The sequence below is a fragment of the Bos indicus x Bos taurus genome, chromosome X (genome assembly GCF_003369695.1).
Source record: "Bos indicus x Bos taurus breed Angus x Brahman F1 hybrid chromosome X, Bos_hybrid_MaternalHap_v2.0, whole genome shotgun sequence".
NCBI lineage: Eukaryota > Metazoa > Chordata > Mammalia > Artiodactyla > Bovidae > Bos > Bos indicus x Bos taurus.
The window spans coordinates 42,745,103-43,033,460 of record NC_040105.1 but is presented as its reverse complement, the minus strand read 5'-3'; the positions used below and the strand labels follow the sequence as shown (position 1 = coordinate 43,033,460).

The window sequence follows — 288,358 nt, the reverse complement described above, 5'->3', positions numbered from 1 at the left end:
CCACAATATTGTCAAGTAATTAGCCTCCAACTAAAGTAAATTAATTAATTTTAAATAAAAAAGAAGTTGCAGGTGAAAGGCTTCAAGGGAGGGAAATACATTTAAATCAACATTGAAATCTCTGTAAACAAAAAGAAAATTTTCCTAAACCCAAGAAAAAATTCACTCACAAGGGTGGTATTTTCCCTATATTGTCTGTCAGTTTTTAACCAACTTCATTCTCTATCCTCTTCTACTTTGTTTACGGTTGAATTCCTTTGTTGATTCATCTTTGCACTTCTTTCCTTTCTCCCAGGCCTTCACTCATGAAATATTTCCCCATAAGAAGGGCACAAGTGATCAGGACCAGTTCTAATCAGCAAGAGGAATCAATGCAAATAACTGGCTAATTGCTTTCATGAAAAGGACAAAATTGCCATATATATTAGTTTACTCAGACTGCCATGGCAAAATACCACAGACCGGTGGTTCAAACAACAAAAATTTACTGCCTCACAGAACTGGAGGCTGGAAGTTCAAGATCAAGCTGTTGGCAGGTTTAATTTCTTCTGAGGTCTCTCTCTTTGGCTTGCAGATGGCCGCCTTCTAGCTGTGTCCCCACACGGTGATCACTTTGTCTGTGCTGTCTGCTTCCTAACCTCCTCTTCTTAAAAGGACACTAGCCATATTAGATTAGCACCTACTCTAATGATCCAACTTTAACTTACTGACCTCTTTAAAGACCTTGTCTCCAGATAGTGTTACAGTCTCAGGTACTGCGGGTTAAGACGTCAACATTCAAATTTGGCAGGTTGAGGGGGTGGGGATGGGGACATAATTCAGCCCATAACACGACACTATGGCAAATCAGTGTCCCTCTGTAGAACAAGGTGAAGAGAAGACTTTACACATATGGGACTTCTCTTTAGCAGCATCACTATCACCTTTGCAGATATCTTCCTTCTCACCTCATCTTGAAATGTAGTATCAGGGAAGGTTAGACTAGGAACCCCAAAGCCTGATCTGGCTTCTAGGCCTGCCTCTGATATACCTCAAGGAGATTCCTTCAGCTCATTGGGTCTTGGTTTCCCTCTCTGAAGTGTTGGTGGAAAGGAAGATATTCAAGATTTTGGCTGTGACTGAAATTTTATGATTTCATTATTATTATTGATGACCATACCCATAAGTAAAGTAAGGAAGGTTGGAAGTTATTTTAGGATGATTCCTGTTGCTCCCAAATCACTCTCTAGATCACTTGCTACATTATTAAATTGTGGTCTTAGAAGTTTCTTCTTGCCAAGTGAAACACAGCAGACACAGAAAAATTTTGCACTATCTCACCTATCTGTGGGGGCTTCCCTGCTGGCTCAGATGGTAAAGAATCTGCCTGCAATGCGGGAGATCTGGCTTCAATCCTGGGGTTGGGAAGATCCCCTGGAAGAGGGCATGGCAACCCACTCCAGTATTCTTGCCTGGAGAATCCCTATGGATAGAGGAACCTGGTGGGCTACAGTCCATGGGGTCACAAAGAATCGGACACAACTGAGCAATTAACTAACTAACTAAACTATATGTGGAACCTGAATTAGTCAAACACATAGAAGCAGAGAGTAGAATGGTGGTTTCTCAGGGCTAGATGAAGAGGAAAATGAGGAGTTTTGACCAAATGGGACAAAGTTTCAGTTACACAAAATAAATTTTGCAGCTCTGTTTTACAACCTAGAGCCTGTGATCAACTACACTGTATTGTATACTTTAAAAATTTCTAAAGTAGATCTTATATTAAGTGCTCTTATGACAAAAGGAAATAAAAACTCAAGGATGTGGGAAGGAACTTTCAGAGGTGATATATAAGTTTATGGCATTAATAGAGATGATGGCTTCACAAGAGTGTGCTTTCCCCAAAAAAACATTAAACTGTATATATTAAATATCTACAGCTTTTGTATATTGGTCATGCCTCAATAAAGTGATTTTTTAAAAAGTGCCTTCTTTAGGTGAAGACCTTGCCCTTGAAGCATCTTGTTTAAAATATTACTTTTACAAGGAACAAATATGTAAATCAGTTCAGTTCAGTTCAGTTGCTCAGTCGTGTCCGACTCTTTGCGACCCCATGAACCGCAGCACGCCAGGCCTCCTTATCCATCACCAACTCCTGGAGTCCACCCAAAGCCATGTCCATTGTGTCAGTGATGCCATCCAACCATCTCATCCTCTGTCGTCCCCTTCTCCTCTGGCTCTCAATCTTTCCGAACATCAGGGTCTTTTCAAATGAGTCAGCTCTCTGCATCAGGTGGCCAAAGTATTGGAGTTTCACCTTCAACATCAGTCCCTCCAATGAACACCTGGGACTGATTTCTTTTGGGCTGGAATGGTTGGATCTCCTTGCAGTCCAAGGGACTCTCAAGAGTCTTCTCCAACACCACAGTTCAAAAGCATCAATTCTTTGGCACTCAGCTTTCTTTAGAGTCCAACTCTCACATCCATACATGACCACTGGAAAAACCATAGCCTTGACTAGACGGACCTTTGTTGGCAAAGTAATGTCTCCGCTTTTTAATATGCTATCTAGGTTGGTCATAACTTTCCTTCCAAGGGAACAAGAGTCTTTTAATTTCATGGCTGCAATCACCATCTGCAGTGATTTTGGAGCCCAAAAAAATAAAGTCTGACACTGTTTCCCCTGTTTCCCCATCTATTTCCCATGAAGTGGTGGAACCAGATGCCATGACCTTCGTTTTCTGAATGTTGAGCTTTAAGCCAACTTTTTCACTCTCCTCTTTCACTTTCATCAAGAGGCTTTTTAGTTCCTTTTCACTTTCTGCCATAAGGGTGGTGTCATCTGCATATTTGAGGTTATTGATATTTCTCCTGGCAATCTTGATTCCAGCTTGTGCTTCTTCCAGCCCAGCATTTCTCATGATGTACTCTGCATATAAGTTAAATAAGCAGGGTGACAATATACAGCCTTGAAGTACTCCTTTTCCTATTTGGAACCATTCTGTTGTTCCATGTCCAGTTCTAATTGTTGCTTCCTGACCTGCATATAGGTTTCTCAAGAGGCAGGTCAGGTGGTCTGGTATTCCCATCTCTTGAAGAATTTTCCACAGTTTATTGTGATCCACACAGTCAAAGGCTTTGGCATAGTCAATAAAGCAGAAATAGATGTTTTTCTGGAACTCTCCTGCTTTTTCCATGATCCAACAGATGTTGGCAATTTGATCTCTGGTTCCTCTGCTTTTTCTAAAACCAGCTTGAACATCTGGAAGTTCACGATTCATGTATTGCTGAAGCCTGGCTTGGAGAATTTTGAGTATTACTTTACTAGCATGTGAGATGAGTGCAATTGTGGGGTAGTTTGAGCAGTCTTTGGCATTGCCTTTCTTTGGGATTGGAATGAAAACTGACCTTTTCCAGTCCTGTGGCCACTGCTGAGTTTTCCAAATTTGCTGGCATATTGAGTGCAGCACTTTCACAGAATCATCTTTCAGGATTTGAAATAGCTCAACTGGAATTCCATCACCTCCACTAGCTTTTTTTGAAGTGATGCTTCCAAAGGCCCATTTGACTTCACATTCCAGGATGTCTGGCTCTAAGTGAGTGATCACACCATGGTGATTATCTGGGTCATGAAGATCTTTTTTGTACAGTTCTTCTGTGTATTCTTGCCACCTCTTCTTAATATCTTCTGCTTCTGTTAGGTACCTACCATTTCTGTCTTTTATTGATCCCATCTTTGCATGAAATGTTCCCTTGGTATCTCTAATTTTCTTGAAGAGATCCCTAGTCTTTCCCATTCTGTTGTTTTCCTCTATTTCTTTGCATTGATCGCTGAGGAAGGCTTTCTTGTCTCTCCTTGCTATTCTTTGGAACTCTGCATTCAAATGGGTGTATCTTTCCTTTTCTCCTTTGCTTTTCGCTTCTCTTCTTTTCACAGCTATTTGTAAGGCCTCCCCAGACAGCCATTTTGCTTTTTTGCATTTCTTTTCCATGGGGATGGTCTTGCTCCCTGTCTCCTGTACAATGTCACAAACCTCTGTCCATAGTTCATCAGGCATCTGTCTATCAGATCTGGTCCCTTAAATCTATTTCTCACTTCCATTGTATAGGCATAAGGGGTTTGATTTAGGGCATACCTGAGTGGTCTAGTGGTTTTCCCCACTTTCTTCAATTTAAGTCTGAATTTGGCAATAAGGAGTTCGTGATCTGAGCCACAGTCCACTCCTGGTCTTGTTTTTGCTGACTGTATAGAGCTTCTCTATCTCTGGCTGCAAAGGACATAATCAATCTGATTTCGGTGTGTCCATGTGTAGAGTCTTCTCTTGTGTTGGTGGAAGAGGGTGTTTGCTATAACAGGTGCATTCTCTTGGCAGAACTCTATTAGCCTTTGCCCTGCTTCATTCTGTACTCCAAGGCCAAATTTGCCTGTTACTCCAGGTGTTTCTTGACTTACCACTTTTGCATTCCAGTCCCCTATAATGAAAAGGACATCTTTTTTGGGTGTTAGCTCTAGAAGGTCTTGTAGGTCTTCATAGAACCATTCAACTTCAGCTTCTTCAGCATTACTGGTTGGGGCATAGATTTGGATTACCGTGATATTGAATGGTTTGCCTTGGAAACAAACAGAGATCATTCTGTCGTTTTTGAGATTGCATCCAAGTACTGCATTTCAGACTCTTTTGTTGACCACGATGGCTACTCCATTTCTTCTAAGGGATTCCTGCCCACACTAGTAGATATAATGGTCATCTGTGTTAAACTCACCAATTCCAGTCCATTTTAGTTTGCTGATTCCTAGAATGTCAATGTCCACTCTTGCCATCTCCTGTTTGACCACTTCCAATTTGCCTTGATTCATGGACATAACATTCCAGGTTCCTATGCAATATTGCTCTTCACAGCATTGAACCTTGCTTCTATCACCAGTCCCATCCACAACTGGGTGTTGTTTTTGCTTTGCCTCCATCCCTTCATGCTTTCCCCACTAATCTCCAGTAGCATATTGGGCACCTACTGACCTGGGGAGTTCATCTTTCAGTGTCCTATCTTTTTGCCTTTTCATACTGTTCATGGGGTTCTCGAGGCAAGAATACTGAAATGGTTTGCCATTCCCTTCTCCAGTGACCACATTCTGTCAGACCTCTCCACCATGACCTGCCATCTTAGGTGGCCCCACGGGCATGGCTTAGGTTCATTGAGTTAGACAAGGCTCTGGTCCATGTGATCAGATTGGCTAGTTGTCTGTGATTGTGGTTTCAGTGTGTCTGCCCTCTGATGCCCTCTCTCAGTGCCTACTGTAATACTTGGGTTTCCCTTACCTTGGACGTAGGGTAGCTCCTCCTGGCCGTTGCCCCTGACTTGGGCATGGGGTAGGTCCTCTCAGCCGCACTGGTGTGCCATATGTAAATAATAGTGTGCAAAAATGCTTCTCCAGATTGGTTTCCTGTTTTTCCATAGAGTGTAACCGATTGCATGATTTTAGTTGTATCCCTACCATCTGTCAGCAAGAAATGTCTATTTAGCCTTACAACATATTACTATTAGTAATTATAATAATAGCTCCAGTTTATTGTATGGCTACAAAGTGATTGGTTTCCGTATCTACTATTTCTAACACTTAGCAGTTCTAGGAAGTAGGTTTTATTATTTCCATTTTGCAGGTAAAAATCTTGACACAACAGGACACACTTCATCTTCAGATAATAAACCACCAAATTACATGGTGGTCTCAGAGGAGCCAATGTCTCATCCAATGAGAGGACTTTATACCTTCAGAGATATGTGCTTTTTCTTTCATTGGCCCAGTCTTGAGTTTCTGCTTTAAGAAATATAAGACAGAAGATTAGGCTTGTCACATCATTAGCTACCATGAGGAAGATGATTCTAAGCCAGGGAGATTTTGCATACTGACTAAGGATGATTCCAGTCACAGTGGAAGCAACTCATCCTCTTGTTAGTCCAATTACATTTGTAAATCCTTTCAGAAATCCATAACATCTGGAAGCGATATCCAAGACATTTATCAACAGTCCAACCACAGAAAAGCTTCGTCTTGCATTGGCAACTATCAGGAAAATCATAGTGCCATGGAAATTGGAATTCAGGTAAAGTAGGCACAGGCTGAAGAGGGCAGGAAGGAGAAGTCCTTGATAGGTGAAGAGTTTTGGATGGTGAATATGCTGAGAATATTCCTGCACTGGAAGATGTCTGCCATATGACCTGCTGTTGAACGAGGATGGACGTGACATATTCCTTCTCAGTTCAGTTCAGTTCAGTCGCTCAGTCATGTCCGACTCTTTGTGACCCCATGAATCACAGCACGCCAGGCCTCCCTGTCCATCACCAACTCCCAGAGTTCACCCAGACTCACGTCCATTGAGTCGGTGATGCCATCCAGCCATCTCATCCTCTGTCATCCTCTTCTTCTGCCCCCAATCCCTCCCAGAATCAGAGTCTTTTCCAATGAGTCAACTCTTCGCATGAGGTGGCCAAAGTACTGGAGTTTCAGCTTCAGCATCATTCCTTCCAAAGAAATCCCAGGGCTGATCTCCTTCAGAATGGACTGGTTGGATCTCCTTGCAGTCCAAGGGACTCTCAAGAGTCTTCTCCAACACCACAGTTCAAAAGCATCAATTCTTCAGTGCTCAGCCTTCTTCACAGTCCAACTCTCACATCCATACATGACCACAGGAAAAACCATAGCCTTGACTAGACGAACCTTTGTTGGCAAAGTAATGTCTCTGCGTTTGAATATGCTATCTAGGTTGGTCATAACTTTCCTTCCAAGGAGTAAGGGTCTTTTAATTTCATGGCTGCAGTCACCATCTGCAGTGATTTTGGAGCCCACACTGATGCTTATATATAAGTGATTCTTTGGGTCCTCATAAAACAGAATGAACCAGGGAAGACTTAAGGCACAGCCAGAAGCACCAAAAGTGTAAAAGACCTTGAGCCATCCCAGGGAGTCACAGGTAAATTCAGTTATATTCAGGACAGTACAGGGTCCTAGCAGAAGTCCTGATAAACTCAAAATGGTAAATTGGCTTTGTTTCAGGTGAGGAGCCCACTTAATCCAGACTAATTGTTGTTTAGTTGCCAAGTCTTGTCCTACTCTGTGACCGCAGGGACTGCAGCACACCAGGCTTCCCTGTCCCTCACCATCTCCCGGAGCTTGCCCAAGTTCATGTCCATTGAATTGGTGATGCCATCCAACCTCTCATCCTCTGTTGCCCTGTTCTCCTCCTACCCTCAATCTTTGCCAGCATCAGGGTTTTTTCCAGACTACTTGTTGAGTTATTAGTGTTATCCCCTCAAAGAGTCCCTTGATTACTCAGCATATAATGACCAAAGCTTCTCCAAATTCAGCCATCAGTGAGTGGAACATGGTAAATATTGAGCTGAGAAATAATTCAGAGCCAGCCATTTTATTTAAGATAAATATCCAGCAGGAATTTTACTGATCATATCAGTGTCAATGCCATGATAACCCAGAGGCAACTAGTCAACCCTATCCAAGTCCAACTGTTGACCACTGAATGACCAACTACTGGTCAGGGAACACCACTATGCAAATAGATAACCAGGTGCCTCCCAGGAAAGTTCCAAATTTTTGTTCCCTTGGTTATGGAATTGCTCTCTTCCTGCTTCTCTGTAATGTTATAATAATATTATTATCCATTTGCATAGTGGTGTTTCAGTTGCTTCTCTTCTTGCTGAAGGATTTGTTTTCTATCCACTGCTCATCTCAGGGCCATGTTATAATATGCTCCCCTGGGAATAGATCCTGTGGCAAACGTGAGTTACTGTACTGACCAATAGTTGGCAACAATCCTTTGGTGGTCAACAGTTGGACTCAGATGGGGCTGACTTGTTGCCTCTGGGTTACCAAGTCGATGGTACTGGGAGGATCACTCCTCAGATGTGTCCACATGCTGAGGGAGCATGTTTCTCATCTCAGTTGTTGTTGAAGCAGCTCATTCACAACCCGGCAGCAGTGAGGTTGTGAGGCAGGTGGAGATGCCCATGCATGATATTCTTATTGACCCATTCCTAAACTTCATGGCCTACAAAGTGGGTCCTTTGGTCTATTGATGTCCTTGGGGTCCTGTATCTCACACACAGCTGTTCAAAAGTGGCTTATTTACCAGCCATCTCCATGCAATCAAATGAGCCATGAGCATGGGGCTGTTACTTTTAAACTAGGAGGAGACTCTGCATTTAACAGAATTGTTGTTTAGTCACTCAGTCGTGTCTGACTCTTTGTGACTCCATGGACCATAGACCCCAAACTCCTCTGTCCATGGGTTTCTCCAGGCAAGAGTACTGGAGTTGGTTGCCATTTCCTTCTCCAGGAGATCTTCCTGACCCAGAGATCTAAACTGCATCTCCTGCATTGCAGGAGGATTCTTTACTGCTGAGCCACTGAGGAAGCCCAGTTAATAGGATACTGTTGATTTAACGGAATGAGACAGACGCTGACGTCTCTCATGGTAGACAGCTGCCACACAGCCTCACACATTAGTGAATGGTCTCCTCAGGGTCACCCCGGCAATTTTCTGTTCCTTGTCCTCATTTCCCAACATCTTGGCACTCACAGGAGTTGCCTCAGCCTAATGGCTGACTCACCAATCTACACCACGCAGGCCTACAAGCCTTATAGTTGCCAGCCTCGAGACTAAAGGAATAGCTTGGACACAATGACAGAGATAGCAATGACTTATTAAACAGGGGAACTTACATGTCTAAAGCTGGGTCTCAAAGCAACACCCCACCATGTGAAGCAGCTGGAGAGCAGGACATGAGAGCACTCATGGCTAAGGGGTTCAATAATGAAAGAAAAAGTGAAAGTGAAGTCGCTCAGTCATTTCCGACTCTTTGTGACTCCATAGACTGTAGCCTGCCAGGCTCCTCCACCCATGGGATTTTCCAGGCAAGTATACTGGAGTGGGGTGCCATTTCCTTCTCCAGGGGATCTTCCCGACCCAGGGATTGAACCCTAGTCCCCTGCACTGCAGGCAGACTTTTTACCGTCTGAGCCACCATAATTAATTTTAACAAATTAAAAAATAAATAGACTCTGTAGCGTGTTTTAAATTCATCTTGAGGACTGGTAATTTTTAGTGTTAACTTTTTGCCGATTATAAAAATAACATATGTTTATCATTGAAAATTCATAAAATGCAGAGAAATATGAGGAAGAAAATGCAGTGGTCTGTATGCTTGTTTTCAGTGATCATAACACATTTGTGAATGTCATTCTGGCCACTAATTCCATGAATTTTAACATGGTAGAGTACTTACTATATATTTGATTTTGTTCCTGTTTTTTTAAACTTGATAACTATATTTTGTCCCTAAATTCTTTGAGAACATTATTAATAATGCAGTACCATTTTATTATTTAGCTATGTCATTTATTTAATCAATATTAGGCTGTTTCCATTATTTTGTAATTTGAATTTTTTCATGTACAGATAAATGTTTGCATTTTGAATTATTATTGCTAAGGATGCTACTGCTAAATCACTTCAGTCATGTCCGACTCTGTGTGACCCCATAGACGGCAGCCCACCAGGCTCCCCCGTCCCTGGGATTCTCCAGGCAAGAACACTGGTGTGGGTTGCCATTTCCTTCTCCAATGAATGAAAGTGAAAAGTGAAATTGAAGTCACTCAGTCATGTCTGACTCTTAGCAACCCCATGGACTGCAGCCTACCAGGCTCCTCCATCCATGGGATTTTCCAGGCAAGAGTACTGGAGTGGGGTGCCATTGCCTTCTCCATTGCTAAGGATAGGTGCCCAGAAACGGAATTATAGAAACAGAAGAGAGGAACACTTTTAAGGCTGCTGATAAATATTGCCAAATTGTGTTCATAAAGAAAACTCTTATTTTATTTCCATTGGTAATACAGATAAACACTCAATTCATTTCCCCTCCCTTGCCAGATTTGGGTTTCATCTTTTCTTAGTCTTCTTTAATATGACAGATTAAACAGATTTAAACTTCTTTAAAAACAGATTCCAATTGTTACTTTTAGTTTGCAGTTATTTGGTAACTACCATTTTCAGTACTTTGTCACAAGCTTACTTGGTAATCATATTTAGAATTTTGAGGGATATATACTAATAACATGGACTCATTTATATTTTGAGATCATATTTATTTTGTGTTAATTTCCATTCTCTTTAACTTACAAAAATTTATTAATGTGTATAAATGTTGAAAATAATTCAACTTTTCTTGTTCGTATTTAATAGTTCTTGACCTGTAGTATTTTCTTTCTATCCATCAGATCTGTGTTTCCAAACATGGTCTTAAATTTAAACTTAGAAATTCTGTGCTTGGAGGGATTAAATAAATACTCATGTCTATTTTTGTATTTACTTCTTGGATTGCTTATATTTGCTTGGTTTAGACTTACAGTCATTCTTTACTCCAACTGAAATTTATTTCAAGTATATTTTGTGGTGAGGATATAAATTGATTTTGTTCCCAAATAGCTAAGTAATTTTCCAACTCGTCTTACTGATTAATTCCTCCTTTTGAACACTGATTTATGGTGCCACCTTTATCACACATTGCATGACTACCTGTCAATGATATACAGATTTATTTATCTGTCAAGGATTCTTGCACCAGCTAAAAAAAAGCTTTTAATAATTGAACCTTCATAAAGCATGTTAAAACTTATTTTGAATTTCTGCTTCAATTCAAAATGGAAATTGTCTTCCAATTGAAAATAAATACATTTAATAAATGGAATAACAGGTGCCTAAAAACAATTTTACTAGAAAAAAATTTAATGGAAACAACAGTTTCGAACATTGGACACTAAGCAGTGGAAGACATAGGTCACTGAGAGAGGATAAACAAATGAGTTGAGAAAGTTGAACCTGTTGCTCAAAAAGGATTTCCTGGCAGCAATTCAGGGAGGGAGAACCACAGTGAAGCTTAGTGATTTCCCTGAGTTGAGTTTTGAGGAAGTTGATAAGGAAGAAGACGGTATCCAAAGAGAGTTTTCCAGAGGTTTACATAGGGCCCCCTCAACTGAAGGCTGAAATGAATGTGTATAAAAGAACTCCCAGAGGCTGGGGAAAGGAGCTATCCAAAAACAGCAGACAGAGGGTAATCACACGGATATTAACTGAATCATGAGTTAAAAATTAGACGTTCACTAAAGGCTACTCAGGTCTCATCTTACAAAGCTTAAAACAAAGCCCCCAAATAATCAAACTACTTTCACGTAACTTAATTACATCCTAGAACAAAGCTTGACATTTTTTTAGGAACACGAAAATATCTAACTACTAGTAAGGTAAAATTCACAGTGTCTAACAACCGACCAAAAATTATCAGGCAGACTACAACAAAGGAAGCAAAAATACACAATGGAGAAAAGATAGTCTCTTCAATAAGTGGGACTGGGAAAACTGGACAGCTACATGTAAAAGAATGAAATTAGAACACTCCCTAACACCATACATTACTGTGACATTATTAAAAAGCAGAGACATTACTTTGCCAACAAAGGTCCGTCTAGTCAAGGCTATGGTTTTTCCAGTGGTCATGTATGGATGTGAGAGTTAGACTGTGAAGAAAGCTGAGCGCCAAAGAATTGATGCTTTTGAACTGTGGTGTTGGAGAAGACTCTTGAGAGTCCCTTGGACTGCAAGGAGATCCAACCAGTCCATTCTAAAGGAGATCAGTCCTGGGTGTTCATTGGAAGGAATGATGCTAAAGCTGAAACTCCAGTACTTTGGCCACCTCATGCGAAGAGTTGACTCATTGGAAAAGACTCTGATGCTGGGAGGGATTGGGGGCAGGAGGAGAAGGGGACGACAGAGGATAAGATGGCTGGATGGCATCACTGACTCGATGGACGTGGGTTTGAGTGAATTTCGGGAGTTGGTGATGGACAGGGAGGCCCGGCATGCTGCAATTCATGGGGTCGCAAAGAGTCGGACACAACTGAGCGACTGAACTGAACTGAAGTAACACCATACACAAAAATAAACTCAAAATGGATTAACAATCTAGATGCAAGACCAGATAATATAAAACTCAGAGGAAAACATAAGTAGAACACTCTTTGACATAAATCGCAGCAGTATTTTTTGAGATCTGTCTCCTAAAATAAAGGAAATAAAAGCAAAAATAAGCAAATGGGACCTAATTAAACTTCAAAGTTTTTGCACAGCAAAGGAAATCACTGACAAAATGAAAAGAAAACCTGCTGAATGGAGGAAAATATTTGCAAATGATAAGGGGTTAATATCTAACATATATAAACAATTCATACAACTCAATGTCAAGAAAACAAACAGCCCAATTAAAAAATGGGTGGAAGACCTAAATAGACATTTTTCCAAAGTGAAATACAGATGGCCAAAAGGGACCTGAAAAGATGCTCAGCATCACTAATCATCAGAGAAATGACATCAGGATAGCAAAAGTCTAACTGTGAGGGGTTATTTTTTGTAGATGCAGAATGAGCTTTGTCTACATGTACCATCATCTTAAATGTTTATTTACTTTACCAAAGTAACAAAAAGATTTTAAAAACAAATGTAAATCACTTAAAGACAAAGAAATTCATAATCTGTTATTGAAAGTTGCATTCTACAAAAACTTCATTCTCTAAGCAGAGAGAAGACAAAATCCCAGTCTGGTGCCAACTTGCTGGTAATAACAAAATTTGTTTATCTGTTTAATCTTAGAAAGTCTTTTCCATAAATCTTGAAGAACTAGCAGTATTTTTCTAAAGGCATGAGAGTAAAACCATAGAAGGCATGTTTAAAATCTGATTCTATTGTAATTGACAAAGAAACCTGGTCATAACTCTTTAATATGATAACTAAAATTATAATTGACCATATTTTATCAGGGCATATCGGATCTATATGAATTTCACATAATTTTAGGATATCTGTATTACTAACATCAACTATACAGTATAACCTGAAAAGATTTATCACCCCTTCAACAGTACTTCTCATGTAATTTAACATGTCCGGTGAACCCAGGTAGCTTAATAGCTCTTTGGGATGTCTCAGGGGCCCTCTGAAGCATCCCAAAGTTAGCTAGAAGTCAAGTTATTTAGGAAGCTTTGTGGATAAATATCAAAAGGGTTTATAACAATCAGGTAGGATCATATAAGTCACTGTGAAATAAGTTATTTACTTAGCCAAAGGTAACAAAAGATTTCAAAGGTAAATATAGAACAGATCAATTAAGAAGTAAAGGAACTTAAATCTATTATTAAAAGCACTTCAACATCTGAAGAAAGTATATTCTCTTAACAGAAAGAAAGGCTGAATTCAAGTTTGTACCAGCTTACTTTAAACTCGTTTAGGTAAACTTAACTAAATTTATTTTAAACTTAGTCGTAACCATGCACAAAATTTTTTTTCAGGGTCCACCTTCCACAAACTTTTTATCCACTTTCTGTAACAGCCACCTGTAAGTCAGACCTACTTTCTTTTCCCTTTATAAAATGTAATTTTATTTTTTATGTTTTCTTCATTAAAAACATACATCCTACTTCCTTATTAGATTAGCAAACAAACATTAATACTAGATATTTAATATTGAATATTTCCCAGTTTACATGAATCTGAAATTTATTTAGGTTAATTTTTCTTGTATTTAGAATTGTTTGATTTTCAAGTGCTTACTTTTTTAGGCCAATTAAATTAGAATTCACTTACAACTTCAACAATATTATCAGAAAAAAACAAAAGACATACGCTGAGACATACATAAATACAGACAGACAGAGATCTTATAGTTTACCGTTTGAGATTTAAAATATCTCTTTGACCCCCCTTTTTTTTCTTTGCTTGAAGTTCTAATTTGCCCAAGGCTGAGGCCTCAGGCAAAGTTGTCTGTGTATTTCAAGGATGTGGAAATGGTTAACTTCAAGCTTTTCCCTAGGCAGGACTTTTAACAAGCTAGTTGTTTTTAATTGCATATGCAAAAAAGAATTGGTTTCGCAGTTTCCAAAAAGAAAAATTTTTCTCATTCCATTCAATCAGCAATCATGCACTCACAATCATTCAGAGGCTATCACAATGCTTCCCTTCTCCTGAGTCCCCAGGTTTCCTTAACTATTGCTCCCTTCCTGGGAGCTCCAAGGAGGTTATCAGTCAATGCCTCCCTTCTCCCAAGTCTCCAGATTTCCTTAACTTTTGCTCCCTTCCTAGGAGCTCCAAGGAGGTGATCTGTCTCTTCTACCCGCTGGGGTAGGATCTGACTGGGGACTGGCCCTGGGGCCTTCCGTGATCCTGTGGGCATTCCCGGTGAGTTGGTCCGTCTCTCCAACTAGTCAAGTTGGGGCTTGTCTGTCCGGAGAGTGGGAACATTGGTCCGAAAGAGAACCTGGAATACCATCAGGTGGCGCACCTCCTCGTCCCTCTTGGGGTTCCTTCACTCCAGCCCGACCGAGCCACCAGTCCGGCGGCTCAAGGGAATCTCACTGGGGCCTCTAGAAATGTTGCAGAAACCAGTACTCGAGAAACTAAGCACCACACTCCGAGAGTTGGAGAACTCAGGTTTACTATGCAGGCGGGCCCAAAGGAGTTAACACTTTTAAGTTTTGAGCCCCAAACAAAGGGGTTGCAGTTTTTATACACAGACAGGCATTATTAAGCGGGTTTGCAGAGGCTGGGCGGTTGCAATAAGCAGGACAAGGGTGAGGGAGATAAGCTCCAGTTCCTAATATTGTGAGTCCCCACTTTCTGAGACTATGTGACCTACATGATCCAGACATTGCAAGGAGCAAGCTGAGTTACAAAGGCGGAAGGAGCAAAAAGTTATGTAAAATTTAAACTTTTACTCTTCAGGAGGGGTGATTGTGGGTGAGAGTAGGGGAGGTAGATGGAGCAGCCAAGCAAAAGTGAAAAAGAGAAAAAAGTTTGCATTTTTAAAATATACTTATATGAAAACATATATGGATTCACATAAAATTTTTAAAAGAATGTGTTAAATAATAGTGTTTTGTGTGCTTCATATCCATGCTTAAATACCTTTGGAATCTGAAGCCACATTTTGCAGATGTCTTTTGTTTTGAGAGCCCTGAGCTAAATAAAGGAAGCACTGTTTTCCTCTAGGAAGGATTTCAGGTTCATGTAGTTCATAACTTCTGATCTTATTGCCAAGAAAATATCAGAACTGCAATCTATGAAATCCATCCTTTGTTTTATGTCTATGTACACACACCCTCTCCATTGCTTTGTCTCAGGCATAGACATCTGACCAATTTATTTTAAAATGCTTGTTATTATGATCAGAATTGACTAATTTATGGTTGTTACTGAAGCAACTGGAGGATAATATAATAACATTTATTCCAGATAAGATTTTTTATTGCATTGACTGGTTTGGATCTGAGCAATTACCTTGAATATCAAATAAAAAAGCTATGCTTTCCCTTTAGAATTTAAACCCCACCTGCTTTTCCTCAGGACAGTTTCGATCAAGCTCTGTCATATGCTATTTTACTAAAAAGAGGTCTTAGATATGAAGCACCCTGGATCAACATAATTCAGAATGACTTAAAGGGCACCAGCTAAATGAAAGGTGGTATCTTGAATTAACAGATGGGCTCAATAGCGTAGGAAAAATACAGGAAGTATTTAAGTCTGAAGCACACAGGACAATGTACAAGCTGCAGCTCTCTATCCCTAAAAATTGTGAGTAAACAAACAAAACCAGAAGGCTTCTTTAAAGGAAGTGAGATTCTCTGGGGGTATTTAAAGAAATAGATGGACAATTGCTATTGTTTTCATATGGAAATGAGAGGAGACTGTGGTCAAGAAAGATGGAAATATAATTTGGTCATGATTTTTTCCATTTTATTCTAATTATTATTTATTTATTTGGCTGTGCTGGGTCTTAGTGGCATCCTGTTGGATCTGTTTGTTTGTTTGTTTTTAGTTGCGGCATGTAGGATCTAATTTTCCAGGGATGGAACCCTAGCCCCTTGCATTAGGAGCATGGAGCCTCAGCCATTGAATCACTAGCAAAGTCCATTAAGCACAATTTTTTAAAATCTAACAACCCTGGAAACTTGTTGCTATTTGAAACTAACATATATTTGAACCTCAGCATTTAGCAGTTTTATAGAAAGTTAACCTCAAGATTACTTGTTTATGTCTCTCCAGCTTGAATTCTGATCATTCTGCATAACTTTCCAGCAGAATCTAAATATGTGGGACTTCCCTACTCAAATATTAATTTTGTCAGTTTATTTTCCTCTAAGGGAAAACTTTAATGTGTCTGGATTGTGTGCATAAGTGAACTGTAGAACTACATGTGCTGGCTTCCTTATGGGACATTTTGGTTTGTTTTTATGCTCAAGTACATTTACAGTAAGAAAGAAGGTGAAAGCAATTGACCCTGAAGAGTCCTTTTCACTAGAAATGTAGTTAAAGCTTGAATCACTTGAATGATTTGAACAGTCTCTCAAAATACCCCAAATTCCAAGTAATGTATATTCTTTTTGTTTTTAATTCTGTCAAATATTTTTTTTGATGATCCCCAAGTAGTAAGTATTAAGTAAATTTTAGTTGGACATATTGGTATTTAAAACTCCCAATGGATACATTTATAGATGTGACTGAGTCACTCTGCTATGCACCTGAAACTATCATAGCATTGTTATCAGCTATACTCCAATATAAAATAAAAAGTTTTTTTTAAAAAAAGAAAATTCCCCTTTTGAGGCAACTAATGACGTAATTATATCTGCTATGATTCAGACCTCTCCACCCCTTTCCTGGATGGTGGAAATGCATAGTTTCTTGACAGTCTAGAGTCCCCAAAATCACATTAGGTTGCTGAAGTCAACAAGATCAGTCTGAAATACAAATTCTTTTCCAGCTTAAAATTATTCAGTGGTTTATCTTCAATTTTTGGATACATATCAAATTCTTTATCCTTGCTATGCAAGCAACATGATTATGCTCCTGTCTGTCTCTCCACCATACCTTCTATCACACCCTTCAGATTCTCTTCCTTTTGGGAACATTAAGACTGCCTGGATATTCTGCTGCATTCATATAGCTATTCTACACCCTTCTCACACAGTTACAAATCTTTCAAATACAGTCTATTCATCTTGTAAACTCCTACTTCTTCAAAATGAATTTTTGTTTGTAACATTCTCCAGAAAGCCTCCCTAGTTAAAACTTAATTTTCAAGTAACAGATACTACTTAAAGGTAGATTTAAAAGGTGTGTGTTTAGTAAGTATGGTAACAATGCTTTGGTCAGCAAATCATCATAGAGGAGAGAGATTATAAGGTAAATCTTTATGAACGGGGAGGCCTTAGGAGAAGAGACTTACACTTTTAGGCAAGAAGGAAAGGTTCAAACAAAAGTATTAGAAGAAAAGGTGATTATGCCAGATTCTGAACAGAATGGTTTTAATATTTATTCTGATCCTGGTATTACAGTTTATGAGTAGATATTCCTGTTTACCCTCTACGTTAGAATATAGACATCATGTACCTTTAAAGATTTGTGATGTATAAGGAAATGTCCTAAGAAGATAAGCTTGTGTTATTACAGGGCAATTAGAGACTTTGTAGATTAAAAATAAGGACAATACATACTAAAGGGCTGTGAGGGAGATTAAGTAAAAAGGATATTGGGACTTCAGTGAGAATTGGCCAAGAAGAAACTCTAGACTTAAATTCCTTGAAATGTAATACATTTTGCCCTAGTTAATATCAATGGTCTGCATGTTCATGGCTTTGCATTCTTAGTAAAATGCATCTAAGGGAAAGCATAAGAATACCAAAGAGAATGAGTTTCAGCTTTCTTTGGCAAAATAAGCCCTTTAAGGTGTAGGGCACATAAGATATTAATGCCTAGTTACAGGGCAGAAGTACCAGGATCTCAGTGGACTCACTATGAATGAAAAATGAAAGCTGCTCAGTCGTGTCCGACTCTTCACAACCCCATGGACTACACAGTCCGTGGAATTCTCTAGGCCAGAATACTGGAATGGGTAGCCTTTCCCTCTTCCAGGAGGGGATCTTCCCAACTAAGGGATCAAACCCAGGTCTCTTGCACTGCAGGCTGATTCTTTATCAGCTGAGCCACAAGGGACTCACTATGGGTAGCAGTAAAATTATGTTGTGATTTGAAGTGGGTGACATTATCATGAACCATGCATTGGAGAAGGAAATGGCAACCCACTCCAGTGTTCTTGCCTGGAGAATCCCAGGGACGGGGAAGCCTGGTGGGCTGAGGTCTATGGGGTCGCACAGAGTCGGACATGACTGAAGCAACTTAGCAGCAGCAGCAGCAACTAAAAGCCATTTTCTCCATCTTTTTTTCTTTAAAAGAAATGTGATCATAAAATATATCAGTTCAGTTCAGTGCAGTCGCTCAGTCGTATCCGACCCATTGCAAGCCCATGAATTGCAGCAACCCAGACCTCCCTGTCCATCACCAGCTCCCAGAGTTCACTCAAACTCACGTCCATCAAGTCGGTGATGCCATCCAGCCATGTCATCCTCTGTCGTCTCCTTTTCCTCCTGCCCCCAATCCCTCCCAGCATCAGAGTCTTTTCCAATGAGTCAACTCTTCGCATGAGGTGGCCAAAGTACTGGAGTTTCAGCTTTAGCATCATTCCTTCCAAAGAAATCCCAGGGCTGATCTCCTTTAGAATGGACTGGTTGGATCTCCTTGCAGTCCAAGGGACTCTCAAGAGTCTTCTCCAACACCACAGTTCAAAAGAGTATCAATTCTTGGGCGCTCAGCTTTCTTCACAGTCCAACTCTCACATCCATACATGACCACAGGAAAAATGATAGCCTTGACTAGATGAACCTTTGTTGGCAAAGTAATGTCTCTGCTTTTCAATATGCTATCTAGGTTGGTCATAACTTTCCTTCCAAGGAGTAAGCATCTTTTAATTTCATGGCTGCAATCACCATCTGCAGTGATTTTGGAGCCCCCCAAAATAAAGTCTGACACTGTTTCCACTATTTCCCCATCTATTTCCCATGAAGTGGTGGGACCAGATGCCATGATCTTCATTTTCTGAATGTTGAATTTTAAGCCAACTTTTCACTCTCCTCTTTCACTTTCATCAAGAGACTTTTTAGTTCCTCTTCACTTTCTGCCATAAGGGTGGTGTCATCTGCATATCTGAGGTTATTGATATTTCTCCTGGCAATCTTGATTCCAGCTTGTGCTTCTTCCAGTCCAGCGTTTCTCATGATGTACTCTGCATATAAGTTAAATAAGCAGGGTGACAATATACAGCCTTGATGTACTCCTTTTCCTATTTGGAACCAGTCTGTTGTTCCATGTCCAGTTCTAACTGTTGCTTCCTGACCTGCATATAGATTTCTCAAGAGGCAGGTCGGGTGGTCTAGTATTCCCATCTCTTTCAGAATTTTCCACAGTTGATTGTGATCCACACAGTGAAAGGCTTTGGCATAGTCAATAAAGCAGAAATAGATGCTTTTCTGGAACTCTCTTGCTTTTCCATGATCCAGCAGATGTTGGCAATTTGATCTCTGGTTCCTCTGCCTTTTCTAAAACCAGCTTGAACATTAGGAAGTTCACGGTTCACATATTGCTGAAGCCTGGCTTGGAGAATTTTGAGCATTACTTTACTAGCATGTGAGATGAGTGCAACTGTGCAGTAGTTTGAGCATTCTTTGGCATTGCCTTTCTTTGGGATTGGAATGAAAACTGACCTTTTCCAGTCCTGTGGCCACTGCTGAGTTTTCCAAATTTGCTGGCATATTGAGTGCAGCACTTTCACAGCATCATCTTTCAGGATTTGGAATAGCTCAACTGGAATTCCATCACCTCCACTAGCTTTGTTCGTAGTGATGCTTTCTAAGGCCCACTTGACTTCACATTCCAGGATGTCTGGCTCTAGATGAGTGATCACACCATCGTGATTATCTGGTCATGAAGATCTTTTTTGTACAGTTCTTCTGTGTATTCTTGCCACCTCTTCTTAATATCTTCTGCTTCTGTTAGGTCCATACCATTTCTGTCCTTTATCGAGCCTATCTTTGCATGAAATGTTCCCTTGGTATCTGTAATTTTCTTGAAGAGATTTCTAGTCTTTCCCATTCTGTTGTTTTCCTCTATTTCTTTGCATTGATCGCTGAGGAAGGCTTTCTTATCTCTCCTTGCTATTTTTTGGAACTCTGCATTCAGATGCTTGTATCTTTCCTTTTCCCCTTTGCATTTCGCTTCTCTTCTTTTCACAGCTATTTGTAAGGCCTCCCCAGACAGCCATTTTGCTTTTTTGCATTTCTTTTTCCTGGGATGGTTTTGATCTCTGTCTCCTGTACAATATCACGAACCTCAGTCCATGGTTTTTCCAGGCACTCTGTCTATCAGATCTAGTCCCTTAAATCTATTTCTCACTTCCACTGTATAATCATAAGGGATTTGATTTAGGTCATACCTGAATGGTCTAGTGGTTTTCCCCACTTTCTTCAATTTCAGTCTGAATTTGGCAATAAGGAGTTCATGATATGAGCCACAGTCAGCTCCCGGTCTTGTTTTTGCTGACTGTATAGAGCTTCTCCACCTTTGGCTGCAAAGGATATAATCAGTCTGATTTTGGTGTTGACCATCTGATGATGTCCATGTGTGGAGTCTTCTCTTGTGTTGTTGGAAGAAGGTGTTTGCTATGACCAATGTATTCTCTTGGCAAAACTCTATTAGCCTTTGCCTTTTTTCATTCTGTACTCCAAGGCCAAATTTGCCTGTTACCTCAGGTGTTTCTTGACTTCCTACTTTTGCATTCCAGTCCCCTATAATGAAAAGGACATCTTTTTTGGATGTTAGTTCTAAAAGGTCTTGTAGGTCTTCATAGAACCGTTCAACTTCAGCTTCTTCAGCGTTACTGGTTGGGGCATAGACTTGGATTACTGTCATATTGAATGGTTTGCCTTGGAAATGAACAGAGATCATTCTGTCGTTTTTGAGATTGCATCCAAGTACTACATTTCGGACTCTTTGGGATGTATGAAAATGCACTGATTGTAGTTCTTTCTTTATTCTCAAAATGAGCAGAACCATGCTAAAATGCCATTTGTATTCCATGCTCTCTGATGTAGGACAGATCTAAAGACCTAATAGTTCAAAAGAGAGTCACTTGGTCCAGGAGAACAAACTCCATAAAAAAAACTGTCTTTATTTTTGCCCGAGAAGGCGATGATCTAGGAATAAACTTAATAGTGCTCTAAATATACAAAGCACAGTTTGATGAGAGTGAGGTTTATTTTTCCATTTTATTGAAGAAGAACCAAAGCAAGAATTTAAGCAGGATGAAGCTCTTAAATAAGATGGAAGGAAAGAAGGACTTTTTGATAATAAGAAGGCAATAAACACTCAAATGACCTTAGAAATTGTCCATCCAAGTTTTCTGTAGACAATCACCAGTGTGCTGGGCTGGAGATCAAAAGACCTTTAAACCTTAGTCACTAATTAGTTCCATGACCTGGGACAAGTTACGTAGCTTCTCTGAGTCCTAATTTCTGTACCTGTAAAAGAACACTTGATTCTTAACTAGATTCTCATCTAGCTGATATGATTTCTATCTCAAGTCAAAGAAATGGGTGAGATTTCCTTGCCAGGCTACCTAATGGCTTAGCTTTTAAATAATGCTTTTCCTCTTAAAGCACTGATTTCTTCATATGTACTTATCATTTTGTCAGCATTCCGAAATAGAAAACATACAAAATATCTTTTTTCTAAAGTTTCATGTCAAGCATATATTTACCCTGAAAGGTCAAACTTCTATGTTGCTTGAACGTTTTGATGCTTTGCAAAGATTATGATATGATTTCTTGGAGTTCTTTATGACAATTCACCCAGTACCAAGGATAACTTCACAAAAATGTTCTCTATGCTATAATGGAGGCACATGTGTGAGTCCAGAAGGGCCCAGAAGAAGGTATTCGGGCAAACCAAGGGGTTCAGGACATTTGAAATGTATCCTAAAGCGTGAATAAGAAAGCATTCCAGTTAGGGTGGCCAGATACAATACAGACACACAGTTTAATCTGTCTTACTCAAACAATTTTTAGTATAATTTTTAGTGTAAAGATGTCCCAAATATTGTATGGAACATACACACAAAAAGGTATTTATTGTTCATTTGAAATTTACATTTAACTGGACATCCTATTTTTTTATTTGTTAAATCTGGCAGCCTGGATTCTAGCCCCAGCTCTATCTGCTCATCTATGCCCCTGATATACTACTGTAATCATCTATCTCCAAGGCAGCATCTCACTTGTATAGTATCTTCCCAGAATGACCATCTCTGACCATGCAGTCCCTCCTTCATTAAAGTTAATTACTCTCTACTTTGTGCCAACACCACTCTTTAACATTAATCTCTATACAAAGACATCACACTGTATTGCAGTTATCACATTTTATTATCAAGTAATATTTTAAAAAAGCCAAAAACACACAGTGGGGGAAAGGCAGTCTTTAACTGAAAGCATTGGAAAACTGAATGTGCACGTGTGCTTCATTGCTCAGCCATGTCCAATTCTTTGTGACCCCCATGGATGTAGCCCGCCAGGCTCCTCTGTCCATGGGGATTCTCCAGGCAAGAATACAGGAGTGCGTTCCCATGCCTTTATCCACGGGATCTTCTACCCAAGGATCAAACCCAGGTCTCCCGTGTTGCAGGCAGATCCTTTACCATCTGAATATTCACATGCAAAATAATAAAATTAGAGCTTTCTCTTATATCACTTTAAAAAAAACCTGAAGTAGATTAAGGACGTAATTGGAACTGTAGCCATAAAACTTCTAGAAGAAGATACAGGAGAAAAACTTTGACATGGGTCTAGAGGATGATTTTTAAGATGTGACACCAAAAATTCAAATGATGAAAGCAAAAATAAATGAGAGATAATCAAATTAAAAATTTGCTGTACAGTAGAAGTAACAATAAACAAAATGAAAAGACAACATGCAGAATGGGAGAAAATATTTTCTTTTTATAAAAAAAAATTGTTGGAGTATAGTTGACTTACAATGTTGTGTTAGTTTCAGTATTATTTATTTAGTGTCTATCTTATTATTGGAACATAAGCTTCCAGAGGACCATGTTTTATTCATCTGGGTGTGTTCAGAATGCCTGGAAATAGATGAGCTCTCTGTGAACATTGTTGCCTAAATGAATATATGGATGTGGATATGAGTGAATGTCCCATGTAGCACTGATTTCCAAATGAATCAGAGAACAAATAGAAAAGACACTTCAAATAAGGTCATTTATATATTTTTTAAAAATTTCTTCTGCAAGGTAAGCATACTGGAAATTTGTTGCTCAGTATACATTTTTCTCCCTTTTGATTGTCCAGGATCTAAACTTCCTTCTTGAATTTGGGGAATCTACTATTGAATTCACACAACAACATGGTGGGAGACAGGTCTTGACAACTAGAGCATGGTTATGTGACCCAAGCCCAGTCAACTGATATGGACTTTGAATTCAGAATGCATTTGGAGTTCGGAAATCAGAATGAATGATAAGGAGAGTTTAGGCTTTATTCTGCCATTGCTAGTGGTGGCCAACAGTGCCCAGGGTTGACATGCTAACCAGTGAATTTTCCTTCTGCACGACTGTGTCAGTCCTGAGTACTATTTGTCATTGACTTCCAGTTCTTTCCTTCCTCTGGAAACATGGTTCAATTTCATTTTCTGGCTGCCTTGTGGTTGGGTGGAGCCATGTGGCTAGCTATGGCCAATGAACTGGGGTGGAAGTGAAGAGTGTTCCTTCAGGACTGAGAGTTTAATTGGTCGAGTGGTGGCTCCTAGTAAAGAATCCACCTGCCAATGCAGGAGATATAGGTTCAATTCCTGTGTTGAGAAGATCCCCTGGAGGAGGGCATGGCAACCCACTCTAGTATTCTTGCCTGGAGAATCCCATGGACAGAGGAGCCAGGCAGGCTACAGTCCATGGGGTTGCAAAGAGTCAGACATGACCAAGGAACAAAGCACACACACACACAACCCACTTCAGTTCAGTTCAGTCACTCAGTCATATCCGACTCTTTGTGACCCCATGAATTGCAGCACTCCAGGTATCTCTGTCCATCACCAACTCCCGGAGTTCACTCAGACTCACGTCCGTCGAGTCAGTGACGCCATCCAGCCATCTCACCCTCTGTCATCCCCTTCTCCTTCTGCCCCCAATCCCTCCCAGCATCAGAGTCTTTTCCAATGAGTCAACTCTTCGCATGAGGTGGCCAAAGTACTGGAGTTTCAGCTTTAGCATCATTCCTTCCAAAGAACACCCAGGGCTGATCTCCTTCAGAATGGACTGGTTGGATCTCCTTGCAGTCCAAGGGACTCTCAAGAGTCTTCTCCAACACAAAGAATGCTCAAACACAACCCACTAGAGCTATCTTTTCCTTCTGGTATGACTACTGGCAAGGTTTGAGATAGTGGCTGCCTTATCAGCCTAGGACCCTGAGGGACTATGTTGAGCATAGATCCTTTGTCAACTCAGAATGGATATGTGGATTGAGTAAGAAATAAGACTTTATTGATTTAAGCTGCTTAAACATAACCTAGCCAACCCTGTAACTTTGATTCCTATTTATTTATTAGCCTAGTTCGTAAGTCTTCCCACTGATTCTGTTAACCAACCTGTATCTTTCCAACACATTCTTTGTTTCGTAAGGTAGATAGAATTGAATTTCAGTTGCTTACTCAAGAATAATGACAACTGTGACAGAAAATGGTCATTGCAATGTCCTACCTTTAATTTGTAAGAAGAAAGTTATTTGGGCCTAACAGCTATTTTTCCAAATTGTTGTAAAGAAAATGTAGAATCTAATAGGAAAGAACATCGTTAGAAATCATAATATTTTATGGCTTGGTAGCTGTGCTACCTCTGGAATGCAGCTGTCACTTTTACTATTTGAAACTGATTCCTCCAGGGCTGATGTGAAGGTTAAACAAGAAATGTCATGTGAAAATGTTCTGTAACTTTAGCAGGGTTGTACAAATGTGACACCTTGTTCCTGACCCAGGCTGGGACTGAGCCAGTCTAGGCCATGGAGGATTGAAGGAGTCCCATTGCAGTAACACTTGAGACTGAATTATCAAGTCATTATGCAAAGAGCAGATCACTGCAGTTACAATATGAGAGGAAATGTGCAAATATGTGCAAATATGAGAGGAAAGTAGGGACCATGGGAAGGAAGAAACCTGAAGACACCAGCTAGAGTCTCAGCTGGGGTTGGTTACATGGTGTGTTAGTAAAACAATCGCCTGGATGTAAACTATTATATATAGAATGGGTAAGCAACAAGGTCCTGCTGTATAACACAGGGAACTATATTCTATATCTTGTGATAAACACAATCAAAAAGAATATATATATATATATATATATATATATATATATATATATATCTCGGAGTCACTTTGCTATACACCAGAAAGTAAAAGTGTTAATCGCTCAGTTGTGTTCAACTCTCTGCAACCCCATGGACTGTAGCCCACCAGACTCTGTCCATGGAATTCTCCAGTCAAGAATACTGGAGTGGGTTGCCATTCCCTTCTCCAATGGATTTTCCCAACCCAGGGATTCAACCCTGGTCTCCTGCATTGCAGGCCAATTTTTTTTACTGTCTGAGCCACCTGGGAAGCCCCTCAAGGACCCGTGGTGGATGCATATTGATGTATGGCAAAACCAATACAATATTGTAAAGTAAAAAAAATAATAATAACAAAATAATTAAAAAAAAAAAAAGAAGAAGAACTGCCTGCCCACTGAAGCTGTCACTGGGATGAGGCCAGAAGTGCTATAGGCTAATGGAAAGAGCATTAAATTCAACTGAAGATTCACTTGAAAGCTTGTTGCTTATCATGAGGCAACTGCTTCTGGATCCTTCTTCTACTTGACCAAAACATTGTATCAGACCCTTCAGGTGCCTTGCCTCAAATCCTCCTAGCACATCCTTTGTCCCCAGTTTTGAAGTAACAGTTTTGCCCAGGCATATGTCATTTATCAGTTGTGTGATGTTGGAAAAGCCCCTATCCGTGGTACTCTTGATCTCGAGTGGCCCTTGGCCTACAGTGGTTTGAAGCGGGATTTCAGTCCCCAGCCAGAGACTGAGATCAGGTTGTCGAGGTGAGAGCACCAAATCCTAGCCACTAGACCAGTAGTCTGTGACAAGGCCCTGGCCCTGTGGCTTTGCAGAAAAGAATTCCCACAAAGATGAAAAGTAGTGAAGCAAGTATTTATTAGGGGGAGAAAAGAGTACAGTGTGTGTAGGTAGATACAACACATGGGCAGATTCAGAGGAAGGGTTGTGCCCTCATGGTGGTTTGAATCACGTTTTGGGGATATTTCTTCCAGGTTTGTTTTGGCTGATCATTTTCATTTGCTTGCTTCTGAGTCCATATTTGGTATGTCTCAGGGTCCTCCCACATGTGCATGCTCATCTCTTAGCCAAGATGGACTCCAGCGAAGGGGTCTATGGGCAACTGACATCATTCGTTATGAGGTGACTACTCCTCTTCCTTTATTGACCTCCAAGGAGCCTTTCTGTGCATGCGTAGTTGGGGAGGTCTTCTTAACTTCGAGAATGAGGAATATGTGGCCTTTTATCTCTTACTGGACAGGGTCCAGCCTCCTCCATCATCCTGCTTTTATGGAGTTTCTACTATCATGGAGTTTCTGTCCACAGGGGAGAAACTGTTCAGTCTGGGGCCCATCTATCTCCTGCCTCCCAGTCTGTGTGTGTTTTTACTGAGGAGGTGACTTGGATGTCAAGTCATCTTATAAATAACCAAAGGTATGTCTGTGACCTTTGGAATTTGGTCTTTGCCACCAATGTCCCTCTGACATTGAGGGCCTCTACCAGTTCCCCCTCTGGGGTATGGCCACTCCCAGTTAGGAAGTCTCCATCACTTTGTTATTGCTTGTGAGGCTGTTATTTTTGCTCACAGTAATGGAGTATATATATCCTTTATTTTAGAATTATTTGTACCTTGGCATTTCTGGTTTGGTACACTCTTTATTTTGTTTTACTGTTGTTCTTTAGTTGTGACCAACTTTTTTGTGACATCCATGGACTGTAGCCCACTAGGCTCCTTGATCCATGAGAGCCCCCAGACAAGAATACTGGGGTAGATTGCCATTTCCTTCTCCAAGGGATCTTCCTCACCCAGGGATCGAATTGGCATCTATTGCATTGGCAGGTAGAGTCTTTACCACTGAGCCACCTGGGAAGCCCCCTTACTCTGCTTAGCCTACTTTAAATTATTTTTTATGGATTAGTACACCATTTTCTGGTCTTTGACTCTAAGATTTATTCCTTTAAAAATTCTTCCTTTTGATTATCTCTTCATTTTATATGATCTTTAATATTAAAAATCACCTTTATAGTATTTTCATTCTTTAATTTCAAGACATTAACCAATTATTTTCATTTCAATTTCTTATATTTTCACCATTCTGTTTAATTTTATGTAATTGTTTAATGTGCTAAATATCCCTTTTAATTATATGTTTTCAATTGTTACTTTTCCCCATCATTTCTAGCATTCATTGTAACTGCAACCTGCTGTTACAGTTTTTTCAGAAAGAAACTTTTTTACCCACATTCACACCCCAAGCTGAGATAAGTTCTTCTTCTACCTTTCATGCAGGTGGCTTGTTTCCAATGAACCCTTTCATTGAACCATTCTTTTCAGTGTTGTGGCTTCTTCCAGTGGTCTCACCTGATGCAGCATGTATCCAAAGCACTGCCTCCTGCCCTGTGCTGCCCTTAAAAGTCAATTCCCTTCATTAGGAAAATCATATAGCCCCACTAGAGCTATAGTTTCATATGGTCACTTGCATTTCCATCTGCCTCTTTAGCCCTTCATAATTTCTACCACTTTATTATTAACCTGGCCACACATGTAAAAAGATGTTTGTTACATCTCTCTCTGTTTTGTATTGAGAGAAATTCCATATAACCTGAAATTAACCATTTTGAAGTGTACAGTTTAGTGATATCTAGTACATTCACAGTGTTGTGCAATCACCACCTCTGTCTATTTCTACAAATTTTTATCATTCCCAAGGGAAACCCTGAACCCATCCAGCAGTTAATTCCCTGTTTTGCACCCCTCAGGCCCTGGCAATTGCTATGCTGCCTTCTGTATTTATGGATTTACCTATTGCTTATATTTCATATAAATAGTATCATTCTATCTGTGACCTTTTGTGTCAGCCTTCTTTTGTTTTGCATTATGTGATGTCTGTTATATTTTATCTAGCATTTTTAGCTGTTTTGCATTGGAAAAATTTTCAGGGCATCTACTATATACATCATGTTGCTGGAAATAGAAGTCCTATACCTGATTATTACCATGAGTAGGAAATTAAGGGACTTTACTGAAAATCCCTTTGACTGATTATCTCTTGGAGTTCCAAAACTTTCACTCAATGTTTTACTTTTTAAAGAAAGCAAGGATAAAAGAGTTTCTTCTAATATTTGGTCAATAATTCCCTAAAACAGTGTGCATTCAAATATACATTCATTTAATCCGTATTTTGAATCCATTAATCCATTGCACTTAATAAATTCCTAGAAAAAGTGATTTTTTTTTCTAACTTCACTAAAGGGAAAAATTTCTTGAATCAGGAAAAATGTGCTATGAATACATCTTGCATATCTCTCCCATAGAGATCAATTCTTAATGAACTTCCAAATAGTAGCTTGCTGTGTTGTTGTTTAGTTGCTAAGTCATCTCTGACTCCTTCACTATCTCCAGGCTCTTCTGTCCATGGGATTCTCCAGGCAAGAATACTGGAGTGGGTAGCCATTCCCTTCTCCAGGGGCTCTTCCTGACCCAGAGATCAAACTCTCATCTCCTGCACTGGTAGGCAGATTTTTCACCACTGAGCCACCAGGGAAGCTCCAAATAGTAGTTAGCAGTAGCAATTGTTTCTCAAAGTGAAGAAATGAACTCTCTAGGATAAGATAGCCAGAGATGAACAATATGGCAACTACCTGTTTTGATGGAATAATTTTGAATATGCAAAATTTTCAAGCATTTTTGAATTAACAGAAGTGTTTATCAGCTAGAGAGATATGCCTCTTGGGAGGGCCTCCAGATTTTCAAGGGTCTTTCTTTTTTTCCTTTATCATGGTCAATTTTTCTTCTCCCCGCCAACTTGTAGATATAGAAGCATTTATTAAAGATAATCATCTCTATAATTGCCAGTAATGATTTCCCTTTCATTTTCAGATGCACTTATTTTAATGAGCAAGTCTGATGAGGTCAACCCAGGATCACTGAAGTCAAGATCTTTGAAGTGAATGTGTGTGATCTTAATGGATACAATTCATCATTTGCCTTTTCATCATCATGTATTCATGTCTGGCAGCACCTTTATTCATCTTAGAAATGAGCTTTTCAAATGCATAGGCTTTATTTGCTCAAATTGCCCCTGATTTGTCTCAGTTGGATAGGAAAAGAATTACGTTAGAGACTTGTTAGACATCTAATTCAATCAGTACAAGGTGCTTTCATCTAGACCAATGGTTCTCAACAGGGGCTGGTCCCCCCCTGCCCCCACCAGGGGACATTTGGCAATGTCTAGAGACACTTTTGTTTGTTGCATGCAAATGGTGGGGAAGGGGAGAGCAGTGGTGGTGCTACTGGTATCCAGTGGGTAGAAGCCTGGTGTATCATTTAGGGTTTTCCAGAGAAACAGAACCAGTAGGATGGAAATACATAGATGATGAGGAATTGGCTTACACCATTGTGAAGGGTGAGAAGTCCCACAATCTGATCTGCCATTTGCAAGATGGCAACCCGGGAAAGCCAAAAAATATGATTCTGTCCAAATCGGAAAGCCTGAGAACCAGAAGAATCAATCAATGATTTAAATTCCAGCCTGAGGGCTGGTAAAGATCAGATGAGATGTTTAAAGTCAAGCAGGCAGGCAGGAAACAAGAGGGGCAAATCCCTCCCTCCTTCCTCCACCTTTTGTTCTATTTAGGCCAGTGGATTGCACGATGCCCACTTACATTGGAAAAGAGCAATCTGCTTTACTGAGTCCACAGATTCGCATGCTAATCTCATCCAAAAACACCCTCATAGACACACCCAGAAATAATGTTTAATCTGGACACTCTGTGGCCAGTCAGTTTGACACAGAACATTGACCATGACACCAGGAGTCCTGCCAAGCATCCTGCAATGCTCAGGACAGCCACTATAACAAAGAATCTTCCTGTCCAAAGGGTCAACTGGGCAGAGGTTGGGAAACCCTGATCTAGCCTGAAGCAATTTCAGAATTTAAATCATGTTCCTTCTTGGTCTCAGATGATTTTAAAAGACTTATAAAAATGCATTTGAAGTCTGCCTGGCCAGAGAGTATGCTGTTCTATTAACACTTTCATATCAAATATTAGAGATCTAAGATTTAGTCTCTCACTTTTCAGTGTTCCAAGTCAAGAAACTTAACACCTATATTCTAGTTGGACATTTCCCAAAATACAATCCTTAAACCACTAATGAGTAACAAAGGTTCCCTGCTAAGCTGTAAACATACCTAAAAATGTAAATTTTTAGTGTTTCTGATCACATATAATCCATAGACTTTTACTGAATTTTGTTGCACTAGTTTTTTTCCCACTGGAAAGTGCAATGAGTAGTTTCATCAACAGTTATGAAATCTTTTTCTCTGCTGAAGTCTTTCTTAGTCAAAAAATGATTGAAAACCACTGCTATGAAAATTTTTCTTTTGAACAGCTCCTCCTGCTCAGACTCCTGCCAAGATTAGTTCACTCCTCTCTGCTGCTTTTTACCTATAGATCTTGGTCTTCCTTCAAGACACACCTCAAGTTCCCTAACACTCATGGATGTATTCGTGAATCTAGTAAACATCTCTACCACTATGCCAAGGGCTGGGAACATCAAAAAAACCCCTAAAGACAGAGTTCCTTGAGTAACTCATTGTGGAGGAATTCTAACTTCTGCTAACACTTCCCTTTCATTACAACCCACAATTTAATAATTATGTCTTGCTATTTTTTACTCTCAAATTGACTTTTGTGGTATTGATTTCTCCTTCTGAATCATAACAAAATATCTTTTTTGGGCTAGGGTTGCCAGATAAACTATGGGCCATCCAGTTAAATTTGAATTTTGGATAAACACGGTCTAATGTTTTCAGTATGAGTGTGTTGCAAATGTCATATGGAACACCTTTTGGGGATTTTCCAGGCAAGAATACTGGAGTGGGTTGCCATGCGCTCCTTCAGGGGATCTTCCCAAACCAGGAATAGAACCCAGGTCTCCCACATTGCAAGCTCTTTGCCCTGAGCCACCAGGGATGTTTCACCCTTATATTTTAAAAGTTTATTCAGACAACAAATTTCTACGGTATAGCACAGGGAACTATATTCAATATCCTGTGATAAACCATATTGCAAAAAATATGAAGAGGAATTTATATATTATATACATTGTTCATTGCTGTACAGCAGAGATTGACACAACATTGTAAATCAACTATACTTCAATAAAATAATTTTTAAAAGATTATTCAAATGTAACTGAACATCTTGTATTTTTATTTGCCAAATGTGGCAATCCCATTTAGAGCAAGAGTTCTCTAGTATTTTTCCTACATCTCCAAGGATATATGAGAGAGGCCTGGAATGTGCAGTCAGGACTCAAATGAACATTCTTATTAGCAGTTGTCTCATTCCTTTGAGGAACACAGAAAATTAAAACATTTTTTCCTCCAAAGGTAGGGACAGTGAGTATTTTGTTCTAGTTGATAGTGACATCATAGTTAAATCAGTTGTGATCTGAAGCAGGAGGAGGCTTCCAGGAAATCATGGGGTTTAGGACGTAACTTCTAAAATATCAGATTAGGAGAGAAGAGAATCCAGGCTCTAAGAATTTTTTTTCTCCCCCATAAGGATAGAGTGGGTGAGAGTTGGTCTTTTAGTCCTATCCATTCCAGGATGAGTTTCACACAGGGCATTGGTAATATTGATAATGCAGGGAAACAACTTGTTTCAGTCTCAATTATTTGGATAATCAATCATGGAAATTTAACCACAAATAATATTTTCTTTTCAATCTAGCACTTTGCAGTCAAAGAACACTATGCTTTATCTACAGTCAACACTGTAACTGAAAATACCCAGAGTTGCTCCTGAAATCTCAGCATCAATAAAATGACTTGACTTAAATGTCCAGAAGGCATAAATAGCCATTGCTAAATAGCATCCATTTTGAGCCCAGCAGGTTTCTATTTGCAATCCCCTGAAAATGCCCTGCTACATGGAATGTGTTGATAAGTGTCACACACACATAGATAGCCCAAGTATTATATAAACAGGAATTACTGTCACACAAAATTACTGCCATGGCAACTTCACAATGTTAACTCTTTAATACTTGATTTTCATCACCAAGAGTCCAGCATTCTAATCTTGGCTATATAAATGGGTGCTGCTGTTTGTAGGAGAAAGGGGTGTCTGAGATGATATTGCTTCCTCTTTCTACTTAGAACCTTCTTTCTGTCCCACTGCCTCACTATTAGGGCCTACCTGACTCAGACCTTGAGCCTTGGTCCCCAGGCTTACTTGTGGAGATGTAGACCAAATAGCTCCAAATGTCTTTTCTAGCTCTGTGGTCCACATCATCAGTCCTCTTAAGTTGGAAAATATTAACTTATCTGTCTTGAGGAGATGAAAATTTCATCTGAATTTGTTCCAGATTATTCCAGGTGGAAAACCAAATAGCTGAATGATTTATAAGAGTAGGAAGTAAGGAAGTTGGGGAGGAAACTATTTTCTTTGAAATGCAGCAAAGCCTCTATTATCCAACATGACTGGACAGTATTTTTCAGATTAACACAAATTTATCAACCAATTACCAGTTTTTAAATCTTTTGAGCATAATAAAATATGCTTAACAAAATATAGTCAACAAGTTTTAAAAACATTTAATTCTGAAGGTTTTCATGAATGTACATAAGTAGAAATGTACACAAGTGAAGTAAGTCAGAGAAAGACAAATACCATATGACATCACTTATATGTGGAATCTAAAAAATGATATGAATGAACTTATTTACAAAGCACAAACAGACTTACAGACATAGAAAACAAACTTATGGTTACTAAAGGGGAAAGAGGGGGAAAGACAAATTAGGGATTTGGGATTACCAGATACAAACTACTTTATATAAAATAGATAAGCAACAAGGACCTGCTGTATAGCACAGGGAATTATACTCAATATTTTGTAATAACTTATATGGGGAAAGAATCTGAAAAGGGTGTGTGTATATATATATATATATATATATAATATATATACAGCTGAATCACCTTGCAGTATGCCTAGAATATTGTAAATCAACTATACTTCAACTTAAAAATATAGAAAATAGTATAACTTTTTCTTCATGCGCCTATCACCCAATTTCAATATCTGTCACTGCCAGTCTTATTTTATTTACATCAGTCACTATTTTCTATTTTCTCCTAGTGTATTTTAAAGCTAATCTTAAATATTACATTGTTTTACACTCTAAATATTTAGTATACATCTCTAATTGATAAGGTATTTTTATATAACCACTATGCCCTTATCACATATACCAAAATGAACAATAATTACTTAATATAATCTAGCAGCCAATCCATAGTCAAATTTCTCCATCTATCCCCTAGATATAATTGATTTACTCTAATCAAGATCCAAACAAGTCTACACATTGCATTTGGTTGAGTCTCTTAAGTTTCTTTTATAGTGAGCACAATTTAATCTCTTCACTGGACAATTTAGAAAACATTCCAGAATTTTAGAGACTTCTGGGATTCATAGTATAATAATTATTATATTTCACATGGCTGGATATCTGTGAGTAAGTGGTTAATAATATGCAGAATATGAGACTGTGGTTTAAGACTTTGGGATAGAGAGCTTCTTCCAAGTGATACACAAAGAACCAAAGAGAGATCATGGTCTTTGTCGCATAGTTTCTTTCAGAAAATGTGTAAAGGACTTAGTTGAGCTTTGTTGGCTTTGTTGTACAAATGCTTTAGCTAACATTTTCCAATTTAAAGCAAATACCTCCAAAATATCTACCTAAAGTCAAGCCTTTTTATTAGAGAAATCACAGTATTAGTAAAATTTGAAGATGTTTCTACTGCAAGGTTTTTTATGGGTGTAAGGTATGTCAAGGAAGAGCTAATGGGTCATTTGATTTGCTGAAAGAGAAAATACACTGTTTCTAGTAGGATAAGAGACTTCATCAAAGCAGCTAGCTAGGTTCAGGAAATTGGGGAAACCACATGGCAGTGGACCAAGAGGGGAAAAAAAAATCAAGCAACAGTAACACAGAAGGTACATGGGGCTTCAGCCAAATGACTCAGAAGAAGGTATCTGTAAAGGGCTAAAAGTAGAGGAGAAAGAAAAATCCTAACATTGTGCATTAATCTGCCATAACAAAGTATCATACACTTGGTGGCTTAAACAACATAAATTTCTCATTTTTGGAGGCTTGGAAACCTGAGATCAGGATGCCAACCTGGTCGAGTTGTGGCGAGGCTTCTTGCCTTGTACTTGGCCACCTTCTCACTCCCTCTGCCTTTTCACTTGGCAAAGGGAGTGGGCAGGGGAGAGTGAGAGAGAGAGGAGAGGGAGAGAGCACTAGAGGGTTTTGGTGTCTCTTTCTAATGAAGGCACTAATCCTATCATTAGGGCCCCACCCTCATGACCTTGTCTAAACCTAAAGTGAAAGAAAGTGAAAGTGAAGTCACTCAGTCGTGTCCGACTCTTTGTGACCCCATGGACTGTAGCCTACCAGACTCCTCTGTCCATGGGATTTTCCAGGCAATAGTACTGGAGTGGATTGCCATTTCCTTCTCCAGGGGATCTACCTGACCCAGGGGTCGAACCCGGGTCTCCCACATTGTAGACAGGCACTTTACCGTCTGAGCCAACCTAACTACCTCCCAAAAGCCCTACATTTAAATATCATCACAATGAAGAAAGGGCTTCAACATAGGACATTTTCCCATCTTTTCTCTTAATATTTCTGTATCTGAGTCATTGTTAGAAATGTTTTCCCTACTCCTAGTTTATAAAGTATTTCTTTGAGCACTTGTATAGTCTAATCATTTACATTTAAATTGCTGATCTGTTTAGAATGTATCCTGGTATATACCAGGATGTGAGATATGGATTCAATTTTATCTTTTGCTTTATGGCTATCTAGTTATTTAAGTGCCATTTATTAATAGCTCCATCTTTGGAGTGACATATCAGAAAGACAAGAAGTCGGCTTGAAGGGGCACCCCAATTCACAGACAATTTGAACATCAAAATAAATATAGTAGTGGATTAGAAGCTATTGAATAAAATAGGAATCCATGAGTCCATCCTGTTGTACATAATAAGGGAAATACATTGAATATTTGATGAGGAATAAGATACAGGGTTTCTCAGGTGGCTCAGTGGTAAAGAATCCTCCTGCCAATACAGGAGAGATAGGAGATGCAAGTTCAATCCCGGGGCTGGAAAAAACCCCTGGAGGAGGGCATGGCAACCCACTCCCGTATTATTGCCTGGAGAATCCCCATGGACCGAGGATCCTGGTGGGTTACAGTTCATGGCATTGCAAAGAGTCAGACACAACTGAAGCAACTAAGCACAGCACATGGTAGAGGTGAGGGCTTCCCAGGTGGTTCAGTGGTAAAGAATGTGCCTGCCAGTGCAGGAGATGCAGGTTCAATCCCTGGGCTGGAAAGAACCCCTGGAGGATGGCATGGAAACCCACTCCAGTATTCTTGCCTGGAGAATCTCATGGACAGAGGAGTCTGTCGGGCTATAGTCCATAGGGACTCAAAGAGTTGGACATGACTGAGCACTGCTGCTGCTGCTGCTAAGTCGCTTCAGTCATGTTCGACTCTGTGTGACCCCATAGATGGGAGCCCACCAGGCTCCCCCATCCCTGGGATTCTCCAGGCAAGAACACAGGAGTGGGTTGCCATTTCCTTCTCCAATGCATGAAAGTGAAAAGTGAAAGTGAAGTTGCTCAGTCATGTCCGACTGTTAGCGACCCCATGGACTGCAGCCCACCAGGCTCCTCTGTCCATGGGATTTTCCAGGCCAGAGTACTGGAGTGGGGTGCTATTGTCTTCTCCAGGACTAAGCACATATGCATGCAAAATACAGGATATTTGTGTAGTCTCAAAGTACTTCTCCACTAAATAGTTATTAACTACAAAAGAAAAAGTAACTTTATAAAAGAAGTCTGGAAGATACCACCTTAACCAAGAGACCAAAATTGACATCACTAGGAATGGGATCAATTGAAATTGTACCTGATTGGATACAATTAGGAGAACACAGACAGACTTCTGTGAAATTTTTGTCAAAGATGCATAAAATGAATCTAATCACAAGGGAATATTAGACAAATCCAAATTGAGTGGCAGTCTACAAAATTCCTTGACTAGGATCTTCTAAAGTGTCAAGGTCATGAATATCAAAGCAAGATTGAGAAGTGTGCCAAGTTAAAAGTGTCTAAAGAGACAGCACAACTAAATGCAATGTATGATTCAGGACTGGGTCATTTTGCTAGAAAAGACATTATTGGGACAACTGGCAAAATTTGAACAGAGTCTGAAGATTAGATTACAGTTGTGAGACGATATTAATTTTCTAATTTTGAGAGCTGTATTGTGGTTTTGTAAGAGAATGACTTTGTTCCTAGGAAATACACAGGAAAGTATTTGGGGGTTGTAGTAATGGAACATTCTGTCAACAGCTTATTCTCAAAAGTTTCAAGGAATAAAAGGATCCTTATACCATAATTGCAACTTTTCTGTAAGCTTAAGACTGTGTAAAACAACATAGTTACAGAGAAAAAACAACCTCCATCTTTTCCTGATTTGAAATTCACTCGTTTTTCACGTATAAATTTCCATATACAATTGAATCAATTTCTACAGTTCTATTACATTGAGCTGTCTACTCATGAATTAATGTCCTCTATTTTAATCACTGAAGCTTTTCTGTTAAAAAAGCAAAATTCAACTAAGTTTAAAGATCAAATTGGCTTTATTCAATGATTCATGAATTGTACAGCATTCCATCTAGTAGGAAGGAGCTCTGTACAAAATGAAAGGTTTTTAAAGGCAGGGAGGGGGTGGGGGAAGTAAACCATGAACAAAAGAATGGGGTTATTTCAGGCAAGGTCACCTTCCTTTGAGTGAAGGTGGGTCTCTTAGGCAGATTATCTCTCTGGTGCTCCCAGAAAATTCTAGGCTGACTAGTTATGGTCACTTTCCTGAAGAAGATTGAAACTGCAATTAGGTTAGGTATTAATTCTTGATTTGGTGATATGGGTTAACACAAGTGACTCCATTTTGGGCATGTTGTTTCTTTCTTTCTTTTTTTTTTTAAACAATGCCTAGTAAGTTCAACCCTCTACTTCCCCTTTTCTTCTTCTTTTTAAAGATTTTCCTAGCTATTCTAAGGTAATAGTCTCTATTTGCACATCTTTTTTGCAAAGCTCAAATCAATAGGAAAAAACTGCAAATGATGAGAGATTCTTTTCACTATATATTTAAGTATAGTTGATTTACAGTATCATATTAGTTTTAGGTGTAGAACATAGTGATTCAATATTTTTTATAGATTATACTTTCCTTAAAGTTATTATGAAATATTGGCTATATTTCTTGTACTGTACAGTTTATCACTGTAGACAGATTTTAATAAAATAATAGGTTATAGAATAAATATACACAAATGAAATTCCTCCATTTAAAATAAAGATACTATATTCAAAGATATAATGAGGACTTCCCAGGTGGCACTAATGGGAAAGAACCTGCATGACAATGCAAGAGACATAAGAGAGGTGAGTTCGATCCCTGGGTTGGGAAAATCCCCTGGAGGAGGGCATGGCAACCCACTCCAGTATTCTTGCCTGGGAAATCCCATGGACAGAGGAGCCTGGCAGGCTACAGTCCATAGGGTCGCAAAGAGTCAGACATGACTGAAGCGACTTAGCACACATGCAAAATCTCAATAAAACAATAGAAATGGAATATTCAAAGATATAATAAAACCAAAGACCTCATTCACAATAGAAAAAAAAATCTAGGCATAAATTTAACATCATACATCGAAAACCTATGTGAAAAAAATTACAAAACAGTTTGGAAATACACAAAATTATACTTGATTGAGTAGAAAAATATTTCATGTGCTTGGATAAAAAGAGTCAATGTCATGGAAACATTGGTTTTTCCCAAGTTAATTTTATAAATTTAACAGATCCTAGTAAAATCTGTCAGCCTCCTTTAGGGGTTGCCTTGGCTGTTAAAAGTCATGTCACCATCCCCAAGCAGCCCAAAACCAGCAGAGGATCAAGGCAAAAGTTCAAAGGCCTGCTCCAAGGAGACACAAGTCTATAGAGGCAGTCCAGTCCCAGAATTCCCTGCGCAGTTGGCCAAACCTTCCAATGGGATTGAATTACAGGTCAACTTCTTCAGCTTCCTGCTCCCTTCCTTTCCCTTTAGGGATCCTAGATCCTGACAGCACTCCCTAATAAATCTCCTGCTCACTAACCTCGGTCAAAGTGATTAAACACTTTGATGCTTTGCTAGCCTATGTGAGCAAACTGATACCTAACCCAGTTCATGCACATGTATCTGAGAAATGGAAACTTAGGAACAACCAGTCACCAACAGCCAACTAGGTTTTTCCAGATAGGCAACTGCTTAATTTCCTTGCTTTGCTTTGCTTTCTTCTCTGCTGTGTAAAAAAGCCTTGCCTTTAGCACTGAATGCCTCCAATCACTTTCAGTTTGGCTTCCCTGGTGGCTCAGATGGTAAATGCAGGAGACCTGTGTTCGCTCTCTGGGTCAGGAAGATCCCCCGGAGGAGGAAATGGCAACCCACTCCAGTATTTTGGCCTGGAGAATTCCCATGGACAGAGGAGCCTGGAGGGCTACAGTCCATGGGGTTGCAAAGAGTCAGACATGACTGAGTGACTAAGCACACCATTGGAAAAGATTTTTGCTCAGATAAACTCCTGAAACTTATAATGTTCCTCAGTTTATCTTTGAACACCTCTATTTCAGAGTCGGCTTCCTTAGTAATCTAGACTGTGACCCAGGCTGCAGGATTTGACTTGATCTGTGAGCACAGACTCCTCAATCCTGTGGGATTAGACATGGTACCCTCAGCCTCATACTTTGCTCTCTGTCCTTGAAGAAAATTATCTCGGTCTCAGTATGATACCACTATATTCCTGTGAGGGACAGTAACTTGCTGCAGTGTCTCTAGTTTTCCCTCTCATGTGGAATATTTTTCTTCCTTATAGATGTGGGTGCCTGAATTTAAAAACATGATGATGTTATGTACATCTTCTAAAGAGCTCAGCTTTGCCTCTACATCCTCAGCTGCGGCTCCGCAATCTGCCACAGACAAGAGGATCTCAGTGTGAGCTGTCAAACACCCATTTTAATTACTTGTGTTATATCTGCTGCTACTGCTAAGTCACTCCAGTCGTGCCCGACTCTTAGCAACCCCATGGACTGCAGCCTACCAGGCTCCTCCGTCCATGGGATTTTCCAGGCAAGAGTACTGGAGTGGGTTGCCATTGCCTTCTCCAGTGTGTTATATCTACTTAAGATATATTATTGTATGTGAATAGTTATAATACATAATTAATTAATATAGACTACATTAACATACGTATAAGTAATATATAGCTCTGGGCTTCCCAGGTGGCTCAGTAGTAAAGAATCTGCCTGCCAACACAGGAGACTCAAGGGATGTGAGTTTGATCCCTGGGTCAGGAAGACACCCTGGATATGGAACTGGCAACCCACTCCAGTATTCTTGCCTGGAGAAATCCCATGGACAGAGGAACCTGGTGGCCTACAGCCCATGGGGTTGCAAAAGAGTCAGACACGACTGAGAGACTAAAACAGCAATATGTAGTTCTATTATTATATTCAATGTATTACTATAGGTTATATATCAGAGGTATGCTCAAGTTTTCTACCTTTTGTAATACATTTCAGGTTTTTGCAATAGATTGCCCAATTCCTGCAATCTACTTATCACTTATCTTTACAGTTATTCATAGTTTAAATCCCAAAAGTCACAGCATCCATAGTGAAGAATAATTTTTTCCTTCTTTAATACCTTGATTTCAATCATTTCATACAAAGTGAATGTCTACTACTGAGAAGAGTTCAAATCAATGCAAACCTCAGCTATTAACATCATTTTGTAATGTGTAACCCTCCCCACCAGGAACATGTCTTGCTGTGGTAGCCATCCATAAGGGTAGCTCCTCTTCTCATCTAATTACTATGGTTGCCAGACTTGATTGCAACCATCCTCTGGAGTCCATTTCTTATATGTAACATAAACGTCTTATTTATAAGAAAACATGGCGAACTTTCCTGGTAGTCCAGTGGCTAATACTCTGCATTCCCAATGCAAGGGGCCTGAGTTTGATCCCTGGTCAGGGAGCTAGATCCCACATGCCACCCACAACTAAAGATCCCATATGTTGCAACTAAGAGCTGGTGCAGTCAAATAAGTACATAGTGAAAAAAAAAAAAAATAGCATGGAGAGATTACTTAATGCAGCACTACATAGAGATAGCCAGTGTTCATTCTGCATCCAAGACCTCACAGTATGAAATGAGAATCATATAAAGAATAATTAATTGAAAATAACTTTATTGAATAACCAATAGTTAGCATATATAAAACAATACTCTAATAGTTATTGGAGTGTTGGGGCTCTAATACTCATTTCTGATTTCTTCTTCCCCCAAAGAATTGGTAAAAATGCTTAACTGTGTTCTTGGGAAATGTTCTGAGCTTCTCTTCTTCCTGAGCTGAATATTTCGCAGTTTGCTCTTCCTCTGTGGGTCCCCTACAATCCTTGTCTTCTGATTATCACCCTTGTTTAGGAAACTTTATTATGATTTCTGGAAATAGTCTCTACATACAGTCACTGTTAAAAAAAAACACATCACTTTGGTCCAGTTGGTTTAGCACTTAGGTTGCAGGTAAGAGTTGTTTTTTCTTCATCAGACTCTGCAACATGTCTAGGTATGACCTCTGTCTTTCTGAAGCCTTGTTGCTTGGTAGTTTTGGCCTGAGGCCACATGTTCTGGGGCCTGCCTCTGTCTGTTGTGCCCCTTTGTCCCATCCTTCTCTGTTGTGGCAATAAGGTCATGGAGGAAAGAGCCATCCTTTGGTTCTTTGAGGAGGAACAGTCTTTTCTCTTCCTTCTCAATCTTGTTTTGATGGGCTGGCTCAGAACATCCATCTCACTGCCAGCTGTTAAGGGAAGTCATGCAGACCCACCTGTTTTTGCCTTGTACCCTGCCAACTGTACTTTGATCCAGTTCATGACCAGTCCCTTGGCCTTTGGCATCTTAAACCAGCGTTTGGACTTTTGAGTTGGATCTCAAGCTTGTAGCCCAATGCTCCATGAAGGGCTTTGATTTGGATTGCAGCTGGGCTCCCTCAACTCTCTGGCTGTTTGAGGATATGATTCCCCTCTAAAGTAAGCCTTTGAAGCCAAAAGTAAGGTTTTGGCCCAATGAAAGTTCACCTACTTCCTTTTTGTTGTCCCCAAGGAGAGGATTTGGAAACTCTCAGATTAGGATCCAAACTGATGACAGATTTTTCACTGGGCAGAACCAGAGGTCCTATAACATTTAATGATTGCTAAAAGTTGTTAAAATTTTTATTTAACATCGTTACAGAGAAGGCATGGCTGAGACCCTTTCATCGTTTGATCCTTCCATCTATGTTTCAAAAAAAGATTAACAGAGAAGTTGGGGAAAAGAAACTGGTAAACTCTAAAGAATCTAATTTTAAAACAAATTTTCTATCCCTTTGTCAAGCTTTCAACATTCAAAAAAAAGTGAAATGTACAACTTAGATAATATCTGGTGAATTCTGCTTTGCTCTGTCTGCCTCTTTATTGAAACCTCCTGTAGCATCATAGGAGACTCACTGAGATATCTGTTAATGAAAAGTCAGACAGCAAGAAAGAAGTAATAAGGACAGTTTATCTCTTTGGCAGGCTTCTAATAAAAAAAATGAAAAGAAAGTAAGTTCATTTTAATTAATGAAAGAAACACGGATTTCATCAAGTTGGAAAAGGCAGATAAACACTGCTCAGGGCAAACAGCATTCCTCTGTGCTTCTTGGTTAAAGATGCTAAGCATCTCTCTATTGGAACATGTATTAGGTTCACGGTAATTGTCTGTTTTCATATTTGGTTTTTCCTAGGATTAGCATGGAGAAGGCAATGGCACCCCACTCCAGTACTCTTGCCTGGAAAATCCCATGGACGGAGGAGCCTGGTAGGCTGCAGTCCATGAGGTCGCTAAGAGTCAGACACGACTGAACGACTTCACTTTCACTTTTCTCTTTTCATGCACTGGAGAAGGAAATGGCAACCCACTCCAGTATTCTTGCGGGAGAATCCCAGGGACGACGGAGCCTGGTGGGCTGCCGTCTATGGGGTCACACAGAGTTGGACACGACTGAAGAGACTTAGCATAGCATAGCATAGGATTAGCATAACTTCTTATTGATAAGGGCATATTCCAATGATGAGCACAGTGACTGATGCAAAGCTGGTGCTCAACAAATTGTTTTGGAATGGATGAATAAAAGATAATGCATGATCTCTTCCTGTAGGAATTTATTATGCAAAGAAATAGAGGAAAACAACAGAATGGGAAAGACTAGGGATCTCTCCAAGAAAATCAGAGATACCAAAGAAATATTTCATGTAAAGATGGGCCCGATAAAGGACAGAAATGGTATGGACCTAACAGAAGCAGAAGATATTAAGAAGAGATGGCAAGAATACACAGAAGAACTGTACAAAAAAGATCTTCATGATCAACATAATCACGATGGTGTGATCACTCACCTAGAGCCAGACATCCTGGAATGTGAAGTCAAGTGGGCCTTAGAAAGCATCACTACGAACAAAGCTAGTGGAGGTGATGGAATTCCAGTTGAGCTATTCCAAATCCTGAAAGATGATGCTGTGAAAGTGCTGCACTCAATATGCCAGCAAATTTGGAAAACTCAGCAGTGGCCACAGGACTGGAAAAGGTCAGTTTTCATTCCAATCCCAAAGAAAGGCAATGCCAAAGAATGCTCAAACTACCACACAATTGCACTCATCTCACACACTAGTAAAGTAATGCTCAAAATTCTCTAAGCCAGGCTTCAGCAATATGTGAACTGTGAACTTCCTGATGTTCAGTCTGGTTTTAGAAAAGGCAGAGGAACCAGAGATCAAATTGCCAACATCTGTTGTATCATGGAAAAAGCAAGAGAGTTCCAGAAAAGCATCTATTTCTGCTTTATTGACTATGCCAAAGCCTTTCACTGTGTGGATCACAATCAACTGTGGAAAGTCCTTTAAGAGATGGGAATACCAGACCACCTGACCTGCCTCTTGAGAAATTTGTATACAGGTCAGGAAGCAACAGTTAGAACTGGACATGGAACAACAGACTGGTTCCAAATAGGAAAAGGAGTACGTCAAGGCTGTATATTGTCACCCTGCTTATTTAACTTATATGCAGAGTACATCATGAGAAACGCTGGACTGGAAGAAGCACAAGCTGGAATCAAGATTGCCGGGAGAAATATCAATAACCCCAGATATGCAGATGACACCACCCTTATGGAAGAAAGTGAAGAGGAACTAAAGAGTGTCTTGATGAAAGTGAAAGAGGAGAGTGAAAAAGTTGGCTTAAAGCTCAACATTCAGAAAACGAATATCATGGCATCCGGTCCCACCACTTCATGGGAAATAGATGGGGAAACAGTGGAAACAGTGTCAGACTTTATTTTTCTGGGCTCCAAAATCACTACAGATGGTGACTGCAGCCATGAAATTAAAAGACGCTTACTCCTTGGAAGGAAAGTTATGACCAACCTAGACAGCATATTCAAAAGCAGAGACATTACTTTGCCAACAAAGTTTCGTCTAGTCAAGGCTATGGTTTTTCCTGTGGTCATGTATGGATGTGAGAGTTGGACTGTGAAGAAGGCTGAGTGCCGAAGAATTGATGCTTTTGAACTGTGGTGTTGGAGAAGACTCTTGAGAGTCCCTTGGACTTCAAGGAGATACAACCAGTCCATTGTGAAGGAGATCAGCCCTGGGTGTTCTTTGGAAGGACTGATGCTAAAGCTGAAACTCCAGTACTTTGGCCACTTCATGCAAAGAGTTGACTCATTGGAAAAGACTCTGATGCTGGGAGGGATTGAGGGCAAGAGGAGAAGGGGGCGACAGAGGATGAGATGGCTGGATGGCATCACTGACTCGATGGACGTGAATCTGAGTGAACTCCGGGAGTTGGTGATGGACAGGGAGGCCTGATGTGCTCCGATTCATGGGGTCGCAAAGAGTTGAACACTACTGAGAAACTGATCTGATCTGATCTGGGAAGAGAAACATGTTGTGCACACACATACACACAATGCTTCCCACAATTTTATTCCTTGTTAATATTTCACTATTGTTATTGATGCTTTCAAACTGTGGTGCTGGAGAAGAATCTTGAGAGTCTCTTGGACAGGAAGGAGATCAAACCAGTCCATCCTAAAGGAAATTAACCCTGAATATTCATTGGAAGGACTGAGCTGAAGCTGAAGCTCCAATACTTAAGCCACCTGATGTAAAGGGCTGACTCATTTGAAATGACCCTAATGCTGGAAAAAGTGAGGGCAGGAGAAGAGGATGACAGAGGATGTGATGGTTGGATGGCATCACCGACTCAATGGACATGAGTTTGGGCAAACTCTGGGGATTACTGAAGGACAGGGAAGCCTGGTGTGCTGGAGTCCATGGGGTCGCAAAGAGACACATGACTGAGCAAATGAACAACAGCAAGCCTGAGGTCAGAAGAAACTCAGGATTCTCTGGCAGCAAGTGGATACAGGGACTGGGGTGTGATAAGATAAGGGGTCACTTCAGGCTCACATCAGTTTACCAGACCTGGAGCCAGCCCCTTACCAGGCCCCCGGCTTCCCTATTCTCAACAGAATTTATCAATTAGTTCTTGAAAAGCCATGCTACATTGCTTCTTTCTGTTTTTGGTACTCAGAGGTGGCTTTTTGAGTGGTCTGGAGAAATATACCTCTATTTTACTACTTCAGCTTAAACACCTGTCGTCTCACTGAATCACCCTACTTTGGCAAAGCCCATATCCCAGGCTCATAGCTAATTCCCCCTTGCTGCTTCAGGGTGGGCTCTGAATTCCACTCTGCCCCCCCAAAGTCTTGCCTGGACATCACCAATTTCCTGGGCTCCTGCCTCAGCAGCTCCCAGAGGGGACACACTGGGTTGCTCCAGGAACAGTTGTCTGTTTTGATCACTTGCAAACATGAGACTTTTTAAGATAACCTTTAGGTGTTGCATTTACAATACTAGGGAAGAGCCTGCTTGAATTCACTGGGGGTTTCAGGGCAGGGAGAGTGGGGACAGAGTGGGTATCCAGAAGGAGGATGAGCGGGGTTTGTGCCGTGCTCAGTAGCTTCAGTTGTGTCCGACTCTTTGCAACCCCATGGACTGTAGCCCACCAGACTCCTCTGTCCATGGGATTCTCCAGGCAAGAATGCTGGAGTGTGTTGCCATTTCCTTTTCCAGGGGATCTTCCCAACCCAGGGATCAAACCCATGTCTCATGTGTCTCCTACACTGGCAGGTGGATTCTTTTCCACTGAACCACCTGGGAAGCCCATGAGCAGGATTAGGGATCCCATTCAACTTCAGTTCAGTTCAGTTCAGTTCAGTTCTGTCGCTCAGTCATGTCTTACTTTTTGCAACCCCATGGAATGCAGCATGCCAGTCTTGCCTGTCCATCACCAACTCCTGGGGCTTACTCAAACTCATGTCCATCCAGTCGGTGATGCCATCCAACCATCTCATTTTCTATCATCCCCTTCTCCTCCTGCCTTCAATCTTTCCGAGCATCAGTGTCTTTTCTAGTGAGTCAGGTTTTCGCATCAGGTGGCCAAAATATTGGAGTTTCAGCTTCAGCATCAGCCCTTCCAATGAATATTCAGGACTGATTTCCTTTAGGATGGACTAGTTGGATCTCCTTGCAGTCCAAGGGACTTTCAAGAGTCTTCTCCAATACCACAGTTCAAAAGCATCAATTTGGGGCACTCTCTCTCCCCCTTCTGATGTCTATGTCAGAAGCTTTCTCTGACTCTTTTTATGCTTTAATAAAACTCTGCTATACAAAAGCTCTTGAGTGATCAAGCCTGGTCCCTTGTCCTGAAATTAAATCTTCTTCGGAGATCACAAATCCGAAACCGTTCACCATAAGCTATCATCTTGGGGGCTCATCTGGGATCTTCAGGACAAGGTAAGAACACTCAGAGCTCTAGCCTCTCTGCTTTCTCAGTATATGCATTTTTCTGCCTTACTTTACTAACTCTACAGTGTGCTTGTGTGAATGAATAACATGCCCTGCTTGAAGCAAGTGATGAGTCCTGCTCTGCAGTTTTGCAGTGCCTCCTAATGACTGAAGGCAGTCCCCAAAAGGGGAGCCTTGTTGGGGGTTTATACAGACCTGCCAATGCCAAGAGACACCCAACATCTCTGTGGGGAGAGCAGCCAGAAATGGGCAAAGCAAGTGGACTGAACTTTGCTTTCTTGGTCATCTTTTCCTGGTCTCTTTGACCATTTCATAATTGTGTGGGGAATTAGAAGTACTAACCAAATCTGTCAGATCATAGATTTCTGAGGAACTTGTGATCCATGCCATTACTGTGTACTATTTCTTAGACCCCCAAGCTTGGAATAGTCATGTGACACCCAGACTTGCTGGGAGCACATTTGGGAATAAGGTGGAATTCTAGCTTCAGCAGCATCTCTCTTGGCTGCCTACCTCAGGGGCCAGCGACCTGAAAGTGAGTCCTTGTCATAGCTGTGCCTCCAAACTATATGGATGGAAGCACTGCTAGACAGCATGAGGTTTCTAAGAACATAGGTCAAGAATCCCAGATTGGAAGTACAGCTGGCTTCTTCCTTTGGTAGTGCTAACTGTTAGTGGATCAGGGGAGGCTCTCTGGTGGCTTTTGTCTCAACTCCTTAGATAATTCTTCTGTGGAATCTGTGGAAATGAACTGGAAGGATTGGCGCTAAGAGTTTGAGGATGAAAAATCCCTTTTTCCTCCCTGGGTGACCCTTCACTAACTCTTTTGCTATCACATATACTGGTGTGGCAACTCTGAGAAGGGACATCTTGGTTGCTGTTCATCTGTTTATGACTCACTGCTTTTACTGTGGTCAGGACTGTACTCAGGAATGTGCACAGACACACATAAAGAAGGATGCTTCCCCTAGTAGGCCTAGCTTAGGAAACATTTCTGGGAAAGCTACTCTGTCACACTCTGGGTGGCATCAGAGAAAAGAACAAATCAAATCAAAGGTCTTGGTGGTATGAAACTAAATCAATTTGGGATGCCATCAGGTGTGCCTCTGGTGCATCTCCACCCCGCCTCAATGGTACAACTGAGAGGGACAAGTAAGGTGCCTGCATCCATAAGGGACAGACTAAGTCCAACCAGGGAGGAAAGCTTCAGTGGAAAGTCTGTCTCCACTCCCATCTAGAGCAGGGAGGGATGCCTCCAGTGGAAAGAAGCCACAGCTGTGGATGCCACTTTTTTCTCTCTTACAGATGGGAGCTAACAGTTTCAGAACCACTCCTTTACAATGTATTTTAAAAAAACTGGGACAAGTTTGATCCCCAGAATTTAAAAAGACATGCCTGATATTCTGTTATTTGAATGGCCACGGTATCCTTTGGAAGATGCAGAACGCTGACCTGTTGTTGAAGGATCTCAATTATTACTGTTTTACAACTAGACCAGTTCTGTAGAAAACAAGAGAAATGGGTACAAGTGCCATAGGTGTTGCTCTTTATTTCTCTGTGAGACATGCAAGACTTATGTCCTAAGGGTGCAAATTTGGGTGTGAAACCTTCAGCTGCCTCCTGTTCTCTTACTTTGCCCCTGTATCTGGGGCTCCCAACTGAACAGACTGAGAATAAGGGCACCCTTCCAGGAGGGGTTGCCTCAGTCTCAGTAGAAATATTAAGGTCGAGACTATCGAGAGGATCCAAAAAGTACACAGAGACTTTATGGTACTAACTTTACATTATGACCTTACTTGGAGAGATGCTTACTTGGGACAGACACTGACTCCTGACTCGGAAACTTGAGTTTTGGGAGAAGCTACTACTTTTGGAGATGAATGGCTTGAATGTGAGATAAGGGGAAAGAGGAAACACGAAATAGCCCTCTTCCCTACTAGAAGCCAAGCAGTTCCTATAACAGAGCCAGTTTGTCAGGTGTAATCTTGAAGGACTCACGTGAGTGCACATCGTGAGACTTTAGACTGTGCTAAGATGGTTAACATAGAACAGGGAGAGAAGAAACTCCTGGTAAATTCCTAGATAGACTACATGAGGCTCTCTGAAAGTTTACTTATGTTGATCCCAAAAGTTCAGAGGGAGAAATGATCTTAAAAGATAGATCACTTAGTTGGCTCCAAATACTTGCTGTACATTACAAAAACAGGAATTTGGACCAAATCAGTCTTTAAAAAAAACTGTTACAGCTGGCTCAGATAGTATATTATGGTAGAGAATACAAGGAGGAAGAAAGAACCAGACAAAAGACTGAAGCCCCAACAATGACAGTTAGATCTGCTCTGAAACAGCCTGAGGAAAAATGTCCAGAGGAACCCAGGTGAAAAGAGATGGACTTGTTATTACTGTGGAAAGGAGGGGCATCTCAAGCAAGATTGCCCTCAGGCATCTATAAGCTGCCCCTGGATCCATGTCAAGTCTGCAAAGGACTATACTGGAGAAGAGACTGCCCTCTGAGGTGTAGGCCCCAGAGGTGGAATCTCAAGACAATTGGGACTGAAGGTGCCCAGGGGTCCCCACACAAGCCCTTATTCTAAGGCTGAAGAGCTCCATGTATTAATAACTGTGGAGGGCCTATCAGGGCCCCGTCGATTTTCTTTTGGACACTGGGGCAACTTTCTGCTCACTAAAGCCCCTGGTCTGCTTTCCTCCTGATCCACTGCCATAATGAGGCTGTCTGGACAACCCAAATGCTATTATTTCAGTCATCCTTTAATCTGAAACTGGGACTCTGTGCTATTTTCTCGAGTTTCTAACCTTGCCAGAGTCTCCCTCACCCCTTCTGGGTAGGGATATACTGAGCAAGGTCCAGGTCTCTGGTTTCATAAATATGGAACCTGCTGTTTTAATTGAACAAAATGTAAATCCTAAAGTGTGGGCTGATGGAAAAACTGTGGGTCAAGCACAAAATACTGTTTCTGTCGTCATCAAGCTCAATGACCCTCATCTATTTTCACATCAAAAGCAGTATCCATTAAAGCCTGACGTGTTAAGGAAAGGTTAAAACCCATCATTGAAAATTTAAAGGAACAGAGGTTATTAATTCCCTGTAACACTCCATACAACACTCCTATTTTGGGTGTAAAAAAGTCAAATGATAAATGGAGACTTGTTCAAGATATACTAATAATAAGTGTCTAATCCTTATACTTTATTGTCTGAAATTCCTAAACAAGCCAAATATTTTTCAATCAATTATTTGAAGGATGCTTTCTAGAGTTAAACCTATATTAGATCATCCTCTACCTATGATTTTAAGACAATTGAGAGGATTCTTGGGCATTACAGGCTATTGCCGCATTTGGATTCCAGGTTATAGGGACTTGCCCAGCCTTTATATAAACTTATAACTGAGACTCAGCAGGCGCAAACCCACTAGCTGGTTTGGTCCCCAGAGACTCAAAAGGCTTTTAAGTCTATTCAAACTGCTCTCTTGCAGGCTCCCACTTTGAGCTTGCCCACAGGATCAGAGTTTGTTTGTTACTGGAAAAAAAAAAAAAAAAACAGGCTATGGCCACCTTGCTTAAGGGCAATTGTTACTATTGTTTTGCTAATGCCTAAAGCTCATAAGTTTACTAATGGGCAAAATTTTACTGTACTGACTTCTCTTGATGTAAGTGGGATCTTAAACTTTAAATTTCAGAGCAAAGATGCTCCACCTTTAAAGCTGCTATAATTCAAGGGGTATTGAAAGCTCTAGGAATAGAATATCACTTACACTATTTCTGGAAACCCCAATATTCAGAAAAAGTTGAAAAGGCTAATGACATTATTAAAAGACATCCATGTAAGCTAATTCAGGAAACACAAGACAGTTTAAAGCTTTACCTATAGCTTTAATGAGGGCTTGAACTGACCCTAAGAAGAAGGGACTGTCCTAAAGCCTTAGAACTAACTATCTGAGTCAGCTTTCAGCTTTTCAACCTCCTCATCAATTGAAGGCTTCCCATGGTGGGTTTCTCCACTTCAAGGAAAGGACTTTCTTCAGCTCTGTGAATACCTTTACCAACAACAATCATATGTGACACCTCTTCTTGATCTGATGACATCTAGCAATCCTAAAATGGACTGATGTAACTATGGACATAATGTAACTTTTAATTTTGATTAGGTTTTAACTTGATTTAATGACTATTTTGCCTTACATCTGTAACTATATAACGGGGTTTGTTTCTAACCGTGTGAAGGCTTTTAGGTTACAAATGGTTTTCCAGGCTCCTACAAGTGTCATAGCCTCCTCCAACTATTACTTGGGGCCTCTGGATCAGAAACCCTCAATATGAGGTTTAGAAGAACATGTTGCCTCAACAATTTAGGGATGATGCCCTTCAACAGCAAGAAGTAGTTATGGAATGAGAACGATGCCCCTTTCCCTTTTCAACATAATTTTCCTAAAAGAAAAAGGGGAAATGAGAGCGTCAGTTCCTAGGCAGGTTGATAAGAAGTCCAGGGTCCTCAAGGAGAAAGAGGTCTGGGGCTCTTGAAGAGGAGATAGGGGTCTGGAATTCTCAAGGAGGAGGAAAGGGCAAACATCTTTTTTTTTTTCCTCTACATTCCTTAGTCTTAGTCACATTAAATGTTTTTTTTCTTTAAGCCTGGAACTGATGATTACACAACAAATAACTCAGTTTGAACTCTGTACTAAGGATTATATAACAACATATCCTGCTTGAGGACAGTTTCTCCTCCTGAGAAACTTCTGGCTAATCCTGTTATCTTAAAATGTAAATTATGAGAGTGGATCTAGTAAGATCTTTACAACTTTGAGACATTCTTTGATTTATTGTAATAATTAATTAAAAAGTATATAACTCCCTTGCTAACACTAGTGAAGGGGGCACTCTCTGTCCCCCTTCTGATGTCTATGTCAGACGCTTTCTCTGTCCCTTTTTACACTTTAATAAAACTCTGCTATACAAAAAAAAAGCATCAGTTCTTCGGCACTCAGCTATATGGTCCAACTCTCACATTCATGCATGACTGCTGGAAAAACCATAGCTTTGACTATATGGACCATTGTTGGCAAAGTAATGTCTCTGCTTTTTAATATGCTGTGTAGGTTGATCATAGCTTTTCTTCCAAGGAGCAAGCATCTTTTAATCTCATAGCTTCAGTAACCATCTGCAGTGACTTTCGAGCCCAAGAAAATAAAGTCTGTCACTGTTTTCGTTCTCTCCCCATCTATTTCCCATTCAAGTACAATGCCAAGATAATAACAATCCTGGGTAGCAGATCAAGGTAGGGCTTGGAATCTTCCTAGCCCTCAGGAAATTGTTGTGTGTGTTTTTTTTTTTTACTTTTTAAAAAAATTTATTATTATTAGTATTTTTACTTTACAATATTGTATTGGTTTTGCCATACATCAACATGCATCCACCACGGGTGTACACGTGTTCCCCATCCTGAACCCCCCTCCCACCTCCCTCCCCATACCATCTCTCTGGGTCATCCCAGTGCACCAGCCCCAGGCTTCCTGTATCCTGCATTGAACCTGGACTGGCGATTCGTTTATTATATGATTTCTGACTCTTTCTCTTGTCTTTGCCCCTTCTTAACGACTTTATCTCACTTTGCTCATCCATAAAATGAGTTGTTGTAAGGTTTAACTGGAATTATGCATGTAAAATGCTGAGGATGGTGCCTGGTACCAGAAAAGCCTTCACATTATGTTTGCCCTTCTCTACTGGCTTCCCTGGTGGCTCAGACACTAAAGCGTCTGCCCGCAATGCGGGAGACCCGGCCGGGTTCGATCCCTGGGTTGGGAAGATCCCGTGGAGAAGGGAATGGCAACCCACTCCAGTACTCTTGCCTGGAAAATTCCATGGACTGAGAGGCTCCTCAGAGCCTGGTAGGCTACGGTCCATGGGGTCGCAAAGAGTCAGACACGACTGAGCGACTTCACTTCACTTTACTGCTCCATTCCAGGGAGTCGTTTGAGGTGCTGGAGGAGGACATCCCGATCTGCCATCCTCCCAGCCCCCAAGCTGAACAGCGCACCAGGGAAGCTGATGGGAAAATACCGTGCAATGCATAAGGCCAACGGGGAGTGGTGGCCCTGGGGATGGACTCTTGGGGGCCCTGGGCGACCTTTCTGCCCCGGCGTCCACCCTCCCCAGATCTGAGCCGCAGACCTCCGGGCGGGAACGGGGGCGGTGCGCTCTAGCCCCGCCGGCGCGTAGGCGGGCGGGCGGGCGGGGCTCTGCGACCCGAAGCCCTGGGCCGCCAATATAGGCGCTCGGCGGAGGCGCTAGTGTGCGGGGGCAGCGCTGCAGGCGGGGGCCGAGATCCAGACACCGAAGCAGCTGGCACCCGGGTAGCCCGGAGAGGGGCGAGCAACATGAGCAGCAAATGCGACGTGGTCGTGGTGGGGGGCGGCATCTCAGGTCAGTGGCTGCTGCGCGCCCTCTTTCCCCCTCCCAGGGCTCCGACAAGTGGCCGCCCGGGGAGGCATGCGGGGCGGCCGTGCGGCGGCGTATCCCCCGGAGCCCCTAGACTCTCCGTGCGCCGGAGGGGATCTAGAGGGTCCCAAGCGTCGCACACGAAATCCTCCCTCAGGGGGAGAAGGATTTGGTGGCCCCCCCTCCCCTCCCCGGACAGAAGCTAGAGGATGTCTTTTGAAGGTCTGGGGCTAGACTTTGAACTTCTGCCCCGGACAGCTGCCAAGCCTGAGACTGCTGGAATTTTCAAAGCGCCGGGGGGCAGGGAGAGAGGGTGGTGGTGGTGAGAAAACGGGCAGGGGAGAGACTCTTACTAGGGGGTGGCATAAAGGTCAGTCGCTTGCCCCAGGCAAAGGTCAGTCCTTTTGCTCCAGCCCGACCTGGACACTCTACACCCTCACTCGGACCACGACGTGTTGTTATTCTGGAACCAGGAAAACGACCTTGAACAGCTTCCCGTTCAAAAAGAAGGGATTGGACCCTGGGGTATCGACCCTCCTGATCCCGATTCTTTCTGATTCCACGATTTCCATGGGTCTACCTGCGGCTGCAGGGCCTTCTTGTCAAATGCCTTCTTGTCGAATGTCTCCTCTCCTTCTGCCCCTTCTTCTCCTCGCCCCCACACTCAGTGCAGGGTGGCCAAAAAGCTTAGAAGGGATGGGGGACAGAAAGTACCCTCATAGACACGGGGAAGGGAGGTGGGACTGGGCCTCGAGAAACAGACGCCAGAAGATGGATGGGGTCAGCGGGGGAACCCACCTTCTGAAGAAAGTCAGCCAGATCCTATGGGGAGGGGTCAGTGGAATATGAAGTGATGCTTCCAGAACAGCCTGTCTCACAGACCCCTGAGAATGCTTTGGTCCAACCCCCAGGACCTCCTGGTACTTGAGCAATTACGAGGACACCTCCAAAATCCACCACTGTGTTGACTAAGACGTGCCCTAACCAGACGTCAGGAGCCGGCCTCCAACTTGCTTCCTGGGGGGCAGGCAGGGCAGAGGCGTTCAGATTCTCTTGTGGCAGGTAAAGAAAGCAAGGTGCTGGATGTTGGATGCCATGCCTCCATTCCAGCTTTCCTCACCTTTGAGTCAGATCTCAGGCTATCCCTTCTGTTTGCCGGGTCCCCCACCCCCTCCCCTAGCTCACCCATGCCAGGCTCTGTACACAGGGCTACAGATGCTTTAAGTACAACAGCATGCTGTGGTGGGCTCTGGCTATATAGATTCCATGTTCATTCAGTATTTTAGACATCATTTCTCCTAGAGGAACTCAGTGTGTGTCCGTGCGGCCTTGCACAGCACTCCCATCTTACGGAAGAGGAAACCTCTCTTTCTAGGCCTTCAAAGTCCTTTTCTTACCCAAACTATGTCTAACGTGTTCCAATTCTTCGTTTCCCCCTTTATTTTGTTTTTTTTGTTTGTTTGTTTGTTTGTTTGTTTTTTCTGATTCATTCTCTAAACCTTCACGCTCACTCAAATTATTCATGTAAGACTCGTACTGGAAGGATAGATAAGGGTTTAGTTATTTTTTACAGCAGTGGTGAATCTCTGCTTTTGACTCCCAAACTCTCCAAACAAGGGACTGGTGAGTAGATCTGCCTTTTCTCAAGAATGTCACATGGAATAGGCATTGTTCTAAAAACTGAGAAAGCAGGGTTCCAAGGCCTTACTTAAATGCTTTATCTGCTATGTGAGGATAACTCCAACTAGTCATAGCTAGATTACAAGATCATCTAAAAGGTAGGTGAAGCAATGTGTGTGAAAATGGCTTTGCAAAGTCTGATATATGTGTGACACAAGGGATTACAAGAGTTTTGCTCATTTATTCAAACAGTACACGTTAGGGCAGGCTGTGGTTGAGGATGCAAAACTAGATCACATTTTTCTTGTCCTGGAAGATTTTTCAGTCTAGGAAAAGAGATGAGGTATCCAGACAAAGACAATACAAGGTAGAAAGTGTTAGGTGCCACAAAAGAGGTCCATTCATTTGTTCATTATCCATTCATTCAAGGAACATTTGCTTCCTGTCCCACATCCTATCGAAAAGGGAAGGAAAGTTGAGTTAGTCAGAGCCATTGCCCCTGGGGTACTCACAAGCTAATGTGGGAGGCAGAGTTGTGAACGAGTGGTACTAATGACCTACGATATATGCCTTTTCCTAGGACCTCCTACTGAAAGTTATAGGAAAGGTGAATGTTGAACTCTAGGTGAATGTTGAACTCTGCCTGGGAATATCCAAGCAGACTTCACAGGGATGGTGAAGTAGATCTTAAAGAATGGATATGAATTCACCAGGAGACTGGATGAAGAAAGTATCTGAAGCTAAAGAATAGCTTAAATCACAAATACGTGAGATATTCTCATGCTTAGGAAAGATAAGAACTTTAGCACAGGGACTTCCTTGGTGTTTCAATGGTTTAAGACTTGGCCTTCCAATGCAGGGGGTTGCAGATTCAATCCCTGGTCGGGGAGCCAAGATCCCACATGCCTCAAGGCAAAAAAACCCCAAAACATAAAACAGAAGCAATGTTGTAACAAATTCAATTAAGACTTTAAAAATGGTCCACAGGAAAAATTCTTTAAAAAAAAAAAGAAAGAAAAAACTTCAGTGTGGAGAATTGAGGGGAACTTGTGGGAGACCAAGCTACAGAGGTGGGTTGGGATGAGTTGTAGGTAGCCTTGTATGTCATCACCCAAAGATTTAGCTCCCTGGTGGCTCAGATGGTACAGAATCCACCTACAATGCAGGAGACCCAGGTTCAATCCCTGGGTCAGGAAGATTCCCTGGAGATGGGAATGGCTTCCCACTCTAGTATTCTTACCTAGGAAATCTCATGGACAGAGGAGCCTGGCGGGCTACAGTCCATTTGGTCGCAAAGAGTTAGACATGACTGAGTGGCTAATTTTGGGGGCTTCCCAGGTAGTGCTGGTGGTAAAGAACCCACCTGCCAATGCAGGAGACATAAGAGATGTGGGTTCGATCCCTGGGTCAGGAAGATCTCCTGGAGGGGAGCATGGCAACCCACTCCAGCATTCTTGCCTGGAGAATCCCATGGACAGAGGATAGGGTCACAAAGAGTCAGACATGACTGAGTGACTTAGCACACATGCAGTCAATGAATAGCCACTAATGATTTTTCATTCACAAAGTGATATGTCGAGTGACAGGAATATGATCTACAAAAAGAGGAATGTGCAGAAGAGCAGGTTTGGGGAAAGATGGAGCATCTAGAATTGAAGGTGCTGATAGAACACCTAGGGAGAGATGTCTAGCAGCTCCAAGTGCAAAGAACAGGTTGGGCTGACAGATTTGTGTGACAGAGACGTATTAGTTGAGGCCCCTGAAGTCTGTGAAATGACCCAAACCAAGAGTGGCGAGAGAAGAGAGGATGCCTAGGATGGAACTGGTTGAGGCGGTGCTCACCTTCTCCACTGGGAGGAAGATATTTCGGTCTTTATAGTTTGATGAGAGAGATGAGGAAACTGAGAAACTGAAAAACACTTGCTGCTGCTAAGTCGCTTCAGTCGTGTCCGACTCTGTGCGACCCCATAGACGGCAGCCAACCAGGCTCCCCCGTCCCTGGGATTCTCCAGGCAAGAACACTGGAGTGGGTTGCCGTTTCCTTCTCTAATATATGAAAGTGAAAAGTGAAAGGGAAGTCGCTCAGTCGTGTCCGACTCTTAGCGACCCCAAGGACTGCAGCCTACCAGGCTCCTCTGCCCATGGGATTTTCCAGGCAAGAGTACTGGAGTGGGTTGCCATTGCCTTCTCCGGAAAAAAACTTGGTTAATCTCAAATCTTAGCTCATATGTCATTTACTGGGGACAGCCTTCCCAAATCCCTCCAAATAGGTTGAGATGCCTTTGTTTAACTCTCCTCTGCCATCTTGTTCTTTTCCTTGAGTTTTTAATTGTTCACATTTTAGTGTCATTTCTTGTTCAATCACTTTCTCCTCCACTAGTCTGTAAGCCCCTGGAGCCCTGGGAAGTGTTTCTATGTCTCCTGGAGAACCCCCAAACTCCAGCTCCAGAGCTCTGCCTGGCCTAGTTAGCACTTAATAAATGTGTTAAATGAACAAACTTTAACATATTCCCCACAAAACAGCAGTTGATTGCATCTGAAATTCACATCCACTTACTCCTGACCCTTTTGCATGTCCTGCCAAATCTTATTGAGTAAGGGGAAAATGGTAAAATCAGAATTTTAGGATTGGTTGGTGACTGACGCAGTTAACTTTGTTAATTATTAAACTTGGGCCATTCTGGTAGTTCTCTGATAGTTTTCGAAGCTGTCAGCAAATTTTAATCACTCCCTTTGGCATAAGCAGAGACAGACTGGGGGTACGGATGGTTAATATATAACCTTTTTTTTAGTGTTTGAAAAATTCCAAGGCGACTGCAGAACAGCATTTTGTTTGGGGAAATGCGTGTGGCATACAAACACACACCTGCTGACATCTCTTTCACCCAAGGAGCAGGTCATCTCTGGGGACTTGGCAGAGTAATGGCATTTCCCACATGGAGCTGGACAACAGCATACGGCTTCTGTTCCGAGTCTCGATTTTAATGTTTGGTTTGGTAGAACCATGGAAACTATCTTTTGCAATTCTGGAATGGCTCTTGCTCAAGCCTCAAAATAAAAGCTAAAAAAGGGAAACTTGAAACAGAAAGGAGAATTTTTTTTCCAGGCTTGAGAGAAGTGATCTGGCCATCTGAGGGTGGCAGGCACTCGGCTAACAGCCTGGAAGAGTCAAAGTCAGTCTTCCAAGTGGTAATCAACACCTGGAAGGTGATCTGTCCAGCCAGAAGGGCCAGGGGGGCAAGCCTGCTGCAGGCTGGAGGGACTGGCCTAGGCAGGGTGCATCAGAGAGGGCCCACAGAGGATCATGAGTTGAGGGATGTGATAGGCAGATGAGGCCTGTGTGTTAATGGCAAAGCCCCCGCCTCACCTTTGATGAAGAAAGATGGAGAACTTCCTGGACGCCTATAAACCACCTGAATGTTCTAAGAAATGGTAACTGGATGGAAGTGCTTGGAAATGTGTGTATCCCAAAGATAGGCTATAAAGAGGCAGTATGCAATGTTAAAAGAGCATAGGTCAGACATCAAACAGACTCGTTATGAATTCCGTTTCCTATACTTAGCTATTGTGTCACCTTAAAATTTCCCTCACCTCTCTGTTCTTCAGCTGCCTTTTAAAATGAGATTCCCAGTGCCGTTATTGGCCGAGAGCTTGTTGCTAGGATTAGAAAGAACGCACATAAAGGACTGTACACAAGAGGCCATTATGGCGACAGGTTGTACTAAAAAGACAGCTTGTCTTTTTGGAAAAGACATCCTTTTTTTTTTTAGCTTCTAGGGTTTTTTCATCTGTGGGAGCAGAAGCAGGCATCTCTGTAATCATGTCTTCCTCTTTACTGACCAGTCATTTTTCTCGCTGTGAGGCATTTATAAGGTGACTACAGGATCTGTACAGGCATCATTCTGACCTCATCCTGCCCCACCCCCATCCCTTCAGTCCCTCCAGTGAGGAGTCTGAGAACTCAGGCTTATCCTGGGCTTCAGAGCCACCAAACCCATTGTGTTCCTTATCAGAAGAAATTTTCAAAGCCCTCGATCTGTATTTCATCACTACCCCAGCCTGGCTGTTATTCCCTTTCTGATCTGGTCTTCATTTTAGCCACCTGACACCCATCTTAATTATAAGAAATAATAAATGGGATTATTATTTATCTCTTGAATAATATTAATTATGTAATAATAATAGAAGAGTCAGCATTTTGAGTGTTGTCTATATGTTAAATTGAGTAACAGTGAGGTGATCTTAATATTAGCATCTCCAGGCACTGGATGAATTCAAACTCTTAGTGTAGAAATCTGTCCTGTGTTTAGAATTTCTGACATATTTATCTCTTAACTATATACAAAAAATAATTAGAATTTCAGACTTTTCTTTCAGTTTAGCTGCTACGTTTCTTACATCATCTGTGTTGGTAAATCATATACAAGCCAAGAAAGTAGGGCTGTGAAACACAGCCTTGTTATAAGACAATATTCCATGAGTGTGTGTGTGTGGGGGGGGTACATATACATGCACAGCCACTAAGCCACTAGCCACCTCCTCCAGCTAAAGTTTGACAGTGGAGTTGGCCGCACACTGACACTTCACATCCACTAGTGGTTAGAGGCCATTTTGTCGGCCTGATTAACAATAATAGCAAGGTCTACTGTGTGCTTGCCAGATCCTAAGCCCCATTCCAAGCATTTTACATGCATTTTCTCCTTTACCCCTCTAGACCACTTTATGAAGTAGATACCTTTATTATCCTTACTCTCCAGATGAGAAAACTAAGTCATCAAAAGGTTACCAATTTTTCTTAAGGTGACATAGCTAGTGAGTGGTAAAACCACAATAAATGCCATGCTCTTAACCTCTGTACTCTACCACTGCTGATTTCTTCTGTTCCCAGTGAAAATGTCACTACAGGAACAGTTCCTTCCAATCTGTAGCAATAATTTAGGATTTGTTTTGATATAATTTGTTCACATTGGAACAGTGGAAAAGACATATATATTGAGTGATGTGCATGATATGTATGTCATCAGTTTGAAAATCATTTGTTTTATAGCTCGTACACCTTGATATAAAAAAAAGGCTCAATCAAAAAATGGGCAGAAGAGCTAGATAGACATTTCTCCAAAGACAGGTGACCAACATGCTCATGAAAAGATGCTGAATATGCTGATTGTTAGAGGAATGCAAATCAAAACCACAATGAGTAGTTGATCTTACACCAGCCAGAATGCCCATCATTAAAAAGTCTACAAATAATAAATGCTGGAGAGGGTGTGGAGAAAAAGGAACCCTCCTACACTGTTGGTGGGAATGTAAATTGGTGCAGCCACTATGGAGAATAGTATGGAGGGTCCTTAAAAACTAAAAATAGAGTTGCCATATCATCCTGAAATCCAGCTCCTATACCCAGAAAAAACTCTAATTCAAAAAGATAAATGCACAACAATGTTCATAGCAGCACTATTTACAATAGCCAAGACATGGAAGTAACCTAAATGTCCATCAACAGATGAGTGAATTTAAGATGTGGTGTATATATATGGGCTCCCGTGATGGCTCAGCAGGTAAAGAATCCACCTGCCACTTCAGGAGATGTAAGAGACACGGGTTCAATCCCTGGGTCAGGAAGATCCCTTGGAAAAGGGCATGACAACCCACTCCAGTATTCTTGCCTGGAGAATCCCATGGACAGAGGCACCTGGAAGGCTACAGTCCATAGGGTCACAAGGAGTTGGACACAAGTGAAGCGACTGAGCACACACACGCATATTCAGCCATTAAAAAAAGAATGAAAATGCCATTTGCAACAACATGGATGGACCTAGGGATTATCATACTAAGTGAAGTAAGTCAGACAGAGAAAGACAAATTTATGTGATATCACTTATATGTGGAATATAAAAAATGATACAAGTGAACTTATTTACAAAACAGAAACAGACTCACAGACATAGAAAATAAATTTATGGTTACCAAAGGGGATAGTGATGGGGGAGAGATAAATTAGTTGTTTGGGATTAACAGATACACACTACTATATATAAAATAGATGAACAATAAAGACCTACTGTATAGCACAGGGAGCCATATTCAATATCTTGTAATAATCTATAATGAAAAAGAATCTGAAAAAGAATATGCATATATATACATATCTGAATCACTTTGATGTACACCTGAAACTAACACAGCATCGTACATTAAATATACTTCAACTTTAAAATGGTTAAGAGATAAAGAAAGGCAGAATATACAGATTTCTGGATTATCACTGGAAAAAAAATCTGCTTATAAATGCAACCAATAGGGCAAAAGGAAAAGAAAAAAGAATAAATCAGCTGCTTTGATGATTTCTACATTTTTGTCAATAAATATACAGATGGGATCTGACTCAAATTTTGAGATAATTTAGTTTCTAACTTATTTCTCTAATATTTTGGGCTTCAGTGGCATTTTCATGTTCTACTAACACAATAAAGTCAATAAAATGTTCCAGTATCAAGCATTTCTCCAGATATCAGTAATGACAACAAATGTTGCTATCACCGAATTCTAATGTTTGTACATTTCTTTATTCTTGTCAAGATTCAAAGTCTATGTACACATGCCCTTAACTGATGTACACTGAATTAGAACTTCTGCATTTTAAATACCTTTTAGAATTAGGTAATATTGAAGTATTACAGGTGGCAAGGTCATAGTATAATGTCACCCGAGACACCTGGGACAAATGAAATGTGTACAGTAGCATGTCACTCTGAATTGGAACTCACACTAACTTTAGTTTCATCTTTGGATTTGATGGCCATTATACATATAGTCTTAGCAGTGTTCCATGTGTGTGTCTATTACCGGATCTCACTTACTGTGTTTAAATGACCTGTTTAAGCATCTGTGAACGTTCACCTGATCATAGGCTGCTCAAAATCAAAGACTTCGTACAATGTATCTCCCTATTTCTGGTGTTTAGCAAAGAACCCAGCTCACCTTAGCCCCCAGAAATTGAATTAAATTGATAGAATCCCTTGATCAAGATTGTAGGTCTTCTTAGGCTTTGGGCTCAGAAAAGGTAAGCCTTACAACCAGAGATCTATTGGAAGGATGGGACTAACTTTTTACTTCCTGGAGGAAGCAGGATAACACAGAAGTTAACCCAGAGGGATGATATGGGGAGGGAAGAGGGAGGAGGATTCAGGATGGGGAACACATGTATACCTGTGGCGGATTCATTTTGATATTTGGCAAAACTAATACAATTATGTAAAGTTTAAAAATAAAATAAAATTTAAAAAAAAAGCAAAAAAAAAAAAAAAAAAAGAAGTTAAATGCAAAAACCCTAGGAGCCTAACATTTGGGTTCAGATCCTACCTGTGTCCCTAACTGTATAGCTTCGGTTAGTTACCTACTTCCTCAGCCTCCAGATATTCACTTATTAAGTAGAGTGATGTTTCTAGGGCTAACTTTTGGGATGCTCAGTCAGTGTTAACTCGGCTATTTTTACAAGTCAGCAGGCAAGGCTTAACTGAGGGGATCTTGGAAATGTACAAGATTGAATACACTTCTAGGTCCCCAAAACTGAGCCAAATGGAGAGGCCATGTTCAGGATGAGGGTTTTTGTTCCCATAACAAAATACTTTGGAAATTTCCTCATGTGAAAAGTACAGCATTTTCATTTTTCAAGGGCCCCAAGCTTCTTGAGCTTAGCTTTTTAGGGACGTCTCCAGTAGCTCAGCTGGTAAAGAATATGCCTGCAATGCAGGAGACCCTGGTTTGATTCCTGGGTCGGGAAGATCCCCTGGAGAAGGGATACACTACCCACTCCAGTATTTTGGGGCTTCCCCGATGGCTCAGCTGGTAAAGAATCCACCTGCAATGTGGGAGACCTGGGTTTGATCCCTGGGTTGAGAAGATCCCATGGAGAAGGGAGTGGAGAAGGCAATGGCAACCCACTCCAGTACTCTTGCCTGGAAAATCCCGTGGACGGAGGAGCTTGGTAGGCTACAGTCTATGGGGTCTCTAAGAGTTGGACACAACTGAGCGACTTCACTTTCACTTTTCACTTTCATGCATTGGAGAAGGAAATGGCAACCCACTCCAGTATTCTTGCCTGGAGAATCCCAGGGACAGAGGAGCCTGGTGTGCTGCTGTCTATGGGGTTGCACAGAGTTGGACACGACTGAAGCCACTTAGCCACCACCTGGAGAAGGGAATGGCTACCCACTCCAGTATTCTGGCCTGGAGAATTCCATGGACTATTCCATGGGGTCACAAAGAGTTGGACAAGACTGAGTGACTTTCACTGACTAGAAGTCAGTAATTCCCTTGATAATGGTATAAATTTTTTCCTGACTTTGACCATCCAAATCCCATAAATTTCTTCTGAGCTAAAAACATGTTCTAAGGAATTCCCTGGTGGTCCAGTGGTTAGGACTCTGCTTTCGCTTCAGAAGGGCATGGCTCCAATCCCTGGTAGGGGAACAGAAATCCTGAATGCCATGTGGTGCAGAAAAAAAAGTTTTTTTGCTCTAATAGAGTCATTGATGACTGAAGATGGAAATATCTTTAGTTTTATCTACTAGTGACAGCACCTGGTTTTCCAGTGAATAAAGTCCCTGTTCTGGAGGATGAACCCTCAGCTTTAGGAGAAAGGGCAGTTGGAACAAGAACCTGACCAAATGATGCTATGTGGAAGATAAAAATGACTAACATTTTGAATGCACTGTTTTTACTTTCAAGTTTACAAAACGGATCCATGTTCAGTCTCCTCAGTTAACTCAGTAAACCAAGTACTACAGAAAATGAAGATCTGTAAGCCATGATCTCAAGTCGTCATCTGTCGGTTTACTTAAGGGAGGTACAGAAAGTCTTCTGTAAGACCAAGTTCCTACCCTCAGAAAACTTAAAATGCAATTGCAGACACAAGACCAGCACATACAGGCAATAAGAAATGTCTAGAAATGATAAATAATTGAGTTTTGTACTGTGGGACCCAAGTAAATCACAGAAGACCCCAGGAGTTAGAGAAGTTCTTCTTCAGATCAGATCAGATCAGTCGCTCAGTCGTGTCCGACTCTTTGCGACCCCATGAATCACAGCACGCCAGCCTCCCTGTCCATCACCAACTCCCGGAGTTCACTCAGACTCATAGCCATCGAGTCAGTGATGCCATCCAGCCATCTCATCCTCTGTCGTCCCCTTCTCCTCCTGCCCCCAATCCCTCCCAGCATCAGAGTCTTTTCCAATGAGTCAACTCTTCACATGAGGTGGCCAAAGTACTGGAGTTTCAGTTTTAGCATCATTCCTTCCAAAGAAATCCCAGGGCTGATCTCCTTCAGAATGGACTGGTTGGATCTCCTTACAGTCCAAGGGACTCTCAAGAGTCTTCTCCAACACCACAGTTCAAAAGCATCAATTCTTCGGCGCTCAGCCTTCTTCACAGTCCAACTCTCACATCCATACATGACCACAGGAAAAACCATAGCCTTGACTAGATGAACCTTTGTTGGCAAAGTAATGTCTCTGCTTTTGCATATGCTATCTAGGTTGGTCATAACTTTCCTTCCAAGGAGTAAGCGTCTTTTAATTTCATGGCTGCAGTCACCATCTGCAGTGGTTTTGGAGCCCAGAAAAATAAAATCTGACACTGTTTCCACTGTTTCCCCATCTATTACCCATGAAGTGATGGGACTGGATGCCATGATCTTCGTTTTCTGAATGTTGAGCTTTAAGCCAACTTTTTCACTCTCCACTTTCACTTTCATCAAGAGGCTTTTGAATTCCTCTTCACTTTCTGCCATAAGGGTGGTGTCATCTGCATATCTGAGGTTATTGATATTTCTCCCTGCAATCTTGATTCCAGCTTGTGTTTCTTCCAGCCCAGCGTTTCTCATGATGTACTCTGCATTTAAGTTAAATAAACAGGGTGACAATATACAGCCTTGACAAACTCCTTTTCCTATTTGGAACCAGTCTGTTGTTCCATGTCCAGTTCTAACTGTTGCTTCCTGACCTGCATACAAATTTCTCAAGAGGCAGTTCTTCTTAGAAGTGTGAAATTGGAACAGTTCCTGAAGAACAGTCAATGTTTGGGGTTGGTAGAGAAGGAGAGGCTTTAAAGATGGGAGGAATAATATAAATCATAAGGCTATAGGCTCCAGTTTACAGGTGATATTTTTATTTATAGGAAGGTAAAAAGTGTAATAAGTCTAAGATAGTACTAGGGAGATATGGGTAATAAATTTGGAAGGAGGAGGGCAGGATCAAGCAATGAAATGTTGAAGAGCAAAGTGAGTTTGTTACGTTTTTCAGTGGTTTGGAACTAAGGAAGCATTGACAGTTTTTGCCAAAAAGATAAGATGGGCAGTTGTGAAAGAGGGCACCCCTAGAGCCAAAGAAACCAAGAGATGGGTAGTAATTCAGGAATAGGTTGAGAGGTGATTAGCTGATTATAATGAATTGAGTTATCCTGAAGCTCAAAGTAGATTGCAAGAGAAAGTGGGGGGAGGCAAGAATGGGAAGAAGTTCTTCTGTTTTACTGAGAAAACACCTAGAAAAGAGGTATCACAAAAATTAATTAGTATTTTCCCCCTGAAGTTTCATAGTTGAAATGGAAGGACTTGATTGTACTTAAAATTTTCCTTTTTTGAAAAAATAAGATCAAAGAGATTTTCTCCCTAAGGGTTGTGACCCAGCTTACTAAATGACAAACACACATCTTGAGCAATTTCAAACACAAAGTGAATCCTATTCTGTTCATCCTATTCTGTTCAGAATAGTTCATCCTATTCTGTAATGTAAGAGTTTTCATTGAAACCTGTTGTTTTGTGAGAGAGAGGACAAAATCAGAAAGCAAGGTCAAAGTTTGACTTTTCAAATGTTAGTTATGTTACCAGAGTCTCTATTTAATGGCATCTTAAATGTCATATTCTGGTTAATTTCCATTTTAAGTCAGAAGTTTACATTCTTTATCTTATGTTAGTCATCTCTTACCTGGCTCATTTTTCACTCTGGACTCATCATCAGCTTCAACATTTAATCTAAAAAAATGATGCAAATGAACATATTTATTAAGCAGAAGCAGACTCCCAAACTTAAAGAAGGAAACTAGTGGTGTTAGTGGTGAAGAATCTGCCTGCCAATGCAGGAGACACAAGAGAAACAGGTTTGATCCCTGGGTTGGGAAGATTCCCTGGAGTTGGAAATGGCAACTCACTCCAGTGATATTCCATAGACAGAGGAGCCTGGTGGGCTACAGTCCTTGGGACCACAAAAAGTTGGACACGACTGAGCTATTAAGGGGAGAAGGCTGGGGAAAAGGATAGTTAGGGAGTTTAGGATTGACATGTACATACTGCTTTTAGTATATATAATGATTTGTATGTTCATTCATTTTGAGAAGCATCCATTTGCACCTTGTACCTCAAGCAGTCTTAAAAACTTGTTATAAACTTAAAAAAAAAAAACACATTTGTCAGAATTGCACAATGCTGAAAGTGTCCTTCTAGGTCCTTAGTTTTATTTGCTCTCCTTCCAACCTAAATAACACCCCCCCTTTTTAATTTATCTCACAGACATTTCCAATGATTCGTTTATAGTGAATTTGGAATACTGACCTCATCTTTTGTATTTTTTAATTCCTGTGATCCCAGTCCTGTTTCTGTCTTAAATTGTGTCTTTATAATCATGTTTAATTCTATCTCACTTTTTTGGGTTGTTTTCCAGTTTTTTACATTAAAGCAACAAATTCTTTGGAAAAAGTTTGTTATCCAACACGGCCCCCTTTCAGATAACTTCGGGTAAAGAGTTAATAATCAAATTAATAACCAAAGTTCCCTCAGAAATTTTTAGGAAGACGAGCCACTGATGTAAATGAAAGATGAAATCACATTCGTTCTTGGTTATTTACAGCTTAAGGAGTTTTTTTTGGAGAGGTAGGAATGTTTTTTAATAATGTGAATTGAGGAATAATACATACTTACTGTGAAAATGTGTAAATTACAGAAAGGAGCAGAAAGAAAACAAAAATAGTCTATAATTGATTCCTACAAAAAAAGCCACTGTTACAATTGTCACCTGTATTTCCTATTTGTAAACCATCTACTGGATTTGCCATACTCACTGGTAGTCCCTTTAACATAAATAGCAACATATTATGAATGTTTAACCATGTCTTAAGTTCTCTTCTATACAATATTAATAACTTTATATTACTTCATCTGATTGTATTTATTTACCAATCTTCTATTGCTGAACATTTGTATTGTTTCCAAATTTCTATTTTAAATGAAGCTATTGTGAATGTCCTTGTACCTAAACCTTTGTGCATAATTATGATTACTTCTTTAGGAAAGTCCTAGACATAAGTGTTGGGAATCATTTTAAGGCATTTCGTAATGATCACGAAATTGTTACTCCAAGAAAGTTTTGTCAATTTAAGGTAGAATTTTAATAATGGGTTTCTTAGTTACTTCTCTAGGAAGCCAGTATTTTTCCATCTTTGACACAACACAAAGAAAACCAGGGATCTTCACCAGTTCAGAGGTGTAATTTAATGAAGTTGTAGGTACTAGTTTTTGTAAATGTTCTTTAGTTTTATAAAATTTCAGTAGTGGCATTCTTGCTCTCTTTCTCTTTTTGCTCTCTATAACATGCAGGCAAACCACTTTTGCAATTAATGCTTTATGCCTACCACTGTTTACTAGGTATTTATATATTATACAGTGCTTTAAAAATTTTTGAATATCATTATCCTGTGCTTCTAGAAGTTTGATATCATTAATTAGATCATTCTATGTGTTTCAGCCGGAGAAGGCAATGGCAACCCACTCCAGTACTCTTGCCTGGAAAATCCCATGGACCGAGGAGCCCGGTAGGCTGCAGTCCATGGGGTCGCAAAGAGTCGGATACGACTGAGCGACTTCACTTTCACTTTTCACTTTCATGCATTGGAGAAGGAAATGGCAACCCACTCCAGTGTTCTTGCCTGGAGAATCCCAGGGACGGGGGAGCCTTGTGGGCTGCCGTCCATTGGGTCGCACAGAATCGGACACGACTGAAGCGACTTAGCTGCAGCAGCAGCATGTGTTTCAGCACAGAAAAGAAAAAAGAATAGTCCTGCGGAAAACCATTTTCTATGATTATTTTTGCCCATCTAGATAAGAAATGAATATTGCCTGTGTCCAGGGTCTATTGTAAAAGCTGATCAAACAGCTGTTTCATGTTTTACATTTTAATTTCCTCTCCAGTTTGCATTCAAATCCCATGATAGATTTTGGTTTGTTTAGGAGTCCTGTAAGATACAGTTGGCTGTTTCAGAGTAGCCCTTTTATGCTATGCCTGTTAAAATTAAATAGCCCTTGTTAAGTAGTGATGATAAGCACCCATAAACGCATACACTCAGATGAGTTATCCTCATTTCATCAAGCATGTTTTATTTTATCATTTCTGCAGAGGAGAAAAAAGTCAAGTTTGTTCATTCGTTGATTCATCCATTCATCCAATAAACCCTTATCAAGGGCCCTATTTACCAAGCATGGGGCTAGACATGAGAATATACAGATGGGTAATCCATGTTTCCTTCTTTGAAGGGTACACCAAGCAGAGGGAGGCACATTCAGCTACATACAGGTGAATTCTCTGAGCGGTGGTGGGTGCTGAGAAAGATAAATTCATCTGGTTCAGGTGATACAGAAGAGAGGAATATGGCAGCTTCACCTCGGGGCCTCAGAGGACCCGAAGGAGGACTTGGTGATAGGATTTATTGGAGAGATAGTTAGCCAATTCAAATATTCTTCCATCAAATAGAGTGTTATGTGCTTGACATTTAAATCTACGTTGGTATCTACCTCTATTCTTCCCTTAATCTACAACCATTTTATGCAGCTCCCTGTAGGATTTCTCACAAGGAATCAGAGATGCTGAAAGTGATGAACAAGAGAGAAAGTGACACTGTGAGGGAGCTGTTGATAGGATTTGAGTGGAAAGGTTAATAGACTGAGGATCTTGGGTTAAAGGGCATTCATATTAGATGGATTTGAACAAGTGAACTAGAAAGATAGAAGATCATGATTGCAAGGGAGAGTGCTATAGTGTTTTGACAGACAACCTTTTGATTGTACTTCTTGGAAATGACCATTAATAGCATTTACATGAGCTGCAACATTTTGAATCAGCATATCCAGAGATGGGATTCTCTGTGTGATTCAACAAATGGTTTAAAGGCAAGAAAAATAAATGCCTTAAAAAAAGTAATTAATCTGCTATTTTACAGTTGGGCAGAGGAAACAACCAGTCATTTAGTCTAAGTTTAGGGATGTCTGGAAGGCCCCTCTGCTGGACTGAGAAACGCAGGAATCTTGAAGATGATTGGAAAAGCATAGAAAAAGGCAAGGGCTATATATAATGCAGCATTATGTAAAGTCCAGTAGGGACACCACATTGTCCCATTCCATGGCAAAACAGAGGAGAGAGAAAGAGAAAGTCCATCCTTCCCATGCCCCACCAGATCAAACGTTGTAGAGCTAGACTATTAGTATTATAATGACATTGACAATTGGAGGATTCTGTTCTCTGATTAAAAAGATGAAGCCTATGACTTATGCAAACGTCTGTAAAAGGAAATTGTGGTCTAGTTTTTAATCCTGTGATTCAGCCTCTTCTGTTTACAATCTATCAAAAAATCTTGGCTGGCAACATGCCAATCTGTCTCCATCCATCTGCTGCTAGTCTTAGATTGGGAAAACATTAAGTAAGAGCCTTTTTCACTCTCCTCTTTCACTTTCATCAAGAGGCTTTTTAGTTCCTCTTCACTTTCTGCCATAAGAGTGGTGTCATCTGCATATCTGAAATTATTGATATTTCTCCCAGCAATCTTGATTCCAGCTTGTGCTTCATCCAGTCCAGCATTTCGAATGATGTAGTCTGCATATAAGTTAAATAAGCAAGATGACAATACACAGCCTTGAATTACTCCTTTCCCGATTTGGAACCAGTCTGTTGTTCTATGTCCAATTCTAACTGTTGTTTCCTGACCTGTGTACAGATTTCTCAGGAGGCAGGTAAGGTGGTCTGGTATTCCCATCTCTTGAAGAATTTCCCACAGTTTCTTGTGAGCCACACAGTCAAAGGTTTTGGGGTAGTCAATAAAACAGAAGTAGATGTTTTTCTGGAACTCTCTTGCCTTTTCAATGATCCAATAGATGTTGGCAATTTGATCACTGGTTCGTCTGACTTTTCTAAATCCACCTTGAACATCTAAAAGTTCACGGTTCACGTACTGTTGAAGCCTGACTTGAAGAATTTTGAGCATTATGTTGCTAATGTGTGAGATGAGTGCAATTGTGCAGTAGTTTGAGCATTCTTTGGCATTGTCTTTCTTTGGGATTGGAATGAAAACTGACCTTTTCCAGGCCTGTAGTCACTGCTGAGTTTTCCAAATTTGCTGACATATTGAGCACAGCACTTTCAGAGCATCATCTTTTAGGATTTGAAATAGCTCAACTGGAATTCCATCACCACCACTAGCTTTGTTCGTAGTGATGCTTCCTAAGGCCCCCTTGACTTCAAATTCTGGGATATCTGGTTCTAGGTGAGTGATCACACCATCGTGATTATGTGGGTCAGGAAGGTCTTTTTGGTATAGTCCTTCTGTATATTCTTGCCACCTCTTCTTAATATCTTCTGCTTTTGTTAGATCCATACCATTTCTATCTTTTATTGTGCCCATCTTTGCATGAAATGTTCTCTTGGTATCTCTAATTTTCTTGAAGGTATCTCTAGTCTTTCCGATGTTGTTGTTTTCCTCTATTTCTTTGCACTGATCACTGAGGTAGGCTTTCTTATCTCTCCTTGCTATTTTTTGGAACTCTGCATTCAAATGGGTATATCTTTCCTTTTCTCTTTTGCCTTTAGCTTCTCTTCTTTTCTCAGCTATTTTCAATGCCTCCTCAGACAACCATTTTGCCTTTTTGCATTTCTTTTTCTTAGGGATGGTCTTGATCACTGCCTCCTGTACAATGTCACTCACCTCCATCCATAGTTCTTCAGGCACTCTATCAGATCTAATCCCTTGAATCTATCTGTCACTTCCACTGTATCATAGTAAGGGATTTGATTTAGGTCATACCTGAATGGCCCAGTGGTTTTCCCTACTTTCTTCAATTTAAGTCTGAATTTGGCAATAAGGAATTTATGATCTGATCCACAGTCATCTCCCAGTTTTACTGACTACATATAGCTTCTCCATCTTTGGCTGCAAAGAATAAAATCAATCTGATTTCAGTATTGACCATCTGGTGATGTCCATGTGTAGAGTCTTCTCTTGTGTTGTTGGAAGAGGGTGTTTGCTATGACCAGTGCATTCTCTTGGCAAAACTCTGTTAGGCTTTGACTTGCTTCATTTTGTACTCCACGGCCAAATTTGCCTGTTACTCTGGTATCTCTTGACTTCCTACTTTTGCATTCCAGTCCCCTATTATGAAAAGGACATCTTTTTTGGGTATTAGTTCTAGAAGATCTTGTACGTCTTTATAGAACCGTTCATCTTCAGCCTCTTCAGCATTGCTGGTCAGGGCATAGATTTGGATTACTGTGATATTGAATGGTGTGCCTTGGAAATGAACAAAAATCATTCTGTCATTTTTGAGATTGCATCTAAGTACTGCATCTCAGACTCTTTTGTTTACTATGATTGCTACTCTATTTCTTGATGAAAGGGAAAGAGGAGAGTGAAAAAGTTGGCTTAAAACTCAACATTCAGAAAACGAAGATCATGGCATCTGGTCCCATCACTTCATGGCAAATAGATGGGGAAACAATGGAAAGAGTGGGAGACTTTATTTTTTTTTTACTCCAAAATCACCACCAATGGTGACTGCAGCCAGGAAATTAAAAGACGCTTACTCCTTGGAAGAAAAGTTATGAAGAACCTAGATAGCATATTAAAAAGAAGAGACATTACTTTGCCAACAAAGGTCCATCTTGTCAAAGGTATGGTTTTTCCAGTATTCATGTATGGATGTGAGAATTAGACTATAAAGAAAACTGAGTGCCGAAGAATTGATGCTTTTGATATGTGATGTTGGAGAAGACTCTTGAGAGTCCCTTGGACTGCAAGGAGATCCAACCAGTCAATCCTAAAGAAAATCAGTCCTTAATATTCATTGGAAGGACTGATGCTGAAGCTGAAACTCCAATACTTTGGCCTCCTGATGTGAAGAACTGCCTCACTGGAAAAGACCCTGATGCTGGGAAAGATTGAAGGCAGGAGGAGAAGAGGATGACAGAGGATGAGATGGTTGGATGACATCACCAATTTGATGGACATGAGTTTGAGTAGGCTCCAGGAGTTGGTGATGAACAGGGAAGCCTGGTGTGCTGCAGTCCATGGGGTTGCAAAGAGTTGGACACAACTAAGTGACTGAACTGAACTGAACTGAACTGAGAGCCTTCTATGTGCCTGGTGCCAGGAATGAATAGTGAAGAAACATTTCCAGTTTAACCAGGTGCACACACAAGGAAAGATGTTAAATTACATTTCTTGTGCACATCTATTGTTATTGCATGCACCAAAATGTCCTTTTTTTCGATGAAAGAAGCTTCTGGGTGCCTTTCAAGAGATCACCCTTGGACCAAGTTAGAATAGATGCTAAGATAACTTGGGGTTGAGTTTCCAAGTATTATGTCCTATCCTAGCTTTTTTAGTCTTACTTGTAGATAGTGTGATATTTCTGGCCTCAGGAGGGGTAAGGAGAACATCAGAAATGCCTTTTCTGTCATCAGAAATTGGGTTGCATGAGGGAACAGTCACAATTTGAAAGGAAATCACATGGTCCACCCTAGTTGATAAAAGGCAGAACATCCAAAATACACTGTCTGTTGTCTGATTTTCTCCCCTTGGTCCATCCTTTCTGATTTCATGAAGAATATGTCCAAAGGGAAATGAGTTTTCTGTAGATAAATCAGTCTGCTGGCCCACAATATTGCACTTCCAGTGGACAGGTCTGAGAAATGGGGAAAAGTACAAAAAGTTGAGCTGACTGTAAGATAAGGGAGGCAGAAATATTTTATTTGCAAAAGAAAAATCTTTTGGGTTTATGCTTGCTTTATTTCTGGGTTTTAGTTTGTGAACAGAATAGTATGAGAAGTGATGGAGTGCATTTTCTTCTCCCATTGCATTCTTTTAAAAGATATATTTCAGTAAACAGGTATCTTTTAAATCTGGCTTCCTTTCCGTTAGGTGTGAGAGCAAGTTTAAAACCAATCTTTAAAATTCTAAGCATTAGTAAATTATAATTTCCAAAGAATGCTTATGTGTTAGTGATTTTAATTTTTTCTTAGAAAAATAAGGGTTTTAAACAGTATTAGCAATTAGAATTTAAATCAGTATTCATATCTATACAGCATTCTGTATAGAAACTCTTAGCATTATTTTTCAGTGTTTTTTAAATACAGTGGATAAAGACCGCAATGACAGTGAAAAATGATGTCTGCATTTTTCAAATTACAAGTAATTGGTAAAGTAAGAGCTTATTCCATCTTGTGAAACCATTGGAATGAAGTGTGAAGAACAAAGCACATGTGCAAAATATAGTAACAAAAATATCTGCCTGACATTGCTAAAGGACCTTGGTTACGTACTAATATAATGACCTTCTGTACATGTAAGAACATATAAAGAAAGGCAATATTAGGATATTTTTCCTCCCCAAATACATCCTTCCTATAAGGTGGTATGTGCAGTGCCGGGGTCCAGCCCTGGCTGATCCAGGGAGTTTGAAGCGGGGATGGCGTTGGCGAGGATCAGGATACAATAGCTTCAATTAGATATTAATTAGAGATGTAAAGAGTAATAGAATGAGGATAGCTCAGTAGGAAAATTCAGTGGAGAAAAGAGGCTGAGTAGCTTGGTTTACGCGGGAGACCAATAAAACTTCAAGACAAGAAGTTTGCACCACTTACGTAGGCCGCAGGCGTCCTTCCGTTCTCCCGAAGGAGAGGAGACACTGAGGCCTCCCCGGTCGGATCTTAGAAGCCCAGGCATAATTAGTAAGCATGGTGGGTTCCGCGCTCCAGATGGAGACTCAGCCAGAGTGAGATAGAGAGCGACATGGGGAGACCAGTATTTCGAGAAACTAATCCCAATTCTTTATTTTCCATGGTCTACTTTTATACACTGAGCTGTTATGCAAAAGTCACGCGGGGTCAGCAGTCCTGACTTTTATCAAAGTCAGGTGCTTCATACAAATGTATACAGAGGTCTTAGGGGTGTTACATCATCTTCTTGCCAGGGGGCCTGCTGACAATTTATGACCCTCTCCTTGTGACAGCGGTCAGTCAACCAGGACACTTATTTCTCCAGGGGTGATTATTCTTAAAAGAGACGCCACCCAAATAAAGTTACATTTCTATAGGGTGAGGGTGTAGTGGGTTTTAGTTAAGGAAAGAATTTACTTAGCCTAAGGTCTAACGTGCTTAATATCAAAGGTTAATACTTATTTCTTCTATGTATTCGTTAATGTGTATAAGGGCAGGGGATGTGGAAACTTAGCAACAAACATTGGCTCAACAAATGAAAAATCCTTCACCAATAAAATTTCTAATCAGCCCATTATACTTATACTAATAGTTTTCTAACTTTTCTAAGGATCCTGTTTTTAGAAGGTTTAAAGCATCTCGTGCCTCTCATGGTTGGGAGGCTGTGAGCAATCACATGTGGCCAGACAAGCCTGTCAGGCAGGCTAGAGAACCTTCAGAGGAGTTTGTAGGTTAAAACACTTGTCACGCCCAGGAATTTTTATTAACTGGAGCTCTAAGTTAACTCCTTCTCTGAAAGAGGTGGTGGGGGACAGCCCCCCGTAAAGTCAGAGGTGTAGGTGAGAGCACAAAGTAGTAAAGTAGGCAGGCTCTGGTTATGGGGGTAGATGCTCGAGGATTTCCAGGGGGACTCCTGAGGCTCGATCCCCACTTTGCGTATGTCGAGCCTCCTTCCTCATGACCTTTGCCATGGGCAGAGTGCCTCACTCTGGCCCCCAACAGTGCAGTATATTGATTTGTGTGATTTTACATATAGTGGAAGGTCAGAAAGAGGTGGAGTGTGGGACTGCACTGGAAGCTTTTATTTCACTCACTGAGTTGTCTGGTTGAATAATGTTTCCTCCATCTTTGACATCTGAGCCTTGTGGTACAGCACAGGATAAGGGTGTTTATTTTTTGGTTTTAACTAATACTGTGTATTTTATTTAACTATAACCTTTTATTTAACTAATAACTGTTTTCCAAAAGAGTTCCCACTGTCTGAAAAAAAGATTTTTCAACTTTTTATGCTAAGTACTAACCAAGCATTTTAAAACAGCACTTCTCATCACTCCCACAATCCCACTGTTTCCTGCTTCCCTCCTCCTTCTCTAGTTGCTCCTTCCATCTCTTGTGGCAGCATCGACACCCTTCACCTCCAGTGTCCCCTGTTTTGGGAAACAGAATCACCTTCAGACAAGTTCTCAAGCCAAGACCCTTGACATTGGTAGCAGACATTGGAGGGGTCCCACTGTCCCTCTGCACTCCCCTGTATGGGGACCTATGGCTTCTGAGTGCTGCAAGTCTTTGCCTGAGGGCTTTCTCTGACCACTGGAACCCATAAGGGGCTCCCACTCAGGACAGGCCAGCAGTGGGGTGGGGTTAATGCCCCCAATAGCAGCCATCTTCCTAAGACTGACACAATGGCTCAGCACTTAGTAAAATCACCTAGGTGTGTTCCACACAGTCTTCAGAGGTCCCGAGCATGATCCATCATCAGTTGCCCACAGTGACAGTCTGCTGGCTAGTACACCTTTACTACCTCCCTTCTCTTCTTTGCCTCACTTCCCTTAAGCCCTACTTGGGCTTCTTGAGGTCTCCTTACGAATAAACTAGCGGCATCTAACTCCTTGTTTCACGGTCTGCTTTGGGATATTAGACATTTTCTTCTTTTCTTCTTCCTAAAGCCCTATTAGTTGCAGTTTCAAAATATAACTTGGATCTGTCCATCTCACCGCCTCTGTGTCCCTGTGAATCTGGGGTTCTGCACGTGGGCCACTCTAGTTCTGAGTCGCTCGTTTATGTCTGTCACTTGGTCCAGCCCTTCTCCAGTCCATTCTTTTTCTTTGTTTACAGTGATAAAATATGTATAATGTAAAAAATACCACTGTAGCCATTTTAAGCATACAATTCAGTAGTGTTATGTACATCCACATTGTACAACCATCACCACCATCCATCTCCAGAGTTTTGTCAGCACTCTAAATTGAAACCCTGTCCCCATTTAGCACTAACTCCCCATTCCTCAATCCTTTCAGCCACTGGTAACCTCCATATTACTTCCTGCTTCTATGCATTTGACTGCTCTGGGAACTTCATGTACTGAAATCATGCAATATTTGTCCTTTTGTGTCTGGTTTATTTCACTTAGCATAACACCCTCAAGATTCAGCCATCCAGTCCATTCTTACAACTGAAGGAAGAAGAATAATTTTTTTTTAATGGAAAAGCACAAATTTGATGTTTCTAAGTGACAAAAAAAAAAAAAAATTATTGTCAGAAGTGATGTAAACAAAGTTGTTCAGAGACAAAGCTAACTACCCGTCAGACTTTACCCCATCTCATCCCTTCAGAGGTGACTCGTGTTGACAGTCTGGCATGTATCTTTCCAGACTTTTCCCCAGGAAGGATAATCTTTCTAAAATATAAATCTCATGAGGTTACTCGTGTGCTTTAAACCCTTCAGTGGCCTTCCATTACACCCAAGATCAAGTCCAAAATGATGACTCTGGCCCAGACATGCTGCAAACCTGACCCCTGCCTACAGTGGAAGCCTGATCTCCCATGACCTCTTTGGTTTACTCTCTAGCCACACTAGTCCATTTTCAAGTTCTCAGTCTACCACAGACTCTGGCCATTGCACTTGCTCTTCATGTGGATCTCTTCCTAGCTCTTCTCCTTCCTATCTATCACTTTGGCAACTTGATTGTCTTTCAGAGTTTATTTTAAAACTTACTTTTTTGAGAGTCTCCTTATCTAATAACTTTCTGCACACTACCCTGCACCCCCACTTCTTCCTTCCTATAGCACCTTGTTTTATACCTTTCTTGCCCTCCCAGCAATCTACTTTTTGTCTCTAGATATTTGCTTGTTCTGGACATTGCATACAGATGCAATCATACCATAAATGGCTTTTGTGTCTGGCTTTTTTCAGCATAAGGTTTTCAAGGTTCATCTACTTTGTAGCATGTATGAGTACTTGATTCCTTTTTATGACTGACTAATATTTCATTGTACGGATATACCACATTTTGTTTATCTGTTCATTAGTTTATGGGCATTTTGTTTTTTCCACTTTGGAGTTATCATGGATAGTGATAGTGCTGCTATGAACATTCATGCATGTGGGGACTTATGCTTTCATTTTTTTGGGGGGTGGTTAGATGTCTAGAAGTGGAATTGCTTGGTTGTATGGTAAATCTATGTGTAACCTTCTAAGGATCATCTTCCTAAGATTTTTTTAAATTTTATTGAAGAATAGTTGATTTACAATGCTGTGTTAGTTTCTCTGTACAGCAAAGTGACTCAGTTTATATACATATATGTGTTATATTGTGGTTGTTTAGTTGCTCAGTCACGTCCAACTCTTTGCAACCCCATGAACTGTAACCCACCAGGCCCCTCTGTCCATAGAATTCTCCAGGCAAGAATATTGGAGTGGGTTGCCATTCTCTTCTCCAGGGGATCTTCCCAACCCAGGGATAGAACCCATGTCTCCTGCCTTGCAGGCAGATTCCTTACCACCTAGCCACCTTGGAAGCCCCACGTGTGTGTGTGTGTGTGTGTGTGTGTGTGTGTACTTTTCCTTTATGGTTTGTCACAGAATATTGAATATAGTTCCCTGTGCTATATGGTAGGACCTTACTGTTTATCCATCCTGTATATAATAGCTTGCCTCTGCTAATACCAAACTCTCATTCTTTCCCTTGCCTATCCCCCCACTTGGGAACCACAAATCTGTTCTCTCTACCTAAGGTTTTTAAATGTCACCTTCAGTGGTTTTCTGGATACCACATTGTGTGGATCACCTAGCAAGCTGGTATTTTTTGTTGCCTTCTGAGAGAAGAAGTTGACTGTATTAATCCAGGAAATTGGAATGAGACAGGCGGAACTTGCCTGCTTCTCCTGTATGCTTTCCCCAGATGACTGGGACTGAAAGAGATCCTTGGGGCAAAATGTTCCAACATTCACATGAAAACCCTGACCAAAAAAAAAAAAACAAAAAACTTACCTATATATTTAAGTATATGCTTATATAGAGAATGTGTATATTTACAGGAGTATATTTATGTGTATATTTAGATATTGTATTTAACATATAAGAAGTATTTTTCTTGGTTACAATTTTTTCTATTAACATTGGGGAATTTTAGTTGGCCTGTGAGCCTGGAATACAGATCATGATGCCAAATTCAGTCCCTTAATGGGTGAACGATAATTACATTGTATTCATCAGTTTAGAAAGCACAATATAAACAATATTATTAAGTTCCAAAATTTACAGGGTAATCTAATAAAGATGTATTGGTGGTGTTCAAAAAACAGTTAAGGGAAACAGCTCCTGAGCCTTGAAAAAATAATGTACATCCTTTGCTTTTCCCCCCAATCCCATCATTAGGTTGTAATTGGAGTAAATTTCATAAAATATCAAGTAGTTGAGTTTATTAGATTTGACAGCTTTGGGTAAGCACTTCTGTGAATGTACTTGCATGCAATTTTCTTCTGAAATAGGGAGGGTTGGTGTCAATATAAAGGCAGACTATGATTTACAGAGAGAGAAGTTTTGCAACTATGGGACTCTAAGTGCTTAATTTTAGGTCTCTAAAAAGTACAAATTTATAACAAAAAGTCAGTCATTTACACAGTGATTCCTGGAAATAGCCCAATAACCTAAACCACTCATTTGTCATCACAATAATTTTTTCTTACTATTCCTGGATGAGTTAGTTTCATAAGTTCATTTTTAAGTTTTACCATCCAAAGACAACCACTCTTAACACTTGGGTGTGTTTTCTTTCAGTCTTTTTTCATGCATTTGTTTGGTTCTTCTGCGTGTGTGTGACATATTGATATTTATAGCCATAGTACAGACACAATTTTATATCTTTTCACCTGATATTAAAACATGAACATTTTCTACATTTTTACAGTCTTTATGAACACAATTTAATATCAAATAAGCTTACCATAGCTTACTTAACTAATACCAAATTATTGGACATTATATTTTTTGTATGAGTATTGTTATTATAAATGACATTAACCCCAAAATCTTTAGGAATAATATTTTTCCACATTTGATATTATTTCTTGGAATTAAATCGTAAAGTAACAATGTCTGATTTAAAGATATGGACAGTTTAAAGGTTTTGATAGATACTGCCAGATTGCTTTTCTCAAATGTCTTACCAATTACTATTCCAGCCAGCTTTGTTTCATCACATTGTTGGCAGCCTTTAATACCATCCTTTTTTCCCAAAACTTTCTTAAATTGTGAGTGAAAATGGTATTTCTCCGTTTCTCAAATTGACAGGTGTATGGTTGTAATTTTTACTTACTAAAAAGTTGAACATTTTTCTTTTATCTATTAATCAATTACATTTTCTGGAAGGGCTACTATTATTTCATTATTTTTCTTAATTTGTGGTTAGAATATGGGGTGGAATCTATTCTTTTTGAATAAACCAGTATTTATGTATTTGTTTTTGAACTGGTAAGTAACTAATACTAGAAACATTTTAACCAAGATATTTAAATGCTCTTTGAGAGCCATTATGCATGCATGCAGTCTTCTGTGAGCTTCTCAGCCCCTTTCAGGGTACAGATTTCACACCCAGGTGTATGGCCAGTGGCCATAGGATGGTTCTGATACTATAATTAAAGTGACTTAATCCAATAAGTAAACGTCCTTGAACATATTTTCCTTGAGGTATTATTCTATGCAAAATTCGTGCTGTGATTCTCCTGCTTTCACAAAGCACTCCTACGGGAAAGAGTGATTTCAAACTTCGCCTGTGCTGAGATGAGTCCCAAATTGCTATATATTTTCAGCCAAAGTCAACAAATGGGAAAATAAGTAACTATTGGCTTTGTAGTTGGGTCAGTTATGAGAGACAGAAGGAACTGGGGAAGTATGGGATATAGATGGATATAGTAAGACAGAGCTAAGAATGTATTAAATACATGGAGCCCCACACACTTAGAGGGGCCCCAGAAATAGACTCACTAGATCTATAGAAATTCAGGGGGACAGAGGAGCACAGAAAAACAGAATATCACAGCATAACTTTCCAGATTTAGAATTTTGTTACTGCTGCTGCTGCTGCTGCTGCTGCTGGTAAGTTGCATCAGTCGTGTCCAACTCTGTGCGACCCCATAGATGGCAGCCCACCAGGCTCCCCCGTCCCTGGGATTCTCCAGGCAAGAACACTGGAGTGGGTTGCCATTTCCTTCTCCAATGCATGAAAGTGAAAAGTGAAAGTGAAGTCGCTCAGTCGTATCTGACTCTTCGCGACCAGCTGTTAAATATAATTTTTGCAACTGTGGGTTATGAGTGGTGATGCTGGCATTTTCAGTTCCATTTGCTCCTTCATCTAGAAGGATTTTGTCAAAGATCACAGGATCCCTAGTTCTGGATTCTACCTCCATTTAACAAGATGAAGTGGCCTTTCCCATTAGAAGTGGTTTCTGCTTTCAATTTGGAAGGCGGCTATGCCCAGAGCTTGGGAGTACAGAGTTTGTTTAAGGTACTTAAACACACACACACAATTTCAGCTAGAATATATTAAAACACATTTAATGTATAAGAAATTTCTGTGAGTAGGTAGTTCAACATAGGCCAGGTACCTTTCTGTCCCATAATCTCATGGTGCAGGCTTAAGATTTAAATGCCCCAGAGGATTTAGTAATTAACAAAGCCTTTAAAATACCTCTTTAAAATATCAGTTGCTCCAGTGATCTTCTATTGAGTTTAGTTTTCTGACCAGTGCCAGGTTGTGTTATTGATTAAAAGGAACTCTAAAGCCTTTAGATGTGAGGAAGGCAGGCAGGCTATGGAGCTGACATTGTACTTTTAATATTTGGGGGCCTATTTGAATCCTTAACCAGATGGAAGGCTCCATTTCTATACTGATACTTTTTCCCTTGAAAAATTTTATGTTAAATTTGTGATTAAAAAGATACTTGGAAAAGGAAATTTGGGGTTGAATATTTTAAAGGGCACTTGCGATCAAATGGTCACATTGACATTAAAATAAGTTTCATGATACATCAGATTTTGAGTAGAAATGCATTCTGATGGACCCACTAGAGTAAGTTCTTTGCAAGATGAGCCCCTCTTCGTCTTTCACAGCTGAGCTAACTAACTTGTCTGACTTGTTTCAGATCAGATCAGTCACTCAGTCATGTCCAACCCTTTGCGACCCCATGAATCGCAGCACGCCAGGCCTCCCTGTCCATCACCAACTCCCAGAGTTCACACAGACTCATGTCCATTGAGTCAGTGATGCCATCCGGCCATCTCATCCTCTGTTGTCCCCTTCTCCTCTTGCCCCCAATCCCTCCCAGCATCAGAGTCTTCTCCAATGAGTCAACTCTTTGCATGAGGTGGCCAAAGTACTGGAGTTTCAGCTTTAGCATCATTCCTTCCAAAGAAATCCCAGGGCTGATCTCCTTCAGAATGGACTGGTTGGATCTCCTTGCAGCCCAAGGGACTCTCAAGAGTCTTCTCCAACACCACAGTTCAAAAGCATCAATTCTTCGGTGCTCAGCCTTCTTCATAGTCCAACTCTCACATCCATACATGACCACAGGAAAAACCATAGCCTTGACTAGGCGAACCTTTGTTGGCAAAGTAATGTCTCTGCTTTTGAATATGCTATCTAGGTTGGTTGTAACTTTCCTTCCAAGGAGTAGGCGTCTTTTAATTTCATGGCTGCAGTCACCATCTGTAGTGATTTTGGAGCCCAGAAAAATAAAGTCTGACACTGTTTCCACTGTTTCCCCATCTATTTCCCATGAAGTGATGGGACTGGATGCCATGATCTTCATTTTCTGAATGTTGAGCTTTAAGCCAACTTTTTCACTCTCCAATTTCACCTTCATCAAGAGGCTTTTGAGTTCCTCTTCACTTTCTGCCATAAGGGTGGTGTCATCTGCATATCTGAGGTTATTGATATTTCTCCCGGCAATCTTGATTCCAGCTTGTGTTTCTTCCAGTCCAGCATTTCTCATGATATACTCTGCATATAAGTTAAATAAGCAGGGTGACAATATACAGCCTTGACGTACTCCTTTTCCTATTTGGAACCAGTCTGTTGTTCCATGTCCAGTTCTAACTGTTGCTTCCTGACCTGCATACAAATTTCTCAAGAGGCAGATCAGGTGGTCTGGTGTTCCCATCTCTTTCAGAATTTTCCACAGTTTATTGTGATCCACACAGTGAAAGGCTTTGGCATAGTCAATAAAGCAGAAATAGATGCTTTTCTGGAACTCTCTTGCTTTTTCCATGATCCAGCGGATGTTGGCAATTTGATCTCTGGTTCCTCTTCCTTTTCTAAAACCAGCCTGAACATCAGGAAGTTCATGGTTCACATATTGCTGAAGCCTGGCTTTGAGAATTTTAAGCATTACTTTACTAGCATGTGAGATGAGTGCAACTGTGTGGTAGTTTGAGCATTTTTTGGCATTGCCTGTCTTTGGGATTGGAATGAAAACTGACCTTTTCCAGTCCTGTGGCCACTGCTGAGTTTTCCAAATTTGCTGGCATATTGAGTGCAGCACTTTCACAGCATCATCTTTCAGGATTTGGAATAGCTCAACTGGAATTCCATCACCTCCACTAGCTTTGTTCGTAGTGATGCTTTCTAAGGCCCACTTGACTTCACATTCCAGGATGTTTGGCTCTAGGTCAGTGATCACATCATCGTGATTATCTGGGTCATGAAGATCTTTTTTGTACAGTTCTTCTGTGTATTCTTGCCATCTCTTCTTAATATCTTCTGCTTCTGTTAGGTCCATACCATTTCTGTCCTTTATCGAGCCCATCTTTGCATGAAATGTTCCTTTGGTATCTCTGATTTTCTTGAAGAGATCCCTAGTCTTTCCCATTCTGTTGTTTTCCTCTATTTCTTTGCATTGATCGCTGAAGAAGGCTTTCTTATCTCTTCTTGCTATTCTTTGGAACTCTGCATTCAGATGTTTATATCTTTCCTTTTCTCCTTTGCTTTCTGCTTCTCTTCTTTTCACAGCTATTTGTAAGGCCTCCACAGACAGCCATTTTGCTTTTTTGCATTTCTTTTCCCTGGGGATGGTCTTGATCCCTGTCTCCTGTACAATGTCACGACCTCATTCCATAGCTCATCAGGCACTCTATCTATCAGATCTTGGCCCTTAAATCTAGACTTGTCTAGGCCCTTAAATCTAGACTTGTTTCAAGCCAGCAACAAATATTGAGAATGTCTGCATGTCAGATACTCTCCCTGATGCTGGGAATAAAGTAGGAAACAAAACAAATAAGATCCCTGCCTTCATAGAGCTTATAATCTAGTAAGGAAGATCATACAATAGATAACCAATTAATCAACCAGATAAATTCCTATCTACCTACATACATTGTTGTTGTTTATTCGCTCAGTTGTGTCCAACTCTTTTGCGACCCCATGGACTGTAGCCTGCCAGGCTCCTCTGTCCATGGGATTTTTCCAGGCAAGAATACTGGAGTGGGTTGCCATTTCCTTCTCTAGGGGATCTTCCTGACCCAGGGATCAAATTGCAGGCAGATTCTTTACTGCTGAGCCACCTATATATATACACACACAAAGTACTACCAGTGGTAAGTAATCCATGAAAAATAAAATAGATGGTGTGATGGAGCAGAGTCAAGGAATACTTCTTCCTTAGACTTGAAATATAAGTTGAGATCAGAGATGCTGAACATGTAAATATCAGGGGGAAAAAAAAGTATCATAGGAGATGGGAACAATTGATCCAAAGCCCCTATGGTGGGGAAACCTTGAAGTGTTCAAGGAACAGAAGGAAAATCAACAAAGCTAGAGTGGAATAAAGTGGGTAGGAAGGCAGGATACATAGACAAGAGTTCATATGTGTCCCGGTAAGTTAAGTAATGAGGTGGGGTTGTCTCTTTGCACTAGACGTCATTGGAAGATTTGAAACAGGGAAATGTCATAAATTTGATTTTGCTTTAAAAGATATTCTATGCTATGTAAATTGAAACTTTAGAGACGTTAGAGTGGAAGCAATTGCAAGGCTATTGCAATAATCCAAAGGAGAGATTCTGTCCTAAGAATCTCTAAGAGATCAAGGTGGTAGTAGTAGTAGTAGTAGTAGTAGTAGTAGTATGGGTGCTAAGAAATGGTTGTATTCAGGTCAAGTTGACTTACTGATGTATTGATTGGAGGGTGGAGTGGCCAGGGGAAAAAGAATCAAAGACAAATTCTGGATTTTGGCCTGAACAACTGGGTGAAAAGTGGTACCATTACTGAGATGGAAAAGCATGCACAAGAACTGATTTGGGGGAGGGGACTCACTCAAGACCTCTGTTTGGAATATGTTCAGTTTGAGATGATTTTTTAAATAGCTGAAGGCATAATTAAGGATCTCCCAGAAAGGATTTTTTTAAAAAAGGTCCAAGAAACCTAGTCCCAGGGTTCTCCAACATTTAGAAGCTGGAAAGGGGAGAAAATCCAGCAAAGGAGTCTGAGAAGGATAAGAGAGAGGAAGAATCTCAAGGAAGTGTGTAGCCCAAAAACCAGTGAAGAGAGTGGGTCAAGAAGGAAGATAAGAGAGTTCCAGGTGGCCTAGTGGTTGGGATTCCAGCCTTTCACTGCCATGGCCTGGGTTTGATCCCTAGTCAGGGAAGTAAGATCCTGAAAGTTGCATAGTGCAGCTTAAAAAATAAAGACATCAATGCAGATCCTACAGATATTTAAAGAGAGAGGAGGATAAAAAAGAGGACAAGACCAGAAGATGCTAAGAGAACAAATAATTTAAGGACCAAGACTGGACTGTGGGGTTTGCATTATGAAAATCACTGGCATACTTGACAAGAGTAGTCTAGGTGGAATGGTAAAGAAGAAAGTGATTGCAGTGAAATGGGGAAATAGAGGCAATGGCCAAAGATAACTCTCTGTAGTATTATGAAGAGATGCAGAGGGAAGGGGTTTTAGCTAAAGGAGATATTGGGCCACAGTTAGGTTTTTGGAAGATGGGAGATACCAGAGCAGGTTTGTTTGCTGATAACAGTGATCCAAGAGGGAGGGAGAAATTGATGTTGCAGGAGAGAAAGTATGTGATTAGAGGATCAAAGCCCTGGGGGGAATAGGATCCAAAGAGAGTCGCAAAGGTTGACTTCCTCAAAGAATCCACTTCATTTGAGTCATAGAAGGTAAAGCAGCACATATAGGCACAGGTGAAGGTATACAGTTGGATTTATTATGAAAAAATGAAAGAGTTATTTTATTTTCTCAATAAAAAATGAAACAGAGCCATTAGTTGAAGAGGGCTAGGGTCAGGGGGTTAGTGTCATGGAAGTTTAAGAAGAAAAGGTATGAAATAGCCATTTTGGACAGTGGGATGTGTGAAGATATCTGTCAAATAGGCTTCCCGAGTAGCTCAGCAGTAAAGAATCCACCTACCAATGCAGGAGATGCAGAGGAAGTGGGTTCAATCCCTGGGTCAGGAAGATCCCCTGGAGAAGGAAATGGCAACCTATTCCAGTATTTTTGCCTGGAGAATCCCATGGACAGAGGAGCCTGGCGGGCTACAGTCCATGGGGTCACAAAGAGTCAGACACGACTGAGTGACTAAACAACAATTTGTCAAATATAATGGCCTTAATTTTAGAAAAGAGATCGCAATATTCATTCCAAGGATTGCTAATCAAAAGATATTGCTTAGATTGCTCCAGGTCCATGATAAAAATGTTACCAACAGAAAAAATCGCTTTACCTCTTCCCTGCTGTGGTCGTTGGGCATTCATACAGTCTATGATGCAGTTTATCCATTTGTTTTGTATAGGTTAAAAATAAGGTGGCTTAAGATCCAGTCATTTTTTTGGTTGTTCTATCAACTCTGCCTGAAAGGGAAATCCCTGTTTTACAGACTGGAATTAGAAGGAGTTTGGAAGTTACTTCCTAAAGATTTCACAGGGCCTAAGGGGCAGAGTGGGATGGGAACCTCATTCTTCCAATTTCAAGGCCAAATACTTCCTAAGATGCTGGATTCATTCATCCGTCTGTTATTTACTGAGTATACACCATGCAACAGGCAATGTGCTGAGAGCCTTATATATTTGGCCTCAATTTCTTTTTACAACTACTTGACAAGGTAGGGAGTAAATAAGGGGGTGACAGACGATGAGATGGTTGGATGGTATCACTGACTCAGTGAACATGAGTTTGAGCAAGCTCCGGGAGAGAAGGACCTGGTGTGCTGCAGTCCGTGGTGTCACAAAGAGTCAGATACAACTGAGCGACTAAACAACAACAACAAATACTTCCACTCCTTTACAGATCAGGGACTTGAGGTTTAAAGAAGGAGGATACATTTATTTAATCACCTAACTCATGGTAGACCATGAATATGAGAGGGGTTGAATTTTTTAGAAAGAAGAACATTTCCTTTTTGAAGTGATACAAAGGCAATTTCACACAAGGAATTAATGAAGACAAATGGATTGGTAAATGTTGGGGCCCACTGCTCAGCATGAAATCTAGATATTCTGGCTAAAAGCACCCAAATTTGTTTCTGATTTGGGATTAACTGAGTAGATGTCCTAAGGTGGATAAGGAAACTAGATCCCAACTACAGATACCCCTGAAATAATTTGCTCAGACAGCAGCAGCTATTGTTTTCCTGTACATTTTGGCACTAGTTTTCATTCTTGTTGGCAGGTCCTCTTTTGATATTAGCCTGACAACTGAGTCGAGGGCCTCTCACTGAGATTTAACAATTTTTTTTTTTTTTTACTTTTTTTTTTTAGGTATAATCTTCCTTAGAAAGAATTGAACCTAACGAACACATAAGTAATTTCATCCGAGTTCCATTTGAGGCCTTGTCTTCACAGACGTTGTCAGCTCATTTTGGCTTTCTGAAAGCCTTTTATCAAACCACAGGCTGAGTTTTGAACAGACATGGAGTGCTTTCAACCTATCTCTGAACTGTTGATATGAAATAACAGGAAAATCCTCTATCCAAAAGTAAATTGAGTGAGAAGTTTAAAATTATAGAGCTCTCAAAATAGTCTTGGGGATTTAGATGCAAATTTTGCCTCAGCCCCAAATGGCCTCCTCATTCTTATTGTAGGTGATCTAAAAGGGGGTAACGTATTCATTGTTATGAAAACCTCAACTCTGGGCTCCTAACCCACCTTGGGGTGGGGGGCTGGTTAGGGCAAATTGTCTACAGCCTGAGCCAAATTTTGGGGGGTGAGATGAAACTAAGTGAAATATTTCCAGTATAACAAAGGTCTGGAAACACTAAATAGTGTGGGATATGGAAAGAATCATGGGGAGGGGGGTGGGTGTGGTAGGATTTCAATATTGCTGGAGTATAAGGTGCCAGGTGGGGAACCGAAGGACAAAGATAGAAGAGTTGGCAGGGACAAAGTCATGCTGGATCTTTAGGGCATTAAGGGTAAGATGGGAGAAGGGACCAGGAAAATTAAAAGATGAATTCCAGGTTTCATTCCATGGGCTCTTGGGCAAATGACTGGGCCCAAGTTATGAGTCAGAAAAAAACCTGGGGAAAAGAAAAAAGAAAGAAAAAAACCTGGGAAAATGGATAAGAGTTGCTCATTCACCAGTTTCAGGTTTGTCAGTTATCCCTACATTGTAAATATGCTGAAAACTAGGGATTTCCTTATTGGTTTGATGAACAACCCTCCTTTGTAGTTGGAAGGACTGCCATATTTGAAGCCATGTGAGCAGCTAATGCATCAGTAAAAACCCAATAAAATGGTGTCCTTTGCTGAAGTCATGTCACTATTAATGAGTTGAGGCCCAGATAGTAGTTTAGAGCAGAGGTTCTAAACTGGTAGCCCATGGGCCTTCCTACTGTACTTCGTGTCTTGAAAGAGGAAGAAAGAGGGAAACTTCTAGTTTCATTCTTGGTAGGACACTTTTTCCTTCTCGTTTCATTATTTTCCACTTGGTGGAACTAAATACACTTTTCAGCCTCTCCAGGAAGCTCCCTTTCCAAATACATTACAGTCATCTTCTTCCCACTGCCTGGTGCCTCTCTTGTTGGGCGTTGTTCTCGTCTAGAAGCAAATCATGCTTGGTGATCAACTCCTTGACTACGTGCAGCTTAAGGACATGGTGTGGTTGAGAATGTTTGACATGTAGGGGGAAAGAGAGGAGGACTCTTTCTGAGAGGGATTTCTGTGACCAACCTACCACCAGTTGTAGCCACATTGACCAAATGGACCAGTTGCTTTAGGATAGTATTTCCCAAAATATATAAGGAGACATTTCTGCCTTTGAGAAAGTCATTTTCACCCCCTGTTGCCCAATAGGTTATAGAGACTAAGAAATGATATAAATAGTACATACAGCACCTGGGGCTTCCCAGGTAGCTCAGTAGTTAAAGAATTCGCCTGCAATGCAGGAGATGCAGGAGACATGGGTTTGATCCCTGGGTGGGGAAGATCCCCTGAAGGAGGGCATGGTAACCCACTCCAGTATTCTTGCCTAGAGAATTCCATGGACAGAGGAGCCTGGTGGGCTACAGTCCATAAGGTCGCCAACAGTTGACATGACTGGAGCGACTAAGCATGCACACAAGCATGCATATATAGTATCTGCTGATGCAGGTATGCATGTTAGTCACTGAGTCATGTCCATCTCTTTACGACCCCATGACCTGTAGCCTGGCAAGCTCCTCTGTCCATGGAATTCTCCAGGCAAGAAGAAGGAAATGGATAGCCATTCCCTTCTCCAGGGGATCTTCCTGACCCAGGGATGGAACCTGAGTCTCCTGAATTGCAGGCAAATTCTTTACTGTCTGAGCCACCTGGGAAACCCTGATGGAGACATACAGTACATTAATTAAAGACTCTCAAAGTCCATCTGGATGGAAACCAGTTTAACTTGTGTGTGTGTGTTTATTTTATTTTACAGCAGCTTGGTAACATATTACTAACAGCCATTGTTGATACAGAAAATGTCAGCAAACATTTGAACATTTGTACTTAAACAGTGCTTCACTCATCTTTAAGTTGGGCAAATCTTAAGTATTCTGCAATTAAAGATATACATATATGTGTGTGTGTGTGTGTGTGTGTGTGTGTGTATAGTCTAAGAAAACCCACCTATTTCACACTTCAAATAATCATCCTCATAATTTTGACTTTATAGCCAATTTTAGCAAATAGAGATACAATTGACATGTACCATTCATTATATCAGTTTCGGGTACACCATATAAAGTTTCAATATTTGTATATACTATGAAATGATCACCACAATATGTCTAGTTAATATCCATCACCACATAGGTGATGTGTGTGGATTTGTATGGAGAAGGAAATGGGAACTCACTCCAGTATTCTTGCCTGGAAAATCCCATGGATGGAGGAGCCTGGTGGGCTACAGTTCATGGGGTTGCAAAGAATCAGACATGACTGAGCGACTTCACTTTCACCACACAGGTACAAATGTTTTTCTTGTGATGAGGGCTCTGAAGATCTACTTTCTTAGCAATTTTCATATGTATAATGTAGTATTATTAATTATAGTCACCATACTATACATCACATCACGATGACTTAGTTTATAACTGGAAGTTTGTTCCTTTTGACCACTTGATTTAATGTTTTTTTCCCCCAAGATCTTTTTTATTGAGAAAATTTTCAAGGAATTATATAGTCAACACTCATATACCTACCAACTAAATTCTGTGGTTAACTTTTTTGCTGTATTTGCCTTATTCCATATTATCTATCTAGCTGTCCTGCTCTTGATCCATCAATCCTTCTTATTTTGTGATGCATTGAAGAGGAAATGACAGCATCAGAACCTTTTACCTCTAATTACCTTAGCATGCCTATCCTCAACCAGCTTTGTTTGAATCTGCATTTCCTGGTTCCAGCAGAGCACAAAAATCACATGTGTTTTATTAACACCTCTGGAGGTCACTCAAATTTCATTCTCCACAGGGCAGGCTTTGGGATAATGCTTTAGTGTTGTAAAGACACCACCTATATCATGAAATCTTGGATTACTTAAAATTGTTGTCTTGTCATATGTAGACTAATCACAGAATGGAAAGGGGGTTGATCTAACCACTTCATTTTATAGATGGGGAAAATGAGGGCCAGACAGGTGAGGACTCATGCTTTTCTACAGAATGCCTTGTCCTTGAATGAGGCTGTTTTCCCTTCACTCTAGTCCTTGCACACCGCTGACTGCCTTGGTCTCTGGCTCACAAGAGTGTTTCTGGGGCAAAGTAAAACTCCTGGGCCAGGCTCCAAACTAGGCTCCCAAGTGACTGCCTTGTAACTTCATTTCTTCCAGTTACTTGTTAATCTCATCCAGATTTCCTTTCCTTAACAATACCCACATTTTATTCTGTTCTGGAATTCCAAGTTGATCATCTCAGTTTTGGTGAATGGAGCTGTTTAAATGAGAAGTGTTCAAAGTATTCTACAGCAGACTTCTGACCCTTTTCTGGGCATTTGTAACACCCAGCTCTTTCAGAGACTAGGGTGTAGAGAGTGGGTGAGCCGAAGTGGGAATGATATCTCTGCAATTTTATGTTCTACCTTAAGAATGTTCATGATTCTAAAAACCATGTTGGTAAAAAAAATTTTTTTAATCATGTTGGTAATCCATAGGAGGGCTGCTATCATGGCAATGAGTTATTTTACCCTTAAATCATAGTCAGGGAAATTATGGTGGTATCATATGATTATTTTTGATACTTCAAAAACAGTATTGCTAAAGGAGTATGTTTATTTATTTATATATATTCCATTGAATTTCCAAAAGGATTCAAGGCAGGTGAATTAAATGATTGTAGTTTTCTGTGCCAATTTAAAAAATGAAGACTATAACACCCATATTTGGGAAAGACCAAGCTGGAATTTCTGGGTTTGCCTCCTTTTTTCTTGGGAGATCATACTGAGGTAAGACAAGAACAAGTTTTGTCCACCACGATTGTAAAACACAAAAGATAACCCCACTCCTTTCAGACAACAAAGAAAGACAAGAGCTTGCCTATGAAACAAGACTCATGATGATGGCTGACATTTTAAGAAAATGCAATAATTTACATATAAAGCATGATAAAATGATTTGTATGGTTTTAGACGTATTCTTGGAGAAGGCAATGGCACCCCACTCCAGTACTCTTGCCTGGAAAATCCCATGGATGGAGGAGCCTGGTAGGCTGCAGTCCATGGGGTCGCTAAGAGTCGGACACGACTGAGCGACTTCACTTTCACGAATTGGATAAGGAAATGGCAACCCACTCCAGTGTTCTTGCCTGGAGAATCCCAGGGATGGGGGAGCCTGGTGGGCTGCTGTCTATGGGGTCGCACAGAGTCAGACATGACTGAAGCGACTTAGCAGCAGACGTATTCTGAAAGGCCTTGGAAGGCAGTCTTATTGTAGTATTTCAGAAGCAGCACATCTGGAGAAAGGTTTCTATGGCAACTCATGAAAGTTTGATTTTTTTTTTTCTCTCCTTTTCAAGAGCATAAATCATCCTACAGCCTAAGGCTTCAGTAAAGGTCTCCTGTATTTTAGCAGCTATTGCCATTTGTTTTGGGGGTTGTATATTTTGACTGTCTAAGAGAAAACAGAGCAAAGGGCTTCCAAGAAGGCTTGGAGTCTTACATTTTTCGTATTTGGGAGCAAGATGTCAATAATCTTATTCTAGACTTAGTTTCTCTGTGATCAAAAGGATGGTGCACACTGGTATGTTTGGTTTATAGCATGTGTTATTTCAGTTTTCAAGAAAGTTGTGGGACTTCCCTGGTGGTCCAGTGGTAAAGACTTGGCAGTCCCAATCCAGGGGCACGGGTTCAATCCCCAGTCAGGGATCTAAGATCCCCCAAGTGCCATGTGGCACTGCTTTAAAAAAAAGAAAGAAAGTTGTGATCAGTGTGTTCTCAGGAAAGAGGAGTCAGTCTAGACTTAAGAAGGAGGAACTGTTTGGCCAAAGCATCTCCTAATCAGTAGTTTAGTGGAGGTGTCCTACTGTCTTCACGTCTGCCTGTGAATGACATGGTCCTGGGGTTTTGCACACTGATATGCTTAAGGTGATTTTTTATCAATATATCCTTTCCAAGAAAGTCAATAAAGAAATATGATATATGGCAAAACCAATACAATATTGTAAAGTTAAAGAATAAAAGAAAAGAAAAAAACAAGATATTCAAAAATTAAAAAAAAAAAAAAACTCAGAACAGTTTGAGAAATTGTTTTAAACAACTTTGGCCTTTGTATATTATAGGATGTCACATGACTAATGAAAAACACCCAAGACACAGAAACAGAGCTAGACTATAGACCGAGCTCTGCCATCACTAATTGTATCATAGTGAGCAAGCCCTTGAGAATGTCTTTGAGCCTCCATTTTCTAATCTGAAAAATAAGATAAACAACACGAGCCTCAAGGCTTATTGTTAAGAACTGAATGTGTGTGAGTATTGGAAACTATAGTGTTGTAGCAATGTAAGGTAGTTATTATAATTGATGGGCTGGCTTTCTTTCCAGCTCTTTTTCTTTGTTAAAGTCCCTTTACCATTTCTGGTGTGACAAGAAGAAATCAGTTTCAATGTGCATCAATATTTTAGTTTTCTTATACTATGTTAAATATGATTATATAGACACCACTGCAGCCAGTTGTTTATTTCTTGACTAAGTAATTAAATATCATCTTTGCTGAAGGCTATTAAATGAATCCAGGCAAGTGCCAACTGTGTACTCACATTGAGGACACAAAGACTAGGTAATTAAATTCTTATCATTCAGGAAATAAGTTCTCTGAGTTTTGAGGCCACAGCATGAGCTATTCAGACTGATGCAGTGAAAGAGGGGGGATGCAATCCAGCTCACACACTGCTAGCCAAGCATCAATGTGAGCTGTATTCACCTGAAGAAAGGATGCTTTTTTGAAACTTACCTGCCACGAGTGTAATTTCTTCTTTCTTCCTATAATTTACACAAAGGCATGGAATGTGCTAGCAGTGGCCCTGGTATTTATGTGGTTCGTGATGTTCTGCAGAAGGCTTTCAGTGTTTCATCATTTAGTGTGAGGAAGACTGCTTTCCGTGTTTGTTTTCTGGAGTTACATTGCCTAGATTTGAATACTGGCTCTGCTGGTCGCCAGCTGTGTGACCTTGGGTACATTACTTGACCTCTCTGTGCTTTGCTTTTTACATCTGCAAACTTCATAGAGTTGTTAGGAGAATAAATAAATTCTTATATGTAAAACATTTGGAATTGAAACTGGCATGTAGTCAGTGCTCAAAATATTCCCGTCTTTTGGGAACTAAACCAATAAACTACTCATTAAGAAATACTTTGACCAAACAGTTCCTCCTCTTTAAGTCCAGACTGACTCCTCTTTCCTGAGAACACATTGATCACAACTTTCATTCTTCTTTTCTTTTTTGGCAGTGCTGCAGGACATGTGTGATCTTAGTTCCCTAACCAAGGATTGAACCTGTGTCCACCTGCCCCTCTACTCTGTGTTGAAGAGTTCAGCAATTAACGTTTGAATTGTACCTATAAATGCCACTTTCCTTTAATTGATTTAGTCTCACATTGGTGATATTTTTTCTTCTTACCCCAGCCTCTTTTGTGTGTGTGTATGTGTTAAATAACTGAAAAGGCATTCTTTGTAGAGACATCAAAGAATTCCAGTTCTTTGATTAGAAGGTCAGTTGGTTGTTTCTAGAATTTTCTCATAAAACCATTGCTTTGTCCGAAGCGACAGAGGTGATGAGGGCTATTTGCATGTTTTTGGCTTTTTTCCTTCCTAAGAGCGTGCTTATAAGGTTTACTAGGGTTATAAGTTTAGAGATGCTTTGAGGTACCATGAATTTTTTTTTCTCAGTTTTGGTCAACATGATACTTTTTTGGTAACTTTAAACTGAGAAAAAGTCCTTTGTAACATGGAAGTACTGATATTTGATAATATTTTCAGAACAATTAGCCTTGCATTTCATAATGCCGAAAAATTCTGTTAAATATCAGCTTTTGATAGGAAGGACATAAGACAGACTGACAAAGCGAAGAGTGAGGCAGAGGGCGATTTTGATTTTTATCTTCCTTCCAAATCCCAACTCCTTCACTGTTCTTAAGACTCTTAGAAGAGGCCCTTTTGTTACTTGCACTGTGTACTTTTCAGTCTCCTACAGTCTCTAACTCTTAAGCCCTTTTCCGTGGCACAAAACAGGAAGCATAGAATGTTAATAATGCTGCAAACCACTGATTTCTAGGTATTTAAAATAATTTGGGCATCTAATACAGATTGAAATATCCAAATAATTGAGATAGTCATCACTTTGAGGAAACATTTTCCAAGTGAGCTACGTGGAAAGGGAGATGAAATATTTTGATCATTTCATGGCATTAGGCTTTCATCCACCATTTAGTCAGCTATGCCATACTATGCTTATTCATCCAAAGAAGACTCCCTGAGGCAAAATACCATAGATCCCGCACCATTTAGAACTAACAAGTGAGATGATCTTATCAGGGACCTGTCTAGGACACATAGGGGCTACTTCTGAAAGTGCCAAATAATCATTTGTTTGTGAAATATTCATTGATCCTGCATATTAAACTCAAGTTTTTATTAGCTTTTTAAAAGTAGGCAGCGATTATGTACTTGTTTCTAAACTGGTTGCCTAAAGAGTCTGCCACAATGTGGAAGACCCGGGTTCGATCCCTGGAGAAGGAAATGGCAACCCACTCCAGTATTCTTGCCTGGAAAATCCCATGGATGGAGGAGCCTGGCAGGCTGCGTGCAGTCCATGGGGTCACAAAGAGTCAGACACAACTGAGAGACTTTACTTTCACTTTCAAACTGATGGCAAAAATTAAATCTCTGTTTAAAAGAAAAACCAATATTTTAAGATTCTTCTGTTTAGATGGACAGCAGAATGTTTTAAAGACATTGCATCAATCTGTGTATAGAGTTACTGCATTTTTAACTTTTGCTTTTTGGTCCAAGGGCGGTGGCTAAGAAGTCCAGTTTGGGGCTGAACCCTCACCATTTACTAATTGTATAGTCTATGGCAAGTCAGTGAATGTCTCTTAACCTCCATTTTTGTTTTCTTTTTAAAATGAGGATAATAATACCTGTCAGTACTGTGGTGAAAATCAAAAGGTTTTTTTTTTATGTGAAATGCTACTTCTTCACACAGAGCAAAGTAACGCTCAGTGCTTTATGGTGGCGTTTGTTATTATCATGGATATTTTCTTTTTCCTTTTTTTAGCTGTTACTGCATTGTATCAGGAAATGATTGCCTAAGGGTTTCAACAGCACTGATTACATTGTTTAGTGTTTCTACTTTATATTATTTTTCACAATAGTATTACATTTTAAAATTCTCAGACTTCCAAGAGAATACACCATCTCTCCTATTTTTGTTTTATGGCAAAATGTGTCAAAAGTTCCAAATTACTGACATAAACATGAACCCTTGGGAAACAACCCTGTTGTCAGCCCGGGGGCTCTGGGTCCTCAGTTGTTTGCTTATCTTTTGATTAATTCAACCATTAATCCTTTTGCCAGTCATCAGCGAGGAATCCCTTGAGAGCTCAGTTGCTCAGTTGTGTAACACTGAACACCATGGACTGGACTGTAGCCCACCAGGCTCCTCTGTCCATGGGATTTTCCAGGCGAGAATACTGGAGTGGGTTGCCATTTCCTCCTCCAGGGGATCTTCCCAAGCCAGGGATTGAACCCACATCTCCTTGTCTCCTATATTAGCAGGCGAATTCTTTACCACTGAGCCACTGGGGAAGCCCCTCCCTTGAGAGCTACATGTAAACAATCTTTTTAAATTTTCTTTATTAAAAAATTTTTTATTGAAGCATATAATTGGTTTACAATGTTTGGGTTAATTTCTGCTGTATAGCATAGTGATTCTGTTATATATATCTATATATATACACATACATACATTCTTTTTTAAGTGTTTTTTCCATTGTGGTTTATCAGAGGATATTTAAGATAGTTCTCTGTGCTGTACAGTAAGACCTTGTTGTTTCTACATCTTGACAATCTTAATAACCTCCGGACCAGACTCCAACTCCTCAATTTCTTTGGTAACGTAAAACTCCCTCTTCCTAAAATGCAGAGGATGAGATGGTTGGATGGCATCACCAACTCAATGGACATGAGTTTGAGCAAACTCCAGGGGATAGTGAAGGACAAGGAAGCTTGGTATGCTGCAGTCCATGGGGTTGCAAAGAGTCAGACACAATTTAGCGACTGAACAGAAACAAACTGCAGGGACTTTCTTAAGCCATTGTTATTTGGGTCAGTTATTTTTCAAATCAGTCTTTGTCAGTTGATGTCCAACAAGCATTTTGAATATCACCCCGCATGAGCATGAGTGAGACAAATTGTGAGGTATTTCCCACAATATATTTTTGTATTGCTCTATTTAAAGATACTTTTGTAATTTCTATTTATGCCTTTTTAAGGCACATGAACCTAGAGAACTCTAGTCAATGATTTGATAAGACCCCGGATTGTTCTAGTAAATGTTCCAGTATAGCATCAGGTACTTACTTAGTAGTATCTTTTGTGGAATGTAAAATACTAGTGTATTTGAGTGATGTTGTGTTTCATTCTGAGCCCCTTTTTAAGCCTCAACATGCTTAGCAAGTCTATCTGAATTCCTTGATAACTGCTGTTACTATGGCTGCATGTTATTTCATCTTTCATTTGTTGAACTGATGCTTGATAAGAGAGATGGCATTGAATCGTGGGTAATTTTGACTCAATAGAAAGGTTTTCTTTTTTTTTTTTTTTTCTTATGGAGGTAAAATTGGGAAACTGTAGTTAAAAATCCAAGCCTTGTATTTCTAAATTAGGGTTGTGCAATGCTTGTGCACACTGTGTGTGTGTGGGGGGGTGGACTTTGGCACCATCACCCCACCACCTGCTGGATGTTCTGGCCTTGGCCCCAAGGACAGTTATCAGAAGGTGGATTAACTCAAATAATGAAATGTCACATCAGCCTCTTTAAAAAAAAAATGGTTTTCTTCTTTTAGGACAGCTCACAGAGGGTGAATGGAGCCTCATGTTTTCATTATGGTTTCCATGGTAGACTCATATCTTGTGTTCCACGGATTCTTATCAAACTGCAAGATACAAGTGTGCTTTCAAAACATGGTGACCCAAACAAAGTGAAAAACACTTTTGAAATGTAATTTCTCCCTGAAGCAAAAATTGAGAGATGCAATCTATGAAAAGGATGGCTCTAAGGCCCCATGGAAACCAGTGCTCATAGTGCTTATAGAAGCAGACACTGGAGTGAAACTGCCTGGCTTTGCTGCTGGCTCATTATGTGATCTTGGACACCTCTTTGTGCTTCAGTTTCCTCAGCCATAAAATGGGAATATCAATAGTACTTTTTTAAAAATTGGATTGCTGTGAAAATTCATTGAATTGATACATTAAAACACTCAGAATAGCATCTGAAATATTGTGCGCACTACAGGAATATGAGCTATTTTTGTAGGAATTTTTTTTTTCCACACTCGTGCTTGTGCTCAGTTGTTTAGTCATGTCTGACTCTTTGCGACCCCATGGACTGTAGCCCGCCAGGCTCCTCTATCCATGGAATTTTCCAGTCAAGAATACTGGAGTGGGTTGCCATTTCCTCTTCCAGGGGATCTTCCCGACCCAGGGATTGAACCTGTGTCTCCTGCACTGGCAGATGGATTCTTTACCACTGAGCCACCGGGGAAGCCCTTTTTCACACTGCTACTGCTGCTAAGTCGCTTCAGTCGTGTCCAACTCTGTGAAACCCCATAGACGGCAGCCTACCAGGCTCCCCCATCCCTGGGATTCTCCAGGCAAGAACACTGGAGTGGGTTGCCATTTCCTCCTCCAATGCATGAAAGTGAAAAGTGAAAGTGAAGTCGCTCAGTCGTGTCTGACTCTTAGCAAACCCATGGACTGCAGCCTTCCAGGCTCCTCCATCCATGGGATTTTCCAGGCAAGAGTACTGGAGTGGGGTGCCATTGCCTTCTCTGCTTTTTCGCACTAGTGGGATCTAAAAGTTCCAGAACTATTATTTTTAAAAGACAAGGTAGAAATTGTTTTATTTCTCTGTAAGGCACAGAATCTTGGCATTTCCTTGATTTTGTTTGATTTCATAAAGCAAATGAGTAAGGTATTTGGAACTGAGTAAATTCAATTCATTGTGGTAAGAACACCAGTTATATTGTCTGAAAAACTCTTACTAAACTCTGTAAGTTAAAGATGTAGAATTTTAAGATTTGTGAGATCAAAAACTACATTCAGGATGTATTTATACCAAAAATTACATATTTGAACTTTACACTAAGCTCTATCCCTTATCAAAACTCACTGAACTCATTGGTTAAAGTTTATTGTATGTAAATGTATCTCAGTAAGCTGTTTTGTTATGTTGAATTCATGATGTTGGAATTGTAGTAGGCATAAGTATTTTTGACTACATTAATAGATGAATAAATGAAAGGAGTCATTTTATTCTTCAGTGATGGATCCTACGGGGAATGAGGACAATTAAATGAGTTGCATTTTATGTCTTTGGTTTTGTAACTTTACATCAACTTCCAAAAGTTCAGTTTTAACAGTGAATTTTAGGTCCTTTCACATGCTTTGAAGAGTGACTCCCCCCTTTTCTCTTTCACCTAAATTTATTGGATTTTCATATTACCAATTGCTCCATTTGGTCCTGGGTTTGCTGGGGCTTATACACTTCTTTTTTGTGGGGCTTTGTGTTTTCTTTCATGTTGTCAGGCACATAATCACGTACTTTAGTCTTTAAAGATAAACATTTTGATAAAGTGACCAAAGAAGTTTTTTAGGGTTTGAGACTTTTACTAAAAATGAAACCTTTTTTTATTCTTTCAAGAAATAGCAGTTGGTTTTGCAGACTTGGAATCTGGGTCTCTAGTGAGAAACCCTAGACACCTGTAAGTTGGTTAAGTTGAACGTGATGATATGCTATGTGTATGAGCCAACATGGACTTTAATCATTGGCTGTTAGCATGGGGAGCTTATCTGGAGTTGAGTGTTTGGTTCTGATTTTTTTCTTGTATTTTCTACCAGGTATGGCAGCAGCCAAACTTCTACATGACTCTGGCTTGAATGTGATTGTTCTGGAAGCCCGGGACCGCGTGGGAGGCAGGACTTACACCCTTAGGGTAAGACAATAAGAATTGGCTGGAAAATTGTGACCCTGAAACTGAGTTTCCTTTTTTCTTTCTGAAAGTCTTGAACTTCACTTGACTCTTGACAAGAGAGTGAAAATTACTTCAAAACACTCCACGTCCTCTCAATTTGCTTTCTTTCCATGTCTTTCTTCTGTCCCTTTTCTCTTCTTACCTCATAACACTTGGCACTTTCCCCATAAATGATTGCACCAATAATTAGATTTTTGAAATACATTAGTGAGTAAAACAAAGATTCCCTGCCCTTGTGAAATATATACTCCCCCTTTTTTTTTAAGTGGGGGAGCAATAGTGACTCAGTAGGTAAAGAATCCGCCTGCCAATGCAAGAGACCCAAGTTCCATCCCTGGGTCGGGAAGGTCCCCTGGAGAAGGAAATGGCAACCCACTCCAGTATTCTTACCTGGAGAATCCCATGGACAGAGGAGCCTGGCGGGCTACAGTCCATGGGATTTCAGGAATTAGATGCAACTTAGTGACTAAACCATACCACCATACAATAAACAAACAAAAGCAGAAAAGGAGGACCTGCTCTGGTGTCCCTGACTATTAGGAATCCAGTTATGTTTGGACATGTTCAAACATAGGGAGTTTTTCTAGTCATTCTTGTTCAAAAGTTGGTCCTTAGTCATTGCAAATGGAGCTAATTCAAAACCATATGAAAGCCTTTCTACTGAACATAAGAGCAATTTCAAAGGTTTAAATTAGGACTCTAATGCTATCTTTCAAGTGTCTGGATTAACGAACCACAAAAGAAATGGTCATTTCCTGGATGGACTTAGAGTTTATCATACTAGGTAAAGAAAGTCACACAAAGACAATTATCATATGATATCATTTATATGTAGATGCTTTAAAAATGATACAGATGAACTTACAAAACAGAAACTGACTCACATAGAAAACAAATTTATGGTTACCAAAGTGAATAGAGGGGAAGGAAGTTTGGGATTAAAATTAGGAGTTTGAGATTAACAGATACACACTGCTGCTGCTGCTAAGTCGCTTTAGTCATGTCCAACTCTGTGTGACCCCATAGACGGCAGCCCACCAGGCTCCCCCGTCCCTTGGAGTCTCCAGGCAAGAACACTGGAGTGGGTTGCCATTTCCTTCCCCAGTGCATGAAAGTGAAAAGTGAAAGTGAAGTCGCTTAGTCGTGTCTGACCCTTAGCGGCCCCATGGACTGCAGCCTACCAGGCTCCTCCATCCATGGGATTTTCCAGGCAAGAGTACTGGAGTGGGGTGCCATTGCCTTCTCCACCCAGATACACACTATTATATATAAAATAGACAAACAAAGGCCTACTGTATAGCACAGGGAAGTATATCAAAATTTTCTAGTAACCTATAATGGAAAAGAATCTGAAAAAGAATATATATATACACACACACATAAAACTGAATCTTTTGACTGGTGTGAAATGGTACCTCATAGTGGTTTTGATTTGCATTTCTCTGATAATGAGTGATGTTGAGCATCTTTTCATGTGTTTGTTAGCCATCTGTATGTCTTCTTTGGAGAAATGTCTGTTTAGTTCTTTGGCCCGTTTTTTGATTGGGTCGTTTATTTTTCTGGAGTTGAGCTGTAGGAGTTGCTTGTATATTTTTGAGATTAGTTGTTTGTCGGTTGCTTCATTTGCTATTATTTTCTCCCATTCTGAAGGCTGTCTTTTCACCTTGCTAATAGTTTCCTTTGATGTGCAGAAGCTTTTAAGGTTAATTAGGTCCCATGCTGGAGAGGGTGTGGAGAAAAGGGAACCCTCTTACACTGTTGGTGGGAATGCAAACTAGTACAGCCACTATGGAGAACAGTGTGGAGATTCCTTAAAAAACTGGAAATAGAACTGCCTTATGATCCAGCAATCCCACTGCTGGGCATACACACTGAGGAAACCAGAAGGGAAAGAGACACGTGTACCCCAATGTTCATCGCAGCACTGTTTATAATAGCCAGTACATGGAAGCAACCTAGATGTCCATCAGCAGATGAATGGATAAGAAAGCAGTGGTACATATACACAATGGAGTATTACTCAGCCATTAAAAAGAATACATTTGAATCAGTTCTAATGAGGTGGATGAAACTGGAGCCTATTATACAGAGTGAAGTAAGCCAGAAGGAAAAACATAAATACAGTATACTAATGCATATATATGGAATTTAGAAAGATGGTAACAATAACCCAGTGTACGAGACAGCAAAAGAGACACTGATGTATAGAACAGTCTTATGGACTCTGTGGGAGAGGGAGAGGGTGGGAAGATTTGGGAGAATGGCATTGAAACATGTAAAATATCATGTAAGAAACGAGTTGCCAGTCCAGGTTCGATGCACGATACTGGATGCTTGGGGCTAGTGCACTGGGACGACCCAGAGGGATGGTATGGGGAGGGAGGAGGGAGGAGGGTTCAGGATGGGGAACACATGTATACCTGTGGTGGATTCATTCTGATATTTGGCAAAACTAATACAATTATGTAAAGTTTAAAAATAAAATAAAATTAGAAAAAAAAAAACTGAATCTTTTTGCTACACACCTGAAACATTGTGAATCAACTATACTTCAATAAAAAAAGTGGTCCTTTCCTTTCTTGCTTTTCCTCTAGCATTAGGTACCTCAAAATTAGCCAGAAATGCTAAGTAAAGAGAAATTTATTAATAATTCATAGTTTACAAATCTAAGCCAGTAAAACCCAGAGCACGTTGTGGTACATAGTGAGAATGATGGGGTTCAGAAATCTCTTGCTTATTTCAAGTCCGATCAGTTTTGTTTTAAAATTAGGAATGATTCAATAACCATTTAGTTGCATGAATGAGGTAGATAAAGAACAGAGTCCAGTTTTCTATAGGTACTCCTCAAGGTGTATCTAGAACCTGTGAAATGCCAATCTGCTTTTTTTAGGGCTGTCTTTTTTATCTTAAGAATAACATTTTCACAAATATTTATTTTTATTTCTTTCCATGGGAAAACAGAACCAAAAAGTTAAATATGTGGACCTTGGAGGATCTTATGTTGGGCCAACTCAGAATCATATCTTAAGATTATCCAAGGAGCTAGGATTAGAAACCTACAAGGTGAATGAAGTAGAGCGTCTGATTCACCATACAAAGGTAAGCCTGGAACAACCTTTGAAGGATTTGGAGATTATTCTGTCAGTATTTCCATATATTAGTACAAATTCCAGATCCTCCCCTCAGACAACCTCCTTTATCCTTGAATGATGCGTATGTATTTTATAACTATATTTCAACCATTCTAAGAATTTTCTTTACAGTTATCAAAGGCTAATTCTAAATCTATTTGGGAAGGTTATTGATGAAGTAGTATTAACCATTTGGTAACAAGATGAACAAAACCAATAGAGAAAAAACATTTGTGATTAATTAAATACCTCTATTAAAATAATTAGGGCTCTTTCATGTGATACAAAAACTTGTGAACAGTTTTACAAATGCTATCTTAGACATCATGTGATAGAGTATTTGCAATATGTCTAATGTAATTATTTTGAAATTTGGTTATTATGTCCTATATATAGGCTAAACTCACTTTCTTTTGGAGATTTACATAAACATAGGTCAAGTCCCAAATTTCATCTTCTGTGGGAAAGCTCCATTGATCTCCCTCAAATTTCTGTGAGTTTACTGTGTCTCGCATTCTCACGATCATTTGTGGTCCACGGTTCTTGCTTCCATGACACGTATGCTCATTCACATTCGTGGCCTGTGACTCTCTTCTTTCGTTTGCTCTATGTCAACCTGGGTTCGAATTCACCTCTTTGTCTTGACTTTCTTTGGACTACCCCGAGCATTTGTGTACAGTAGACTGGACTGAAGTTTTGAACAATGGGGGTGAGGGGTTCAATCACAGAAACTTAAAACTGAATATTGGACATTGTTATTCTAGGAAGCTCTTCAAACAGGGTGCCCTTGGTGATTTCTCACTGGCCACATTTTTCTGTGAATTCCAGTCTCCCACCATGTTTCTCCCTTTAGACTCTTCTCACAACTCCCTGATGCTTGTTTTCCCAGCATCTCTGTCTTGGTCCAAAATATCACTGATGTTCTCTGACAGAGATTTTTAATTTCAATCTTTCCTCTCTCTTCCTCACTTACCTCCTTAAAGGATTTGAGCAATATAGAGACAAGTTCCTCACTGGAAAAAATTGTACCCTTAGGAGACAGAAGAAACTATCAACAGTTAGTTTTGAATCACATAATAGTGTCGATGTGTTTATTATTTGTGGGTGATAATATTAAGAAGGACAAATAATAGACTATATGTTGTGAACTGTTTAATGAAACAGAAAATAAAAATTTATCTGATTTGGTATAATGTGGGTAACATTTATAAGAAATGTTTTGTTTGACCTTCAAATTTTGTTTTATGAGCCTTTTCACCTTGCTTCCATATGTGTCTAGTGGGAAAAGAGACACATGAATTAGAAATGAAAATGAAGCATGGTAATAGCGTGATTTATTGAACATTCATCAGCAACTCTTTGTAAACATCGTTCATTGTGTTCCCGGCTTTTATATGTAGATCATCTTGACCGATTTCTTCTGTCTTCATGTCCTAACATTTAAGACTTGCAGAGACTGAATTCCCAGAACACTAGGATCTCTTTTAAATTTCTCTGGACAAAGGAGATGATGACTAGAAATTAAATTCATTTTTCTGTCTTTGTGAGGGCAGGGTTTCTTGGCAATCAGGGGCTATGTTCAGGACACTTTGTTTTTCTGGAAATCTTTCCGCCGACACTGTGTTCCTTGTTTGAAAGAGATTGCTCACAGTCATCAACTGTGGCAAGGATGTTATACTTGAATTTTTCAGAGTGATGACCAAATATGCTTCTTTCTTTAGCTATTTCATATAATCCACATGCAGCTAAGAAAATAATTAAGCACTATCTCTGATTTTATACAGAATACATATGCCAACATTGGTCTTCATGAAATTCAAATGAATGTTATTGCTTTCTAATTATTACAAAAGGAAAGCAGGTTTATTGTAAAAATATAAGAAGAAAACTTGGGTAGAGGAAAAACAATTACAAAACCCCTTCAATAATCTTATGTAGAGAAAATCACTCTAAAATATTCTTTTGGTACATAGATTTTCATGTTCCTGTATTGCTATTTTCTGACCTCTGCTGGAGGAAATAAGAAATATCAGTACACTTTAAAATATTGTATACATATGCATATGTGTATATGTTTGATATACTTACTCTTTAATTCTCATCCTGAGACAATTAAAGCACTAATGAATTTATGAAACAAAGATTTCAGTTTTCAGTCCACTGAAAACTGGTTGTATCCAGTGAAGTGTTACTTGATGATAAATAATAATAAAGATTTTAGAGCTAAAAAGTCCTCCCTAAACTAAAAATTTGTTCTCCACCATCATCACTTCCATGTCTTTGCTTATATGTCGTTTTTCTTCTTTTGAATCTGTAAAAAGCATCTGAGATGCTTCCATCCATTTCTGGAATTATTGACCAGAGCTCTGACATCTGATCTCCTACTACATGACAAAGAATGTAGTTCAGAAATTTGTTTCCTCTGTAATGGTAGGAAGTACTTTGGCCATTTGGACATTACCTATTTCAACAACTACTGTTCCCAAATGCAAACAATTATTCATGCAAATATCTAGTATATTTGTGCCTTGTTTCTTCAGTGGACCTGCACTCTATTTCTCAACCCAAAGCCTGAGAATGTCAAGAGTATCAAGTGTGTTACTTCTCATATTGTCAGATCCTGCTATTCAAATCAGCCTGCTCAAGGACTCTGTTTTTTCAGTTTCTTACATGATTGTTAACGTAAGACAGAGTTTTACATGCAGTCTTAATAACATTAAGCTAAAGAATTTGAAGTTGGTTGTTGGAATTGAAACTGGTGAAATGGATGGAGCTACTCACAAAGAGGGGTGAGGGGCCCTAGCAGCCCGTGATAGGCTAGCTATTCAAAGGAAGGACATCTTTTCTAAGAAACGAGGACCCTCAGTATCACCAGTTCTCTGATAGTACTGGAAGAAGTGGTCTGTTGACAGTTGGGTTGTGCCCATGCTAATCCCATAACAAGCATGCATCAACCTCTAATGTGTTATGATATACGGGGTGTTTTGCTCTCTGCCTCTGATCTCCAGAAATATTTCTGTCTACTGAGTGGTACTCATTTTTAGTGCTACAGTAGATCTGTCTTACATTGCTAAAAAGTGACTTTCCAAACCCTTGTTCATGAATTGGTACCAAGCTATATGGGGATTTTATTATCAGTGGGAAAATGATCACCTAAGCTCAAATCTATATAATTTAGAAAGTGTTTTCCATACTTCTCAAATCGGTGATGCAGTCCTTCATGCTTAATAATTATTGTGAAACAGCTACTCAAGTTTATAATCTATTTCACAGTCATGTTGATTTCTGCTAGGATGGTTTAGAAGGCAGTTGTTTACATGCCTTGGAAGTGAATTGTGAAAAATGTCCCCTTTTAGGGACTAACTCATAATTAAAGAGAAAAATACAAGAAATATAAACCTCTTATGGAATGTTGCTGCATTTTGCCTTGCGCCTCTTCCTCTTTTATCTTGTGTGTGTGTGTGTTTGCATGCTCACATGTGTGGTTATTGTGTTTTTGTTTGTTTTTTGTTCTTTCAGGCTCATACTTTGAAGGAGTTTTGTACAATGTAGGCTATTGACATTCAGAGTTTCTCTGTCTCAGAAGTTTTATAAGTCTGAAATTTAGAATGAGTGTCAAGTGAAAATATGCATGCAACTGCTTTAGGCCCAAAGGCTGAACTGCTAGGCATCTGGTGAATGTAAAGATGTAGCATGACTTAAACTTAAGAGTCCAACTTCACACTGATAGTTGTGTGTTTCCAAACTTCAGCTCTTGTGATAAACTGAAAAAGAAAGAAAGAAAAAAAAAAAGATGCTCTGGTCTTAGTCTACTTCCCAATGAGCAGAAGCCAAGATCACTGTCAAAGTCCCTTTTGTGTTGTATGTGGTAAATATCAATGCTTGAAGGGATGAGGAGCTATTTCTCAAATACTTTGCCTATGTGTCGCTGCTACAACTGCTATTGCTTAAACAGCTTTGTGGAGGAGGCACCATTTGGCAGAACTTTTCCATTTGTTGACAACACTGAAAGCCAACAGAAAATACGGTACCCCCAGAGGACATAAAGGCGTAGAGTAGAAACTAGATCTCTAGCGATCAGACCAGTTGGGTGAACTTCTTGGAAGAGATCACTGTCTCTCTGTGTTGGGGAACAGCAATAGAATTAGAGGAAACGTTGAAAAAGAAAATACTCAAATTTGAATTGCATTTGGCTAATGAAAACCATCCTAAGATGTAGGACTTCAGTATCTTGCAGAGATCAACAGACCAGGAGTGTCCAGTCTTCTTCAGACTCTTAGTATCCCCTTCTGCATGCCTCTCCCTCCAACATTATTAATCCAGAGAAGCCTGGATCAAAGTCGAGGGTGTACTTGCTTTTCTCACAATGACAGAAGAATCCAGGAACAGGTTGGACAAAATCTTGTATTTCACCCAGGAACAGCTGCCATTTTCCCAAGAACTTCACACATGCCACCCAGAGCTCACTGGTTCTGAGATGGGCTTCCTGAACCTTTTCTTCCATACATACCCCTACTCCACTTCATTTCTTATTTGTTGGAAACAGATATGTCTTATCATCACGGGAATATCCCCCCCCCCCCCGCTAAATATGTAGAATAGTAATTTCCTCTTCAGCAGGAAAAACCTATTTGTCTAGTGATCATTCTGAAGCTTATGTTAAGTTCTTCTGGAAAACAAAGTGCTAATTTGCGTTTATGAAAGACAGGCAGATTTTTGACATGTAATTGATGAGGATGATGCTTTCAGTGGCTGAATGTGGGGGAATATTTGGGGGATAAGAGAGCAATTTATTCTAAGCCTTCAAGGTTTCCTTTTAGAATTTAAAATATGATAAAATCAGTAAAGAAAGTGAAGTCAGTCAGTTGTGTCCTACTCTTTGCAACCCCATGGACTGTAGCCTTTCAGGCTCTTCAGTCCATGGTATTTTCCAGGCAAGAATACTGGAGTGGGTTGCCATTTCCTTCTCCAAAATCTGTAAACATAGTCTCTATGTAAAAATACATGCACACACATCTGGATAAATTTAACAATGGTTAGAGTTGTGGGTAACACAGAGTTTTAAATTATAGTGAAGGTAGAAGGTAGAGAATGTATAGAATTCAGTTATGGTAGTGAAGTTCATGAAAGGAAACAAGCCTGTGGCTTAAAATCTTGTGGGAAATGTTTACAGCAGCTGTACCATATCATCATGGAGTATGGCCAAGTAGTCCAACTACTTGACTACATGCGTGCTCAGTCATGTCTGACTTTTTGTGACCCCATGGACTGTAGCCTGTCAGGCTCCTCTGTCCTTGGAATTCTCTAGGCAAGAATGCTGGAGTGGGTTGCCAGGGGATCTTTCTGACCCGGGGATCAAACCCTAGTCTCTTGTGTCTAGGGCATTGGCAGGTGGATTCTTTACCACTGTGCCACCTGGGAATCCAAGTAGTCCAAAGGAAATGCATTGGTGAGGCCCAGCTCATCAAAGGATGGCGACTAACAAGGGTGATCATATAATAGGTCAAAGCTTCAGCAGCCTGTAGGGATTGGCAGGAAGTAGAAGATGGCCTAAAATATGTTAGTCTACCTTGCCACACCCTCACAGAGCCCATGCCTTTCTATTGGCCTCTGCTTCAACTAGTAAATAATAACAATGGGAACGTTGCTCTGTTATGGACATCTAGAACCTTCCAAGTGCTTTCATGCATGACATCTTTTTTGTTTTTTTGTTTTTTTTTTGACTGCTTGGTATATGGGATTTTAATTCCCTGACCAGGGATGGAACCCACACCCCCTATAGTGGAGTCTTAACCACTGGACCATCAAGGAAGTCCTCATGATATCTTATTTGGACCTCACAATTGTGAGTCTCAAATAGCTAGAAGTTTTGTCCCCGTTTAACAGATTAGAATGTAAAGGCTAAAGAGATTAATTGCATATGGCAGGAAGCGATACAGTCAGAGCATGAACTGAGATGCCAAGAATACACATTAAAGAGCTTGCTGTCCTCTGTATGGGAGACTTTTTGTCATTTCCATCTGAGCCCCAGCACCTGCCTTTGTCCTCCTTCTTTCCTGCCAAACTTACACTCTAGCATCTTGGAAAAACCCTGTTGAAGATCCTCCCTTCTTTAAAATTATCTGCAATTGGCTCCAGTTATTCCACTAACTTCTTCCCAAGTCCTGTATTCTCTTCACTTTCTTAATTACATTCTGTGAAAAGCAGTTTGGAAGTAGAAAGTGAAAATCGCTCAGTCATGTCCGACTCTTTGCAACCCCATGGACTATATAGTCCATGGAATTCTCCAGGCCAGAATACTGGAGTGGGTAGCCTTTCCCTTCCCCAGGGGATCTTCCCAATCCAGGGATCAAACCCAGGTCTCCCACATTGCAAGCAGATTCTTTACCAACTGAGCTGTGAGGGAAGCCATTGGAAATAGAAAGAAGTCTGTTATTTGTACTTTAAGATTAAGACCCTGCCCCCTACCTTCCACACACACAGAGAACATATTTTGATTACATTTGACATTCTTGGATTCTTATTTTTGTATTTTCACATAAAATTTTTAGGTTTGCTTTTTTCACTTATAAATATTCACAGATATTTTCTAATGTCCTTAGACATTCTCTGTAGATACCATTTAAAATAGATATATAATATTCTGTCCCAAGAACATTCTGCAATGTAGTGGCTATTTTGCTGATCGGTTGCATTAGTTAAGTTTCTCCACTCTATTCAAACGGTCTAACATGTAATACAGATCTAATATAGGTTACTACTATGCAAGGCACAGGACTAAATAATTTAGTTTGTGACAATTTGAGGTAAAGTCGTTGTGGGATTTGTGGAATCAAAAAAATTTTTTTAATATGAAAAGAAACATAAAAAGGCACAGTGATTAAATAAAATAAAGCAGGAGAAAAAAAAGATTTCCATGGTGCAATTAAACCAGGAAAAGACTGCAGCCATAGATCATAAAATTTGAGAATTGATGGCAAGAAAATTCCTGACTGATAGCAAAAAAAAATTCATTCCTGGCTCTCCAATCCCAGAATTACTCCATTGCTGAAAGCAAACGTGTTACAAAGTAAAAAATCACTAAGGACTCTCACAGTTTCTTTTGGCCGCTTCAGGGTCGTTAAGTTACTTGGTCTGCTCTCCCAATCATCCAGGTGACAGTTTTGCCAATGCCTTACCACTTTCTCTGGTGGCTTAGATGGTAAAGGATCTACCTATTAATGCAGGAGATCCAAGTTTGATCCCTGGGTCAGGAATATCACCGGCAGAAGGGAATGGCTACCAACTTCGGTATTCTTGCCTGGAGAATCCATACATGCCATGGACAGAGGAGCCTGGTGGGCCCCAGTCTATGCGGTCATGAAGAGTTGGATGTGACTAAGCTAGTGCTTTCTCTACCTTTCAATCATGTGCCATTTCTTTCCTGGGCACTTGCACCAGATCCACTAAGCTAATGGTACACAATTTAAAATTTTGTCCTAGCAGTGCTCCACTTCAAGTTATCATCACATGGTGACTCCAGATAAAGAACTCTGGAATGGACCAGCTTGGATGAAATTGGCACTCAACATTAAATACATTTAAATAAAGATTTAAACATAAAGAATTAGAAGAATTATGATTGTAGTACAAAATGTACTATAGTTTGTTTTTTAAAAAAGCCCCTATATGGTCAAACATTATAGAATATATAAAATCTGAATGTGAGGAAGGTGAGAAAGGAAGAAGTATAAGAAAGATGAGTATTACTTGAAAATTTCCATCATAGCATGGAATCAGTATATACCAAAATTATACTTGTAGCTAATAAAAAAAAAGAGTCAAATCTCTTAATGATCTTTATGATCTTTTGACTTTATGCCACAGGGCTCTTTCTCTTGTTTTAAGCAACATGCATTTGAAGTTTAACCCTTTCTTCAATTCCCTTCAGTTTGTGTTTCTTCTGACTGAAGTGACTAAGCACACATGCATGTCATTAAAAATAGCAAATCTTATCTGATTTGATTCTCATATATTTGTATTTCTTTCTTTGCTCCTCCTTCTCGTCATCTCTTACTTCTCTGTTTCCTTCCTCTTTCTCTCAGTCATCCATTTGTTCACTTGTCCATCCATACCAACCATCCATCCATCCTTCTTTTGATGTTGTAGACGCATACACAGAGGTCTGGAATGTCGTGTTATAGCTATTTTTTTTAATCTGGAGTAGTACGATTTGAAGTAATGTGCGGCCTTCTTCATTGTATTTTTGAGTACTGCTCAAACTTTTTATGGACAGCTCCTTTCATTTTTACTTTAAAAATGTAATTAGACAAATACTCTACTTTTTCATATTCTTTACCATTATACTTTATGACAAGATACTGAATATAATTCCCTGTGCTATACAGTAGGAATTTGTTGGTTATCTATTTTGTATATAGTAGTGTATATCTGCTAATTCCAAACTCCTAATTTATGCATCCCCATACCTTTCCCCTTTAGTAACCATAGTTTGTTTTCTACGTAAAGATGCTACTTTGAGAATTCATGGTATATGAGAAGAGGTTAGGCCCAGTGTTTCCAGCAGATCTCTGTTATTCTCACATGCCAAGGCAGCAGTCTCTTGGGTGACATAACTATTAACAAGAACCGAACTGCTTCCAGCCAGGCTTAGCTACTGAGTTTTGACCCTTTGAGTTTAGACAGTCTAGATCCCAAAGCAGCTGTTTGAATGCAAACCCTCAAAGATTCTGATCCTGGTATTAATGGGCTGCAGAATTTTCCCAGTGTATTCCACACACACACACACACACACACTTCATTGACTTTTTTTGTGACCTTGGCCATGTTGTTTCTGCTTTGTACCTTGATTTCTCCATTTGCAAAAGGTGGATATTTGTACCTGTCCTATTTAGTGCTTTGAGATTTTAAAGAGAAAAGAGAACAGAAGCCACTGATTAACATTATTTTCACCAATAAGACTACTGTGGTACACTGAAGATACTAAGAATGTTTTGACAGAGCCTGTTTCCTTTCCTTTTGAAAACAAACTTTTCTAATAGGCTCTGAGGATTCTTACTACCAAGTAAAAATTTAAATGGTAAAACACCAGATAGGATAAAGCTATACAAGTTCTTTTCAAAAGAAAACCAGGTCAGTAAACTCACCCTGAAAATATTTTCACAGGTGCCTTATACAATGAAATATAACTTCTCTTACTGTAAAATCCAGCCTTCTTTATTTATTCCTCATATTTTAAAAAAAATCTGTATTTATTTGGCTATGCTGAGTCTTGCAGCATAGCCAAATGCAGGATCTATTTCCCTGACCAGGGATCACCAGGGATCACATTCAGACCCCCCTGCATTGGGAGTACAGCATGTTAGCCACTGGACCAACAATGTATTGGCTGCTCAATTGTGTCTGATTCTGCAACCCCATGGATGGTAGCCTTCCAGGCTCCTCTGCCCATGGAATTCTCCAGGAAAGAATACTGGAGTGGGTTGCCATTCTCTTCTCCAGGGGGTCTTCCCAACCCAGGGATCAAACTTGGGTCTCCTGCATTGCAGGCAGATTCTTTACCACCTGAGCCACCAGGTAAGCCCATTTGGACTACCCCCATACTAAGTGCCTTAGCGGCAGCAGCAGCATACTAAGTGCTCTAGTGGATACTGTATGGGAACAGCAGAGGCCTAGAAAGTTAGCAGATTCTGTGTATTTTTCCAAATGTTTCCAATCCAGCTTCAATTTTTTAAAAAGTCTGTCTAAAACATGTCTAGATCTTACAACAGAAACCCTACATTGTGGTGTAGATTAATTTTGCTTATTCTGTCAACTCCAAATGTATGGCATCACAAAGAACTTGGAAATATACAAAGAGTGAAATTCCTTATGTGCCTGTTGCTTCCTAAGAGCAAACCAGTTTGCTGCTGCTGCTGCTAAGTCGCTTCAGTCGTGTCCAACTCTGTGTGACCCCATAGACGGCAACCCACCAGGCTCCCCCATCCCTGGGATTCTCAGGCAAGAACACTGGAGTGGGTTGCCATTTCCTTCTCCAGTGCATGAAAGTGAAAAGTGAAAGGGAAGTCGCTCAGCCGTGTCCGACTCTTAGCGACTCCATGGACTGTAGCCTACCAGGCTCCTCCATCCATGGGATTTTCCAGGCAAGAGTACTGAAGTGGGGTGCCATTGCCTTCTCTGTAAGAGCGAACCAGCTTAGAATCCTTTTTTAAAAACTCTCCTAGGTACCCAGAAAAAGGCCATGTCCCTGAGGCTTTCATGTATAAGACAGTGAGCAAGTTGTAATTAAACAGGATTGAAGTAGTCAGAGATGCTTTCATAGAGAGCGCTTTGGACACTTCTCAAAACCTTGAAAGACACTGCTAAATGAATTTAAGGGACTAACTTTGTGGAGAGCATAAATACTTTTCCTATGGTCGCATTACTTTAATATTATTTTAATGAAGTTGTTAAACTATCCCTGACTGTGACTGACTCTGGAGAAACCACGGAACTGGCCCAAAGGGTTATAAATTATTATTGTCTTAAAATAGAGTTAAGGAAAATTCCTACAAGTAATAAGCTGTAGAGAAGATAAGGCTATAGTTAAGAGAAAGATGTTTATTCATTTCATCTTTGAACACACATGCTCCATGCAAAGCTTTGAGCAAAAGGGCGGCAGAGTGACCTGGAGCCTTTTACTGCTGACATTTACTGTTGCCTCTTTTTCAAGTTGGCAAATGTTAAGGGCAGCTGCTGCAGACAGTGTCTAGTCACATACAAACCAAGAAAAAAAAATTACAATTCACAATCACCTATAGTTTAGATTCTCACATAGAATTAAACACACATGTGCCTTGTGGTTCCTGGAAACTCAGTTCAAAATTGAATGTAATAATAGCCAATACCTTTTGAGATTCAAATATGTGCAAAGCACCATTCTAAGCATTTGATATGCATTATCTCAATCCTCAGGAAAGCCTTACAGCTATTACTATCTCTTATTTACAAATGAGGGCATTTCAGTACAAGATGTTTGGGTGATTAGCTCAAGTCTCTCAGTTGGTTAGTGATGATCCCCCTCAATCCAGAGTTTGTGTGCTTGGCTCCACAGCTGCGGTGCCAACCCCAGAAATCCTTATGAGAAAGGAGCGGAAGCCTCAAGAAAAACAAAGAAAAGGGTAAAGGTGCTCAGAACTGAACTGTGGACTCAACCCTCCTCTTCTTTCTGCTCAGTCTTGGTCCATAAGGCTACCTTTTTTCTGTCTTATTCCTCATTGCTGATTTTTTAAACCTCCATTTCACCTCCTGAGACCTACCTGATCTCCTGGTGGCATTAGGAGCCCATGAAGGCCACTGACATGAATTTTCCTTTTGGTTTAATCAGAGGCTTTCAGTATCTCTATCTCAGAGAGATATTGAACCACCTCATTTCATTCATAATCCAGGAGTTTAAGAAAGTATTAAAATTGCTCATTCTGGTAAGACTGCTGGAACTCTGTTATACCAGATCAGTCTGAGAGTAGACAGCCATACATGTGTCTCACATTTATTTCATTTTCCTACTACAAATTGTAAACATAATATAGTTAGAAGAAGAAGCATTGCTCTATGTCTAACTTGATGCTAAGGCAGAAAAGGAAAGGTAAAATAATATATTTAAGGGTGACCTATGTAGGGTAGGTGTTTTGGCAGTTGAAGGAGGTCATTATGATACCTAATGACATTGATCCTTTGGATTAGAAAGGATGAGAGTCCTTCTAAAAAACAACAGGTTGTTTTAAGCTCCTACCTCTCTTTTCTAAGGCCAGGGTGGTTGTACTGCTGCTATTTTAGGGACCTCATATTTCTCCATTATTACTTCCAGGCATTTTTCCCAGGTCATTCTTGACATCTTGTCTATGAATACAGGCTGATTTCTTGACTGGAGAACCCTGGAAGAAAAACAGCAGTAAAAAATAAATTAGAATGAATGAAACTAAATTTTTGTTATGGCTTACAACTACCTACATGCTGTGCCCCTTCCAATGTCGTGACCCAGGTCACTCTAGTCTCCAGGCACTCTGGCTTCTAGTATGTCAAGTTTATTCCTATCCCAGGGCTTTTTCACTTTGAAGTAAATTAAATATAAAACAATGATACAAATGAATTTATTTACAAAAGAGAAGCAGACTCACAAGCTTCAAAAACAAACTTACGGTTACCAAAGGGGAAAGGTGGAAGTGAGTGGTAAATTAAGAGATTGGAATTAACAGATACACATCACTATATATAAAATAGATAAAAAGAATTTACTGTATAACACAGAGAACTATACAAATGTCTTATAATATCTATAATAGGAAATAATCTGAAAATAATATATATGTAGATATATGCATGTTGGAGAAGGCAATGGCACCCCACTCCAGTACTCTTGCCCAGAAAATCCCATGGACGGAGGAGCCTGGTAGGTTGCAGTCCATGGGGTCGCTAGGAGTCAGACATGACTGAGCGACTTCACTTTCACTTTTCACTTTCATGCATTGGAGAAGGAAATTGCAACCCACTCCAGTGTTCTTGCCTGGAGAATCCCAGGGATGGGAAGCCTGGTGGGCTGCCGTTTATGGGGTCACACAGACTCAGACACGACTAAAGCGACGTAGCAGCAGCAGATATATGCATGTATATAAATCACTTTGCTGTATACTTGAAACTAATATAATGTAAATTAACTATATTTCAATTTTTAAAACATTAAAAAAAAGTGACTAGATATTCTTTGACACCCCTCCCATGGGGAGGGAGAGGTGAATTCTATGACCACCCACCCCCCGTACTGAGAGGGCTCTGTTGCTTATTTGACAAGTAGAATATGATGGAGGTGATGCTGTTCTAGTTTGGGGCCCAGGACTTAAGAAACTGGCAAAAACACTTCTGTCTTGGAATAGTCACTCAGTAGAGCTTTTGAGTTACATCATATGTGAAGTCCAAATACCCTGAGACCACTGTGCTGGAAGAAACCTCATATGCCTAGTCTCCTGTCCCAGCTGATTGTATAGTCTCCTGTCCCAGCTGAATGCTGCCTTCCAGCCTTACCTTTCAAGGCACTAAACTTGGCAGTGAAGCTGTCTTGGACGTCCAACACAGTCAAGCCTTCAAATGACTCCAGCGCCAGCCATTCTCTGACATAAGCCACACTAGTAACCTCAAGCAACAACTGCCTAGCTGAGCCCAGTCAATTCATATAACTAAAAGAGATAGTAACAGGCTAATGTTTTCCGACATGGACTGTTTCTTTATGCATCAATAGATAACCAACACATACTTGCTGTTTTTTCCATTTGGAATGCTCTGTCTCAGGTCTCAGCTCAAACATCCCCTCCTGGGAGACCTTCCCTGATAACCTCACCTTGCTGCTGCTGCTGCTGCTAAGTCGCTTCAGTCGTGTCCGACTCTGTGCAACCCCATAGACGGCAGCCCACCAGTCTCCTCTGTCCATGGGATTCTCCAGGCAAGAACACTGGAGTGGGTTGCCATTTCCTCCTCCAATGCATGAAAGTGAAAAGTCAAAGTGAAGTCGCTCAGTCATGTCCGACTCCTAGCGACCCCATGGACTGCAGCCTACCAGGCTCCTCCGTCCATGGGATTTTCCAGGCAAGAGTACTGGAGTGGGGTGCCATTGCCTTCTCCAACCTCACCTTAAGGAGTAGCTTCTCCCACCCCCACCTAATATTCTCTATTCCTAATTTATCCCTTCCCTGCTTTATTGTTTTTCCAATGCATTTATACATGCTTAACATCATATATGTATGTATCAGTGTTTTTTTAAATATTTATTTTTGGCTGCCTTAGGTCTTGGTTGCAGCATGCGGATCTTTCATTGTGGTGTGCAGGCTTCTCTCTAGTTGTGGTGTGGGCTCTGTAGTTTGTGGCACTCTGGCTCTCTAGTTGTGGTGCACAGGCTTAGTGGCCTCACAGCATGTGGAATCTTAGTTCTGCGACCAGGGATCAAAACCACATCCCCTGCATTGGAAGGTGAATTCTTAACCACTGGATCAACAGGGAAATCCCTATGTATTCAGTTTTCATATGCTTTCTCCAAGTAGAATATAAGCTCCACGAGGGAAGAATTTTGTTTCTATTTTGTCCACTGAGACACCTCCAACACTTGGATAAGGATCTGATGCATGTTAGGCTTTAGGTAAATGTTTTTTGCATTAATGACTGAAAGAATGGATGTTCACCCCCATGTGAGCCTATCTTTTAGAGCACAACTGGGTGGATTTTGATTTGGTATTGCTCTTAGGGGCAAAGTGAAATATTTTAGTCACAAGAAATCTAGTCTTACAAGACAACAAGTGCCTACCTCATCTGGTGTCAGGAAACCAGGCGATCCTACCCCCATCTCAATACATACACCACCAGTTCCCACCAGAATTCCACAACTAAAGACTTACTTTCTTTGTTCACCGTTAAGGTACAAATAAACTTACAAACAAAACATACAAAAATCCTTGTGTTCATGGAGCTTATGTGTTAACTGGGTAGGACTGGCAGTAAACAAACAAAATATACAGAAAGCCCAACTTTATACCCAAAATAGAATTAGAATTAACCATGTGTGGTTTTATATTACTTTTCAGGCACAATCAAGAAATATGAAAAAGTACAAAATAAAAAAGGGTATAAAATATGGATTTTCTTAAAAGTGAAGTTAATTCAAATGTACCAAAAATTCATGTATTTCTTTGTCTGAAACTTTTTTTTAAAAAAGTTCATTTATAATTTAACACTCTCAACTCTAATAAGTATATGAGTTAATTTTCAAATACATTTTAGAGTTAAAAATCAGTTAACCACCAACTTGTGAATTATGCAGAAAGCTTTGGCTTTTAAAACCTGTTATTTTTCCCATGTCAAGATTTAATTAAATTTCTATGAAGGGTTTAAACTTTTTAACCAGGTCTGCTAAAATCCCCTGTATACATTAAAGCAATGTGTAATAAAACATCTGCTCAACCATATTTGGATGAATATATATATATATATATATATATATATATATATTTGTTTGTTTTTCAGAAAGTCCCAATGCTACAAAGAATTGGAGGTACAGGAGTGTAAGAGAGTGGGATAGAATATCAAATAAAGTAGGGCCTAACCCAGGGGGTGACATTCCAACAAAAACCTAACTCTAATCTGTAGGGTTTGCATGATGTAAATATTTCATTGTGGCTCAGGTCAACCTACCAACGTACTGTTAATTAATATAGACTTGGGGAGAGACGAGCACAGTGGGTTTTCCTGACTCAGTATGCACAAGCCCCAGTAACCCCACTGGAAGGTCAGTTCATATAGGCAGTTATAAGAATATTGGCTTTTATTCTGGGTGTTATGAGAATCCATAGGAAGATTTTTTTTTTTTTTTTTGGCTATGCTGCGGAATGTAGTTCCCTGACCAGGGATCAAACCCAAGGCCCTTGCGTTGGAAGCACAGAGTCTTAACCACTGGACGGCCAGGGAAATCCCTATTGGAAGATTTTAAGTAGAGAGGTAACATGATCTTAATTTTGATTTAAAAGTTATATTCTACAGAAGTTCACTCATGAGAAAATAGATACTCTGTGTGTGTGTAGGCTCATATACATATATGCACATTAGCACATGGTTATGTGTGTATTTCTTCTTCATAGATGTCAATTCCCCCCAGCCACCACTCTGCTTTTTCTTTGGGGCAGATACAAGGGAAGAACGCACATCCTTTCCTGTGAAGGGCTGGTCCTTTTGCTTCATTGAGGCATTTAACCAAGAGCCTGCTGAAATAAAAAATGCCATATATTATCATAGCTTTTAAGAATATGTGGCTTATTCAACCCTAGAGCTTCTCATAAAAGCAAAATTCAGCATACATGGTGAAGCCTTAAGTTGTCATCACAATTAGTTATATTCATTTCATTAAAAATATTCTTATGATCCTGCTGTGTCCTCCAGCTTGGAAGCTCATAGCATTCTATTCAAATGGATTTATGTACATTTAGGAAACATAAGGGTTGTCAGCAGACATTCAATAACTTTGAAGGGGAGCTTTTTGAAACTATACTTTGACAGTCTGCATTTCTCATTGCTATGATCATCATTTAAATCTAGTTTCAGTCAGCATAAGTTAGCTAGCACCTTGTGGACTGTTTTGGAATTTAAAACAACCATATGAGACAGTATCCCTGAATGGAATTTTACAACTGAAGCTATGCATATGAATGGTGTTAGAGGTATTTTAGGAACCGTCTCAGTTAATAGATTAATTTCAAGTGAGTCTAAATGATACAGATCAAAGAAAGAAAAATACTTGTATGGTGACAGACTTCCTGAGCATAAATACATAGACTTGGAGACAGAAAAAGTGAGATGGTTGAAAATAATGTCCAGAAGAAGAAAGACATAAATGCTTATAAATTTAACAGAGACCATGAATATGTCTTAATTACAATAAATCTTAAATAAAAGACATCTTAAAGAGTATCTCTCTTAGCTATGAATGAAACAGCCTTTGTCTCAATGGTCTTTTGCTATGATCTTCCACCAGCTTGAAGATATGTTGGCAGTATCATATTAAGGTTCCTCATAGCCTTGAAAATACATTTTGGGGGAAAATCAAAAGATAAAAACAACTCTCCCATCTGTAATAGTATAAAGACTGGGAACAAAATAGTGCCACTTGCAGCGACATGGATGGACCTAGAGATTGTCATACAGTGAAGTAAGTCAGAAAGAAAAAGACAAATATCATATAACATCACTTATATGTGGAATCTAGAAAAATGGTACAGATGAACTTATTTGCAAGGTATAAAAATAGCGTCACACATGTATAAAACAAACTTACGGCTACCAACAGGAGAAGGGATGTGGGATGAACTGGGAGGTTGGGACTGACATACATACACTACTATGTATAAAATAGATAACTAATGAGGACCTACTGTACAGCACAGGGAACTCTACTCAGTGTTCTGTGGTGACCTAAATGGGAACGAAATCTAAAAAAGAGGAGAGATATGTATAACTGATCCACGTTGCTGTATAGCAGAAACACAACATTGTAAAGCAACTACAATAAATATTAAAGATTGGGATCATAGGCTTAGAAGCCAGAGGATCTGAATTTGAATTTGAGTCACTACCTATTGGCTATGCAATTTGAGGCAAATTTCTTAATCTTTCTGCACCTCTATTTCTTAATCTAAAATGAAGATAATGATAACACCTTCCTTGTAGGTTGTTGAGAGAGAAATGAATGAAACTTGTAAAATCCTTGAAAGAATGCCTGGTCCAGAATTCCTGGTACAGAAAGTGTTAGCCATGGTGATGATGGTAATTATGATGCTTGCCTATCACAATCCTTATTTCTCTTACCCACCTTCTTCTTGCTCATGACTTCCCTTTTGCAGTGATGGTTTTTTTTTTTTTTTTTTTTTAAGCATATGGACATCCATCAGAAGTACCCCTTAAGTGAATTTCTTTGAAAACTCTTTGTTCCTGATAAGATTTTTTTTCCAAATAAACAGATACTTCTGGGATATTCCTTTCATCTCAGGCTGGTTGGTAAAGTTTGAATTCCCTTAAAGGGTCTACAGAGTGTATGTAAACTTCATGAGTGGCCTCTTTGCCAGATTTGCCTCTTTCTTCATCTGAATTTCACTCCAGGTTTCTCCTGCCATGTCTCTTCTCTACCAGAGTCCACCCCCAAGGATTAATGTCCATAGCAGTTATGTTCATTTTGGGGCCAAGGAAACCTTTCTATTTATGCATAAAATCTCTTTTGATTTATTCCAATGTGGAGTTCTTATTTCAAAGCATTGCATTTGAAATCTTGAGATCTTCTGGCTCATCAAGTGAATCATTGTTTTAGTCTGTACCATTAGAGAAAGTAAACAATTTGCCCCAAACTATTTATGGGGTGAAAAGTTGAAATCTTTACTGGCATTAATCAGTGGCTGACTTTGGAACTGGATGAGTTATTCAGTGGGAAGTAGAATACATGTTGTGTTGGATACATTCAAAGATATGAATTTCCATCTTGGGAGAGGACCTCTCCATAGACGAAGGCAGACTATGGAGTCATGGCCCTTCGTTAAGGCCTGGGCTTTCAATAAATTCGCTATGGACTTTAGATATATCACTTACTGTTTCTTAGAACCCTCAATTTCTAGTCTGTAAAGAGGGACTACTAGTTTCCACTCCCAGTGTTCTCATGAAAATTAAATATGGTAAGATAAAAAATGATTTTATAAATATCAGGTACTTTTACTATTTTAAAAAATCTTATGTGGCAGAAAAACCTTTCAGGTGGGAATTTTTTTTTTTTTTGATAATTTACTTTTTAGACACAATTTTTCCAGATGTAGATCATTATGTATCCTCAGATTTCAAAATGATAGTGTGGTAACCCAAACAGGGTAATAATTGACATCTGAGGAAAAACCCATTGTGAGAAAAATTATTTCTTTTAGGAGACTTAATCTCTCTCTTATTCCCCTTTGATGTTGTGTGTGCCCAAGTTACAAAGAGCTTTTTCATCTTCTCATTACTCTATATAGTTTAGGGACATCAAAAGCATTTGGATAATACCTTTGAAAGACTAGGGACGCACCTGTCGTCTGGCACCTGTGAGCCCAGTGAGGCTACAGTTGGACTAGGAAAGGGGTGCAGTTGTTTGGGATTAGTTGAGCTGCTCTCTGAGGCTGGAGTTCAGGGTCCAGGTCAGGAGGTTGAGAGAGTCCTTGACAGAGAAGGTGGCTGGATGAACACCTTCCCTGACAAGGGTGTTTTGGGGTGAGCAGTGGGGATTGATTGTTTTCTGCTGGTAAACCCCAGCATGCTGAGTGATGCCATAAGGGCAGGAAGCTTTGCACCTTCTGCTGCAAAGTCCTCCAGGGACTCACACAGTGGAATTCCCCTAGAGGACCCCAGGGCATTGTGTCTGTAAAGTTCAGTTCAGTTGCTCAGTCGTGTCCGATTCTTTGCAACCCCATGGACTGCAGCACACCAGGCTTCCCTGTCCATCACCAATTCCAGGAGCTTGCTCAAACTCATGTCCATCAAGTCAGTATGTGTTTGTAAAGAGATATTGTATTTACTAAAATAATAATACTAGTATCCTTCTTAACACTTTACATATAGTATCTCATGTAATCCTCTCTTCAGCCCTGGAGGTAGGTATTATTACATACATTTTATAAATGATGAAAGTGTCAGCCGTGTAGAGTAACTTACCTACGGTCTGTCAGAGAATCAGCCTCTTTCTATGCAATCTGTTTCTTGCAGTCTCTTGGCCTCTAAATGACAGTTGGTAAATAAAAAAGAATGAAATAATGCCATTTGTAGCAACATGAATACAACTAGAGATGATCATACTAAGTGAAGTCAGAAAGAGAAGGACAAATACCATATGATATCACTTATCTGTGGAATCTAAAACATGACACAAGTGAACCTATCTACAAAACAGAAACAGAATCAGGGAAGTAGAGAACTGACGGGTGGTTGCCAAAGGGGAGGGAGTTTGGGGAGAGATGGGGTGAAAGGTTGGGGTTAAGAGCTTTGAGCTATTATATATGGAATGGGTAAACAACAAGGTCCTACTGTATAGCACAGAGAGTATCCTATGGTAAACCAAAATGGAAAAGAATATATTTTAAAACATGTATATGTATGTATAACTGAGTCACTTTGCTGTGTAGCAGAAATTAACACAGCATTGTAAATCAACTATACTTTAATTAAGAAAAGTTAATTGGTGATACTTTTTGTGGAAAGAAAAGTGTATCAAAAAAAAAAAAAGTGTATCGACAGTAGTGATGATATTAGTCAGTATTTACCCATTTGCTATAGACAGGGCACTCTGTTAAGAGATGTACTGCTTCCTGGCAATGACACCAGGACATTGGTTCTATTTAAAGCCATATTATACAGAGATTAGACAGTGGAAGTTGGTTGCCCCAGTTCATATGGTTAGCTAGTGCTGGACATCACAGGCTGTGTTCTCATCTCTAATCGTGTGTAATTGGGCACAAAAAGGGATCTTTTTCAAGTGACTTTTGATGTCTGAATATTCTAAAATAAGAGTTGGCCACATTTACTATTAAGCCAGTGTCCCTTTTTTGCTAGGACTAATTGTGTTTTTCGGAGAAGGCAATGGCACCCCACTCCAGTACTCTTGCCTGGAAAATCCCATGGACAGAGGAGCCTGGTGGGCTGCAGTCCATGGGGTCACTAAGAGTCGGACACGACCGAGTGACTTCACTTTCACTTTCACTTTTCACCTTCATGCATTGAAGAAGGAAATGGCAACCCACTCCAGTATTCTCTCCTGGAGAATCCCAGGGACGGGGGAGCCTGGTGGGCTGCCATCTATGGGGTCGCACAGAGTCGGGCACGACTGAAGTGACTTAGCAGCAATTGTGTTTAGTTTTATTTCTTTAATGTCCTACAACCTACACAAACCAATTCTTTAACTCTTTTCACATTGACTGGGTAACCTACAGTTCAGTTCAATTCTGACACTAACTACTTGAAGTCCGCATGAACCCCACAATTTAAGGACTCAGTCTCACAAAACTGCTCCCTCTTCCGATGCCAGATGAAATTTCCATGCCTCACCTACTTCCGACTGACCAATAGAAATCAAAGGTTCCCAGGACACACTCTTCAGGTTCGAAAGTTTGCCACGGAACTGGTCACAGAACTCAGAGAAAACAGTTTACTATTACTGGTTTTATTATAAAGGATACAGATGAACAACCAGGTGAGAAGGTACACAGGGTGAGGTCTGGAAGGGTCCTGAGCACAGTAGCTTCTATCCCCAAGAAATTGGCATATACCATCCTCTAGGCATATAGATGCATTCTAGTTCACCGACTTGAGGCTCTCTGAACTCCCTTCTTAGGGGGGTTTATAGAGTTTTCATTATGTAGGCGTGATTGATTAAATCACTGGGCATTTGATTACATCAGTAATCAGCAACCCCCTTCCTCCCTGGAGGTTCTGGGGCGGGGCTGAAAGTTCCAACTCTCTCATCATGTGGTTGGTTCCCTTGGCAACCAGCTACCATCCAGAAGCTATCTAAAGGCTCGTTAAGAGTCACCTTCATTAGCATAAACTGGTTTGATTGAAGGGGGCTTGTTAGGAATAACAAAAGACACTCTTCTCACCCCAGTTGCTCTAGAACTCCTGAAGGTTTTAGAAGCTCTTGTGCCAGGAACTTGAGATAAAGACCAAATATATATTATCACAATATCACACTATTGAAGTAGCATTTTCCAAATATCTATATAAGCTCTTACAGCCCTTTAGTAATGGCTATTTTAATAAGCATTTGATCTATTTTTTCCTATGAATAAACCACATTGGATTTATTAATTAAACTCTAATACTAGACCTGAGAAAACTATCTTTCATGTAAATTATTTATGGAGGATTTTATAAAGTCTTTTAGTGAGACTACAGTGATCTTTTCTCTAATTTAAGATTGTGTATAAGTTAATGCAGCTAACAGAGCATGTTAAAAATGCATGGAAGGGAAGATTTCAATATTTAGATGTGTTTAAAATTTATTGGAATTTGGAGACCATGTGGATTTTAACTACCAGGTCCTTGCCTAAATAACTCAAAACATGCAATAGGAATTATTTTTTTTTAAGTCCTTGGAGATACTTTTATGATGGCAAATTCACTCTTGCTCCTGGTGCAAACCTCTATGTGACCTTAATGAGATTTTAAAATTATGATGTATGATATAAAAGTCAGTTTTGCTTTGTAGGCCTTCTGTCACCTGAAAACTTGGTTTACTCATGGGTGTCAAGCCCATAGACACACCCAAGTCAAAGTGAAGGAGAATTTATTATTACTTGCAGCAAAGAAGAACACTGGGGATCTTTCCCAAAGCAGCGTCTCCCCACAAAAATTGTGCTGTGCTTAGTCACTCAGTCGTGTTCGACTCTTTGTGACTCCATGGAATGTATGTATCTCTCCAGGCTCCTGTCCATGGGGATTCTCTAGGCAAAAATACTGGAGTGGATTGCCATGCCCTCCTCCAGAGTATCTTCCCAATCTAGGGTTCAAACCAAGGTCTCCTGCATTGGCGTGCATTCTTTACCATCTGAGCCACCAGGGAAGCCCCAGAATAACTGGAGCAGGTAGACTATCCCTTCTCCAGGGAAACTTTCTGACCCAGAAATCAAAGTGGTATCTCCTGCATTGCAGGTGAATTCTTTACCAGCTGAGCTACCAGGGAAGCCCCCAACAAAATTGAGGAAGTTTTAAGTTAAAGGTACATGCATATTCATGAAAGGGCTTGAGCAAAGGAGAATTCAGCATAGAATTGGGACAAAGGTCGACAGAGGCAAGTTTCGGTTGATTGGAGGGTCATGGGGGCCTTAATTTCTGCTGCTGCTGCTTCTGCTAAGTCGCTTCAGTCGTGTCCGACTCTGTGCGACCCCGTAGACTGCAGCCCACCAGGCTCCTCTGTCCCTGGGATTCTCCAGGCAAGAACACTGGAGTGGGTTGCCATTTCCTTCTCCATTAATTCCTGCAGAAGACCTCAAAGATATTATGTATATTCCTTGAGCAGGAACCAGGACCCTGCTTTAATGGCTGTGCTATTGTTTCTTATTCAGCTGCAAAACTTAACCACGGAACAACAAATTGTTTCTTGATTGCTCTTCCTTTGTTTCTGCATTCCCTCCCTTCCTTGATCAGCAACTGTTTGAATCTGCCTTTGGAACTCTGAAAAGGTCAGGGAGGCTGAATGAAGCCTATTTCCTATGAACATGAAACATGCATTCATGCTTGCTGCTACTAATGCTGCTAAGTCACCTCAGTCGTGTCCAACTCTGTGTGACCCCATAGACGGAAGCCCACCAAGGCTCTCCCGTCCTTGGGATTCTCCAGGCAAGAATACTGGAGTGGGTTGCCATTTGCTTAGTTGTGTCCAACTCTTTGAGACCCCATGCACTGTACCCCACCAGGCTCCTCCATCCGTGGGATTCTCCAGGCAAAATACTGGAGTGGGCTACCAATTCCTCGTCCAGGGGATCTTCCCTACCCAGGGATCAAACCCACGTATCCTGTGGCTTCTGCATTGGCAGGCAGACTACCACTGAGCCACCTGGGAGGCCCCACAAACAAGAAACAGGGACTGAGGGTGGGACTCGGAAAGGATTTTTACCTGGGAGTCCTGCGGGTCCTGCTCAGTTTCACTTAGATTTGATTACAGTCTTTCTCCTCTGAATTTCCCCTGTCAGTCTGTTAACCTATCTGAATATGTTTGTAACAGCTATGGCTGTATTTCTTATTTCCTTTAGCAAGTCTCTGGTCAGGATCACAGAGAAGAAGATTGGGACCTCCCCACTAATCCTCCCCAAAGAAAACTTGTATTCTCAAAGGGGGTCCCGATGTACCTGGTTCTGTATATTTTCCTGAGATTAACCCCGCCCCTCACCCCCAGAGCCTGGAGATTGAGAGTCTTTAGACAATGCTACAGTCTGTTGTGTCTATTCCGTTGAATGGCTGTTATGAGGGAGTTTCCCAGGAATCAGATCTCTGAGATGGAGAGGAGCATCACTTCACTTCACTTCAGTCACTCACTCGTATCCAACTCTTTGTGACTCCATGGACTGCAGCACTCCAGGCATCACCAAATCCTGGAGTTTACTCAAACTCATGTCTGTTGAGTCAGTGATGCCATCCAACCATCTCATCCTCTGTTATCCCCTTCTCCTCCTGCCTTCAATCTTTCCCAGCGTCAGGGTCTTTTCAAATGAGTCAGCTCTTCACATCAGGTGGCCAAAGTATTGGAGTTTCAGCTTCAACATCTGTCCTCCCGATGAACATTCAGGACTGATCTCCTTTAGGATGGACTGGTTGGATCTCCTTGCAGTCCAAGGGACTCTCAAGAGTCTTCTCCAACACCATAGTTCAAAAGAATCAATTCGGTGCTCAGCTTTCTTTATAGTCCAACTCTCACATCCATACATGACCACTGGAAAAACCATAGCCTTGACTAGACGGACCTTTGTTGGCAAAGTAATGTCTCTAGCATGCTGGAGGGATGTTGGGGAGTGCTCTGGGCATCAACAGCTGTGGATGGAAGGGGAAAGAGGCAGGACCCAGCAGAGGGAGAAGTCAAACTGTGATATATTTTCAATGGAATCCTCAGCCCACCCTGAAAGGAATTCTGAAGATGGGGTGACACTTCAGAGCTGTCCTGACTGGGGCAAGAGGACAAGACTTCTCTACCCTCACATCAGTCAGTCACTGGAAGTGCATTGCTCAGAGAAGGGAGCATGACCTTGGGTAAAGTGGTTTTTTCTGCAGCTGGGGTTGTCTCTGAAGGAGGCTAAGAGCCAAGGGTTGCCTGCTAGGAACACTCTTAGCAGGTAAACAAATAAGACCCTTACTTCTGAGTGGGGAGATGGGCAAGCTCATCACAGTGTCCACCATATTGACCATTTGGGTAGACCACTCTGTTCTTATGTAGTTCTAGATCAAGCTTTACTTATTGGGGCTTTTGTAGACTTAGCCCCCTGGCTAACAGAATGGCTCTGGATGGATATGCATAGGGGTGTTTGGAGTAAGATAGCTGCCGTCATGGGGCTTCCTTTGTGGCTCAGGGGTAAAGAATCTGCATGCAGTGCAAGAGAGGCAGGAGATGCAGGTTCAATCTCTGGGTCAGGAAGATCCCCTGGAGGAGGGCATGGCAACCCACTCCAGTATTCTTGCCTGGAGAATCCCATGGAAAGAGGAGTCTGGCTGGCTACAGTCCATGGGGTGGCAAAGAGTTGACATGACTGAGGTGACTGAGCATGCACGCAGGCAGATGACCTCATGAATCCTGCTGACCGCACTCTGCAAAGCTCTCTTTAACAGCCATGTAGCCAGGTGACACCATGAAGTCAACCATGTACATGCCTTGTTATAATTATGGTGCTGTAACTGTTTCCATGGACCTGCTCTCCAACTAGACTTTGGAGCTCGTTGAGCCTGGGATTGTGTCTTATTTCTTTTCTGTGTCTTCAGAGGGTCACATGGTGCTTGTCTCATATCTGTGGTCAGTATGCTGTTAGTGATTGAAATAAATTGTCCTAATGTTCTTAGCAGTTAAAAATATGATGTCTAGAGATTTTTTTTCTGGGCCTATCCAAGCCTATCATTAGGGTTCCCTGGTGGCTCAGACAGTAAAGAATCCACCTGCAATGCGGGAGACCTGAGTTAGATCACTGGGTTGGGAAGATCCCCTGGAGGACAGCATGGCAACCCTCTCGGTATTTTTGCCTAGAGAATCCCCATGGGCAGAGGAGCCTGGTGGACTACAGTCCATGGGGTCTCAAAGAGTTGGACATGACTGAGCGACTAAGCACAGCAACATCCAAGCCTATCAGTAAAATGATCTTAATTCTCTTCATCATTTAGCTAAATATAGTGTCAGTTCTAATTTGATAGTTATCCTTTGCTTGGGCTTTTAAAGTCACAAACACATTTAAGCAGACAGAGTGTAATGGCAATGAGGTGGGCCACATTGGTGCCTGCTGCTGTTTATGCCCTTGTGACCATCCAGATCTTGGATCTCCTGCTGTTACTGAGTCCAAGCTCACTTTGCTTGCTGCATGACAGGCCAATGAATCCGAGAGAGGAGGTGTTGAGGCAAAAAGAGACTTTAATTGGGGAGCCAGCAGACCGAGAAGATGGCAGGCTAGTGCCTCAAAATCACCATCTTATTGGGGTCCAGATGCCAGGTTCTTTTATAGATCAGAGAGAAAGAAGCAATAAGTAACTAAAGTAAAAGGGCAGAATAGAGAGGGAGAGGCAGTGGGGAAGTAAAGTGAAAGGGTTTTCAGTCTTGCAAAACATCTCAAAGGGAGTGGCCAGCCTTTGGAAGGGGTGTGTTAATCTCTTCTATTCACAGGTGAGCACGGACAAGCTATCTCTCCAGGAGCTGAACAAAGGCCTTTTAGTTTACAGTCATGCAGAGGGTCAGGGTTCTCCAGGCAAGCCATTAAGTATGATTATAATAACAAGAGTAACGAAAAGCAAGTCAAAGAAACAGTTTCCAATGTGGAGTCAGAATTGGCTTTCTCCCTGCAACACTGCTGCATCATGAGAGGTGGCATGAGGTGGAGAACCAGCTTGATTTTAAGCACGGCTAAACTTGAACCCCTCTCATTAGCTGGATGATCCCGGGGAAGTTGTTTATCCTAAGATTCACTCTCCTCTGTAAAATGGGTCAATACACAAATGTTCATGGACATTTCACATTTTTGCGTAGGTGTTTGGGGACCATTTTCTTGGGCGTTTACCTAGAAGTGAGTCATAAACTGTGTGCATAAGCATCTTTAGTAGATACTGCCAAAAGGTTTTCCAAAGTGGTTATACTATGTCACACCATCTTAATTTCACCAACACTCAGTGTTGTCATCAAGCTTTCTCAACCTCAAATTCGTGACTCTTAAGAAAGGGCTCAAGTTAAGTTTCAGTTATACTCTCTGATTTTACATACAGAATTGTTTGTATATGTGTGCTTTGCTGGAGAGATTACATGGTTTTCTACAGAGCTTCAGGGGGGCCCTTGTCCCAGAGAAGAGCAGGGACCACGGCTTCAAGTTGTTGGCTTTCTTATAATCCTTAACACTATAATGGTACACGTAGTGTTTATTCGAGCCAAGATTCCTCTTGGGAAAACTAAAACTGCTGGGTAGCTGTCTCTATTTTTGAAAAGCACATTATGGAAGGCCAAAGCACTCTGGCATTTTGCTAGTGCTGGTGGATGTCGGGAGATGTTGGCAATGTTCAAAATTTCATGCCCTAAAAAAAGAGATGATATTTATTGGGGTATTTTAGGTGTCTGTAATAATTTGATCAAATAAACACATACGTGTCTACTAATTGAAAGAGTGAAAAAATTGGCTCAGGAAGATAGATTTTAGCTGTGGGCGTTATTCTGCTTTGGAAACAACCTGTTGACATCAGTGGTGTGTCCTGATGGTTTGCAATGTGATACAGCTGGAAATGGCTAATACAAGTAGCAGAGGATTAGAGGCACAAAATCCTGCATCCTTCTCAATACACTCTTATTCTTTGAGGTAAATGTATGGGCTTATTTTGGGAACTCTTTCCTGTGGAGGTCTCCATCTCCATCAGCAGGTGCATTTAGAAAAGATTAGGAAAGTAAAGAGAACAAAGATACTGATCAAGTTCTGGTGGGGGAAGAATTACAATGTTCAGTTTTCCTAGTTGAAACCCTTTAAGTTTTTTTTTTTTTTCCGAAGATATTAAGTTTCATGGTGTTTACAAAGCATTCAGTCGTTCTTCTGTTTCAGACGGTGAAGAATTCTTCTTCTTATTTTAAAACTATTTGCCTTCATCCGTTTGGGTTGCTATAACAAAATACCACAGACTGGATGGCTTATAAACAGCAGAAATTTATTTCTCCCAGTTCTGGAGGCTGGGAAGTCCAAGATCAAGGTCACTGGCAGATCTGGTGATGCTGTCTGCTCGCTGTGTTCTTGCTTGGCAGAAGCTTCCAGACGTTCTTTTATAAGGGTGCTGATCTCATTCATGAGAATGAAGCCCTCATAACATAATCATCTCCCAAAGACCCCCGCCCTCACATACCATCATGGGGCGGGGTGGGGGGTGGTTAGGCTTCAACATACAAATTTGAGGGGGAAACAAATATTCAGTCTGTAGCACTGTTCATCCAATCAATCATCTATCCATCCAATCATCCAATTATCCAACAGTTGTAAAACACCAGTCAAATATACATCACCTTTAAGCATTATCAATCAGTCAATTCAGTCACTCAGCCGTGTCTGACACTTTGGAACCCTATGGACTGCAGCACACTAGGCTTCCCAGTCCTTTACCATCTCCTGGAGTTTGCTTAAACTTATGTCCATCAAGTCGGTGATGCCATCCAACTATCTCATCCTCTGTCATCCCCTTCTCCTCCTGCCTTCAATCCTTCCCAGCATCAGGGTCTTTGCCAATGAGTCAGTTCTTCACATCAGGTGGCCACAGTACTGCAGTTTCAGCTTCAGCATCAGTCCTTCCAATGAATATTCAGGACTGATTTCCTTTAGGATGGACTGGTTGGATCTCCTTGCAGTCCAAGGGACTCTCAAGAGTCTTCTCCAGCACCACAGTTCAAAAGCATCATGGGAGGAGGTAAATAATTGATTTTTTTCCTGAAGTAGCTGGGGAAAGAAGACAAAGTCACGTGGAACACCTAGAGAATAATGTCGAGCTGACATGGGCAAATATTAATATGAGTTGCTATGGTAAGAATTCAAAATGGGGTGAACTTTATGTTTTGAAGAGTAATGGGGGGTGAGGTGAATTTTTGGAAGGCTTCCTGAAGAAAGTGAGTCTTGAGCTGGGTGTAGAAAGTAGTTTAAGCTTTTCACTGCCAGAACTCAGAAGGCAAAGGAACATCTGAGGGCACATGGAGCCACGATGCAGGGGTCAGGTTGTCCTGCAGAGACCAGAGCACAGAGGCCTCTCCTCGGCAACCACCTCTTTCCAGCCTGGATTATTCCAGTGAGCAGAAGAAAGAGGATGAAACAGGCCTCCTTTCTGTTCTTGTGTATCTGTTTCATCTCAGGATGCTTGCCGGGGCCTCTAACTAAAGCACTGTTTCCTCTCCTGCCCCACCACACTGAGAGTCACATGGTTCCCTCTTCTCTTCTTGTCTTTTCCTTCAAATGGTACCTTCTCAGTGAGGCCTTCCCTGAAGACCTTATTTAAAATTGCAATCCACCCCAAACCACCAACAGTCCCTCTTTGCCTTTCTTACTCTCTCTTTCTTTCTGCTTTTTAATTAGTGTAATTGCTTTACCATGTTGCTATACGATGTTCCTGCTATATGATGTTCCTGCTATACGATGAAGTGAATTAGTTATATGTATACATATATCCCCTCCATCTTGGACCTCCCTCCCACCTGCATCCCCCATCGCACTCCTCTAGGTCACCACGGAGCACCCAGCAGAACTTCCTTCATAGCACTTATCATCTTTGAATATACCACATGATTTTCTTCTTTATGTTTTTAGCCTCTTTTATTTTGTTTCTGTCTATTACAGTGTAAGCTCCCAGGAGAGCAGAGACTTTTATCTGTTGTCACTCAGTACTGTGCCCCCAGAGCCTGGAACAGGTGCTTAGGAGGTGGTCAAGAAATATTTGTTGACCTATGTAATTTTAAAATTTCTGTTTTAAAAAAATTATTTATTTTGATTGGAGGATAATTATTTACAAAAATGTGATGGTTTTTGCCATACATAGACATGAATCGACCATAGGTATACATGCGTCCCCTCCATCATGAATCCCCCTCCCAGCTCCCTCCCCGCCCCATCCCTCTAGGTTGTCACAGAGCACCAGCTTTGGGTGCCCTGCTTCATGCATCAAACTTGCAACTAGTTATCTATTTTACATATGGTAATATATGTTTCAATGCCATTCTCTCAAATCATCCCACCCTCTCCTTCTCCAAGAGTCCAAAAGTCTGTTCGTTATGTCTGTGTCTTGTTTCACAACAAAAAAAAAAAAAAAAAAAAAGAAAGAAAGAAAAAGAAAGATCCGTGAGCTAATGAACTGGCATGGAAGTCATCTTAGGAGGGGGATGGACTGGTCTTTGCCTGGAGAGTCACAGAAAAGATCTGGCAGGTTATTGAACCCATCATTAGCTTCCACCTGGTTTGTAAGAATCTCAAGTGGTTCCTGGATCTAAATATCTTCCAGAGACCTTCTTGAGCAGCAGCTCACAGAGCAGAGATCTAAGTAAGTGCTTGAGCTCTAAATGAACAAACCTGAAGTTAAGTTCTGTTCTACTTGTGTGCAAGCTGTGTGACCTTTGAACATATTACTCAACCTCTGTGTGCTTCAGAACACATCTGTAAAGTGAAACATACAATTAGCAATTTACTCACTGGGTTGTGAGAATTTAAGTAAAACCATTAACCTAGTGTCTGGCAAATGGTATTCAATGATTATAATTAAAGGCTGGAAAGTTTCATGATCAAGAGCATTGACTTTTGAATGTCTGAATTTCAGTCCCATTGCCACTTAGTACTTGTGAGTCCTTGATAATTATTTTACCTCTCTCTGTCTCAGCTTCTCCATCTGAAAGGCGGCTGTGAAGATTAATGAATTAATACATGCAAAGTATACAGAACAAGGCCTGAATGGGGTAAACATTCACTGTAAGCTGTTGCTGTTAATGTTATTATAATTCCTGCAGAGCTTTGCCTAATGTCTCAGCCACTATCACCACCACCTTCCCTATTTCTCCCTACATGGACAATTCTGTTGCAGGAAGAAGGACCCTTCAAGGGCCCAAGAGTGAGCTCCTGTCTAACACTTGGATTGCCCGAGGAGATACATGTGCTGACAAAGTGAGAGACTTTATTGGGAAGGGGTGCCCAGGAGGAGAGCAGGAGGGTAAGGGAACCCAGGAGAACTGCTCTGTCATGTAGATCGCAGTCTCAGGTTTTATGGTGATGATGTCAGCTTTCTGGGTTGTCTCTAACCAGTCACCTTGCTTGGTCTGACTCAAGGTCCTTTCTGGTGGTGTGTATCTCTCAGCCAAGATGGAATCCAGCATGAGGATTTCTGGGAGGTTGCTCATCTCCTCCCTCTTTTGGCACCTCCCCAATTCTCCTGGTTATTTTTTGGAGATAGCATTCTATTCCTTATCAAGACCTCCTGTTGTGAGAAAGTCAGGCTGGCCTGGCCAAGGCGAGTGGCTTCCGTCAACAGTTACCTAACCACTCCAGGCCTTTCCTGTACTAAGTGTCACTGTTGTCTGTGCCTCCCTCCAGCTTCACCCATGTGATGATGCAATCAGAGCACAGTGTTGACACCAGGCTCCAGGCACTTAGAAATGAGAACACATTAACAGAGGAAGAAAGCCATTTGGCTAAGTAGAGCTTCCTGCCCTCCTCCCCCACAAAAGTGAATGTGAAGTTGCTCAGTCATGTCTGACTCTTTGCGACCCCGTGGACTGTAGCCTACCAGGCTTCTTCGTCCATGGGATTCTCCAGGCAAGAATACTGGAGTGGGTTACCATTTCCTTCTCCAGGGGATCTTCCCAACCCAGGGATCGAACCTGGGTCTCCCGCATTGGACGCAGACACTTTAACCTCTGAGCCACCAGGGAAGCCTAAATTTCTTTTCTTCCAAACTGGAAATATAGATCAAAAGTTAAGCTCGGTCCTCCTCCTGTTTTGTCTGTGACTCAGTTGGAATCCTTGCCAAGAGCTGTAAAAATGACTGCATTCTAGAGGGGCCAGGTGACTGGCTCTGGCTCCCAGGAGGAAGGCAAGATTTCCATGAATAGCAGAGGAGACACTGAGAAGGAATCTGTTTTGAATCTGTTGTTTGGTCTTTTAAAAGTCACCCTGTACCCCTTCTCCTGTAGTTGTGTTCCAGCCCTTCTCAGACTTTTTTCATTCTTGAAGATTACTGAGAACTGAAAGTAGCTTGGCCTCACCTGTTCTTACTGCAGAGACTGGGGTCAGCGTGGGAAGTTCAGTTCACTTGCTCAATCATGTCTGACTCTTTGCTACCCCATGGACTGCAGCATGCCAGGCCTCCTGTCCATCACCAACTCCTGGAGCTTGCTCAAACTCATGTCCATTGAGTCGGTGATGCCATCCAACCATCTCATCCTCTGTCTTCCCCTTCTCCTCCTGCCTTCAATCTTTCCCAGCATCAGGATCTTTCCCAATGAGTCAGTTCTTTGCATCAATGTGGGAAATAAGATGGCAAAAGGGCTTCCCAGATGGGACCGAATTCAGGGTGGGTGGTCTTTGCCTCCAAAGAATGAGGGTCAGGAGAAGGGTGAGAACACCTGGAACATTAGGATTGTCGCCGTCATTAGTAATGTGTGTGCCTGCCAAGCCAGCCCATCTCATTACGGGCCAAGAAGGCAGATTTCAGGTGTTTTAAATGGGCTTGCATGGCTCAAAGGCTACAAAATAAGGCCATGAGGTAATCAAGTTGGTTGCCGGTTGTCTGCAAGTTTCCTTTAAAATGTCACACATCAATCTCCATGCTAGGTTTTCTGATTCAAGGAATTTACTCAAAGGAGATTAATTGATAAACATGGATTTATGGGTAAGAAGTGGTTGTATAAATGACAGGGCATGCCTCATGATCCTGGAACTGTCAGCACCAACCATTTAGTGAGTGCATCCTATTTGCTATGCATCATTTGGGTTAATTCTGACAATACCCCTGTGAGATGGCTACCATTATTCCAAATCTAAGGATAGGAGTACACAAATGTTAAGCAACTGGCCTGTAGTCACACAACTATTAAGTTTCAGAGCCTGTTTTGAATCCATTCTTTGGTCTTTTAAAGCCACCCTGCATCCCTTCTCCTGTGCTTCTGTTTCAGCCCTTCTCAGACTTTTACATTCTTGAAAATTACTGAGAACTTCAAGTAGCTTTGGCTCAAGTGACTCCATCTGTTTGTATTTTCCATATTAGGAATCAAAACTGAGAGTTTTTAACAATATCTATTAATTCACCGAAACTTACTGTGTTGCTGCTACTGCTGCTAAGTCGCTTCAGTTGTGTCCGACTCTGTGCCACCCCATAGACAGCAGCCCACCAGGCTCCTCTGTCCCTGGGATTTTCCAGGCAAGAATACTGAAGTGGGTTGCCATTTCCTTCTCCAATGCAAGAAAGTGAAAAGTGAAACTGAAGTCGATCAGTCGTGCCCAACTCTTAGTGACCCCATGGACTGCAGCCTATCAGGCTGCTCCATCCATGGGATTTTCCAGGCAAGAGTATTGGAGTTGGGTGCCATTGCCTTCTCCAAACTTACTGTGTGGGTCACAACAAACTGTGGAAAATTCTGAAAGAGATGGGAATACCAGACCACCTGACCTGCCACTTGAGAAACCTGTATACAGGTCAGGAAGCAACAGTTAGAACTGGACATGGAACAACAGACTGGTTCCAAATAGGAAAAGGAATATGTCAAGGCTGTATATTGTCACCCTGCTTATTTAACTTGTATGCAGAATACATCATGAGAAGCACTGGGCTGGAGGAAGCACAAGCTGGAATCAAGATTGTCGGGAGAAATATCAATAACCTCACATATGCAGATGACACCACCCTTATGGCAGAAAGTGAAGAGGAACTAAAAAGTCTCTTGATGAAAGTGAAAGAGCTGAGTGAAAAAGTTGGCTTAAAGCTCAACATTCAGAAAACGAAGATCATGGCATCTGGTCCCATCACTTCACGGCAAATAGATAGGGAAACAGTGGAAAGTGTCAGACTTTATTTTTGGGGGCTCCAAAATCACTGCAGATGGTGACAGCAGCCATGAAATTAAAAGATGCTTACTCCTTGGAAGAAAAGTTATGACCATACTAGATAGCATATTGAAAAGGAGAGACATTACTTTGCCAAAAAAGATTCGTCCAGTCAAAGCTATGGTTTTTCCAGTAGTCATGTATGGATGTGAGAGTTGGATTGTGAAGAAGGCTGAGCACCGAAGAATTGATGCTTTTGAACTGTGGTGTTGGAGAAGACTCTTGAGAGTCCCTTGGACTGCAAGGAGATCCAACCAGTCCATTCTAAAGGAGATCAGCCCTGGGATTTCTTTGGAGGGAATGATGCTGAAGCTGAAACTCCAGTACTCTGGCCACCTCATGCGAAGACTTGACTCATTGGAAAAGACTCTGATGCTGGGAGGGATTGGGGGCAGGAGGAGAAGGGGACGACAGAGGATGAGATGGCTGGATGGCATCACCGACTTGATGGACGTGAGTTTGAGTGAACTCTGGGAGATGGTGATGGACAGGGAGGCCTGGCGCACTGGGATTTATGGGGTTGCAAAGAGTCGGACACGACTGAGCTACTGAACTGAACTGAACTGAAAGTGAAAGTTGCTCAGTCGTGTCCAACTATTTGTGACCCCATGGACTGCAGCACACCAGGCTTCCCTGTCCATCACTAACTCCCAGAGCTTGATTAAACTCATGTCTATCGAGTTGGTGATGCCATCCAACCATCTCATCCTCTGTCGTCCCCTTTTCCTCATGGCTTCAATGTTTCCCAGCATCAGGGTCTTTTCTAATGTATCAGTTCTTTGCATCAGGTGGCCTAAGTATTGGAGTTTCAGCTTTAGCATCAGTCCTTCCAATGAATATTCAGGGCTGATTTTCTTTAGGATGGACTGGTTGGATCTCCTTGCAGTCCAAGGGACTCTCAAGAGTCTACTCCAATACCACAGTTCAAAAGCATTAATTCTTCCGCACTCAGCTTTCTTTATAGTCCAACTCTCACATTCATACATGACTACTGGAAAGACCATAGCTTTGACTAGACTATATATAGTCCATTTGACTAGACCATATATAGTCCACTAGACTATACAGTCCATGGAATTCTCCACGCCAGAATACTAGAGTGGGTAACCTTTCCCCTCTCCAGGGGATCTTCCCAACCCAGGGATTGAACCCAGGTCTCCCGCATTGCAGGTGGATTCTTTACCAGCTGAGACACCAGGGAAGCCCAGTTCACCTAAAGTAACAATAATACCCCTATGACAAGTTAAAATAGTTGTATGGAAAAAAAGATGTTTTCTAAAGCAAACACATGAGTGAGTGCCACTGATTTTCATTTTTGTGTATCTTTCCCATCTGGCTGAAGAGGAAATAGCTGGATTCTCCTATCTGTGTTTGGCATTCAATCTGTTGTGATATGTTGCTTTGTCCATGAGCTGGGGACTTACTCTGATGTCTTCCCATGATTTCCTCAGATGAGACAGGCCTCCCTGGACAATATTCTAAATAGTAATAGTCACTGGAATGTTTCTACAAAAGCCAAATCTGAGGCACAAAACTCTCGCAGTATCTTTGGTTATGTCAAATAAATTTAGACCTTTCCCTACTTTCCCTACTTATTCCCTGAAGCTTGAAAACTTGAGTTTTTATGGCTCTAATAATAGTTATTTCCTGGGTTCATCATAAGATTTCTGTAATCTTATACAACAATACAGTTGGCTCTCCATGTTTGCAGATTCAACTGACCACAGATCATGTACCATATTTATGATTGTGGTTGGTTGAATTCGTGGATATAGAACTCACAGATACAGAGGGCCAGCTCTGGGACTTGAGAATCCATGGATTTGGGTGTCTGCTGTGCATCTTGGAAACAGTACCCTGAAGACACTGAAGGATGTAATCACTTTTATAAACTTAGCTAAGGTGCTACTTACTTGGATGTAAGACACCAAGGACTGTCAGTAAATGAACACATAAAAAGGGTAAAGTGTTTTATTCTTTTTCATCACAGTACTCTTTGTACATTGTTTGGTTTCCATTTACTCACACAGAGCTCTTTGTGGTGGTCACTTCTCACTTTGGTTTTGGCTTTAGAGTTCTGAACACACCCCCTGTCTACGAGCATTCCTGATTTAGGAGGGCTTTGGCAGCTGATCTCTGACCCCATTGTGTTGCCAGAATGATTGCTGTTGGTGTAGCCCCCACTGTGTTTAGGACCCAGTTGAATGCCTGGCCTTCAGTGGGGGTGACGTCTCAACTGGGCTGCTAAGCTGGCATCTGTCAAGTGCAGTCTTGGAAGCCCCGCACCCACCTCCGTCATACCCTTTCCATATGATGTGTGCTTTACAAAGGTGTTATCCTTGAGAAAGGAGGGAGGGATAGTGGAGAGGTACCCATCTCACAATGGGTCAAAGGTTAACCAGGAAGGAGAAATAGGTCACTGTTGTTGGATGGGGCTCTCTGTGCAGGTCATGATAACTCTGCCCTCACCCAAAAGCTGTTCTTTACCTTTTCCTGGGCCAAACCACATGCATCAGATAGACGTTCCCAGTTTCTGAAGCCATTGCTCTTATGTTCCCAGGAGCTGCCATGGCTGTTAGTGCAGACCTTGGCAGTGACAGAGCAGACACAAATTAACCAAATGTGCTGGGCTCACATGCTTCTTCAAGTCATCTGCTGGTGATTTCTGGCAGAACCAAAGTGTTTGTGAAAACCAGCACACACAAAGTGCTGAACAACCTGTCTGTCTGACTACTAATTTCTTCCCCTCCATTCTTGGTCCTGGAGCATGGAACAACAGACTGGTTCCAAATAGGAAAAGGTATATGTCAAGGCTGTATATTATCACCCTGCTTATTGAACTTATATGCAGAGTACATCATAAGAAACGCTGGGCTGGAGGAAGCACAAGCTGGAATCAAGATTGCCGGGAGAAATATCAATAACCACAGATACACAGGTGACATAACCCTTATGGCAGAAAGTGAAGAGGAACTAAAGAGCCTCTTGATGAAAGTGAAAGAGGAGAGTGAAAAAGTTGGCTTAAAGCTCAACATTCAGAAAACAAAGATCATGGCATCCATTCCCATCACTTCATGGTAAATAGATGGAGAAACAGTGGAAAAAGTGGAAGACTTTGTTTTCTTGAGCTCCAAAATCACTACAGATGGTGACTGCAACCATGAAATAAAAAGACGCTTGCTCCTTGGAAGAAAAGTTATGACCAACTTAGACAGCATGTTAAAAAGCAGAGACATTACTTTGCCATCAAAGGTCCGTCTAGTCAAGGCTACGGTTTTTCCAGTAGTCATGTATGGATGTGAGAATTGGACTATAACGAAAGCTGAGCGCCAAAGAACTGATGCTTTTGAACTGTGGTGTTGGGGAAGGCTCTTGAGAGTCCCTTGGACTGCAAGGAGATCCAACTAGTCCATCCTAAAGGAAATCAGTCCTGAATGTTCATTGGAAGGACTGATGTTGAAGCTGAAACTCCAATACTTTGGCCACTTGATGTGAAGAACTGACTCATTTGAAAAGACACTGATGCTGGGAAAGATTGAAGGCGAGAGAAGGGGACGACAGAGGATGAGATGGTTGGATGGCATCACCGACACAATGGACATGGGTTTGGGTGGACTCCGGGAGTTGGTGATGGACAGGGAGGCCTGGCGTGCTGCAGTCCATGGGGTCGCAAAGAGTGAGACACGACTGAGCGACTGAACTGAATTGAATTGATTCTTGGTCCTAAAGGATTTTGCAGCAAAAATGGGCTGTTCTTCCCATTTAAGGGGTGATTATTCAACCTGCTCGTGGTTTTATCTCTTTCTGATCTCCTTTACCTGTGGGCAGAAGGCCCAAAGAGTCCAGGGAGAGGTCTTTGAGTGCCAGCCTTGGGTGTATTCTGTCTTTGCGAGGTAGCCTGACCTATTTCTTTACTGTGGGAGTTCTATCTCTTAACTTCTTTTATAAGTGCATCTCTGGTGTGTGGTGGGAAGGGGGAAAGTATTGATGGTGGGGACCTGCAGGGGCCAGGGGAGGGAACTTAAAAGCAAAGAAGTTAATAATAGCTAATAATAATAGGAAACCTGCTATAAACCAAATGTTTGTGCCCTCCCTCAAATTCATATATTGAAATCCTAACCTGTAGTGAGATAGTATTAGAAGACGGAGCCTTTGGGAGGTGATTAGGTCATAAAGGCAGAGTCCTCATGAATGAGATCAGTGCCCTTATAAAGAGACCTAGAGAGCTCCCTTGTCTCTTCTATTGTGTGATGATACAGCAAGAAGATGGTCGTCTGTGAACCAGGAAGTTGGTCCTCACCAGACACCACATCTGCCAGTGTCTTGACCTTGAACTTCCCAACCTCCAGAACTTTGAGAAATAAGTTTCTGTTATTCATAAACACCCAGTGTATTGTATTTTGTTGTTGTTGTTAGAGCAGCCCAAAAGGACTAAGACCAAAGATCTTTCTTAGAATTTAGGACATTGTGTGTCAAATAAGTAAGTTCAAGGTCACACACCTGAGATGATAGCCAACATTTATTGTGAACTTACTGTGTGCCAGCAATCTATGCCCACAGGTCCTAGACATGCAAAAATAATAATTACAGCAGTGGTAACTGCTGCAGGAATAACGGCGATGTTTGTTGATAACTGACAATATGCCAGTTGTCAGAGTAACTCATGTGAGTCATCTCACTTCATCTTTCCAGTACATCTATGAGGTAGTGACTGTCATCCCATTTTACACATGGATAAACTGAGGACAGAGAGCTTAAGCAGCTGAACACAGCTAGTGAGTGGCAGAGACATGACTTGATCGTAAGATTGGCTCCAGAGTGTGTGACCTTGTAGCTTAGAGTCCAGTGGGTAACACAGAGTGGTCAAATGACATTGGTGCAGTGGAGTTAGTGGCAGGAGAGCTCTGGGACATGGAGAAGTCCCCCTAACCCGGTTGTTTATGGTAATCTGGACATACTTCCTGGAGGAAGATGATGGGGCCAAGAGTTGTTGAGTTGGAAAGACTGATATATGGGGCCTAATGAGATCAAGCAACTTACTTGTTCCATGTCAATCAGCTTTGGAGAGGCAGTGCAGGGGTGGGACCCACCTGTCCTTTGCAATGAATGCTCCTGTGGATCCAAGTTTAGAAATGTACAGTGGTAATGTACAATATTAGCATTAGGGAAAACTAGTTGAAAGGTATAAGGGCACTTTCTGTACTGTCTCTGCAATTTCTCCATAAGTCTAATATTCTAAAATCAAAAGGTACTTAAAGCATAAAAGTCAACCAAGTGTTGATCAGGCTGTGGAGCAAGTAGAACTCTTGTACATTTCTGGTGAGAATGTAAAGCGGTAGAATCACTTTGGGAAGCTATTAAACTTGAAAAGTTCAATGTACAGCTACCATGCATCTCAGCCATTCCGGTCCTAGGCATTTATTCAAGAGAAAAAAAATACATATGTGTGTGTGACAAGAAACAAGGATGTTCTTAATAGCTTTATTCACAATGAATCAAAACTGGAAATAATCATCAGTGGAGGAATGGATAAACAAACCATGGTGCATCCATACAGTGAAACACTCAGCAATCAAAAGGGACCATTGCAGCATGGATGAGCCTCAAGAACACCATGTCGAGCAAAAGAAGCCAGATAAATGTGGAATCATACATGCTGCATGATTCCATTTGTAGAAAAACAAAAAAATTCTAGAACAGGCAAAACCAATCTATAGTGACAAAAAACTGATCAGTGGTTGTCTGGGGGCAGAAAGGGAATAGGAATTCACTGGGAAGGGGTAGGAGAGAACTTTCTGGGGTGATGGAAATGTTTTATATCTTGATTGTGATAATGGTTACACAGGTACATACAGTGTGTCAAAAACTTCCCAAATGGTGCGTTTAAAATAGTTTCATTGTATGTGAATTATACCTTGTGAAAGTTTTACTCAGTTGTGTCCCACTCTTTGTGACTCCCTGGACTGTATCCTCTGTCCATGGAATTCTCCAGGCAAGAATACTGAAGTGGGTAGCCATTCCCTTTGCCAGGGGATCTTCCCGACCCTGGGATGGAACCTGGGTCTCATGCACTGTAGACAGATTCTTTGTCGGCTGAAATGTGTAGCAGTTAATTTTATGTGTAACTTGGCTAGGCCACAATACCCAGATATTTGATCAAACACTCTTCTAGATGCTTCTGTGCAGGTATTTTTTTAGATGAGATTATCATTTAAATTAGACTTTGAATAAAGCAGATTCCCCTCCATAATGTGAGTGGACCTCATCCAATCAGTTAAAGGCCTTAACAGAAAAACACTGAGGTTCCCCAAGGAAAAGGGAATTCTGCTACCAGATGGTCTTTGGACTTGAACTGCAACTCTTCCCTGAGTTTCCAGCCAGCCGGCCTGCCCTGTAGATTATGGAGTTGCCAAGCCTCTACAATTGCCTGAGCCAACTCCTTAAATTAAGTTAATCTCTCTCTCATCACTCCCATGCACACACACATGCACACACATTCAATTGGCTTTGTTTGTCTGGAGAATCTTGACTAATAGAAGAAAAGTAAGCCTATATGATAACTCTTCCCTGAGAACCTTAGGACCTTGTTGGAGAAAAGATCAATATGACCATAGAGTTTGTAATTAAAATTATTTCTGTGAGCACAAAATCAGTATGAGATGAAACTTTGCTGAATGACTGAGATTATTGTGAGATTTGGGTTGATTGTGGACCTTGACTTACTCCAATTTGGTTGCAAGATGATGCCAGAATACACAGCCTGACTCAGGTTTTCAAATAAACCAAAAGTGATTAACAGTAGTTTTCTTCCAGCATTAACAAGTTAAGTTTCCCAGAGATGACTTACATGCTGCCATATTAGTAATCTTTGCCGAAATATTAATATATGCCTTTTATTTCTGTGTTGAGGTATCCCTGCTCTCTTGGAAGCACCAGGTAGTGTAAACGTGTCACAAAGAGATCCTTGAAGTCATCTGTTATTGTGTGTGTGGCTGTACTCTGCTTGCAGGATCTTAGTTCCCCAACCAGGGATTGAACCTGGGGCCATGACAGTGAAAGTTAGGAGTCCTAACTGGACCACGAGGGAACTCCCTAAGTTGTCTCTTCTTTTTGCTTTGACCTTGATCTTTGGGAACTCCTGTGTTGACCTAGTGTATCTATTCCTGGGAAAAAACTTTCTGGGCCCTCTTTTGTGACTCTCCCTAGAGATATTTCTCCTTAGAGAAGCCTGGCGGGCTACAGTCCGTAGGGTTGCGATTGGTTTTCTGTCCCCTTCTAACTTGTGTAATATTTATAGTTTCCATTTTCTGACCCTCCACCATGCAGGGATATCCTGGCTCTGAGATATTTGTAAGTACCATTGGCAAATGAGATTAGGTAACCTCAATTCTGTACTGGCATTTATATTTTACATGGAAAGAGTTCTAGTTTCAGAAAGAAGCTTCTCTATTGTGTTGGGTGTGGCACCAAATTCATTTAGTAACAGAGAATTCTGCTGGAAATGTTTATGCTTAAAAGTTAAGTTCTGAGGACAGAAGGAACTAAAACATTTGAGTATCTATCACAAACTGATAGGGGGCTTCCCAGGTGGTGCTAGTGGTTAAGAACTCATCTGCTAATGCAGGAGATTTAGGAGATCTGGGTTCGATCCCTGGGTGGGGAAGATCCCCTGGAGGAGGAAATGGAAACCCACTCCAGTATACTTGCCTGGAGAATCCCATGGACAGAGAAGCCTGGCGGGCTACAGTCCATAGGGTTGCAAAGAGTCAGACACGACTGAAACGACTTAGCATGCACATACTGATAACATGATTTTGCTTGCAGCTATTTAACAGCTTAGCATATTTAACTACTCTTCCATCGAAGTAAATGTTTCCTTTGAAAAATATCTTGTATCTCACAGGGCAAATCCTACCCCTTCAGGGGCTCATTCCCGTCTGTGTGGAATCCTATCACCTACCTAGATCATAACAACCTCTGGAGGACGATGGATGACATGGGACGAGAGGTAAAACTTCCACAAGCTTCTTTGATGACATTTGTATTCTTCATGATAAGTTTAGTCCTTGAAAGACGGTGAAACATGTCACCAATGCCTAGCACATTGTGTGGCACAGTGACTCACAGTAAAGATTTGTGAGATGAATGAATGAACTTGTTTCTAACCCTTAAAAGAATGAGATGTCCAACAGGCTCCTATTTGCATACCACCAGTGTTGGGGGAGGGAAGATTTTATATCATTCAGCCTTCCTGTGATAATGTTTCTAATTTACAGAAATAGCAAATAAGATTTCTGGATCTTTGAGTCATCACCATGCCCAAACCTGCATCTCCTAAGTAAACACACACAGAGTAAACACACCTGAAGGTCCAGTTTAAACATGATTTGGTGCAACTGACTGATCTTTGTTAAGGCGTTGACTTTCTGAATTGTTCTCTCTAAATTAGTAACTTAGTAGTTATTTGGAAACTGCCTGATTACAGAATCACCTCCATTTATGGTAGAGGAAAGGTTAGCATAAATTAAATATGGATTGAGTGAATAGGAATAGGAAGGGGATTGTGCAATAAAAACCACTATTGAGGGAATTTCGAATTTTCTTTCTTTAAGTTAGAGCTTTTAATACTATTGAAATGGTTATTTAAAATGGAAAATTACATTTGTTTTTTCCCCTCTGAATCATCACCCGAATGTAGATTCCCAGTGATGCCCCGTGGAAGGCACCCCTTGCAGAACAGTGGGACCTGATGACAATGAAGGAGTTGCTGGACAAGATCTGCTGGACAGAGTAAGACTCGCCATCAGACACAGGCATTGACTGTGACCTGCTTTCAGATGTATTTAGCAATTCCATTCAGCAACTCTGAGATAAAGAGCTGTTTTGTGTTTAAAACCACAGTTGGTCAAGTGGAGGGCTGAAAAATATTGCGATCATGTCCTAAAGGCGTCTATACATCAAACCTACTTCTTGGAAATAGTTTTGCATCACAAAGGTGATGTTGCCCCATAAAGTCCTCAGGACAGTCTAGAATATGCCATCTCTTTTATTTAGAACAGCTTAAAGGGAAACTTCCCTGGTGGTCTGGTAGTTAGGACTCTGTGGTTCCAGTGCAGGGGGCACGGTTTTAATCCCTGGTGGGGGAAACTAAGATCCTACAAGGCATGGCCAAAATAAATAAATAATTAATTAAAAATAAATATGTGTTTTTTTTAAAAAAAAAAAACAGCTTAAAGATCTCATTTATTAAGCTGTTGAAGTAAAGATAGTTTTGTACTCCTTGCTAAAGGTCAGGTATGGAGATAGTGTACCAGGATATACATTTCAAACACCTATGGAATGGGGTGCAACTCTTTAAAGCTTTGAAGGGGAACTTCTAGAGACCTTCTCTGGATCATTCACGAGTATCCAGGAAATATGGATGACTAGACTGACTACTCCCCATTAAGGAGAAACATGTAGCATTGAAAGAAAGTGTGCATGAGTCAAGTATTAAATTGCAGTTGGCAGAGTTGTGGAAGCTGTATAGACAGACAAGATGAAGAGGCCTCACTGATCTTGGACATCAGGGAAAAGGGAAAGGATGTGGTGAATTTGTGGTAAACAAAGTAAGAAAATGGAATTGCAATGAGGGTATTTGCCCATGCTAAACAGCATTAGTTGGGAATATGACTCTGCGGTTGATATCTTCATTCTCTAGGCTTTGGGGAGGGAAGTTGGAGCTCTGGCAGCTAAAAATAAAAAAGATTTGAGGGATATCTGAATCTGAGATATGGAAATAATCGAAAGACATAAAATGTACATACATTTTCATATGTAAATTCAACTTTTAAAAATTTAGCTTAAAGAAGGAGAGAAAAAGAGAGAAAGGGAGATTCAAAGCATTATTATTATTATTATTTTGGCCACTTGGCTTGCAGGATCTTAGTTCCCTGAACAGGAATCAAACCCAGGCCCTTGACAGTGGAAGCACAGAGTCCTCACCACTGGATCACCAGGGAATTTCCTCAAAGCATTATTTTTAAAAGAAAAATCTAAAGGTCCTCAAATTGAAGATTGGTTAAATTAATTATGCTTTGTCTGAAAATTGGAATACCCTAAAATCTTTAAAGTTTTGTTGTAGAAGAATATTTAATGACTTGAAAAAATTGTATTATTAAACAAATAGAAAAGCAGACTATAATCAAGTATGTACAATGTGATCTCATTTCTAAAAAGGAAACAGTATATGCACTGCAAGCAATGGACATCCATCAGAACATTTTTTTTAACATATATTGCAGTGCAAACATTTGTCCGAGTAATTAAAATTCTTCATCAAACACCATATTTCATGGTTGCAGACTATTCCATGAAAAGTGAATATTATAATGTGTTTATCTATTATCATTAGATATTTTAGTTACTTCCAGTTTTTAATCATTGCCATTATTATATAATAGTTTGTGATAAACATGTACTACTCTTATGTCTTCAGCCTTTGAAAGCAACCAATTTTGAAAGAGTAAAACCCTTTTATTGTCATGAAATCATGCCTATTATTAATTACATCATTTTAACACATGTGATTTACCACATTTTTTGAGAATGTAGCTTGTGATACAACGGGTTTTTTTGGTAATAAAATTGCAGTATTAAGTTTTAAATTTTATACATGAGATTTTAAAAATATAATGAGTATTTATTACCTGCATTTATAACTCCCATTATAAAAAGCTTTTAATAAATTCATGAGTTCTTCTCTCTCCAGAGAGCTTTAAAGCTCACTGAAGATAAGACTAATTATATTTCTTTGGTCTCATAGAGATCTGAGTTTTTCTGTCATAGTCTTTGGCCTTGTCCTCCTGTTAGTGAATATTTCAGGTTGTTGGCTGACAAAATACTGCATTCTGAGATGTTAGGACTATATGAACACAAGCTAATTTTTAAATTTTTCCTAAGCAAGATAACTATGACATCATTTCGTAGTTTCAAAGAAAGTAACCCTTGGAACTTCTCTGGTGGTCCAGTGGCTAAGACTCTGCTCTCCCAATGCAGGGGGCCCAGGTTTGATACCTGGTCAGGGAACTAGATCCCACATGCTGCAACTAAGACCCAGTGTAGCCAAATAAATATTTTAAAAATAAATAAAATAAAGGGAAGGGGACAACAGAGAGTGAGATGGTTGGATGGCATCACCGACTCAATGGAGATGAGTTTGGGTAAACTCCGGGAGTTGGTGACGGACAGGGATGCCTGCAGTCAAGTGTGCTGCAGTCCATGGGGTCGCAAAGAGTCAGACATGACGGAGTGACTGAACTGAACTGAACTGAACAAAATCCCCACCATATCCAACCTACTGTGATTCAAACTAAAGTATAGTCATACATTCAAAAATTAATATTGATCATTTTGTCTGTTATTATCATTTTATAATACACTTTAAGAAACACATTGAATTTATGATATAGTCACAACTATGTAAATATACTTTTTAAAATTTATAACTAGAAAAAATGCACCAAAATGAGTCTAAGGATTATCTTTGGGGGAGGCAGAAATGTGGAAGATACTCATTCTCTCTTTTTATTTTTATAAATTTTCCAAATTTTATATAATATATTTATTTTTTCCATGTAGAAAATATAGTAACGTTTACCTTTTAAAAAGTCAACAAGGCAAGGAATACAAAAATATTATTGCACTAGCTTCCTTGACCTTCCATCCCTCAGATATTTTTCTTCTAGTTCTTTTCCCACTAAAGCTCCCAGAGTAAATCAAATAAAGCATTAGATATGGCCTGACCCTCCAGAGAGAATGACTTATAGATTTCCCTTGATTTCAAGCCAGTTATTTCTTTCTCACCAAAGTGGCAACAGTAACAATCACAGCACTATTTTTATGTTTGATATTGGTTATCTAGCCAGGGCAATATTAGATTTTAGTTATTTATGACTCCCTTTGGAGAAGACTCTTGAGAGTCCCTTGGACTGCAAGGAGATCCAACCAGTCCATTGTGAAGGAGATCAGCCCTGGGATTTCTTTGGAAGGAATGATGCTAAAGCTGAAACTCCAGTACTTTGGCCACCTCATGCGAAGAGTTGACTCATTGGAAAAGACTCTGATGCTGGGAGGGATTGGGGGCAGGAGGAGAAGGGGACGACAGAGGGTGAGATGGCTGGGATGGCATCACTGACTCGATGGACGTGAGTCTGGGTGAACTCCGGGAGTTGGTGATGGACAGGGAGGCCTGGAGTGCTGCAATTCATGGGGTCACAAAGAGTTGAACACGACTGAGCGACTGATCTGATCTGATTACCTTATATTGTCCGAATTCACCTATAAATTAAAGAACAAAGGATATAAGACATGAGGAAACAGCAAAGGATATTTTTACTTTGAAGTAATATTTTAAACCATTCTTTGGATATTTGCTTTAGATAGATGACAAAAATTGCCTCTACAAAGAAACCATGAGTCAGCAATTTCCGTCCCTTCCATTATCATGAGGAATCTTGCAAAACTAACTTTAAGTCACTTCAACATATATATTACACTATTTTCAGGCTTAATGATGGGGACTATCACAAAAGTGCTACCAGGTGGTTATGGTTGCAAACATTGTCACAAGTAACTGGTGTGTGTTATTTGATTCTACAAACTTCCAGAGCTAAGGTACACTAGGGTAGAGAGGTGTCCCTTGGTCAGGGGATTCATCCCTTTGAGGTCAGCTGATTAATTATAAAGCATTTTGAGGTATTAAAAGCATGAGGTTTGAATTATGTATGATGTGGTTTACAGTGGTACCATTTAATGAGCTCCCTGAGACTCAGTTTTGGGGCTTGTGAACTGGGGAAAAATAATAACTGTCATTTTTATAACAAATCAGTAAGACAGTGGGTTTAAAAAAACCATGGAGTATGAAAGAGTTCAATAAGTGGAAGACAATATTATTTATTCCATGTATTGTCAGCATTACCAGGTGGCAAATTCTGCCTCAGATATAAAACAACATGCAAACTTTATGTCAAAGTCAAAAGCAGGGTTGGTCCTAATTAAAGATATCCCAGAGTACACATTACTCCTGGTCTGTTAGACGTAACTGAGTTGTTGGAATTGCATGAGATCTTTCACCTTCTGGTGTGGCTACAGGTAGGACATAACCTCTCATCATTTACCTGCCAACCTCAAGCAAAAGTTCATCTATTTTTTGCCTCCTTCATTCTTTGGGCTGCTCTTCCATTAGGTGGTAAAATAACTGAATAGGTAACTGTGACTAATTCTGTACTTGGTACATCACCTAGCATATCCTTTGAGCATTATCAGTTCAGTTCAGTCACTCAGTCGTGTCTGACTCTTTGTGACCCCATGGACTGCAGCACGCCAGTCTTCCCTGTCCATCACCAACTCCCAGAGCTTGCTCAAACTCATGTCCATCGAGTCAGTGACGCCATCCAACCATCTCATCCTCTGTAATCCCCTTCTCCTACTGCCTTCAGTCTTTCCCAGCAGCAGGGTCTTTTAAGTGAGTCAGTTCTTTGCATCAGGTGGCCAAAGTATTGGAGTTTCAGCTTCAACTTCAGTCCTTCCAATGAATATTCAGGACTGATTTCCTTTAGGGTTGACTGGTTTGATCTCCTTGCTTATGTAGACCATTTACAAATAATGTTTAGGGAGTTCCCCCTAGTGGCCGAGTACTTAAGGATTCCAGGCTGTGGCACAGCTTCAATCCCTGGTTGGGAAACTGAGATCCCACAAGTTGTTTTGTTGTTTAGTTGCTCAGTTGTGTCCAACTCTTTGTGACCCCGTGGACTGTAGCCTGCCAGGCTCCTCTGCCCACTAGGCAAGAATGCTGGAGTAGGTTGCCATTTCCTTCCCCACGGGATCTTCCTAACCCAGGGATCAAACCTGGGTCTCCTGTGTCTGCTGCACTGGCAGGTGAATTCTTTACTCCTGAGACATGAGTGAAGCTCTGCAAGTTGTGTGGCATGGCCAAAAAAATAAATAAAATGAAAGTAATGTTGAATTGATATTTCTCATCAACGTGTGTTCATTCAGTCATATAACAAGTAATCTATTCAGTGCTTACTATGTGCCAGACATTATTTTATTAAAGAGGACACTATGATGAGCAAAAAAGTTAAGATTCCCGTCTCACTGATGATATTCTAGTGTGGGAGACAGCAATAAAAAATAATAAACCAATAATTAAGATAAGACAGTGAAAAGAGTTTAAATGATACTGTGGTAAAATGATAGAGAATGCCAGTGTGCTGGGAATATAGAAGCTGGTGCTCACTTTCATGAGCATGTAAGAGTTCATTTGGGGCTTCGCTGGTGGTCCATGGGCCTGGTTGCCCTGTGGCATGTGGGATCCTCCTTGACCAGGGATCGAACCTGTATCCCACATGCCATAGAGCAACTAGGCCCATGTGCCACAGCTACTGAGCCTACACAGCCCTAGAGCCCGTGCTCCACAAGAAGAGAACCGCCACAGTGAGAAAGCTGCACACCGCAACTAGAGAGTAGTCTTCACTCGCTGCAACTAGAGAAGAACCCACACAACGATGGAGATCTAGCACAGCCAAAAGTAACTGCATAATTAACTAACTAAACAAAAATTTTAAAATTTAGTTTAAAATAGATGTATGGCAAAACCAATACAATATTGTAAAGTAATTAGCCTGCAATTAAAATTTTAAAAAAATTTTTAAAAATTAAAAAAAAAACAGTTCATCTTTCTGAGGAGAAATTAGAATAAGGAGAGAAGGTATGGGATAAAATAGAAAACATAGGAATGGGTTAGACCACTTAGGACTTTGAAGGCTGTGGTAAAAGATCTGAATCTTATTCTGGTTTTGAAAGGATGCCACTGAAGAGTTTTAAGCAGGGGGATGATGTGACTTGATTTACACTTTAAAAAGAGCATCACAGAGGCAAAGGCAATAAACAGATTTTGGCTTCAAGAATGGTAAATAGATACTAGGTGAGGACAAATGGAACCTTGTCCAGGAACCAGTCTGGAGGAAATAATTGCAATAACCTTGGCAAGAGAGGTTGCCAAATTGGTAGTGATGAAGATGGAGTGATGTGGTGAGAAACAATAGGATTTCCCAATGGATTGGATGGGAGGGAGAGTGATGGAAAGAGAAATTAAAGTTGATTTCTCTAGTGTTGGCCTTAGCAAGTGGATAAATGGTGATGCCTTTTGCTGAGATGGGGATGACTGGAAGAGTAGCAAGTGTGTGGAGAGCAATCATGTGTGTGTTAGTTGCTCAGTTGTGTCCGACTCTTTGTGACCTCATGGACTGTAGCCCACCAGGCTCCTCTGTCCATGGGATTCTCCAGGCAAGAATACTGGAGTGGGTAGCCATTTCCTTCTCCAGGGGAATCTTCTTGACCGAGGGATTGAACCTGGGTCTCTTGCATTGCAGGCAGATTCTTTACTACCTGAGCCACCAGAGAAGCCTGCTTCTGAGTTAGGTCTTTTGATGAAGGGGAAAATATATCTCTTATTCCCCAAATCTTTGATGTCATGTTTTATAATATTAGATTCTAGTGATTACGAATTTCTACAACTTGCCAAATTGCATTCCACTTAGCCAAGTAAGTTTGCTGTTTGAATAATTTCCAGACAATGAAGAAGATGCTCCCCTGCATTTGCCAATGTTGCTCTTATTTCTTCCTGAGCAGATCTTCAAAGCAGCTTGCTATTCTCTTTGTGAACCTTTGCGTCACTGCAGAGATCCATGAGGTCTCCGCTCTCTGGTTCCTGTGGTATGTGAAGCAGTGTGGGGGCACGACCAGGATCTTCTCAACATCCAATGGAGGGCAGGTACCCATTCATACCCAGACCATTCCAACAGAAAACCACCACTGCCTAATTCAAAGATTGCCATCATCCATCCTTCATTCATGAACAGACAGAGCTGGAAGCACGCTTGTGGCTTTTGGAATTTAAGCATAGCAGCTCAAAGTGACTTTTGAAAGGGGGAGTCCATTGTTAGGTACCAAATGTGACAACCCAGTGGCCAATAGCATTTAAAAATTAGGCTTTTTAATGTACTTTTGCAGTCTTCCATTTGGATATACATCTGATGATTGTTTATAAGTTTGTAAGAGACCAGCTGATGAACTGGGTACTTCTTAGAAAGCTCAACAGAGAAAATCAGAAATATATTTTCAATTAAAAACACATACACCACATGGAATTCATTCATTGCTTATTTCCTGAAGCCCAGCTTTGTATAAGGGGCTGTGCTGGCACTGTAGGAAATGGATTAGAGTTCTTAGATAATCTGCTTGACAGCCATTTTCCTTTTCTTTCCTTACTCTTCCTCCCCTTCCTTCCTCTCATCTCCCTTCTCCTTCTCCCCCTCCGTTCTCTTTCTCCTTCACTTTCTTCTTCTGAGAACTATTTGAAATAGTCTTTTAAAAATTTAGCTGAACTGAACATGTAGGAGGAGGTGGTCAGTTCAACTGTGTGTACAATCATGCAGAACATTTTGAAGCGTTTTCCTGGGCTTGGGACAAGGGGGTGCAGGGAGGTGAAATGACCTCAGTGACCACAGAAACAGCAGGCACCTGACCCAGGGTGAGATAGACAGACTGTAACAGGGAGTAAGCTGGCCTGGGGACAGGTAGGCCAGCAAGGTTCTGAGACTGGGTGACAAGGAAAGGGGAAGCAGGCCTGTGTGGGCTCAAGCAAGTGGTTGGCCCAGCAACCCAATCAAAGGATGCAGGTACGACACAGAGCAGGGGCAGTGGCCAGGCAGGTGGGACTTGGGAGTCAGGCTGAGGATGTCTACCTGAGTTTGGAGCCTACGAGCCCATCAGAACATAGCATGAAATGTGACTGTTAGAAAACCTGTCATTTTGTTGAAAGCGGCTTCCCAGGTGGCACAAGTGGTAAAGAATCTGCCTGCAATGCAGAAGACCCAAGTTGGATCCCTGGGTTGGGAAGATCCCCTGGAGGAGGGAATGGTTTCCCACTCCAGTATTCTTGCCTGGAGAATCGCATGGACAGAGGAGCCTGGCGGGCTACAGGCCATGGGGTCTCAAGGAGTAGGACACGACTGAAGCTACTGAGGACAGAAGCATCCATCATTAGTTAGAAAACAAAGGTGAAAAAAAGCAGCCAGGAGAGCAACATGAAGCTGAATACCTCACACAGTAAAGATGTGTGAGGAAAACTAGCAATTTAGCAATTTGTATCTATTTTTATATTTCCTACTCACTCCTTGGGTCCTTTTTTTTTTCTTTCCAGGAGAGGAAATTTGTGGGTGGATCTGGTCAAGTGAGTGAGCGGATAATGGACCTCCTGGGGGATCGAGTGAAGCTGGAGAGGCCTGTGATCCACATTGACCAGACAGGAGAAAATGTCCTTGTGGAGACCCTAAACCATGAATTGTACGAGGTAACCAAGAGCCTTAAACCAGGTAGAGGAGACCAGAGTACCATAGGTAACCAGAGCACAAATAAAGCCAAGAACATTCCAGACTTCAAAGACAATGCCCTTGCCCAAAGTGAAAAAGCTACCTCTATCTGAAAGAAAGGAAAAGGGAACCATAATATTTGGGGCTAAGTTGGAAGATTTATAAAATATATATTATCAGTCCTCTGTATTGGGCTCCTGCAGAATTAGAAAACCAAACAAAACATTGATTTGATACATATTAAGTGCTTCCTATGTGCCTGGCATTCTTCTAGGAGTTGGAAACATAGCAGTGAACAAAACAGATAAAATTGCCTGCTTTCATGTGACTTACGTTCTAGTGAAGGAGAAAAGCTGTAATCAAATATATAGTTAAAACATAGACAATGCCAGATAGTGATGAGTACTGTGGAAAAAACCAAGCAGGAAAGGGACAGGGGGGTGATGCCAGAGGTGGGGTGGGCCATTGGTCATGCAATTTGAAATAAGGTCATCAAGGAAGGTCTCACTCAGAAGGTGATGTTTGAGGGCAGAACCCAAAGAGATGATAGATTGGGCCAGGTGGCTCTCTGGGGAATAATTTTTCAGATAGACTGAACATCAGTGCAAAGGCTCTGAGGTAGGAGCAAGCCTGGCATAATGAAGTAATAGCAAGGTAGTAAAAATGGTGATATTAAGAGGATTGTGGGGAAGAGTAACAGAAGATGAGATCAGAGATGTGACAGGGGTTCCTCTCATGTATGGCCTTGAAAGTGACTGAGGAACTTGGCTTGGACTCCAAGTGTGATGGGAAGTCATTGGAGGTTTTGAACTATGGAACAATCAGAGCTCATTCTGATTTTAACAGGGCTCTTCTAGTTTCTCTGTTAAGAAGAGACTGAGTAGGGGACAAAGGTAAAATGAGGGAGAAACATTTAAAAAGAGAGAGTAGAAACAACCCACCAACAATGTTTAATCACACCATTTTTTTCCCCCAGGCTAAGTACGTGATTAGCGCTGTTCCTCCTGTTCTGGGCATGAAGATTCACTTCAATCCCCCTCTGCCAATGATGAGAAATCAGCTGATCACTCGTGTGCCTTTGGGTTCAGTCATCAAGAGTATAGTTTATTATAAAGAGCCCTTCTGGAGAAATATGGGTGAGTACTTTTCTTTGGTAGAAGGTCCAAGAAACTTGGTGCAAAGTTACACATTTGTGTATAACTGTTTTTCTTAGCATGCGGGCATAAAACATTCATCCAGGTTCTAAGGTCAGTTCCATTAAGTAAAGTACATTGGCACAAACTCATGGAATTAACTTTCTTTAGAATATGATTAACTCTTTTTATGATTCAATATGGGCTTCCCAGGTGGTGCTAGTGGTAAAGAACCCGCCTGCCAATGTAAGAGACCCTGGTTCAGTCCCTGGGTTGGGAAGATCCCCTGGAGGACGAAATGGCAACCCACTCCAGTATTCTTGCTTGGAGAATCCTCATGGACAGAGGAGTCCGGTGGGCTACAGTCCATGGGGTTTCAAAGAGTCGTACAAGACTGCGGTAACTTAGCACAGCACATCATAATTCAATGTTTACTTAATCCTTTCACAGAATTTTGTGAAAATAGATTATTAACACTTTCTGATACAGTTTTTTTAAAGTGCAAGTTTATAGAGCCATTCACAAAGATGGGGATTCTGAAAATTTCCAGGCAATTTCTCGCTTGTGTCAGGATTCTACTGTGTAAAATACATATTCAATAAGTGTGTTGCCCTGCTGGATAGAATATTACATAGATGCCCACTAAAATACTAGATTCTGCAATGATGGAAATGTTCCAGAGTGGTTTTCTCCAGTACAGCAGCCACTGGTCACTTGTGTTGAGAATTGAATACTTGAAATGTAGCTAATAAGACTGAGGACCTGAATTTTTCAATTTTGTCTCATTTTAATTGCTTTAAAGTCAAATGTAAGAAGCCACACATGGCTACTTCATTTTAATTGCTTTAAATTTAAAAATATTATGCAGCCATTAAAAAGAGAGAAATAATGCCATTTGTAGCAGCGTGGATGGACCTAGAGATTATCACACTGAGTGAAGTAAGCCAGACAAAGACAAATGCCATATGATATGACTTATGTGTGGAATCTAAAAAGAAAAACTACAAATGAACTTATTTACAAAACAGAAACAGACTCACAGACTTAGAGAACAAATTTATGGTTACCTTGTGGGGAAAGGTTGTGGGGAGGGATGGTTAGGAGTTTGGAAATTGACATGTACATACTGCTCTATTTAAAATGGATAACCAACAAGGTCTTAAATGTATAGCACAGGGAACTCGGCTCAATATTCTATAGTAACCTAAACGGGAAAAGAATCTGAAAAAGAGTAGATATGTGTATATATATTAATGTATTAACTGAGTCACTTTGCTATACCCTTGAAAATATCACAACATTGGTTTTTTTAATTGATGAATTAATTTTTTTACTTTACAATATTGTATTTGTTTTGCCATACATTGACATGAATCCGCCATGGGTGTACACGTGTTCCCCATCCTGAATCCCCCTCCCACCTCCCTCCCCATCCCATCCCCCAGGGTCATCCCAGTGCACCAGCCCCGAACACCCTGTCTCATGCATCAAACCTAGACTGGAGATTCGTTTCACATATGATAATATACATGTTTCAATGCCATTCTCCCATATCATCCCACCCTCGCCCTCTCCTTCAGAGTCCAAAAGACTGTTCTATACATCTGTGTTTCTTTTGCTGTCTCGCATACAGGGTTATCATTACCATCTTTCTAAATTCCATATATATGCGTTAGTATACTGTATTGGTGTTTTTCTTTCTGGCTTACTTCACTCTGTATAATAGGCTCCAGTTTCATCCACCTCATTAGAACTGATTCAAATGTATTCTTTTTAATGGCTGAGTAATACTCCAGTATGTACCACAGCTTTCTTATCCATTCATCTGCTGATGGACATCTAGGTTGCTTCCATGTCCTGGCTATTATAAACAGTGCTGCGATGAACATTGGGGTACACATGTCTCTTTCAATTCTGGTTTCCTCGGTGTGTGAAAATATCACAACACTGTTAATCAACTTTACTCCAATATGAAATTTAAAAGCTTAAAAAAAGAAAAAAAAATTCAAATGTACAAAAGCCACACATGCCTACTATATTGAACAGCACAATGCTAGAGTCTTACCACATTTACCCTCATCACAGCTCCTTTTCTTCCAAGAGGAGGCCAGGTAAGAACAGTCAGTACCTGAGACTGAGGGCAAAGGGAAGGGTGGACTGAAATGAGGACCTATATTACAGAAGATGAGAGGAAGCTTGTGCTGCAGGCAAAGGGGGAAAGTTCCATGTTTTTCCCTTAGGACAGTTCTTACTGTATCTACCCCTTTCCACCACATTGCAGCCTCCTAATCCTCCGCCTTTGCAGGACATTCTATTTAGGACTGTTACTGGGTTGGTGCATCACTTGAGCAAGTAATTTATCTTTTCCAAAGAACTGGATAGTGACCCACCATGGAGAACTTGCTGGTGCTAAGCTGCTTCCCTCTGTGACCACAGATATTTCTCCACATCTTGGCATTTAAATCTACTTTATTTCAACAAGTGAATAAACAGTAATTCCCTGTATGGCTCTATCAAGATGTGTCCAGTAGTTATGCTGATAATAGGCATTTCCATTGTTTTTAAGTTTTTGCTATTATATACGATGCTGCAATAAACAGCTTCTTCTGTATCACTCTGAAGATTTGAATAGAAGCATTTCTTTTTTATAAAATCTGTAACTTTTATCATTAATAAGGCTTCAGAACTATGTAAAATCATTTTGTCAATTATCTCTTTGTCCTGTGCTCATTAATTTTTTTCTGCATCTGTTGCAAATATTTTCTTCCAGTGCATCATTTTTAAAAAATGTGTTTAAGATGGTTTCATCCTACTAGGAAATATATCTACATGGGGCTTTTCTGGACCAACCATTCTTTTTCTCTGATCTTTGTCACTGGGTTCCAGATGTGTTTTTTTGTAGCACTCTATATAAAAGGGGCTTCCCCAGTGGCTCAGCAGTAAAGAATCCAATGCAGGTTGGATTCCTGGGTCAGGAAGATCCTCTGGAGGAGGGCATGGAGACCCACTCCAGTATTCGCGCCTGGGAAATCCCGTGGACAGAGGAGCCTGGTGGGTTACAATGCATGGGTGTCACAAAAGAATCAGACACAGCTTAGCGACTAAACAAAAAACCACTGAATATATTATTTCTAAATTATGTCGGAAAAAAAGATATGTTTATTATAAGATATACAAGAGTAGTCAAAACAGTTAAAATTGAAAATAAGAATTTCGAATATCTTTCTCCTCTATCCAGATGTGCAATCTAGGTGGGCATACTCCACTTTAGAGAACACAGATTCTATTTTCTAGTCCTTTAGAAGCACTTGTACTATTGTAACCCATGTGGCTATAATATGTATGTTTGATATTTGGTACAAGAGTCTCTCTTTGGCTTCCCAGGTGGTGCTAGTGGTAAAGAACCTGTCTGTCAATGCAGGAGACCTAAGAGACTTGGGTTTGATCCTTAAGTAAGGAAGATGCCCTAGAGGAGGGCATGGCACCCGCTCCAGTATTCTTGCCTGGAAAATCCCATGGACAGAGGAGCCTGGAGGGCTGCAGTCCATGGGATTGCAAAGTCACACAACACTGAAGCAACTTACTATGCACACACATCCTCTCTTCATTATTTTTCCTATAATTTTGTCCTTGGTAAATATCATTCTTCCAGATGAATGTGATCATCAGCTCAGCATTCCTCCTTCCACACTCCCACACTAAAAAAAGCTTCTCATGTATTATTTGATTCTAAATAGTCCTCTTTGCATGCATGTACTAAGTTATTTCAGTCATGTCCGAATCTGTGTGGCTCTATAGACTACAGCCCTCCAGGCTCCTCTGTCCATGGGACTCTCCAGGCAACAATATTGGAGTGGGTTGCCATGCCCTCCTCCAGGGCATTTTCCTGACCCAGGGTTCGAACCCACATCTCTTACATCTTCTGTGTTGGCAGGCAGGTTTTATTTTATTTTTTAAACCACTAGCGCCACCTGGGAATAGTCCTCTTTATCACGGACCATAGGTACAATATCTTCTCTTTTCTCCCTGAGGATGTTACTTGCCGCTTTGGGAGGTACTTCCTCTCTTTGTCTTTTTTTCCTTAGGGTTCCTTTTTGTTTGTTAGTTTGTTTCTGCTTTTGTCTGCTTCTTTTGTTAAAGGACTTTGTTAAATGTCTAGATGTCTTTGAATGCCTCTTTTTAAGAGTAAGGCTGGACCAAGTTAATCAGAAGTCCCCTGTGCATGGGCAGAACTCCTGAGCTTTCTACCTACAAATGACAGAAATACTACTGTCATCTCATGATTTGTCCTGGCATGAACAGGGCTCTTCTCTCTGCCTCTTGGTCCTTTGCTTCCTCCCAGTGCACCTGGGTGGTACAGAGGCCAAGCAGCGTCTCTGCCCAGGAAGCAGGGCCTCCACCCCAGCCAATTCAGCTGACTATGTGACCAGTGTGCCCTTGCTCTTTTCTCTTATCACATCCTGTCTTCTTTCTTGTCTTCTTATAACATGGTGATTCCTTAGCTATTTCTCTTGTATTCTTAAATCTTCTTAAATTCTCCGACAGACTTTAAACATTTCTTCTCCCTGTAGTTCAGTTTTTCTCAATGTTTTTTCTAGCCCCAGTACACCTGCTACTGCTGCTAAGTCACTTCAGTCATGTCCGACTCTGTGCAACCCCATAGACGGCAGTCCACCAGGCTCCCCTGTCCCTGGGATTCTCCAGGCAAGAACATTGGAGTGGGTTGCCATTTCCTTCTCCAATGCATGAAAGTGAAAAGTGAAAGGGAAGTTGCTCAGTCGTGCCCGACTCTTAGTGACCCCATGAACTGCAGCCTACCAGTCTCCTCCATCCATGGGATTTTCCAGGCAAGAGTACTGGAGTGGGGTGCCATTGCCTTCTCTGCAGTACGCCTGAGGGGCATGCAAGTGCCCCTCAATTCAGTGACCGACTAGGACGTTGATTCTCACAGATGCAAAGTGGGGAGGGTCATGAAGGGAGACAGAGAAGCAAATGCAGGTTCAAAGGTCTAGAGGTGTGCCTGCTCACACACAAGCTGGGGGCATTGCATATCCTCCAAGTTCTTTCTCTAGTCGTTATTCCTCATTTTGAAGCCCTCTCATTGGATTTTCTATACAACCTTTGTTCCAAGGTGTCCCACCATAATTTTGTTCAAACAACCCCAATTTCCTAGTAAATTATGGAGCAGAAAGAGTGGTACACTGTAGTAGGATCTTATTCTAACATTTAAAATTCTGCCCTGACATTTTCACCATTGCTCTGTTGTATTCTCTTGATAAAATTACATATCTTTTTTGTTCAGGAGGGGAATCAGATAAGCACATTTGTCCAGAATGAGTTGAAATTGTTTCCCAAGTTGTTCTGGAGGTGCTGTATGAAATGCTCTCTGCCCTGTCTACAGATAATTAAGAACTAGTTAGAATAAGTACATGTGCTCTATGTCACTTCAGTCATATCTGACTCTTTGCAGCCCTTCGGACTATAACCTCTCAGGCTCCTCTGTCCATGAGATTCTCCAGGCAGGAATATTGGAGTGGGTTGCCATACCCTCCTCCAGGGGATCTTCCTGACCCAGGGATCGAACCCACATCTCTTATGTCTCCTACATTGACAGACAGGTTCTTTATCTCTAGCGCCATCTAAGTGGCCCCTCATAAAATGTGAATGTTCAGTGCCTTCTATTTTACAGGAATAGACTAGCATGTCTTTGATACATCTTTGGTTTTATGTGATTTTTTGTGAAAAAAGAAATGGGGACACATGTGGTAACAGTAAGGGAAAATAAGATTTCGTTTAATGGTGGCCTGGATTAATTCATGATATCACATTGCTTCTTTGCAGAGAGGAACTTAGCATTTGAGTTTTTCACCAAATGTTGGCTCCTTCACTTTCCAAACATCAGTTTGATTTGCCTTCATATATTTAGAGTATAAGTTCTTATTTTCATCTTTTGGGCTTCTCAAATTGAAAACTGTATGCTTCATTGTAACTGCTATAGGTAATTTGATAGGGTGATGAATGTCTTTTTCCATTTTGTTTTTCTCCAAGATTACTGTGGAAGCATGATTATTGAAGGAGAGGAAGCTCCAGTTGCCTATGCATTGGATGATACTAAACCTGATGGCAGCTATCCTGCCATAATAGGGTAAGGCATGCTTGTGGTGGTGTGATGATCTTCCATATTGACAATATGTTCCTATACTATCAATAATTGTGTCCCAAACTTTGTTCAATAATTTTTTACCCAATGTCACTTTTCTCCAAATCCAGCAGTAAGAAAGATCTTATTGATTTTTTACAAATAATGTCTTCTGGTAATTCCCTGATAGTCCACTGGCTAGGACTCCACACTTTCATTACAGGGGACACAGGTTCGATCCCTGCTCAGGTCCTACAAGCCACATGGCAAGGCCAAAAAATAATTTTAAATAATATCTTACAATGGGTAACAATTTAGAAAGGAATTAAAATATCAGTAACATTTTAAAATGTGTTATACTAGTTTTCTTCTTCATGTTTGGCACTGGGTGTTGATATATTATGGTAAGCTATCTTTTGTGAAAGCATGATATGAAGATTTGACTTACGGTGTTCCACTAACAAGGCTTCTTGTGGAGGCTACATGAGCATCGATGGTACTTATGTGGGATGCTGAGATTTCCCATAAGAGAGAAGCCAAGGCCAGCCCAGTCCTCAGTTTGGTAGGGAAGAGCAACGTAGATATGGTTGTCATGGGGATGGAGAGGTGGTGATTACCTGGAGCAGCCAAAACTGAGAAGGATCTTAGGATATGTATGAGTTTATTTCAGAGAGAGCCAAAAGTCAAAAGAGGGAGATCAAAGCCAGTTGGTTAGTTGACAATCATAGGGCTGGAAATGGAGGCAGATTCTAGAAGGCTGGGCAATTGGGAGAAGCATATTGAAAACAGAACCAAAGAACAAGAACTGGATGGAACTGTAAAATCTCAGGCACATCTTAAATAGGCATTTGAGATCCAGAGTGTATTCCTATTGACCACCAGCCATATATGGGGAGATAGCTTAGTCATGGTATACCCCTAGGCAAAAATTATGACCAGTGATCTGTTTTTAGTCCCTTGAATTCCTAAAACTAGAAGGTATCTTTTAATGTCAGGAGTGTAACACGTAAATAGTAAAACATGGAACATAAAATAAGATAGTGTGTTGTTTGTTTCTTCTGGCTTACTTTTAACTTGTACACTAGGCATATGTGTAGCTATAGAAATGAGGCCAAGACGATAGCACCCATTGATTTCCCCCCATTTTCTTATTTGTTTGTTTTAGATTTATCCTTGCCCACAAAGCCAGAAAGCTGGCTCGTCTTACCAAGGAGGAAAGGTAAGGAAAAAAGTATCTGTTCTTTCTCCCTCCCTCTCTGCCTCCCTCCCTTCCTTCCTTTCCCCCTCTCTCCTTTCCTGCACCACCCCATACCCCTCTCCTTTTTTCCTCTGTTTCTTCTTTCTACCTACTTTCAACTTCACTTTAACTTTTTAACTTAAAGACTGCTTAATGTGTATTCCTAATATGACATGTCTGTTAAGTTTCATCATGAGGGTCTTGTAGAGAGGCACAAGGCTGATAATTGAAGAACCAAGTATTCAAAATAATATTTGTTGAGTTTATCATACATAAGATACCATGCAAGGAGCTATGGAGAATACAAAAATGGATATAGCCCAGGAGCTGAAAACTTACTGGGGGAGGAGATAACCAGGTAAATAAACGACCCCTTGCAGGGCACTCTGCCATACATCCTGCATGAATGACGCATAACAATGAAAAAGTATAGGTACAGACGGACTAGGTTCCTTGGAGGTGGCAATTTCTTTCAGCAATTGGTATTCACCACTACCAACTATTTATTCCCATACCACCCCTGATAACATGGTGTGCTTCTAGCATGGTGTGCGTGCTTAGTCATGTCTGACTCTGCAAGTCCAAAGACTGTAGCCTGCCAGGCTCTTCTGTCCATGGGATTTCCCAGGCAAGAATACTGGAGCAGGTTGCTGTTTCCTTCTCCAGGGCACATTCCCAACCCGGGGATCAGAGCCATGTCTCCTGTGTCTCCTGCTTTGGCAGGCAGATTCTTTACCACTGCGCCACCTTGGGAGCCTCCCTGATAACATATTTACCAACTAAGAGCCCCTGGAGGGCTTCCCAGGTGGCACTAGTGGTAAAGAACCCACCTGCCAATGCAGGAGATGCAGGAGACATGGGTTTGATCTCTGGGTCGGGAAGGTCCCCTGGAGAAGGAAATGGCAACCTACCTCAGTATTCTTGCCTGGGAAATACTATGGACAGAAGAGCCTGGTGGGCTACAGTCCATGGGGTCACAAAGAGTTGGACATGATGAGCATGCACGCACAAGAGCCCCTGGATACATTATGGCACACCCTCTCCTGCCTCCATTCTTAGCTCGCTGCTTTATGACTATTGCCACCACTGTGCTTGGCCAGGGCTATGGAGGGCTGATTGGACCACTTACCTAAAAATGTCCCCACTAGAATATTAAGATCCAAGGAGGGATGGATTGGGAGTTTGGAATTAGATGCAAACTCTTATACATAGAATGGATAGACAACAAGGTCCTGCTGTATAGCACAGGGAACTATACTCAATATCTGGTGATAAACCATAATGGAAAAGAATAGGAAAAAAAATGTACAAAAATTACATACAATAAAACATATTATAAACCAATAAGAAAGTAGTATTATCTGTAAATATTAATATTACAGTATTAAGTAAAATAAAATGTTGCAAAACAGTAAAAAGAAAAAAATCCATGAAAGTAGGAAGTTTTGTCTGGTTGGTTCACTGCTGAATCTCCAGTGCCTGGAACAGATCTTTTCCCAATATGTCTTTTGATCATATTTATGGCTTATTCATTTTATACTATAATAAATATTTAGCTTTTTATGAAGTTAGGTTGATCTGTTTTTAAAATCATTGCTTCTGAATGGTCTATCATGCATAGAAAAGACTTTCCCATTTCATTTCAAGATTGTTTTAAAGTACTCATTTTCAGTGCTTTTCTGTTTTCGTCTATTCTGTGTAAATCTTTGATCCTTCTGAAATATATTTTGGTGTAAGAAGTCACATAGGAGTCCAGTTTTGCTTCTTTCAGGGTAGCCATTTGTCCCAGTGCCATTTTATCAAATAATCTATCTTTTCTTCATGAGTTTAAAATGCCCACCTTTATGATTCTAAATTCCCTTATGTATTTGGTTCTATTTAATTTTCTTTGTTCTGTCTGACTATTCCTCTGCTTCTGCCAAATTAGTCCGTTTATGTAAAAAGAAATTAGAAAGAAAAAGTGAAAGAAAGAGAGATGGCAGGGTAGAAGGGAGGGAGGAAGGATGGAAGGAAGGAGGGATGGAAGAGAGGGAAGAAGGGAGGAGAAATTAGGAATTTTCTTTTTAAATTTATTTTATTGAAACATAGCTAATTTACAATGTTATGTTAATTTCTTCTGCACAGCAAACTGATTCAATTATACATATACTAGGCATCTTCATATATTTTTATTTGTAGAAAGAGTTCCTGTATTTAAAATAATAATAATGATAATAATACTAATACTTTTGAAAGTCATTGGCCTAACTTTATATCACCTGTAAGATCCCGTTTAACAATGCTATTCTCTAAAAATCAGAATGGAAATAAGTCTAATGTTGTACCTAAATTAACTAATTATAACTTTTGGCTTGTATCCGATTCCCCCATAAGACTAAATCTCTTAAGAGCTATCATTTATCAAGCATTATTACATATGTACCAGTTGTTGTGGAGATAGTGAGGGACAGGGCAGCCTGGAGTGCTGCATGCAGTCCATGAGGTCAAAAAGAGGCGGACACGACTGAGCAACTGAACAACAACCACCAGTTATTCACCTGGAAACTTTATATGCTTTCTACCCATGGTTCTCAAACTTAATCACCTAGAAGGTTTGTGAAAACACAGATGTGCCACTGCTGTTTCTGAATTGGCAGGTCTGGGATGAGATCTGAGAGTCTGCATTTCTGACAAGCTTCCAAATGATGCAGTTGCTACTGGTCCTGGGGCCACACTGTTTTACTGTGATTAGTGAAAAAATCAGGCAAGTTTGTGAACAAAACTAAAGGTCGAAGAGCTTAAGTAACCTGCTTAAGACTTCACAGCATGGAGGAGACAGAAGCAGAATTCAAAGTTGTTCTTTCTCCACTTTGCTCATTTCCTCTTAGTGGGATGAGGAGAGAAGGAGGGTAGCAGGAATCCTATCCTGGTCCTCCCAGAATCTCCAGTGCTTAGGAAATTGACAACAGGTACACAAGGTTTCCTTCGATGAATGAGTAAATTGCCCTGTGCCCCTGGTGATGCAGGCAATGCATCCCTTTCTTTTCATTATAACTTTTTGTGACCTCGTAGATTTCAGATACTGGAACTAAAATAAAGTGCCTTGTTTTGAAAAGTTAAAATCAAATGTCAAGTGGAAGCAAAAGTTCAGAGGCTCAGAATCTTTTTGAATGATGAGAATCATAGGTACCTCTTCCACTTTTGCTTCCTTCTTCATTTTCATTTATTTATTTTTTCTCCCATCTTCCCATAGGTTGAAGAAACTCTGTGACCTCTATGCAAAGGTTCTGGGCTCACAAGAAGCTTTGCACGTAAGGCTTCCCAACCCTTCCCTATGGGAGAGACATCTTGCTTTTCTTTTTCTCTTTTTCTTTCTTTTTTTTTTTTTCAACTTTGGCAGCACTATGCAGCATGTGGGATCTTAGTTCCCTGACCAGGGATTGCATCTGTGCACCCTGCAGTGGAAGCTGGGAATCTTAACCACTAGACCACCAGGGAAGTCCTGAGAGATCTTTCTTTGTTGTCTTGGGCCTAGCAGTGATGGGCTCATGCAAGTCAGGTTCTAGAGCTCATGTTTTTCTTGCTCTATTCTTGGAGGGCTGTGCACAACAGGGCTGGTCAACTTATGAGTTGTCCCAGAAGGGATGGACCCTGGCTAGTGGCAGCTTGAAAAGTGAAAGTGAGGTCACTCAGTCGTGTCTGACTCTTTGCAGCCCCATGGACTGTAGCCTACTAGGCTACTCTATCCATGGGATTTTCCAGGCAAGAGTACTGGAGTGAGTTGCCATTTTCTTCTCCAAGTGGCAGCTTAAGGACCCTGCAAACTAATGTGTTTTATGTGATGCTACCCTTGTCCCTGAGTTTAGAGCTCTTCCCGGAGCAGGGAAGCAATGCTGAATGGCTCAAGGTGAGCCTTAGCTGAGCTTCCTAGACATCTTTGCAGGTAGTTCTCCTCCCTTCCGCGTGGCTAAAGGTGGGATGATATGGGAGGCAGGGAAGTAGGGGCTTTTGGTGATAATCAAAGGACCTAATATGCCCATAACCAGTAACCATAACCACCACCCCCATCAATATTTAAAACAATGAGCTGACGTTTCCTTCCATTCACCAGACTGCTGGGTTTTAATGTTTTGACACGGATTACATCACCTTTTGAAAGCTATTATTAAATCCAGTTATCCATGAAGCATTTGAAGACAATGGAAAACAATGTACAAATGAGCGGTTAAAGCATAAGGAAAATCTAATGAAGGGGCTAAGAATATTTAACTTGTTAAGCCTCTTAAATCCAAATCTCTGCACCACACATCATGACCTACTTGAACAGCTCCGTGGCTTCATCTTATCCCTTGAACATTTATTTTGCTCAACTTTGCAATGGCTGATTTCCTCCTAGTCAAAAGTTGTTGTGGTTTTTGAATTCGTCATTTATGTTCATCCTTTTAAAGCAAGAGTTACTTGTTATAGGTGAAACACATGCTCTTGAAGCTTCAAAGAATTTGTCCACAACAAATGAACAAGAATGACAAATTGATTGGTTTGGAGAGAAACATAATAATAATGAAGAATGGGTTTTGTTTCATTTTTCACTGTCATACACCATTTAACAAGATTAAATATAAGCATAGCCTCTGGACACAAGGATACTATGAGTGAGGTAGCAAAATCCAAACTCTATGCATGTTAAAAATTAATCCTGTCACATCTGCTGAAATTGGCTGGTCTTTCTATTTAAAAATTACAGTTCAAGATATTTCTCCCTGGTAGATACTCAAGCTTTATTGAAGTTACGTTCTGAGACACCCTCAGGCTGAGGCAGTGCAAAGCTGAGGTTCCTCCAACCACCTGTGAGATGGTTGTTTGGGGAACCCCAGTGGGAGGGAAAAGCAGTTCTCAAAATCCCAAAAAGCTGATCATTTTTAACAGGGGAACAGTCTCTTTTTCATAGAAAAATATGTAAAATTAATTTCTGATGATAAAAATGAGTTGTTTGCTCTTGGCATAGAGAGTGGCAGTTGCTTTGGCATTTGTCCTGGGATCAGGGAAAGGTGAAACATGAAGTCCAAGCTTTCTTCTGATTGGCTGACTGGATATAGGCAGAGAAGCATGCTTGTAAGGTGGTTATCACACTCAGATGCAGAGAGGGAAGAGGGCTGGGCCAGAGGCATCAGAGCCACTTATACCTAGCAGAAAGGGCTTGTGCCCTTTTGTTCATTGTTACAAATAGCTATCCAAAGTCCCATGTGTGACTACAATTGTTTTAAATGAAACATCTTTTCCAAATCTCTTTTTACAATTAACATTTTTCTCTTAAGACTTGCCATGCTGATTTTATTAACAACTTTTCAAAATAATGCTTAATGATAACACTTATGTTTACTTTTTTTTAGTACAACTTGAAGTTCACAAAACCTCAGCTAATGTTTTGCCTGTTCATGGCAAAAACATATTTTTCAGGCTGATCGTTGCCTGTATGTATTGCCATCAATGGGCTTCAGCTGGTAAAGAATCTGCCTGCAATGCAAGAGACCCCAGTTCGATTCCTGGGTCAGGAAGTTCCCATGGAGAAGGGATAGGCTACCCACTCCAGTATTCTTGGGCTTCCCTTGTGGCTCAGCTGGTAAAGAATCTGCCTGCAATTCAGGAGACCTGTGTTTGATCCCTGGGTTGGAAAGATCACCTGGAAGAGGGCATGGCAACCTACTCCAGTATTCTTGCCTGGAGAATCCCCATGGACAAAGGAATCTGGCGTACTACAGTCCATAGGGTCTCAAAGAGTCAGACATAACTGAGTGACTAAGCACAGCACAGCACTCCACGTTTCCATCAACACAATTGCCTACATCCCATGAAAACATTAAGTCGTCTGTCCTGGCTTCTCTTAACAAAGTTGACTTGCACCAAAAATGTGAATCTGGTCATTCTTTTTACTTAACAGGAAGTCTTTCTACTTTTTTTCCCTCCTCCTTACTCTAGTAAGCATAAATCCTTTTTCAAACTTGTCCTGAAACTATTAGGCACTAAAGCTTCTTAACACCTAAGACCACTTTAAACATGAGCTAGACAATTGCAATTTATGAACGGTACCTGGGACATGAATGAAGCAAGTGTGAAAACTAAGTCAGAATTTCTTAGAAGTTTATAACCAAGGACATTTACATGTCCAAAGTCATATCTCTAAAAACATCATAACAATAAAGCTTTATTTTAGACATAGGGCTTTCCTGATAGCTCAGTTGATAAAGAATTTGCCTGCAGTGCAGAAGACCCCCCCTTTGATTCCTGAGTCAGGAAGATCCACTGGAGAAGGGATGGGCTGCCCACTCCAGTATTCTTGGGCTTCCATTGTGGTACAGCTGGTAAAGAATCTGCCTGCAATGCAGGAGACCTGGATTCGATCCCTGGGTTGGGAAGATCCCCTGGAGAAGGGAAAGGTTACCCACTCCAGTATTCTGGCCTGGAGAATTCCATGGACTGTATAGTCCATGGGGTCGCAAAGAGTTGGACACAACTGAGTGACTTTCGCTTTAGATATATGTTGGTTCTCCAGTATGAAGCCTACCGTGATGTGTTTGATTTATTCTGGATGAGATCACTTCCTTTGATTCTTCTCTGAGTTTTTGTCACTCTGCCTTGCAGCCAGTGCACTATGAAGAGAAGAACTGGTGTGAGGAGCAGTACTCCGGAGGCTGCTACACTTCCTACTTCCCTCCTGGGATCATGACTCAATATGGAAGGTAGAGTAAAAGTGGGCTCAGTTCTAACTGAAATTCCCTGAATCTGAATCCATAACTCTAAGAAGGTTCATGTAGCTCTTCTCCCTTGTTTCTTATAAATGCTGGGGGAAAATAATCCCCAAATCTCTGGGTTCCTTTGTATCTTGTGAATCTCACTACTGAAGTCATTGCAATGCCACATCATGGTGGCACTTTGGACTCTGAATTCCTCTGAAGGAGCAATCCCAATCAATAGAACCAAAGAAGACTGCAGCCTAAGATTAGGAATTAGATAGGGGGTTCATGTATATTGTCAGAAGAACTGTCTTTATAGCAAGTGTAGGGCTCAGTGAAACTTCCTCAAATGGTACCACATAAGTGCCAACATGGGTACAGCATTATAAAAACAACTTGAGTTCTAGACTGGGGATAAAGGGACTTGGATTCCACTCCTGATTCTACCAATAACCAACTTTTCCATCCTGGACAGGCCACTTGTCTCTGAACCTTGTTTTCCTTATCAGGTGTATGAGAAAACACAAGGTAGCATACAGTAGACAAGAATCAGTATATTAATGAGAGCATACTTTCTTTAAACATCTTTATTGGGATATAATTCACATACCATTACTTTGCCAACAAAGGTCTGTCTAGTCAAAGCTATGGTTTTTCCAGTGGTCATGTATGGATGTGAGAGTTGAACTATAAAGAAAGCTGAGCACAGAAGAATTGACGCTTTTGAACTGTGCTGTTGGAGAAGACTCTTGAGAGTCCCTTGGACTGCAAGGAGATCCAACCAGTCCATCCTAAAGGAGATCAGTCCTGGGTGCTCATTGGAAGGACTGATGTTGAAGCTGAAACTCCAATACTTTGGCCACATGATGGGAAGAACTGATTCACTGGAAAAGACCCTGATGCTGGGAAAGATTGAAGGCAGGAGGAGAAGGGGATGACAGAGGATGAGATGGGTGGATGGCATCACTGACTCGATGAACATGAGTTTGAGTAGCTCCAGGAGTTGGTGATGGACAGGTAGGCCTGGCATGCTGCAGTCCATGGGGTTGCAAAGAGTTGGACACAACTGAGCGACTGAACTGAATTCACATACAATAAAATTCACCCATTCAAAATACATAATTCAATGGCTTTAGCATTTTATAGTGTTGTGCAGGCAAGTATGAATCATTAGTGTTTAGTTTATTGTAGTTAACAAGGTATGAATTAATAATACAGCAGTAACTATTGACCGTTAGAGTAATACTAAACCAAGAGATCATTTGGTACCAAGAGCTCAATCTAAACAGAATAGGAAATGTAGAGTGATGAGTAAAAGCCTGAGTATGCAACAGGAAAAAAAGAAAGGGTGTGAGTAAATGTAAATGGCTAATCAATCTGTGAAAACCAGTCAAAGAAGGATTAAAACCTGCTTGTGAGAAGATACGTAGTGGCTTTGGTTAGCACTGTCCCATCCTCCTGAAGATGGCAAAATATCATCTACGAGATCATTCTGTGGTAAAAGGGCACCACCTGATTAGTTACTGGGTCAATAAACTAATTTTTGTATATGCTGATTGTAGACTATGTCAGTAATAATTGTTTCATTCATCACTTATTACCTGTGTGCCAACTATTTGCCAAGCATTCTGCTAAAAACTTCAGTATAGGCAGACCTTGAAGATATTGAGGGTTCAGTTCCAGACCACTACAATAAAGTGAGTCATACAATTTTTGTTTTTTGGTTTCCTAGTGCATTGTTTCCTTGTTAGTACAGTGATGAGTATCCCTACCTGTCAGGTGGGAGACCGGGGTTACATTACCCGAAGCAGAGGTGAGCTCTTTTGAAGCTTCCCAGGTGGCACTGTGGTAAAGAGTCTGCCTGCAATGCAGGAGACTCTGGTTCGATCCCTGGGTTGGGAAGATCCCCTGGAGGAGGGCCTGGAAACCCACTCCAGTATTCTTGCCTGGAAAACCCTTCTTGAATACCCTTAGGCTCTGCAACCCGTGCTGGCTATGGATAATTCCAGATGATGCTGTGTATTGTTATCAGGATTCTAGTCTTTTATAATATCTTCTAGTGTCCTCCTGGGTTTTTTTTTTCTTGATGGCTGCAATAAGGGTAGGTGAAAGAAAACCCACCAATTCAAGCCAACTCGTTTTGTTTTCTCTGAAAGGTCCAGTGGTGTACAGTGTTGTCTAAGAGTGAGGGTATTAGCTCTGGACATCCACATCCATTATCTGGAATATAATGGAAACATGGAATAGGATGAATAATGCCATATTGATGGTGCCCTCCTTATGGTATTTTTGTCAGGGTAACAGCAAACAGTCCCTCTTAGAAACCAAGTGCTGTGACCTTCTGTCCTATTATGTAGCATATGGGCTTCTTGTTGTTACTGTTGCTTAGTCACTTAGTTATATCCGACTCTTTGCAACCCCATGGACTATAGCCTACATAGCTCCTCTGTCCATGGGGATTCTCCAGACAAGAATACTGGAGTGGGTTGCCATTTTCTCCTCTAGGGGATCTTCCTGATCCAGGGATCAAACCTGCATCTCTTACATTTCCTGCATTGCAGGGGGATTCTTTACCACTAAGCCACCAGGAAGCCCACGGCAATTTTCTTTAGTGGAGGCAATAGCCAAACAGTGCTGACATCAGAAGACTACCTTTCAGCAGCTGGAAGTAAGTCCTTCATTCTTGAAGGAAGGTCTAGGTGGACCTAATGTCCACCATAGTTCCTGTACCTCCATATTCTCATCTGCAAAATGAGGATAATGATAGTATTGACTTCATAGGGTTGTGGTAAAGATTAATGCACTTAGAGGAGCGCTTGGTGCCCCCCAAAATGTTAACTGCTTATCATTTAATGCAATAAAACTCTTCACACTGATAAAGTGCTCAGTGAATGGTTATTGTGGAGCCATAGTGATATGCACAGATTTGTTGAATGTTACTGGTAAGAAAGGTTTTAAAAATCAGTGGATCATGCCCCTTAAGGGATGGGGAAGCTGGAGCTCAGTGAGAGGACACTTTGCCAAATTCACTGGTGGAATGACCAGGTGGGAAACTGGGGTACGAGTCTCCTTGTTCAAACCTGGTGAATCATAAAAGGAGCTTATCCATGACCAGGCACATATAGTTTCTCACTTCATGTACTCAAAGCAAATGCTTCTTTTACCTCGGCTGATGGCAGCCCCTTTACCTGTAAGCTCTTGGTGCAGGAAGGAATTTTGGATTTTATTCCACTTTTGTCTGTGACAAAGATCATGCAAGAACTGAAGGAAACTATGAACCTCATTCCAAAATTGCCATTGGACCTCCTGACATTTAAAATCTGAGGAAAGTGACCAGCCATGGTCTTTGTAGGAAGGCTCTCTTCTGGCTCTCTGAGACTGACCACTTTTATCTCTTTGCTTTCTTTTCAAGGGTTCTACGCCAGCCAGTGGGCAGGATTTACTTTGCAGGCACAGAGACTGCCACACACTGGAGTGGCTACATGGAGGGGGCTGTGGAGGCTGGCGAGAGAGCGGCCCGAGAGGTGGGGCCTGAGGTCATGCGCTGTGGAGAAGGAAGTAACTCAGGGTCCTGACAAGCAGGTTAAAGATGTCTGAGATCCTGGAGGCCAACTGCCCATTAACCCCCATCTGAAAAACCACAAAACACCCTTTTAACAGTAGTCTTGGGTGAAATGAACACCTTAACCCCAAAGTAATGAGTCCAAGGTAAAAAGACTCCATGGGGCAAAATATCACCATGGCTATACTTGAGAGAGAACCTCGGTCTAATATTATGAAACCAAACATGTTTACCCTAGGACTCAGAATTCATTTATGTATTTTCTGACAGTTCCTCTGGTCTCATCCCTATTAAGGCATGTTTGCAGCTACTAAGATTTATTGTGAGTCTAATGATTGTGCTTAGTCTCTTAGTCGTGTCTGACTCGGTGCGACCCTATGGACTATAGCCTACCAGGCTCCTCTGTCCTTGGAATTCTCCAGGCAAGAATACTGGAGTGGGTTGCCATGCCCTCCTCCAGGGCATCTTCCCAACCCAGGGATCGAACCTGAGTCTCCTGTGTTGCAGGCAGATTCCTTACCACTGAGCCACCAGGGAACCCCAAGATGCCACAGATGAAAGATCTTTTGGACATTTTTTGAAGGTTCAGTGGACTACACTGGCTTTTACCCTGGAGTGTATAATGGATATCCCAAAAGACATTGTTAGTCTGTATTTAAAGAGCAGATTAGGAGATTAAGAGAAAGATTAGTAGATTGGGAGAAAGACAGTGTTGTTTTTGTTATTCACCAACATGCTCTTTCTTTTCAGATCCTGCATGCCATGGGCAAGATCCCAGAGGATGAAATCTGGCTGCCTGAACCAGAGTCTGTGGTAGGTTCTATTTTATTTCATGAATTAATTTCTTTCCTTTGAGAACAGTTATTTGCAAATAGAACACACTTGTATATATTCACAGACCCTCCCCTTAGTGATTCAGCCCATGGATGTTTAAAGGGATGTCATGGGTTAGGGCAGAGGTGAGGGATTTAGAAGACCTTTGATAAATTTGTAGTTGCCACATGCCTTGCAAATTATTAGGAAAAAGTATTTTTTTGGTCTGGTGAGATTACTCAGAGAGTTCTAGGCTTATTAAGAACTCAATAAAGGTCTCTTGAATAAATCTCTAACCTGGTGATAGGGTGGAGGAAATGAAGGGAAGATAAGTCAGTATACTCTGTTCAGAGGGCAAATAAGTGGAATGAAACAGAGCAGATTTAAATTAAAAATGCATTTTCAATATGCCTATCATTTTGTAATAAGACCCCAGGAGATTTTCCTGACTGGAAGGAAGGATACGTAGAGGGATAGAGTGAAATGCATAAAGTTACTCGTCTATCAGGTAGAAGGTCAAAGGCAATAGCCTGGCCACCCTGAAGTCTTTCTCTTAGTGCTTCTGTCAGAGATGGGATTGAGGACTGAGTGGACCATAGATCAATTCACTCAACACATATTTATTGTGCAACCTGCCACTGGCACAATACTTATTGTGCCATCAGCCACTGGGATAATGGTACAACCGCACTTTCAGAGCTCAGCACGTGGTGGGGAGAAGAGATGACAACCAAAAAGCCCCATGTGCGATAAAGATGACATGCTGAGAATGTAAAAAGAGAGTCAACTTAGCTTGGGGGCACTGGAAAGGCTCCTGGAGGAAGTGAGGGGGAAACTGAGGCTTGAAGTTAGTGGTCAGAGTTAGCTAATTCAAGGGCCCCGTGGTTGAAGAGCATCACTGACTCAAAGGACATGAACTTGGGCAGACTCTGGGAGTTGATGAAGGACAGGGAGGCCTGGCATGCTGCAGTCCATGGGGTCGCAGAGAGTCGGGCATGACCAAGCAACTGAACAACAACAACCGGTGGGGAATGGAGATGAATGTTCTGAGCGAAGGGAGTGTGATGTTTCATGGCCTGGAGGTTGGCAAATGTGAGTCACATTCAGAGAACTGGGGGAATACAGACTTCTTGGAGCAAGGTGCACAAGCCCTGTACTGACACCAAGTATTCTCTGACCCCAGGATGTCCCTGCGAAGCCCATCACCACCACCTTCTTGCAAAGGCATTTGCCCTCCGTGCCAGGCCTGCTGAAGCTGATTGGATTGACCACCATCTTTTCAGCAACTGCTCTCGGCTACCTGGCCCACAAGAGGGGGCTCCTGGTGCGAATCTAAAGAGAGGGCATCTGTAACCACACCCTGGTGTGTGGGTTTGGGGGAAGGCATTGTAATAAAGTTCCACAAAGATGCAAAGAATGTAGAGTGAGGCGGCGAGCATGATGATCAGTCAGACTTTCTGACCACAGGATACACAGTCTCTTTCTCCATTTTGACACCTGTGTATTGTCTAGTACCTAGCTTAGCACTGTCTCACCCACTTCCAAGTTCACTGGCTCCAGAATCTTTACAGTAGTTAAATTGGCTTGTGAAAGGTCCTTGCTATCCTACTATACATTGCCCAGGCACACACACACACACACACACACACACACACCCCCACACACACACTACTTTTTTCTTACCTCTATGGCTTTGTGCTTGTCCTTCCTCTTTCCTGTAATGTCCACAACCTTCCAGGTTCTCTGCATTTGTCCTTAGAATCCCATATTGTTACAGCTGGAAGAACTTAGACACCATCCAACCCTTACTTTCTATTTTAGAGTTGAGCAAACTGAAGCGGAGAGAGGAGGAACTTAATGGCTCAGTGTCCACAATAAGCCACTGATATTTTGGTGACTAGGACACAGGTCCATTGCTTTATCCCATCTCTCAGGATGGATTGCCCAATCACCCTTCTCTACTCCCTGCCAAGGTCGCTGTGTTCCCTTGGGTAGGTTTACTCTGTACTAAGCTGTTTTGTGCTGCTCAGATGCTACTACTCAGTATATATCCTTAAGTCTTACCGTCTTGCGCAGTGTGCCTTCAGCTCATTTTACTTTTTTTTCATGGTAAGAGTTCTTGTCTTTTCTTCCTTTTGTATCCTCCACTGAATCTGGATACAAAGGTTGGTGCACATTTGGGTAATTCAAATAAAGTTGATTGACCAGATGTCTGTTGTCTTTTCTTTCTGGGTAATGACTTTCAGGGTTTTGATAGATCAAATCAAGATTCAGTATTAGGCATATAATTGAGGCTTAAAAGCATTTAGTCAAAATTTCCTTGAAGCTCAGATGATGCATGCATTTTGATTGTGTGATCCATCATGGGTGGCGTCTATGTGAGCACTTGGCAAGTGATTTATAATAATATGATAAGGATGCTAAAAGACAAAGCTCCTTGTTTCTGCCCCCCAAAAGTCTGTCAAAATAATTGACATATTAATAAGCAAGATGCTTTAACAATTAAGATAATTGTAATATTTCAGTTGACCTTTCATATGCCTGTTAGTGCAAAGCTTTTTACTAGGTACACTCATTAATTTAAAACCACAGTTCCACAGTCCATTAAATCCTATTTGAACTACTTTTTTTCAACTCCCAAGGTCAGCTTTTATCAGGATATATGTTAAATCCATAAATGACAATTCTCACATGCTCCTTTAGAAAATGAATGTTATTATTCTTAGCATAAATGACATTTAAGAAATCTCCCAGGATTAATCAATAATAATATAGTTTCTGATTTTGCAGTGACATTTACACTTGTGAATTTGTAGGAACTTTAGAGACTAAATGAGGAGATGAAAAAACCAACTAAGACTTATGAAGTGATTTCCCTAGCAGTCTCATGGTTGGGACTCCGAGTTTCTACTGCAAGAGGCACGGTTTGGATCCCTGGTCAGGGTACTAAGGTTCCCACATGCTGTGTGGCATGGCCAAAATAAAAACACTTCTGCAATAATTTTGGTTTTTCCATCTGTCTAGAAATATAATGTATTTGGCTTAGGAGTGTCTACTTGAGCATGTTGCCCTTTAAAACAGCCCCACCCACCCTGAGAGTTGTCATACTACTCAACTCCAGCGTATCCATTAAGTGAAAAATGTTTGTGCTCACCAGGCTCCTCTGTCCATGGAATTCTCCAGGCAAGGATTCTGGAGTGGGTTGCCATTCCCTTCTCTGGGTTATCTACCTGATTCAGGGATCAAACCTGGGTCTCTTGCATTGCAGATAGATTCTTTACCATCTGAGCCATGAGGGAACACCCATTATGGAAGAGTCAAGTAAGAGATTACCTTCTTCAGGAATCTCCTGGACCAGCCAGGAATCTCCTTCCTCAGGAGTTACCTTCTACCAGGAATTACCTTCTTCAGGAATCTCCTGGTCCTCCAGCCAGGCCAGTGGAGGATGCCCAGTGTTCTTCCAGTATTACTTCTTGTTCTGTACGGACATAGAAAAGAAAATGAAAGTGTTAGTCGCTCAGTCATGTCCGACTCTTTGTGACCCCATGGACTATGGCCCTCCAGGCTCCTCTGTCCATGGGATTCTCCAGGGAAGAATCCTGGAGTGAGTTGCCATGCCCTTCTCCAGGGGATTTTCCCAACCCAGGGATCGAATGTAGGCCTCTCACACTGCAGGCAGGCTCTTTACCGTCTGAGCCACCAGAGTAGCACTTAAACTGTGATACTGCAATTATGACATCTTGTTAAATTACATGATTTGAGGTGCCAAGTTACATTCGATATTAATTACCAAGGTAAATCCTGAGGTAGATGAAAATGGGTAAATGAAAGACCTAAAAACCAATTTCTTGTCTGATGAAACCTCTCACCAGTTTTGAGCATATGAAAAGAATGAAAATTTTAAAAATTTTTTGAAATATAGTTGATTTACAATATTCTGTTAGCTTCAGGTATACAGCAAAGTTATTCAGTTACATGTATATATATATATGTATATACATACATATGTTCTTTTCATTCTCTTCTGTTATAGGCTTTTTTCAAGAAAATGAATATATGTGGAATCTAAACAATTACACAAATGAACTGCTTTACAAAACAGAAATACACTCACATAGTACACAAACTTATGGTTACAAAAGGGGAAAGGGGGGAGGGATAAATTAGGAGTTTGTAATGAAAATCTGAACACTACTGTATATAAAATGGGATTCCCACATGGCACTAGTGATAAGGAATCCACCTGTCAATGCAGGAGAATTAAGAGACGAAGTTTCAATCCTTGGGTCGGAAGATCCCCTGGAGGAGGGCATGGAAACCCACTCCAGTATTCTTGCCTGGAGAATCCCATGGACAGAGGAGCCTGGTGGGCTACAGTCCATGGGGTTGCAAAGATTCGGACACGACTGAAGTGACTTAGCATACATGCATGAGAATATAAAATAAATAGCAAGGCCCTACTGTCTAGCACACAGAGGGGATTTGAAGGGGTAGATTCGTGAAGAGATCTCTTTAGAGAGAGCTACCATTCTTGAGTCCAGCCCACCCCAAAAGGGAGGGCCAGGGTTTTACCTTCTCATCTGAAGCCTTGTGAGAAGGTCTTCAAGGAGACCCTTTCGACCGCGTGAAACACCCCAGAGGAATTTAAAGTCTTGGCTTTTGTTCAAGACACTTCTGACTGGAGAGTAAGGGTATGCCACCGAGACTGCCAGAAAACAGGAGCTGCGTGGGGATCAACATTGAGGGACAAAGGAGAGGTCTTCCTGTGCTATGGTAGTCAAAGTCAGAAAAGGCCAGCACAAAATTCCCTGAAAAAAAATCTGTAAGTGTCCCCACAAGAAAAAGTCAGTTCTCATAACAGCCAGGCCCAGAGCATATAAAACTATCTTAGAAGAGGATGGGTCAAGTAGGAATGTTCAGGAGCCCTTTTCCCTCCTCCCTTTCCACACTCAACCCATGAAGTCCCAGAATTCACAGTTGTCAAGATAAGCAAGGAGAGGAAAAGCTAACCACAGGCTCCTGCAAGATCCTAAATCAAGTTTAGAGGTTTGCTTTTTACACAATATTAGACAGGCTTCCCTTGTGGCTCAGATGGTTAAAAAAAAAAAAAAAAAAAATCTGCATGCAATGCAGGAGACGCTGGTTCGATACCTGGGTTGGAAAGATCCTCTGGAGAAGGGAATGGCAACCTAGTCCAGTATTCTTAACTGGATAATTCTATGAACAGAGGAGCCTGGCGGGCTACAGTCCCTAGGGTCACAAAGAGTCAGACACGACTGAGGGACTAACATCTTCACACTTTCAATATTAGACATTCAAATTATTGAATTGAAGCTGTGCTTTGTGATTTAAAGAAACCTTAGGATTGCCTCTAATTTAAGAGTGATTGGTAAAATCATAGACCTGCCCAGGTTTTCAGCAAGAAGGGAAGACATTTCTCTCACTGTTCAGGTTTAAATGAACAACAGAAGATAAACTTGTGATTTCTATGCATCCTATTGAATGCACTGGTGTTATTGTCACCTATTCATGAGAGCAGAGACTGTCTTCTATTCATCTTTTCATCTTCCTTATCACTATGGTGCATAAGCCATCAAAATTTCTCAAAAATAAATGAATAGATTCCTGTAATTTTCATTATAATTTTGGATTTGATGATCCTATCATACCTACTCTTTTTAAAGAGAATGTATCAGTGAGAGCTAATTTTCATGTTTCCTCATATTCATTTTGAAAGTATCAACTGCCTTGATCATATCTTAGTTGAGGTAGCTCTAATAAGTGGTTGGATCTGGTTTTCTTCTTGAGTAGGTGATGAGTCTAAAGCAATGATTCTCAACTGAGGGTACACACCAAAATTACTGGGGTGCTTCGGAAAGACCCACATGTCTTCACGCTTTTCATGGGGAGTTTAATTCAGCAGGTTGAGAAGAAGGCAAGTATCTTCATAGAACTTTGTGAAGGTTTTGCGTGAGTGCTGTCACTTCAGTCATGTCCGACTCTTTGCAACCCCATGGACTATAGCCCACCAGGCTCCTCTGTCCATGGGATTCTCCTGGCAATAATACTGGAGTGGGTTGCCATGTCCTCCTCCAGGGGATCTCCCTGACCCAGGGATCAAACCCACGTCTCTTACGTCTTCTGCATTGACAGGTAGATTCTTTACCACTAGTGCTACCTGGGAAGCCAGCATATACACATAACTAAAACTAAAACTGAAAATTAAAAAAAAATTTTTTAAGTGGTCAGAAGTGGATCCTTGCAGGTAGGACACCTGCTTTTGTGATCCTACTACTCTGGCCACAACAGATTGGACTAGGGTTGATTCCTGAGTCAAAGGTAGAACTCTATGAGAGGGCAGTGGCCCATGAGTTGGCCTGACCCAAAGCCTTTCTGTGGCAGTGGTGAAGATAAAATGGACACAAGGAGAGGCAGACTAAGGCATTGGAATGGAGAAATGACGGCTGATTCCAAGGGAGTGACAGTAGAGTGGTTCCTGTGTCACTTGACCTATTGATGCATCTCAGCAGCAATGGCCAGTGTTCCAGGGCATTAGAAGTGTCCTGAACCCTAGTGGCCTAATCCCCCGACTTCTTCACTTCCTCTAGTTTTTCTATAGAAACTCAACGTATCTAACAGAGATGTCTTTTTTCCTGCCAACATTCACCTCCCTCCTGTCTGCTTCCTCTTGAACTTCAACTTCTGCTTGTCCCCAATGACCCCTGTCACTGTATACCTTTTAGGGTCTTGTGTCCTGGATAATCTGGTAGGATCCCTTAACTTCCATCTTAGCCTTGGCTCCAAACTAAGAAGAATGAGTTCCCATTTCCACAATAAATTACATCTTGTAACCAAATAGATGACTTCCCAGGTGGTGCTAGTGGTAAAGAATCTGCCTGCCAATGCAGGAGACATAAGAGACAGGAAAAGTCTAGAATGCTCTGTACTCTGCTGCTACTGCTAAGTCACTTCAGTGGTTTCCGACTCTGTGTGACCCCATAGATGGCAGCCCACCAGGCTCCCCCGTCCCTGGGATTCTCCAGGCAAGAACACTGGAGTGGGTTGCCATTTCCTTCTCCAATGCATGAAAATGAAAAGTGAAAGTGAGGTCGCTCAGTCATGTCTGACTCTTAGCGACCCCATGGACTGCAGCCTACTAGGCTCCTCTGTCCATGGGATTTTCCAGGCAAGAGTACTGGAGTGGGCTGCCGTTGCCTTTTCTGGCTCTGTACTCTAAGTGAATGTAAAGACAGCTTGGTGTAATGTGGTGGTGGGTTTGTCATTTGTTTCCTGTTAATTTGTTTTTTAAGTGCTGAGCAAGGTTCATCCGAGTGGAAACTTCTCCTGGAGAGTGATCTTAATAACATTTCAGCCTGTGGACAGTGGAAGCCAAGCCCCTGTATTAGAAACAGCTGATCTAATCAGACCCTGCACTTAGCCTGGGCTGCTCCTTTCTGATGTGATTGTTTTTGGCGTTTCTGCTGAGATCTCACAGTGAGTCACGGACAAGACATACACCACTCCGGCAGAAAGACATTTTAGCCTCTGGCCTCCATCCATGATCACTTTGACCTCTTCTTTCACCCTTCTTTACATCTCTAATCCTCAGCCATTTCTTCCTCAAGCATTCTGGTTCAGTTTATTCTCTTCAAAAATCCATTTCCACGCAAGGCAGAATGCTCAGTGGCACTGAGTTTTTGCTCTTGAGTTTGACATATTTAACTGTCTTACCTCTAGGCCATCTTCATTGCATTACAGTTTTTTTCCCTAACCTCCTGTCAAAAATCTTTTCATGGCAACCCACTCCAGTATTCCTGCCTGGAGAATTTCATGGACAGAGATGCCTGGTGGGCTACAGTCCATGGGATTACAAAGGGTCAGACACAACTGCAGTTTCTTAGCACACACAGGCATGCATGTAGAAGACACTGTACATCATCTCATTTTCTCATGAAATCATCCCTATCTACATTTTGCAGATGAGGAGTCTGACTCTCAGAGATGCTATGAGTCTAAGGTCTCATAATCAGTTAAGTATGGACATGCCTTCTAAGCCACACTATTACAGCTTTTCAATGATTATAATAACCTGATGTTAAAAAGCGAGTAGTTATTTTTTTAAAAATGTCCTTTCAACATTTGCGTTATATATTTCTGGAGTTCAGACACCTAGTTAAACAACCTGCCACTGTTTTTAGGTATTTGTTTATTGTCTGCTACCTCCCAAAGAATTTGAGACAACATCCAGCAGTACATGAACATATCAACTTAATAAAACAAATACAGATCAAGACTCGTGCCAAAAAGGAGATGGTGGGTAAACTGTAAGTGGATAAAGAGAAGATGGATGAAGAGCTGGCCACAGGGAAGGCCAACTGCTATGTAAGTGCAGAATCTGAGTTAGCAGGGACACATTGACCCAGGCCTGAGATGTTGCTATTTTGTTTTGTCACGCTGCTGAAATATTACATTAGAAATCCTCTTGGATCAGGGTTTCTCAAAATGGACATTCAACTCACCAAGTCGATTCCTGGCAGTCTTTGTTGTTGTTGTTCAGTCGCTCAGTCGTGTCTGACTCTTTGCAACCCCATGGACTGCAGCACACCAGGCCTCCCTGTCCTTCTGCCTCCCAGAGTTTGTTCCAACTCTTGTCCACTGAGTCAGTGATGCCATCCAACCATCTCATCCTCCATTGCCCCCTTCTCCTCTTGCCCTCAATCTTTCCCAGCTAGTATAAATAAACTTCATCAAACTGTGGTCAACCTAGAATAAAATCTACTCTGAAAATGAATTTTGGGGGAGCATCAGCTTGAGGTGACTGCAGAATGTTGGGAGGCCCAAGGATTCCTCCTTCCCCATGGCTTTCTGGGCTTCTCTTTCTGCCCTCTTTGTCCACATCAGCTTTTCCTCATGTCTTTCCTTGTCCTCTGCCAGGAGCCCTTTCAGTTAGTGACCTCCTCCTTTCCAAGATCCTGCTGATGCCCAGAGATAAACCCATGCACCTATGATCAATTAATCTATGACCAAGGAGGCAAGGGATTCCAAGGAGTCAAGGAGAATGTTCCCTGGTGGCTCAGATGGTAAAGAATCTGCCTGCAATGTGGGAGACCTGGGTTTGATCCCTGGGACAGGAAGATCCCCTGGAGGAGGGCACGGCTACCCACTCCAGCATTCTTGCATGGAGAATTCCCTGTACTGAAGAGCCTGGAGGGCTACAGTTCACAGACTCGCAAAGAGGCAGACATGACTGAGTGACTAATGCTTTTACTTTCAAGGAGGTAAAAATATACAATGGAGGAAAAGACAGTCTATTCAGTAAGTGGTGTTGGGAAAACTAGACAGCTCCATGTGAAAGAGTAAAATTAGAACACTCTCTAATATCATACACAAAAATAAACTCAAAATGGATTTAAGACCCAAATGTAAGACCAGGTACTATAAAATTCCTAGAGGAAAGCATAGGAAGGATACTCTTTGACATAAATGGTGCCAAGATCTTGCTGATGGAGAGAAGACGGTGCCATGTGTGTCCAGTGTTTCCCAGGGACCAACAGGGAGATGCTAAAGGATACTTTTCATGGTTTGCCCTCATAAAGATGGGTTCCTTATTTGAATGAGCTCCATGAAAAAGTGGATGGGTGAGAGAACCGAAACATAGGTGGAGGGAGTGGGGAAGGCTCCAATGAGTTTGGTTGGCCTTTTGTCTACTCAGCTGACTGTGGCCTGAGAACCTTCTCCTGGGACTTGTACCCGTGGACAGTACTATTTCATCTGCCTTGGGTGTCCTTCCCTGTTGTCAGCCTGGAGAATGGCTATATTTTGTCTTCAGCCACTCAGCTCCAGAATATCCTTCTTCAGGAAGGTAAGGGGAAGAAAGCCAGCCCATATCCTTCCCCCTAAGCCAACCCATCAAGGCTTGTAGTGCCAATCACACAGAACACCTGGCTTGGTAGGGTGACCCGGATAGCTAAGTGGAGGGCGTTAGTCAGTCAGTCGTGTCCAACTCTTTGTGACCCCATGGACTGTAGCCCACCAGACTCCTCTGCCCATGGGATTCTCCAGGCAAGAATACTGGAATGTGTTGCCATTTCCTCCTCCAGGGAATCTTTCTGACCCAAGGATTGAACTCAGGTCTCCTGCATTATAGGCAGGTTCTTTACTGTCTGAGCCACCAGGGAAGCCCAGGTGAGTGGGGCAGAATACCAGATCCCAGGTTGGTAGGTGATTCAGTCGTGGTACCATGGAGACCAGTGCAGGTGGATTCAGGGGCCCAGACCTCAACAGGGGTATGAAAGGTCTACTTCAGCTGGGAGGGTGGGGAGGTAGGAGACTGGCAGCTTCTGGGTTCCAGTGATATCTGTGTCTCATAGGGAGATGTAGTGAGAATAGGGTGAGATGCTCAGTGCTGACCCCTGACCTAGGACGGCCCCAGACCCCATCTTTTCACAAAGGGTCTGCCTGAGGGGACATGACAGAGGATCCATGTCCAGTAGCCATCAGCAGTCCCCTGGGAATTCTGTGGGAGGCTCAGCCTCTGTTCCTTGGCCTGGGGGAAGGAAGGCCCTCCTGCCTGAACTCAAAAGGGTGTCCTGCCCCAGATTAAGATTTCCTGTTGTTATTCTCTGCCAACTTCCAGAGAAACCCAGACTGAGAATGGCTGGACCCTCACATGGCAAGCTCTTCTTTTCCTCTGAATGCTCCTTGACCACCAAGACTGTCATTTCCCTTTGGCTCACCTTGGCTGCCCCCGTGATGCCTCTGCCCCAGGAGACAGAATTGCGCTGGGCACGGGCTTCTTCTTTCTGTCTCAGAGGGACTGGCCATGCAGATCCAGTTTTCCTGGACATTGATCCATGAAGGATGTTATCTGCCAAGTGCTTGAAAGCACCCACCTGATGCTAAACAACCCTGGTGCATGCATGCTAAGTCGCTTCAGTCATATCCGACTCTGTGACCCCCATGGACTGGAGCCCGCCAGGCTCCATGGAATTCTCCAGGCAATAATATTGGAGTGGGTTGCCATGGCCTCATCCAGGGGATCATCCTGACCCAGGGGTCTTCCTGACCCATGTCTCTGGCACCTCCTACATTGGCAGGCAGGTTCATTACCACTAGCGCCATCTGGGAAGCCCAAACAATGCTCATACTGCCCTAATACTGTCCTGTGTCTTTACCTAACTAGAAATGTCTACGTTGGACATATTCAAGCATGCTTGGCTGTGGGGTGCAGAAGGTGGAGGAAAAGACTAGCCCAACTTTGAGAAGCCAGAGGTGCCCTTCCTGGATGCCTCTGTGTCAGTCCCAGCCCTTGAAGTGAGCCGAGGCAAGACTGGATTTGTTCCTTTCTGTGCTTGTTAATTTTAATTTGTTAATTTTGTATTTCAGCCAGACACCTGGTTTCCCCTCAAGATTGGGCATGTCATAAATGATCGAGTGAAATAAATAATGAATAAATGCTTCTCCCTTGGATTCCAATTTAAATCCAAGGAGCCCTGGTGAGATCTGAGGACTGGTCTTGTCAATTATTTCTTCCAAACTGACCTCCAGTTACTAATTGGCTCATTTAAATTCCTTCTTTTGAGGACATGTTACAATGGAAGTAAAATAATTAAAGAGCAGAAGACTTGAATTTGTGGTTGGATATGTTTGAAGCTATGTGATTACCATTATGATGCTGGGCACCATATGAAATTGTGGGCCAGGGAAATGATAGAGGGTTTTTAATTTTTCTCTTGCAGATGATGTTTCATAGTTAAATCTGAATATTAATAAAGATCCTTGATCCTTACTTGCTTATATCTCTATGTGTACCCCAAATACTATCTTTAAGGCAGTGCATTCCAAACTTGTTCACATCATATCACAAAGAGAAAAAATGATTGTATTTATATGGCATATTTTGTAAATGGATAAGTTTACTCCAGGTGGCTCAGTGGGTAAAGAATCTGCCTGCAGTGTAGGAGATTCAGGAGACCCAGGTTTGATCCCTGGGTGGGAAGATCCCCTGGTGATGGGAATGGCAACCTACTCCAGTATTCTTGCCTGGAGAATCCCATGGACAGAGGAGCCTGGAGAGCTACAGTCCATAGGGTTACAAAGAGTCGGTTATGACTGAAGTGACAGAGTACGAATGCATGCAAGGTCAGTCCATGCCTGGAAGTGAAGTGAGAAGCTTGAGGGCTCCAGCCATATGACACCTCCACCCAGAGGGTTAATGGCCTCCAGATTCTGCACACATTTGAGGCGGCCTTATCATCCGGGAAGACATGAAACATCATTTAAACAAATATGTAATTTTAAATCTTTATGGAGGGAAAGTAAATATAATGATGTGCTGTGCTTAGTTGTTCTGTTGTGTCCAACTCTTTGTGACCCCATGAACTGTAGCCTGCCAGGCTCCTCTGTCCATGGGATTCTCCAGGCAAGAATACTGGAGTGGGTTGCCATGCCCTCCTCTAGGAGATCTTCCCAAGCTAGGGATAGAACCCAGATCTCCTGCATTGAAGGTGGATTCTTTACCATCTAAACCACCAGGGAAGCCCAAAGACAATGATAAGGCATTCTAATGGAGAATCCACAGTGGGGAAAGGATTGTCAGGACAGACATTTCTGAGGAAGTCACTGGTGACCTGAAGGATTTAGTCAAGTAAAGAATGGAGTGATGTATAGAACAGTCTTTTGGACTCTGTGGGAGAGGGAGAGGGTGGGATGATTTGGGAGAATGGCATTGAAATATGTATAACATCATATATGAAACGAGTCACCAGTCCAGGTTCGATGCACGATACTGGATGCTTGGGGCTGGTGCACTGGGACGACCCAGAGGGATGGTATGGGGAGGGAGGAGGGAGGAGGGTTCAGGATGGGGAACACATGTATACCTGTGGCAGATTCATTTTGATATATGGCAAAACCAATACAATATTGTAAAGTTAAATAAAAAAAAAAAAAGAATGGGGAAAAGAACCTTCCAGAAAGAGGGAACTGAGACTGAAAAGGACTGGCTGTGTCTAAGGATTTATAAGCAGAACTAGATGGCTGGAAGCTTCTGAGGGAGGAGAGTGGCTCTGGGCTAAGACAGGGAAGCAGGCAGGGGATAGAAGCTTTGTGAGCCCTGATCTGTCACATCCACAGCACAACAGCAGCCATTGAAGGGATGTTGTCTCTGACTGAGGCTCAGATTTGCACTTTCCTAAAAGATCCCTCAGGCTACTGGCGGTGTGGTAAACAAAAAGAAACCAGGGCATTTTGATAGAAGAAGACTAATGAGAAAGAGGATAGTACAGAGAAGTACTTCAAGTTGTATTTTTAGAAGCAGTAGTCATAATAAACCACAGACTGCTATTTGCATCTTCATTTTCACTTTTTTAAATTTAATTTTTCTTAACTTGTGTCCGATTCTTCTTCAACCCTATGGGCTGTGCACAGGATTTCCCAGGCAAGAATACTGGAGTGGGTTGCCATTTCCTCCTCCAAGGGATCTTCTCGACCCAGGAATTGAACCCATGGCTCCAGCAGCATCTCTTGCACAGGCAGGTAGATTCTTTACCACTGAGCCACAAGGAAAGGCCCCTATATTGGACTATAGTTGGTTTACAATCTTGTGTTAGTTTCAGGTGTACAAAAAAGTGTATCTCTTGTACATATACACATCCGTTCTTTTTCAGATTCTTTTCCCATGTAGGTTATTACAGAATATTGAGTAGAGTTCCCTGTGCTGTACAGGGGTCCATAGTAGTTATCTATTTTATATATAGTGGCGTGTATATGTTAATCCAAAACTCCTAATTTATCCCTCCCCCGTGAATTTTTGTATTTAAGGACAACACTTACTGTTACTAACAGCTTTACCTGCCTTATCCTACTGAATGCTCAGAATAACTGAAAAGCTCCATTTAACAGGTGAGAAAATCTACATTCAATATCAAGATTCAAACCCAGGCTGAGCTGGCTCCAGAAACCTGAGTTGTTCACATTTAAGCTCTTCCCTTGTGGCTCAGCTGGTAAAGAATCCGCCTGCAATGTGGGAGACCTGGGTTCGATCCCTGGGTTGGGAAGATCCCCTGGAGAAGGGAAAGGCTACCCACTCCAGTATTCTGGCCTAGAGAATTCCATGGACAGTCCATGGGGTTGCAAAGAGTCGGACACGACTGAGCGACTTTCACTTTCACTAAGAAGGGTAATTTAACGAAGAATCAGTTTCCAAAGAAAATTCTTAGCACTCGTAAATCAAAATGAACATGTAGGAATAGTAAGTATTCTCAGTTATGTGTTAAATCTTAAACTGAAACTACCATGCTTTCCTGTCCCTGAGCTAAACAGTATATGGGAACCAGTCAAAAATAAGTTGGCTGCTTGTCCCAGGAAGTACTTGCTGCTGGAATACAAACCCTTGAACTAACAAAAATAGATTATTTATTGAGACTAACAGCTTGCTCATCAAGACTCACTTCAAGACCCCAGCCTCACTATGCTTACCAATCGTAAGCTATTATGTCATCAACTCTGCCAATCTGAACCAGTTTTCTGCCTTTCAAGACTGGCTTTAAAAAGCACCCACCCCAAATTGAAACCTATAGACCCTACAAACCCATAAAATCTATATACCTATAAGTGAAAGTGTTGGTCCCTCAGTCATGTCCGACTCTTTAAGACCCCATGGATTATAGCCCGCCAGGTGCCTCTGTTCATGGGATTCTCCAGGCAAGAATACTGGACTGGGTTGCCATGCCCTCCTCCAGGGGATCTTCCTGACCCAGGGATCGAACTTGAGTCTCCTGCATTGCAGGTGGATTCTTTACTGTTTGAGCCACCAGAGAAACTCATATACCTATAAACTCTGCTCTAATTTCTCCACTTTGAGACACGGCTAAGACTCTGTTAATGTGATGTTCACGTTTACAGCAGTGAGTCTAATAAACTAAGCTTTACTTGATTTGACATGTTTCCTGGTAATCTTTTGGGAGGTCATCAGCTAAGTGTCTGGTAGGAAGCTCTGTTGCCTAAGGGGAGGCCTAAGGTTCTTATAAGAGCACACTACTCAGTTGTGTGTAGAGTCTGAAACGTTTTAGATTAGAACAGGAATCCCCAACCTCTGCGGTCTAATGGCCGATGATCTGAAATGGAGCTGATATTATAATAATAGAAATAAAGTGCACAACAAATGTAGTGTGCTTGAATCATCCTAAAACCATCCCCCCCAACACCCATTGAAAAATTGTCTTCCACGAACCCAGCCCCTAGTGGCAAAAAGGTTGGGCACTGCTAGATTAGAAAATAGGAATTTACTTGGATAGGAGAATAGAAATTTCTGGTCTCTAGTTTATTAAAGGTGCAAAATTAGAGTCTAGTTTTGTGTTTGTGTCAGGCGAACACATTTGCGTCTCAGGACCACAGATTCCAATCTTTTTGTATCTAAAATAAAATCTAATTCACTGCTAGACCTATTTGGTGTATATTCAGTCTAGGGTGCATGGTTTACCAGCTTAGATGTTGCTCTTTTCAGGGCAGAGTGGCTGAGGTTCTTTCTGTTTAGTTCCACTGAGATCCCATAACTGAACCTATGAGACTCTTTCACATCATTTAAGATGTTAGACACTATTACCCGTATGTTTTCTAAATTCATAGAGCCCAGAATAATATAGGCTGTTTGGGGGGCCTCCAAGGTGGTCCTAGTACAATATAATGTGTAGTCACAATTTTGACTCCCAATGCTTAATGAGTAGTTGTAGATGTTTATTGCACCAAATGACTCTAAGTTAAACTTTCTAAAATCCCTCCTTACATTCTGTCTCCCTAGGCTGTCAAGACAGCTTTTGAAAACTCCTCCTTCTCTCCAGCTGCACTCCGTAGCCCCAAGTCGATTTTTCTGAAATTTTCTCTTCTTCTACCCTCTTCCCTTCGCCTGCTTTTCGCAAATTAGTTCCCTGCCCAATTTAAGGTGAAAGCAATTCCATCTCTCTCAGCTCCCACCAACGTTCTTCCTCATCCATTGCCAAGATGGATACAACAGATCAAAGGACCAAGCAGTTCTAACCAAAAATCTTACTGGGTAATTAGGACAGTGGAAAGGCTGCGGATATTAGACATTAATATTTTTGACCCATGTTGCAACTGGAAACTAAGAGAAACACAAGCAAGTGTGTTTGGAGGAAATTCTGAATGCAGGGAATGCCTTTTATTTTCTTGAAAGATGAAACTGTCTTGAACACTTTAGGATTTCTGTTGGAAGGAAACATCAGTATTTGGCCAGAAGATGGCACTCTTTGAAAACAAATTTAGGCAGCCCCTTCGCACAGAGGGCTGGCAGACAGAGTCCTAGAGGATAAAGATCTTGGAGTACAGAGAAGGGCTGGGTAGACAGGAACAGAAAATGACTGAGGGGATGAACAATAGTCAGTGGAGCAAAAGGGACTTAACATTCGGGGCTTACTGGTGATACTTGCGGTTTTCTTACCATTTAGCCATGCTATCTGCTGTGGCCTGAATGTTTGTATCTTCCCAAAATTCATGGTGAAATTCTAACCCCAAAGTTGATGATATTTGGGGCTCGGACATTTGGAAGCTGATCAGGTCATGAGGGTGGCATCTTCATGAATAGAATTAGTGCTCTTATAAAGAGGCTCCACAAAGATCCTTTGCCCCTTCCGCCATGTGAGGACACAGCTAGACCTCTATGAACCCGAAAGCAGGCCCTTGCCACACCTCGAATCTTCCAGGGCCTTGATCTTGAACTTCCCAGCCTCCAGAATTGGCAGGAATTAACTACTGCTGTTTATAAGCCATCTAATTTATGACGTTTTTGTTAGAGTAGCCCAAACAGACTAAGATAACAATCTTATTATTTTTTTATTTCCTTTCTCTGCCCTGTATAAGGTTCTTTTTTTGTCTTTTATGTGTGTGTGTATATATATATACACACATAAATTTTTATTTTTTGGCTGTGTTGGGTCTTTGTTGCTGCACAGGCTTTCTCTAGTTGCCGTGAATAGGGGCTACTCTGTAGTTGTGGTGCTTGGGCTTCTCATTGTGGTAGCTTCTTGTTGCGGGGCACAGGCTCTAGACACATGGGTTCAGTAGTTGCGGCTCCCAGGGTCTAGAGCACAGGTTCAGTAGTTGATGCACGGGCTTAGCTGCTCTGCAGCATGTAGGATCCTCCCGGATCAGGGATGGAACCCGAGTCTCCTGCATTGGCAGGCGATTCTTCACCACTGAGCCATCAGGGAAGCCCCAGCCCTGTGTAGGGTTCTTACTGATGTGTCCCATAGTGATAATGCTTATAGAGGTTTGAGGACAGATCCTCAAAACCTCCCCTTAAATCTCATATCCTTCTGGAAACTCCCCCTAGTATCTCGTGAATGTGCTGGTGTCTGCAGTGCTATGCGCTCCATAAGGTAGGCTCTACCTGTCTTATTTGCTGAATACCAGGGAACAGAGCCTTAAGCTCTAACAGAGAAGAGATTCTTACTAGATACCCAGCATCTTCCTTTGTTTGGATCCTGTTCCTCCAACATATCAGCCAGTTTCTCCAGGCTAAGGGATGTGTCTTGCAGTTTTACCACCATGTCAGTGTAAAGTGGATAGTGTGGTTTTAAAAAGTTAATCCATTCAATATTGATATGCTGCTTACTAGAACTGTATCATAGAAAAAAAAAAGAATTATAGTCAGCAGAAATTAAATGCTGACTGAAGAGCTATGACTTCTATCTTACAGAGAGGGTGCAGTTTTCCCAATAAATTTTGGCACTGCTCTTATCAATCATGACATGGACACAGCAGAAGATAAGAAGTGCCTTGGGATGGGCCACTGGAAGTGTTATTTCATGAGGGGGATTTTTGATCTAGGAGAGCTTTTTTTCTGTCTTTTCCGCCCCTCTCTTTTTGCCCTTAATCAGGCCTTTTTTGCCCATTCCTGAGAGTTTTACCAATTGGTTGCTGGTCTTGGTTCTCAGAACATCAAAGGCATCTGAGAAGAGTTTGGCATTCATGTGATGTAAAACCAAACCTAGCATTTATTTGAGACTTGAGAACAATCTGGACCTCTGAGAAAAGCCTTCATATGTTTTGGTTGGCTAGGAATCTTTTAAAGGAATTTTGATATAAATGTTCTTCTGAGGGGCAGATTCTTCCCAGGTCAGCTACAGTCCATCAGATCAGATCAGTCGCTCAGTCGTGTCCGACTCTTTGTGACCCCATGAATCGAAGCATGCCAGGCCTCCCTGTCCATCACCAACTCCCGGAGTTCACTCAGACTCACATCCATCGAGTCGGTGATGCCATCCAGCCATCTCATCCTCTGTCATCCCCTTCTCCTCTTGCCCCCAATCCCTCCCAGCATCAGAGTCTTTTCCAATGAGTCAACTCTTCGCACGAGGTGGCCAAAGTACTGGAGTTTCAGCTTTAGCATCATTCCTTCCAAAGAAATCCCAGGGCTGATCTCCTTCAGAATGGACTGGTTGGATCTCCTTGCAGTCCAAGGGACTCTCAAGAGTCTTCTCCAACACCACAGTTCAAAAGCATCAACTCTTCGGCACTCAACCTTCTTCACAGTCCAACTCTCACATCCATACATGACCACAGGAAAAACCATAGCCTTGACTAGACGGACCTTTGTTGGCAAAGTAATGTCTCTGCTTTTGAATATGCTATCTAGGTTGGTCATAACTTTCCTTCCAAGGAGTAAGCGTCTTTTAATTTCATGGCTGCAGTCACCATCTGTAGTGATTTTGGAGCCCAGAAAAATAAAGTCTGACACTGTTTCTACTGTTTCCCCATCTATTTCCCATGAAGTGATGGGACCGGATGCCATGATCTTCGTTTTCTGAATGCTACAGTCCATACTACTCCCTAATGTCTCATGCCTGCTGCTGTTCATTTTAAGCTGCCTGACTCCTGAAGACATGGGATTTTGGACTCTTGCTTGTAAGTGCACATCCCTCCTCCACTTTAATCTATTAGTAACTTGTAGAGGGGGGTTCCTTTGTTGAGACAGAGTTTGAATCACTTCCAGGGTAACTTCCAGTTTTATTTTTCTTCCACATAAACAGTGCAGAATGCCATCTTTAAAGGCAATTTCCTTACCTAACAGGGATAGGTTCACATAGACAGCTCCATTCTATCTGTAAAACCAAAGCTCAAGTCCACAATGTCTTTTACCTGACAAAGGGCAACTCTGTTTTTGGATGGTGTAGAGTATCCATACTGTGAGTACCCCTGCCTGGACTCCCTTGGCTGCTGGGAATCTAGGCTGAGCTCGGTTCACAACAGCAGTTCCTCATCCAACATAACAACCCTTCCCAGCTCTGTTCTGCTTTTCAGTTGCTTATTAGTGTCCAACTCTCTGTGACCCCATGGACCACAGCCTGTCTGTGGGATTCTCCAGGCAAGACTACAGGAGTTGGTAGCCATTTCCTTCACCAGGGGATCTTCCTGACCCAGGGACTGAACCTGCGTCTCTTGCTTAGCAGGTGGATTCTTTACCGCTGAGTCACCTGGGAAGACTCCAGAGGGAAGCCAGTGAAGGGATACAGAAGCCAGACCCCCTTGCCTCAATGGGGGATGATTCTCAAGGGCCCTTTCAGCTCCCTCTTAAGATCTGCTGAGGCCCTGGCTGCAACTGCTTTGTGGGTCAACTCCTGCCCAATCCTGCCTTTCTCACCCCCTTATGTGTATTTCCTGAGAGTCATCCCCAATTAACTTTCTGCCCTGACTCTACATCTCAGAGTCTGTTTCTAGAAAACCTAACTTAAGTCAAGGAGTGAACTGAGATACAGAAAGGCTGAGTGACTCGTCCTGCCATATAGATAGGCAAGCACAGAATTCTGGCAACAAATGCATAAATGACATAATGCTGACACAAAAAGAATCCTTGAGAACCATCAAGGTCAACCCACCCTTTTCCAGATGGGGAGACTGAGGCAGAGAACCAAGGCATTTGTTCAAGGAATCATAAGCTAATTAAGTGAAAAAGCTCTGATCAAACTCTACATCTTTTGTGGCCCAGTTGGGCAGATAATATTCTTGTGTTTAATCAGCTTCCAGGAAACCTTGAAAAAATCCAACTCAAACTGAACTTTGGGAATTTGGAGTCCATACCAGGTGGCTTTTTAAGCTCATCCTTCATGGACAACACTTCACTGTAACCTCCTGCTATAAGAAGCCATTTAACGTTCAAGCCATCACCTAAATAGAGGAGCCAGGTCTGAATCAGAGGTGATAGTGCACTTTATTAACAAACAAAACAATACCAGAAAGGCAAAACCGTACTGCAGTGTCAATACATACATGTGTACTCCCACGTATAGCACTGGGGCACATTTCAGACAGAACAGTAGGCACCAAGTTCACAGACTAAACATGGTTCACAATCCTTCAATACTGCATCTTCAGGCTGATATACATCCTTATTTAAAAGCTGTGAAAAGAAGGTTAACTTTTCAAATCTCATTCTTAACCTTACTATTGAGTGAGGCTGACAGCCTTCCGAACTGTGAAGCAGGTGACTGAACAGGGCCAGGCTTGATCAGCGGCTTAAACTGACTTGAGAGCAGGTGGAAGAGAAGACCTGTTGCATCTCGGGATTGGATCACCTCATGTATGTGGGAAAGTTCTCAGCTGCCATTTCACCCATAGGCACCACCTGGGCTGGCATTCATTTTTAATAATCTGTAGCTTAACAGGGTTGATCTAATTCGGATGAATTAAAGGGTTCGCTAAAAAGTTTGAGAAGAGGGTAAATCCCACATTCTGGGAGTCCTTCGACATGTGAGACATGTTAACTATGTTAACAACTTGATGACTGTTAAAACTGTTGTCAGTTAAATTTGTCAGCATTTCCCCAGAGGTGTGTCAGAACCAAGTTAATCAGTAAGCAAACAGAAATAACTGAAATAGATCAGGGATGTGATTTCTCAAAGCACTTTGGTATAAAATGCAGCAAGTTCTTACATATTAGGGCATATCCAAGACAATACCAAAACTCTCAACTTAGCTAAAATGCTTTTCAATTGCAAGGTATAGACTGGCAGAAAATCCTGCTCTTTGCTCTCAGGATGTAATTTTGGATTTACAATAAGGTTAATTATGTAATAAACTTGGGTTGGTTCCTCTGGCAATCTTTAATTCCCATTCAATAAAAAAATAGACAGCAGATTAGATTAAGAGTTACTGGGAGATAATAGAAATAAGGATGTGACATGAATACCGAATATGGGAGAAGATAGAAGCAGCAGTAGACTCTTCAGCTTTGAAACAACTGTGCGGCATTTAGTACAGGGGCAAAGACGATGGTATCACTCTATTAAAAATGGTATCACTCTATTACAAATGGCATACTCTATTATAAAAGTATAAAATAATCCAGAGACAGAACGGTTGACAGGATTAATTCTAAAAAAGGAATCTGAATCTAGCTTATGTACTAAATGTGTGGAAGTGACTCCATCAAAATTTTAGTTGATTTAAATATTTTTGCACACAAAGAACAAGCTTCAGCTAGCTAGAAACTTCATTTAAAATGAAATGCCTCATTCATCAATGATGCAGAATATTACTGGGTATCTACCACCTGGGTAGCTGAGTCCACAGAATCTTCTGAATCTTCTCGACTGCTTTATTTGATCACATCTGTGCTGATTTTCATATATGTGTGTGTGTGTGTGTATACACTTTATGGCTGAAACTTTTGGGTTTTTTAAAAAATCTGACAGTTTTTTTTTGTTTGTTTGTTTGTTTGCCACATGGGGCAGCTTGCAGGATCTTAGTTCCCCAACCAGGGATCAAACCCTGGACCTGGTGGTGAAAGCACAGAGTCTTAACCTCTGGACCGCCAGGGAACTCCCCCGACAGTTTTTAAAATGGGAAAGATAAGAGGCGAGTACTGTTCTGAACTCACATTTCTCCTAAGATAAACTTAGTCTTCATATATAAAATCATTCAATTTCATGTCTTTTATAAATCTTAATAATGAAAACAAGTGAGGTTATAACAAGAGCCCTAATTTCCTTTCTGTGCTTGATTAGTCTCATGAAATAACAATCAGAAATTTGTCATGTGCATTTCAGTACTTATTTGAGAGAAACTGGCATGGTGGTATTACTCAAAGGTAACCATGTGGAAGTGCTTCCCTGGTGGCACAGTGGTAAAGAATCTGCCTGCAATGCAGGAGACAGAGGTTTGATCCCTGGGTCAGAAATATCCCCTGGAGAAGGAAACGGCAACCCACTCCAGTATTCTTGCCTGGAAAATCCCATGGACAGAGGAGCCTAGTGGGCTACAGTTCATGGGGTCACAAAGAGTCAGACATGACTGACCCAGTAAACAACAATAACAAACCATGTAAAAACATAGTTAACAGATCTGCCTGATTTTATTATGGCTGTAGAAAAAAGAAAAGAAAAAAATATCTGCCACTAGGGGCCTTCAGAAGGGTCTACCCGAAGAAAGGAAAATACTGCTTCCTTGGAATTGGCAGAATGTTATCAAGGACAATGGGCCAAGTAATGTCTAGCCACCTTCCAGGAGGATGCGAAGAAGCCTACTGTAGTTGGTCTCACGAGGAGCGAAACAGGGAGCTCTCCTGGGGGACAGTCTGGCTACTATTTTGCTCATCTAGGGAGCTACATACCAGTCACAGCAAATCAATTTAAACATCCCTTGGTAAACACTGTCCTCTTTAAGAAAAAGGGGAAAAATGCAAACAAACTATCACGAAGACTAGATGTCTAGAAGTTTAGTTTAGTTTTAGTGTTAGTAGCTCAGTTGTGTCCAACTCTTTATGACCCCATGGACTGTAGCCTGCCAGGCTCCTCTGTTCATGGAATTCTCCAGGCAAGAATACTAGAGTAGATTGCCATGCTCTCCTCAAGGGGATCTTCCTGACCCAGGGATCAAACCTGGGTCTCCTACATTGCAGGCAGATTCTTTGTGGTCTGAGCTACCAGTGTCTAGAAACTTCACAGGAATTAGAAGTGGTCAGGAGATCCCTGAGACAGCAGCCCACAAGATGTTGTGGTCTGAGGGCCTGAACTCTACCTCCACTGCTTTCCCTTATCCAAAGTGGGGGCTGCTCACCCAGGAAGTTTCGAGTCTCTGGGCCTACACTTTATCCTTTGCTAAGAACTTCGAAGGACAGTCACAGGCTGGGCTTTAATCTACTCAACCTCTACAGAGAGAAAGTTAAATGCTTCATTCCTGTGATCATCAGGTATTTTATGTTAAAGGGGAGAAAAATAGGACACAGAAACTGTTTCTCATGAGCATGTCAACTTTAACTTCTTGATGTTAAGAAATTGATCACAGGTTATTTTTCTACCAATCAACACGAGCTGGTCTACAGACAAATCACAAGATGGAGCTTGATCTTCTGGAAATTAAGGAGGTCATACACTGAGATTAAACTGAGGGGTTAAATCAGTTCACTTAAAGATGATCTGATTGCACGGCTGTTCTACGGGTCAGCAATTTGCTTTTGATGATACCGGGGAAGGATAAGCAAAAAGCATGAAGCCAAAACTTCAGGATCGGCTTAGCAGCCTGAATCTGTACATCACAAACCACAGGGCAGTTATTGATGTGGAAAACCCAACAATCTTCAGCAGGCCTGATACGGAAGGCAGGTTTCTCTCCCAGAAGCTGAGGGTGATCTCTACAGCTGGAACATCCTGGATGAATGAACATAGATCGTTAGCAAAAAAAACTCTTGCAGGAATAAGGAGTGGTAAAATATATCTGTAAAATCAGTATCTGGATCTTCCCTGGAGAGTGGCATCTACAAAGACATCAGAGGCTAGAAGTTGAGATTTTTATATGCGATTCCTGGTCTATAGAGATGGAGCTACCAAACTTACTTCAGCTTCAGGTTCTTGGATCCAGATATCTTTGGCAGACAGCTTCCCCAAAGCATTCAAAACCTGAAAGAAACAAAAAAGAAAAAGAAAAGACCTGAAAGAAAGTGGCCATGGTATTATGAGGTTCTGTACTTTCGACAGATTCAAGGCCCTGCTGGCCACAGATGAGCCTCATGAGTGGAGTGAGGGGCAGAGAAGTGGACATCTATTAATAGATAGATGATCAGTGGCACGATCTGGAAAGACCAGATGACAACTACGTCAGTGGACTCAAGAGGGAGAGCCAGCCATTCGGCTTCCTGTCTTACCTCTCTAGCTGCCCGTTCACCAGCCTCTACTGCTCCTTCCATATAACCGCTCCATTGTGTGGCAGTTTCCGTGCCAGCAAAGTAAATCCTGCCTACAGGTTGGCGAATAACCCTTCAAGGGAACAGAGAGGTCACACAGTTACCTGGGAAGGCGCTGAGGGTAAATGAGCTAATCGTGGCCCTCACCTAAAACCCCACAGAAGACAAGGAAGCCCAAATTGTTTCCAAAACTCCTATGCAACTCAGCCAAAGGTGAAAGGCTCCTCCTTGTTTCCTGGGTCTGCACCAAAGGATCTGAGCTTTCAAGCCAGAGAGAATCAGGATATGAGATCATCAATCGCTAAAGATAATGAGACCTTTTTCTAGCTAGCTAGAATTAAAATGTAAGAACATACATTAAGTCCACACTCAGATTCATTTGCTGCATGTTTCCTATTTGCAGTCCATTCTGCTACCTACAGTAAGGGGTGTGTTCTTCATGAGATCTCATCTGACTGCCGGGAAGAACAATGGTGGTGAGTGGGAAGACAGGAAGAGGAACTCATTTCTAGCAAAGGAGAGATCCAAAGGATTATGTGTCTATCTTCTTCAAAAACAACCTCTGGGAGTTTGGGGTTAGTAGATGCAAACTGTTACATATAGAATGGATGGACAACAAGGCCCTATTGTATAGCTCAGGGAGCTATACTCAATGTCCTGGGATAAACCATACTGGAAACAAATATAAAAAAGAATATGTAAAATGCATAACTGAGTCACTTTCCTGTATGGAAGAAATTAACACAACACAGTAAATCAACTACAATTAAAAACAAACAAACAAACAAACAAACCTCTGTACAATTAGCTTCTATGGATGTATCCAGAGACTGGCTGAGGGTAGTGAAATGGGCTTTCTCTTACAGAGAGGTCTTGGTGAAAAGAACCACGGAAAGGCTGGGCTGAATGAGCCACTGTCCCCTCCTACCTTGTTGGCTTTGATTCTTACAGCCACTTGCATGAAATCTCCTAAACCGTGTACCTCCACCCCAAAGGACTTCACCTCAACCTGCCGTCACGCCTTTTTCCAACTCAGGAATCCTTGGCTTCATCTATCCCTGATCCTAGTCCCATCTCCTAGACTTCTACTTTGATTCCAGAACCACTCCAGTTCATCAATACTGTTATCACTAACAAAGGCTATTCATTCTCGGCTTGAGATTTGACAGAAATAGCCAACACTAACTGCCCTTTGGAAAAGGAATTGTAAAAAGCACCCAAGATCTAAATAGGGTTCCCCATGAACCGTTTAATCTTGCATCAGATATTGATGACTTTCACTGAAATACTACACATGTCTATTGAACTCAAATCATTGCGTAATTAATAATTCAATTAAGAAAAACAAATGAAAAGCTCATATAAGGAAAGGATTATTAACAAACCCTTATTCCTTCTCTGTGGACACACATGACCTTGAGTTAACATTTTAGGTCTGTTTCTCTAGAAACCTGATGAAGGCATGAGGCCATATATGTTACCAGGCAACTGCTGCTTATGGTAAAAATGGTTGTCCTCCACCCCCTCACTGGTAACTTGTATCTAGGCTGGGAAAACTCATAAATTGCAAATATCTGGAAAGAGTCTAAATATCTGGGAAATGTTTGGGCTTTCTTGAGCATGCTGCCTCTTGTAACTGGGCATATCCTTTGTGGAGATCCTAGATACTGCCTATGAGGCTGTTTTAAGACACAAAGGCTCCTGTGAGCTAAGGGGTTTCTAAGCTAAGGTGAATTTTCCCATCTTGTGCGCACGTCAACTGCTCACACCTTAGCCGTACACAGTGAGATGCTTCCCCATGATGTCTGATGCTGCTCTGCTGGCAAGACATCTTTAGCCCATGTCCTTTTCTGTAGATTGGTGCCCAGGAGCCTAGGGTAGTCGTGCAAGACTAAATGTTTAGTTGAGCTCAAGAAGGCTCCTTGGAGGACACTGCAGCTTGCAGGATTCTCACGTGTACCAGTGACTCCTGAATTCCTCACCAGTGCTCTGCAATTGTTCTATGTGCTGCCAGGCACTGTTCTACATATGGACATACTTCTTTTCCTATGGACACCTAGAGAATACAAACTATCTGGGACATTACATATAGGAATGCTGATTCCTGTTTCTAAAATCCCCACTGAGCTTGGCTTATCTAGCTTTAAGCTTGGCACACGTCTTGTATCCATTGGTACAGTGTTTGGGTAGTACCTTCCGTATTGAGTCATGATCCCCGGGGGGAAGTAGGCAGTGTAGCAGCCTCCGGAGTACTGCTCCTGACACCAGTTCTTCTCTTCATAGTGCACTGGCTGCAGTTCAGGGGGAGAAAATTTCAAAGGGAAGACAAAGCTGAAATGCTGCCAGTCAACAATTAAGGCTCTTATGTGCTTTACTGTAACAAAACGTTTAAAGTTTATTTTTTTAAAGTAGTCCTGTTTTTCTAACTTAAGGGGAAACATGACAGTACCAAGTAATGGCCTTTTGTGAGGTACCAACAGACAAAACACATACACTTTGACTTTCTCAACCTCTTGCCTAGGAGAGACAGGAAGTATCCCAATATCTGGAAAAGAGGGTATCTCTATGTGGATTTTGAAGTCTTTAAGACTCTATCAACAATCAGGTTCTGGAAGGGTTTGCTCAAATCTCTGCATTCTTTAAATAACAGACCTTACTTCCCTATCTACCAGGGCATTACTGCTAAAAAAGGGGTGGGGGGTAGAAGGGAGAAAGTAGAAGGAAAGCATAGTGTCTAAGAAAAAGGCTTTTTTCAGAACCACTTCTCTCAGCTGGAAATGTGAATGATGGGAATACTATTAAAAAGAGGACACTTAAAGATGAAAAATATTTCCCAAGGGACGTGAGAGGACCTTCTCTGATTTCCCTAACACATTCTGCAAGTTTAGTCTTCCAACAGTTCAGAGAAAATCCCCTGGAAGAGCCCCCCGCTCTCTGCTAGGGTCTTTAAAAATAATTTCATCCTCTTAATTGCTTTCAGTGGTAGATTGAGAGCACCGAAATTCCTAAATGAAGTATAAATTGAGTCTGCAGATGGAAAAACAAATTAGTATGACTTTGACCTGGGCAGAGAGTCCAGATTCAGTCTATCTTATCAAGTATATACTACTGTGTCTGCATCAACAAATAATGATATAGCTGGGATTTTATTTGGCAGTGATCAGTTGACGCTGACAAGAGGGCAGGGCCTCTGTTCCAGGGACTGATCTCAGTCACCCTGGAGATAATACCTGCAGCTTCTGCCTCTCATTACTCCTGGCTGCCAGTTATCCAGCGAGCATTTAAACAGCCCAAGGAACTGCTGCATCAGAAATTGCATGCACCGACAGCAGCATTTTAATGGCCCTTTGTGACTGCTGAAGTTAATCCTCCAGTAAGCATATCCCTTTATACTCTCTTCATAAGACTGTCAGGAAACCAGAATCTGCTTTGCTTTACCACTCAGAGCAAACAGAGCAGAACCTGCTAGGGATTAAAGATGGGGATTTCTTACATGTAAAGCTTCTTGAGATCCTAGCACTTTGGCGTACAGTTCACAGATTTTTCTTTTCCTATAAAAAAAAAGAACCAAAGAATGTGAAGGAAGTAATGACTGATGAGTATGGAATAAACACAGTGAGTTCCAGGGTTCTTGCAATGAACCAGATTTATTAAGTGAAAAATTAAAATCAATGGCCTTCAGTCACTACACTGAATGACCAGTTCCTTGAATCTCTGCCCTCAAATTAACCCTCTTTTTCCTGACACAGTTATGTGCTTTGAAGATTCAACCAACTGTTCTCTTTTACATTTTTGCCTCTTCCACTACCTACTACCATATCTTTTCAAGATTAAAATGGAGAAAATGAGATTGAATTAAATTCAGTTTTAGGAATTGATTCTAAGTTACTATTTGGAAATATGCAAAATTCTAAATCCCTTTTATAAGTCTATAGTAAGTATGATGTGTCTTTTAACTATCCTATGTTTATGTTTTAAATATCTACCAACATATAAAGCTCATTTAATCTTTTAAATATAACATAACACATGCTATACTAGGAGAGGCCTATGGTCATTCCAGGGTAGTAATCTGTCACTTGTCAGAATGGTCTGTGGACACAGTACTGGGTCCTAAGGGCATGGAGGAGCAGTGGGCATGATGTGTTATGTGATATTACCTTAAAACAGTCTCTGACCACCCTCATAATTCATTGTGCAAATGACCAGCACAGAACATGGCACATACTGTATCTTAAAAATCAGTAGTTTTATTCATCTAAGCACTTCTTTTAAAAAAAGATTACCATTAATTTATTTTTATTTGGCCATGCCATTTGACCTGCAGGATCTTAGTTCCCCAACCAGGGACTGAACCAGAAGTTAAAGCATTGAGTCCTAACCACTGGACTGCCAGAGAATTCCCTATCTAAGCACTTCTTGAAACAGATACATTTTAAACTCACAATCACTCTTGGTAAAGTTTAAAAGCTCTAATTTACTAAAATTACCCATTTTAGAAATGAATAGGTCTGTTTTAGAAATTGTTTAAACAGGTTAACACTGATCCAGTTATACACGTTAGGTATTTATCTTTTTTAGTCTTTATATAGGTTAAATATTGAAAGTGCTTCAAGATACTTTCTTATACACTAATAAATGACTGGAAAAAATTGCTAAAAATGTCATAAAGGGTTTAATTCAAATCTGTAAGATAAGCATTAAAAGCTAAAGAGACAAATGGTAAAAAAAAATATTGGGGGGAAGGAAGGAGGTAAGGGAAGGTTATAGTTATTAGAAATAAATTTTAAAAGATGCCAATTTCATGTTGCCAGTTACAATAGAAAACAAGTGTTCCCAATTTCACAGGTGTTCCCAATGTCTCTGAATAATGTTGGACAAAGTGTAACTTTATACATTTACCTGAAGGCTCACACTTACATGATTTATACAACTCCTAGAGTTTCCATCCCGTGGCTATAGTAGTAAATCAAGAGAAGGAGGCGGAATGATAGATGCTGTTTACCAATACCACTTTACCATGGAAGGTTTTAAGGGAGAGACAAATGCCACTTCTGAGGTGATGTCACACATCATGAGATAGCTATTTAAGTTCCAGTACAGGCAGGCAAGATTCACTGTCCTTCAAGGAGCTGTTCATACTACAGCTCAATAATGACAAAGGAAAGGCAGAACTGGAAGAAGTCTCAAGACTACTGTGTACCTGTCTGTCTCTCTCTGTGTAATCCAAGCCATTCATTTCAGACATGAAGAGACTGAGGCTCAGTGTGCTCAAGAGACTAGCTCAACATCACTCAGCTCATTAATGGCAGGGTCAAGGGTATACTCTCCTGAGCATCCCACCTGTAGTAAGTGCTCAATAAAAATTTACTGAATCAAAATCCATCCTCAGTCCAGTGTGGTACCCTCTTTTCTACTCTATGATATGACCAATTCTTACCTACTTCACAAGAGTGTTACAAGAAATAATTCTGATATTTTGAGTCAATAAGAAAACAAAAATATTGACAATTGTTATCCTGAAAACTTAACAATGCTTCATTTACTTTAGGTACATGTAATAACATCTTTGTTAAAACAGAGTGAACTCTAAAATGTAATCAAACTACTCTATAGTTAACTTTTCATTCAAGAACAGTAAACCAGTTATCATAGAAATTTGTCATTATTGACTGTATTTCACATTATTAAATGAGTCAATGATGAGTTCTAATGAACACATAGGAAATTATCTTCTCTATCCCTTCCTCCCATTAATATAAAAATTTTTAGAAAAGTTATATAAGATAAGGATGGTACAACAATGCACTGGTTGCTTAGCTAGGCTCTAAAAATAACAGAACATACTTTAAATGATGTACAAAAGAAGTCATTGTGCAAGTTGGATATACGTACTGGTTTCTAAACCTGGCTGCTCATCATAATTACTCAAAAGGCTTGTTAAAATATGCAAATACTCAGGCCCCACCCCTAACCTACCAAATCAAAATCTATCAGCCTCAGAAAAAATATATTTTCCAAACATCCTTTGGGAAATGTTGACGTAGTTTGTTCTGGGAACTATTACTTGAGTCAATGACATTCAGAATTCCAAGTGGTTTTGCCTTATAAAAACTTTTGAGAAGTTTAGCCACTATGTGGAATCAAAACCAAATGTCTACATCCAGGCTGGTATTTATTTTACTATTAATAAGGAGGGAAGGCAGGAAATCCAAAAGAAAATGTCAAGCTTAGTATGACATAATGAAAAAAAATACACATTAGATGCTATTCGTGACTTTGTCACAAGCTGGCTATGGAGCCTTGAACAAATCATTCCCCATCGCCAGACCCCCAACTTCTTCCTCTATTGAGTGAGTAGGCAGACACTAAAATAGTTCCCCTTTCCTGACATCAAATCTCATGGTTGCTCAAATAAACAAACCCATGTGCAATTGTGGGAACGTCTGCGGCCTTTCCCTAACTTGCAAAGTCATCAAAGTAACTCTCAAAGCAAGGTCTGCTAGTTGATTTGCTGCTTCATTTTTAAATCAAATGCAGAGAGAAGTATATATTTGCACGCACACCCTCTTCAAAAGCTAACAAAGGATTTAGGGTTATCCCTGTCGTAATGAAAGGGTTTGCATAACTCAATGAAGCTATGAGCCATATCATGCAGGGCCACCCAAGATGGAAGGGTCATAGTGAAGAGTTTTGAGACAATGTGGTCCACTGGAGGAGGGAATGGCAAACCACTCCAGTATTTTGACTGTGAGAACCCCATGAATATTATGAAAAGGCAGAAAGATATGACACCAGAAGATGAGCACCCCCAGGTTGGAAGGTGTCTAATATGCTACTGGGGAAGAGTAGAGGGCAGTTACTAGTATCTCCAGAAAGAATGAAAGAAGAAGCTGGGACAAAGCAGAAATGATGCTCAGTTGTGGATGTATCTGGTGGTGAAACTAAAGTCCAATGCTGTAAAGAACAATATTGCACAGGAACCTGGAATGTTAGGTCCATGAATCAAGGTAAATTGGATGTGGTCAAGCAGGAGATGGCAAGAGTGAACATCAACATCTTAGGAATCAGTGAACTAAAATGGACAGGAATGGGCGAATTTAATTCAGATGACCATCATATCAACTACTGTGGGCAAGAATCCCTTCAAAGAAATGGAGTAGCCCTCATAGTCAACAAAAGAGTCTGAAATGCAGTACTTGAGTGCAATCTCAAAAACGACAGAATGATCTTAGTTCGTTTCCAAGGCAAACCATTCAACATCACAGTAATCTAATCACAGTAAGTCTATGACCCAAGCAGTAATGCTGAAAGAGGAATAGTTCCATGAAGACCTACATGACCTTCTAGAACTAACACCAAAAAAAGATGTCCTTTTCATCATGTGGGGGTTGGAATGCAAAAGTAGGAAGTCAAGAGATACCTGGAGTAACAGGCCTTTGGAGTACAAAATGAAGCAGGGCAAAGGCTAACAGTTTTGTCAAGAGAACACACTGGTTATAGAAAACACCCTTTTCCACCAATACAAGAGATGACTCTATGCATGGATATCACCAGATGTAATCAGATTGATTATATTCTTTGCAGCCAGAGATGGAGAAACTCTATACAGTCAGCAAAAACAAGACCAGATCTGACTATGGCTCAGATCACGAGCTCTATAAGGGGCAAAATTCAGACTTAAATTGAATAAACTATGAAAAACCACAAGGCCATTCAGGTATGATCTAAATCAAATCCCTTATGATTATACAATGGAGGTTATGAATAGATTCAAGGGATTAGATCTGGTAGAGAAAGTGCCTGAACAACTATGGAGAGAAGTTTGTTAACATTGGACAGGAGGCAGTAACCAAAGGCACCCCCAAGAAAAATAAATGCAAGAAGGCAAAGTGGTTGTCTCTGGAGGCTTTACAAATAGCTGAGGAAAAAGAAAAGTGAAAGGCAAGTGAGAAAGGGAAAGATATACCCAACTGAATGCAGAGTTCCAGAGAATAACAAGGAGAGATAAGGTCTTCTTAAACGAACAATGCAAAAATAGAGGAAAACAACAGAATGGGAAAGACTAGGTATCTCTTCAAGAAAACTGGAGACACCAAGGGAACATTTCATGCAAGGATGGGCATGATAAAGGACAGAAATGGTAAGGACCTAACTGAAGCAGAAGAGATTAAGAATAGGTGGTAAGAATACACAGAAGAATTATACAAAAAAGGCCTTAATGGCCCAGATAACCATGATGATGTGGTCACTCAACTAGAGCCAGACATCCTGGAGTGTGAAGTCAAGTGGGCCTTAGGAAGCATTTCTATGAACAAAGCTAGTGGAGGTGATGGAATTCCAGCTGAGCTATTTCAAATCCTAAAAGATGATGCTGTGAAAGTGCTGCACTCAATATGCCAGCAAATTTGGAAAACAGCAGTGACCACAGGCCTGGAAAAAGTCATTTTTCATTGCAATCCTAAAGAAGGGTAATGCCAAAGAATGTTCAAACTACCATACAATTACACTCATTTCACTTGCTACTAAGGTTATGCTCAAAATCCTTCAAGCTAGTCTTCAGCAGTACATGAACTGAGAATTTCCAGATGTACAAGCTGGATTTAGAAAAGGCAGGGCAAATTGCCAACATCTGCTAGATCATAGAGAAAGCAAGGGAATTCCAGAAGAACATCTGCTTCATTGACTCCACTAAAGCCTTTGACTGTGTGGATCACAACAAACTGTGGAAAATTCTTAAAGAGATGGGAATATCAGACCACCTTACCTGTCTCCTGAGAAACCTGTGTGTAGGACAAGAAGCAACAATTAGAACCAGACATGGAACAATGGACTGGTTCCAAATTGGGAAAGGAGTATGATAAGGCTGTGTACTGTCACCCTGTTTATTTAACTTATATGCAGAGTACATCATGCGAAATGCTGGACTGGATGAATCCCAAGCTGGAACCAAAACTGCCAGGAGAAACATCAACAATCTGAGATATGCAGATGATACCACTCTAATGGCAGAAAATGAAGAGGAACTAAAGAGCCTCTTGGTGAGGGTGAAAGAGGAGAGTGAAACAGCTGACTTGAAACTCAACATTCAAAAAACTAAGACCATGGCATTTGGTCCCACCACTTCATGACAAATAGAAGGGGAAAAAGTGGAAGTAGTGACAGATTTTATTTTCTTGGACTCCAAAATCACTGTGGATGGTGACTGCAGGCATGAAATTAAAAGACGCTTGCACCTTGGAAGGGAAGTCATGACAAACCTAGATGGTATTTTAAAAAGCAGAGACATCACCTTGCTGACAAACATGCAATAGGTTTGAACACCTATGTATGGATCTGCTTTTCAGAAAAAGTACATGTTGGAGAACCTTGGAGATGGAATAAAGGTCATTGGGACTTGGCCTCTTAAGCTTTTTTCAGAGCTACCATTTTTAAATGATTTTTCTCCATCCATCTTACTGAGAAACCCTACCTCTCAACCCCTGTAAAACAAACAGAGGTGTAAAACTAAATTAATATAAGCACGTGGGAGGCATGAGTCAAAAGGGGGCTAGCAAAATACAAAAAGGTTGATTTGTTGGGATTTTGAGATTAACAGATGATTGCATTTTTCATAATGTTATTATACTGTTGTTAGTGCATCAAGCACAATAAAAAGCTAACCTTTTACGTGTTTCAGATGTAAATTCTTACCTTATATCTTTATGCACTTTAGCGAGGCGGTCAGCTTTTCGAGCGAGGATGAAGCTGGGGAGAGAAATTACGTTTGAATGATTAGGTGACGGTGGTTTATCTTAAGAGTTGTCTCTTCTTTTTAAAGTGTTCTTGCCTATATCTACAGTAATACCCTAAATACAAGCAAGTTCCATTCCAAGAACGCATCTGTAAATCCAATTTTTTCATAAGTCCAACATAGTTAGCCTAGGTACCCAACTAACACAATCGATTATATAGTACTATACTCTACTACTAATAATAAATCTAATAATAATAATAAGTAAGTAAGTGTTAGTCGCTCAGATGTGCCCAACTCTTTGCGACCCCATGGACTGCAGCCCACCAGGGTCCTCTGTCCATGAGATTTTCCAGGCAAGGATACTGGAGTGGGTTGCCATTTCCTTCTCCAGGAGATCTTCCCAACCCAGGGATTGAACCTGGGTCTCTCGCAATGCAGGCAGATTCTTTACCAACTGAGCTACAAGGGAAGCAGGCTTATAATATTTTTCACACAAATAATATATAAAAAACAAACACAGAAAAAAACACTTTTAGTCTTACAGTACAGTACCTAGAAAAGTGCAGGCGTATAGTACAACAGCTGGCATATGGGGCTGGCACCCACGTTTGTATCTTTGAAAGTTCACAACTTGAAGGTTTGTACGTAGGGGACTTACTGTACTCAGCACTAATACTACTCTCCCAACACTCTCCCATTATTTCCATATACTAGAGCAAATGCCAAGCTGTCCTCATCTGCTTCTGGGTCCAAAACCCCTGCCAGGGGTGGGCTCCTAAACAATATATCACTACCTACTCAATATTTTATAGCCAAAGTTCAGTACAGTTCTTGGCATACAGTAGGAAATTGACTATGTAGATGAATTAATGTTGCATTAAATGATGAGCCTGGTAATGACTGTTGCCATCTGTCAAGTTACTTGATAAAAGCTGGAAAAACAAATATCAAAAAGTGCTTGTTGGGAATTCCCCGGTGGTCCAGAAGTTAGGACTTCGAGCTTCCACTGCAGGGGGCACGGGTTCAATTCTTGGTCAGGGATTTAAGATCCCACATGCCAAAGGCATGGCCAAAAAAATAAATAAATGAAGTGCCTGAAGTGGATGCCATGGTGGGCCACCCAGATTCCTCTTCAGGACCAAACACTCATTACCCTCAGCTCACAGCCAAACCCCTCCCTAGCAATTATACTCTGCAGCAGAGAACTGCCTGGTGAAAGGTCCCATCCCTTCTCAGAATGAATGCCAGAGTGCGATGGGTACCAAAGCCTACCACACAATGCAGACACCCAGTGCAGATACCTCTGAAAGGCAATCCTTACTTCGAGGCCTCTGTTGGGACAACACTGGAGCCCAACCGTTCCCTCTGCCCAATCCTGATTCCTTCCCTCCCCCACAGGTAGTATGTGTCCATGTGCTCAGTCACTTCAGTCGTATCTGACTCTGTGAGACCCTATGAACTGTAGCCTGTCAGGCTCCTCTGTCCATGGAATTCTCCAGGCAAGAATACTGGAGTGGGTTGACATTCCCTTCTCCAGGGGATCTTCCCAACCCAGGAATAGAACCTGCATCTCTTGCATCTCCTGCATTGACAGGCTGGTTCTTTACCACTAGCGCCACCTGGGAAGCCCAGGCAGCACTCCACAGAGCAATTCCTGATGAACCTCCTAAACCCAAATCTCCACCTCCAAGTTGACTTCCTGGGAAACCAGCCTAGTACAGTTCTCAAATTCAGTGACTCAGTAAAACTCAGTTATGATCTGTCTGCTTCCCTTTGATCAAGTAGATTCTACTTATTATGCCATTATTAATTGCTTGTATATTTTAAAGAATGGAATTGTAACAAGAAATCCTTAGCTATACTATGATTAGAAAGCTTGCCAAAAAATCCAAATGAGCCAAAGGAGAATGGAGTGATTTCTCCATTTAAGAAAAGTTTTAAAATTGTATTTTTTTGTTATTTTTCTAGACAAAGACAAATAGATCAGGACTGAAAATGCAAGGGATGAACACAGAAATTTTGTCCTCTCCCTCAATTCCCTCTCCCCCAATTAAACTGTTCCTCAATTTGATTGGCCATTCCTTTAGAGTTGTTATTTGAGACCATTCTGGGAAGCAAAGATATAAAATGCATTTGTGTTTACCCAGAGAACAGTATTTCAGAGGAAGCTGTGGAATCTTTAAGAAATTTGAACCATTGAACTCTGGGAGATATAGTCATGATTTTGCTTGATTTAACTAACACTTTATGTTGTGGCTTGCTGGTAAGGTGAAAGTGAAAGGGAAGTCAGTGGTGTCCGACTCTTTGCGACCCCATGGACTGTAGCCTATCAGGCTTCTCAGTCCATGGGATTTTCCAGGCAATAGTAATGGAGTGAATTGCCATTTCCTTCTCCAGGGGATCTTCCCGACCCAGGCATTGAACCCAGGTCTCCCACATTGTACACAGACGCTTAACAGCTGGTAGGTGCTAGGTGCTAAGTCACTTCAGTCATGTCTGACTCTTTGTAACCTGGTGGACTGTAGCTCACCTGGCTCCTCTGGAAAGAACACGAGTGGGTTGCATACCCTCCTCCAGGGGATCTTCCCGACCCAGGGATCAAACCCACATCTCTTGCATTGGCAGGCAGGTTCTTTACCACTGCACCACCTGGGAAGCCGTAGTACTAATGATTTTAGTTAAATTTTAGGTGTATGCAACAATTGTATGTGGTATTTCAGTGAAAATCACCAACAGCTGATAGAAGATTAAATGATCTATCTGAAAGCCTTTTAGATCCTGGGTGCTTTTCACAGTTCCTTTTCTAAAGGGCAGTGAGTGTTGGTTCTGTCTGTCAAATCTCAAGTCCTAAATGAAATAACCTCTTTGATCTAACTGTAAGAATGGACAATTATCATCCAACTTTCTTTGGTGTTTTATTGGGGAAATTACACACCCTGGCTTTGGGGTGGGAACATTTCACAGCTCTAAAGTACAAGGTCCTTTCTAGTTTCCAAAGGCAAGTAGTTATCACACACAGTGCTGGGCAATTACAGCATCCCTATCTTCAAGGCTTTCATTGCCTAGAGCAAAGAGCAGGGCAGAGGCAATATAGCTTCAATGCAAGAACAGGGTGGAAGCAATTTTCCAGATAAAACAGATTAGAATATCACTTTCTCAGTGTGTTAGTCGCTCAGTTGTGCCCAACTCTTTGGGACCCCATGGACTGTAGGAGCTGCATAAATAAACCCATTACCATCTAGAAGGCTTCTGCAATCCATGTCCTTGTTGCTGTGCTGTGCTTAGTCACTCAGTCGTGTCCAACTCCTTGCAACCCGTGGACTGTAGCCTGCCAGGCTTCGCTGTCTTTGGGGATTCTCCAGGCAAGAATACTGGAGTGGGTTGCCATGCCCTCTTCCAGGGGATCTTCCCTACCCAGGGATCGAACCCAGGTCTCCCGCACTGCAAGTGGAGACTTTTTACCGTCTGAGCCACCAGGGAAGCCCATATCCTTGTGAATAAAGCTAAAGAAAGCCCAGAACAGCGGATGCCACAGTATTTCATTCCCAGGGCAAGAAAAACATCAATATTCTTTCATCTTCAGTCAGATAGGTCTTGACCAGTAGTCTCTAGAAACCTCTGTCTCAACTTCTTGCTTTTCTTTGGCACATAAAAAGGGACAGCAAACTCCCCAATCTATGTATTTTCTTGCCCAGTGGGGTCGGAGATGAATAGGGTACAATGTTCCTATAATCTTTACATTGTGAGCACCTGCCCTTGCCAGGGAAGCTGGTGCTCTTTCTTACATCTGACAGTGAGAGAAGCAGTTACAAAATGTTTTGCTGAAAAAAAAAAAAAAAGTTTTGCTGGCAGTCCAGTAGCAGAGTCTGCTTTCTAAGTCCCTAGGGTCCTGGGTGTGCTCCTTTGGATTTTGTAATTTCCCTTCAATGACACAATGCACATGAGCTTAACTCTCCTGGGGCACAGGGGGAAACCAATGGTCTCCAAAAGTCACTTGACTGCTAGAGAAGCTGTGCTCTTTTATTGCAATGTGCTAGAATAAATAACCCTTTTGTTGGTATTGCTTTGAGGAGGACTAAAAGGTATGACAACTGGGAGGCTACAGCACTCCTTGGAAATTTCTTTGTGGGAGCTCCGATTCCCTCTCTGGACCCCTAGTCTCCAGAGGGAAGAGTAGCTGTGTGAGGCAGGAGAGGAAAAGAGTTCCTCTTCCAGACACAGAACCTCGCCCTGGCACCATTCTTCATGGAAGACAGCCATGGAGTGACTTACTGGAAAAAGTGCCCTACATTCAAGGCCTGGCTGGCTCTCCTTCAAACTGCACTTCATTGGTCATTCATCTTATCTCCCAGGGTAACTGTGAACAAAATTTTCTTTTCTTTTGGCCATGCCACATGGCTTGTGGGATCTTAGTTTCCCGACCAGAGATTGGACCTGGGCCCTTGGCATTGAGCTATTGGAGTCCTAACCGCTGGACCAGCAGGGAATTCCAACAATTAAAATATTAACATTTGCTATGTAGTGCTGTCTAGAATGGAGAGAGGACTAGAGCCCAGAAAACATAACTTTGGAAGGTTGTACAGGACAAAATAGTTCTCGTTCCAGAATGGCTATAAACATTCTGTAGGCAAAGTGGTCTGCCATGCCATCTGTCTAGCTGTATTTTTCACTCTTGTCCTCCACATGTAAGTTTCATGGGGGAAAGTAATCAATGGACACAGGTTCAAAGTGGTGTTCACTTTAGTAAAGTTTCCCAGTGTTCTCGTGCCACTTACTCTATGACTCTAATATTACCAAACATGAAAACATGATATATTGTCTATAGGGTTACTTAGTGTTGCTTGAGCTTGAGTGCAAAACAACACGCTCTGCTAGTTCCCACACCAAGACACCAACATAGTTTGCAAAATGCAGAACATCCAGGTCTCACTTACCCCATGATAGCAGGCAGTGATCCATCTGGCTTGGTATCATCCAGTGTTATTGAAATTGGAGCTTCCTCATCTTCGATGATCATACAGCCACAGTAATCTTAACCAGAAGAAAAATAATAGGAGATTGAGAAACTTCGTCAGGGATTTAGGAAGGACATTTTAAAGTATATATATATAACTATTTCGCTAAAAGGAAGGCAAAACTTAAACTATTGGTCTTTGCCCTGATCCCAGAAGTTCTTTTCCATTAAATACACTCACTGATTAAACAAGGATGTTTGGTGACCCAGACGTATTAGAAAATGACCCATCTCGATGACCTTTACATAAAGGTCAGGTATGATCAATGCATGAGTAAAATTGTAAGATGGCCTTGGAGTTGTGGAATACACAAGAAACAGTAGGGTGTGTTAGAAGGAATCGCCTCTGGGAAACCAGGGAAGAAGTGTCAAGAAGGAATCCTTTTAGGATGAGATGAAGGCTTAGCAACAACCAACACCACATCCGCCCAGACCTTGCCTCATGCCAACACCCGAACAGGAAGTCTCATTGTTACCATTTTATACAGAGGCTGAGGCTGAGAGGTGAAGTGCCACCTGAGGCAACACAGCTAGTAAGCAAGTGGGGCCCAGGAATGTGTGACTTCAAAGCAGCGCTCTTTCACAGTGGTCCTTTGTCTTACTCCGCTCATGAAGAGGAAGTGGTGAGACATATGCCAGGGGCCTGGACAGTGTGGCCCTGCAACTGGAGGGCCTGCTGCCTTGCCTCTCACTGCCAGCAAGCACTCTTGGGGCCATTTTGTGTTGCTGGGGACTATGAAGAGATGGACAGACTAAGATCTCTGATCCTTTCTCTACCAACTGGAAACACATCTTTTTCTGTTCAATATGTTCCTACTGAACTGAACTGTATGTTCCTAAAAAAGAGTGCAGTCTTCTCTTAATACAATTTAAACATGAATAAACACAACCTACCCTTTTTCTTCCAAAAGGCCTCCTTGTAATACATCATGCACTTAATGACAGCCCCCATTGGAAGACGCTGTATCAGCTGGTTTCGCTCTGATGGAAGCTCTGGTCTAAAGTGTATCTTGGCAGTCAAAGTTGGTGGGATGGCACTAATGACATACCGGCACTGAAACAAACAGACACAAAATACCATCTCAAACGTGAGTCACAGTCTTTGCAGGGGACATGAAACATCACATTTATCATTTTGAGGGACACTAAGCAGTCACAATGTACAGTATGAGACCACTGTGAGGCAACAACACAGAACAAGGCACATCAACTAAGGCTAATAATTGGAAGACTGAGTCAGAAATATGCCAGCATCAATCATGCCACCGCTTGGATTATATTTGGTTAGAAGCTGCAGAAGACAGAAACATGTTAGTCGCTCAGTCGTGACTGACTCTTTGTGAGCCTGCCAGGCTTCTCTGTCCATGGAATTCTCCAGGTAAGAATACTGGAGTGGGTGGCCATTCCCTTCTCCAGGGGATCCTCCCCACCCAGGGATCGAACCCAGGTCTCTTGCATTGCAGGCAGATTCTTCACCATCTGAGCCACCAGGCTATTAGAGACCTACTTAATATAAGCTCTTTAAATTTTATTTATTTATGGGCCACACCGTGAGGCAGGCAGGATCTTAGTTCTCTAACCAGGGGATGGAACTTGTGTCCCCAGGTCCTAACCACGGGACTGTCAGGGAATTCCCATAATACACATTTCTTTTGACAAAACTGAATTACCTCATAAAGTTCACGATTCAGGGTCTCTACGGTGATGTTTTCACTTGACTGGTCAACATAGGTGACAGGGCTCCTCAGTTTCACCCTGTCCCCTAGGAGTTGCATTATCCGTTCGCTTACTTGACCAGATCCACCTACAAACTTCCGTTCCTACAGGAAAAGGCAGGCAGGGATGGAAATGTGACAAATGCCCCAGGAAGGAAAGCCATATTTACCACTGATTAGAAACCTGTGGAAAAATCACAGGCCATACCTCCACTCTCTACACTGTTAACTGTTAGAAGAACTCATTAGGACAGGGGCAGTCTACCAAGACACCTCAGTCACCATGCTCTATGCAGCTTCATGTGACAAAAAGCTGTTACCAGTTTATGGAATCACAGAATCAGTGGGAAGGGATGAATTGGGAGATTGGGATTGACATTATATATATAAAATAGATAACTAATAAGAACCTACTGTGTAGCACAGGGAACTCTACTCAATACTCTGTTAAAGGTCTATATGGGGAAACAATCTATTAAAAAAAGAGTGGATACATGTGCATGTATAACTGATTCACTTTGCTGTATACCTGAAACTAACATGACATTGGAAATCAACTATATCCCAATAAAAATTTAAAATCAAATCACAGAATCAGAAGGAAGGTTTCCCTAGACCACTGGCACCTTGACCAAATGCAAATATCAGCAAGCTTCAAATGCTCAAGAGTGCAGTGCATGGAGGGTGTCTGGCGACAGGGAGGATGCTGCGCTTCTCCCAGGGGGAGGCAGTTTCCTTTTTTTTTAAAAAAAGTTGATTATTTTTTTCTAGTTTCACTGAGATGCGGATGCAGTTTCTTAACTCCCCTCAGTTTTTTAAAGTCCCAGGCCAGGACTGTCTAGGCGCAACAGGCTCATGGTGCTCTCAAGGATCACCTGGTCATCACCAAAAGATGTTCTAAGAATCTAAATCTCAGCTGTTGAGAACTTTTTGCCAAAAGGCCTGGAAGTTTCCCTGGGAGGACAGAAGAATGAAGGCTCAGCATCTGCCTATTCCTCCAGACACTGTGGACTAGCTTCCTTGAGCAACTCTATAAGACCGTGAGTGCTGCATCCTAGTGCCATCTGCTACGCTCACCATGGAGATGCTTCCGGCTTAATCTAAGGTCGGTCCTTAATACAGTGCATTTTGTAAGAACCAGGGGAATATTTTTAGCCTGCTAGAGATTGATGATTCTTTGAATGATTAGAAATACAAGTAGGCAGACTGAAGCACAGCCCACCATTGTACAATTAGGTACCTTAATCACGTTCCTCCAGAAAGCCTATGCCAGCAACCTCACAATAATTTTTACACTTGGATAACTGGCTATTGTCTTAATGACACCACTATAGCTCCTTATAAAAACATTCCCAAAGTAGTTTAGTTTCATGATCCGTACATCCTCACAAAACCAGAACCATTTCATTTATAATTTGACCTCTGTTTTCCAAGAGTTACTCTAAATGTTAGTATAGTGGAAAGACCAGGAACTCTTTTCCATCTTCATGTCTAGTATTTGTTGAACTAAACTATTAAAGGATAAATAACCATTAAACTATTAAAGGATAAATCTAAGTTCTTTGTAAAGGTATTGTGATAATGGTTTTACATTCATAATCTGAACTATGCCCTCCAAAAGGTCATGTGGAGTCTGCCCAGAAGTATCTTGGCTCCTCTGAATGAGGGATATAACACAGTACTGTAAAGAAATTATCTTTCAATTAAAAAATAAATTAACTAAATACATATATATATATATATATATATATATATATATATATATATATGAAAAAGAAGTGAAGCCGCTCAGTTGTGCCAACTCTTTGTGACCCCATGGATTGTAGCCTACAAGGCTCCTCTGTCCATGGAATTTTCCAGGCAAGAGTACTGGAGTGGGTTGCCATTTCCTTCTTTTATATATATATATATATATATATATATATATATATATATATATATATATAAATTGAGTCAAGATATTTCCAAAGACAAATATAGATTAAAAGGAGTAATATGGGATTTCTAGATGTAAAGGCACTTAAAAAATGCGACTGCCTTATGTTTGCTAAAGCTGAAGGTCAAACTGGCAACCATAAGAACAACTTAGGGACTTCTGATGGTCTCCCAAGGAGAGGAATAATTCACTAAGTAGACAATGACTCTACACCTCATACTATGAAACAGAGCATAAGTTAGAACTAAATTGCTCTCAATTAAACCTTATTCCATTGAGGCATAACATTCTTAGAAAAGAGATACCCATTTTCTTTCACTAAGGGAGAGTCTTGAAATAAAGACTCACAGAGTTTGGAAAACCCGGGAATTAAAATTCTGGCTTTACTACTGGCTTGTTGTGTATCCAACCAGGGAGCCAGATGAGTTACATTCATTAGTAATGGCTGTGGTATCAGTTCAGTTCAGTCGCTCAGTTGTGTCCGACTCTTTGCAACTCCATGGACTGCAGCACATCAGGCCTCCCTGTCCATCACCAACTCCCGGAGTTTACTCAAATTCATGTCCATCAAGTCAGTGATGCCATTCAACCATCTCATCCTCTATCGTTCCCTTCTCCTCCTGCCTTCAATCTTTCCCAGCACAAGGGTCTTTTCAAATGAATCAGTTCTTCGCATCAGGTGGCCAAAGTATTAGAGTTTCAGCTTCAGCATCAGTCCTTCTAATGAATATTCAGGACTGATATCCTTTAGGATTGACTGGTTTGATCTCGTTGCACTCCCTGGGACTCTCAAAAGTCTTATCCAGCACCACAGTTCAAAAGCATCAATTCACTGGGGCATCAGAGTCTTGCTGATCTTAATCTGCTTCTTGTTGGTTCAATATTTCTTATGAAGAAGAGCTTGAAGTATAGAGCTTGAATTATTTAAAATACTAAGTCATTCTACGTTTCCATTTTATTAATGGGATGTTGCAATCAGTTGTAAACTAATAAACTTATATAGTGATTTGCACAAAGACTCCATGAACAAAAACTGCACAGTTAAGTACAAAAAGTATCTAATTTGGAGACTTAAATGTTTTCCATAGTCATAGTAATGGCCTTTACATAAAGACTAATAGGAATTCTACATATATTAATTATTTGATAAAATCTAGACTCAAATCAGTGTACTCTCCATTATACACTTACTTGAATCAGTCCTATTAGGTTGGTAATAGATTTTTTTTTATATACCCAAATTTGATTTAAAAGTAAACGCTAGTTATTAAGCTCTATTAAAAAGAAATCCAGAAGCGCATTTTATCTGCACAAATCAGTTACAAAGTTCAAAAGTGTTTCTTATGCTTTAAGACTCAGTTTTTAACTTTGTAAACCACATCTGAAAGACTTGGCACTTCTGCATTATTGTGTTTCATTTCTTTCTCTTTTTTTTTCTATTTTGATTAAGAGGATAGTAGAAAAAGATTTTCTGGCATTTTTATTCACTTGGTTAATTTGTATAAGCTTCTGATTGCCAGTTGCTCAGATAACAAGTGACAAAGCAGAATTCTTGAAAGCATTAAAGTTCCTTAAACCTAAGGCTAAATCTTGAATATATTGTTGAATTCTTTACTATGCTGATAGCTGGCAGATTGACAGCTGCACATTTGGCATGCTTTGATTTTTGGTTCTGGGGGTATTTTGGGACTTTATTTTTCATTGCAGATTTATTTGGCAATGTACAGTAAAATTTGTAAACTTGCTTCAAGTTTATGAATAAAGAACCACTTTTTTAAAAAAAGCATCGATTCATTGGTGCTCAGCTTTCTTTATAGTCCAACTCTCACATCCATACATGACTACTGGAAAAACCATAGCCTTAACCAGATGGACCTTTGTTGGAAAGTAATGTCTCTGCTTTTTAATATGCTGTCCAAGTTGGTCATAACTTTTCTTCCAAGGAGCAAGCGTCTTTCAATTTCATGACTGCAGTCACCATCCGCAGTGATTTTAGAGCCCCAAAAGATAAAGCGTGCCACTGTTTCCACTGTTTCCCCATCTATTTGCCATGAAGTGATGGGACTGGATGCCATGATCTTACTTTTCTGAATGTTGAGCTTTAAGCCAATTTTTTCACTCTCCTCTTTCACTTTCATTAAGAGCTCTTTACTTATAACTTCACTTTCTGCCATAAGGGTGGTGTCATCTGCATATCTGAGGTTATTGATATTTCTCCTGGCAATCTTGACTCCAGCTTGTGCTTCAGCCAGACCAGCATTTCTCATGATGTACTCTGCATATAAGTTCAATAAGCAAGGTAACAATATACAACCTTGACATACTCCTTTCCTGATTTGTAACCAGTCTGTTGTTCCATGTCCAGTTCTAACTGTTGCTTCCTGACCTGCATACAGATTTCTCAAGAGGCAGGTCAGGTGGTCTGGTATTCCCATCTCTTTCAGAATTTTCCATAGTTTGTTGTGATCTACACAGTCAAAGGCTTTGGCATAGTTAATAAAGCAGAAGTAGATGTTTTTCCGCAACTCTCTTGCTTTTTCGGTGATCCAACAGATACTGGCAGTTTGATTTCTGGCTCCTCTGACTTTTCTAAATCCATATTGACCATCTGAAAGTTCACTGTTCATGTACTGTTGAAGCCTGGCTTGGAGAAATTTGAGCATTACTTTACTAGCGTGTGAGATGAGTGCAATTGTGTGGTAGTTTGAGCATTCTTTGGCATTGCCTTTCTTTGGGATTGTAATGAAAACAGACCTTTTCCAGTCCTGTGGCCACTACTGAATTTTCCAAATTTGCTGGCATATTAAGTGCAACACTTTCACAGCATCATATTTTAGGATTTGAAATAGCTCAACTGGAATTCCATCACCTCCACTAGCTTTGTTTGTAGTGATGCTTCCTAAGGCCCACTCGACTTCACACTCCAGGGTGTCTGGCTCTAGGTCAGTGATCACACCATCGTGATTATCTGGGTCATTAAGATCTTTTTTTTGTATAGTTCTTCTATGTATTCTTGCCACCTCTTCTTAATATCTTCTACTTCTGTTAGGTCCATACCATTTCTGTCCTTTACTGTACCCATCTTTTCATGAGATGTTCCCTTGGTAACTCTAATTTTCTTGAAGAGATTTCTAGTCTTTCCCATTCTATTGTTTTCCTCTATTTCTTTGCATTGATCTCCGAGGTCGGCTTTCTTATCTCTCCTTGCTGTTCTTTGGAACTCTGCATTCAAATGGGTATATCTTTTCTTTTCTCCTTTGCCTTTTGCTTCTCTTCTTTACACAGCTATTTGTAAGGCCTCCTCAGACAACCATTTTGCCTTTTTGCATTTCTTTCTCTTGGGGATGGGCTTGATCCCTGCCTCCTGTATAATGTCACAAACCTCCGTCTGTAGTTCTTCAGGCACTCTGTCTATCAGATCTAATCCCTTGAATCTACTTGTTACTTCCACTGTAAAATCATAAGGGATTTGATTTAGGATGTGTTATGGAAGCAGGGCAAATGGTGCTGCTGCTAAGTCGCTTCAGTCGTGTCTGACTCTGTGTGACCCCATAGACCGCAGCCCACCAGGCTCCTCCGTCCCTGGGATTCCCCAGGCAAGAACACTGGAGTGGGTTGCCATTTACTTCTCCAATATGTGAAAGTGAAGTTGCTCAGTCGCGTCCGACTTATAGCGACCCCATGGACTGCAGCCTACCAGGCTCCTCCATCCATGGGATTTTCTAGGCAAGAGCACTGGAGTGGCTTGCCATTGCCTTCTCCGAGGGCAAATGCTAGTAGGCAGCAAAATTTATCCCCCAAATGTCGAATTTACTATTGAAAGAGTAACCAGAAATCACTTGTATTAGAAGAATAGTCAGTTCCATTCTATAACAGGTAACATAAAATAATAACTCAGACACAGAATGGGACCAAAAGTCTCATGCCTGGAACAGAGATGACTTTAATGACAATTTTACAAGAACTAGATTTTTTTGCAAATTAGTTGATTTTAATAAGTGAGCTCCTCCTACATATTCTAATTTCACCTACTTCCAAAGGAAGGAACTGAATTCCTCAAACCAAATTCAAAATGAAACATTCTTTAGTTGTGAACTTACTTTTGGAAATGAGAAAATTTTGTTTTCAGGAAACTTTTTTTTGAAATTGTTTCAAATTTAGAAATATGTTTCATGTTTCAAAATATAGAAGCAATTATTAAGATACTGCACTGGCTGAGGACAAAATCAGACATGAAGTTTAGTGTAAGAATGGACACTTCATACCTGGCCACCGTTGGTAATGGAGAATATCCGAGTTGTGCCCCCACATTGTTTCACGTACCACAAGAACCACAGGGCAGACACCTCATGGGGTTCAGAGGTCACATTGATATTCACAAAGAGAGATGCAAACTGCCGAGCAGTCCTGGTCATAGAACAAGAGTCAGGAGTAAACACATACATGCTTCACATGACATTATCTTTAGAAACATAATTTAGTATAGTTAGAAACCATTTCTATGCCTTTAAAAAATACTCATGGACTCAATCTCTGACAGAATGCAGATTTTTAACTCTCGGGGAAAATAATTTTTTCCTGACTTGTTGGAAATTATGGGTTAGCTCCAAACATGCTAATCCCAGTGCAGTCTAAAAGGTTAATATGCTTGTCAGGTTCATTGACGATACTGTTTTCACTTATTTGAACAAACCTCCTCTCCTCAACACCTCCACTGCCCCCACCCTGGTCCAGGCAACCACTGACCCTCACCTGGGTTAAAACAGTGATGGCTGCTCCTGGGTATCCCTACCTAGTCATATGACTACATCCCCTCATGTTCCTTCTCTACATTACAGCCAATTAAGTCTTTCCACAGTCCAAAACTAAAACAAACAAACAAAAAATAAACACTCTGCTTGGTGGTGGTGGTTTAGTCACTAAGTCGTGCCCAACTCTTGCGACACCATGGACGGTAGCCTGCCAGGCTCCTCTGTTCATGGGATTCTCCAGGCAAGAATACTGGAGTGGGCTGCCATTTCCTTCTCCAACCCTTCAATGATGTTAATGGCAAAAGGCAAAAAGTCTTGTATATGGTCAATAATGTGTCTTGCACCATCAGCCTCTCAAGTTCTGTAAACTCCCATTACATCATTTCCTCATGGCATCTTTATGGTCTAGGCATACATACTGTTCACTCATTGTTAAAAGATGTCAATCTCCCCATCTTGGGGGCCTTCATAAGCTGCTCCCTGTTCTCTATACTGGGCATGGGGGTGGGCATTTCCCACACTATACAACCTTCACATCTTCCACCATTATTTGTGGTCGATTACTGGAAAATACCATGCCTCAACCATTCATCCTTCCATCCATCCCATCCACTATGACTTATTCCTGAAAGAAACCATCCCTCCCCCTTTACTATTTTTCTCAATTACTATGGCTCGCTACTGCAACATCACCCCTCCTCACCAACCATATCTCCTGTCTCCTCCATCCACTATGGATCATTCCTGAAAGATACCATCCATTGCATCACCCACTTTTCCATCTCATTCCATCACTGTGGTTCACCTGTGAGATACCAACACCCCACACCATCCACTGTTCCTATTTCCAATTCATTGTGATTTATTCCTGGAATATATATCCTCCCCATACCCTGATCTCCACTCATCCACTGGGCTCATTCGTGGAAGACACATCATTCCCCAACACCATCCATCAGTCCTATATCCCCCATCAACTGACTCATTCCTTTAAGATACTTGGACAAAAACATCCTCCTCACCATCCATCCTTCCTGACAGCTTTCCACCATTAATTGCAGGTCATTATTGGAAGATTCCATCCTGCCACATCATCCACCTTTCTCCATCTACCCCTATCCACGGTGTCTCATTTCAGAAAGATGTCACCATTCATACCATCCATCCTTCCTTTCTCCACCATCCACTGCTGCTCATTCCTTGTTGATACCATCCCCTCATACCATCCTCTTTTCCTCCCATCACTATGGTCACTCCTAGAAGATACATCCCACCCATCCATCCATCCATACTATCTCCCCCCATCCACTGTAGCTCATTTCTGGAAGATACCATCCCCTCATACCATACTCTTCCTGTCATCCATAAACTGACTTATTCTTGGAATATACCATCTCCCCACGTCATCCACTCTTCCTGTCTCCTCCATCAACTGACTTGTCCTTGGAAGATACCATCTACACATACTATCCCTCTTTCGTCTCTCCCCCATCCACTGTAATTCATTCCTGAAAAATACCAACATCTCACATAATATATCTTTTATATCCTCCACCAATTGGTGCATTTCTCAAGATACTATCTCCACAACCACACAACCTCCCCACTTTCCTCCATCCACTGTGGCTTATCCTGGAAGACACCATCCCACCATATCATCCATCCTTCCTGTCTCTACCCATGCACTATGGCTCATTCTTGGCACATACCTGCCTCCCACACCATCCATCTTTCCTGTTTCCCCTGTCAACAGAGGCTCATACCCAGAAGATACCATTCTTACACCATCCATTATTTCCTGTCCCGTGCACACAATATGGTTTATTCCTGAACATAGTAACCCCACATACCATCCACTCTTCCTTTCTCTCTCATCAACTGGGTCATTCTTAAAAGACACCATGTTCACGCACCATTTTTCATGTCTCCTTCCATCCCCTGTGGTTAATTCCTAAAAGATACCATCCCCTCACAGCATCCATTTTCTTGTCTCCCTCATCTACTGGCTCATTCCTGGAATATACCATCTCCTCACACCATCCCCTCTTCCTAACTTCCCCATCCCGTTACTCATCCTGCAAGATACCATTTACTCACACTAAACACCCTTCCTGTCTTCCCCCACCCACTATGGCGCCTTCAATGAAGATTCTTAATTCCCACAGCATCCACCCTTCCTGTCTCCCCCATCTATTATGGCTCATTCATGGAAGATGCCATTCTCTCATATCATCTATCTTTCCTCTTTCCCTCATCCATTAGGCACATTCCTGGAAGATAGCTTGCCCTCACACCATCCATCCTTCCCTGTCCCTTACCACCCTCTGTGGCTCATTCTTAGTTGATGTAGTTACAACTCCTTTATTTCAACAAGGAATCTCTCCTTCACCCTCAAGAGAGGTCAGGTTCCTCCATTTCAATCTCTCTTAGAATTATGTAACATGTGTATAATTACAGTCTCTCCTGCTAAAAATATATCAGCTCCATGAGGTTAGGGGCCACACATCATAAGTTCACCACCATTCCTCAGTGCTTCTTCGTATGGTGCCTTCACACAGCAGCCCCAAAATGCTGACAGAATGATCTGTAACTCAGTTAGTAACACAGATTCTCATTGAAAACATAATTTAGAGTTTTCATTAATATAGACTAGCTTCCCTCTAGTTCTTCTATATTTATATGAAATTACTTTAACACCTTTCCAAATTGCTTTTGCAGCTGACCTCTGTACTATCTGAAAACACAATTACTTCTTTTATGGTGAAGCGCACAATTCTTTCATTAAAAAAAAAAAAGTTCAACTTCCTTCACATACTTTTCTTCTTATGTTTTAGATTCACTTTATGTTGAATCCTGCTCTGATTGTCTCAAGGGCCCTTAAAGTCACTATTAATGGAAAGGTCATTAAGTTTCCCCTTAACTTTTCCTATACTTATGAAAAAAAACTCTGAAGTTCAAGATAGGATAGGGATGATATGAAGGGAAGATAAAAAATACATTTTAAATAGTCAAGATTACTTTGTCCAGCAGATTTTTTCGATGAGATCTTTCATAGTCATCTTATCCCATTCCACTGCATGTGGGGCCTCCCATGGTGCATCAGCTGGAATCTGCAAAGAAAGGAAGGCCGACATTTAGGTCTGATGGTTACTGCCCACTGGCCTGCCAAGAGGCCCTCAGGAGAAACTCTGAAAACTGGTTTCTCTATGTTGGATGTGTGATGTGCATAGAATCCTATGTGCATATAGACAGTGGTGTATACATACACTACATATGTACACTACGTACCCAGTGGTGGGTTTGGGATGGATAGCTCTTTGGATTCTATGCCCTAATGCTGTTGCCAAAATAATACCTAAATATATGGCACCCCACTCCAGTACTCTTGCCTAGAAAATCCCATGGACGGAGGAGCCTGGTAGGCTGCAGTCCATGGCCGCTAAGAGTCGGACACGACTGAACGACTTCACTTTCACTTTTCACTTTCATGCATTGGAGGAGGAAATGGCAACCCACTCCAGTGTTCTTGCCTGGAGAATCCCAGGGATGGCAGGGCCTGGTGGGCTGCCGTCTCTGGGGTCACACAGAGTCGGACATGACTGAAGCGACTTAGCAGCATATGCACTAATATAAATTAATATGTAATTATGATGGTCATCATCATAATTATTATTGAAAGGTAATGGAAGAGGGTATGGTAACCCACTCCAGTATTCTTACCTGGAGAATCCCATGGACAGAGGAGCTTGGTGGGCTACCGTCAATAGGGTCACAAAGAGTCAGACATGACTGGAGAGACTTAGCATGCACACATGCACCCACAACAGCCATTTTAAATTTCCAAATTAAGTTTGAGAGATGGATGTTATAGTTATTGAGTTACTGATACTCAGTGAAAAAACACTTTGAGGAAACAAATCTTCCTCCCCCTTTATTATCTCAGGTGGCATAATATATGGATAAGATCACTCTGAATAGGATTCCCAATAAAAATATGTCATATAAAAACTCAGTGGCATAGAGCTGAAAACACACAGGTACACACATTAGTATCAGAGACATGTGGGTTTGAATCCTGGTTCCCTTGTTGTATGATCTTGGGGAAATTATGTAACCCCTTGGCACTGAATTTCTCCTCGCTAAAGCAGAAATACTACCAATGTGGCAGAGTTATTGGGTACATTGGAAATGATATACATCAATGTTCCCTGCACTGTGGAAGGATATTAAACATTTGCTATTGATTTCAGTCACAGGTTAAGGGCAAGCTGAACGCACACTTTACCTCTTTTCCCATGTTATCCATGGTCCGCCACAGGTTGTTGTAATCCAGATAAGCAATGGGATTCCATACTGGAGGGAAGGCACCCCGAAATGGATAAGTTTTTCCCTAAAAGCAAAGGATATTATGTTAAATTAGGATGACATTCTAAAAATCCCAACCAGTCAACCTCAGAGCCATTTTCAAAGAAACAGGATCCTCTATTGTGTCAAAAAGCAATGATGGACAGCACCTATACAAGACTCAAATTACAGTTAGATTGTCAAGAATTCCCTAGTGTCATTTTAGCTGGTTTTGACTGATTTTTTTTTTTTTTTTTTTGGCTGCTTGGCTTGTGGGATCTCAGTTTCCTGACCACGGGTTGAACCTGGGCCCTGTCAATGAAAACCTAGAATCCTAACAACTTAGCCACCATTTACTTCATTTCAGTTGTGTGACAGGCACTGTGCTACTATGAGGGAAGGGTGAATCCTCAGGAAAAGAGAGCAGGTCTAGATTCTTCCTAAGCCTTTCTTTCTTTTTTTTTTTTTTGGTCACACCATACAGCTTATGGGATCTTAGTTCCCTGCCATGGATTGAACCCATGCCCTTTGCATTGGAAGCACCAGGGAATTCCCTTTATTTCCTAATTGAATTCCTTTTTCTTTAAAACATCTTGTAAATCTTCATAAGGTCAAAACACTGTCTATTAATACATTTTGCACACAATTTCAATTTTATTGAATAGAAACATATTCAGTATTTGTAGAAAGCCTACTGTGTGTACTGTGTGCACTGACCAATATTCAGAGCTGGATTTTTAAAAAGGGCTAAAGTAAGACTCCTGACCATCAAGGCAGGGACACAAGACAGAAGAGCATTAGCATTCATGGGCGCACACTCACACACACTCTCCAACTGAGTAAGACTACATGGCAGCCATTAAGTGACAAAGAAGTAATTTTCTTTCCAGAGTAGCAAATTCAAATAACCTTGGCAGATTATGTGATCTGATTTCTTATCTGAAAATGCTGTGTAGTAGTGCTGCAAGACAACTTTTTAAGACTCCAAATCCTTTATCATCATCACTACCACCATCACCACCATTATTACTAATAGTCATTAAGATCTTTTTCCATGCCTGGCACTGCCCTAAGCTCTTTCTATGCATTGTCTCCTGTAATGCTCACCCCAACCCTCTGGAGGAAAGAACTATTAATATTCCCATTTTACAAATGAGGAAACCGAAGCTTAGTGATATTAGCTAGAAAACGGTTTGGACAGAAATTTCCTGCTCCCACAGCCTTTTCTCATAAACAATAAGCTTTCCGGCCTCTTATATGATTGATGGAATGTTGAGATAGTTTTGTCCAAGAGACATCTTAAACTTCCTGACTAAAAGAAAGAGAACTCTGAAATGTGAACCTTATAAATCTCCCACACATCTTTTATGTTTCTAAGGAATAAAAAAGGAGACTAAGAAGCTCAAGGGTAACAGGGTCAACTTTGGAAAATGTGCAAGAATGTTCTGAGAGAAACTGGCAGACACAAAAATAACTCTGCACAGGAGAGAAACTGGGTTAAATAATAGTTCACCAGCAGCCTTCAGAACAGTTGGCTCTTGTTGCAATTCTTCCCTTAATTGAAACTGTAAAAAAATCTATATTTTATACTCAAGTAATAGTCTCATACCAAACTGATATTTGCTTTGAAAAAAACTGTTTAAGAAAATCCTTCAGTTCATTTCAGTTCAGTTGCTCAGTCATGTCTGACTCTTTGTGACCCCATGAGCTGCAGCACGCCAGGCCTCCCTGTCCAACATCAACTCCGGGAGTTTACCCAAACTCATGTCCATCGAGTCAGTGATGCCATCCAGCCATCTCATCCTCTGTCATCCCCTTCTCCTCCTGCCCCCAATCCCTCCCAGCATCAGGGTCTTTTCAAATGAGTCAACTCTTTGCATGAGGTGGCCAAAGTATTGAAGTTTCAGCTTTAGCATCAGTCCTTCCAATGAACACCCAGGACTGATCTCCTTTAGGATGGACTGGTTGGATCTCCTTGCAGTCCAAGGGACTTTAAAGAGTCTTCTCCAACACCACAGTTCAAAAGTATCAATTCTTCGGCGCTCAGTTTTCTTTATAGTCCAACTCTCACATCCATATGTGACTATTGGAAAAGCAATAGCCTAGACTAGATGGACCTTTGTTGGCAAAGTAATGTCTCTGCTTTTTAATATGCTGTCTAGGTTGGTCATAACTTTCCTTCCAAGGAGTAAGTGTCTTTTAATTTCATGGCTGCAATCACCATCTGCAGTGATTTTGGAGCCCCCCAGAATAAAGTCTCTCACTGTTTCCACTGTTTCCCCATCTATTTGCCATGAACTGATGGGACCAGATGCCATGAACATAGTTTTATGAATCTTGAACTTTTTAAAGCCAACCTTTTCACTCTCCTCTTTCACTTTCATCAAGAGGCTCTTTAGTTCCTCTTCACTTTCTGCCCTAAGGGTGGTGTCATCTGCATATTTGAGGTTATTGATATTTTTCCCGGCAATCTTGATTCCAGCTTGGGCTTCTTCCAGTCCAGCATTTCTCATGATGTACTCTGCATATAAGTTAAGTAAGCAGGGAGACAATATATAGTACTCCTTTTCCTATTTGGAACCAGTCTGTTGTTCCATGTCCAGTTCTAACTGTTGCTTTCTGACCTGTATACAGATTTCTCAAGAGGCAGGTCAGGTGGTCTGGTATTCCCATCTCTTTCAGAATTTCCCACAGTTTGTTGTGATCCACACAGTCAAAGGCTTTGGCATAGTCAATAAAGCAGAAATAGATGTTTTTCTGGAACTGTCTTGCATTTTCGAAGATGCAGCAGATGTTGGCAATTTGATCTCTGGTTCCTCTGCCTTTTCTCAATCCAGCTTAAACATCTGGAAGTTCATGGTTCACGTATTGCTGAAGTCTGGCTTGGAGGATTTTGAGCATTACGTTACTAGCATGTGAGATGAATGCAATTGTGTGGTAGTTTGAGCATTCTTTGGCATTTCCTTTCTTTGGGATTGGAATGAAAACTGACCTTTTCCAGTCCTGTGGCCACTGCTGAGTTTTCCAAATTTGCTGGCATATTGAGTTCAGCACTTTCACAGCATCATCTTTTAGGATTTGAAATAGCTCAACTGGAATTCCATCACCTCCACTAGCTTTGTTTGTAGTGATGCTTCCTAAGGCCCACTTGACATCACATTCCAGGATTTTTAGCTCTAGGTGAATGATCACACCATCGTGATTATCTGGGTCATGAAGCTCTTTTTTGTATAGTTCTTCTGTGTATTCTTGCCACCTCTTCTTAATATCTTGTGCTTCTGTTAGGTCCATACCATTTCTGTCCTTTATCGAGCCCATCTTTGCATGAAGTGTTCCCTTGGTATCTCTAATTTTCTTGAAGAGATCTCTAGTCTCTCCCATTCTATTGTTTTCCTCTATTTCTTTGCATTGATCACTGATGAAGGCTTTCTTATCTCTTCTTGCTATTCTTTGAAAACTCTGCATTCAAATGGGTATATCTTTCCTTTTCTCCTTTGCTTTTCGCTTCTCTTCTTTTCACAGCTATTTGTAAGGCCTCCTCAGACAGCCATTTTGTTTTTTTGCATTTCTTTTTCCTAGGGATGGTTTTGATCCGTCTCCTGGACAGTGTCACGAACCTCCATCCATAGTTCTTCAGGCACTCTGTCTACCAGATCTAGTCCCTTAAATCTATTTCTCACTTCCACTGTATAATCATAAGGGATTTGATTTAGGTCATACCTGAATGGTCTAGTGGTTTTCCCTACTTTCTTCAATTTAAGTCTAAATTTGGCAATAAGGCGTTCGTGATCTGAGCCACAGTCAGCTCCTGGTTGTGTTTTTGTTGACTGTATAGAGCTTCTCCATCTTCGGCTGCAAAGGATATAATCAATCTGATTTAGGTCTTGACCATCTGGTGATGTCCATGTGTAGAGTATTCTCTTGTGTTGTTGGAAAAGGGTGTTTGCTATGACCAGTGTATTCTCTTGGCATAACTCTATTAGCCTTTGCCTTGCTTCACTCTGTACTCCAAGGCCAAATTTGCCTGTTACTCCCAGTGTTTCCTGACTTTCTACTTTTGCATTCCAGTCCCCTATAATGAAAAGCACATCTTTTTTGGGTGTTAGTTCTAAAAGGTCTTGTAAAAAAAAAATAAAATAAAAAAAATAAAAGGTCTTGTAGGTCTTCATAGAACCGTTCAACTTCAGCTTCTTCAGTGTTACTGGTCAGGGCATAGACTTGGATTACCGTGATATTGAATGGTTTGCCTTGGAAACAAACAGAAATCATTCTGTCGTTTTTGAGACTGCATCTAAGTACTGCGTTTCGGACTCTTTTGTTGACTATGATGGCTACTCCATTTCTTCTAAGGGATTCCTGCCCACAGTAGTAGATAAAATGGTCATCTGAGTTAAATTCACCCATTCCAGTCCATTTTAGTTCGCTGATTCCATTTGCCTTGATTCATGAACCTAACATTCCAGATTCCTATGCAATATTGCTCTTTACAGCATCGGAGCTTACTTCTATCACCAGTCACATCCACAGTCGGGTGTTGTTTTTGCTTTGGCTCCATCCTTTCATTCTTTCTTAAGTCATTTCTCCACTGATCTCCTGTATCATATTGGGCACATACCAACCTGGGGAGTTCATCTTTCAGTGTCCTATCTTTTTGCCTTTTCATACTGTTCATGGGGTTCTTAAGGCAAGAATACTGAAGTGGTTTGCCATTCCCTTCTCCAGTGAACCACATTCTGTCAGACCTCTCCACCATGATCCCTCTGTCTTGGGTGGCCCCACATGGCATGGCCTAGTTTCCTTGAAAATCCTTAAATATGCTTAATCATAGGGGGACATTAAGTATGATAAATAAATATGATAAGTATGATACCAACCAGAATAGTATTTTACCCAAGGTCCTAAAGACCCTGTAGTGTGAGCTTTGAACAACAAAGAGAGGTGGCAGGAGAGGTGAAACATTCAGCTAGTGAGAAGTGTCTAGCCTGCCCATCTTTTTTAGAAATGGGAGTCATGGAATATTTTAAAAGGAGATCTTAGAGGCCCGCCATGATGTTAATTTTTATCCTGCTGATAGAGGTACTAAGTTTATAAAAGGTGTTCATGAGTTTCTCTCTTAGCAGTGTTTGGCTTCTTTGTTCTTATTTCACAGAAAATCTCAGTGTGCTAAAGATATGCATTTATGTGGAAACAGTCACATACCTCTTCCTTTCTCACCAGTCCCTGAAGGCTTATTTCCTCCATGGCCTGCTTCTAAACTAGACAATTCAAGACTACTTTCTGCCTGGGTAAATCCCTGAAATAGGGCAGTGGGAGAGCCTGGAGATGGCTCTTAGCTGGGTGAAAATTGTTTGGGAATGCACCTTCACATTATCTTAAATGTGATTCTATGCATGTGTGCATGCTAAGTCACTTCAGTCATGTCTGACTCTTTGCGACCCCATGGACTGTAGCCCTCCAGGCTCCTCTGTCCATGGGGATTTGCCAGGCAAGAATACTGGAATGAGATGCCGTATCCTCCTCCAAGGGATCTTCCCAACCCAGGGATTGAATTCCCATCTCTTACATCTCCTGCATTGGCAGGTGATTCTATAGTTTTCTCCCCAAAGTGTCAGCTGTTTCTCAATCCTAAACCACTTCTCAGCAAGAAATGCCTTTATAACCTAAGAATGTGAGGCAGGATCTCCTAGAATACTACATTTTCCAAAGAGCATGGATAAAGTAAAAATTAAAAAAAAAATCTTGGGTAAAAGTAAAGTTAATTTTGTGCCTATACTCTGAAATCTTTCTACCCTTTCTAAGTGGCTTGTAATCTCTGTGCCTTTGACACAGCCAGAGTTGTTGATGTCAAGTAGAACGCAATGTCCCTGGAATTGTGCCCCAAATACTTACGTCTCCTTGAGAAACCACATCTTCACTCTACCAATGTCATAATAAAGGGAGACTGTTGCCAGGAGAGGATAGTTTGTTGTTGCTTTTTTTTTTTTTAAGTTTTTGGATGCTTGCCCAATTAAGGCAAGGGGAAGGCGTTCTTAACACTTCAATGTTACTGAGCAAGCTATTTAATGCTATTAAATTTTTACTATGAAATATGCTATATATGATAAAAAATTGATAGTTTAAAGAGAAATAATAGAAATGAACAACCACATGTACCCCATCCAATTTGAGAAGCGTGATATCACCAGAAATTTAGACATACACCATGTTTCTCCCCAATCACATCCAGCCTCCTCTGCACAAGAGGGAGCCACTGTAGTGAATTTTGTGTCTAACATTCCTTTTCTTCCATCTCCTTCATATACATACCTGCATGATACATTGTTTGGTTTTGTCTATTTTTGAGCTTTAGATAGACAGACTAAGACACACATGAATGTCCATTCTGGAGCAGTGAAAATGAATAAACCATGAACAACACAAATCAACATGGATTTAACTTTAAAATATATCAGTGAGGGAATTCCCAGGTGATCCATTGGTTAGGACTTGGAGCTCTCAGTGCCAGGGCCCCGATTTGATCCCTAGCTGGGGAACTAAGATCCCACAAGTCATTGCAGCATGGCCATAAACAATTAAAAAAATATGCTGGTGAAAGAAGAAAGTCAAAGAATACATAGAGTTTGAGTCCATTTACATAAAGCTCAAAAATAAGAAAGGAGGACAGTTGATGCCTCCCACATCATTCTTTATTGTTGAAAGAAAAGTGAAAATGAAAGTTGCTCAGTAGTGTCCGACTATTCACAACTGCATGGACTACACAGTCCGTGGAATTCTCTAGGCCAGAATACTGGAATGGGTAGCCTTTCCCTTTTCCAGGGGATCTTCCCAACTCAGGGATTGAACCCAGGTCTCCCACACTGCAAGCTGATTCTTTACCAGCTGAGCCACTAGGGAAGCCCAAGAATACCGGAGTGAGTAGCCTATCCCTTCTCCAGGGGATCTTCCTGACCCAGGAATCAAACCAGGGTCTCCTGCATTGCAGGCGGATTCTTTACCAACTGAGCTATCAGGGAAGCCCACCAGCTTTATTGTTGGTCCCGTAAAATAAGCCAGAAAGTAGCATTTACCAATTGGCATGGTGGTGAGTTTCAGCTCTGTACTTTTAATATTTAGTTGAACAGAAGGGAATCAGTGTTATTAAAGAGTATCATAGGCCACTGAGGGAAGCTGACAAATATTTTTCTTTGATCATCTTGAAAATAAGCAGATATGTTCTGGATTGATTTAGGAACATGTCTGTGCAAGCCATATGAATTCCCTGGCACCTTTCTAGTCTCACTGTTTTGTGATTGGCCTGTATGAGAAATCTTTTGGTGGTTTAATTTTCTATAGTTCATAATGCTTTAAATAAAGAAATTATCTAAAAAGAGACCCATTAAATAGGATCGTGTTGTATTTTAAGTTTAAAAAATCATTTTTTACCTCTTCCAATAAGCAGGTAGCCAAACTCTTTTTAAACATTATACATAGTGCTACTTTACCTAGAAAAAGCCATCATAATTTACAAGGAAACATCTATCCTATCTTTTTTTTCCCCCCTTTTTTTGGCTATGGTTTAAGGTTTATGGGATCTTAATTCCCCAGGGACCAGGGACTGAACCCAGGCCTTCCCCAGTGAAAGTGTGGAATCCTATCCACCAGACTGCCAGGGAATTTCCATATCTTATCTTAATGTATTGGTTCTCCCAAGTGGCCATCTGGTTCATAAGACCCTCTCTTCTCTGATCTACTGACTCTCCCAGGGTCCAATCCTCAGCCTTCCTTGGCCCACCCATTTCCCTGGGGAACTCATTCATCATCTGGATTTGTTGTTATTTTATTTGCACAGCATTATGGCTTGCAATTTTCATGCCTCTTCTCCCTCTACCTCTTATACAACTTCAAGGGCTAGCAGCATATTCTTAAGTTCATGACCTCATTTTCACCTTATGCTCAGCCCCCTCTTTCAGGATTTGTACAGCTAACACAATGGGCACTTGAGTTGTGCAATCTCATCCCTTGAAAAAGAGAATCATTAAACTCAGGTATAAATTACACCATAACATTAAGAATAAAAGGTTTCAGATGCATAGTTATGCCATCTTTCCCAAGGGACTCTAGGTATATACAAACATTACAAATAAAGCAATTAATATAGAAATAATACGAGTTCTTCTGGAGGTTCTTGGGTAAGTAAAGATAACTGACAGGGCGTTGAAAAAAATATTTTTCCTCTTTCACAAATGCTATTAACTCAAGAGAACTAGGTAGTTAGAAAAAAGATGAAAATATTACAGTGTGAAGATAAGTGGCTGTTTTTCTTTCACAGTTTTACTAAGATATCAGTCACATACTCTATAATCCATCCATTCGAAGTGCACAATTCAATGCTTTTTAGTATATTCAGAGTTGTGAAACCATCACCACAGCTAATTTTAGAACACTTTCATCAGCCCAAGAAGAAACCTTTATTCATTAAAAGTCACTCTCAATTTTCTCCCACTCCATTTTGAAGAACTGTCAAAGTATTTCACAAAGCAGCTGCCACCAACTTACATTCCCACCAGCAATATATGAAGATTCCAATATCTCCATATCCTTGCCAACACTTGTTATTGTCTGTCTCTCTGATTATAGTCACCCTGGTGGATGCAAAGTGGTATCTCATTGTGGTTTGGACTTACACTTCCTTAATGACTAATGATAGCCAAAATCAAATCTGTCTTGGTGAGTGGAAGGTCATATTGTTGAGACCATACATTGTCTCCATCCTTGATGCCATGGATGCCATTTTGTATGTGGGCTCACTGAGCAAGTGGTAGAGGGAAGAGATGATATAATGGCTTTGTACTCTGTCAACTTGTTCAGGCCGAACTGGATTTCTGAGTTTTCTTTCCTATGTATTTCTGGTTAGGATAGGTCACAAGAAAGATTCTTATGGGAAATCTAAAGAGTAAAAGTGAAGCAGCCACTCCTTTTGGGGGTCACACACATTGCTGCTGATTTTCATGGCATGAGGGCCTGCAACTATTCCACCCTTCTGGGATCCTCCTTCAGCTTCTCCAACTCTTAGGCCAGGTATATGTATTTAGCTCTATGATGAAGAATCCTGGCTTCTGCAAGACACCCACAGTGTCAAGATCAGAGGCAACAAAGGCTAATCTGGACTCCAGCTCACACTTGTGGGTTCCAGCTTGTTCTTGCTTTTCCCCATCATACATCTATCTTCCCTTCCTAACTGCCTGCCCTTCAAACTCCAGCATCAGATGCAAAGACTTATTTCCCCACAGTTGCTGCTGCTGCTGCTAAGTTGCTTCAGTCGTGTCCGACTCCGTGCGACCCCATAGACGGAAGCCCACCAGGCTCCCCTGCCCCTGGGATTCTCCAGGCAAGAACATTGGAGTGGGTTGCCATTTCCTTCTCCAATGCACGACAGTGAAAAGTGAAAAGGAAGTTGCTCAGTCGTGTCCGACTCTTCACGACCCCATGGACTGAAGCCTACCAGGCTCCTCCGTCCATGGGATTTTCCAGGCCAGAGTACTGGAGTGGGGTGCCATTGCCTTCTCCGTCCCCACAGTTAGGTAAGGCCAAGTCCCTATAATAAATCCTTTAGTCATTTTGCTTATCTCACTGAACCTTGACTGATGAGGCTGATATCCTAAGGACTGATCATCTTATACTTGATTATTGAAGCTTACTCTGCAACAGATGTTCAGTGGTCAACATCCACCATGGGACATAAGGGCAACCCCAACCAATGAGGAACACGGACAAATTCTCTCAGCTTCTCTGTTCTTTTTTTTTTTTTTAAGCTTCTCTGCTCTTGGTGGGGCAATTCTTTGGCATAGTCCACACAATTTCTCAGGTAAAACTAAGGGGAACTGAGCCTCAGTTGCCCACAGCTGTAACAACTCATTAACCCTTTATTGGCATTTATTTCCTTCCCTTTTATAACCCAACCTACACTTCAGGTTCTATCTATGGAGGCTGGTAAAGTGCTATATTGAGATCTTTTGTATATTTTGAGTGATACACACTCCAGTAGAAAGTGTAAAGGGGAAATGTGTCTTATACCAAAGTCTACATAAGTTGATTATTAGTGTTTGGTGTGTCTAGTACTTGAGTGGGATAGCTGAGACATTAAGAGGACAGGTAGACAGACCCTTCTGAGAATGTTTTCTTTGGGGACCTCAAGTTTTTAGAGAAAGGTGCTCTTCACTGTTAACAGATTTGATCTAGAAAGATCAGTATCACTATCTCTAGTCTGACTCCTGGGGCTTTGGTCCCTGTTGAGGAGTGCTTCTCAACCAGGATTGACTATGCTCCCCAGATTATATGTGGCAATGTCTGGAGACAGTTTTAATTGTCATTATTGGTTGGGGGTTGCTGCTTGATAGCCTACAATGCACAGGACAGCCCCATTACAACAAAGAGTTATCCAGTTCCAAAAGTCAGTAGTGCCCTCGTTGAGAAACCCTGCTGTAGAGTAATATACATGTGAATGAATATCATAAACTTTTCCGGAATCCAACCCTTTCCATTTGCAGGATTCCTGGATTTATAGCAGAAGTTGCTCAGAATAACTCAGGGTACAGATTACAGGAATCCTGCCATCAGGCCTATTAATCAAGGGTGTGTGGGCAGGCAATCTATATTTTGAACAAATCCCACAGGTAATGCTAATATTCACTAAAACTTAGATCTTATCACATTATAGTGTTTGTGTAAAATTCTTCTTATTCATTTAGCCATGCATGCATGCATGCTAAGTTGCTTCAGCTGTGACCAACTCTTTGCAACCCTATGGACTGTAGCCCACCAGACTCCTCTATCCATGGGATTCTCCAGGCAAGAATACTGGAGTGGGTTGCCATGCTGTCCTCCAGGGGATCTTCCCGACCCAGGGATCGAACCCAGGTCTTCTGCATTGCAGGCGGATTCTTTACCATCTGAGCCACCAGGGAAGTCCCATAACGCTCTTACACACTTAATAGTATAGTGTAAATATAACTCTTATATATGTAATGAGAAACAAAGTTGTGTGGCTCACTTTATTGTGATATTTTTGCCTCATTGCAGTGGTTCTAGAACCAAAGCTATAGTATCTCTGAAGTATGCCTGTGGTGTGTGTGTGTGTGTGTCTAATTTGTTTAAACCCAGCTGGTACCTGGTAGTGGCAGAACCAGAGTTCATGTCTCCATGCTTTCAGTTCAGACTCCCCTGGCCCCCAACTCTGTGTCTCAGTCTCCATGTCGGAAAGATTGGACCTGCAAAGCCACTGAGATGGATCCCCCACTGAGAACCTATTAGGATGTACTTCCACCCCTGGAGGTTGTAGGCATGAGTGAATACTGATCTGAGAGGGACATGGTCCCAAAGATCTCACCTAGCTGCCTGGATCAGAAACCACTTTAGCTTCCTCTGAATGCACTAGAGCACTTTGTTCATTTGTTCAAAGCCCTTTGCCATTCCTTACAATGTTAAACTGAGTTAAGTACATGTCTTACCATCTGGACTAGTCTCAACACACCTGAGAAGAAGGATTATGCCTCATTTCCTACATTGCCTTGTATTATAAATACCAAGGTTCTAAGAAATGCTTGTTAAATGAAGGAATAAGAGGAAGACTGGAAATCTTGCTTTTTTATATCCCATCTCCTATCACACTTAGTTCCCCTAGTCCCCAGAAAGGATCCACTCTCTTTTTATGCAAATGACCCCCTCTTTTCCCAACTCAGACAAGAGCTTCAAATGAATGCCAATTTGGCACTGATTTTTCCTTATCAATTCACAGGCATAGCTTTTTAAAAATAACCATAATCAATATTACCATTGGTAGTAATTACCAAAACTAGTAAATTACCATCCAAGTTATTAGAATTCACTATGTGTAAGGTGCTAAAGAGAAGAGAAAGATGAAAGACTCACTTTCTTAGGGAACCTAAATCTCTAAACACATATATATTAACATTTCTCACTCTGATCTTTCTGGATGCTATATGAAAATGAGTTCCATGGCCATAAATCTGGAGAATGCTGACTTATAGTTAAACAGCTTAAAAAAAAAAAAAAAACTGCTAGCCCTCATAATACTTCTAATTTCCTAATGGATATCTTGGCTCTCAAAGACAGGCTTAGAATATGGAGAATTTCCAAAATTTATCCAACCAACAAACTCTCTCTTTTGCAAAGCATTTTTGGAAATAAAATTGCTTGGAAAATATTCCCTTAGGCATGCTTTCTTCATATGTTGGCTGTCACTGGTAGGGGCCTGAGATAACACAGGAAAACACAAACTAGAAAGAAAACCCAAAATAAACAATATTTATTTTCCAAATGCTACAAATGAGAATAAATTCTTATGCATACCTCTGCTGGACAAAAGGCACATAGTTCCACAACACTGAGTCAAACAGGAGAAGTCAGATGAAGTTGTTAGGGGAACCACTGACTGAAACCTCCTGCCCTGGTCAGGCCTGACACATTCAGGAGGCATCGGTCCTGGTAAGGAATGAGAAACTAAGAAGCTACCAACAACTGGAAGAATTGGGAAAGGTCAAAAGGAAGAAAGAGACTCTAGTCCATATGTCCTACCAACCTCCCAGAATCCTCCTCACTGGAATCCATCTTGGCTGAGCAATGTGTGTGCCACCAGGAAGGACCTTGAGCCAGAATGATTGGCCAGGGACAACCCAGAAACTAATCCCATCACCATAAAACCCAAGATTTCAAGCCATGTGGCAGAGAGGTTCTCCTGGATTCCCTGCCATTCTCTGCCTGGGCGCCCCTTCCCAATAGTCTCTCTCTTTGTCAGCATGTGTGTCCTCGGGCAATTCATTTCCAAGTGTGAGACAGGAGCCCATTCTCGGGCCCTGGAAGTGGTCCTCCTTCCTGCAACAAATTCACTTGTACATCTAGCTAAAACTGCAAGGGCTCTGTGTTGAGTCTCAGGTCTGGGTCTCTGCTCCCCTGGGAACAGGGCAGTACAGACAGAAAGTACAGCAGAGCAGGTTGAGAGGGTCAAGGGCAAAGCGGAACTTCTTGCCAGATAGGCTGTTAACTGAGAGCTTTCACTTTGTGTATCCCAGTGACCAGGCAGAGGCAGCCCTGTCCCTGTACTGGGTGGAGTTTCGTCTGTGATGGCTCCTGCACTCAGGCTGGTAGAGATGTGATGACGGCTTGCAGTGGGAGGGAGGGTGGACCAGAAACCATCAGATTCCTAGCACAATCTCTCCAACATCTGGACATCAGAAAAGTATTTTTAAAAATTCTACCAACCGGGGGAAAGTCACAGATATTCAGGACTTCTCGGGTGGGTGCCCAGACAATTATGTGGACTAGTGAGTGACTGCACCCACGGCTTGGAGAAGGAAATGGCAACCCACTCCAGTACTCCTGTCTGGAGAATCCCAGGGACAGAGGAGCCTGGTAGGCTGCCGTCTATGGGGTCCCAGAGTTGGACACGACTGAAGGGACTTAGCAACAGCAGCACCCACGGCTATGCCCCAGGGTCTACTTTATCACCTTCTGCTGGTCAGGAAGTGTGAGCTGATGGTGATTTCCTACCATGTCTCTAAAGCCTGATATTTTTTTCAGAGCCGTTTATCTGCTGGATATGACTGTGGAAACTAGGCCACTGGGTACTTTGGCAAACACACAAAATTAAATCTCAGCCTGAGGTTCACTGTGTATCATCTGAGTCTGACAAATTACATGAGAGCCATGGGAATGAAAGCAAATGTACTAATAGTTTGGTAATTGTTCTCTTAGTTTGAAAAACCTGACATAAGCAAAGTCTTTGAAATGAAGAGGACTCAGCTCAACAGCTTTTGCGAGCAAAGTATTCATTACATTTAACAATAATTAACACTCAAATTTTCTGCGATCCCACCTAGAATTTTCTTCTTCCAGTTGCACCAAATCCAATCACAAGGCAAAAAATACAATAAAGTACTATGAAAACAATACTGGACCATTCAAATATAAAGTATCAACATTATTTTCATTATTTGGTTTTTTTCAGTTTCAAGTTCTCTGTTTACTAAGAGTAATTATCAACTAGGCTTTCACATCTGCCTATCTGTCTGTCTGTCTCTCTCATTCACTTCTTGTAGGACCTGGAACCAAATACTTACATTCCTATAACTGAACAAGACGCTATGGGGCCTTCCTGAGACGGGCCTTCCCCCATATTCTCTGCTTTAGCTCCTCTCTGAAGTACCTAGATAATAGTACTTGATGAACATTTCCTGAGTTGTTTTACAGATGCTATAAACTTCCCCCTTTCTTAGAGTGGGAAATGGCAATCCGCTACAGTATTCTTGCCTGGAAAATTCCATGGACAGAGGAGTCTGGCGGGCTACAGTCCATGGGGTTGGAAAGAATCAGACACAACTTAGTGACACACCCTCTCCAACAATGGAAGACGTTAACTACTTGAGCACCAGAAGCATATAGCCCCAGGCCTTCTGTAGCCTAAGGACTAATAATGTTAACCCCTGTGACACCACCTTGCTACTTCACCATCAGCCAGAGAACTGTGCACAAACTGGTCACAGACCCTGTGACTCCCCCTCCCTCACCTGGCTTTTAAAAGTGCTTTGCCAAAACCCTTCAGGGAGCTCAGGGCTTTTTAGGGCACGAGCCCACCCAGCTCATTACATGGCCTTGCAATAACCCTTTCTCTGCTCCAAACTCTGACCTTTCAGTTTGTTTGGCCTCATTGTACATGGGGCACACAAACTGACACTAACGTTCTTACAACTTTCTCCTATCTCTAAAGTGAGGATAACTGTCACTTACTGAGATCCACTAGGTTTTCAAAAGGTATTCGTTCACTGAGTTTGCTATACAAGTGAAAAGGCTTGGAGCCCACACCTGAGACAGAGGGCTACTGATCCTGTTAAGCGGCAAGACAGGGCAATGACAGAAAAGACTTTCTGGCTGGGCCAGTGGGACAAGTGAACTTTCCCTTTTTCGGGAGGCTCAGACTGGACAAGATTAAAAAAAAGTTAAAAAATTCAGGACCCTGGGGTTGCAAAGAGTTGGACACGCCTGAGCAACTGAGCTGAACTGAATGATTAAGCCTTCTGGTTGGGATACTTGGGTGTGTGCTCTGGGGTGGGAATAGGGGCTACTCAGGGAGGAAGTAGAAAGCAAGGAGTGGGGAGGCAGGGGGAGATCTCTAGCTGGAAACTACATTCTGTCCTGAAAGGTCAGAACCTCCCAGAGTTGGGTAATCATGGAGACTAGAACAGTCTCTCTTGAGGAAGCTGCTTTTGTAATGTTTCATTCTATTCACAAGTTCTTTTTTGCCATTAACCAAAATGCCAGAGTCCCACTTGAAGAGGTAATTGAAAAGTCCCACAGCCTCAGTGAGAGAAAAGCTTTGTGTGTGACCTATTGCCCTTTCTATGCTGCCAGTGAAGGCCAGTCCAAGGCGGGTGGGTGATTCTAGACTATTTCTCAATGAATGTCTAGAAAAATGATTTCTGTAGTGAATTACTTCCTATTAAAAATGAATGAAAGGAATATAAAAAGTGAATGTACTTAATGTCACTAAATTACATACCTAAGTAGGTTAAGATGGTGACTTTTAGGTTATGTCTGCTGCTGCTGCTGCTAAGTTGCTTCAGTCGTGTCTGACTCTGTGCGACCTCATAGACGGCAGCCCACCAGGCTCCCCTGTCCCTGGGATTCTCTAGGCAAGAACACTGGAGGGGGTTGCCATTTCCTTCTCCAATGTATGAAAGTGAAAACTAAAAGTTAAGTCACTGTGTCCAACTATTAGCGACCCCATGGACTGCACCCTACCTACCAGGCTCCTCCGTCCATGGAATTTTCCAGGCAAGAGTACTGGAGTGGGTTGCCACTGCCTTGTCTATTTTATCACAATTTTTTTAATTAATAAAAAGGAAAAATCTAATAATTAATTGGACTTTGCTGTATATTGAGAAAATGGTTAACGCTGACCTAACTTTCTAAACAGCACAAGGCTTTAAGGGTAATTTGTCATTAAGCTTTCCTATGATCCACAAGAAGTATATGAAGCCTTTTAAAATACAGAAGAAAAAAAGAATGGAAACTACTAGCAACTATTTCTTACAAGCTATTTCTATATTTCTTTATACTGAATACTTGATAGAACAGAGTGAAAATATGTGAATATTTTTAGTCTTTCTGCTTTTAAAATCCTATGTATAATTGAATTTAGAGAAAAACATCCCTTTTGTATTACTTCATTTCTATGATCAAAACAATTTCTTATCATGAACACAAGCCCATTACCACTTGCCTGTCCTTACCTAATTGTCTTTTTTCATCTTCTACTCTGACTTATACAAATTACTTTAAATCCTCTTTTCTTCTTTTGTAAACCAGGCAGAGTACAATGGCATAAAATAAAATACTCTTATTGATGATACGTTGACTAATAAGTTTACATAAGTCACTTATAAAAAAGAATATATAGCCAACAATTCTAAGCCATGTCCCAGGCCTCTAGCTTTAGTATTTTATTTTATTTTTTTTAGCTTTAGTATTTTAACACAATAACAAAATCCATCCTCTTCAGCCTGCTGAGCCTAACTGGGGCAGCCTGGGGCTTTCTCAGGAGTCAAGTCGTCACCGAAGACCAGAAGGGGACCAGATCTATGGCTAAGAGTACAAGAGATGAGGCCACCCTGGTGAATGGCGCCACATGTGACTCCTAGGCATACCCACTCCACACCAACCCCTGGAATCCATAGGAGCCCTTACTGCCAAAGTGGCATCTGAGGACTCTAAAGCCTGTTGGGGTAAGATGATTCCTGTTGTATCTCGGAGCAGTTTATTAAAGGGGTTCACAAGTTAACTCTGCCCACAGAATAAGGAATGGTGTGATGTAACTCACAGAACCTGAGTTCAATACCTGGAAAGCCCCACTTTGGCTCCTAAACTCTCTAAGCCTCAATTTTCTCATGTGTAAGATGGGGTAAATAATGCACTTACCTCAAAGGATCAAGGAAGCTCAAATGAGGTAACACAGATATATGTATATTACAGATAGAAGGCAACACCAATGCGTGGAATCAGGAGGGATGAATTCAGGTGATTAAAAGAAATGAGGCAAAGACAGGACAATCGACATCCCTACAAGAGCCTAAAACTTTTGGCTCCTAGGGTTTCCTACTGAGAGGGGTGGAAAGTGAAAGCATAACTTTCTTTGAAGACAAAAGAAAAGACTTCTGTGAGTTGGTATGGAAAGGTGTTAAAAGCGGCTTAAAAATATATGTCCCCGATCCAAAAGAAACACCTTATTAGAAGCAAAGGGTCAAAGTCGCAGTTATATCTGGCAAGCATTAAGACAAACTAACAAAAAAAAAAACACATCCTCTGCTTTCAACGCAGCCTACTGGCAAAAACAAAATTCACCTCTTAGCAACAACAAAGAAAATTACTTAGCATTCCAGAACACACACGTTCTGAAAAGCCTTTGATTTCAGTCGTTGGCACAGAAACATGGAGTAAATGTGTGGGAAGAACAGAACCAATACTCAGAAAGATTGCTTGGTGAACTGTTACTATCAGGAAACTAGACTGTTTCAAACAAATCTTTATCACATCATTCTCTAAAAGCAAATGTGTGGTCTATCTAGTCTGTATTTTATTTAAGGAGGATTCAAAAAGCAGGCAGAAAGTGAGAATGCATAAAAATATCAGTGTCTCCTTTAAAGCAGTCCCTGCAAAAAGCCTTGCTCCATCTCTGGCAGTGTTCACCCTCTTGATACCCTACCTGCATTGTTATGGTCTGGAGAAACCCATGGAAAGCAAAAGAAAAGAAAATGAAGTATTTCTTCCTCCTTTTCCAAGATGCGGCAATGCAAAACTTAACCCCAAAGTCTCCACAACTCAATGAAAGTAACTCATAAAACAACTGCAAAGATGGTGCATTTTCTTTACTAACACAAGTAATCAATCACTCAGTCCAAGAGATGTTCAAGTCCACCTGCTTCCTGTGCACATTCCAAAAGAAGAGATCCATAGAGTACATTTTAAACTAAAGTATCTAGCTGACACCACCTCAAAGCCACCTTTTAGGTTAAAGACGTGATTAATTTCCGATTTCACAAATCAGATACAGTCTCCCAAATAAAGCCATATCAAATTCACAACATATATAAAACCTGTTCACTGTAGGAATCAGTCAGGAAACTATGATATGAGAATCAGATTTACTAAACCAGAGTTAGAATAGCAACTCTATTCTCAAGATCCATGAAGAATACAGGCAGAAATGTTATTTAATATTACTTATTTACTGTTTGTTGTTTACTTATTTCCTCCCCTGAAATGGCAAGCTCTATGTGAGCAGGAACCTGAATTATGTATCCATCAGTCTATATCCAGCCTAGAACAATATCTGGTACACAGTTGATTGTCCAGTGACTACTTACTGAAACAACGAATGAATTTAGCATAACCATAAGAACCTTCTAAAAATGAAGTAGATAGGGACTTCCCTGTCAGTCCAATGGTTAAGACTCCATGCTTCCACTGCCGGGGGCCTGGGTTTGATCCCCAGTTGGGATCACAACAAACTGGAAAATTCTTCAAGAGATGGGAATACCAGACCACCTGACCTGCCTCCTGAGAAATCTGTATGCAGGTCAAGAAGCAACAGTTAGAACTGGACATAGAACAACAGACTGGTTCCAAATCGGAAAAGGAGTACATCAAGGCTTTATATTGTCACCCTGCTCATTTAACTTATATGCAGAGCATATCATTTCTATGATGAGCTGGATGGAGCACAAGCTGTAATCAAGATTGCTGGGAGAAATATCAATAACCTCAGATACACAGATGACACCACCCTTATGGCAGAAAGTGAAGAAGAACTAAAGAGCCTCTTGATGAAAGTGAAAAAGGAAAGTGAAAACGTTGGCTTAAAACTCAACATTCAGAAAACTAAGATCATGGCATCTGGTCCCATCATTTCGTGGCAAATAGATGCGGAAACAATGGAAACAATGACAGACTTATTTTTCTGGGCTCCAAAATCACTGCAGATGGTGACTGCAGCCATAAAATTAAAAGACACTTGCTCCTTGGAAGAAAGTTATGACCAACCTAGAGAGCATATTAAAAAGCAGAGACATTACTTTGCCAACAAAGGTCCTTCTTGTCAAAGCTATGGTTTTTCCAGTAGTCATGTATGGATGTGAGAGTTGGATTATAAAGAAAGCTGAGTGCTGAAGAATTGATACTTTTGAACTGTGGTGTTGGAGAAGACTCTTGAGAGTCCCTTGGACTACAAGGAGATCAAACCAGTCCATCCTAAAGGAAATCAGTCCTGAGTATTCATTGGAAGGACTGATGTTGAAACTGAAACTCCAATACTTTGGCCACCTGATGCGAAGAGCTGACTCATTTGAAAAGACCCTGATGCTGGGAAAGACTGAAGGCAGGAGGAGAAGGGGACAACAGAGGATGAGCTGGTTGGATGGCATCACCGACTCAATGGACATGAGCTTGAGTAAACTCCAGGATTTGGTGATGGCACACTGCAGTCCATGGGGTCGCAAAGAGTCAGACATGACTGAGCGACTGAAGTTAACTGAACTAAACTGGGGAACCAAGATCCCACTAAAGCAGGTAAACTTAGTCCTCTTGGGGAAGGGAGAGAGTGGAAAACACCACCCAGCATCTATCCCCAGTGCTTCAGAGGCTCAGGCTTGGGACCACACAATCAAAATTTGCCCCGTAAACACAATCTAGCTAAGGTCAAGAGTAGCTCTCTGGTGAATAGTGAAAATCATCCTAGAGTAGGTGGAAACTGAATGCACTACAGTCTGCTGACAGAAGAAACAATGGAGGTATTCCTGAAGGCTGCAGATTAGTAAAATTTAAGAGCTGGAGCAATCTGGATCATAAATAATATGGCTTGGTTTAACTAGACAGCCGCAATCGTCCAGTTATTTGCCCACTTCATTTCAGTGTTATTTACTGAAAAGAATATACTGTATTAGATTACAGAAGCTGAGCTTGTGAGGAGAGCTAATGTAGAGTGTCACATAAACAATTTGCATTATTGGCCCAATTCATGACCATGCTGGCAGGAAAAGTCCTTTCTTCTCCCTAGAAGCAAACATAACACTAAGAGTGGAGATAGTCTTAAATAAGTGGAATTATTTTTTGCTATACAATTAATTGGGCTTCCCTGGTGGCTCAGACGGTAAAGAATCCACCTGCAATGCGGGAGACCTGGGTTCAATCCCTGGGTCAGGAAGGTCCCCTGGAGGAGGGCATGGCAACCCACTCCAGTATTCTTGCCTGGAGAATCCCCATGGACAGAGAATCCTGGCGGGCTACAGTCCATGGGGTTGCAAAGTGTTGGACACGACTGAGCGACTAAGCACATACAGTTGATTATCATCTTATCTGGAATAGCTAAATATCTGCCTGCTCTTTCCCTAATCCGGCCTCCTCACTTTCTAGTTTCCTGGTCATTATAAAAACATCCACTACCTTGCGTATTTCTCATTGCAGAAATGATGTGATTTATCAGAAACACTAGCAGAAAGCCACTCATTCAGGTAAAATAAATTAACCTTTAACTGGTGCCCTAGTTTTTTGTTTTTTTTTTTTTTTTTTTTTTTTACCTTAACTTTGTAGTCTACCTTGGGTGAAAATAGGTGCTCCTTGGCAGGTTAAAGTATGTGAGAGGATGGTTTAATGGTAAGTGTTTATTTATTTATTGGCTGTGCCACATGGCTTGTAGAATCTTTGTTCCCCAACCAGGGATCTAACCCAGGCCATGGAAGTGAAAGTCCTGAGTCCTAACCACTGGACTGCTACGGAATTTCCTAACAGCATATCTATTCTCCACCTTTCCATTAGATGAGACCGTCTTAAATTAAAAGAACAGTCTTTAGCATCTTAAGAATATAAGTAAGTCCTAAAATTCATAAAGAGCACGTATATTCAGGGGGTAGGTAGACCATTACTAGTTTTATACTTCTGTCAAGTCACTTGACCTCACTGAACCTCAGTGTTTTCCTCTATAAAGCGGAGTATAAATTTGCTCAGGTTCCAAGATAATTACCAGACTCCTTTGAGTCCTAGATGGACTAGACAGTAAATTTAGATGACTGTTTAACTAGCAGTTGAGTAGTACAAAGGATTTGGTTTCTCTCCCTACATTAAATACGATAATACAGGTCAAAGTGCTCAATACATGTTATTTAACAGTTGCTATTACTCTTACCTTTGTTATTACTTACTAGTCCAGGTAAACATCATGCTGTGCAGAGAAAACAAAGTGGGAAAGCAAAGGAGTTTTTCCTTTTTGATCATGGCCTATTGAACCCAGTGTTCATAAATTTACTTTGTCTAAATTTTTTTTTATACTTTTCCATTTCTCCCTTGACCTCTGAAACCAGTTTTTCTAAAGGCTGCTGGTTTCTTTTCTCATTTGTCTGACTGCCAAACTTCCCCAAGCATCACAAACAAACCCAAAGCAGCTAATCAAAGTTTCCCAAGATTCCTGACCTCACCAACTGGGCATCAGTGTCCATATGTACATTCAAGGATCCTCAAATCTCTGCTCTGAAAGGCCCTGAAGATGGCACACCCACATGATTGCTGGGGGTTGGGTGATGCATCTGTTGAGAAGTGATATGGTTAGTGGTGTGGGAATCCTGGCATTAGGAGTAACTGACCCCTGCTCTGGTGATACTAGTTCCAGGAAGTGGGCTGCAGTATCAGACCAGAAACTTGATTTCTCCAGGCTCTTTTTCAGACTCCATCTGCTCCATGTTTGGCTTCAGGAAGAAAGAATAACATGGGCAACAGCTGCTGTTCCTTGAGGGGATAGCAGCACTTTGAGTTTAGACAATCTCTTGTTTAAACAGTAGGAAATTGCACAACTGAGCTAGACTTCCCAATAGTCATGGCTAGGTGCAGAGAAAACGATCAAAGTGTGCAAAGAAATGTCAGGTAAGGATGAGGATGAATGACCCATTTAGAGTCTTAAGTGGCCTCAAACTGTTGTGTTCCTTGGGGCCTTAGAACTGCCTCATAGGTGCCTCAGGAGCTGCCTGGACTGTGTGTGTGTGTGTGTGTGTGTGTGTGTGTGTGTGTGTCTATTTCAGGTGCTTCCCTCAGCCCCAGAGGGATGGGAATAAAGGAAGCTGAGAGCCTTGCACCCCTATTCCAGCTGGACTAGAGGCAGGGAGTGGCCTTCTAGGGCCACAGTGGGTGAGGTGGAGGAGAACCAAGCTGAAGAATGCCCACTTTCAGTGACTGCAGGAGTCCACAAGGACTTTTTTTAAAAAGAAGGAAAGCAAGGCAGAATACTACTTTAAAGCTGAGAACCTACTTTTGTGCTTGCTTTGACAAAAAAAAAAAAAAAAACTGAAAACAAAACCAAATGTTTTCCCAAATAAAATGCTTCCCCACTGAGTAAAACACTTGAGTAAAACATCAGGCTTACCTTGACATAATGAACAAGACGCTCGTTTACATTCACTTTGTAAGTTTCTAAACCCAGTTGCTTAGATAACCGTAAGATCCTATTCTGGGTCGGGCCTACATAAGCACCGCCAACATCTACGTAGTCAACATGTTCATTCTGTAGAAAGAGAAAAAGTGACCAGAAGACTTTGGTTAGAACTCTAAGAAATATATATATATATGTTGCTAAGTCTCATAAAAACAAAAAGAACCTGTTTATTTTTTACAGTTTAAATGTGCCTTACATCTCTCTTTCAAAGGACCACTGAAAATAGCAATCCTTTCACCTCAAGAACTGACCCTCCAATCCCATATGACGTCACTAAGCAATCCCATTTGTTTAGTTATTGATGAGGCCAATTCGCCAAGAACATGCACAAACAGTAAAGAGCACTATAGTACATCCTGCCCATCTAGGTCTTCTTCAAAGCATTTAGGTCATCTGTGCTTTTCTTTGGGATTGTTGCTGGGAGGGCCACCCAGAGATTTATGAAGCCTAATTATCACCCTGCTTATTTAACTTATATGCAGAGTACATCATGAGAAACGCTGGACTGGAAGAAACACAAGCTGGAATCAAGATTGCCGGGAGAAATATCAATAACCTCAGATATGCAGATGACACCACCCTTATGGCAGAAAGGGAAGAGGAACTAAAAAGCCTCTTGGTGAAAGTGAAAGTGGAGAGTGAAAAAGTTGGCTTAAAGCTCAACATTCAGAAAATGAAGATCATGGCATCCGGTCACATCACTTCATGGGAAATAGATGGGGAAACAGTGGAAACAGTGTCAGACTTTATTTTTCTGGGCTCCAAAATCACTGCAGATGGTGACTGCAGCCATGAAATTAAGACGCTTACTCCTTGGAAGGAAAGTTATGACCAACCTAGACAGCATATTCAAAAGCAGAGACATTACTTTGCCAACAAAGGTCCATCTAGTCAAGGCTATGGTTTTTCCTGTGGTCATGTATGGATGTGAGAGTTGGACTGTGAAGAAGGCTGAGTGCCGAAGAATTGATGCTTTTGAACTGTGGTGTTGGAGAAGACTCTTGAGAGTCCTTGGACTGCAAGGAGATCCAACCAGTCCATTCTGAAGGAGATCAGCCTTGGGATTTCTTTGGAGGGAATGATACTGAAGCTGAAACTCCAGTACTTTGGCCACCTCATGCAAAGAGTTGACTCATTGGAAAAGACTCTGATGCTGGTAGGGATTGGGGGCAGGAGGAGAAGGGGACGATGGAGGATGGGATGGCTGGATGGCATCACTGACTCGATGGACGTGAGTCTGAGTGAACTCCGGGAGTTGGTGATAGACAGGGAGGTCTGGCGTGCTGCAATTCATGGGGTTGTGAAGAGTCGGACACGACTGAGCGACTAAACTGAACTGAACTGAACTGAACTTTCTGATTTCCAGCAGATAAACTCTTCAGTCAGCCCAAACTGGTGGCCTCTTGATCCTATTTTATTTATTTATTTATTGGTTAAAGCAACATGAAATTTGCCTTCCCCAGTTGTTTTTGTTTTTAATATTTATTTGGCTGAGCTCTCTAGTTGTGGCCCATGGACTTAGTTGCCCTGCACCGTGTGGGATCTTAGTTCCCAAACCAGGGATGGAACCTGAGTCTCCTGCATTGGAAGGCAGATTCTTAACCACTGGACTGCCAGGAAAGTCCTCTGCCTGATTATTTTTTATTGTGTGCCACTCATTGAACATTAGAAATGCAGAAATAATCTGAATCCTGGAAGGATTATATCTTTCTCAGAGAGGATTTATGTCTGCTTCTACCCAGCACTTGGGGATGCTAACATTACTAGATAATTCTATTGCATTTTCTGTGCCTGAGATGATTTGAAAGCAGGTTGAAATGCAACATGACCTAGTCATTTTACTGTTCTCCTTTAGTGCTAGGATGCAGTCCAACCCAAAGCACAAGGAGTTTACAAACACCTCTTTCCATAAACACACACTTTGGTGGGCCCCGCTGAAGAAGCTGAGTTGAATGGTTCTATGAAGACCTACAAGATCTTTTAGAACTAACACCCAAAAAAGATGTCCTTTTCATTATAGGGGACTGGAATGCAAAAGTAGGAAGTCAAGAAACACCGGGGGTAACAGGCAAATTTGGCCTTGGAATACGGAATGAAGCAGGGCAAAGGCTAATAGAGTTTTGCCAAGAAAATACACTGGTCATAGCAAACACCCTCTTCCAACAACACAAGAGAAGACTCTACACATGGACATCAGCAGATGGTCAACACTGAAATCAGATTGATTATATTCTTTGCAGCCAAAGATGGAGAAGCTCTATACAGTCAGCAAAAAACAAGACCAGGAGCTGAATGTGGCTCAGATCATGAACTCCTTATTTCCAAATTCAGACTTAAATTGAAGAAAGTAGGGAAAACCACTAGACCATTCAAGTATGACCTAAATCAAATCCCTTATGATTATACAGTGGAACTGAGAAATAGATTTAAGGGACTAGATCTGATGAGTGCCTGATGAGCTACGGATGAAGGTTCGTGACATTGTACAGGAGACAGGGATCAAGACCATTCCCATGGAAAAGAAATGCAAAAATGCAAAATGGCTGTCTGGGGAGGCCTTACAAATAGTTGTGAAAAGAAGAGAAGTGAAATGCAAAGGAGAAAAGGAAAGATATAAGCATCTGAATGCAGAGTTCCAAAGAATAGCAAGAAGAGATAAGAAAGCCTTCCTCAGTGATCAATGCAAAGAAATAGAGGAAAACAACAGAATGGGAAAGACTAGAGATTTCTTCAAGAACATTAGAGATACCAAGGGAACATTTCATGCAGATGGGCTCGATAAAGGACAGAAATGGTATGGACCTAGTAGAAGCAGAAGATATTAAGAAGAGATGGCAAGAATACACAGAAGAACTGTGCAAAAAAGCTCTTCACAACCAAGATAATCACAATGGCGTGATTACTGACCTAGAGCCAGACATCCTGGAATGTGATGTCAAGTGGGCCTTAGAAAGCATCACTATGAACAAAGCTAGTGGAGGTGATGGAATTCCAGTTGAGCTATTTCAAATCCTGGAAGATGATGCTGTGAAAGTGCTACATTCAATATGCCAGCAAATTTGGAAAACTCAGCAGTGGCCACAGGACTGAAAAAGGTCAGTTTTCATTCCAATCCCAAAGAAAGGCAGTGCCAAAGAATCCTCAAACTACCACACAATTGCACTCATCTCACACACCAGTAAAGTAATGCTCAAAATTCTCCAAGCCAGGCTTCAGCAATATGTGAACCGTGAACTTCTAGATGTTCAAGCTGGTTTTAGAAAAGGCAGAAGAACCAGAGATCAAATTGCCAACATCCTCTGGATCATCAAAAAAGCAAGAGAGTTCCAGAAAAACATCTATTTCTGCTTTATTGACTATGCCAAAGCCTTTGTGTGGATCACAATAAACTGTGGAAAATTCTGAAAGAGATGGGAATACCAGACCACCTGACCTGCCTCTTAAGAAACCTGTATGCAGGTCAGGAAGCAACAGTTAGAACTGGACATGGACCAACAGACTGGTTCCAAATAGGAAAAGGAGTGCGTCAAGGCTGTATATTGTCACCCTGCTTATTTAACTTATATGCAGAGTACATCATGAGAAATGCTGGGCTGGAAGAAGCACAAGCTGGAATCAAGATTGCCGGGAGAAATATCAATAGCCTCAGATATGCAGATGACATCACCCTTATGGCAGAAAGTGAAGAGGAACTAAAAAGCCTCTTGATGAAAGTGAAAGAGGAGAGTGAAAAAGTTGGCTTAAAGCTCAACATTCAGAAAATGAAGATCATGGCATCTGGTCCCCTCACTTCATGGGAAATAGATGGGGAAACAGTGGAAACTGTCAGACTTTATTTTTTGGAGCTCCAAAATCACTGCAGATGGTGATTGCAGCCATGAAATTAAAATTTCCTTCCTTACTCCTTGGAAGGAAAGTTATGACCAACCTAGATAGTATATTCAAAAGCAGAGACATTACTTTGCCAACAAAGGTTTGTCTAGTCAAGGCTATCGTTTTTCCAGTGGTCATGTATGGATGTGAGAGTTGGACTGTGAAGAAAGCTGAGCACCAAAGAATTGATGCTTTTGAACTGTGGTGTTGGAGAAGACTCTTGAGAGTCCCTTGGACTGCAAGGAGATCCAGTCAGTCCATTCTAAAGGAGATTGGTCCTGGGTGTTCTTTGGAAGGAATGATGCTAAAGCTGAAACTCCAATACTTTGGCCACCTCATGGGAAAAGTTGACTCACTGGAAAAGACTCTGATGCTGGGAGGGATTGGGAGCAGTAGGAGAAGGGGACGACAGAGGATGAGATGGCTGGATGGCATCACTGACTCGATGGACGTGAGTCTGGGTGAACTCCAGGAGTTGGTGATGGACAGGGAGGCCTGGCGTGCTGCGATTCATGGGGTCGCGAAGAGTCGGACACGACTGAGCGACTGAACTCAACTAAACTGAACTGGACTTGCCCTTCAGTTGCCCTAGCTTTGTTAACATTTTGAAAGTACTACTCGGTCTCTCACTTGCTTTTATAGTAATCAGCAAACTCCCACCTCCCCACCCTCAAGGGAAAAGCAAGTCAATGTTTTCTGGATGTTGGTCTAGTGATTCTTCACTACCTTGTCAGCTCTCTGGTGCTTTGAAGATGTGTGTGTGTGTGTGTGTGTGTATGTGTGTGGTGTCTATGTGTAATTTGTCTAGTATCCTTGTATGTAGTAGGAGGGCTGGGACAATTTACCTTATCTGCTATTTCCACAAAATTGAATGCCTAGAACCTTGCCTTCCTGGGGTAATATAATCTGATATTATCTTTCTATGGCTGGATATGCTTTGCTAACCTTTTGCTTAGAATTTTTATATCTGTGTTTATAAGTGATACTGAGATTGCCCCAGGAGTCTCCTCTATTCTCCAGCCCTTGTCTGTTTTCCAGCATTACAGTATTGCTAATTTCATAAGTTAGTGATTATACTTTCTTCTGTTCTTTAGAAGGGCTCATATATATACAGAATAATCTCTTCTTTGAACAGTAGGTAGGACATGCCTGTAGAGCTATCTAGGCTTAGTGTTTTCTTTGTGGGAAAAACTTAAACTACAGATTTAGTTTATTTTGAGGCTAAAGCATTACTCATATTTTCTATTTCTAATTTTTATAAATTATATTTTCTCATAATATATACATTTCATATGTGTCAAAAATATTGCTGTAAAATTCAGGACCTCCTCTTCTCATTTACTGTTTATTGCATCAGTGGTTATATCTTCATTTTCATCCCTTTTATTTTTTTAGAGATCTCTCCTTTTCCTTTTTCTTAAAAAATCTTAGCAAACATGTCAGCTTTTAATAAGACTTAAAAAAAAAACCAACCTTTCTATTACTGATCATTTTTATTGAGTATTTATTTTATATATCATTGATTTATGCTCCTTTTTTTGGATTTTTTACACTCAATTTTCTATTTCTTGAACACTTAGCTTATTCATATTGAGCCTTCTATCGTTTTCTGACAGAAAAATTTAGGCTATGAATCTTCTTCTCATATGGTTTTAACTATACAACTTTATTTTAGTATTTACATTACTGTGCAGTTTTAAGTGTTTGCAAATTTCCATTACAATTTCTTCTAAATCAATGTTTCTAAAAGTTTTGCTGTGTTTTAATTTCTATAACTGGAATTCTTTTCAGCTATCTTTCTGTCATAACTGTATTGTGGTAAAAAAATGGATTATATGGTATCAATCCTTGAGGTTTACTTTATGACCTAGCACATGGTTGATCTTCAAAGATTTTTCATTTCAGAATGAAAAGAACATATAGTCTTCCGTTAAGTAATATGTTTTATATATGTCCATTAGAAAAAGATTAATTGTGCTCAGCCTTTGTTTGCTTCATTTATTATTAAGTTAGAAAAGTATGTTAAAAATCCCCTAGTCTATTGGGCATTTATGTTTGATTACTATCAATTTTTGCTTTATATTTTGAGGCTACATTATTCAGGATATACAAGTTTAGAACTGTTTGGTCTTCCAGGTCTCTTATCATTATTGTACTGATAATTAATTCAATGAAACATTTTTTTGTTTAAACCTTATTTTGTCTGGTATTAATCTAGTTAAAACAGCTTAGATTAGTATTTGTATACTATCTCTTTTTCTATCTTTCAGTTAAAGTTTTCTTTATTCTGACATTTCCTCCTTTTAACTTGAGTTTAACCCATTTATATTTTATTTCTTTTAAAATGTCTTAATTTTACTTATTATGGCTTTCCATTTATCCCACTGTTAACAGTTTCCTGCCTGATTTCTTTCCTTCTTTGGGATTAAGGGTTTTCTTTTGAAGTTTTTTCTTCTACTTGTTTGGAGATTATACACTCAGGCCTACTCTTTTACACATTTCTTTTAGTGCCTAGCTTCCTTGTATGTTCTGTCACTTTTTTTTTTGGCTCTGTTACTTTTGACTATAAGTCGTTTGTTTTCTTTAGAACCTTTTCTGTTTAAGTTATTTGTCCTAGGTGGACAGGAATTGAGTCTGTTTCTGCCAGCATCCTTGATACCTTATATATTCTAAGGTTTTTTTCATGCCACATAGTGTGAATTTAGATGGAAGCCACGGATGAAGGCAAGGTTTATTTTTATCCCTTTTTGAATGCTAAGATTTATTTTGCTTTCATGTACAGAGTATAGCACAGGGGATTCCAATTTGGAGTGTTTTCGTACCTTTGACAGAGTGAGGATTTTATCTCCTGTTCCCTGCATGCCATACATCCATCCTGGTGGAACTGCAAAGTCTTCAGGGTTCAGTAGGCATTCAAGGTGGAAGTCAAATTTTGAGCTCACTGCATTCCTAAGCTTCATGTTTTTACTTTGCTTTGGGGATTCATTAGTTCATTCAATAACTATATCTTGAGTTCCTACAAGGTTCCACATATAGATCAAGACGCTTCTGTTGTATCAGTGAACAAAATGAAGATCTCTGCTCTCAAGGAGCTTTCATTTAGTAGGAAGAGACAGAAATTGAACAAGAACCATAATAAGTAAATATCTTAGAAGTAGATAACATTTAAAAAGAAAAAACTAGAGAATGACAAGACAGATTGAAACTACAGAGGAGAGAAGGAAAGATTTCAGGTTCAAATACAAGCAACACGTAGGCCTCCAAAAAAAGGTGATCTTTTCATAAAGACTTGAAGGAGGTGAGGGAGTTATCCATTTGGCTATTTGGAACAAGAACATTCCTGGCAGAAGAGCCAGTGTAAAGATTCTAAGGCAGAAACGTGTCTGATGTGTTCACAAAACACAGACTAATCTGTCTAGAAAAGAGTGAGCAAAGGAAAGAGAACTGGAGATGAGATTAGAGAAGTCAAGGGCAGGGAGGGCACATCATGGAACACCTCACAATGCATTGAAAGAACATCAGCTTTTACCCTGAATGAAAAGGGGAGCCTTTGGAAGGTTTCAAGCAGAGAAGTGCCAAGATCTGACTTAGGTTTGAGAGCTCATTCTGGCTGTCACTCTAATAGTAGATTTTAGGGGGCAAGGGTAAAAGCTGAGAAAGTAGTTAAGAGGCTATTGCAGTAATCTTCCCTGGTGGCTCAAATGGTAAAGAATCCGCCTGCAATGCAGGAGATGTGGGTTCAATCCCTGGGTCAGGAAGATCCCCTGGAGGAAATGGCAACCCACTCCAGTATTCTTGCCTGGAGAATCCCAGGGACAGAGGAGCCTGGTGGGCTACAGTCCACGGGATCCCAAAGAATTGAACACGACTGAGCGACTAACACTTTCACTTTCCCTAGAGATGATTGTGGCTGCTACCAGGTGGTAGCCCTGGAAGTGGAGGGTAAGGTTGAATTCTGGATATATTTTGAAGGCAGAGCCAAAAGAATTTCCTGACAGAATGAATGTAGGGCCTATGGGGTTAAACATGATTCCAGGTGTTTGGGGGAGTTGCCATCCTCCCTTATGGGGAAGGCTGCAGGAATAGTGTTCTTGATGAGGAACACAAGAAATTCAGTTTGGATGTGTTAGGTCTGAGATGTATGTTTAACATCCAGGAGATCTGCAATTTTCTCACTTCAAGGTAGCACAATATATTTTATTCAGCATTTTACTTATTTTAAGAGGGACAGTCAGTCATTCTGCTATAACAGCAGAAATGAAGTATTCCTCTGACTTCTGTCCCTCGCATAACCTAATCTTCCCTTTTACTAACTACTGGTGTTGTGCTCCAAACCTTCTCCAGTCTCCAACATCCTTATTAAACTGTGAAGAACAAAACTGAAGTCAGAAGTCCAATAAATTTAACTAAGACAGCAAGAGAACTCTTGGGAGTTTCTAAACAGGATGTCTTTAGAATGCTGACACTATTTAAAGTAAATAATCCTAAGTGAAGCAGTAAAAAGAATGAGACGTTACAGAATCTTTCTTTACAAAGTGAAAACACTGGAAAGGAGATGCCCCAGCTTCAGCAGGAAGACAGTAGAACTGTAACACCATGTTCTGCTATGCTGCCCTTCAGTCTTTAGGATCTCAGCTTGGATCTCATTACTCTGGGAAAGATTGAAGGCAGGAGGAGAAGGGGATGACAGAGGATGAGATGGTTGGATGGCATCATTGACTCAATGGGGACATGAGTTTGAGCAAGCTCTGGGAGATGGTGAAGGACAGGGAAGCCTGGTGTGCTGCAGTCCATGGGGTTGCAAAGAGTCGGACATGACTGAGTGACTGAACAACAACTCAGCCTTTGAAGAGGCCACCAACACAGGACCATATTAGGAAAACCAATACACCATCCCTGTGGTCCTTTGAAGAGGCCACCAACACACAACCATATTAGGAAAACTAATACACCATCCCTGTGGTAGCCTTGCATGCATTTCAACTTCATTCATTTGGTCCTGAAGAATTATGGGGGAATCATGCTAGCACAAACTGGGAAGTTTTGAATGAATAGAAGATGTAGCTGAACCACTGCCAAGGGACAATATCAAATTTGATATTTCAGTAGTTAAAGATTCAGAGTAATTTTTATGGCATCTCCTCTCCACACTCTAATTGATTATGCTAGTAGAAGCAACTGTAACAACGTTCAGTTCAGTTTCTGATTAAATACCATTTCTGTCCCTGCTTTGTAAAGCCCTTTTTACCCCTTCTATTCATTTGAATTCACTTGAAATCTTATAGATGTCAAGTCTTAGTTTCTCAGCATTTCAGAGTTAATTTCTCACATTCTGAAAGGGAATTTTAATATCATACTCAGTACACAATACTTCATGTATGCCACTGATATATATAAATGATGCAGCATGAAAAAGCAGCCTGGGGCAATAACATAGATGGGGCTAAGCATGTTGGAATTCTCATTTCCCTTGCACAAAGAAACTTTTTCTAGACTCAAAGGTATAGAAAACAAACTGGTATTTACTAGAGGGAAGAGAGAAGGGAGGCGGGGCAAGTTAGGGGCATAGGAATAAGAGATACAAAGTACTGTGTATAAAATAGATAAGGAACAAGGATATATTGTGGAGCACAAGGAATTATAGCCATTATCTTATATTAACTTTTAATGGAGCATAATCTGTAAAAATACTGAATCACTATGCTATAACCTAAAACAATATAATATTATAAATGAACAATGTGTGTGTTAACCGCTCAGTCATGTCTGACTCTTTGCAACCCCAAGAACTATAGCCCGCCAGGCTCCTCTGTCCATGGAATTCTCCAGGCAAGAATCCTGGAGTGGGTAGCCATTCCTTTCTCCAGGGGATCTTCTTGATCCAGGGATTGACCCCAGGTCTCCCACATTGCAGGCGGATTCTTTACCATCTGAGCCACCAGGGAAACTATACTTCAATTAAAAAAAAACAAAACTAGATTCTGCCAAAAGAGAACTGAAAAATCCACAATATGACTGATGCTCCTATTTGATAACAAAAAGGTTTTAGAGATAAGCAAAGTAGGGCAAAGGGACAACTTAATACCTATCTCCAAAATGAAGGAATATTCTTCAGAAAATGACAGATGAATCATATCTATTAAGATGGTACAGGCAGAATATGCAATCCTTCTTTTGCACTACAACACACTACCTTCAATTAGAACCTGAAGTTGGAGGGAGCTTCAAGCCCATTTATATCCCACTGCCCAGATGAGAAAACTGAGGTGTAAAGTGCTAATAGTATTTACCCAAGACAGGGTGTCAGGCCAGTACAAGGGTCAGAGTCCCAGTCTCCTCACTCCCAGACTAATAGCCTTCTCTGAGGAGGTACTCAAATGCTTCAAATGCAGTTTATGTAGATTCACATTAATTTAAAGCAAGCGAGCCTACAGCAAAGAGCAGCACTTCTGTAGGGGCCCCTAAAGATCTTGTCAGAATGCAGAGTCAGCAGGTCTAGGACAGGGCCTGATACTCTGCATGTCTATCAAGCTCCAGGTCCCAGGCAGGTGGCTCACAGTATACTTTGAGTAGCAAGGCTGTAGGATACTCTTAGAGCTGAGCAAAGTAAAAATAGGCCTATGATACATCCTTGTACATCTGAAAAGGCAGAAAGTGACGGACAGAAGGGGAGCTTGGCTTGGTGTGACTGAAAAGAGCTGGTACAATATCCTTGTTTAGATGTTGGTTGACTATTTTATACCCATGTATGTTCCTTTTCCCATGCCTGCTTCTATTATGCAGCCTGGAAATGTTAAATACTTGTTTTCCCAGGCTCCCTGGCAGCTGAGGGTAGCTGTGTGCCCCAAATCTAACCAATGAGACTAAAGCAAATGTCTCACGGGGTCTTCTGGAAAAAGAAAGGCTTTGTTGCAGATAAGACTTGGGCCAGCTCTTCACGCCCTTTCCTGCCTTGAGTGAGGGCCTGATGCTGCAAGATGCTGAAGCCATCTGCTTACCACTAGGCAAGAAGCCAACAGGAAAAGAATGGCTGGGCAGAAAGACAGAGAGATCGTAAAGATTTGCTGGCAAAGCTGAACCTCTGCACCAGCCTGGACTACCTACCACCAGACTTCTTATGTAAAAGGACTGAATGTTTGGATTGCCTAAATCATTGTTATTATCACTGCATAAGCCATTCTATTATAAGTCTGATACATCTTCTAATCAGATGCTTCCTCTCCTTCCAGTCACTTCAACAGTCTGGTTTTGTCCCTATTGTCAATCCTCAGCCTTTAATGCTCAATTTGTGTGCTCTAGCAAAGGGGCTCATTAATGACCTTCTAAAAGCCAAATACAAGGGCCTCTTAACAGCTTTCATCCTGTGTCAAATGCCCCTGGCATTTGATTCTATTCATCATCCCATCCTCTTTACTGATTTTCATGGCACTGCCCCATTCTGGTCTTCCTCCTCTGCCTCCACTGCTCCTCTCTGGCTTCTCTGCCTCTGGCCCCATGCTCAAATCTGCATGTTCTCCAACTTCCATCTTTGTCTTTATTTCTTTCCCACCCTAGATCCTTCCCTGTATACTTTCATCAGATCTCACAGATCCAACAACCTGCAACCATTTCTTTAAATAGCTGTAAACACCAGTTAGCTTGCATATTCCCCAAAATGGTGATGTAAGCCTAAGTATTAAAAGGCTGTGATGTAGCAAGAACTGGGATTCTGTCTCATGTCTCACTGACCCCACCTGAGCAAAGAGTGCCTCTGTCAGCAGAGCACCTCTTGGAGAACAAGGACTACGGATAAAGTTGCACAGAAACATGCTACATTTGCCTCTGCTTTCTGTGGTCACACTTCTTTTAAGTTGTGTGTCCTTGGATAAATAAACAAGGAATCTCTATTGTGTGTGTGTGTGTGTGTGTGTGAGTGTGTGGTGAAGCTTTAGTCACTTCAAGTCCAGCTAAACCTTACCTCACCTGAGATACTATATCCTCTATTTAGGTCTCTGGTATGGAAATGATGATGCTGTATTGAAATTATTTGTCCACGTTTGTTTTCTTCACTAGAATCCAAGCTACTGAAGGTCAGAGGCTGACACTCTTTGGTGGGTGTTTGTTGAAAAGAACAGATGCTTAATAAAGTAGTCTAGGACTACGGTCAATCAATGGCTTAACTGCATACACTCATGAGATTTCCCCCAGCTCTGGGACTTCCAATGACCCCACTTCTAGTTTGTGTGAGATTTTGTATTTATGTAGGTATCAAAATCATTTACCCTCACTGTGTATGTTCTTCCTCCAACTCTCTCCCGGGCTTCTAAAACCAAAACATTAACTTCATGTTCGGCTAAGAGTTTCGCAGCAGATAATCCTAGAAGGGGGAAAAAAAAAAGTCGAAGAACATATTAACATCTAAATGTGAAACACTGAAGATTTAAGCAGGTCTACATATAATATAAATGCAAAACATCATATACAATTCATTGATTGTCCTATCTAATAAATTTTGTGATTCTATCTAATCACCTCATCGTGATTACTGAGGTAATCACAGAAATTTTATAATCTAGAATATATTATGTTATGTATCATAATTTACTTTTATTATCTATCATAAGGTTGGTTAAAATGTAATAATTAAAAAAAATATATATATATGGGTTTGGTGATAATCAAATCATATGCAAAAGAATCTGTTGAACCCCTCAATCAACCCTTATCATCCCCCTCTTCTAGAAATCCTGACTGTATAAACAGAAGTGTTTTCCTGGAAACTCGCCCTACCTCACACCAGCCCACAGTATCTCTGTACTTTACTCAATTTAAACCCCCCTATAATGACCTCTGATTATTTATATCTGGATTACATGCTAGCTAGATCTTGTTTTCCCAACTAGATTAAAAATTACCAAAGGCAGGAACCACGTTTCATACTTTATGTATTTGCTCAAAGCTGTGTACAGGCTTTCACTCATAAATAAAAACGTTCATAAAAAGTAGATTTTTAAATGCAGTATAGTAAGGGAATTCTCTGGTGGTCCAGTGGTTAGGACTCATTGGTTGCACTGCCGTGGCCCAGGTTCAATCCCTGGTTGGGGAACTAAGATTCCACAAGCCAAGTGGTAAGAAACCAAATCAAACAAAATGAAAGAAACAAAAAAAAACCCCAGTATAGTTAATACCAGAAAAGTAGAGGCAAATGTTGTAGATTAACGTTATATCAAGGGTGCATGAACATGACTTATCACTGATGTTAATCTCGATCACTGAGGCTGAGGTAGTGTTTGGCCAGGTTTCTCCACTGTAAAGCTACTCTTTTCTCTCCCCTCCCATGCTATACTCTTTGGAAGGAAGTCTATGTAAAGTCTGCACTTAAGAAGTAGAGAGTTATGTCCTACTTCCTCGAGGGTGGAGTGCTTAGTTGCTCAGTCGTGTCCAACTCTTCGTGACCCCATGGACTGTAGCCCGTCAGGCTCTTCTGTCCATGGGGATTCTCCAGGCATGAATACTGGAGTGGGTTGCCATGCCCTTTTCTGAGGGCATAAATTATTTGAAATTCATCTGCACAGGACATTTGTCTCTTCTCCCCCAATTATTTATTTATTTAACCATTTACTTAAATCCTTATGGATTCATAGACAGTTGCTTTGTAGTTTCGGTTATAATCCAATATTATGTTACTTATTTTGTTGCTCAAATTGTTTCAGCTTTGACCACTTAGCATTTTGTGTGTATGCATGTATTTGAGGACTTCGTTACTTTCTAGTATCACAAGATGCACCAGGCTCATCTTTCTCTGCCCGGCCCTACAATCAGCTATTTCTCCAGTGAGCACTGGTTCCTTTTATTAGAGAACAGTTTTAGAAACCAAGATCTGGGCTCTAAGCATGCCCACTGCTACTAGAGAATCATGTTTCTAAGACCTCTCAGCTCACAGAGTAAGGAAAAAAGGGCGTGTATACACATTTTTAAATCTACCTTTTTTGTACTTCAATTTCTGTCTTATACCTACTTATCTTTATACTCCTCTATTACAAAAAAAAACATGAAGCAGACTACATAGATAAACATACTTCAAGGAGAAAAAAATGTCAGAATATTAGGGTGAAAGAGAAATAAGAATGACACCAGAGATAAGATTAATAAAATGATACCTAAATATGTGTACAAGTAGTTAAGAAGAGGAACTGTTCTTAGTGATTTTAAAGCCCAGTAACTTGACAGTTCATTTCTAATGGTATATATCCTAAAAACAGAAAAGAATTGCAAACATTTTAATCAGTAATCATTTTGTGGGTTTAGAATTGTTATTTTGAGGCCATTATGTATGTAATGTGAAACAAAGCAAATGAGTAATCAGGTTGCTATCACTGTGATCCAGGATTTGGGGCCTAGGAATAAGGAAATTCAGATGTAAGAACAATGAGACTAAGTAGAAATCTGGGGCAGGAAATGTATAAGATGGGTCTGGAACATCAAATCATAACAGAGAGCAAGGAGGCTAACAGAGACCACTAGGATCGTGACAAAACGGCTCAGAAACCTCTCTATAAGAACTCCCACTGGCCAAAGATGGAACAGTTTGAGTATCAAATAAAAACAACTGCAGGGAGTTCCCTGGTGGCCTAGTGTTTAGGAATCTGGGCGTTCACTGCAATGCCCCAGGTTTAATCCCTTGTTGGGTAACTGAGATCCTAGCAAGCTGTGCAGCATGGCCAAAACAATAACAACAACAACCCCCCAGCTGTAATGGCTTAAATTCACTCATAATAATAATAAATAAATAAAAACTCTCATTGGTCACCTTTGGAAAATACTAAGGAATCAATTTATTAAAAAAAAAAAAAGAATTTGGCATTCATCCTATCTTCTCATTTTGCACTGAACCTCAGAGTAACCAGGTAGCTAACAAAGAGAGATTTCACTGTATAAAAGTATGCTAGCTAATAAGTGAAGACAGAAATAATTAGAATATCAACATTTTGCAACCTTTAAGGAATTAATAGATATAGTGCAATGATTGTCAACAGATGCTAACAGGACGCACACAAGAGACAGATAACCAGATATTAGCAGTCTTTTAAAGGAAGTGCATACCACCATGTATGAAGTAATTAGGAAGAAAGGAAGGAAGGAAGGGAGGGGAGAAAGGGAAAGAGCAACCAAACTAAATTCTAAGGTGATCTAGCCTCTAGCTATGACACTTAGGGGCCAGAAGGACATGTTAAATAATATCACTGGGATGCAATCAACAAAATCTAGATTGTAGGAAATCATACAGGAGTACCTGGTTTCTTTCATTTTTTAAAAAACAACTTGCCTGCTCCTGCTCTCTCTCCCCCTTTATCCTTCACCAGCTTTTCCTATAATAAACTTCTAAACATGGCTAGTTCTGTTTTGATGTCTGCTCTCAGAGGACCCAGACTGACATGGTATTTTGCTGATACAGAGAATGGTATAAAATACACATACCCAGAATCAGGGATGAGTTCGCGTCTATAAGATCTAAAATGCAGGAAGGCTAAACCATAATGTCCAGCGCTGCTCTCTGCTAATGTTTGTATGCACCTTTGACTCCTTCAAGTACAATGTACTGTTGCATTACTGACATCCATCCAAGATTTAAGTATGCAACAAATATTTGGAATCTACTCACAAAAAAAGGCATCCCGTGACAGTTTAAATAAATGTGAGCCAATGTCTGCAAACTTTGGTACAATGTGTTTTCTGGGACAGAGCCAAAGGCCTCTTCTGCTGACCATCACAAGAAAAGAAAAAGGATGAAGGTGTGATGAAAAACATATTTATGCATAAATCTTTGTTATGTTTATTTCTGTAGGATTACATCCTAGAAGGGAGATTACTAGGACAAAAGATATGAACATTTTTTAGGCTCAAAGCACTGCTCTATATTGAAAAGCAGAGAAACTCAGATGCAAAAAGTTTAATTTCTTCCCAGTTCCCCTTAATCAATCTAACCATAAACCAATTAGATTGATTAAAAACACCCATGGGTTTGCTAGAATTACTTGATTAGCTCCTCTTCTAAGGGAGGAGGAACTTGCCCTCTGCATGCTTCCTAAGGAGAAGCAGAGGTGGCTCTGAATTCCAGCAGCTGTTGGGACCTGTAGCAATCATGCCCCCAGAGGCAGCCTGACAGTTGGTTTAGTGCTTCACATCCTACAGATCAATTTCAGGTGCCTTTCCTGTTGCCTTTCAGTCTTTCTTCAGAATAGATTTTATTACCCCCATATTCCCGATAAGGAAACCAAGTGCCTGATATGCCCACAACAAAGTCTCCTAAAAAGTGAAAATTTTTATTTCTTACACCCTAACTTATAAAGCTGGAGCCTCAATAAAGTAGAATCTAATGTGTAATTCTAAACAAGCTTGATGAGTGGGGTTCAGTGACAGTAGTAAATAAACACTACTCCAGAGGCTAAAGGAGGTAGGGGAAGCAGAGCTAGCTGAGCCAGGACAAATGAGCACACCAGTAACAAAGGTCATTTTGCACTTTGGCATTTAAGGATATAAACAAAATTAAAAAGCTTGGGGGTGAGGGGAAGGTTTCTACATTACAGGAAAATGATTGGCCCTATCTCAGCAAGGGCCAAAAAAGTTTGAGCTCTTAGTTTGAGAAATAAGTAACATGTTTAAAACGTTTCAAAGAGATTCCAGAAAAAATGGTTTTCAAAAGGTCTGTTAGGGAAATTAAAATGGAAGCAGTCTTGTTCAGGCTTCAGAAGTAGGGGAGCAGGCCTCTGACCAACTTCTGATCCTGCTTGGACTACATGTCTGCCTATAAACACACCAATTGTTATCAGCAAGTCAAGCGGCACTTTATAGATAAGAAAGAGAGTAGGTCTTAGAATTCCTTAGGCCCCTGGGGACCTAGCCAGGCCCCCAGGATTTAAGGAATCTTGTGACTCACAAGATGAAATAAACAGCATTGTAAAAGTTAAAAAAAATAGAGCTGCATTTTTGCATGCAAACTGATGAAAATACCAGTTTGTGGCCTAGGGTTATAGGCAGGACCCCCAAAGCTGCAATCTAAAGTCTCGCCAGTGGGATGGAGGCACCGGCTTGGACCCTTTTCCCAACTGGGACTCCAGATTGCTGTTACTTGGAGCTGCCCAGAGCTGTTCAAGTCTAGATGCAGGTTTCAGCCCAATTTGGTGATGTATACGCTGTTATTTCTCTATATTGTTTCTATACCTTTCCTTTAAATGACTATATATTGAAATTAAGTTAAATAAACTTCTATTAAAAATTGAAATTCTTTATTCATGTATAACAAGTGGTTTCTTTTGTTACGAATCCATCAAACCCAAAATGAAAGTAAAACTTTAGGTAAAACAAGGCCTTGGAATTTTAAAGGGAAAGATTTAAGTCATTTTAAAAAATACACTTTCTGTATTGGTGTATGAAAAAAGTCGCCAGTCCAGGTTCGATGCACGGTACTGGATGCTTGGGGCTGGTGCACTGGGACGACCCAGAGGGAGGGTAGGGGAGGGAGGAGGGAGGAGGGTTCAGGATGGGGAACGCGGGTATACCTGTGGCAGATTCATTTCAATATTTGGCAAAACTAATACAATATTGTAAAGTTTAAAAATAAAATTAAAAAAAAAAAAAAAAAAAAGAAACGAATCGCCAGTCTGGGTTCCATGTGGGATACAGGAAGCTTGGGGCTGGTGCACTGGGATGACCCAGAGGGATGGTATGGGGAGGGAGGTGGGAGGGGGGTTCAGGATGGGGAACACCTGTATACCCGTGATGGATGCATGTTGATGTATGGCAAAACCAATACAATATTGTAAAGTAAAAAATAATAATAATAATTAAAAAAATACACTTTCTAAGATGCTGAATAAATTGGGGGTGGGGAGTGAATGTTTCAGTTTGCATATTTACTGTGAAGAAGACTCTGATAAAGAACTTCCATGGTAATTTAAAACTAGAAAATACAGAATATGAAAATACAGTCAAGATGCCATTAGAAAATTTACTTTTGAATAATAACTAATTTTGAATAAATAGCTCAGTTAAGTCATAAATAAAGCACAGACAAACACTTGTGGTCCAAAAGGGTTTTTTCTAATATATCAACTACTGTCTGTTGATTTGAATGGGGAAAAAAAACACTAAAATAATGTCTGCTTCAAGGTATAAGTGTTCAGTTATATTTCTGAATTCTTTTCTTGTCCTTATTCTGTGTAATTACTATGCATTCTACCCTCCCCTCATCACTACAAAATTCAATAATCACCTATGGGAAAAAATCATCTCTCAAATGTCAACTCCACAGATTAGTTTAAGGGCTTTTGACATATATTTCAAAATCAATAAATAGAAGTTGGGTTTTTTTTTTTTTTGATAAATGGGATAAAATTGTTAGAAAAGAAAAGATTTTTAAGTCTGAAGGTAAGTTATCAAATACAATGTAGCTAATAAAAATAAATTTTAAAATCAAATTTTTTATTTTCATATTTGTTAGAGAAAATGTCATATTAAACCTATTTCATTTTGTTCCAGAGATACACAGGTTTGCCAAAGCTAAGAGTATTGTGCATGATAGCTCTTCCTGTCATTCATTTTCTCTAGTTTAATGGCCACATGAAATCTAGGGCAATAAAAGAAGCCAGCTTCCCACCCACCTCTCCTGGCACCCCTCCCAACCTTCAAGATAGGGAAAAGGGTTTTAATAGTGGTAGGCTAGTAAATGGTTAACAACCATCCCTGGCCTCAGGCCATGGAGAGGACACTTGATTTGCAACATTTGTATCTCCATGATATATATACACTCTCATCATGGCTGATTTGGAATCACCAGTGTGATTACAAGCTACCAGTGTGATATCACTGAACGTGAAACTGGGAAGACATATGTTTGATCAGGCTCAGTCCTTTCAAGACAGTAGAAGCTGGCTCCAACACATGCTGTTAGATCTATAGATTCCTGGACTCCTGTCAGAGATGGGAAGGAAAAACAAGTCTTGCAGAGAGGCAATCTATTGAACTTGCAAGTGTATGAGATTCATTGATATCCTAGACTCTTAAGTGTCCTAGTGTCTAGCCTGTGAACCTCCCATGGGCATGTCTGAAGAAAGAGATCTAAGGGGGGCACTGCTAAAATATTTATGCACCTGCACCAAGAGCTCTTCCTCTCCCAAATCGTGGCAAACCAAGTTCATTAGGAGGGAAAGAGCCCCAAACTCCCAAATTTCCAGTGGTCTTCTGTCACAGTAGTAGGTTTTCTGTGACAGTGGTCTTCTGTGGAGAAACTAAATGCACAGAATTTGTTAAAGCCCTATTATGTATATAAGGATCTGATCAGTTTCAAAATGCAAAAATCCCAAAAAAGAGAAAACGGCAGAAGGGAATCTTTAATCACTTTGCAATTAAGTATTTTAAATAAGGATGATGAGCTTAAAACAATACAATTTCTTTTCTGGTTTCTCTCTCTTCAACCATTTGGGTTTTAGAGAAACCAAAATAAAATAGGTTAATGGATTTATTAGAGAGGCTTAAAAAAAACTCAAGTCTGCTAAAAGCACACCTCATATGAGAGTTCAGGCAATTGTTAATCCTGGTTATTAGATCAGGAAAGCCTGGGTGAGATGATGTATGCAGCCAGCATCAGTGTTGCCATAGCAACCTCAAACCAACCTCCAGCTTCTTACAGCCACTGCCCATGGAAACCGTGCTTCCATAGATTCAGCAGTGCCTCTGATGTCCTGAAATGGCTCCTCCCCATAGAAATGGAATAGGAAATGATTTAAGCCACACAGCACACCTGGAGAAGGAATTAATATCAGCAACGGAGCCTTTGAGGAAATGGCCCTTTGCTTCCTGGGCTATAAATCTGTAACTGTGGAACCTAGCTTCATACCTGCCTTCTCTACCTCCTCAGCAAGGGCCCTTTCTTTTACCTTACTTCTTCAAGTACATTCACATTAGGAAAAGATGAAATTTTTCCATTTGACTTGTGCTACCCTTTCCAGTTCAATTATTGATTTTCCTTCTACAACAAATGATTAGAATAAACCTTGAAATGTAGCATATTCCTCATGAAAAATGTCCAGTGACCCCACTTTCAGTATGGACAAGTGATCATCTCTCACAATCTGTTACCCTGCTGTATTTTTTTTCTTATCACACATCACCACCTGGTACTCTCTATACATCTGCTGCTTCCCACCACTGCAGTCATAGCCACTCTTGTCCAAACCATTGTGGCCCTTTGCCCTTGTCCAAGGAAACATAACCTCCTGCCCAGAGATCTGCCTCTTGACTAGTGTCTAATATGTGTTATACACCTTTGCATCCCTGGAATGGAGCCTGCTGTGTTGCAGGTGCTCAAACGCTTGTTGCAATGAACAGAGGAACTACATACCAAGAAAACAAAACCGTGCTCACCTGTATGAGGGCAACAGGCAAGTTTCCAAAGCTACTTAGATTATATTTATCTCAAGCAACTAAGAGATACTGACAAGGATAGAGTGCCTGGTCATTTAAACCTTTATGCCCAGGTAAGTTAAAAGATTCTTAATACAACTAGTACATTTTCTACATACATACACATGATAAAACCATTCTTGTTATCTATCTACCTACCTGTCTATCTATATCTACCTGCATTTTGTGCTTCCTTTCAGAGAAATAATTATCTGCTTTTGAAAATGCCAAATCTTCTAATCCCTTTGATAAGCTAAAAAAGACAGAACTGTCTCAAATGATAAACAGATAAAAACTAGCAATTAACTTTAATTTGCCCTCAATTCGACAGACTGGTTGTCTAGACAGTGCTAATTTATTTGATTATTGTTCAGCATTCATCTTCACTTTAGATAAATGGATCTCACCCAACTTAGGGAATGCAATTACCCTTTAATTCATTATTTGCCCCATTCTTTCACTGAAACTGAAAATACACTCAGGGGCACCCCATAGTGCTGTACTCAGATTCTGCATACTAGGATGCACTGTGGTTAGGCAGCAATTTCCAAAATGTTTTACAGAATACTAGTCTTCAAGATGCTCTGGGGTAAAGTATCAATGGTCATGGAAGTTGGGACATAGGCTGTTTATCCTTCTGGGAAATGTATGGTGCATGCTAGCATACTAAAGGCTCTGATAAGTCCTGCATTGAAGAGACTCATTTAACTTAGCATTTCTCCACCTTTTGCCTAAAAAAAAAAAAAATCACATCTAAAAAAATACACTTTGGGAAATCTTGGTTTCATTTCTTAAAATATTCGCAAATATTTAGTAATAAACTCACCTAAGCAGGGTCCCAAATGAACAATGCCTAGAGCACAAGCTAAGGGTTGAAGCAAAGCTTTAGTGTAGCTATTGTTTATGTTCTGCTGGCTCTCCTAGTTCTTCCTGTTTATTTATTAAAGTGGGATTTTTCTTCAACTTTGACGTTCATCACCACCTATGAATGTGTATAGTGTACATCACATATTAAATATTTTATTAATTTTCTATTATTCAGTGAAGTGTTCTCTGACCAATGAATTCTTATATAATGGCACTTTTGGATTCTTGGATCAAATACTACAAGGAAAAAAGTACAATCAAACATCAGTTCATACTGAAGTTCTAGAAGCAATGTTCCCAAAGAAAGAAAAAAGCTAAAACCATAAATTTCGTTCAAAGCACATATTGAGCATTCAATCAATATTTACTGAATAAATAAATAAATAAATGAGTGAAGAATACATGCAGGACATGCAAGAAAAAGGTTTTTAACTTAGGCCACAGCTAACAATTAATTTAATCTGAAAAAAAAGTCACCTGAAAGGTCATTCTTGTTACATTTCAGAATTCATCCAAGATCCACAGCACTTCTGTCAAGCATTATTTCCACCATGAAACACTTCCCTGCCTGTCATTTCCTTCTCCTTTTTGTGTCACCACTGAACTAGCCTCAAACATCAAGGGCACTTCAGGATCATAGTTGTAATCCCTGCTACATAGAGGGGTCCTAAGCCTCACATGGTCACTGGATAGATAAATGGACTAACATAACTTAACTCTTCCATTTGGGTCTGAATTTTGTCAGATGTCTTCAATGACCAATGACCTTATTTGTTATTACAAATGCATATTAAATTGAAATGTATATTTAACACTGATGGCTTCAATTCAATACATAAAATCTGTAAATACCAATATTAGTATTTAAAAATCACATTGACCACCACAGCCTTCCATTTTCTTCACCAATGTTCTCTCCCCAAGTTCTTTCTTTTCAAAATAGGCAGGTTCACTGTTCTATTTGGATGAACCACAAGCTGGAATCAAGATTGCCAGGAGAAATGGCAATAACCTCAGATATGCAGATGACACCACCCTTATGGCAGAAAGTGAAGAAGATCTAAAGAGCCTCTTAATGAAAGTGAAAGAGGAGAGTGAAAAAGTTGGCTTAAACCTCAACATTCAGAAAAGTAAGATCATGGCATTCAGTCCCATCACTTCATGGCAAATAGATGGAGAAACAATGGAAATAGTGACAGACTTTATTTTCTTGGGCTCCAAAATCTCTGAAGATGGTGACTGCAGCCATGAAATTAAAAGATGCTTGCTCTTTGGGAGAAAAGCTATGACCAACCTAGGCAGCATATTAAAAAGCAGAGACATTACTTTGCCAACAAAGGTCTGTATAGTCAAAGCTATGGTTTTTCCAGTGTTATGTATGGATGTGAGAATTGGACCATAAAGAAAGCTGTGTGCCGAAGAATTGATGCTTTTGAACTGTGGTGTTGGAGAAGACTCTTGAGAGTCCCTTGGACTGCAAGGAAATCAAACCAGCTAATCCTAAGAAAATCAGTCCTGAATATTCATTGGAAGGACTGATGCTGAAGCTGAAACTCCAATACTCTGGCCACCTGATGCAAAGAACTGACTCATTGGAAAAGACCCTAATGCTGGGAAAGACTGAAGGCAAGAGAAAAAGCGGGTATTAGAGGATAAGATGGTTGGATGGCATCACTGACTCCATGGACATGAGTTTGGGCAAGCTCTGGGAGTTGGTGATGGACAGTGTGAATGAGTATCTGGAAGAAAGACCCAAATACTGATTTAAGTTAGAGTAGGATATCAATATGAAGGATGATGAAAACCATTTCCAAAATACAACATGGAAGGAAAAAAAAAAAAAGCTTTGAAGAAGGGGTCCAAAAGAGAAAGCTGAAGACAGACCCTTGAACCAACTATATTGAAAAAGATACTGGAAGATAGATCATGCATAACTTAATCCAACCTTTAATTTTACAGATGACAGAACTGTGATTCAAAGATGTTAAGCTGCCTTAATTCATAAGGCTAGATGACAAGAGAACAAAAAACAGATCATCCAAAGGAAAACACAAATTGCTGGTAAAACTGCAAAACATTTTTCAAATAAAAGGATAAAGCAGTCCTAGTAATCAACTTGTCTCAAACACTTACAGCATTTAAAATGTAACTTGACTTCTTTTGATTCATTTTATGCAGTTCTAAACACTTGAATTTAAAATGAAAAGTAACTGATATTATGAAATCCATCTATCTCATACATGCAAGGAATTCCCTGGTGGCTCAGACGGTAAAGAGTCTGCCTGCAATGCAGGATAACCAGGTTCGACCCCCGGGTCAGGAAGATCCTCTGGAGAAGGAGATGGCAACCTACTCTAGTACCTCGCCTAGAAAATTCCATGGATGGAGGAGCCTGGCAGGCTATAGTCCATGGGGTCACAGAGTCAGACACAACTAAAGCAACTTCACTTCACTTCATACATGCAAGTGTCGTTTTCAAACCAGTGCCAATTGGATGTCTATACTCTTGCAAACCCCTGTTTGTGATATGAAACTGCAATATTATCTCAGTTTTGGGGAGTATACCTGCATTTAAATACTGGCCAGATTTATCATATATAAAATATGTGTATGTCACACCTGCACAAAGGCTGCATGACCCGATATTTGCCAATAACAGACTTCCACATTTCCTTTTCTCAACTACTGGTCTCTGTGATCCAATTATACTATAGTTATACTATACTTCTATAATTATATTATATTTAGATCTATTGTTTTATGTTTGTTTGGGTTTTTTGCTTGTTTGTTTTTCCCTTTTGGCAATGCCACAGCATGTGGGATCTTAGTTCCCCAACCAGGGATCAAACCCATGCCCCCTGCAGTGGAAGCACAGTCTTAACCACTAAACCACCAGGGAAGTCCTTAGATCTATTGCTAAATAGCCAAGAATTATGTATAGATTCATATAAATTAGTATTGGACAAATGCTAAAACTGCCTATTAAATGTCAGATAAACCCCAAAGCTCATTCAACCATGAAGACCTCAAAAAATCAGAATCAAATAAATTTAATTCTTGTATTCTTTGTTGACCATCAAAAGTTAATAAAGTCAAAGAATTCTAGCTTAGAGAAAAAAAAAATAGGGGCCAAGAAGTGGTCCTGAGAGGCAGAAAATGAATGCTTAAGTTGCAATAAACCACAGAGTATCTAAATAACCAAGGCACGGAAACTTAGTGACATATCTTTTACTGTAAGCTTTTCTTAATCACTACAAAACCATACAGTATGTGCTGCCAAGTTCTGGGTTAAAATGCCTAAAACACTGCTAGCAGAAATGATTCTTCATGGTGGTGTAGTTCAACAAAAAGGGAAACTGTGGTATGTTGTGGACTTGCTGGCAGGATTTAGAACATTAGTCAATCTTCTTGCGAAACGACTTTCTGTCTCCAGTGATAAGAAAGATTTCATCCTTGCTGCTCTTACACAGCACAACGTTCTGAGTGGCTAGTGCTCTCAAGTCTTTTAGTAGAGCTCAGTCTGTGGATATAAATATAGGGAGGTTCTGTTGCTTAGTCACTATTTAGAAATACCTCTCTCTACAAGACACTTGAAATTTAATCTAACAAAACAAAACATGGAAAGACTCTAATCACCCAGGACTATCCAGTGTTATGGTGAAAGTGCTTTCACTGTGTCCTGGCTAACCAAGGGGGCAGACGTGACACACTAGGGTGACCTCAGCGACTACCAGGATCACATCACTAGAGGCACAGCAGGCAACAGTTTTCCTTCCCTGGAACTCTTAGCATGCGTTTAAATTAAACATTGCTCATATGCGGCTTAGGGCTTCCCGACTCTGTACTCCTTTGGACTCTCTGGTATGTCTTTTTTCTATCCTCTTATCTCTACCTGTTAAAAATCCTACTTATCTCTCAAGGTCCTGGCATTTTGTTCAGATTCATAATATTAATATTTCTCTTATTGTACGAATGTCAATTATTTTCTCACTTGGTTACTGCTCACAAGAGGGTGGGGCACTGTGTGAGCTGGGACACTTGTTATTCCTCTTTATCTACCTCTAGCCTTGTGGTCTGGTAGGCATATGGCAGCAGCTCCCAAAATGCTTGAACGAGTTTCCAGGTCCCACAGCCACCCCTGCTCATAATGAGCTGCTTTCAGGGGTACAGCATTCTCTTTCCCTAGATGTGTTTGTTCAAAGCTATAGCCAGGAGATACTGTGGAGATGATTAAAATCTTAGGGGACTGAACTAGATTGTCTTTTAAAAACTCCTTTAGCCCAAAGACTCTGAAGTATTCACTGTCCCCTGGAGGTGGGATTTTTTTTTTCTCTCTTTCCCTTTTATTCTCTCTTCCTAAAGAGAGCTAATTCAGAAATTCCCAGGGGCAGATTTTAAAATCTTACACCACCGGATTTCTGTCATTTGCTTTATCTGTGTTGGTTCGTAAGAACTAGCATGTAAAGTCAGTGACTCAACTGCTATCCTTAAAATAACATCAAGACATAGGACAGAAAGTTCAAATGGTCAGATATAGATTACAAGCTCCACAAGAGAGAAAAGTCAAGGAGAGGCAAAAGGACCAAGCAAAAGGGCTTTAATCGGGTATTGAAGAATGGATAGAATGCAAATGTTCAGAGAGAAGCACTTCTGTGTTAAGAAAAACAAAAAACAGGGAAGGACCAGAGGAACAAAATAAACATGGTGTAGCACTGAAGACAAGACAGCAGTGTGCCTAAAGCCATGTTAGGGATGGTGGGAAATGCTACTTGTCCAACAAGGTGAGACTAGACACGTGTGGGGTGGGGAGGGGAGCTTGAGAGGCTGGCAATAGACCACTGAATGTCTTGAGCAGAACAAGCTGATGAAAGAAGTATTTTTAAAAAATCAAGTCTTAAAAAAACTTAAAAAAAAACCAAGGGATGGACATGAAGGGAGACCCCAAAGGGTGGTCATTAGGAAGATGGTTAAAACCTGGTTAGCCGAAGGGGTTAAGGGTCCTTCCTGGGGATGGCAGACATACAAGAGAGGAAAGAGCTCCAAGGAGGAGTTAGAAGAATTTGTTGACTGGCTATAGAAGATAAAACAGAAGGGGTGCCCAAAATGATGGAAAGGATAGTGGTGCCAAGAACAGAGTCGAGGAAGTGAGTAAGAGAAGCTGGGTTGGAGGACAAGGAGGCTTTGGAACACATTGAATATGAAGTAAGAATAAGACAGTCAACTCTGAAATATAAATATCCAAGAGCAGACAAGCTATGGTACAGGAGTTGGGACAAAGCAAAGGATTTAAACTAGACACTTCAGAGCTTTGTGTAGATAAAGCAAAAGGTGAGGTCCTGGAATGAAAAGAGAGGGGGAGAATGCATATGAGCGCCAAAGTGATAAATAACTTCCTGGAGGCCATTTCAAAACCAGAAGGTTGCAAGAATATGGGCCCAATGAAAGGACTAGAAAAGGAGCAATCAGTGTAGGATAAAAACTCAGGATCTGATGATGTCACAGAAAACACGAAAGAAGTTCCAGAAAGGACTTGGTGATGGATGACAGATGATGGATGAAGGGCCAGAGCATATTGAAGATACCATAACACTACTTACAAATGAGTAGGAAGGGTTGCCCCTTCTCAATTAAATACATAAAATTTAATTGGTGAGTGGGAGGAAAAAGGGATCTTGTGGCTGTAAGACATGGTCTGTTCTATGATTTTTAATGACAAAGGGGAGATACATTAAGATGTTGCTGTTCTTTGTGCAGAGATAGTTACAAAAAATGAAAGATAATTCCGTGCATATGGATTGCTTTTGAGGAATTTAGGATTTGTATGCTTTGGAGAACTATTTTGTTATAAAACAGGAATAACACAGCAGATGCAAAGTATTGGCCATATATTATAAGTATGTATATATGTGGCACACTAAAATGTGCCAGTTCTGACGAGTTTTAAGAAAGCATTTAAAACTGATATGGGGACTATTAAGTAACTCATGGGATACTCCTAAGAAAACACAAAGATGAGTGTTTCAGAGCTCAAGAACCATTGCAAAGTAACGCCTCTCACCTGCTTGGGAAACACCCCGTTCGTGTGCAGGATTTATCCTGAGCTAGACTTACATCTACTTTCATTTTAGCTGTGAAGCACCTGGCAAGACACCACAGCCAGAAAGCAATGTTTCTGGTCACTTTTGGTGTTAAAATAAAATCATACTGATAAGAGATGATATTAAAGGAATCCCAGTGCCTTTTCCACTGTCACTGATGAAGTGGAAGTTGGGTTCTGGAATAGGAGTGTGAACTACAATGCAAGAAATACTCTCTTCTTCCTGAATGTGGAAATGAACAAAGTAATAATTCTTAGTGACCATGGAAAGATCCAGATTTTGAGGAACCTAAAGCTTACATAATTTGGTTGCCTCTTCAAGAAAAAAAAAAAAAAAGAATGCAAAATTACAAATACAAGATTCAGTATGAAACTGGTTATTTTTTTTTTTTGGATGAGAACCAGAAGGGACCTGCAGTTCTAAGGCTGTAGAACCTTACATCAGCTACATGGTAAATCCAATTCTGTTCATGACCAACTACTTCGAGTAAAGTATGGAAAGGGAGAAGAGCCAGTCATCAGGCAGAGAAAAAGTAAAAGACAAAATGCTCCTTAAGGGATACGAGAACAAGAAGACAGGCATAAAATCACAGTAAGAACCCTAAACTGTGAAATATGAATGATATGGAGATGGGGAACGGAGACGGAACTCCTAGTCAATTTACACAACACATTATCATCATCTTTATTTTCCAGTGATGAACAATCACAGTGCTTATCTAGGAGGCTTGCATACAAGAATCAGGCTTTTAGAAACACCAGTCCACTTCATTGCAGGCACTCAACAAGTGTTTGCTGAATGAATAAATAAGCTAATAAATGAATGAAGGGAAACAAGAGAAATACTTTTTCATACTCTCAACCAAGATCTGCTTTCCTAATGCTCTGACATACATGTGTGTTTTTGCTGGCCCTGACTGGAGTTGTTAGAGCAATAGCTCAAGTCGGTCTCTTCCCTGGTGGTTAAGAATGTTACCTGAAACAGGCCAAGTCAAAAGCTATCTCCAAGCAAAATTCATCTGTAAGCATGTTCAGAGTCTCTTCAAAAGGATTATAGATAAAAATGGCTACTTGGAGGCACCCTACTTACTCCCTCCCACCTCATTTCTCCCTCCTTCTAAATTAGATCCTGCAGGTATATTTCAGAAATGATTAACATCCTCCCAGGTCGTGGACAGACTAGTGTGGGGCTCTATCTAGATGTGAAACACAATTCTTAAATTTCAAACATTTTACCAAATATGACATCATAAGTGACAATTTGATGTGTCAATCATGATGAGGTTTCCAGGAAGATCCGAGGAAACTTCCTACACCACTCAGTTGGTCAGCTACAAACCCAAACTGAGACTAGAGGAACATAGGCTTGCCAGCTGCTTCGTAACAGGGCAAGATTCAGGCGGTGAAGAAAGACACAAACAGGGCATTCCCTTATCTGCCCGCAGCCCCTGCTTCACAGAGGGATTCCCTTTGAGCAATAAATGCCCTACACTTTCTGCGAGTTCTGAAAAAAAAAAGAGGCGGGGGGTGGAGTAGGTTAAAACTAAGAGCCCACCTTTCTCCCCCTGCCCCCACCTTAAAAAAAAAAAGAATAGCAGGACTGGAACAACACTATTACTACCTCGATACGACAAAAATCCATAAACTGATCTTCTGTTTGGGGCAAAGGGCGTGAAATCAGTAAGGCAGAACAACCACCGCCGGAATTAGGAGTAAGGGTCTCACGTGAGAGAAAACCATTGTCACTTTCCCAGCTGGGTGAGGTGACTTCGCAGAGTTACCTCCGTTTCTAGGTTTTGTAAAATAGGGACGAATAGAGTACCCACCTCACAGGACCGCTGAGGACTGAGAAAATCCACGTAAACTACTAAATGCAACTGCACCGCAAGAGCTAATTATTTCGTAGTAGTAGTAAAAATTATTGTGCCTGCCTCCCCCAGGTCACACCACCGGCTCAATCCCATTCCCTCCTCGCAGGATCGGGGGCCCGGCAGCTGTAGCAATCTCGCATGCACAAGGGGGAGGCCCGCAGGGGGACACCCCCCCCCCGGGGACCCCTCCCACCCCCGCCCCCAAACGCCACTTTCAGACTGCAAGTCCCCCACACTGGGCCGCCCAGGGTCCCTCAGGCTAGTGCTACGGTCCACACTGACCTGAGATGCCGCCTCCTATCACGACTACGTCGAACATCTGGCCCGCGTCACTCGTCTTCTGCAGACTCTCCATGCTCTGGTTGCGGTTCTCCCGGGGCGTGGGTACAGGAGTGGGTCTGGCCGAGGGCGGAGCGGACTTTTCTACCGAGTCTCGGGGGGAGCCCGAGGGCGGAGCCGATTCCTCCACCGATTCCTGGGCGGAGCCGGGCGCCGAGGGCGGAGCGACCCCTGGTACTGGTACCCCGGGGGAATCCGGGGGTGGAGCCGATCCTTCCACTAATCTTTGGGGGTAACTTTGCTCTGAGAGCTGAGTGGACTCTTGTGTGGACACTTGAGAGTTCACGGGACTAAGAGGTCCCGGTATCGAACTCCGAGGGGTGCTAAGATCTGAGGGTGGGGAGGACCCTCGAATTGACACTCGGGAGAAGTCCGAAATCGCGATAGATCCTCGCGCCAAACTCTCAGGAAAGCTGACCACCGAGGGCGGGGCAGACCCTTGTACGGACTCTCGGGACAAGGCTGAGAGCGGGGCAGATCTTTTTGCAGATAACTGCTGGAAGTCGGACATGGAGACACGGCTGGACTCTTGTCCTGATAGTGGGGGGGAGTTACTGGGTGTAGGTGGTCCTTGCACCGAACCCAAGGGGGAGCCGGATACTGAGGGCGAGGTTAATCCAAGTAGTGACACTGGGGGTGTGTTATTGGGTGGTGGAGGTGCTGGTGCCGATATTTTGATAAAGGCGGGCTTCACGGGTGAGATGGACCCCTGCACCGACCCTCTGAAGGTGTTAGTGGGTCTAGGAGTTTCTCCTATTGATATCCGGGTGGAGCCCGGTGCTGAGTGCAAGGTGGTGTGTAGGGGCAATCGGGGAGACCTTGAGGGCTGGACAGATCCTTGTACGGATACCCGGGGGGAGCTGGGGCCCGGGTTAGAGGCCGAGGCGGCCTCGTCTGTGGTGGTCGGGTGGAGGGCAGACATACGGACCCTGTCGTTCAGGCCGCGGGTGCCAAAGCCCCAGATGTCAACCCTGAGACCTGTGTCAGTTCTTAAGCCAAAACCCGGGATGAGTTGGGAGGGCGCGCTGAAGCCTCGGGTGTATCTGGCGTCCGCCGCTGTGGACGTGTTCGACAGGCGGCTGGAATGCTGGTGGGAGGTCAACCACTCTGAACTGGTGTTCCAGGAAGAGGACGAGGCTACGCCCGCGATGTTGGCAGCCTCCGGGATCTGGGCCGGGAGGTTTCCGACTCCTGGCGAGCGTTGTAACTCGCGCTCATTCCCGCCGCGGCGGCCGCTGCTGAAGGGGGCAGCCGAGTTGGGTGCGCTCATTGATCCGGAGCGGGGGGCCGGGGAGGAGGAGCGGGGCTGGGGGCGATGTTCTACTCTCTTTCGCCCCTCACTCAGGGGCGCGCGCCTCTCCCGCCCAAGCTGGCCAGGATCGGCACTCTTAGAGCCTAGCCCCGGGAGCCAGGCCCGCTATGGGGCTGAAAAACTAGGCGCTGGAGAGGCCTGGCTCCGCCTTCCCCGCCTGAACGCGCCGCGCGTGGGAGCCCTCCTGCCGTTGGTGCCTGGGAGACGCCACCCAAGTAGGGGGTGTGGCCTGAAGAGAGTATGGGCGTGGCCACGTGGAGATTCAACCTGGTGCTTTTATTCTTAACGATTTAACTAAAAGGGGAGTACTGGGCGGGGGTAGTGGGGTGGTCTTAGGGAAGGAAGCAGACCTGAAAGGCTGGTCGCAGGGCTGCCCCCCCCACACAACTCCCCGCCACCTGGTTTGGCTCTTTTGTGACATCACAGGGAGGTCTGCGCAGTCGCGGTCCCTCCCTCGAGAGGGGGCGGGGCGCAGTGGGAGGTGTCCCTAGGGGAAGATTTGGCAGTTATTGGTGGTCTATAGGGTTTTTCAAGCTGAAGTTCTTAAACTGAAGCAAGTAGGCAAAAAAGTTAAGAACTCAATATCACAGATTAAGTGGGACACACAGTTTAAAAGCGAAGGTCAATGAATGGCTAAAGTGCAGAATCAACTTAAAAAAAGAAAGCTTGTTTCCAGTTCAACTGTAAAGAATATTAAGTGCATATATTTTATTGTGCAATCAGTCTCTTGTTTTGTTAGTTTTATCCCTTAAATTTCCACCTTATCCTCCTAGAGCTGGATTTGTCATCACTAGAGCCCTCAAAAAGATGTAATTTTGACATGAATTCAGAGTAAATGTTGAGAACTCTAAGAAATTAATGAAAATCTGTTGGCACTTACAAACATTTCTCTTGCATGCCCACCTGCCCTGATACCTCCATTTGTATCAAATAGTATCTTCTTGAAGAAACTAAAATACAGATTTAATTTTTTTCTTTATCCAGTTTTAATAGCTTTTACTTTCTAGTAAAGGAGTTGAAGCATGACTAAATTGGTATCATTTTTAGACTTGGAAGCAAAGAAACAGGAAATAATAAAGAATTCAGCACTTTCTAATATGATTCTGTCCAACTTTCTCATTAGTCCCACTGCATTATTTTCATTCAAATATTTGATTTCATACTATGGGCTAGGCATGGAACAAGGTACTTGGGATACACAGGTAACACAAGACAGTTGGAGACCTTCATTGACATACAGCTTACTAGAGGATCTGTGGAGGAAATAAACCACATGCTTGGTGTGTCAATTCAAACTCTGATAAATATTATTTTGGAAAGGTCCATAGGGATAAAGTGTCAGAGTGTTTACACCATTCTGGAAGTTAACATTGCCGGGTGGGGGGGCAGTTTATGTAAAAATGTTCCAGAAAGAGAGAACAAGGAGGCCCCATAGTAGAAAGAAGCATAGTTCACTGGAGCAGCTGAAAGCCAACCCATGGAGCTTTGGCAAGGAGAGAAGTGCAGGAGGCAGAGCAGCTGAGGTCAGCTGGGCCAAAATAAGATCCTTGATCTATATTCTAAATCAGTGGAAGCCACTTTCTGGTTTTAAGCAAGGGGCACTATGACTAGACTGAATTTTGAAAAGGTCTCTCTGACTGCCGTGTGAATAATAGATTGAAGTGGACAAGAGTAGATGGATAGAGACAGGGAGACCAAGGTTTGGAGTTCTCCAAAGAAAGAGATGGTGGTGTCTTGGACTAAGATGGGTGGTGGCAGTGGAGCTGGAGACATATGGACATACTAGAGACATTTACATGTAAAATTGTGGCTAGGATTTGGAAGATCATGAAAGAACTTGTTTTTGGACATGTTGAGTTTCAAGTGCCTTTGAGACATCCAAATGAAGCATATATAATAAGAAACTGAATATAAAGCCTGAGGCTCAATGTAGGAATTTGGAGATAAAAATGTGGGAATCTTATTAAATATATAATGGATGGAATAGATGAGCAGAAATGTATTTTCTCTCTTCATTTTGCTTATTTGTACAGAATATTATGCTTACCTTTTCTAATAAAAAAAATGTAAGTTAGTTTAAGATAGATACATAAATAATTGTCACATATCCTACAAGTATCGTTTCCTCCCTTTGGGACCTTGGGCAAATTACTTAATTTCTCTCTGCCTATCTCAGCCATAGTATCTCTTAAGTTGTTGTATCTGTCAAGGTTTCTGCAGAAAACAGCAAACCTCATTTGGAGAGAGTTTCAAAAAGGAAATATTTTAAAAGATATGGGAAGGGACTTCTCCGGTAGTCCAGTGATTAAGACTCCGACTTCTGATGCAGGAGCGGGGAGGGTTCAAGCCCTGGTTGGGGAATTAAGATCCCACAGTGGGGAAAGATATACCCATTTGAATGCAGAGTTCCAAAGAATAGCAAGGAGAGATAAGGAAGCCTTTGTCAATGATCATTGCAAAGAAATAGAGAAAAACAATAGAAAGGCAAAGACTAGAGATCTCTTCAAGAAAATTAGAGATACCAAGGGGACATTTCATGCAAAGATGGGCACAATAAAGGACAGAAATGGTATTGACCTAACAGAAGCAGAAGATATTAAGAGGAGGTGGCAAGCATACACAGAAGAACTGTACAAAAAAGATCTTCATGACCCAGATAACCACATGGTGTGATCACTCACCTAGAGCCAGACATCCTGGAATGCGAAGTCAAGTGGGCCTTAGGAAGCATCACTATGAACAAAAGCTAGTGGAGATGATGGAATTCCAGTTGAGCTATTTCAAATCCTAAAAGATGATGCTGTGAAAGTGCTACATTCAATATGCCAGCAAATTTGGAAAACTCAGCAGTGGCTACAGGACTGAAAAAGGTCAGTTTTCATTCCAGTCCCAAAGAAGGGCAATGCCAAAGAATGTTCAAACTACCACACGATTGCACTCATTTCACATTCTGGCAAAGTAATGCTCAAAATCCTTCAAGCTAGGCTTCAACAGTATGTGAACTGAGAACTTCCAGATGTACAAGCTGGATTTAGAAACGGCAGAGGAACCAGGGATCAAGTTGCTAGAACCCTCTGGATCATAGAAAAACTAGAGAATTCCAGAAAAACGTCTACTTCTGCTTCATTGACTAGGCTAAAGCCTTTGACTGTGTAGATTACAACAAACTGTGGAAAATTCTTAAAGACATGGGAATACCAGACCACCTTACCTGCCTCCTGAGAAATCTATACACAGGTCAAGAAGCAATAGTTATAACTGGACATAGAACAACAGACTGGTTCCAAATTGGGAAAGGAGTATGTCAAGGCTGTTTAACTTATTTGCAGAGTGCATCATGTGAAATGCCGAGCTGGATGAAGCACAAGCTGGAATCAAGAATGCTGGGAGAAATATCAGTAACTTCAGATATGCAGATGACACCACCCTTATGGCAGAAAGCGAAGAAGAACCTAAGAGCCTCTTGATGAAAGTGAAAGAGGAGCGTGAAAAGGCTGGCTTAAAACTCAACACTCAAAAAACTAAGATCATGGCATCTAGTCCCATCACTTCATGGCAAATAAATGGGGAAACAATGGAAACAGTGAGAGACATTATTTTGGGGGCTCCAAAATCACTGCAGATAGTGACTGCAGCCATGAAATTAAAAGACGTTTGCTCCTTGGAAAAAAGCTATAACTAACCTAGACAGCACTTTAAAAAGCAGAGACCTTACTTTGCTGACAAGGGTCCATCTAGTCAAGGCCATGGTTTTTCCAGTATTGATGTATGGGTATGAAAGTTGGACTATCAAGAAAGCTGAGTGCCGAAGAACTGATGCTTTTGAACTGTGGTGTTGGAGAAGACTCTTGAGAGTCCCTTGGACTGCAAGGAGATCAAACCAGCCAATCCTAAAGGAAATCAGTCCTGAATATTCATTGGAAGGACTTATGCTGAAGCTGAAGCTCCAATACTTTGGCCACCTGATGAGAAGAACTGACTCATTGGAAAAAACCCCTATGCTGGGAAAGATTGAAGGCAGAAGAAGGGGACAGTAGAGGATGAGATGGTTGAATAGCATCACCAACTCAATGGACATGAGTTTGGGCAAGCTCTGGGAGTTGATGATAGACAGGGAAGCCTGGCGTGCTGCAGTCCATGGGGTCGCAAAGAGTCGGGCACGTCTGAGCAACTGAACTGACTGACTGATGCCTTGCAGTGCAGCCCCAAAAAAGTAGTACAGATGACTTTATTTTAAAAATAAAAAATATGGGAAGATGGAGAAAAACCACAAGGAATTGCACAGTACCTCCAGCCTGGTGACATCACTATAAAGGGGTAGGAGTAGACAGCAGTAATCAGAACCTGGTGAAAGAGGTGTTTGGGAAGGGTTGCCTGATACCAGCTGTGATCTTTAGTTCTGAAAGGCAGTCAGCCCACAGGAAGCCCAGAGAGAGTGATCCAGGACACATAAACCCCCTACCTCTCACCCTCCAACAATCTCCTGCTGATTCTCTCCATTGACCTAAGACAACCAGAAGCTAGAAGGCAAGGAAACCTGTTGATGCAGTTCATACAGGTCAGCCTTCAAGGGATATAATAGGCTAGAGAAAAATGGTGAGTACACCTCGAAGGCCAGGAGAAGATATCCAGTACCCTTATAGTGAGATTTCAATGAGCAAATGACTAAAAATACTTGAATAATTACTCATACATGCCCACATTTTAATTTCTAAAAACTACATTAATGTCATGGACTGTAATTTACTTAATCATTACATTAAACATTTAGTACCTTCCATTTTTGTATAATACATAACATGGGGTTGAACATTTTTGTGCATAAGATATGGTATATATTTTTTAGAATTTCCTTGAGAAAGAATCCTAAAAATAGAATTATTGGGCAAGAGAATAGCAGCATCTTTAAAGCTCTTTGAAATTACCCAGTTTCTTGTCCAAAAAATTGTCCAGATTTGTACCTCATCAGCAATATCTAAGAATGGCTATCTTCTTACTACCCGAACTGTAACATTAAGCAAGTTAACTTTTTAACCACTAACTTGAAAAATCAACATGTTACTGGAATTCTAAAAATCAGTGTTTCTTTGGTTATTAATGAAACAGTTTTTTCACATATTTAATAGCCAGTTCAATTTCTTCTGTAGTGGATGATCAATGCCTGTCTTTTGAAGTTGATTCTATGAGTGCTTTATAAAATAACATTAACCACTTACTAGGTATTTTCACTGCAGGTAGCTTTTACAATTCATATTTTAGTATTGTTTATAGCATTGTTTTGGACTTCCCTGGTAGCTCAGGCAGTAAAGAGTCTGCCTGCAATGTGGGAGACCTGGATTTGATCCCTGGGTCAGGAAGATACCTTGGAGAAAGAAATGGCAACCCACTCCAGTGTTCTTGCCTGGAAAATCCCATGGACAGAGGAGCCTGGTGGGCTACAGTCCATGGGGTCATGGAGAGTCAGACACAACTGAGCGAAGGAACTAAGGATCCCACCCAGGTGGGATGGTAACTTCAAGCTGAGCACAAGATTCCTGGAACACCGCCCAGTTATCTCACCACCCACCAATCAGAACAAAGTCACACAGCCTGAAGTCCTCACCCTAAATCTGTGGTAGTATTGGTAGCTCAGCTGGTAAAGAATCTACCTGCAATACAGGAGACCTCAGTTTGATTCCTGGGTCAGGAAGATCTCCTGGAGAAGGGATAGGCTACTCACTCCAGTATTTATGGGCTTCCCTGGTGGCTCAGACAGTAAAGAATCCACCTGCAATACAGGAGACCTGGGTTCAATCCTGGGTTGGGAAGATCCCCTGGAGGAGGGCATGACAACCCCTTCCAGTATTCTTGCCTGGAGAATCCCCATGGACAGAGAAGCCTGGCAGTCTACAGTCCGTGAGGACACAAAGAGTCAAATACGACTGAGCGACCAAGCACACACATGGCATTTTAGATATGCAGAAAATTTAAATGTATGTGATCCTATCTATTCTCTAGTGACTTCTTTCCTTGCTTTCAAACAAATTTTATTTATTTGGCCACACCACTTGGCTCGTGGGATCTTAGTTCTCTACCCAGGGACTGAACCCAGGCCATGACAGTGAAAGCGCTGGTCTACACTAGGGAACTCCCTTCCATTGCATTTAAACTTAGAGACCAGAGGGGATTAAAATCTATATTTTCTTTTTTTTTGATGGTTTGATATTTTAAACATGAATTATTTAATCCTAATCTATTGGTGTGGATTTTGTCATGTGCTGTAGAATGAGGTTCTAAATAACACCCCTCCACACATACACACACACAAATAGTTAATCAATCATAACAAAATTATCTGTTGAAAAATCCTTCCATTTCCCATTGATTTGTTTTATATCATATAATAAATACCAGATCTGGTTTTGAACTGTTTCTTCTGTTTTATTGACCTGCTTATTTTTGCCACATTGCCATCAACGCCACATTGATTTACTTGTTGTCACTTTTTAGTAGGTTTTACTAGAAGGAAAGATGAATCCCTTCTCAATATTCTTTCTTACAAACTATTTACTATCTTCTCACATATTCTTTCTGTTAATATATTCCTATAGAGTTAAGTGAATTTTAGAATCATTTCATCAGTTAAAAACTCTGGTGATTAATTTAATTGGGATGATGATGATACCTAAACATGGATCTAGGAAGCTTATATTTGGCATTTTCATTTAATATCTTTTTTTAGGGATTTTCTGGTGGCTAAGATGGTAAAGAATCCGCCTACAGTGTGGGAGACCCAGGTTCGATCCCTGGGTCAGAAAGATGCCCTGGAGAAGGAAATGGCAACCCACTCCAGTATTCTTGCCTGGAGAATCCCCATGGACAGAAGAGCCTGGTGGGCTACACAGTCCATGGGATTGCAAAGAGTCGGATATGACTGAGCAACTTCATTTCACTTTAATATCTTTTTAAAATATGTCTTTATTTTCAGAATACTTATAGGAAATTGTTTTATTTACCTCTGAAATTAAACAATTTTGTGAGAATAATATGACTGTATGTGTGTTATCATAAATCCTTTCAATCTGTGGATTTTAAATTTAATTAATTTCAAATTAATTAAATTTTGGGTTAAAATTAGACTCTAACTTGGATTATTGCATATTTTTAAAGTGATTTCTTCCTAAGAAACACCTATAATTATGTTATTAGTGCATTGTCAAAACCAGGAAATGTACTTACAAAGGTTAATACATGCTCACAGCAGCGCTGAAGTTATTTCTGAATGATAAGTCACATAGACCCTTAGCAATCATACTTGATTTACATATGTATTACTATTGAAGTGCTAACACTTTAATTTTTAAAATATCATTATTAGGTAAAGTCTGAGTAAAAGATGTAGTCTAGCTGTATGTCAATGTCAATTTCCTGGTGTGGCCCTCCACGCTCCTCTCCGTTCTGCTTCCCTGCCTCCTACTCCCAACAGAGCAACACAGTGGTTCATAATTTTCTGTTAATGTGCTCCATCCGGGGCTTCATTCTCCCTCTACATGATTTTTTTGCCTGGATGTTCTATATCCATTATTGTATTTATTTATGGTTGCAATGGGTTTTTGTTGCTGCATGGGCTTTCTCTAGTTTCCGTAAGCAGGTACTCCCCTTCATTGCAGTGCAAGGGCTTCTCATTGTGGTGGCTTTTCTTGTTTTGGAGCACAGGCTCTAAGCACATGGGCTTCCGTAGCTGTGGCTCTGGGGCTCCAGAGCATTGACCTAGTAGTTGTAGTGCATGAGCTTAGTTGCTCCTCAGCTTGTAGAATATTCCCAGCCCAGGGATTGAGCCCATGTCCCCAGCATTGGCAGGCAGATTCTTATCCACTGTACCACCAGGGAAGTGCTCTGTATCCATTATTCTAGACCTAATTTCCAAATGAGGGTGCCACAGATTAAGGATTCTTTGGGTAGCAGATATTGAGTTGAAACTAGTTATGCAAAAGCTTTAGTAAAAAAGGAAAAGGGCAGAAGTGGAATTGGTCAGGAGCCAGCATGCAGCATTGCAGATCTAACTGCTTTCCGCTCAGCAGGAGCTCCAAGCAAAAAGTACCATCAGAGGAGCCCCAAGTTGGGTGGAAATGGCCAGTCTGGAGTACCAGAGCTTTGCTCAGTCATTACTGGGAGTTGCCCTGAGAAGGCTGTGCATGTGTGCTTAGTTGCTTCAGTCGTGTCTGGCTTTTTGCAACCCTATGGATTGTAGCTCACCAGGCTCTTCTGTCCATGGGATTTTCCAGGCAAGAATACTGGAGTGAGTTGCCAAGCTCTCCTCCAGGGGATCTTCCCGAACTAAGGATCAAACCCACGTCTCTTGCCTTATAGACAGATTCTTTACCATTGAGTCACCAGGGAAGCCCCCTAACAAGACTGCTTTTGCTTATTTCTTGGATTGTGCTTCCCCAAGAATATTGCCAAGCAGGCTCTAAAGTTGAGGCAGATTCTGAAGAAAATCACATCTAGAGCCCATGAGCTAACCACACTCCTCGCTTCTGGGCAGAGGGTCCTTTTTTTTCTTTTTTTTTTTTCCCCCTTTCTGTCAAATTTTTAAATCTTTTTTATTGATGTAGTTAATTTTCAATGTTGTGTTTGTTTCAATTGTATAGCTAAGTGATTCTGTTATATACATATTCATATACATGTACATATACGGGCTTCCCTGGTGGCTCAGACAGTACAGAATCTGCCTTCAGTGCAGGAGACTCAGGTTTGATCCCTGGGTGGGAAGATCCTCTGGTGATGGGAATGGCAACCCACTCCAGTATTCTTGTCTGGAGAATCCCATGGACAGTGGGGCCTGGTGGGTTACAATCCATAGGGTCGCAATTGGACACAACTGAGTGTTGGACACAACTGAGCAACACACACACACACACACACACACACGTACATATGTATATTCTTTTTCAAATTCTTTTCTATTACAGGTTATTACAGTATGGTTCCCTGTGCTATATAGCAGTTCCTGTCTGTTATTTACAGAGGGTCCTTTCTTGAAGAGGGAAATGAGTGGCACATGTCTACGACAGCACCTGGGGCTGGCTTGCTGGGCATGTGACCTGTGCAGTCCCACAGGGCTCCATGTTCAGGAGGGTCCTGCCATTATTTTAATGCCCTGAAGTCACTGTCTTGAAACAATAATTTTATCTTTGAACTTGTGTTTTGTAAGTGAAGCTCAAGGAGACAGTGACACATGCATGGGAACTGAGGAGGTAAACACAAAATGCATGTTCTCTGTTTATCGCCTCACTTGCCTGTAGCATTAGTGATGCCCTTTTTGAACAAGGGGCTTTGTCTTTTCATTTTTCATGGGGCCATGCGAATTATGAAACTGGCCCTGACAATGGCCCTCTTTGACCAGGCTCCAATCTTCAATAAATGTATGTCTTCTGATCCTACTGTATAACATCTTCTACTGCATATAGTATAAATATATTAAAATTGGCTGTTCATATATCTGTTGCCACATTACAGGTTCAGATTTTTTTTTTACCATACTTCACTCTTATAAAGGATAAATGCCAAGAATTTATGCATTTTTTCTGTTATTTTATCTCTGTCTCTGATTTTCTGTTAATTCCCATCTTTTATTCCATTATAAATTGTTATAAAACAAAATTCAACTGAGTAAAATTTTAAGATCTTATTGGCTTTATTCAATGATTCAAGAATCAGGCAGCACTCAATCTAGCAAAATGAAAGGAGCTCCAAGGCACTGTACAAAATGAAAGATTTTTATAGGCAGAGGAGAGCAGGAAAAAGAAAGTTACACTAGGCAAAAAATATATTGGTGATTACATAGTTACTTTCCCTTCGGAGATGACAGAGCTCTATCTTGCTAACCTAACTAGTGTTATCAGGCAATTCCTGATTGTCTGGTTTAAAATTCCATTTCTAGGAGAGCTGAAAGTGTAATTAAGCCTCAGTATGATGATGTGGGGGGCTTCCTTGGTGGCTTAGCTGGTAAAGAATCTGCCTGAAATGCAGGAGACCCCGGTTAGATTCCCAGGTTGGGAAGATCCCCTGGAGGAGAGCATGGCAACCCACTCCAGTATTCTTGCCTGGAGGATCCCCATGGACAGAGGAGCTTGGCGAGCTCAAAGAGTTGGACACGACTGAGCAACTAAGCACAGCACAGCACAGCATGATGACGTGGGGCTTAGCATAAGTGACCCCATTTGGGGCCTGTTGTCTTGTTTTTAACAAAATGAAAGATCACTGTGATTATCTTCATGGAAGACACAGTTAGTTATACCCCAATATCTGTTTTCCCTTTTCTCCTTAGAAATAGAACCCACAGATTTTGCTGCTCAAAATAAAGGCTATAATTTTCCAGCCTTCCTTTGGTGACTAAGTTCTGGCAAATAGATATAATTGGAAATATCACGTGACACTCCCAAAAAGTTTTCTTAAAGGAGAGATTGTCCCCTCATTTTCCCTTCCTGTTACCTGGAATATGGACATGAAGGCTGGAATTCCCATTGCTATCCCATTCCCCGAGACTATGAGATGAAAGGAGGCTGGCAGAGTCATACAATGCATCAAGTATGTATGTTTGTAGCCTTCTTTTACATGAGAGCTATGCTTCCTTTTATTTAAGCCATTATTATTTGGAGTTTTGAGTCACAAGCAGGGAGCTTAATGCTTCCGATATAACTCATTAAATGAATGTGAAACAGTAAATTGTATCTATCTACTGTTTCCCTGCTCAAAAAGGATACTCCCAAATGTTTCTATTTAGGTCCAGCTTACCAGGGGCAAAGATTCTCCTTTCTTACCTGCCATCCCCATCTTGTGGTCAAAGGTGGGGTGGG

General features: G+C 41.1%; 2 protein-coding genes across 2 annotated transcripts; one reads left to right on the top strand and one right to left on the bottom strand.

Moving 5' to 3' along the window:
* Positions 1 to 52,715: 52,715 nt before the first annotated feature.
* Positions 52,716 to 174,719, top strand: MAOB (monoamine oxidase B). The gene is made up of 15 exons (XM_027533539.1): positions 52,716 to 52,882; positions 98,894 to 98,988; positions 101,989 to 102,126; positions 143,406 to 143,510; positions 144,201 to 144,292; positions 151,175 to 151,316; positions 152,748 to 152,897; positions 153,893 to 154,052; positions 160,098 to 160,194; positions 161,354 to 161,407; positions 164,658 to 164,715; positions 168,044 to 168,141; positions 171,548 to 171,659; positions 172,448 to 172,510; positions 173,694 to 174,719. Exons 1-15 carry the CDS (start codon positions 52,837 to 52,839, stop codon positions 173,844 to 173,846), a joined length of 1,563 nt encoding a protein of 520 aa, XP_027389340.1. The 5' UTR covers positions 52,716 to 52,836; the 3' UTR covers positions 173,847 to 174,719.
* Positions 174,720 to 192,711: 17,992 nt separating this feature from the next.
* On the bottom strand, positions 192,712 to 276,432 carry MAOA (monoamine oxidase A). Its single transcript, XM_027533676.1, has 15 exons — positions 276,152 to 276,432; positions 258,856 to 258,950; positions 246,653 to 246,790; positions 224,141 to 224,245; positions 222,874 to 222,965; positions 219,370 to 219,511; positions 213,124 to 213,273; positions 212,348 to 212,507; positions 211,374 to 211,470; positions 206,397 to 206,450; positions 200,197 to 200,254; positions 198,897 to 198,994; positions 196,665 to 196,776; positions 196,357 to 196,419; positions 192,712 to 196,170 (listed from the first exon to the last, which is right to left on the bottom strand). The coding sequence occupies exons 1-15, from the start codon at positions 276,222 to 276,224 to the stop codon at positions 196,024 to 196,026; spliced, it is 1,584 nt and encodes a 527-aa protein (XP_027389477.1). The 5' UTR covers positions 276,225 to 276,432; the 3' UTR covers positions 192,712 to 196,023.
* Positions 276,433 to 288,358: the final 11,926 nt, after the last annotated feature.

Bases quoted from the DNA above. Each gene is read 5' to 3' on its own strand.
- MAOB (XM_027533539.1), top strand. From the start codon at position 52,837: ATGAGCAGCAAATGCGACGTGGTCGTGGTGGGGGGCGGCATCTCAG. The intron at 98,989-101,988 runs GTAAGACAATAA...ATGGGAAAACAG, and splicing joins GCAGGACTTACACCCTTAGG to AACCAAAAAGTTAAATATGT. The intron at 172,511-173,693 runs GTAGGTTCTATT...CTCTGACCCCAG, and splicing joins TGCCTGAACCAGAGTCTGTG to GATGTCCCTGCGAAGCCCAT.
- MAOA (XM_027533676.1), bottom strand. From the start codon at position 276,224: ATGGAGAGTCTGCAGAAGACGAGTGACGCGGGCCAGATGTTCGACGTA. The intron at 222,966-224,140 runs GTAAAGTGTGCG...CTTTCTTTGCAG, and splicing joins TGGATAACATGGGAAAAGAG to ATTCCAGCTGATGCACCATG. The intron at 196,777-198,896 runs GTACTACCCAAA...GTTCCCTTGAAG, and splicing joins ATCATGACTCAATACGGAAG to GGTTATTCGCCAACCTGTAG.